Here is a 282,418-nt window from a genome sequence, read left to right on the forward strand (position 1 = left end):
TCCTTTCTTGGGAGGCTGGGACTATACTTCCAGGAAAGACCCAGAAGCTCGGAGCTGAAGCCAGGGCAGCCAGGACTGCCGGGGAGCCCTGGACACTGGCTGTTTGGGAGCTCTTGGTCAGCTGGCACCTGCCATGTGGTGGACGTGGGGCTGTGGAGACCCCACGGCTGGGCTTCTCTCCCCTGAGAACGGGCCTAGCCACAGGACACCTCCCACAAGGCCCCTGAGACCACACTGCCTGCAGCAGCTCCCCCAGGTCCCCTCCCCACACCCGGGCAGCACTCAGCACTACATCTCCATTTGCTCACTCAAGTCGCAGGGCCTGGGGGTTAGTGCCTCCGTCTTGTTTTGCTGGGGGCCTCCAGCATCTAGAACAGGAACGTGTGCTGAAGAAAACCACTCATGCAGGGAGAGGGGCACCTCCCCACTCTAGGTGCTGCTGCTGACCCCTTCCCTGAACACCAACCCATGGCCTCCAGGCCAGGGCCACTTGAAGGACGGTGGACCACTCCGGTGGCCTGGGTTCAGGGCGGGGCCCCACAGCTGAGTTCTGGAGGGAGGGCACAGACGACTGGGGGCTGGGAGGGGCCAGGTGAGGGGTGGGAACAGCGAGGGAGCCCTGCAGGAGGGTTGCCCAGCATGGCCCCAAAGCTGATGGGGCAGGGCAGGGCTGAAACTGCCAAGGAGTCCCAGAGCCCTGAGTGGCATCTAGCGAGGGCCCCTGATCCTGATCCCTGTAGACCCCAGCCCTTCCATGAGGGTGGCAGCCACTCCAGAGCCCAGCAGGGCCGAGGGAGAGGCAAGTGGTCTGGGCCCATGAGGCACTGGGCACAACCAGGTGTGGCACGAGGGTGCCTGGGCGTCTGCTGCCACCACGTGGCGGACTTTGAGGTCGCAGAGCCCAGGGTCCAGGCAGGAAAGCCCCTCAGCTGCCCCCAGAGCCCTGGCCCAGGCCCCTGAGGCCCAAGTGAGCCACCTGGACTTTGTCACTTCGCTTCTTGTTTCTTGGTTAAGGAGCTTGAGTTCTACGCCTTTTGTAAAGAAACGGTGGCGGCGACGGCGGATTTCAAGCTTTATTTACTCCTGGAGTGGTCCTGGGAGGAGAGGCGGCTCCGCAGAGCCGGAAACGGGGGCGGGAGCTGTTGGGTGCAGCCAGGAGGAGGCAGGGCCGGGGCGGGGCGGGCAGCCATCGGGGTAACGGAGGGGGCTCCGGCCCGGGGCTGCCTGGACCGGAAAGGGGACACGGGCGGGGCTCCCCCAGCTGACCTCCCGCCGCACACGCCTGGGCCCCCACCCTCACGCCAGGCCCCCCTCTGCGGTGCAGGACGAAGGAACCCTGGCCTCAGTTTCCCCACAGGCTGGGATCAGGGCCCCTGGGGTTCCGACTGGCTCGGAGGGGGCGGCCTCACTGCAGCGGTCTGGGGGCGGGGCCTGGGGCGGGGGCGGGGCCTGCGCTCACTTCCGCCCGGCGCGCGGGCTCGGATGGAAGCGGCGCGGAGGCCGCGGCTGGGGCTGAGCCGCCGGAGGCCGCCCCCAGCGGGCGGGTGAGGCCGAGGGCCGGGCGGGGGCGCGGCCGGTTTTCCCGCTGCCACGTGCTTCCCGGCGCCCCCGCGGGCCTCCCGCTCTCTTCTCCCCCTGGGGAGGGCTTCCCGCCCCCGGGCCTACCCCCCACGCCCGTCGCCCCACCCCGCACCGCCATTCAGCGCCCGCCTTGAGCCCCCCACCCCATGCCGAGCTTCCCCTGAGCTTCCCTCGCGCCGCCCCAGGCCCTCCCGCGCCTCTCCCATCATCGCGTCTCCCCTGAGCACCCCACATCTGCCCACTCTATCTTCCCCGGGCCCTCCGCAATCTCCCCAGCCATCGCCTCATCCCGCTGAGGACCCCATATTTTCACCCACACCCCCGCCCCCAGTACCCCTTGTCTCCTCACTGCCCCAGCAGCCCTTCCCCCAACCCTGCCCCCCACCTCCCCCACCATCGAATTTCCCTCTGGTACCCCCCATCTCCCCGCTGTGTCTGCTGCAGGCCCTCCCAGGTCCCCCCACCATAGCGTTTCCCCGGCTGAGTACCCCGTCTCCTTTTTCTGTCCGCCCCAGGCCTTCTGGCGGCCGCCCCTGGTTTCTCCTGGGGGGTGATGAGCGGGAGCGGCTCTGGGCCGAGCTGCTGCGCACGGTGAGCCCAGAGCTCACCCTGGACCACGAGGTGCCTCCACTGCCCGCCTTCCCTGGACAGGTGTGCCCACCGGGCCCATCGCAGCGGGGGAGGGGTTTCCAGGGCGAGAGCCGCCGCTGGGCGAGGCCCAACAACTCCATGTTGCAGGAGCCCAGGTGCGGCCCGGAGCCCACTGAAGCCTTCACTGTCGGACCCAAGACCTTTTCCTGGACGCCCTTTCCACCAGACCTGTGGAGCCCGGGCCGCTCCTACCGGCTGCTTCGCGGGGCAGGAGGGCACCTGGAGTCCCCCGCCAGGTCCCTGCCCCAGCGCCCGGCACCTGATCCCTGCAGGGCCCCCAGAGTGGAGCAGCAGCCGTCCGTGGAGGGTACCGCCCTGCGCAGCTGCCCCATGTGCCAGAAAGAGTTCGGCCCCAGGTGAGTGGGCCACCCTGTGCCCCGCCCGGTTTTCCATCCGTGTTTGGAAACCACAGCCGTTCAGAAGGTCAAGAGGTGGCCGAGCTCAGCGCTGGCTTTTAAAGCCCTGTTTCACACGTGGAAACGTGGTCCAGTGCTGTGGCCTGGCATGTCCGGGTGGCTGGCTGTCACGGGTCTGGGGTCCCCCTGCTTTCCGTGCTCTGGGGGCAGGGCAGGCTGGGGGCCCACAGACAGCGCAGAAGGAAGGCTGGGGAGCACTGGCCCCGGGTCCACCTGGCCATCTTGGAAGCTGGTGGCACCGGCGTCCCCAGGCCCAGAGCACGGGAACACCTTCCCCAGAGTGGGTCATGGGTTTTAAAAATGAAGATCATCTTTTTTGTCTGGAGATGCTTTTTCTTATTTTGAAGCCCACTGTATACTTACATATATATTTTTAAGTAAAGGGGAATGGAACCCAGTTTTACTAAGAAGATAGCCCAAACTGCCCAGTGCCTGGGCTCGTGTCTGGTGACCTCCGGGCCCTTGGCCTCCTGAGCAGGCACCTGGGGCCGGCGCCGTGTGAATGATGCTGGTTCCTAACTTTTGGTTGAGTTAATGGGCGGCAGGTTTCAGATCTCACGTGGCCAGGAGACCGGGTCCTTCAGTCATGCCTAATGCCCCTGGTCTTCTAGAAGCCAAAACAGCTCGGGAATGTGAAGGGACCGGAGTCCAAAGTTAGCAGCCAACAACAACAACAAAAAAAAAAAAAGGCCAGGCGTGGTGGCTCAAGCCTGTAATCCTAGCTCTTTGGGAGGCTGAGGCGGGCAGATCACGAGGTCAGGAGTTTGAGACCAGGAGTTTGAGGTCAATATGGTGAAACCCCATCTCTACTAAAAATATAAAAATTTAGCCAGGCGTGGTGGTGGGTGCCTGTAGTCCCAGCTACTTGGGAGGTTAGGAGAATCGCTTGAACCCGGGAGGCGGAGGTTGCAGTGAGCCGAGATTGCGCCACTGCACTCTAGCCTGGGTGACAGAGTGAGACTCCGTCTCAAAAAAAAAAAAAAAAAAAAAAAGGCCAGGCGCGGTGGCTCAACCTGTAATCCCAGCACTTTGGGAGGCCGAGACGGGTGGATCGCGAGGTCAGGAGATCAAGACCATCCTGGCTAACACGGTGAAACCCCGTCTCTACTAAAAAATACAAAAAATGAGCCCAGCTACTTGGGAGGCTGAGGCAGGAGAATGGCGTGAACCCGGGAGGTGGAGCTTGCAGTGAGCGGAGATCGCGCCACTGCACTCCAGCCTGGGCGACACAGCGAGACTCCATCTCAAAAAAAAAAAAAGAAAAGCACAAAACGACTGAATTAGTTATCAAAACCCGCAGCAGAAAACCTGTACAGGCAGTTCTTCAGGCGAGCCAGTGCTCATCCAGAGAGAAGAAGTGCCCTGGAAACAGGCTCCTCCAAAACGGGGCACTTTATGGAAGCAAGCCCTGCAGGGCCTGAGGTTGGGGTGAGCCCCACGGCACCCCCAGCACCCCACCTCCACGTCACACATGGACAGCACAGGGAGGGGCCTGGTGACACATACGTGGGGCTTGGTGGGTGAGCAGTGCAAGGGCCAGGGCCCAGGGCAAAGTGCCCCCGCCCTCCTGGCAGTGCCCAGAGCCTGCAGCAGGAGCAGAGCATTTTTCTTTTTTTTTTTTTTTTTTGAGACGGAGTCTCACTGTGTCTCCCAGGCTGGAGTGCAGTGGCGTGATCTCGGCTCACTGCAAGCTCTGCCTCCCGGGTTCACGCCATTCTCCCGCCTCAGCCTCCCAAGTAGCTGAGACTACAGGCGCCCGCCACCACGCCCGGCTAGTTTTTTGTATTTTTAGTAGAGACGGGGTTTCATCATGTTAGCCAGGATAGTCTCGATCTCCTGACCTCGTGATCCACCCGCCTCGGCCTCCCAAAGTGCTGGGATTACAGGCTTGAGCCACCGCGCCCGGCCAGGAGCAGAGCATTTTTCAAAAACATATCCAGGCCCAGCCGTCACTGCACACGCCTCTTCCTCGGGCTGGCGCCTTGTGATTGTCGTGAACTACAGTGCTGTCCCACACTGGCGCCTTGTGATTGTCGTGAACTACGGTGCTGTCCCACACTGGCGCTTTGTGATTGTCGTGAACTGCGGCGCTGTCCCACACTGGCGCCTTGTGATTGTCGTGAACTACGGCGCTGTCCCACACTGGCACCTTGTGATTGTCGTGAACTGCGGCGCTGTCCCACACTGGCGCCTTGTGATTGTCGTGAACTACGGTGCTGTCCCACACTGGCGCTTTGTGATTGTCGTGAACTGCGGTGTTGTCCCACACGCTGATTCTGCTGAGGCAGGGGATTTTTTTTGTAATTGTGAAGACTTCTTGATTCCTGCCCATCAAAAGAAATCCTGGGGGCCGGGCACGGTGGCTCACACCTGTAATCCCAGCACTTTGGGAGGCTGAGGCAGGTGGGTTGCTGGAGCCCAAGAGTTTGAGACCAGCCTGGGCAACATAGCATGATCCCATCTCTAGACGCCTGGGCGTAGTGGCACCTGTGCCTGTGGTCCCAGCTCCTCTGGAGGCTGAAGTGGGAGGATTCCCGTGAGCCAGGAATGATTGCACCACTGCACTCCTGCCTGGGCGACAGAGTGAGATCCTGAATCTAAAAAAAAAAAAAGTCCACAGACGGAAGGTGCCATTGGGAGCCCTGGTAGAAATCCATGTTCTTGGCTGAAGCTCAGAGAGCCTCGTGGCCGTCAGGGCGCTGCCCCCTGCCCCCCGGGTAGGCACTTTTGTCTTTGGATCGCCTGCTTTTCCAGATCGTCTAAAAAAAGACGCCTGAAGACGAGGACGTTCACGAGGAAAGAGTTGCCGTTTTGAGCTTTTTAAGCAGTTGCTGAAAGCTTGGCAGACTGCCTCGATTTTTCCTCAGTAGGCGTCAGTGAAGTCAGGTCCAGGCCTTGGTGTGTCTGGAATGCTTCAAGCACATTCGAACACTTGATTGTAAGAGAGAGCCAGTACTTTGGAACGGAACTCACCCGAGGCTGTGGCCATGGCATGGGCAGGCTAGCTGGGAGACAAGCCCTGTGTCTTTGGGAACAAGGGTTTGCACGGCCACCCTGGGATGCCCTGGGACTCATGACTGGACAGGACCCCAGCAGGGAGGCCGCCTGGCTTGGAGGGTCTGGTCTAACAGCCGGAGTTGGCCTTGAACCGTCACCCTGTCCCGCACAGACGCCTGCTGAGCCTGGAGCCCTGGCAGAGGCGGGTCTGAGGAGTGGAGCTGCCGGCAGGCCTCCCATTTCTCGCGTCCTTGGTGTTCTCCGGGTCACCCAGAGAACTGTCAAATGCTGGATTTGACAAACTATGTAGAACGTTCTTTGTGTCTTTAAGGTCCTCTTGTGGTCCTATTTGGACATTTTGTGCATTTTCAGACACCTGCGGGTCACGTGGGTGGATGGGAAGCTGGGCACCTGGTGAGGGTGCTGAGAGCTGGAGCTGTGTTTTGTCTCTGTTGATGCGGTGAGGCCCTGGGTTGGTCATTGGGTTTGGTTGGTTGGTTTGTTTTTGAGAAGGAGTCTCGCTCTGTCACCCAGGCTGGAGTGCAGTGTGCAATGGCATGATCTTGGCTCATTGCAACATCTGCCTCCTGGGTTCAAGCGATTCTCCTCCTGCCTCAGTCTCCTGAGTAGCTGGGATTACAGGCGCCACCATGCCTGGCTAATTTTTGTATTTTTAGTAGACACGGGGTTTCACCATGTTGGTCAGGCTGGTCTTGAACTGACCTCAGGTGATCCGCCCGCCTCGGCCTCCCAAAGTGCTGGGATTACAGGTGTGAGCCACCGCGCCCGGCCGGTCGTTGGGATTTTAACGGCCCTGAGGCCCCTCACACTGCCAGATGCCAGCCCACCCAGCAGCCCTGCTCCCCTGCCCACACGCAGAAGCCACCAGAGGCTTCTAGGCTGAGCCCCCACTGTCCTGCAGTCGGGTTGGCCCCTCCACACTGCAGGGCCTGGATGTGTCTGCTCAGTAGCCGAAGCCTCACAGACGGGGCAGATGAGGCCGGGACAAAGCTCTTCCGCTGCAGGCAGGGGTCTGAAGGCATCTCAGAGGGCCCCCACCCAAGGGACATTGCCTGGAAACCCTGGGACAAAATGACCTCGGTTCACATCTTAAGACCTTCTGGCAGCCTTAGAGAAAGCTTGTGGAGGGAGGGGCTGGTTCCCAGGATGGGCAGAAGCCGGAAAGTCTCAGACTGAGCGACCCTCGGGGGCTTCAGAAGGCACTGGGTGGGCTCTGCCAGAGTGAGGAGGCAGCTGATGGCCGCTGGAGCCGGCCCCGGGAGTGGGGGTCCAGCTATGGTCTGGAGAGGGGGACTTGAGGGTTGCAGTGTCCATACAGATGGGGCACAGGAGCCACAGGAAGGGACACGGCAGAGCCCAAGGGCCAAGCGGCGCTCCGTGGACTGGTCTGAGGGCAGAGGCTGTCGGGGAGCGAGGGCGGTGTGGCTGACAGGTGGACACAGGGACATGTTTCTGTGGACTTGGCCGCTCGGTGGGGGTGTATCCCCCAGCAGTGGTGTGTGAGGGATGGTCACTCTGATGGGACACCAGCCACTTGGCCTCCAGCAAGATCTAGGCCCGAGTCTAGGTTGAAGCCGCCCACTCAGCCCCAGGACGTCGTCCCCGGCGGCTCTGCTGAGCACGCCAGCTATGGTGCCCTCGGGGGGTCATGGCCGGAAGTCGACCGTCCTGGCTTCCAGGGCCACACCTTGGCCAGGCCGGTGATGGTCGTGTCCGGCCGCTCCAGTTGGGCTGATGGGGCAGTGAGTGAGTGCGGCTCCTCCCTTGCAGGCTGACCCAGCTGGATGTTGACAGCCACCTGGCCCAGTGCTTGGCGGAAAGCACAGAAGACGTGATGTGGTGAGCACCATCCAGGGAGCCCTGCGCAGTGTGCGGCGCCCGGACGCGCCCTCCCCCTGCAGAAGCCCCTCCTCTCAGCTCTCCGGCTTGTGCATTAAAGCAGGGCGGGCGCCTGTCTCTGTCTCTCTTCGTGTTGTGATGGAACATCTGTGTTTTTCTCTCTGACGTTTGGTTTAGGGCAGATTCACTGCAGTGAAATCAGAACCGGACACAGCCCCAGGCGGGTAAGCTGACCCCTTTCACCTGGCGCCCCGCGGGGGACGGCGGACGGGCTGAGGGCCGCTCGCTTTCCTAACTTTGTGGACAGGCCTGGTTCGCTCACGTGCAGTCACGGTTTTGTCCTTTTTTTGAGACAGGGTCTCGCTCTGTCGCCCAGGCTGGAGTGCAGTGGTGCAGTCACGGCTCATTGCAGCCTTAGACTCCTGGGCTTGATGATCCTCCCACCTCAGCCTCCTGAGTAGCTGGGACTACAGGTGCGTGTCACCACACACAGCTACTTTTAGTACTTTTTGTACAGATGGAGGGGTCTTGCCATGTTGCCTAGGTTGGTCTTGAACTCCTGGGCCTGAGCAATCCTCCCGCCTTGGCTTCCTGAAGTGCTGGGATTATAGGCGTGAGTCACCGGCCCAGCCTCTGGTTGCGTTTTTTGTTGTTGTTTTTGAGACAGAGTCTCACTCTGTCACCCAGGCTGGAGTGCAGTGGTGTGGTCTAGGCTCACTGCAAGCTCCGCCTCCCAGGTTCACGCCATTCTCCTGCCTCAGCCTCCCGAGTAGCTGGGACTATAGGCGCCTGCCACTATGCCTGGCTAATTTTTTTTTTTTTTTTGTATTTTTAGTAGAGACGGGGTTTCACCGTGTTAGCCAGGATGGTCTCGATCTCCTGACTTTGTAATCCACCCGCCCCAGCCTCCCAAAGTGCTGGGATCACAGGCGCGAGCCACCGTGCACGGCCAAAAACACCTACTTTTAATAATAATAATGATGTAAGCATTTTCGTTAAAGTCTTTAATGGATGTATAAGACTTTGAATGACCCTGGCCATCGAGGGTGTCATCCACGGGAGAGCCGGTCAGCCACGGGCTCCATGGGCAGCTGCCCCGCACCGCGCCCACGCAGGCCCACCGTGCAGCCCCCAAGTCACCAGAGTTTAGGAATCACTTCCAAAAGACACACCGTTGTGACCGGAGCCATTGGCAAATATCAGGATTTTTCAAAGCACACTTCAATACATCCTTCACTTTAATTTATAAAACAAATGACGGAATAGAAAAGTCTCCCCTGTGATGAGCACAGTGTTACTCACATTGTGTACAAGAACAGCCCAACTGGTAACCGGCACGCTGTTGGCAACACGGCAGTATTTAGGTCAGTGCCTTAAATATTTAACAAATCAAGGAGGGTCATGGAAAGCAGTTTGCTTGTTAACCACTTCCGGGATACACTGGGGGTCTCCCACTCAAGGTGGGGTCCCAGCAGCCCTGCTCCCCCGGCAGGTGTGACTTCAGCGGCTGCAGGCTGGGCCCTGCTACCTGGACATCCCCATGCTGGTCTGGGACACCTGTGTGAGACCCAGGTCGGCTCCTGGACCCTGCCCTGGGGCTTCTAACTTTCCGTCTTTGGAGGAGAGTCTCACTGGCTAAGGTTGGGAGTGTGGCTGGAACCCATCTCCACATTCCATCCAGAAGCCTGAGCTGGGGGAGGGGCGGGGTGTGCCCAGCGCCGTTCTTGTCCCAGCACCTGGGGCTCGGGTGTGAATCCACCACGTCGTGCTCAGCGCCAGGCATGGAGCGGTGCCCTGAGAAACCTGAGTGTAGGGTGGACCACGCTCACCTGGTGGGTATGACTTTGAGGCAAGGCAAGGCGTGGCGCGAACCTCCTAACTTGAGGTTTTCGTATCTCCTCCCGAAGCCACCAGCCGCACGGTGGGGTGGAGCGGCCCCTGAGTCATGGAGGCCTGGGGTCTCCGCCTGGCCAAGAGGGCTGCATGGCAATTTCCACACCTGTGCACCAGGCCCCACTCAGAGGCACGAGGTGGTGCGACCCCCCTCCCAGAGAGCTCAGAAGACGGCTCCGCCACACCTGACCCCTGGCAGCCGGCAGACCTGCCTCTAGGAAGCCTCGGCTCTGGGTAGCTGTCCCTTCACCGGAGGGGTGGGAGGACGGAGAGCGCGGGCGCGTCCCGGGAGCAGGAGGGAGCGGAAGGTCCGTGCTGCTGGGAGGATTGCCTGTGTTTCCGGATGTCTGTAGGGTCATCATTTTGAACTTTAAGGCTGGGGTCTGTCACACATACATCTGTTAGTTTTCCCTAACTCTCAGTACTGTGTGACAGGTAAGAATATTTTCCAAAAGTCAAACGCGTTGCACGAGGGATCGTGCAGGCACTGCTTAGTGTGGTCAGAAATGGATTTGTGCAGATTTAGTTTTCAATTTTCTTTTTCTCTTTTTTGGTCTACTGTGCTTTGGTGAGCCACATTTTAGAATCTCTATGATCCAATTTCCCCATCGGTCCAGTGAGCTGGCTGGCCCAGCCGCCACCTGCTTAAGGTGTCACTTCACCCTGAGACCACAGCGGCTGGGCACACGCTCTGCAGGAACAACCACAGGAACTTACCGGGCTTTAGGAAACGGTGCGAGTTTGTACACTTCTTGATTGCGTGTGTCCCCACAGGCACTTACACTCCCGCCCCCACCTGTGTCCTGCTGGCTCCTAACCTGCCCCCCTCCATGTGGCTGTATCGGAGACGTGGGGCAGGCGCCACTCACGGAAAAAAGGCATCAGAGGGGCTTCCACATCATCGGAACTTTTATTCCTCAGGACGCTACACGCTCCCTTTCCTGGCGGGGCAGGTCAGTGCATCGAGTTCTGTTTCCGTGGAAAATGTGCACCTTGGAAACTGCATGACAGCCCCTCAGCAGGGTCCCCGCGGCCACCGCGACACAGGCTCAGCAGCAAGTTCCTCCAGCACGAAGCTGGCCTGCCCGGGCCCAGGTGTGAGGGACCGTTCTGCTCCCAGCAGCGCCTGCCGACGCTTCCCTCCGTGGTCTCGGCGCAAGCGTCTGTCCCTGGCTGCCCTCGGAGCCGTGCCCAGCCTGGCATGCATATGCGGTGGTTAAGGATACAGTTAAAGGGTCAATCACGCATGTCCACGACAGAGACGCAGCGGCCTCACACCGACTCCTCGGTGGACAGCAGTAATGGGTTGATGTACTCGAAGCCTTCGAACTCCGACTGGTCGATCCTCTTTATGGCATCCCTGTGGGCAAAGGCGGCAGGGGGCGGGGGGGATGACCTGTGTTCATTCCCTCTGGGGAGGGGAGTCACATTCGCAAAAGAATCCTCCCCCAACGCCCACCGGAGAGAGGACGCCAGGCGGGCGGGACTCAAGGGCAGGCCGGGTCACCAGCCGCCCAAGGTGCCGGCCTGCCATGGGGCTGCCCGGGGGGGGTGCTCCGGGGTCCCCGCACCCAGTGGGACTTACTCATCGTCTGGGGTCAGCTGCACGGGCTCGCTGGTGAACTGTGTGTCAAAGTTGTCCAGACCGTAGTCGTCCGTGATCTGTGGCTGGAATGGAGGGAGCGCCTGCTTCTTCTCCAGCTTGGAAAAACAAGGCAAGAAGGGTCAGCTCCGCGCGGGCATCATCCCTACCAGATTGAGAGTTCCGCATGCACTTGAATCACAGAATGAAACACTGAGAAACTCAGCATTTCAATCTGCCTAGTATTTGAATGCCAAGTGTTTCTTCTTACAACACAGAACCTAGAAAATCTCCAAAGTCAGAAAAATTGTTGTCGAGCTGAGAGGAACGCCAGAAGTGTGGGCCACGCTGGCCACATGTGGGATGGAGCGGGACCCCCGGCCACCCTTGTGAGGCCACCCCCTTCCTGGGGGTCCTTGTTGAGAGGGGCACCAACGCTAACTGGCTGAACAAGCCGTCTCATGACGTCTTGGAACCCTGACCATAAAGGCGCAGGACCTGCCCACAGCACCCTGCCTGCACTGGTACCGCACGATCCATCTGTCAGGAGCCTCCTGCCGGCCGTTTCCGCCTATCCAGGCATCGACTTCAGAATCTCAGGTGCTGCTTGGCAGGAAAATGCCCAGCAGGTGGGCCTCGGCTCAAGGCTCACTTCTGGCCACTGCGTACTGGGCCTTGGTGATGCACCTGTGCCAGGGAGGGCAGAACGCTGGTGCCTGGCACAGGTGCCACAACACACACAGGTGAGGACAATGAAAGCCCCTCAGTTCCCCTGACTCATGGCCACTTGTCCCAGTGACACAGCTATGCTCTCTCACCCACCCACAATAGGGTCTGAATGTGCCCCCCAGATTCAGTGAGAAACTCATTCCCCAGAGCAACAGTGTAGGAGGTGGGGCCCGATGGGAGCCCTGCCCTCACAGACGGATTCCTGGAGCTGTCAAGACAGCTTGGGCATGGATTCCTCTCTGCCTTTTGCCATGAAGGCACGTGGCCTTCCTCCCCTCTCCCCTCTGGGGAATGCGGTGTTTGGGCACCCTCTTGGAAGCAGAGATCTGGCCTCACCAGACACCAAGCCTGCTGGCACCAAGACCCTGGACTCCCAGCCTCCACAGCTGGGAACAACCTCTGCTTCCTGGAAATAACCCAGGCTCAGGTAGTCTGTTACAGCAGCACCAAGACAGACATTCACGCTCTCCCTCCCTCACTGTCTAACCCACTCCGACTCACGCTCTCCCTCCCTTGCTATCCCACTCACTCATTCACTCGCTCACTCTCTAGCCCACTTTTTTTTTTTTTTCTTTTTGAGATAGAGCCTCGCTCTGTTGCCCAGGCTGGAGAGCAGTGGCGCAGTCTCGGCTCATTGCAACCTTCGACTCCCTGGTTCAAGCTACTCTCCTGCCTTAGCCTCCTGAGTAGCTGGGACTACAGGCGCCCACCACCACGCTCGGCTAATTTTGTTGTTTTTTTTTTTGAGATGGAGTCTCGCTCTGTCTCCCAGGCTGAAGTGCAGTGGTGTAATCTCAGCTCACTGCAGCTTCACCTCCCAGGTTCACGCCAGGTTCACGCCATTCTCCCGCCTCAGCCTTCTGAGTAGCTGGGACTACAGGTGCCTGCCACCACGCCCGGCTAATTTTTTGTATTTTTAGTAGGGTCAGGGTTTCACCATGTTAGCCAGGATGGTCTTGATCTCCTGCCCTCGTGATCCGCCCGCCTCGGCCTCCCAGAGTGCTGAGATTACAGGCGTGAGCCACTGCGCCCGGCCCTCTCTAGCCCACTCATTCACTCACTCCCTTGCTCTCTAACCCACTCCCACTCACTCACTCAGACGCTGGCTCACTCACTCTCTAACCCACTTTCTCTCTCTCCTTCCCTTCCCTTGCTCGTTCTCTAGCCCATCCTCCCACACTCATTCACTGCCCCCCCGCCAGGTGCGTGCTCCTGTGCAAGACTGAGATCCAGCTGTCAGCAATAGGCACCATTTGACCCCAGCCTCGTGGAGCCACCAGGCTTGAGGGGAGGACGTAACGTCACTCTGCTCCCTTTAGTGCCAGCCAGGATGGGGCTGGGTGGGTGCGGCTGGTGAAAAGAATGCAGCCTCCCAGTCGCTCTCCGAGGCCCCCAGCCCCTGCAGACCAAGCAGAAAGCCCAGCTCACAGGCAGATTACAGGGCACCCAGCAGCTGCCTTCCCTCCGGAAAAGCCAAGAAGGATCCCAAGACCAGAAATGCCCCCAGCGTGGCTGTGCCTGTCCCTGGTGCCCTGCCTGCTGGGGGGCAGCACCCCAGATGTACCCTGCCCATGCTGGCACCACAGGGATCCCCATCCTCAGGACCCTCCAGTCATTCAAGCTAGAATTGGCGGGTTTCTGCCTGTATAGGCATCGGCTTCCGAATCTCAGGTGCTGCTTGGCAGGAAAATGCACAGCAGGAGGGGCTGGGCCTTGGCTCCAGGCTCCCGGGCGCACCCCCCGCTCTCCACTGTGGGGTCCAGAGTGGTCAAGAACAGCCACAACAACAAAAGCCAAACTGGGAACAGAATCATGGAAAAAACCCTCATAGGCTTTTGGGAACTTACAAAGAAATGCTCACATACATTCTACTAACGTGGCACCTACTAGGACTCCACAAAATAGACAAACTTCCACGTCAGGCTGGACACGTGTCAGGGCTGTGGCCGTCTCAAAGTGGGGCCACCGGCAGCATCCACGGCCAGGCCACTGGGTGGAGACGGTGCTGGGGAGGAGCCGGGGGGATCAGGGCTGTCCCCTTAGGCAGAGCGGGTCACCTGTGGTGTGTGCACAGCAGGGTTGTGGGGACACAGGATGGCCCCTTCATCAGTTACCTACATTCTTTGTATGAAACACTTCCTGATAAAATGTGGAAAACGGGGTATTTTTCCACCTGAGTCCTGGGCTGCTTTGTAAACAAGTGGCAGGGCGGGAACAGAGCAGGACCCAGCTGGAGCTGGCTCAGCGTCCTCCAGCCCCTGGCCCAGCCCGTTCTCTGCTACGAGGGCTCGAGGTTGCCTCGGTTTCCCTGACAGCATCCCCAAGGGCCAGCGTTGCCTCCTCCTCTTGCTCAAAAGCCTTCAGTGCCCATCTCTGCAGCTGGAATGTGGGCTCCAGATCGGGGCCCATGGTGGCCTGATGCCTTTTCCCACCGCTGCTCCCTGCACCCAGCCCATGCGTGGACACCCTGGCCTCTCAGAACAGTGCATTTGAATGCACACTGGCCCCAGGTTGGACACTGTGGCAATAACAGGTGCTGCCCCTGTGGCTGCAACCACAGTGACCTGAGATACAACAGGGGGCTTGCTCTGTGTCAATGGGGCTGGGGGCCCAAGGGCTCCAGTTCTGAAGGGACATCTGAGAAACAGCCTGAGGGAGCTGAGGGCTGGAGCCTGGGGAGGGCACAGCCATGCAAAGGCCCCATAGTGGGCACATACCTTGTGTGCTGGGGGCCACAGAGGGGCCCCATGAGGCCTAAGTGAAGGGGCTGAGGAGAAAGACACTTTTGGACACAGGAGGACACTGCTCTCCATAGGGCCAGGCAGGATGCTGGTGGCCTGGAGGAGGTGGCAGGGGTGGGGCGGGGAGCAGCAGCAGGGCTAGGGGGCTGGGCTAAGGCCTGCGTGGCAGAGCATGGTCAGGCACAGGATGGATGAGCCCTGCATGTGCTGGGTAGGGCCTGGAGGTCTCCAAGGGGACAGCATGCTGGGGTCTGCTTTGGCCACACAGAAACATCCCGGAGTCAGTTTGGCAATGATCGGGGGAGGTCCCTGAGACCACCCGGCACTGTTGGGGTGATGACTGGTGAGCACCTGGGCTGCCACTGGATGCAGGGCCGGGCCCAGGAGGCAGTGCCCCAGGGGAAGCATGGGACTCCCAGGCTCCTGGTGAGCAAATCACAGGAAACGCCCAGAGAGCCCTGGGGTGGCGGCGTAGCAGCGGTCATCCGAGCATCCGAGTCACCTGTGCGTCCGAGTCATCCGTGCGTTGGAGTCATCTGTGCGTCCGCGTCATCTGTGCGTCCACGTTGTCTGTGGATCTGAGTTGTTCGTGTGTCCACATCATCTGTGCATCCATGTCATCCGTGTGTCCACATCATCTGTGTCCACGTCATCCGTGTGTCCACGTCGTCTGTGCGTCCACGTCATCTAAGTGTCCACGTCATCTAAGTGTCCACATCATCCATGCGTCTATATCATCCATGTGTCCACGTCATCTAGGTGTCCATGTCGTCCGTGCGTCCACGTCATCTAGGTGTCCACGTCGTCCGTGCGTCCACGTCTAGGTGTCCACGTCGTGCGTGCGTCCACGTTGTCTAGGTGTCCATGTCGTCCGGGCGTCCACGTCATCTAGGTGTCCATGTCATTCACATCTAGGTGTCCATGTCATCCACGCATCCGTGCATCCGAGTTGTCTGTGTGTCTGCAGCCGGTCCCCACGCATTTTCATAAACACACAGGTCGGCCTTAAAGCCCCACCAAGGTTCCACCACTCAAGGCTCCAGCTGGAGGCCCCACGCCTGCCCTGTGCCACGCAGCATGGGGTGGACAGAGGGGTTCGTGGGTGGCCAGGCCAGGGCACTGCTGCCTTCTACACACTCCAGGCTTGAGAGTTTTACAGCCACACAGGTTGGCCCTGGGTAGTGGGGCCGGCACCAACCCAGCTGTGGGGCCTGTCCCTCTCCATGAGGTCACAGCTGTGATCCCCACTTCTGACGGCCTCCACTGCCCCACATCTCCCACAACTGCCTCCCGCCCATTCCCACCCCCCGCCCAGACACAGGCCATCTCTCTGTGGGCCTCTTGTCACCTGCCCTCTTCTGTGTCTTTCCGTTTTCCCCTCCCCTGCCACCGGCTCCTTGCGCAGCACACGACGTGGCCGGGTTCCTCCCGCCAAGCTCCTAGGAACGTGCCTGTCGCGCGTGGGGCAGTCCTGAGGCTCCCACGACACGAAGCATCACAGTCCTCGCTCCTCCCGGGAGCCTCCCACCGGCATGGACGTCAGAGTCCTCGCTCCTCCCGGGAGCCTCCCACTGCCAGCCCCAGGCCCACGTCATGGACGTCAGAGTCCTCGCTCCTCCCGGCAGCCTCCCACCGGCAGCCCCGGGCCCACGTCATGGACGTGATGGGGGTGGGAGGAGCAAACTGCTCCTGGCCCTGAGGCAGAATCTCCAGCAACGTGGGCAGCAAATGACTCTCAAGAGAAAAGGCTGTCACCACGCGAACGTTTCCATCCAGGGGGAGATGAGTTAACGCAGCACCGCCCGGCTGTGGGGGACGCATGGGGTTGGGCAGCAGGTGGTGGCTCAGCTGTTAACCCGCCACCCCGTTCACATCAGTGGGGAGCTGGGACCACACTGGGAAATCCATCACTTCAAATCCCAGACTCCTGATACGCACAAGAACACGTCACGTGATCCACAAATACTCGGGCTTTGTGATGCGCTAAGTACCAGGGGTCCTGCAGGGATGGGGACCCTCTTAGAGTGGCAGCCCCAGTCAGCAGGCCAAGACGTGCTGTCCGGGCCCAGTTCCTTCAGAATGAGCCTGTCTGTCACTCAAAGCTCACCCGGGACAGGCCCAGCAACTTCCCCACGGCCTTTGCTCCCACAGCCGAACTGGAGGACTCAGGATATAGGAGCCTGAGGATGCGCCTGGACTGGTGGAGGGTGGCGTCTGGACACGACCCATGGGAGCTCCCGACAAGATGAGCGCCACCTCCCGGTGCAGGGGCAAGGAAGGTGGATCTGCCCTGCTGGCGGGGCCCTTGGCACACACCGCCTCTCTTCTCCAGGGCAGCGTGCAGAGAGGCCGGGCTCCAGGAGGAAAGCAGGGTTGGGGACCTGGTGCTGGGCCCCAGAGCCACACCCCAATGGCAGCAACTGCCCGAGCGGTGCTGGTTCAGCTGGGGGCAGGCCAGGAGGGGCTGGGGCGGCTCTGGGGTGACCGTGACCCCGTTCCAGCTCTACCCTCGGACCCTCGGGGGGTGGGCACTGTGTCCTTTCACCATCCACCCTGCTGCTCCCACCGCCTTCCCCGCAGTCCGTGAAAGAGACCCTGAGTCCACAGGTGGGGCCCGGGGCCTCACGCGTGCCCCGCTCCCACACGGAGCTAACACCCTCCGAGGGGCTGTTCTCAAGCTTTGCCCACCACAGCACATGGAACTAAGTCCAGCACAGCACCTAGGGGGCCCCCAAAGGGACCAGAAAGCAGCCGCTGCAGGAACAGGTGGCGCCCCTTGAAAGGCGAGACCGAGACCACCAGACCTGCAGCTGCGCCCTGAGCACCTGCCCAAGAGGAATGAACACAGAAGTGGGTTCACAGGTGTTCACAGCAGCACGATTCACAATGGCCAGAAAGTAGAGGCCACCCTATGTCCACTGAGGGTGGATGCAGCGGCGCGGTCTCCAGGCAGTGGACGCAGTGAGTGAGGTTCAGCGCAGGAAGGAGGCAGCGCCACGTGCTACTGCGTGGGTGCACCTTGTGGAGACGATGCTGAGGGGAGAGGGCAGGCACGAAAGGCCGTGGCATGCCCAGGTCCATTTCCATGACCATTTCCATGACACGTCCAGACCAGGCAGAGCCACAGAGCCTGGCGGAGCAGCCACTGCAGGGCGTGGGGAGAGGCTGGAGTGGGTTCAGGTCTTCTCTGGGTACAGGGTGATGAAAGTGATTGCAGTGATGTCGTATAACTCTGGGCCTGCTCAAAACCACTGAGTTGTGGACGTTGGGTGAATGGGGGGAGCACCTTCCTTCTGCTGAGGTCACATGGTGCACTGCATGGAGGTGGTGGTGACCCCACACCAACCCTGCTGAGGCCAGCTAAAGCCATCTGACCCGAACAGCCACACTTCTTCCTAAAAGCCCCAAGAGCTGATGGGCGGCAAGGAAATGGCAGAAGCAGAGCCGGCGGTCGGTGGCGGGGGCAGAGCCGGCGGTCGGTGGCAGAAGCAGAGCCAGCGGTCGGTGGCAAGGCCTTTGCGGGCCTCTCAGGCGGTCGGTGGCGGAAGTCACAACGCAGCCCGCAGCAGCCAGGAAGAAGTGAGTGACGGGAAGCTGCTCGCGTGGGCAGTCACGGGGGTGATTCTGCAGTGGTGGGACCCAGGTGGGAAGCCAGGGCTGCTGACTGCCTTCCAAGAGAGAGCCCATAGCCCGTGTGTGCCGGAGGTCACCTGGCGTGCTCACTGCAGGAACGCAGACCTCTCCTAGCTGGAGGCCAAGGGTGGCCTCGTGGTCCCCTTGAGTTCTGGCTGGGGCAGCGTTGACTCACACTCAGATTAGACAGTGCTCCGAAGAGAAGGAGCCTCACTCTGCAGGCAGCCAGCTGTTCTCATCCGTCCACTCCCGGTAAAGCAAGAGTGGTTGAGAGACAAGATCAGGGGCCCGGATGGCATCGAGGCTGCACCCAGCATTGGGCTCTCTCGCGGTGCTGGTGGGCCCAAGGTGGGCGTGGGAGAGAGAGGGTGGGAAAGGCACAGTGGAGACTCAGCTGAGACGGGCGAGGGGAGGAGGCTGGGAGCGGGGATGTTGGCTCTTCAAGTGATTCTACTAAGCACCTGCCACAGGCTCAGCTGTGTGGCATGTGGACCTGAGTGTGTGTGTGGATCAGAGGCGTTCTGTGGGCCAGAGATGGGGATGCCACCACTAACACCAGCTAGGCCAGGTGTGCCTGAGATAGACAGGGGAACGCCACCACTAACGTCGCTAAGCCAGGGGTGCCTGGGCCAGAGAAAAGGGGACGCCACCGCTAGCCGCCTCCTGGGCCTGAGGACGACAGTCAGAACAAAAGGCAGATCTCTTCTCCCTTATGCTCCCAGAGGCATACATTTAAATGAAGAATTTGCGAAGTTGATTCCGTAGCAGGTGCCTATGCTCAGAACATTTCTAAGTGTGTGCATCTGACAACCCCACGACAGAGGATGGCCCCGTCCTAGTTTGGCGGCAGCCCAGCTGGGCTCTGGAAGGGCTGTGTGCGGGCACGTTCCGACCACCTGATTCCACCTTCCCCCACGCTCTCACACATGCACAGGCAAAGCAAGTCCTTTGACTAGATAGTGACTTGTTGGGTGGACAAGGCCCCACTGACCACAGGGGCCAGGGAGTGACCCCCGCACTGGCCAAGGCTGCCTGGAGAAGTCGGGTGGGTGGGGGAGGGGAGCGCCCGCTGCCTCAGAGCTGGGCTTTCTCCTGGTTCAGTTCGGCCTCCTCCGAAATGCACTTAATGAGCTATCCAATCTGCCTTTCTTCCTCAAGAGTATATTTGAAAGGTTTTATTTCCATAGCTCTGCAACCATTTACACAGCTGGAAACAAATTTCACAGACGGTCCTCAGCTTCAGATGGGGTCACCTCCCAACAAACCCGCCATGTGCTGGAAACATCCTGGGTGGAGAGTGCGCTTCCCACAGAACCCACGACCAAGCGGCGCAGCCTCGCCTGCCTTAACCTGCCAGATGCTCACGCCAGCCCACCGTCTGGCAAAACCGCCTGTACGCTGACCCCTCGGGGCGTCCGGCGCCTCCTGATCACGTGGCCCGCCGGGGCTTCGGTCACCGCCCTCATCACCCGAGAGTACTGGTCTCACATGGCCAGCTGGGGAATGGTCAAAACTCAAAGCAGTTTTTACTGAATGCGCCCTGCTCACACGCCACCGAAATCAGATTCCTAAATCGAGCCAGTGTACGTCGGGCCCTGCCCACAGACTCACTCTCCTTCAATACCTGGCGCTAAAGCTGAAGCCGTGAACGCTGCCACTGCTGGTCCTGTCCAGTAACTGCTGATAAAACCAGCCACAAAACCAAAGCAAACGCCCTGCTCTAGGACGGCCCCCACTGTCAGATCCCTGTGGAACCAACAGCCAATGTGCTCATAGGCCAGGACACACACGCCACTAGCTCCCGGCCACACCGAGCCAGCACAGTCGGAGGGTGCCAGGAAGCGCCATGGGCCAAACTTGCCCGGCCCCTCACTCTCCTGGCTCCGGAGGACGAAATGTGTCTCCCCATCCCTCCTCAGGGCCCTGGGGGCGGCCCCCCATTCCCAGCTGACCCTTCTGGGAGACAGGAGCCTTGGCTCCACACAGGTGGGGCCGTGCCAAGGACCAGCCCAGCCCGGTGGTGCGTGAGCTCACACAGCCCGCCCGCCCCGTGCAGCCCCGGCTCTGTCCACCACTGGTGGGGGGTTGGAGGGGTGGGGGTGGGGTTGGGGGGGTTTGAGTGGGGTTGGGGTGGATACTGGGGTTGGGGTGTGGGTTGAGGGTTGGGGTTGGGGGTTTGGAGTGGGGTTGGGGTGGATACTGGGGTTGGGGTGTGGGTTGAGGGTTGGGGTTGAAGTTGGGCTGGGGGTTGGGTTGGTGGAGGGATGGGGGTTGGAGTGGGGTTGGGGTGGATATTGGGGTTGGGGTGTGGGTTGAGGGTTGGGGTTGGGTTGGTGGAGGGGTGGGGGTGGGGTTGGGGGGGTTGGTAGAGGGGTGGGGGTGGGGTTGGGGGGGTTGGTGGAGGGGTGGGGGTTGGAGTGGGGTTGGGGTGGATATTGGGGATGGGGTGTGGGTTGAGGGTTGGGGTTGAAGTTGGGCTGGGGGTTGGGTTGGAGGGGTGGGGGTTGGATGGATTTGGGGTTGGGGTGGATATTGGGGTTGAGGTGGGGGCTGGGGTAGGGGTGTTGGGTTTGGGGTGGGGGTTGGGTGGATATTGGGTTGGGGTTCGGATGGGGTGGGGTGGGGGTTGCGTGGATTTGGGGTTGGGATGGCGATGGGGGTGTAAATGGGCTTTGTGATGCTTTACCAAGTCCCAGTCTATGCTGCGGAAGAACGCGTGGGACTTGATGTCTGAAAATCCAGTCTGTGGCCGGCAGCCGAGCCTCTCTTTGGGGTCCTGGAGGTTAGAGTTCAAACAAGGACAAGTCAGCCCCATCCCGGAAGCCCCAGGACCCGCTCTCCTTGGTGGCTGCTCCTAGTGCTGACAAGCCCTCCCCGGATGCTCTGACCCAGCGGGTGGAAATCAGACGTTTCCTTTACTGAAAGCTCCTTCCCCCATGTTAGGCTTCGTTCCGTTTTCCTTGGGCACACATTCTCATTTTGTTAGGTGTGAGTAAAAACGGACGACTCACAGAACAGAGCTCAAATACTGAAGCGGAAAATCAGCCCACACACCCGATACATAGCAGCCGACGTGAAAAAATGGCCAACAGCCGTGACTGGCCCTCTGCCCACCAACACCGAGGCCACAAACGAGTTTGTCAGCCTGGCCAGAAACGTACCTTATTTAAAAATCCTTTTAAAACATGGGAGGCTTTGACGGACAGGAACCGGGGGATCCGGATGGGCTTCTCCAGGATCACTGCAAGGGCGGAGCCTGGTGAGCACTTCCCGGCGTGTGTGTGATTTGCCCAGCGCCGCCCAGACTCCTATTCTGAGCAGGAGCTTTGGGAGCTCAGACTTGGGGCCCTGGAGCCCCCTCCCTTCCTACAGCCCAGCAGTATCTATAACCCCAAGTCCCGCCGGGTCCTCCCTGGGCCTCCCGGTTACATGTGCTGGCATGTGTTGTGGGAATGGGCGTGAACCAGCGGCTCCCCCTCCTCAGCCCCAAGATCGCAGATGCACGGGTGCCTCTGCACACTGGCCACCAGAGGGCACAGCGGAGACAGCCACGGTCCCGGACCCCCACATCCCGCGGCACTGAATTCCAGACCAGAAGCAGGTCCCGGGGCCTCCAGGTGGGAAGGAGCCCATGATGATGGCTGTGGGTTTTGGGGGCGAGGGCTGTGCTTTCAGCTCCGTACAGCCAATAGCTGGGGCTCCAGGATGTGCTGCTGGCCAGGGCAGGAGGGAGTTGGAGCTGAATCGGGACAGGTTCTCTTTCCTGCTGACCCACAGGTGGGGTCACCCCACCCCACGGCCCAGGGAGTGGCATGTGGGACAAGGTCCGGCCAGGAGGAAAGGGTCCTGGTATGCTTTGCGTGGCACTGCTGCTCCTGGCCCCCACAGACCCCTCCACCTGCACCTTTGAAAAGGAAGGAAGGCAGTCACGCAGGTGAGGGGGACGAACGTGCAGCGGGGCACGCACCTTGGAAAAGGTAGTCCTCTGTGTTCATGTCCGGGTTGTCGGTGATGATGTCAAATGGGGAGCGCCCGGCCATCATCTCAAACATGAGGACGCCCAGTGCCCACCAGTCCACGCTGAACCCTGGGGGAGAGCACACGGCTGTCACCCAGTGGGGCCACATGGGCCGGCAGCAGGGCGAACCTGGCTGCGGTTGGTTTTCATGCCCAGTTGACACGAGTGAGAGCCAGGGTCAAGTGGGCGGCACACAGGCCTCTGTGGCTTCCACTTCCCAGACAGAACCAGCAGCTCCGCCTGGCAGCTCGGCCTCCCTGCCACCGTCCCTGACACTATGGAGGTCTCCAGGCTGTCTCTGGGCTGTCAGTCCTGCCAGGGCACCTGTGACCACAGAGGCACGAGGCACTGGTGGATCCTGTGGATGACCCTCCTCTCTCGTTTCTGCGTTCACAGATCTAAGCTTGAAGAAGCCCTTTTGCTGCAATAACGGAAAGACTCTCCCGGGTTTTCTTCCACAGTCATTTTGTTTTATTTTTTTTTTTTGAGACGGAGTCTCGCTATGTCGCCCAGGCTGGAGTGCAGTGGCCGGATCTCAGCTCACTGCAAGCTCTGTCTCCCGGGTTTATGCCATTCTCCTGCCTCAGCCTCCCGAGTAGCTGGGACTACAGGTGCCCGCCACCTCGCCCGGCTAGTTTTTTTTGGTATTTTTTTAGTAGAGATGGGGTTTCACTGTGTTAGCCAGGATGGTCTCGATCTCCTGACCTCGTGATCCGCCCGTCTCGGCCTCCCAAAGTGCTGGAATTACAGGCTTGAGCCACCGTGCCCGGCTATTTTGTTTTTTAAAAATGTTCAAGTAGCCAACCTGATGGGAACGTGTTCCAGCGAATGGGGGTGGGAGGCCCTGAGCAGTTTTGCCCAAGGACGGCAGCTGCCCCTGGGTCCCCAGAAGTCCCCCTGCTCCCTGCTGAGGTGAGACGCTGCCGCTGTCCCCCCCAGAATCCCCATCCCGAGCTGGGTTCTAGAATGGATTCCAGTCCTCCAATCTGCTATCTGTCCTTCTCTGGCCACAGAGACTTCCATCGCGGCAGCTGGGGAGCCCAGTTATCCCAGGGGTGAGTGACCTGCCCACCCTTCCTGCCCCACCCCCATTCTGATGGCGAAAAAATGTGTAAAAACATCTGAAGGCACACTCGTGTATGCCTCACTGAAAACACCAGCATGAGGCCGGGCACGGTGGCTCACGCCTGTAATCCCAGCACTTTGGGAGGCTGAGACGGGTGGATCATGAGGTCAGGAGATCGAGACCATCCTGGTTAACACAGTGAAACCCCGTCTCTACTAAAAATACAAAAAATTAACCAGGGGTGGTGGCGGGCGCCTGTAGTCCCAGCTACTCGGGAGGCTAAGGCAGGAGAATGGCGTGAACACCAGGAGGCGGAGCTTGCAGTGAGCCGAGACCGAACCACTGCACTCCAGCCTGGGCGACTGAGCGAGACTCTGTCTCAAAAAAAAAGCAAACAAAACACCAGGATGCAAAAGTGGATGGGGTGTGTACAAACACAGTATGTGTGTGCACACAACATACACGGATGCCCAAAACATAAAGACTCAGCACAACACACCAGCACACACGCACACAGGGCTGCACACGCATGCCCACCATGTCCATGTTTCACTCCCAGAGACGGGAGAGGAGCAGACACACTCCGGTGTGCGTGGCACCCTCAGCCGCAGGGGCGGTGGGGTCCTCTCCACACGCTCCTGCACCCCCTGGTGCTCCCAGACACCTGCTTCTCCCCAGCCACGTGGGCAGCACGGGGACTCAGGTGCCGCACCCTGTCCCACCCCCGCTTTCTGTGCCTTTCCCCTCCCTGTGCCCCTGGGGCTCCTTGGCAGGAGGAATCCTGTGCGGTGCCCTTCCCCAAGGGGCTGCTCAAGTGGACACGGGAGGTTTTCAAGAATTCAAAGAAGGGGCTGAGACCAGATGATGACATCCGGCTGCGAAAGAGTGTGTGGCTTTTGGGTGGAAGATGGTCAGCGAAACCTCTCCCCCGCCGCTGGGCGAGGCGCGAGGCTGTTTCTGGCCCCGTGTGCTCCGAGAGGGGACGGCCGCGGCACTCACCGTACTCTTCTCCCCGCAGGATTTCGGGGGCGATGTAGTTCGGGGTTCCGCAGAAAGTGCTTGTTGTGTCGCCAGGGCCCAGGCCTTCCTGTGGGGGCAGAGTTATCACAAGAGGGTTCTTGTAGACACCACCCCGCAGGACAGGCGCCCTGAGAAGCACACGCGGGATGGTCGGGGGAGGCGGCCCGAGGCACGCACCTTGCACATGCCGTAGTCTGTGAGCTTGATGTGCCCGTCCGCGTCCAGGAGGACGTTGTCCAGCTTCAGGTCCCGGTAGATGATCCCCCTCTCGTGTAGGAAGTTGAGGGCGATGCAGATCTCGGCCGCGTAGAACCTGGGGGCGGGATGCTGTCATGGGGACAGGGCCTGTGCCGGAGGCTGCACCAACAGCTCCAGCCTGGAGGCCGCACGCTCCCGTTTGCCCTACCACGGGCCAGGCGTCCTCTCAACAACCAGGCCCAGGATTTGAAAGTTCAGTGCACAGGGCCAGGGAGGGAAATGCAATGAAAGCTCCAGAAAACCGCCCCATGCGCCTTAGGATGGCTTGCTGTCAAAGACACAGAGAACGACGTGGCAGCCTCCACACGGGGAGGAGCAGGCAAATAACACGACGGCTTCCACGCGGGAAAGACTGGAGCCCTGGCACGTTGCGGTAGGAGTGCAGAACAGCGCCGCTGCTGCGCAAGACAGTCCGGCAGGTCCTCGAAAATTAAACACAGCGCCAGGCTGGGCGGCTCACGCCTGTAATCCCAGCAGTTTGGGAGGCCAAGGCGGGCGAATCACCTCCTGAGGTCAGGAATTCAAGACCAGCCTGGACAATATGGTGAAACTCCGTCTCTACTAAATATACAAAAAAATTAGCTGGGTGTGGTGGCATACACCTGTAGTCCCAGCTACTCAGGAGGCTGAGGCAGGAGAATCACTTGAACCTGGGAGGCAGAGGTTGCAGTGAGCTGAGATCGCACCCCTGCACTCCAGCCTGGGTGACAGAGCGAGACTCCATCAAAAAAAAAAAAAAAAAAAAAGAAATACGGAATTCCTTTGTGGTTAGCAATTCAGTTTCTGGGCCTATACCCCAAAGAACCGCAAGCAGGGTGTTCAAGAGATTACTTTACACCCATGTTCACCACGGCCAACATGCGGATGCTACCCAAGTGCCCCCCAAGGGATGGACGGAGAAGCAAAGTGTGGCCCTTCCATCCGATGGGCATTATCCAGCCTGAAAAAGGAAGGCAATCCTGAGACAGGCCACAGCACGGATGAACCCTGAGGACTCCAGGACACCAAAGGACCCACACTGTGATTCCACTGCGAAGAGGTCCCTAGAGTCCTTGAATCAGAGGGACAGAAAGTGGGACATGCCCATCTGGGGCGAGGACGTGGGGCTGGGGCGGGGGACAGGAAGGGAGTGTCCGACAGACCGAGCTTCAGCAGGGAAGAGCGGCGTGCTCTGGGGACGGGGGCCGGCGGTGGCTGCGTGGCACGGGGGGCCTTCAGTGCCACTGAACTCCACGCCCCAAAACGCTACCTTGTGTGTGTGTGTATCTTGCCACGGTTTTTAACAAGAGCGTGTGGGAACTGAGTGCACTGTTCTAGATTTACTGCCTACTGTCCTATTGCCAGAAAGAATCTAAGGTGACTCACAAAATTGCATGGAACCTTCTTAAGTAAGGAAGTGAGGAAAAGAGAAACTACGGGAGACAGGAAAGGTCCAGGGACCTGAAATAAGCCCCCAGACGGTCCTGGAGGCCCCACGGCTGCTGGGGGAGGCCCAAAAATAGAGACACGAAAGGGGGGGCAGGAAGCAGTCTCTCGGCTCACTCTAGAAAGAGACCATTCTCGTTCTGCTTCTGACGCTGAGTGAACGCTGGCCACGCCGTGCCACTGACAGGGTGAAGAGCAGAACCACGGCAGAGCCACCACAAGGACAGCACAGTCCCAGGCCTCCCCTCTCTCGGACCAGGCTCAGACCAGGCACCTGCTGCTTCAGGGGTGGAGCCCAGGGGACCGGTTCTGAGGCACCGTAACTCAGGGGACCTCCCGAAAGTTACGATTCCGGAGCAACTATGGAAGGCGTCACACTGCGGGGGTCGTGGTGCCCTCTGCCATCCTCCCTGGACCTCGCTCCCTTGAGCGCCCGGCTGACCCCTGGAGAACGTCCCTGGCCCCCTCCGCGCACACCCACCCGGCCCCCCCACCCCCGCACACACCCACCCGGCCCCCCCACCCCCGCGCGTACCCACCCGGACCCCCACCCCCGCGCGTACCCACCCGGCCCCCCCACCCCCGCGCACATCCACCCGGCCCCCCCACCCCCGCGCACACCCACCCCTCCGCACCCCCGCGTGTACCCACCCGGCTCCCCCACCCCCGCACGTACCCACCCAGCCCACCCCCCGCGCTCACCCCACCCACCGCCCCCGCCACGCTCACCCACACGCACCCCCCACACGCGCACCCACCCGGGCCCCCCGCTCCACACTTACCCACCCCTACCCACCCCCCCGCCACGGGCACCCACCCGGCCCCCTCAGCGCGCACCCACCTGGCGTGCTCCTCGGGGAGCTTCCTCTGCCTCTGCATGTGGAACATCAGGTCCCCGCCATTGACGTACTCAATGACCAGGAACAGCCTGCAGGGAGAGAGGCATCGGAGGCTGCAGTCACCTTGGCAGACGACGGCCTCCTTAGACAGAAGCCCCACAGAAGCAGCCTTCGTGGGTCTGAGCCCTCTCAGAGGTTCAGTCTTGCAGAGGCCTGGGGCATTGGGGGCTGGGGAGAGCAAAGAGCAGCAGGACCACCCTGGCAGCAGAGAGGGGCTGGGGGGGATGGGCTGCAGGGCGGCTTGTGAAGTAGGCAGGGGAGGGAGTCACGCAGGGGCCTCACTGGCCTTTGCTCTTGGCCACTGTGTGTGGACTTGGGAAGTGTGGGTGGCCGCGGAATGAAGGACGTGGCTCGTCACCAGGTGGGAGCGGAGGGAGTCACGCAGGGGCCTCACCGGCCTTTGCTCTTGGCCACTGTGCGTGGACTTGGGAAGTGTGGGTGGCCGTGGAATGAAGGAGGTGGCTCGTCACCAGGTGGGAGCAGAGGTGGCTTGAACCAGGGCAGGGGGCTGGGGCAGGATCTGCCGGGGGCTGGAGCGAGGCGGTTTCTTGCATGGGGACAGCACCGCAGGCCCCAGGTGGGGCGGCCTAAGGCCTGGTTTCATCGTTGTGAGGCTGAGGAGTCCGCCAGCCCTCCAAGGGGACAAGCTGGGGTCAGGGTGAGGCCAGGCGGGAAGTGGCCTCCTGGTTTCGCAGACGTGATCGTATGATTTTAAAAGACCTGCGGACGTCATCAGGACCACGCAGGCCCTTCCTGTCGCAGGGACTGGGCCACGTGGTTTCTCTTCCTAATAAGGTCTTTCCTACATTTCATGAGACTCAATTTTCAAAATTAAATTCCCACACAATCTCCCAGAAATACCCTGTGGCGGGCACCTTGTGGGTTTTTAGGTCAGTGGCTCCTCTGGCACCTGAATTGTTTATTTCCTTCGGACCGGTGGCTGCTCCTGGCTGCCCCTCGTGGAGCAGAGAGTGGACGAGGGACGTGTGTGGCGAATCTGCCCGTTTCCCTTGATCCCATGCAAGCTCCCACACCATCGCCACTGTTACACCTCAAGGCACCTGTCCCTGCTCCTGCCCTCCACGAGCTCCCAGAATTAAGCCAGAGAGGACAGGGGCCAGTTTACACAGGGCAGGTGAACTGGCTGCAAATCATCTGCGAAGTTTCTGATTGGAAACAAACTCCTAAAAATCAAAAGAGCCCTGGGCCCCGAGTGCAGAGCTGGAGACGTCCACCTGGCCAGTCCGTCCACCTGGCCAGTCCAGCATCCGGAAGAACAAGCTGTGCCTTTGGAGAGCGGCTGGAGAAGGGAGCAGCTGGGAAAGGGAGCAGCTGGGAAAGGGAGCGGCTGGGAAAGGGAGCAGCTGGGGAGGGAGTTGCTAACAGAGACCCTGTGGCCCGCAAAGCCAAAAATGTTTACTCTCGGGCCTTTCAAGAAAAAGTTTGCCAATCCCCGGTATTATAAACAAAATGGCAATGACAGAAAGAGCAGCTCTGAGGGTGCCCTCGGTGTGCAGGAGCGTCCTCAGTGCATCCACGGAGGGACTCGTTCAGTAGTGTCAACCTCACGGGAAGGAAGCTGCATGAAGGCTGCCAACCCCTGGAGCCCACGCGTGACCTAAGAGCTGGTCAGAAAGCTTTTTGTTGTTGTTAAAATCATAAATTTTATATTATAAAAAAAGTAAAGAAGAAAAAAGTTTTAATTTTACCTTCAAAAAAAGTTTTACATTGGATAAAAAGAATTACTTTTTTTAAAAATTATACTTTAAATTACACTTTAAGGAAGTGCAAACACATATGCCATGGAGGTTTCCTGAACCCATCAACCCGTCATCTACATTAGGTATTTCTCCTAATGCTCTCCCTCCCTAGCTCCCCACCCCCCGACAGGTCCCGGTGTGTGATGTTCCCCTCCCCGTGTCCATGTGTTCTCATTGTTCAACTCCCACTTATGAGTGAGAACCATGCGGTGTTTGTTTTTTTGTTCCTGTGTTAGTTTGCTGAGAATGATGGTTTCCAGCTTCGCCCATGTGCCTGCAGGGGACATGAACCCATCCTTTTTTATGGCTGCATAGTATTCCATGTGTCACGTTTTCTTCATCCAGTCTATCACTGATGGGCATCTGGGTTGGTTCCAAGTTTTTGCTATTATGGACAGTGCTCATCGGCTTTTTTCATGATTTTATCATCTACATCTGTAACACCCATCAACATGACTATGTTGCATCCAAAAACCTTGGTTAGGATCCTTCGAATGATATCAGATCTAACATATGGGCAAGCATGGCCAAGATGTACATGGTCATATACAGTTGGTCCACAGCTCTACCAGGAGGCAGCTTCGGTGTGCGCCACGATTAGGGGTTCCTTCCTTCCAGTGAGGCTGTCGTACACCTGTCTCCCGGCCTGTGGGCTGCAGCCAGGCCCGCCCGTGCCCCCTGCTTGCCGCCCAGCCCGCGGGCCAGTGCCACCCAGACGGCCTGAGGCCCAGCGCGGCCTGGAGCAGCAGGGCGCCCAGGCCTCAGCCATGAGTCCTCAGCATGTCAGCGGCCAGTGCCTACGACTGGGCGGAGACAAGAGCCACCGGTCAGAAAGCTTTAAGAAAGGATTTATTCAAAACCCTTAGAGCGCCTGGGTGCGGTGGCTCACGCCTGTAATCCCAGCATTCTGGGAGGCCAAGGCTGGAGCAGACCACCTGAGGTTAGGAATTCAAGACCATCCTGGCCAACATGGTGAAATCCCGGTCTCTACTAAAGATACAAAAATTACCCAGGGCTGGTGGTGTGCACCTGTAATCCCAGCTACTCGGGAGGCTGAGGGATGGAGAATCGCCTGAACCCAGGAGGTGGAGGCTGCAGTGAGCTGAGACTGCGCCACTGCACTCCAGCCTGGGCAACAGAGCAAGACTCTGTCGCAAAGAATAGAACAAAAATACAAAAAAACACAAAAACCCTTAGGGTGACTTCACCGCACATTTTTTGCCACCAGGAGTTACACGCCCCAAAGGGTGCTAGTCCCTTCTGCCCGTCCCCTGTGAGAGGAGCCACGTTCACCCCCACAGTGCTGCTGCCGTGTGCCTGGGAAGGGCCTCCATGGCCTCTGTGGGTTCATTCTGACTTTAAGCTATCACGGCCCATAGGACAGGGACAAAGCCAGCTCCATTTCCAGAGAAAATAAAGAAATACGTGAACTCTAGAGAAAAGCATCAGTACGATGCCTCAGGAGGCTGAGATGATTTGGGGGACGTTTCAACCCTCAGAGAGGGAGAGGTGCAGGCCGTTTCCTCTTCCTCTCCGGAGAAAAGCCCATCGTGGGAACGGCGCTGAGAGCCATTTCCCTCTGCCCCAGGCCTGGGACCCAGGCAGCTTGCTGAGAAAGGAATTTATTTAATTTACAACTGCTCAAGCAGCAATGATGGTGGGCTTTTTTGTCTACAGAAAAACCTTAATGCTACTTCTGACATTTCTTCAGAGCAAAAAATCCACCAGGACAATCTGGTGTCAATGCACTCTGAAGGCGACTCGGCGTGATGCAAGCTGAACCGGCTGCTGACAAAACACCTGGGACCGCAGCTGAGCGAGCTCCGAGCCCACTCCTCTCCTCACGCTGGTGGTGTGCACCTGTAATCCACGTAGGCACCGTCCTGCGTACAGGCTCTCAGGCAGGGGCGCAAGGCCAGGCCACGGGGCGTGTGTGGCTTCACCCATTAGTCCCTCGGTGACACGCACAGTCCTGACCCCAAGGGACACTGGGAAGTACGGCCTGGTGGGGGCTCAGGCTGCCCCTCCGTGTACCAGTAGCCACACTCGCCATGTCGTGGCCTGATCTGGGCTGGGGATACCCCTCCCTGCCCTGGCAGCCATGCTCCTCCCATGTTTGCAAGGGGAGAGGAGCAACCAGAGCCCAGGTGGGAGGCGGGACGCGGGATGCACGAGACACGTGCCCTCAGAGATGTTTTTTTGAGACAGGATCTCGCTCTGTCACCCAGGCTGGAGCGCAGTGGCGTGATCATGGCTCACTGCGGCCTCAACCTCTCGGGCTCAGGCAATTCTCCCACTTTGGCCTCGTGAGGAGCTGGGACCACAGGCTCACACCACCACCGTCAGCTAATTTTTAAATTTTTTATAGAGACGGGATCTCGAGATATTTCCCAGGCTGGTCTTGAATCCCTGGCCTCAAGTGATCCTCTGGACTCAGCCTCCCAAAGGGCTGGGATTACAGGTATAAACCACTGCACCTGCCTGTCCGCAATACTTAATCAAATATGCAAACATGAAGTATGCCAGCGAAAATGGATTCATCAACAACCAAAGACAAAGTGCAGCTCTCAGGAACTAGGAGAGACGCCGACTGCAGCCGGATCCAGTCCCTGACCCTGCCCTGGAACCCGCACCATCCAACAGACGTGGGAAGTGGAGGGACGGCAGCTGCAGGGGGATGCTGGAAGCTCACAAAACCTCCCGGGGGCAGCCAGGGGCTCCGGGAAGCTCAAAAACCTCCTAGGAGGTGAGCCCCGTGCTCGCTGCCGCCCCTTCTCGCCACTCCCCCCACCCTCTCCAGGAATGCGAAGTGCTGGCTCAGAGGGAGGAACCGGTGGTACAGGAGACGCCGCTCTGAGAGTCAAGAAGTAACCAGATGGGTCCGGGCCAGCTGCCACCATGTGTGTACAGAAAGTTCTGGTGGAACGCAGCCACACGCATCCCTTCACACAGTGTCTGAGGCTGCTTCTGTGCTAGAACGCGTAGTTGCCACAGAGGCCGCACGGCCCACAAAGGTGGAAATATTTACTGCCTGACCCTTTAAGGCAACCTTTGCTGACCCCTGGTGTGGCCCTCAGTAAGCGTCAGGGGCCACTCCAAGTCCCTCTGTGTTAACGCACATGACTGCATCACCAGAAAGTAAGTTTCAGCCCTTGCCGTTTTACAGATGGGGAAGCCGAGGCATAGACAGGTTGGGGGACGTTCTCCGGCTCACACAGCTCCCGGCTTGTCAGACCCAACATCAGACGACTTGGGCAGGCCCAGAACCCTCAATTGGAAACCCCACTTTCAGGTCCTGTCCCCGCCTCACAGCGGACACCATAGCGGTGACAGAGCTGCCCCCAGAGGGAGAAGGCCAGGGGTCACCTGAGTTCAAGGAACAGGAGAGGAGAACGAAGGAGATAAGCAGAGGGGCCACAGAGGCGGGTGTGGCCGTGGCACCATCAACACAGGGCATGCTGGAAAATCAGATTCCTGACTCGGAGAGCAGGACGGACATTAAAGTTCTGAGGAAGACACCAGCAGATGAGGAAAGGCGGTAAAGCTCAATCAACAGAAGGATTTTACTTCGTCCAAAGAAATCTACTGGTGGGGATGCTGGCAGGCCTTGGATTTCTCCATCAAGGATAAAATGCCAGAACATGCCCGGGAAATGCACTCGAGCCCTGGAAGGCAAACATGGGTGTCCGCAACACGAAAGGACACGTGGGAGGCAGCCCCTCACCTTCCCGGAGCCAGGAGACACGGCCTGGGGTGAAGCTGAGCAGAGGAGAAGGCAAGGCAGGGTGCAGCCGTGGAACTGGGTGAGAACACCCCGCCTCGGAGGGGTAAGGCTCACATCACGAAAGCCGGGGCAGAGCGAGGCAGCTGCCCTCCATGACACCCAAGGCCCACCAATCACACACGGATCCCACCAAGAGGTAATACCAATGCGATTTAGAATGTTCCTGGGAATTTAAAAAACAGGAAAATTTAAAAATCCAATGAAACTTGCACGGGAAAAGGAAGCTAGAGATCAGACGCAGAGTGTGCAGGGAACTCTCATCATTTTAGGCCGCCTCGGCATCCATTCTGAATCTAAGTTGGACTTACTCCCACCAGAAGCAGGGCTGTCACCTTGACAGTTTCCAGTTCCACATCCTCCCATTCCTCGAGCTGGCCCACCCAGACACCCGCCCTGTGCAACTGGCCCCAGTGACCTCCCTGCAGCCCCGCTGATGCCATGCCCCACAGTCACAGCACGGCCCCACCATGGAGTCCCCCACAGTCACAGCGCGGCCACACCGTGGAGTCCCCCCACAGTCACAGCGCGGCCACACCACGGAGTCCCCCCACAGTCACAGCGCGGCCCCACCATGGAGTCCCCCACAGTCACAGCACGGCCCCACCATGGAGTCCCCCCACAGTCACAGCACGGCCACACCACGGAGTCCCTCCACAGTCACAGCACGGCCACACCACGGAGTCCCTCCACAGTCACAGCGCGGCCCCACCGTGGAGTTCCCCCACAGTCACAGTGCGGCCCCACCACGGAGTCCCCCCACAGTCACAGCGCGGCCCCACCATGGAGTCCCCCACAGTCACAGCGCGGCCCCACGGGGCTCAGGCCTGCTTGCTTTCAGTCCACCAGTTAAAACTTCCCATGGGAAACCTGTGTGCAGAACACCCTGGACGCAATAAAGGGTTGGCCCAGGGGTCCCTGTCTCTCTTTATGCTCCCTGGACTCCCAGCAGGTTGCGTATCCCCAAGGCCTGTAGGTGATAAAAGTTGTGTTTCCATCCTGTGTCTCTCTTGATCACTGGAGCAGTAGCTCTCTGTCCTAAATATTCTAAATTAAAACAGTATGAATATCAACAACAAAAACAATCCTAAATAAAATATCAGCAAATTGAATTCAGAAGCACATTAACAAAGTAACACACTAAGACAGGGCACAGTTTTCCCCAGGAATCTAAGGATGGTTCAATACCAGCAGCTACATTACGATGACACCATTCACTCCGGGAGGCCCTAAGGAGCAAAAATCATTAACAATGATCTCCACAAATGGCGAGGAAGCCTTTGAACAACTTTCAGTGTTTTTTCTGGATAGCAAAATAGAAATGGATAGAAAGTCCCTTAACACGACAAGTCACACCTCTGTATGCAGTTATCGGTCATCTTCTCTTAGCTTCACGCTGCTGCTCAGCCTTTCTAGAACCTTTTCCCGGTGGCTGGGGCTGAGAGGCTGTATCATTGCCAGGGCCTTTGCCAGCAGAAGGTGTCCTCAGAGACCAGATGACGGGCCCAGGAACTGGGAGGGTCCATTCCCATCTCCAACAGCTCAGGCAGGGGCAGCTCCTCTATGGGCTCCAGAACCCAATTTGGTGACTGAAGGCAGAGGCCCTGTCTCTCCTCTCCCCTGTGGCCCTCCCAACACCCTTTGCCCATGCCAGGGCAAATGCTGCCTGTCTGAGATGGGTAAATGGTTTGGTTCTGCCTTGAGGATGGCACTGTCCTTCCAGTGCAAAGTGTTCCAGCTGTGGTCAGAAATAGGACAGGGCTGCCTGCTGTCGACGTCACCCCAGTGAGGCAGGTGCTGGCCACTGTCATCAGAGAGGAGGATGAACAGAAGCAGCACAACCCGGGTGCAGCGGCTGAGGCGGGTGATGCTGCCCCACCTGGAGATGTCAACCCTGTGCATCCAAAGCCCCAGAAAACCACCTGAAACTTACTACAAGGAGAGAACTCAGCAGCCTTGGGGCCCACAATTACCATGCAGAGACCAAGCTGCCTGCCGCTGGATGCTCTGAGGGAAGAAAAAGACCTCGTTTATAACAGAAACAAGAGACGAAACACTCAAGACAAAATTAAACAAGGAAGTGGCCGGGCACGATGGCTCACTCCTGAAATCCTAGCACTTTGGGAAGCTGAGGAGGGAGAATCGCTTGAGCCCAGGAGTTTGAGACTGGACTAGGCAACATAGCAAGACCCCCATCTCTAATAATAATAATAATAATAATAATAATAATAATAATAAGACACGGAAGTGAAAAAAACGACATGAAGACTTCAAGAGTCTCTGGAAAGAGGATGTGAGTGAATGAAAAGGTAAACCGGGTTCCTGAACGGGAAGATCCAACACTAGAAGGATGTCAGTTTCTCCCCAGGTAATGTGTAAACTGAACAAATCCCAATGAAAATGCCAGTTTCGGGCCAGGTGCGGTGGCTCACACCTGTAATCTCAGAACTTTGAGAGGCTGAGGCAGGCGGATCACTTGAGGTCGGGAGTTTGAGACCAGCCTGGCCAACAGCAAAACCCCGTCTCTACTAAAAATACAAAGATTAGCTGGGTGTGGTGTCAGAGGCCTGTAATCCCAGCTACTTGGGGGGTTGAGGCATGAGAACTGCTTGACCCCAGGGGGCGGAGGTTGAAGTGAGCCAAGATTGTGCCACTGCATTCCAGCCTGGGTGACAGAGCAAGACCCCGTCCCCCCCTCCCCCAAACAAAGAAAGAAAAAAAGAAAAGAAAATGCCAGTTTATTTTTCTTTCTGGAGGCAGACAGGTTGATTATAAAGTCCACATGGAAAAATAAACACGAGAAAAGGAAAAACAAGAGGCAAAACCGTCCAGATGGTGACGCTGCTTAGTCCAGGGTATCTGGGGTGCGGACGAAGGTTCTTTCTTGCATGTTAAAATGGGACACAGGTTTAGAAAGAAGCTCTTCTTTCGTGTGGTCTCTGTCGTCATCTAGTAGTTAAGCAGCAAAGGCACAATTTCAGGATTGGTCCCGAAAGTTCCTTCAACTAAGGAGACCCCAGGCGGCTCCACGGCTGTCAGCCCATCCCTGCCCACCCTGGGGACCATGCAGGGCGCAGTGGCATGGGACGTTCAGGTCTGGAGGGAGAGGAGGAGACGCCATGACCTCATCTCTGCTGACTGCTGGCAAAGTCATCTCCAAGCCTGGCAGTGGAGGTCCCCTGGTCCTAATATGACCCCGCATGGCAATGACACCCAGCCCCCGACCTGTTCTAAGAGTGGCCAGTGCCTCCTGATTAGAAACGAACAACGCATCCCTTTCTCCCGTGCTCTGCACAGCGCCGCGTGGCCTGCGACACCACATCAGGAAACAGCAGGGCCCCCTGTGCGTTGCAGGTATGTCCTGGGGGTCCCCGAGGGCCCCTGACTGCCCAGGGCTCTGGGATGGTTCACGTGCAGCTGTCCACAGTGTCCCGAAGACTGCAGGACGCCCTCGCAATGCAAAAGGCAAACCAAACCCCGGGCTCCTGCCAGGCCCCCGATGCTGGGAAAAGCCCCTTCTCCCATGCACAGCCTGGTGGGGGCCACGGGCCCGAGCGTCCTGCTCTGGAAGTGCCACGGTTTAGGGTGGCACTTTTACCATTTTAGGCAACCCCGATGAAAAGTGAGCAAAGCAGGGGCTGCTGAGCCGTCACCGTGTGTCGGGAGAACAAAGGCTGAGGCGGCTGCGCCCACGCCGGGCCCTGCGGGTGTCAGTCAGCATCTGCTCCTTCTGTGCTGAGCTCTCGTGACTCCGGCACACGGATGGGTTTTGAAAGGGAGGTGACTCATGTTCGAGAGGCACCTGCCCTTCCCAAGGTCGTGGCCGAGGCTGTCCCTGCTGTGGCACCCACTGAGCCCTTCCCTCTACTGCCCGCACCCCACGGCGGCACCTCCTCCTGCAGCCCTGAGGAGGCAGCACCCCAGGGTCGGACCCCGTCACACCCTCACCTCTTTCTCACACACCCACAACCACCCCCCAGGGGCATCTGCACCCCAGGCCACGGCTGTCTGTGTAGATACAGGGTATGGTTTGTCCATAAAGCAGGTGTTTATTGTGTCTTAAAAATGCGAATGAATTATTTCTCTCCACCTGTACACACGAGGTGAGATTAATGTTGAACTGTAACATTCAGGGATTCCTGTAGCCACCCAGTGGACACGAACATGGCCAGTCCCCGAGTCCTCCACGTCCAGGCTGGCGCCGCCCTATGCCTGTCTGGCCAGCACTGCCCTGACTTCTGGGAACCGGGGCGACTCCCCCACATGGGGACAGGCCCCTCCTCCCCACCCCCTAAGGCCTCCCTCCAGGCCATGACAGGCCCAGCAGGTCCCTCTAGCTTCTGTGGCCCAGACCCTACTCCCCACACGAGTGCTTGCCCAACACCAGCACTGCACTGAGAATCCCCGGGGCCTCTGCATCCCGGGGCCTCTGCATCCCGGGGCCTCTTGGCCAAGTCCAGCTTCTAAAGCCCCCTGGCACCTTCAGGCCTGGTTTTCTCCCGTCCCTGACACACACCATTGCCCTTGTCCTTCCCACAGGCCTGTCCCCTATGAGCCCCTCCTATGTGACCCAACCCCCGCCTGCCCCCTTCTCTCCACGCAGTCCCACTCTGCTCCCGGCGGGCCCTCTCCGGGTGCCACGCCTCCTGACGCTGGTGACCGATTCCGGGGACGTCACTCTCTGCTGTTAGCAAAGCTGTCTCCCTCTCCAGAGCTTCGGGCAGGTTTCAAAGCATAATTGATAAAGAAACACACACACACGCGTGCGCACACACACACACACACACGCGCACACACACGCACGCACACACACGCGCGCGCACACACGCACACGCACACACACGCACACACACACGCACGCGCGCACACACACACGCACACACACACGTGCACACACACACGCGCGCGCACACACACACGCACAGTGCTAGGCGAGGTGCTTTTCACGTCCAGAAGTCACTTTGACCCAGAAGAACTTACTCAAGTGTCTAAGTCAGTGCACGGCCTGAGAAGTGCTTCCACAGATAAGCAAGGGTGTGTGTGTGTTCTTTTTAAAGAAACACATTCTGAGTGTGAATGAATGTAAAATAATCAACCGTGGCAAACAGTAAGAGGTTTTATTTTAGGACAGCGAGTGAACGGGCATATTTTAGGGGTAGTTTGCTCACCTACCATCTGAGATCACTGTGCCTTAGAAAGTGTCCTCAGACTCCAGTTGAATGGGGCGGGGGACACTGAAAGTAGTCATTTCAGCTAAATCTCTAGTTACCCGGTTTTCCTGAAATAGCTTAAACTGAAGCGATTTCTCGTTCTGGAGATTTTATGGCTCATTTAATTTTGGCTGCTGTTTGGAAACGGTGGGCTGTCTGTGTAGATACAGGGTATGGTTTGTCCATAAAGCAGGTGTTTATTGTGTTTTAAAAATGCGAATGAATTGTTTCTCTCCACCTGTACACACGAGGTGAGATTAATGCTGAACTGTAACATTCAGGGATTCCCTGTAGCCACCCGGTGGACACGAACATGGCCAGCCAGAAGAGGCACAACCAGATCTGGGGTGGAAAGAAAGCGATTCTGATTCTTCCCCACTCACAGACCCTTTATGGGAACCAAACTTGCGAGGAAACCTCTGCAGTTTCATTTGCCAGGTATCCCCTGGATGTGGCCTGGGAGCTGTGAGGCCGCCCAGAGCGAATGGGTGTCCCGTCCTGCGTGTCACTCACCTGGCCCTCAGCAAGAGGCCCATGTGAAACCTCAGCTGGACGTTCCAGCAGAACCAACGCACAGAGAGAAAGCCCCGTAAAACCTGCAGTCACCTCCAGTGACCAAGGAGCAGAGGTGGAGCAGCCGAGCACACCCACCTGGGCCAGGCCAGACTTTTCCGCCACCCGGACGCGTGGCCGCCTTGCCGAGGTTGGCTTTGCTTCATGTGGGTGTCTGGTGCTGTGCAGTCAGTGAGGATTTGTGGGCACGTTTCACAGCCCCCCAGCTACTGGACTGAGGCAGCTGTCAGTCCTCCCCTCAACCCGGAGCTCACGCATGACACTACCTGTCTATTCGTTCGAAGACACCGTGCCAACGAGAAGAAAGGCCCTCACGATGAGGGAGCGGGTTCCCATGCGCCTGCCTTGCTGTAAATGGTTGAGTCCCAGCTTTACCAATCCTCACAGCAGCTGCAGGGGACAGGGGACAGGGGACAGGGCACAGGCATCCCTGCTGTTCTGTTTCCAGGGAGGAAACGGGGGTGCCGAGGGCCACGTGGTGTGGAGCTGCAGAGCTGACAGGCATGTGCGCCCGGACCTTGGCTGTGTTGCCGTCAGGAAAAACGGCAAAAGGCTTCGGAGCTGTCGCACACACGCTCCTCTTGGTTATCTGTTTCTATGGGGTCTTCTGGGGTTTCATCTTTCCAACTTGGTAAGATGCACGCAACCGACAACAGTGCAAGCAAGGCAGACGAGCAAACGAGGCCGGTCCATGAAGGGCGACGGATTCTCGCTGGCCCCCACGCCAGTTCTGCTTCTCTCTGTAACTCTGCCTCAGCGCCCTGATCGCCCGTGTCTGTGCGGACTCTGAAGTCCCCTTTGAGCAGCTGGAACATCTTACTAGTCTTCAGGTTCACTAGAGTCACATACAATCTGACACATGTCCATCTCCTATTTGTGTGACAAACGATGTCACTTTTTTTTTTAAGAGATTGTCATCTAATACCACTGCTGCTAAGTGCCAGGTGTCAACCAAGTGCTGGGGACTGGAAAACAGACAGCACAGCCCCACTCTTTGGGAGTTCACTTCTCATGGGGGAGACAGGTCTACAGCTGACCTTGGGGCTAAAGCAGGCTCCCAACAGCCGGGGCGACACTTGTGATCCTGACCAACCATATGTCAGATACTCTGGAAGTCACTGACAGATTCAGCTAACATAAAAACAGACAGCCGGGCGCGGTGGCTCACGCCTGTAATCCCGGCACTTTGGGAGGCCGAGGCACGTGGATCATGAGGTCAGGAGATCGAGACCATCCTGGCTAACACGGTGAAACCCCGTCTCTACTAAAAATACAAAAAATTAGCCGGGCGAGGTGGCGGGCGCCTGTGGTCCCAGCTACTCGGGAGGCTGAGGCAGGAGAATGGCAGGAACCCGGGAGGCAGAGCTTGCAGTGAGCTGAGATCGCGCCACCGCACTCCAGCCTGAACGACAGAGTGAGACTCCGCCTCAAAAAAAAAAAAAGGGGGCAAAAAACTTAGGCACGCATAGGGATCCTTCCCAAATGTGAATGCCGAACCTCCCACAGGACAGTGAGTGGTGCCGCTGCGGGGATCCCACAGACACCCCACAGATGACAATTCTTTACGTCCGGGTTTACGCAGCTGGGAACCTGTGACTCGGGAGAAGGGTCCAAAGACACAAGTGCAGAAGGGGCTGTGCTTTGGGCCACTCGGCGAAGTGAGGGTGGGGTATCGGACCCCTTTTACATCCACATCCCTACGAGTTCACACAGGAAGACGAACCAAAACCAAACAAAGCCCTTCTTGGAACCTCACCATTCAGGAAGCGGAGGGGCACTGGGCTGCCTTCCCCGGGCGCATTCTGAAATCGCAAGGGATGGCAGGTGGGGCGGACAGAGGCCTGGAAAAGCGGTGGGAACACACAGAGGGAGGCATTGACTCGCTCCGGGAGGCAGGGGAGCAGGAGGAAAGGGGACAGAGCTGTCAGGCGCGGGCGCTGCGGGCGGGGGCGCCACGCTGGGGCCTGCGATGGGGCACTGGGGCCTGGTCACTACAAGCCTCGTCTACACGCACAGGAAGCTTGGAACTTACCCCAAAAGCAACTGGGGAGGAATCAGAGGAGCTTTGAGGCAGGAGAAAGATACTTGATATCTGTGCTTCTCAAATATGGCCCAGGCCCAACATGGGGAAGCCGACACTGGGGAGCCCTGGGGTCAGGTGAGGAGGGCGGGGGACCGTGAAGCACACTGAGGCGGCGGAAGCAGTCGGAAAACAGGAACCCTTGACCAGGGCAGCACCGCAGGCAGAGCAGGTCGGGGAACGGCTCTTCCGACAGGCAGACGGGTGGCTGCCGAGCACAGGCAAGGACAGGACCCTGAGGTCAGGAGAGCCGAGAGTGCAGCGGAGGAGCACAAGCAGCCAGACGTACAGCTTAGAACTGGGCAGCAGAGAGTCACACCCAGGGCAACCGCTGTGCTCAGGAAGCCTGGCCCGCAAAGCTGGCCCAGAGCTGGGGCTGGGAATGTGAACTACAAACGGTTCCCTACACGGATATAAAATGCTTCTGCATGACCAGCAGGCAGAGTGGTGGACGCTGTAATCCCAGCCCAGCACTTTGGGAGGCTGAGGTGGGAGCCCAGGAGTTTGAGCACAGCCTGGGTGACAGAGCAAGACCCTATCTTTTTTTTTTTTTTTTTTTTTTTTTGAGACGGAGTCATGCTCTGTCGCCCAGGCTGGAGTGCAGTGGCTGGATCTCAGCTCACTGCAAGCTCCGCCTCCCAGGTTCACGCCATTCTCCTGCCTCAGCCTCCCAAGTAGCTGGGACTACAAGCGCCCGCCACTTCGCCCGGCTAGTTTTTTGTATTTTTTAGTAGAGACGGGGTTTCACCGTGTTAGCCAGGATGGTCTCGATCTCCTGACCTCGTGATCCGCCCGTCTCGGCCTCCCAAAGTGCTGGGATTACAGGCTTGAGCCACCGCGCCCGGCCGCAAGACCCTATCTTTATTTAAAAAAAAAAAAAAAAAACTCTGGAGGCTGGGCACTGTGGCTCATGCCTGTAATCCCAGCCCTTTGGGAGGCTGCAGAGGGCAGATGGCTTGAGGTCAGGAGTTCAAGACCCGCCTGGCCAACACAGTGAAACCTCTGTTGCTACTAAAAATACAAAAATTAGCTAGGTGTGGTGGCGGGTGCCTGTAATTCCAGCTACTCGGGAGGCTGAGGCAGGAGAATCGTGTGAACCCAGGAGGCGATGACTGCAGTGAGCTGAGATGGTGCCACTGAACTCCAGCCTGGGTGATAGAGTGAGACTCCATCAAAAACAAGAAGAACACATTAAAAAAAAAAAAAGCTGTGCCCCAACTGTGTGTGCCTGAACAAGATGCCTCATGCTCCTGATGGTGAATTCAACGGTCACCTTGACTGGGCACGGGATAGGGATGCCCTGACAGCTGGCTACCCATGACTTCTGGGCATGCCCGTGAGGGTGCTTCTGGAATAATAAGCAGATGGCCCTCCCTGAAGTAGACGGGCATCGTCCAGGCCCCTGGGGGCGTGAAGAGAACAAGAAAGAGGAAGAAGGCTGTGTTTCCCTGACTACCGAGCTATCTACTTTCTGGCTCCCTTGCTCCTGGCTCTGAGGCCTTCAGACCCGGACTGGAATCGACCTCATCAGCTCTTGGTTCTCAGGCCTTCAAGCTGCGCCACTGGCTCTCGTGGGCCTCCAGCCTGCAGATGGTGGACTGTAGGATTTCTCAGCCTCCGTAATCCCATGAATCAGTATCTTACAATAAATCTCTTCACACACACACACACACGCACACACACACGCACGCTCCTGGTTCTATTTTTCAGGAGAACCCTGACCAATGCGATGCTGAACAGCTGCTCTCCGCTGGGAGTCTGGAATCTCGGTTCGTGTGCAGCCTGCAGGGCCAGCCCATGACAAAACCCCTGAGTTGTCACAATTCATTGCTGGAGGAACTGGGAGAGGGCCCTTGGGAGGCTCGTGACTGGTTTCTTCTGGAATTTTCCCCATGTGCCTTTTTCCTTGGCCAAGTCTCCCTTATTCCTCCAGTGTAGTGGCCCAGCTGTGGCCCCAAGTGCGGCCATATGACTGATCCCAGGAGTCCTCCTAGCCAATCGTTGAACCTGGGGATGGGCTTGAGGACTCGATGCAGAACATACTCAACAACTCTTCAAATAAACAAATCAGGTAGGTCAAAGGCAACTGGCCCCCAGAATTTTAAACAGAGCATACATTTAATGTCCTAGATCACCAGCTTTCAAACGTATTCAAAGCCAAAGAATTCCAATACATATAAAGCTTGAAGATGAAGCTGTATGTACTTTAATAAGCACAAAAATCCACCTCTCTTGCTTACTTTCATAGCCCCAGCACCTGACCCACTGCCTGCACTGAGTGGGATACCTCCAATAAGTATTTTGTAAACGGAATTAAATAACTTAAGCTCAGATCATGAAATGTACTTAATATGACACCAACCAAAGAGAACAACAAAGAGAGTCTGCTGACCTGAAAACACCCATACAGCAACTGGGAGAACCTTACAGGTAACAGCTGACACATCACACCAGACTTAGCTTTTGTGCAGCTCAAATCTGAAATCTGCGGAGTATCAGAAACATCCTTCTTTTTCTTACCGACTTGTCGTCTGGAAGCAGGAATGTAATCCGACCAGGAAGGGGTTGCTGGATGCCTGCTCAAACACGTGCTTCTCTGTCTGTACCCAGTCAATATCCTGAAATAGAAACCAGGGAGTGGTAATGAGGCTCCTGAATGCTCCTCACAGACATCCTGGGCAAGGGGGAGGCAAGGGAGGAGTCTCTCTCCTCTGCTTTCAGGAAGATAATGCAGAGAGGAAAAGAAAACACCCATTAGGAACTGCATCACCACCACTGTCACCATCCACCCCACCTCTACGCCCACCACCACCACCACCACCATCGTCACTGTCACCATCACCACCACTGTCATCATCACCATCCACCCCACCTCTACCACCACCACCATCGTCACTGTCACCATCACCACCACTGTCATCGTCACCATCCACCCCACCTCTACCACCACCACCGTCACTGTCACCATCAGTACCACTGTCATCATCATCACCATCCACCCCACCTCTACCACCACCACCATCATCGTCACTGTCACCATCACCACCACTGTCATCGTCACCATCCACCCCACCTCTACCACCACCATCGTCACCGTCACCATCACTACCACTGTCATCGTCACCATCCACCCCACCTCTACCACCACCACCGTCACCATCACCATCACCACCGTCATCATTGTCACCATCCACCCCACCTCTACCACCACTACCATCATCACTGTCACCATCACCACCGTCATCATTGTCAGCATCCACCCTACCTCTACTACCACCACCACACCACCGTCACTGTCACCATCACCACCGTCATCATTGTCACCATCCACCCTACCTCTACTACCACCACCACACCACCGTCACTGTCACCATCACCACCGTCATCATTGTCACCATCCACCCCACCTCTACCACCACCACCATCGTCACTGTCACCATCACCGTCGTCATCACTGTCACCACCACCATCATTGTCACTGTCACCATCACCACGGTCATCATCGTCACCATCCACCCCACCTCTACCACCACCACCATCGTCACTGTCACCACCACTGTCATCATCACTGTCACCACCACCACCGTCACTGTCACCAATACCACCGTCATCATCACCATCCACCCCACCTCTACCCCCACCACCACCGTCACTGTCACCAACACCACCATCATCGTCACCATCCACCCCACCTCTACTCCCACCACCACCGTCACCATCACCATCACCACCGTCATCGTCACCATCCGCCCCACCTCTACCACCACCACCACCATCATCACTGTAACCATCACCACCGTCATCACCATCCACCCCACCTCTACCCCCACCACCACTACCATCACTGTCACTGTCACCAACACCACCATCATCGTCACTGTCACCATCACCACCGTCATCATTGTCACCATCCGCCCCACCTCTACCACCACCACCACCACCATCACTGTAACCATCACCACCGTCATCATTGTCACCATCCACCCCACCTCTACCACCACCACCACCATCATCACTGTAACCATCACCACCGTCATCATCACCATCCACCCCACCTCTACCCCCACCACCACTACCACCACTGTCACTGTCACCAACACCATCATCGTCACCGTCACCATCACCGTCATCATTATCACCATCCGTCCCACCTCTACCCCCACCACCACCACCATCACTGTAACCATCACCACCGTCGTCGTCACCATCCACCCCACCTCTACCACCACCACCACTGTCACCATCACCACCGTCGTCACCATCCACCCCACCTCTACCACCACCACCGTCACCGTCACCATCACATCATCATTGTCACCATCCGCCCCACCTCTACCACCACAACCACCACCACCACTGTAACCATCACCACCGTCATCATCGTCACCATCCACCCCACCTCTACCACCACCACCACCACCGTCACCATCACCATCACCACCATCATTGTCACCATCCACCCCACCTCTACCACCACCACCACCACCATCACCGTCACCATCACCACCGTCGACATTGTTACCATCCACCCCACCTCTACCACCACCACCGTCACCATCACTACCACTGTCATCGTCACCATCCACCCCACCTCTACCACCACCACCATCACCGTCACCATCACCACCGTCATCATTGTCACCATCCACCCCACCCTACCACCACCACCACCATCGTCACTGTCACCATCACCACTGTCATCATCACCATCCACCCCACCTCTACCACCACCACCACCGTCACTGTCACCATCACCACTGTCGTCACTGTCACCACCACCGTCACTGTCACCAACACCACCGTCATCGTCACCATCCACCCCACCTCTACCACCACCATCACTGTCACCAACACCATCATTGTCACTGTCACCACCACCATCGTCACTGTCACCACCACCGTCATCGTCACCATCCACCCCACCTCTACCCCCACCACCACCGTCACTGTCACCAACACCGTCATCACTGTCACCACCACCGTCACTGTCACCAACACCACCGTCATCATCCACCCCACCTCTACCCCCACCACCACCGTCACTGTCACCAACACCGTCGTCACTGTCACCACCACCGTCACTGTCACCACCACCACCGTCATCATCCACCCCACCTCTACCCCCACCACCACCATCACTGTCACCACCACCATCATCGTCACCATCCACCCCACCTCTACCACCACCATGACCACCATCACTGTAACCATCACCACCAACATCGTCACCATCCACCCCACCTTTATCACCACCACCACCACTGTCACCGTCACCATCACCACTGTCATCGTCACCATCCACCCCACCTCTACCACCACCACCGTCACCGTCACCATCACCACCGCCATCATCGTCACTGTCACCATCACCACCACTGTCATCATCGTCACCATCCGCCCCACCTCTACCCCCCCACCATGGTCACTGTCACCATCACTGTCATCATTGTCACCATCCGCCCCACCTCCACCCCCCCACCATGGTCACTGTCACCATCACTGTCATCATTGTCACCATCCACCCCACCTCCACCCCATCATCATCACTGTCACCATCACTGTTATCGTCACCATCCACCCCACCTCCACCTCCCACCACCATCACTGTCATCATCACTGTCATCATCACCATCCACCCGCCACCACCATCACTGTCACTGTCATCTTCACCACTAGTCATCACCGTCATCGTCATCATCACCACCACCGTCATCACCATCTGCATCATCACTGTCATTGCCATCGTCACCATCACCATTGTCACCATCCACCTCACCTCCACCCCATCACTGTCACCATCATTGTCACTGTCACCATCACCATCACACCAGTCACCATCCACCCCACCTCCACCATCATGTCACCATCACCATCACCATTGTCACCATCCACCCCACCTCTATCATCGTCACTGTCACCATCACCATCATTGTCACCATCCACCCCACCTCTACCACCACCGTCACTGTCACCATCACCATCATTGTCACCATCCACCCCACCTCTACCACCACCATCACTGTCACTGTCACCATCACTACCACTATCACCATCCACCCCACCTCCACCCCCCATTGTCACTGTCACCATCACCACCATCGTCATCATCATCCACCTTACCTCCCCACCATCATCGTCACTGTCACCATCACTGTCATCATCATCGTCACCATCCAGCCCACCTCCACCCCCCACCACCGTCACTGTCAGCATCACTGTCATCGTCGCCATCTACCCGCCACCATCATCACTGTCACTGTCACCATCACCTTTACCACTAGTCATTACCATCATCGTCATCACCATCACCACTGTCATCACCACCATCATCACCACTGTCACCATCAATGTCAACACTACCACCACCATGACCGTCATCACCATCAATCACCATCATCACCACCATCACCACTGTCATCATCCACCCCCAACTCCACCCCCCATCGTCACTGTCACCATCACCTTCATCACCATCAATCACCATCATCACCACCACCATCATCATCACAACTGTCATTGTCATCACCACTGCCATCATCATCACCATCTCCATCATCACTGTCATCATCACCACCAATGTCATCACCACCACCGTCATCGATGTCAACACTACCACCACCATGACCGTCATCACCATCACATCACCACCATCAGCATCTTCATCACCACCACCACCGTCACCATCACGTCATCACCACTGCCATCATCACCATCATCATCACCACTGCCATCATCACCATCATCACCGTCCTCACCATCACTGTCATCACCATCACCATCACCACCATCTTCACCACGATCACCAAAGCTACCAGCTCTGGTTGTATGCTGGCCTCTGGTGGTATGCTGGCCTCTGGCCTCCGGGCTTTGCCCTAACAGTTCCGGGAGGCAGGTATTATCTCCAGTTAGGACACAAGGAAACTGAGGTGGAGGGCTAAGAGGATTCCCCAAGGTCCCAGTGCCACTGAGTGATAAGCCTGGGACAAGCCCACACCCATCGCCAGAGCACTAGCTCCCGCCACAGGGCTGTCACCCTCCCAATGAACTCCTCCATGCTGGAATTCAGCAAAATGCTGCAAGGTCAAAGGCAACTTTAGAGTCACAAAGATCCAACAGCTTGGTCTCATCTTGACCCCAGAAAGTAGGCTGGAAAAGGTTTCCATATCTTCCTAGGTCAACCCCTTGTCTTCACGGTTAGAAAAATGACAGTGAAAGAAATGCATCCCAAATAGGCTGGAGTACAGGGGTGTGATCACTGCTCACTGCAGCCTTGACCTCTGGAGCTCCAGCAATCCTCCCACTTCAGCCTCCAGAGGAGCTGGGACCACAGATACACACCACACGCAGCAATTTTATTTTTTGCAGAGGCAGGGTCTTACTGTGTTGCCTGCCCCTACCCCTGGAAGTTTTGTGGAAACAAATCAGCAAACCATTAGGATCTATTTAGCCTCTGAGACTGTATCATTCCTCCTCAGTGCCCTCCTTCTCGAGGCTCGGTCCTCGGCCACCCTCCCTTCTCTCCGGAGGCAGATCCAATGGAGGGGCTTCGAGTCCCATCTTTCCACGCCGAGAGCTCCTGGCCCGGCCTCTCCCTGAGTTGCAGACCTGCCCCCTGATGGCTGCTCAACATGTGCACCCAGGCATCTCACGCCACCCCAGGCCACAAGCCAAGCTCCTCGCCAGCCCGCATCTCCTCCCACCTCCAGTGGCTGAAAACCCAGAGGGTCGGCGGTGACTCCTCCACCCCTCACCTGCCACCACCCGCGCCCCAGTGGCCCTCACCAGCAGCACCCACCCACTGGGGCCCCGCAGGGACGTCGGCGTTGGGATCACGACCCACTGGGGCCCCGCCGGGACGTCGGCGTTGGGATCACGACCCACTGGGGCCCCGCCGGGACGTCGGCGTTGGGATCACGACCCACTGGGGCCCCGCCGGGACGTCGGCGTTGGGATCACGACCCACTGGAGCCCCGCAGGGACGTTGGCGTTGGGATCACGACCCACTGGGGCCCCGCCGGGACGTCGGCGTTGGGATCACGACCCACTGGGGCCCCGCAGGGACGTCGGCGCTGGGATCACGACCCACTGGGGCCCCGCGGGGACGTCGGCGTTGGGATCATGACCCACATATCACTCAGCACCCAAACTGAGTGGAACCTCCCGGAGGCAGCACTGCTGAGTTCAAGGCACATCTGGCCCTGCGTGGGGCCGGTGCTGCAGAATTGGTGGGAAGGGGCTTGCCAGTGACTCCCGGGGGAACAAGAAGCAAGCCTAGCCCGAGTTCAGTCAATTTGTGAGGAGAAAGAAATTTCTAGAAACCATCCAAGCATTCAACAACTCCTAGAATCAGGTTCTTCTCAAAAGACAACCTCAGAGTCCCCACCTCGGCATCCTGGCCCACAGGGGATGATTTCAAGACAGACCAAAACTGCAGCAGCGACTCTTCCTAATGCCTTTTCTCAGAGTCCTGCAAACTCGCTCTCATACATGGCATTAACTGCCAGCTGGCCGGGGTGTGCTGCAAAGAGGGTTGGAATCCTCTTCTGTGGCCACTGGCCAGCAGTGGGGCCGTCAGCAGGGCACCACACCTCCCAGGGCCTCCGTTCCTCGGCACAGGGCATGGATGCTGCCACTCAATTGTGAGTTCTGCACCCAGGGACGAGGGGCCGGTTGGACAGCCTGTGTACTGCACAGACACACCCTGCTGGGAGGCAGTAGCGGCTCAGTCCCAGCCCCAGTTCTGCCTCCCAGCCCCGAGCCTGGCTGGTGGGGAGGGAGCCCCTCTGTGGCCCATCGGGGCTCGATGAGCACCCAGTTGTCTTCTGTGCTAGCAGCACTTGGTGACAACGGCATTACTGCCACCTACACATCGGCCTTTTTTCTGCTCCTGAGAGACACAACCTGCATTCAGGTATGAAAGCAGAAGGCCAAAAATACCAGAAGCCGACAAGTGCACGAAAGATGCTGAACATCGCCAGTCATTAAAGAAATGTCAGTCAAAGCCACAGCTGCACACTCATTAGGACGGAGGTCATCCAAATAACGTGCATGGCTGAAAACCTGCAGAAACAGGCCCGTGCGCTGCTGGCGGGGAGGTGAAACGGTGGCTGCGAGGGAAACAGCCTGGTAGGTCCCCATCACCTGAACAGAGAACTACCACGTGACCCAGTAACGCCACTGCTAGGTTTGCACTCAAAAGAACTGGAAATAGACTCAAACAGATTCTTGCACACAAACCTTCACCATGGCACCACTCACAAGAGCCAAGGGTGGGAACACTACAAATGCCCCTTGGCAGGTGCACGCGCAAACGTGGGGCCTCCACCGGACAACGGAACAACATTACCCAGCCAGGCAGAGAGAGGAAGGCCTGAGCAAGCAGCCACACGGATGGACCCCGGAGAAGCCAGACACTAAAAGCTCACACACAACTCCATTCTGTCAAATGTGCAGAAGAGGGAGGTCCGCAGAGGCAGAAGGCATATTGGAGGCCACTGGGGCCAGTGTAGAGGGGAAGCAGGGGGTGAGTATGGGGTCTCCTTTTGGGGTGAGGAAAATGTTCTGGAATCAGAGAGGTGATAGCTGCCCAACTCTGTACCTCAATGTGCTAAAAGCTGCCTAACTGTACACTTTATTTGTATATTTTATTCCTTTTTTAAGACAGAGTCTCATTCGGTCACCCATGCTGGAGTGCAGTAGTGTGATCTCGGCTCACTGCAATCTCCGCCTCCCAGGTTCAAGTGATTCTCCCGTCTCAGCCTCTGAGTAGCTGGGATTAGAGGTGTGCGCCACCACACCTGGCTAATTTTTGTATTTTTAGTATAGTTGAGTAGCTGGGATTAGAGGTGTGCGCCACCACACCTGGCTAATTTTTGTATTTTTAGTATAGTTGGGTTTTCACCATATATTGGTCAGGCTGGTCTTGAACTCCTGACCTCAGGTAATCCACCCGTCTTGGCCTCCCAAAGTGCTGGGATTATAGGTGTGAGCCACCATGCCTGGCCCTAACTGTACATTTTAAAATGTCAAATTCTATGCCATGTGTATTTTACCATAATTAAAACAAAAAGGTGTATGAAGTCAGAATCAAGATTTCAACAAATAGGCCAAGAGCAGTGACTCATGCCTGTAATCCCAGCACTCCAGCAGGCTGAGTGGGGCAGAGTGCATGAGTGCAGGAATTCGAAACCAGCCTGGGCAACATAGTGGAACCCCATCTCTACAAAAAACACAAAAAATAGCCGGGCATGGTGGTGCACGCCTGTAGCCCTGGCTCTTCTGGAGGCTGAAGTGGGAAGATCACCTCAGCCCAGCAAGAGGTGGAGGCTGCAGGAGGTCAGGTGGAGGCTGCAGGAGGTGAGCTGTGATCATGCTCTGCACTCCAGCCTGGGTGACAGAGTAAGACACTGCCTCTACAGAAAATACAAAATTATACAGCTGGGGGTGGTGGCTGATGCCTGTAGTCCCAACACTCTGGAGGCTGAAGTGGCAGGATCACCTGAGCTGGGGAGTTTGAGGCTACATGGGCTGTGATCAAGTCACTCCAGCCTGGGTGACAGAGTAGGACCCTGTTTAAGACCCTATTTCCAAAAAAAAAAAAGATTTCAACAAATAAACCATTGATCCTATAATCAATAAACTTCTCCCCCAGAAACAGTTGGTGTGGGAAGATCTGCTACGCAGAGCCGCAGCAGCTCAGCACGTCCCTCAAAGCTGGGGCCTTGTGCAGGACGGAGTGGGGCAGCGCCTCTGGGCAGCTTCCTGTCCCACCCCATCACCCGCCCGGTTCAGCTCAACCCCAGGGATTTCCTAACAAGGGTGACGACGTCCTCAAGCTCAACCGCAGTCTGCTGGAAGGCGACGTATCAGTGATTGGCCACACACGCGAAGGTCGCGGAGACGATACCCATCTTCACCTTTTCAAAGCTTAGACACGAGTGCTCTCTGTGGTGGTCCGCTCACTGCCTGCGGTGTGCAGTACACGGACAGCCGTGCGGGCCGGCAGCCTGAGAGCAGGAGCTGCACTGTGCATCCTGGCCGCGGAGTTGGCTGTGCCGTTTGGGTTTGTGGAGCACGCGTTGTGACATTCACACAACGGTGCCTTCACCTGACCAGGCACTTTCCAGAACACGTCCCGGTTGTTACGCGACGCGTCACTATTGATTTTGCGCAAACTCCATCAATACGAGGCCAGGACTCTCATGCCTGGATTAATTTTGCTAAAGCCTGGAGCATTCATTATGGCCTTCTAATGCCCTCTTCCCCAGGTGGTGGCCCCAGGGCGGTGCGTTCCCGGGACCCCGAGCGCCGTGAGAAGTGGCACCTACCTCGTCGTCATGCACCAGCTCTTTCTTCACCACTTTCATGGCGTAAATTTGGTCATTCTTCTTCAACCGCACCAGGAGAACCTTGGCGTAGCTCCCGCGCCCTATGACTCTGATTAGGTCGAAGTCCTGCAGCCCGAGCCCCTGAGAGATTTTGATTCCATCCATCCCATCGATAACTGGCTTAAGGTCCTAGGAAGGGAGAACAAGACCCCAGAAAGTGAGGGGAGAGGGGTCCCGGGAGATTCAGAGGACCACGCGTCACTCATGCGGTCCCAACAGAGATCTGCTCCTCAGAGCCTAGAGCCTCACGATCCCAGTCTCAGCTCTGCGTCCCACAGATCCCACCCCCACACTCCCATCTAAACCGGGGCACAAAAGGTGAGAACTTCAGGCTGTGCTTCTGAGGAAGGTGCTAGAAAGTCGGAAGCTGCTCGTTTCCACAGACCATGGCTCTGGTCACAGCTGCCAGTGGGAGGGACCCCCAGGCCTTCAGCCCTACCAGTCGGGCTGAAGAGGTGGCCACTGGGACATGCGGCCCAGGGCCTGGGCCCATCCTTCCCCATCAGGGCCCTCCCTCGGGGAAGGAAGGTAAAGCAAACGTAGCTAATGCCTGCCAAGAGCTCCCAAACCGGCAAGCACACATTATTAGAAATAATTATTAGAAATATACAGGAGAAAGGCGCTCCGAGGAAAAAGAGAAGCCTCGGCCTCCTGCAAGCTACACCAGGCAAGGATGTCGGGGTGGAGGAGGTAGTTCGCTAGGAGGTGCTGTTCTGTGCAGCAGAATGGATTCTGCTTTTTTTGAGACAGGGTCTTCCTCTGCCACCCAGGCTGGAGTGCAGTGGCGCAATCTCGGCTCACTGCAGCCTCCACCTCCCAAGCTCAGGCGATCCTCCCACCTCAGCCTCCCAAGCAGCTGGGACCACAGGCCCATGCCACCATGCCCAGCTAATTATTTTGTATTTATTTTTGCAGGAATAGGGTTTCACTACGCTGCCCAGGCTGTTCTCAAGCTTCTGGACTCAAGTGATCTGCCCGGCCCAGCCTCCCAAAATGCTGGGATTGGAGGTGTGAGCCACCGTGCCCGGCTTTGGATTCTGCTTTCTAAGTGACCCGGCCTCCCTCCAGACACAGGACGGCCAGGAAGGAGCACGAGTTGTGAGGGTGGTATGTGCCGCTGCTCTGGAAAGGTGTGGGCTTTGCCAGCGCAGCCCTTTCTTGGGTTTTACGAGCAGAGGCTGAGAACACAGCAAGCTCTTCTGTTCCCTTCTCAGGGTTTGTGGTGCAGAGCTGGCCACAGACGCGAGGCTCAGTTGAGCCTCTTCGCTTGAGTTGGGGAAGGACGTGAAAAGGCATTAGAGGGGTTTGCCAGGACGGCCAAATGAGGCAACGAAAGGAAGGCCGTGGTGCAGACACAACTTGATAAAAATTGCAGCTCAAAAGCCAGCCCCTGGGCCACTGTACTGCCTGGGTGGAGAGGATATGGGGCGCGGCTTCCCCCCAGGGTGTGGTCCCCAGACCACCCGCGGGGACAGCTGCCTCCAGGGAATCACCAAGGATGTGCCTGAAATAAGACCCAAGAACAAGGGCTTCTTTCTAGACACCCACACCCGTAAAGATTAGCAACATCCCGGACCGTATATTTCACATCCAGATTTCTGTGACTGCCCCAGAGGCAGGCTCACAGACTTCCAAGAGGACGCTGGAAAGGTAGCGAGCTGCTCCGCAGACTCACCTCAGAGTCGTCTTTAATGCTGTCATGTTTCCGGGATGAGGAAATGTAAGCAACTGGTGAGAGAGGGAGGAAGAGGCGTTACGGTATCGTCAGGAACGCGCTGGGAACACAGCGACCCCGTGGGCCCTGCTCCTCCACCAGGCGACGGTGAAGGGCAACTCTACACAGCAGCCATGTCTGATTCTAGTTTAGAGTCTTTTGAAAATGCAGATTCCTGGGCCCCACTCAGACCTGCCGACTCTTGACCATGGGACCTGGGGATGTACATTTGTGACACACACCCCCAGGGGTCCATCTGCAAATAATTAGTCATCAGATTTTGGTGTCTAGTGAATGGGTGGGTGGGGCAGGAGGGGATGTCTAGTGAAGGGATGGAGGATGACTAGATGGGGGATGAATGGAGGCCTGGATGGAAGACGGACAGATGGAGAGGTCAGTGGACAACAGATGGATGGATAAATGGAGAGGTCAGTGGACAAGAGATGGATAGATGGAGAGGTCAGTGGACAATAGATGGATGAATAGATGGAGAGGTCAGTGGAAAATAGATGGATAGATGGAGAGGTCAGTGGACAACAGATGGAGAGGTCAGCGGAAAATGGATAGATGGAGAGGTCAGTGGACAATAGATGGATAGATGGAGTGGTCAGTGGACAATAGATGGACTGATGGAGAGATCGGTGGACAACAGATAGATGGATGCAGAGGTCAGTGGACAATAGATGGAAAGATGGAGACGTCAGTGGACAATAGATGCATGGGTAGATGGAGAGATCAGTGGACAATAGATGGAGAGGTCAGTGGACAATAGATGGATGGATAGACGGAGAGATCAGTGGACAACAGATAGATGATGGGTGGAGGTCAGTGGACAATAGATAGACGGAAAGACAGAGACGTCAGTGGACAATAGATGGATGGGTAAATGGAGAGGTCAGTGGAAATAGATAGATGGAAAGATGGAGATGTCAGTGGACAATAGATGGATGGGTAGATGGAGAGGTCAGTGGACAACAGATGGATGGAGAGGTCAGTGGACAATAGATGGAAAGATGGAGACGTCAGTGGACAATGGATGGGTAGATGGAGAGGTCAGTGGACAATAGATGGATGGATAGATGGAGAGGTCAGTGGATAATGGATGGATGGAGAGATCAGTGGACAACAGATGGAAAGATGGAGACATCAGTGGACAATAGATGGATGGATAGATGGACAGGTCAGTGGACAATAGATGGATAGATGGAAAGATCAGTGGACAATAGATAGATGGACAGATGGAGAGGTCAGTGGACAACAGATGGATGGATAGATGGAGAGGTCAGTGGACAATAGATAGATCGATAGACACAGAGATCAGTGGACAATAGACAGATGGAAAGATGGAGACGTCAGTGGACAATAGATGGGTAGATGGAGAGGTCAGTGGACAATAGATGGATGGATAGATGGAGAGGTCAGTGGACAAGAGAGAGATGGATGGAGAGGTCAGTGGACAATAGATGGAAAGATGGAGACGTCAGTGGACAACAGATGGACGGATAGATGGAGAGGTCAGTGGACGATAGATGGATAGATGGAGAGGTCAGTGGACAATAGATGGATGGGTAGATGGAGAGGTCAGTGGACAACAGATGGATCGATAGATGGAGAGATCAGTGGAAAATAGATGGATGCAGAGGTCAGTGGACAATAGATAGATGGAAAGATGGAGACGTCAGTGGACAACAGATGGATGGGTAGATGGAGAGGTCAGTGGACAACAGATGGATGGATAGATGGAGAGGTCAATGGACAATAGACGGATGGATGGAGAGGTCAGTCGACAACAGATGGAAAGATGGAGGCGTCAGTGGACAACAGATGGATGGACAGATGGACAGGTCAGTGGATGATGGATCGATGGAGAGATCAGTGGACAATAGATAGATGGACAGATGGAGAGGTCAGTGGACAACAGTTGGATGGATAGATGGAGAGGTCAGTGGATAAGAGATGGATAGATGGAGAGGTCAGTGGACAATAGATGGATGGGTAGATGGAGAGGTCAGTGGACAGCAGATGGATCGATAGATGGAGAGATCAGTGGACAATAGATAGATGGATGCAGAGGTCAGTGGACAATAGATAGATGGAAAGATGGAGACATCAGTGGACAATAGATGGATGGGTAGATGGAGGTCAGTGGACAACAGATGGATGGATAGATGGAGAGGTCAATGGTCAATAGACGGATGGATGGAGAGGTCAGTCAACAACAGATGGAAAGATGGAGGCGTCAGTGGACAACAGATGGACAGATGGACAGGTCAGTGGACGATAGATGGATAGATGGAGAGATCAGTGGACAATAGATGGACAGATGGAGAGGTCAGTGGACAACAGTTGGATGGATAGATGGAGAGGTCAGTGGACAATAGATGGATCGATAGACACAGAGGTCAGTGGACAATAGAAAGATGGAGACGTCAGTGGACAATGGATGGGTAGATAGGTCAGTGGACAATAGATGGATGGATAGATGGAGAGGTCAGTGGACAACAGATGGATGGAGAGGTCAGTGGACAACAGATGGAAAGATGGAGACATCAGTGGACAACAGATGGACCGATAGAGAGGTCAGTGGATGATAGATGGATAGATGGAGAGGTCAGTGGACAATAGATGGATGGATAGATGGAGAGGTCAGTGGACAATAGATGGATGGATAGATGGAGAGGTCAGTGGACAATAGACAGATAGATAGATGGAGAGGTTAGTGGACAATAGATAGATGGATATATGGAGAGGTCAGTGGACAACAGATGAATGGATAGATGGAGAAGTCAGTGGACAATAGATAGATGGATATATGGAGAGGTCAGTGGACAAAAGATGGATCGACAGATGGATATATGGAGAGGTCAGTGGACAACAGATGGATCGATAGATGGAGAAGTCAGTGGACAATAGATAGATGGATGCAGAGGTCAGTGGACAATAGATAGACGGACAGATGGAGAGGTTAGTGGACAATAGTTGGATGGATAGATGGTCAGTGGACAATAGATGGATGGATAGATGGACAGGTCAGTGGACAATAGATAGATGGCCAGATGGAGAGGTCAGTGGACAACAGATAGATGGATAGATGGAGAGGTCAGTGGACAATGGATGGATAGATAGAGAGGTCAGTGGACAACAGTTGGATGGATAGATGGAGAGGTCAGTGGACAATAGATGGAAAGATGGAGACGTAAGTGGACAACAGATGGACAGATAGATGGAGAGGTCAGTGGATGACAGATGGATAGATGGAGACATCAGTGGACAACAGATGGATGGAGAGGTCAGTAGACAATAGACAGATGGACAGATGGAAAGGTCAGTGGACAATGGATGGATAGATGGAGAGGTCAGTGGACAACAGTTGGATGGATAGACGGAGAGATCAGTGGACAATAGATGGATGGATAGATGAAGAAGTCAGTGGATAACAGACAGATGGATAGATGTAGAGGTTAGTGGACAATAGATAGATGGATGAATGGAGAAGTCAGTGGACAATAGACAGAAAGATGGAGACGTCAGTGGACAATGGATGGGTAGATGGAGAGGTCAGTGGACAACAGATAGATGGATGAAGAGGTCAGTGGACAATAGATGGAAAGATGGAGACGTCAGTGGACAACAGATGGATGGATAGAGAGAGAAGTCAGTGGAAAATAGACAGATGGATAGATGGAGAGGTCAGTGGACAATAGTTGGATGGATAGATGGAGAGGTCAGTGGACAACAGATAGATGGATACATGGAGAGGTCAGTGGACAATAGATAGATGGACAGATGGAGAGGTTAGTGGACAATAGCTGGATGGATAGATGGAGAGGTCAGTGGACAATAGATGGATGGATAGATGGAGAGGTCAGTGGACAACAGACAGATGGATAGATGGAGAGGTTAGTGGACAATAGATAGATGGATATATGGAGAGGTCAGTGGACAATAGATGAGTGGACAGATGGAGAGGTCAGTGGACAATAGATAGATGGATATATGGAGAGGTCAGTGGACAACAGATGGATCGATAGATGGAGAAGTCAGTGGACAATAGATAGATGGATGCAGAGGTCAGTGGACAATAGATAAATGGACAGATGGAGACGTTAGTGGACAACAGTTGGATGGATAGATGGAGAGGTCAGTGGACAACAGATGGATGGATAGATGGACAGGTCAGTGGACAATAGATAGATGGATAGATGTAGAGGTTAGTGGACAATAGATAGATGGATGAATGGAGAGGTCAGTGGACAACAGATAGAAAGATGGAGACATCAGTGGACAATGGATGGGTAGATGGAGAGGTCAGTGGACAACAGATGGATGGAGAGGTCAGTGGACAATAGATGGAAAGATGGAGACGTCAGTGGACAATAGATGGATGGATAGATGGAGAGGTCAGTGGACGATAGATGGATAGATGGAGAGGTCAGTGGACAATAGTTGGATGGACAGCTGGAGAGGTCAGTGGACAAGAGATGGATAGATGGAGAGGTCAGTGGACAAGAGATGGATAGATGGAGAGGTCAGTGGACAATAGACGGATATATGGAGAGGTCAGTGGACAATAGATACATGGATAGATGGAGAGGTCAGTGGACAATAGATGGACGAATGGAAGATAGCTGGAGGATGGGTGAGTGGAGGATGGCTGGCTGGCTGGATGATGAGATGGATGGATATAAGATGGATAGGTAGATGGGTGGAAGATAGATAGCTGGAGGATGGGTGGGTGGAGGATGGCTGTCTGGTTGACTAGATGGATGGATGGAGCGTGGATAGATGGATAGGTGGTGGATGGATGGAGAATGGGTGGGTGGAGGATGGCTGGTTGGCTGAGGGCCGGTTGATTGGCCAGGTGGGTGAATGGATGATGTACGGATGTACATCTGTATAGAGGATGGGCGGGTGGGGGACGGCTGGTTGGCTGGATGACTAGATGGATGGATGATGGATGGAGGATGGAGAATGGATGGATGGATGGATGGATGGAGGATGGGTAGTGGAGGATGGCTGGTTGGCTAGATGACTAGATGGATGGATGGAGGATGGAGGATGGATGGATGGATGGGTGGGTGGAGGATGGCTGGCTGGCTGAGGACCGGTTTGTTGGCCAGGTGGGTGAATGGATGATGTATGGATGTATATCTGTATAGAGAATGGGCGGGTGGAGGATGGCTGGTTGGCTGGATGACTAGATGGATGGATGGAAGATGGATAGATGGATGGAGAATGGATGGATGGATGGATGGATGGATGGATGGAGGATGGGCGGGTGGAGGATGGCTGGCTGGCTAGCTGAGGACCAGCTGGTTGGCTAGGTGGGTGAATGGATGACGTACAGATGAATATCTGTATAGAGGATGGGTGGGTGAGGATGGCGGGTTGGCTGACGGCCGGTTGGTTGGCTAGGTGGGTGAATGGATGACGTACAGATGAATATCTATATAGAGGATGGGTGGGTGAGGATGGCGGGTCGGCTGACGGCCGGTTGGTTGGCTAGGTGGGTGAATGGATGACGTACAGATGAATATCTGTATAGAGGATGGGTGGGTGGAGGATGGCGGGTTGGCTGACGGCCGGTTGGTTGGCTAGGTGGGTGAATGGATGATGTATGGATGTATATCTGTATAGAGAATGGGCGGGTGGAGGATGGCTGGTTGGCTGGATGACTAGATGGATGGATGGAAGATGGATGGAGGATGGAGGATGGACAGATGGATGGATGGATGGAGGATGGGCGAGTGGAGGATAGCTGGTTGGCTGGATGACTAGATGGATGGATGGAAGATGGATGGCGGATGGACGGATGGATAGATGGAGGATGGGCGGGTGGAGGATGGCTGGCTGGCTGACCAGCTGGTTGGCTAGGTGGGTGAATGGATGATGTATGGATGTATTTCTGTATAGAGGATGGGTGGGTGGGGGATGGCTGGTTGGTTAGCTGACTAGATGGATGGATGGAGGACGGAGGATGGATGGATGGATGGATGGATGGATGGATGGATGGATGGACGGATGGACGGACGGATGGATGGATGGATGGAGGATGGGTGGGTGGAAGATGGCTTGATAGCTGGCTGGCTGAGGACCAGTTGATTGGCTAGGTGGGTGAACGGATGATGTACGGATGTATATCTGTATAGAGGATGGGCGGGTGGGAGATGGCTGGTTGGCTGGATGACTAGATGGATGGATGGATGGATGGTTGGATGGATGGATGGATGGATGGATGGAGGATGGGTGGGTGGGTGGAGGATGGCTGGCTGGCTGAGGACCGGTTGGTTGGCTAGGTGGGTGAACGGATGATGTACAGATGTATATTTGTATAGAGGATGGGCGGGTAGGAGATGGCTGGTTGGCTGGATGACTAGATGGATGGATGGATGGATGGATGGATGGATGGAGGATGGGTGGGTGGAGGATGGCTGGCTGGCTGAGGACCGGTTGGTTGGCTAGGTGGGTGAACGGATGATGTACGGATGTATATCTGTATAGAGCATGGGCGGGTGGGAGATGGCTGGTTGGCTGGTTGGCTGGATGACTGGATGGATGGATGGATGGATGGATGGATGGATGGATGGATGGAGGATGGGTGGGTGGAGGATGGCTGGCTGGCTGAGGACCGGTTGGTTGGCTAGGTGGGTGAACGGATGATGTACGGATGTATATCTGTATAGAGGATGGGCGGGTGGGAGATGGCTGGTTGGCTGGATGACTAGATGGATGGATGGATGGATGGATAGATGGATGGATGGATGGATGGATGGAGGATGGGTGGGTGGAGGATGGCTGGCTGGCTGAGGACCGGTTGGTTGGCTAGGTGGGTGAACGGATGATGTACGGATGTATATCTGTATAGAGGATGGGTGGGTGGTGGGGCAGGTGGGCAGGCAGTTGTTTGTGAGGCATCTTTTTTGCGTGAGGCACTGTGTGAACTAAGTGCTTTATGTTCTGTGGTCTCGCATCATCCTCCCTGGGCTCCCAGTGAGACAGAACTCACATGCTGCATCAAGTGAAAGTGAGGCTCTCGCATCCTCGTGCAGAGGTGCAGGTGGAGGCTCAGAGCTGGGCTGTAAGTCCAGCTGGTGTTTGAGCTCTCTCTCTGAATGCTTCTTAGCAATAAAACAAGTCCTTCCCCATAAACAAAACCTCACAAAAATCTAAGGACCATGCCACTGCCATGCTGTGTGTGCAGCAGCCACCTTGCCAGCCTTTCCCCAGACGGGGTTCAGCTCTGTGCAACAGCCAGATTGTGGGAGGTGCCCGGCCGTGGTGGCTGCTGCACTAAGTGCCTTTGAGAATTCCCGGAGCTGGTTAGAGGAAGAGGCTCTGCACCCCTGGGCTGCCTGGCCGTGGTGGCCGCTGCACTAAGTGCCTTTGAGAATTCCCGGAGCTGGTTAGAGGAAGAGGCTCTGCACCCCTGGGCTGCCACAACAGCGCTTCACGGAGGCATCCCTGCCCAGCAGCCTCCAGGGAGGGCCAGCTAACTCTGCCCATCTCTGCCAGGGATTGAGAAGAGGCCCTGGAGAGCCTCATCCCCAGCCCTGGGGAAGGGTGGCCAGGCTTGAAGACAATGACCCCTGCAGAGCAGATGGGACTGAGAAAGGACTCGTGGCCAGAAGGCAGAGGTGAGCAGGGTGAGATGATGCCCAGGCTCCACCCAGCTGAAGAAAGCAGTGCCTACTTCCATCTGTCTCCTCGGAAGGAAGGTCGGCGTCCTCGTTCTTGTCATCTACTGGAGGCTCTTGGGAAGGCATGACAGAATCCTGCCGGAGAGACGGAGAGATGGCAGCATGACCAAGTGCTGGAGCAGGTGTTACAAGGTAGCTTCTGTAAACACTTCGTGACTTTTTTTTAATTAAAAACATTTTTTTTTTATAGACAGGGTCACACTCTGTCATCATCCAGGCTGGAGGGCAGTGGCATGATCACGGTTCACTGCAGCTTCAACCTCCTGAGCTCAAGCAAAATCCTCCCACCTCAGCTTCCAGAGCAGCTAGCACGACAGGTGCGCACCACCACACCTGGCTAGTTTTTGAATTTTTTGTAGAGATGGGGTCTCACCATATTGCCCAGGTTGGTCTTGAACTCCTGGCCTCAAGTGATGCTCCCACAGTGTTGGGATTACAGGCGTGAGCCTCTGCACCTGGCCACTTCAAGACTATCTATGATTCACATATTTACACATTACAATGGTTATATTGTAATATAGTATATAAAAATCTAATTATGCTATTGTACCAAATAAAGAACATAAACACTACCTATGATTCTGGAGACAAAGGTGGCCACTCAGTACTGTAGGCCAAGTGCTGTCTACAATGGGATCTTTTGCACAATGCTTGGTCATCTCTCCTGTCCCAAAGCTGCATCCTGGCAGGAACCAAACATCAGGGGGCCATTCTAAGGGCCTCTGGGTTCCGCCTGCAGGTGCATCATAATGGAGTCACCCGTACTGGCGGTCAGTTGGGTGGCAGCCTCTGGCCTCCCTCTGCCTCTAGCTGACCACATTTCTGGGGCTGGTCTCATTTGCTTATGCTAAAGTGGACCCATGGGGTCAAAGGGCATTACAGGCTTTTTGGCAGATGCAGCTGAAGGACCTCTGGAAGGACTATGCCAATGCATGCACCAGCCTGCGTGGCCCCCCATCCCTGTGCCTGGTGATCCTGGGGTGACACCCTGATCCAGACTCTGTCTTTATCCTGTAATAGAGGAGAGGGCACGTCGTCCCTACAGGCACCTTTCCTCCCATGCCACGGCAAGATGCAGATGAGCCACCCTCCCCAGACACACCCACCGCACACTGCAGTGGGGCCCAGGGAGCTGAATGTTCAGTCCAGGCCTCGCCCCCGTGGTTCAGTGAGATGCAGGGGGCCATGCGGAAATGCCAGAGGCAGCCTTCAATAAGGAAAAGTCAACAAGGCCCCAAAAGGCCTTGTTGTGGGAGGTACCCACAACACCTCCCAAGTGTGGGAGGATGCTTCAAGTCCAAGCACTCGGGGACGGCAGAGGGAAGGTGCCGCCCTCATCACAGGCTGGGCATGGCTTCCCAGGGAGGATTCCCGAGAAAGGCTCCAGATGTCCGGAGCCTCAGCATGCCCAATGCTACTGAGGTCAGACCTGGCTTTCACCTCCACAGTCCCGAAGAGCTGGTTCAGGACTGGAGTATGAATGAACCTTACCCCCGCCCCACTGAGCAGAGCATGCCAGGTCCTACCTGAGACTGTCACCTGAGCCTCATGCCACAATGAGCAGAGCGTGCCAGGGGCTCGTGGGGGCTCAGGAAGACGGGTCCTACCCGAGACTGCTGCCTGAGTCTCACGCTGCAGCCCAGAGGTAGGACAGCACCACGGCCCCTCTTGAAGAACCCAGGGTCACCAAGGTCTGCTTGGACAATGGGCTGGCAGCCATGCCCCGGCCCCGCCCATGCTCCCTAGGGCCCACCCAGCCCTGCAACTCACCATATGCTTCCTGCAGGTCAGCGGGACGAGGCCGTGGCAGCGCTTATGGACCAGCAGTTTGCAGTTGATGCACCTGTAGCCTTGCCTCGCGAGGCCCCATATCCTCTCGCTGCACTGACCGCAGTACGCTCTCTGTAGACGGGAACAGAGCATCAGGCCCAGGCCACGTTGAGGGGCCAGCGGAGAGGGCAGGCAGAGCCTTCCACACCTGTACCTTCTCAAAAGAGGACACTGAGCCAGGCAACAGGTGGCCCCGGCACCTTGTCCCTTCCGGGCACCAGGCTTGCCCAAGCTCGGCAGCTTCCTCTTGGGTCCACCCCAAGGTTGGGGGAACCAACAGCCCCAAGGAGAGGCCTGGAACCCTGTTCTGCATGAGAGAACACAGGGGAGGCCCCATCGGGCAGGGGAGACGAGGCGCTGCTTCAGGCAAGGCCCCCTGGTTTGCAGGGGCTGGGGGGCTGCAGCTCCTGCTGGGCTCTGCGTAGGGCAGCCTGGGGTCCTGTCTAGGGCTGAGCAGAGTGTAGGGCACCCCCTGCCTGATCTTCATTCAAACAGAACCTCCTCCCGACAGCCTCAGAGAAGGTGAACTCGGACCACAAACATCTCGAACTACTACACCACAGCCTGCAATTATCTTAGTATTCTTTGCTCAGTATTTTTCAAGATTTTAAATGATCCTTCTTTATTCTTCATGGTTCTGAACAATTCGAAAATGATGGTAATTATCAGTTTGTTTGGCAACGTTTTCACGAGCGTTTAAATGTTACGAAAGGCATAACTATGAATGTTGCCGGGACCTGCTTGGACATTTTCTGCCTTGCCCAAGTGCCCGAAGGGTTCCTGGGAGCAAATCATCTACACTGTCACCGCGTGCCCAGAGTCTCCCGTTTAGATTCTTTCCAGACATAACCCTTTCATATGCTTTTTCCTCTTTTACCATTTTTCACGAATTTCCTTCCTATTACAGAGTGTCACCTCACACCCAGTGAAGAGGAAATACAGTGTACTGTGAACGGCATGAACTGAATTCACGTGAGGAAACGGGACCCTCAGCACGTGTGGGCACCAGGTGCATCTGAGCAAACGGGGCTCACACCCCCTACAAGACTCTCCTGCTCATCAGAAAGAGCCTGCTTGGGGCGCCAGGGCCCGGGGACTCTTCCCCCGCCCACAGCCCGCTTGTTTGGGTGGGGACAGATAACCAGCACCTAGGACAGTGCCCAGCACACAGCGCCCAGCACACAGCGGGCATCAGGTAAGAAAACACACGGGCATCATCGCTTTCAACTTCCGTAACAGGAAAAAGGAGCTGACTCCGCATCCTCTGCACAGGCTACCTACATCAGCCTGGCCGTGACAGAGCCAAACCAGGCCCGTGGGCTCTATCCGAAGGAGGGATGGGTGGGAGGGGGCATCCCACCCGAGACCTCTGACTCGGGGCCAAGCTAGCTTAACGCCGGCACCAGGAGTTTTGCCCCGTTGGATGTGTGGACCCTGGAGTTAAAGGAGTTGCTTTGGCTGCTGAATGTGTGGACCCTGGAGTCAAAGGAGGCAGGCTCTGCCTCCTAGGTTCAAGTGATTCTCCTGTCTCAGTCTCTTGAGTAGCTGGGATTGTAGGTGCCTGCCACCACGTCTGCCTAATTTTTTATTTTTAGTAGAGACAAAGTTTCACAAAGTTGGCCAGGCTGGTCTCGAACTCCTGACCTCAGGTGATCTGCCCACTCCAGCCTCCCAAAGTGCTGGGATTACAGGCATGAGCTACCGCACCAGGCCTCCCTGCTCATATTTTCTTTTTTTTTGAGATGGAGTCTTGATCTGTTGCCCAGGCTGCAGTACAGTGGCATGATCCTGGCTCACTGAAACCTCCAGGTCCCTGGTTCAAGCTATTCCCCTGCCTCAGCCTCCCCAATAGCTGGGATTGCAGGCACCCATCACTATGCCCGGCTAAATTTTGTTGTATTTTTAGATGAGATGGGATTTCACTATGTTGACCAGGCTGGTCTCGAACTCCTGACCTCAGGCAATCTGCCTGCCTCAGCCTCCCAAAGTGCTGGGATTACATGTGTGAGTCATCACGCCCGGTCTCCTGCTCGTATTTTCAATGACCCATTGTCATGTTTTGGACCCTTACCTATTCTGATGGTTGGAGCCCGTTTGGGCTTTTACCAGCTTGGGCTCAGGATATCCTGCTTCCCACCATGTTTTGTGGTTTTCGATTGCGAGCTCAAATGCCTGATTCATTTATCGGCGGGAATTCTTTGAGGCTGGCTTGAAGGGGAATTGCGTTGGCCTCTGCCAGTCACCTGGGGGCACTGCTTGGACCAAACCTGACAGGCACTGCTGCTCCTGGGTGGCATCTTCTGATATCCCTTCCCCACCTTCACTCTATAGCCTCTTCTCCAGGGACCCAAGTGGTCACTCCTCTGTCCACTCATGATAAAGGCCAAAGTCTTGGGCTGTCCACCCAGCTGTCCCTGTGGCTCTCGTGCCCTGTGTGCCACCAGCAGAGGGCTCTCCAGCAGGCACCACTCAGAGACATGGCCTGCCATGGTTTATACTCCACATGGTAGAGTGGGTTGTTCACAGCAAAGGGAGTGGCAAACTCCAGACACGATTCCCACTCTTGCTTGTAAAAATAATGCTGAGCTGATCTTCTCCATACACAAACCTCCGAATGACGGGTGATTTCTTTTGAAGAGAGGCAGGATGAGAACATCGCTGCACATTTCCTGCGTGATTTCCAGACAGTAGGGTCCGTGTCTGCCCCACATCCCCAGGGTTGGCAGACCCCATGACAGCAACCCTGGGCTTTAATTACCTTTTTGTTGTTTTGTTTTTGTTTTTTGTTGTTTTGAGGTGGAGTCCTGCTCTGTCGCCCAGGCTGGAGTGCAGTGGTGCAATCTCGGCTCACTGCAACCTCTGCCTCCCGGGTTCAAGCAATTCTCTGCACAAGAACCCACCCCAACGCCCAGATAATTTTTTTGTATTTTTAGTAGAGATGGGGTTTCACCAACTTGGCCAGGCTGGTCTTTTTTTTTTTTTTTTTTTTTTTTGAGACGGAGTCTTGCTCTGTCACCCAGGCTGGAGTGCAGTAGCTGGATCTCAAATCACTGCAAGCTCCGCCTCCCGGGTTCCCGCCATTCTCCTGCCTCAGCCTCCCGAGTAGCTGGGACTACAGGCACCTGCCACCTCGCGCGGCTAGTTTTTTGTATTTTCTAGTAGAGACGGGGTTTCACCGTGTTAGCCAGAATGGTCTCGATCTCCTGACCTCGTGATCCGCCCATCTCGGCCTCCCAAAGTGCTGGGATTACAGGCTTGAGCCACCGTGCCTGGCCAAGGCTGGTCTTGAACTGCTGACCTCGTGATCCACCGGCCTCAGCCTCCCAGAGTGCTGGGATTACAGGCGTGAGCCACCACGCCCGGCTGACTTTAATGACTTTTAACACCTTCGATGTTGACAGAGAAAATGTCTTGTGTTCCCCTGATCACTTGTGGAGGTCATGCTGTCCTCATCTCTAAACAATTACAGTCTTACTTCCTCAACCACTCACACCTGTTCTGTTTCTTGGTCCCAGCATTTACCAAAAGCCTTTGTGTAGGAGCTCTCTAATCCTAAGTGTTAGTTGTCTGGATCTCTTCTGGGTTTTATGTGCTACAAACCCTTTTCCTATATGTTTTTTGCATTTAATCTGGAAACTTAAAAAATCAATCTGTGTGGCTGAGTCTAAAGACCCTCTGGTCCTCACTGCCCAGTTTTTCTCCAGATATCTACACGGCTTCCAGGTTTCTTTTTTTCATTTATTTGAGAAGCAGTCTCACTCTGTCGCCCAGTGGCAAAATCTCGGCTCACCGCAATCCCCGCCTCCTGGGTTCAAGCAATTCTCCTGCCTCAGACTCCCAAGTAGCTGGAATTACAGGCATGCGCCACCACGCCCAGCTAATTTTTGTATTTTTAGTAGAGATGGGGTTTCACCATGTTGGCCAGATGGATCTCGAACTCCTGGCCTCAAGTAATCCACCCATCTCGGCCTCCCCAGGTGCTGGGATTACAGGCGTGAGCCACTGCGCCAGGCCCTGTGATTTTTTTTTAACCTCAATCCACCTGCAATTTACTGTGACGGGAGCCAGCAGGCTGGATTCCTACCCACCTCACCCCCAGTTCCTGGGCTGATAATTAACCAATCGCCTCCTCAGGATTTACTGCAGGATCCGTTCCCTCCTCCTCTACAGGAAGTGCTCAGTCCTGCGGGGCCCAGGGCCAGCTCTGACCCAGCAGTTCTGACCCATTGAGTGGGCTTCCCTATCCCCCCACCCCAAACTGTCCTTCACAGGGGAGGCAGCCCCTCCTCACCTTCTTCTTCAGAACCTTGCTGGCTCTCTCCCTTTGGTTTCCCCCACTGAATGCTTCCTTCTCAAAGTCCAAGGGCAGTCATTTCAAGTGCACATAAAGACTCAGGCAGGGAGCCCAGTCCTGAGCGACTGATGCCCACTCTTTCATCCTTGGTTCACCAACAAAGAGGACGGAAAAGTCTCTCTTCTGATGCCCACTCTTTCATCCTTGGTTCACCAACAAAGAGGACAGAAGTCTCTTCTCCTGGTGCTTGTTCCCCTTTAAGTCTTACTGATTCACACAAAACCAAGTGCTTCCCTCCTGAAATGCCCCTTTTAAGTGACAGTGGAGGCGATCTGAGTGGTCCTGCAATTAACATGAAGTGGGCGCTACACGGAGCGGCTCTGAGGTCTGGGCAGAGAATGTTACGAGCAGACGGCGAGATCAGAGCCTGGGCACAATTAGGTGGGAATTGGACAGGGTGAACTGCAGGCCAGCTGCCCTCCCTGAGCAATCGAGTTGCAGGCTTTCGGGCCACTCTTGCCTTGGCCTCTGTGTTTGTGAAACTGGCTCGTTCACATGCCCAGGAGGGCTGCACTTCCACGGCAGAGTGGAGCTGTAGTGGGTCACCCTGCCACCTGTTCCTCCAGTGTCTGCAGGAAGGAAAGGAAAAGCTTTTGCTCACTGGTGGTGGGGAGGGGAGGGTCGCTTATGGTCTGCACCTGCTATCGGCAAAATGGACTTTTCTCCTAAAAGCTGCACGGTGAGAGGCCAGCACCCTGTGCTGCCTGGAGCCCCGGCCCATGTCGCCGGGTGAGTGGGTTCACTCTGAGCTAATCCGTCATGCAGAATGAGAGAAGAGGCCATGTGGAGACGGAAGCAGAGGTGAGTGGTTCCTCTGTGAACCCAGGAACAAGGCTGCCCACAGCTACCAGCGGCTGCGGGAGAAGGAGGGCGCGACCCTGCGGCACTGTAATGGGTAATAGTAGGCGCCAACTTGACTGGATTGAAGGATGCCTGGAGAACTGGTGAAGTATTGCTTCTGGGTGTGTCTATGAGGGTGCTGCCAGGAGAGTGGCATTTGAGTCAGTGGACTGGGAGGGCAACACCCACTCTCAATGTGGGTGGGCGGCATCCAACTGGCTGCCAGTGTGGCTGGGGCGAAGCAGGCAGAAGCGGGTGGGAGAAGCAGTTTTCCCGGGTCTTCTGGCTTTCATCTTTCTCCCATGCTGGACGCTTCCTGCCAGTTGTCCTGCCCTTGGACATCAGATTCCAGGTTCTTTGGCCTTTAGACTCTGGGAATTATTAGTGGTTTGCTGGGGGCTCTGGAGCCTCTGGCCACAGGCTGAAGTCTGCACTGTCCGCTTCCCTGCTTTTGAGGCTTTTGGACTCGGACTGAGCCACTACTGGCTTCTTTCTTGCCCAGCCTGCAGCCGGCCTATCGTAAGACTTCGCCTTGTGAGCCCGAGGCCAATTGGGAATCAACTCCCTTTCATGTACATGCATCCTATTGGTTCCATCCCTCTGGAGAACCCTGACTCATGAAGACACCTTCGTTTTGGACTTCCAGCCCCAGACTGCGGGAGAGTGAGCTTCTGTGGTTTAAGCCACAGGTTAGTGGTGCTCCGTTCTGCAGCCCCAGAAGGCTCACATCGTGTGTCCTCAGAGAAGGCGGCCAGGGTGGGCTGGGGTGTGGACAGGATCTCTGTGCTGCAACCCTCCCTGGCACCATACTCCACAGATGACCCCAGTGTGGCCACCTCCAGCCACACTTTCCTGAGTCCCAGCCCAGGCCAAACTGCCTATTCACTCACACCCACCTGCCCTAAGCACACAGCCCACAGCCGCCTAGGCTCCCCATGTCCTGGTGTCCCCAACCTCGTCCTCAGGGTCTCCCAGACACTGGCTGGACTCTCCCGTGCCTGCCACATCCTCGGTGCTCGTGGCATCTCTGCACTGACCTCCCAGGGAGTATGAACAAATGCCTCCTCCTCCAGGAAGTCCTCTGGGATCTCCAGGCAACGTCCAGGTCTTCCTAGCACCGGCCTACTGATCTCCTGGAGCCTAGTTCCCTCCACACCCCTCTCTTCAGTCACTCAGGAGCTTGTCCTGCATCCCCACCTGTGTCAGCCCCACGAGGAATGGGAGTCCAGACCCATTCTTGCCACATGACGGACTGAGCACACGCGGGGGCGGGAGGAGTGGCTGACATGCACAGAACTTCTTGATGGTCTAGAGAGCAGACCACAGGAGTAGAAGGAGGGGCAGGTGACCTGAGGTCGCTCCAGGAGATGGAGGAGCCGGACGTCCAGCAGAGGTTGACACGTGAGGCCACGTGGCAGGTGGGTGTGGAACGCAAAGGTAGCTCCAGGGCCACTGCTCCTGATGACGAGGCAGCCTCCACGCAGCTCTCTCACAGTGACACACGTCCATGAACCCCCTGCCACCGTGCAGTCATCGTACTGGCTTTACAGGGAGGGAACCGAGGTACAGAAAGGGTGGTACAGAGGCAGAGAGAGCAGAGGGGCTGGGACTGAACCAGCACGGAGTGGCCTTGGGTGTCCCATCATGCTGGAGATGGCTGCTGGAGGCCACCTGTCATGGGGACAGACTGCAAGAAGCACGGGGCTGGCCAGGCAATAGCATGTGACAGGCCGTCAGGGGCTCTGTATGGAGGCCCGCAGAGGGAACAGGCCCTCTATGCTTCTACCCACCCCCAAGACACTCCCTGTGTGGGACAAACTCCAGGGCCACCAAGGCACCCCAGACACCTCCCCTTCCACTGTGAAATACAACAATTACAAAAGCATCTGAATCACCCATTTTGTAAGAATTAGAAAAGCACCACAAAGAGAAACAAGGGAAGTAAGCTAAGTGTCCTCTGGAAAGGGCCCCCCCCATGGGTGGACGTTGGAAAGACAGAGACCCAAGTAGGGATGGGGCTGAAGGAGCTTCCGGGGTTCACGGAGACTCTTGCAGCCAATAGGAACACTGTGTACAGCTAAAAACACACACCCTGGCACTACATGCGGAATGCGGCCGCTCCACTCTGGATGCAGGCAGGCTGGGGCCTCAGGCCAGCGAACCCTGAGCCTTGATAAAAGTCACGCAGCCAGGCAGACACAGACAGCATTCACTGGGCAGCCACCACACGGGGAAAGGCCCGGAGGGCACTTCCCGCCTCAGACAGCCCTAGTCAAAGCCTCATCCCCGCACCAGTGAAAGCATTTCTGTGACCCTGCCCTCGGGCGCCAAAAAGAGCCGAGCCTGGGCTCCGCAGGACGTGCCTTCCCTCCTCTCTCTCTGCTTTTAAAAGTAACAAAGGGCCCCTTGAGGGACTAGTCCCGAGGGGGCCACTCACCCTGTTAAAGCGCTTGGCTTGGAAGAGATGGCCGTTGGCACGGTACAGCTTCCTCCATCTTCTGGCTCCCCGGCGGTAGATGGATTCTGGAAAGGACAGGAGAAAGGCGTAAAGAAACAGAGTGGCAGCCACGAGTCCACGCAGGGTGCAGCTGCGACAGGCCACTCCCGTCCAGGTGGTGGTGGCTGCAGCGTCCTCCCAGGCAGGGAAGGTAGGGCTGGAATGACAGCCTCCCGGTGGCCGCTCTCTGCCCCTCCTCACATGATCCTCATGGTGTCACGGCCTTGGCGGCTGGAGACAGCGGCCCAGGTGAGGATGGAGCCAGGTGTCCTCGCAGGGCAGACAAGATCCGCCACTGGATGGCCGCTGGCTGACAGTGGAGCGGTGAAGTCGCCCCAGGCCTGGCAGGCTGGGCTGTTTGCCCCCGCCTGTTTTCCTTTCCACCCTCTCCTCCCCAGGCAGCCCCGTGAAAAACAGGATTTTTTCCACACAGGGACAGTTCAAATGGGCCTCAATATTTACACATGACTGTCAGAGGAAGGAGAGCGGACGCCACACTGGAGCCTGAGCCAGGCTAAGATGCAGAGCGTCACTGACTTCACCTCAGGAACTCGCCAGACACAAGCGGCGCGAGGCCCAGGCTCTCCAGTCCAGTTTCCTTTAACCTAATAAATCTCAGGGCAGGAGAGCCAAACCAACCGTGCCCCCGTTTCCATTCGAAGTTACCAAAAACATCATCTTTATAACATGCATTTGACAGTCCAGCCCATGTGGACTGTGCCTCTTATGAAAAGTGCCAGTACCAAGCCTGTAACCAGACAGCGGGTCTTGTCCTCCTTCAAAACCGTGTCTCGCTTTGCTTCTCCAAAACGCTTTGAAACGGATGTGTGTGTAAACAGAATCTTTGGAAACGTAACGTACAACGCGAAGCTTTGTGCTTTTATAAAATTCTATCATAAAAGCGACTTTCATGAACCAAATGAAAGTGCCACGAATATACTGAAGTGGAAATTGTAACGGAATGTTTTTAAAACAGGCAAATGACTAGCTCTGGCTGGAAACTGCTGAAATCAGGCCACACGGATGGTAAAACCTGCTCCTCTTCCTTTAAATATTCAGTGCGAGACCAAGAAGACAGCGGTCCTCCAGGAGCGCAGGTGAAACAGGCCTCACGGCGGCGGCGGGTGGTTCAGCCCCCCCAGCCCCCCAAGAAGGCTCAGCATCCCAGTAGCCTGGGGCACGGTACGGGGTTTGACAAAGGCCTGGTGACACCAAAGGCCCCTCCGGCCACAGACGCGACTGCCAGCAAGCACGAGGCCACGCTGGGGCCGTGCAGCCTGTGCTCCCTCCGCATTCCACCCACCTGGGCGCCAGGCCTGGGCTCCACAAAAGGCGCAGACCCCCGGGGACGGCCACACTTTCGGCCCCTGCGCCCCTCAGCCCTGAGGAGGTCGGGTGAGCGCCCACGTGGCTCTGCCCACGACAACAGGGCGCATCCTGCCCTAACCAGCCCACAGCTGGTCCTGGCTCCAGGAGTCCGCAGGCCTGACTTTTCCCTTCGGGGGGCGCTCTGCCCGCCCAACAACCCTCTCTGAAGAGAAAAAGAGAAGCGTGTGAACCGGAGGAGATGGAGGCCCCGTGGGACACAGACACAGCGGCGCGCTGCTTGTTAGGGTGGGCCGGTGGCGAGTCGAGGGACGGACGCACAGCCAGGGGCGGAGCCGAGGGACGGACGCACAGCCAGGGGCGGAGCCGAGAGACGGACGCACAGCCGGGGGCGGAGCCGAGGGACGGACGCACAGCCGGGGGCGGAGCCGAGGGACGGACGCACAGCCGGGGGCGGAGCCGAGGGACGGACGCACAGCCGGGGGCGGAGCCGAGGGACGGACGCACAGCCGAGGGTGGAGCCGAAAAATGTGCGCACAGCCGGGGAGGGGGCAGAGTCTAGGGAAGGACGCACAGCGGGGGACGGAGCCGAGAGGCGCACGCACAGATGGGGGCGGAGCCAAGGAATGGGCGCACAGCCGGGGGGCGGAGTCAAGAGATGGACGCACGGGGTTTGGGGGAACCGAAGGACGGATGCACAGCTGGGGGCGGTGCCAAAAGGCGGGCGCGCAGCTGGAGGGTGGAGCTGAAGGACGGACGCACAGCTGGGGGATGGAGCTGAGGAACGGACGCACAGCTGGGGGGGTGGAGCTGAGAGAAGGACGCACAGCTGGGGGCTGGAGCTGAGAGAAGGACGCACAGCTGGGGGGGGTGGAGCTGAGAGCAGGACGCACAGCTGGGGGTGGAGCTGAGGGCCGGACGCACAGCTGGGGGGATGGAGCTGAGAAGGACGCACAGCTGGGGGTGGAGCTGAGGAACGGACGCGCAGCTGGGGGTGGAGCTGAGAGAAGGACGCACAGCTGGGGGGATGGAGCTGAGGAACGGACGCGCAGCTGGGGGTGGAGCTGAGGGCCGGACGCACAGCCAAGGGGGCGGAACCGAGGGACAGACGAGCAACTGATGGCAGAGACGAGGGACAGACGGACAACTAAGGGCTGAGCTAAAGGCTGGACGCACAGCTGTGGGGCGGAGCCGAGGGATGGACGCACAGCCGGGGGCGGAGTCGAGGGAATGGACGCACAGCCACGGACAGAGCCCAGGAAGGGATGCACAGCTGGGGGGCGGAGCCAAGGGGTGGGCGCGCAGCTGGACGGCGGAGCCGAGGGACGGAAGCACAGTCGAGGGGTCGGAGCCGAGGGATGGACAAGCAGCTGTGGGCAGAACCGAGGGGCGGATGCACAGCTGGGAGGCGGAGCCAAGGGACGGACACACAGCTGGGGGGCGGAGCTGAGCGACGGACACATAGCTGAGGGGCGGAGCCCAGGGACGGATGGAAGCTGGCTAGAGCAAGGACACAAGGGACCCACGCCCAGTGCGCCTGGGAAACCCTGAAAATGCGCCAACTGGACACCCTTCAAGTTCAATCAGTAAAGAGAGTGACGTCCTAGCAGACGCCAGGGCTCATCAGGGAGCCCCCAGCAGGCTGAACAAACTCTCCCACAGGACACAACACACAGCCCGGCGTCCCCAGTTTCCACCGGGACAAACTGAAGTGTCCCCTAAATTCACGTGGGGAGCCCTAGCTCCCAATGTGGCTGTATTTGGAGATGGGGACCCCACGCCTCCAGAACTTGAGAAAATAAGTTCCTGTCGTGTGTAAGTCACCCTGTCTGTGGGGTTCTGTCACAGCGGTCCAGGCGGGGACTGACCCCGCTTCCCACCACACACACACTCGGTCCCTCGGAGACTAAGGATGGAAACGTGGGCAGCAAAGCGGCGAAACATTTTAGAAGGAATTACAGAAGATCTTAGTCACCCTGAGTCACCTGCACACGTGAGAGACAAAGGGCCCGTGGCTAGGGACGCTGGACTGAAAAATCCACGAGGAAAATGGAGTCAAAATAGGAACAGAAGACCAGAGCAGGCGTCTCGCCCGAGAGACACAAGCATCTCAGCCCGGAGAACCATCGGAGCAACCTGCAAGGCTGCCCAGGCGTCTCCTACACTGTGGGCTCGGCACAAATCAATCCCCCGCAGCCCCAAATACCTTCGAGGCCCAGGAGTGCACCGGGGAAATGGCTTATTCTCTGGCAGAGCCTCGCAGCTCAGAAACGAGGACCGTTTGCTCCCCCTAGGGCCCGGCAGCCCTACTGCTGCTCCGGGAAAGCTCAGAAACACTGGCTCCTGGGCTCGGGAGCATTCAAGAATGTCTGATGATCCCAAGGTCTGTGGACAAGAGAATGCATAAACTGATGTGTGGGTGTCCAATGGAAGATACAGCCAGTGCGAAGCCCACCTCAGCCACGTGCAGTGGTCCAGAGGTGTCTTAAGAAACACCAAAAATCAAACCCTAGGGTGACAGAAACATGGTGCCATTGCTGTAAAACCAAACAAGTAAAAAAAAAAAAAAAAACCCCAATAGGCCGGTGAGGTGGCTCATGCCTGTAATCCCAGCACTTTGGGAGGCCGAGGTGGGTGGATCACGAGGTCAGGAGATGGAGACCATCCTGGCTAACACGGTGAAACCCCGTCTCTACTAAAAATGTAAAAAATGAGCCGGGCGTGGTAGTGGGCGCCTGCAGTCCCAGCTACTTGGGAGGCTGAGGCAGGAGAATGGTGTGAACCTGCGAGGCAGTGCTTGCAGTGAGCCGAGATTGCACCACTGCACTCCAGCCTGGACAACACAAGGAGACTCTCTCAAAAACAAAAGCAACATCTTGTTTTAGAATACACAGTCATGTGACAAAAATGTTCTAGTAAGCAAATAACCAATCCAATTTCAGGCTGGCAGCTGTAACCAACCCAGTTTCAGGCTGGCAGCGGTGGGGGACAGGCTGCGGCTGGCTAGGGCTTAAGTCCTGCCCCTGGCTGGCTGCTGGGGGCAGTGTCCATCGATTACCACGCTTTATATTGCTGGGAGTCCTGCGCTCCTAGCGTGTGTCAAAAGGTATGTTGAGTAACAATAGAACTAAATGACCTGGGGGCCCAGGGACAGAGAGGATAATTTCAAGCATTTCCTTCAGACCTGCCTCCTTCAAATATCCCGTCTCACTTTTTAAACTTTAAGGATTCGTTTTGAACTTTTATTAGGGAAGGGAGTTGCCCCAGCCTGTGTTGCCCAGGCTGGTCTCCAACGCCTAACCTCTGGTGATACGCCCACCTTGGCCTCCCAAAGTGCTGGGATTACAGGCGTGAGCCACCGTACCCGGCCTTCAAATCAGATTTTTAAAAAGGAACAAAGAGCTCTGAGCCTACAAAGAAACTCCCAGGTGTAAGAAGTCACCAGCATCCCTACCTGCTCGCGGGCGCCGCCTGGAGCTTGGCTCGAGGCAGGACACAGGTGGCAGCCAGTGGTCAGCTCCAGGCGCCATGGGGACAAATTTGCAAATGCCAAAGGAAAATGAGCGAGAGGCAGGAATTCAAGTGACCCAAAGACCACAAAGGCGAGGCCACGCCCCACCCCACTGCAGTCCAGCTGGAAGGTCCAAGCCCATGATGGCGGCCCTCTTCTGGGAAGGCCAAGTGTGCTGGCACTGCCTGCGGGAGGGTCGAACCGTGTCAGGCGGGAGTCCTGCTGTGTGTGGAGACCGAGTGTGTCAGGCGGGAGTCCTGCTGTGTGCGGAGACCGAGTGTGTCAGGCGGGAGTCCTGCTGTGCGGAGACCGAGTGTGTCAGGCGGGAGTCCTGCTGTGCGGAGACCGAGTGTGTCAGGCGGGAGTACTGATGTGTGCGGAGACCGAGTGTGTCAGGCGGGAGTCCTGCTGTGTGCGGAGACCGAGTGTGTCAGGCGGGAGTCCTGCTGTGTATGGAGACCGAGTGTGTCAGGCGGGAATACTGATGTGTGCGGAGACCGAGTGTGTCAGGCGGGAGTACTGATGTGTGCGGAGACCGAGTGTGTCAGGCGGGAATACTGATGTGTGCGGAGACCGAGTGTGTCAGGCGGGAATACTGATGTGTGCGGAGACCGAGTGTGTCAGGCGGGAGTCCTGCTGTGTATGGAGACCGAGTGTGTCAGGCGGGAATACTGATGTGTGCGGAGACCGAGTGTGTCAGGCGGGAATACTGATGTGTGTGGAGACCGAGTGTGTCAGGCGGGAATACTGATGTGTGTGGAGACCGAGTGTGTCAGGCGGGAATACTGATGTGTGCGGAGACCGAGTGTGTCAGGCGGGAATACTGATGTGTGCGGAGACCGAGTGTGTCAGGCGGGAGTCCTGCTGTGTGCGGAGGCCGAGTGTGTCAGGCGGGAGTCCTGCTGTGTGCGGAGACCGAGCGTGTCAGGCGAGAGTACTGATGTGTGGAGACCGAGTGTGTCAGGCGGGAGTACTGCTGTGTGTGGAGACTGAGTGTGGCTCCAGGAGATGTGCGCGGATGCCAAGTGCCAAGGCAGGGCCTGCAATGGTTCACTATATGTGTCCACACGGCTGGGCCATGGTGCCCAGATGGCTGGTCAGATGTTATTCTGGATGTTTCCATGAGGGTGAGTATGGATGAGATAAACATTTAAATTGGCTGACTATGAGGGAAGCAGACTGCCCACCACAATGCAGGTGGGCTTTACCCGAGCAGGCGAAGGCCCCCACAGAACAAAGGCTGAGCTCCCTGAGCAGCAGTGCTGCGGCCGTGGCTCCTCCTAGGTCTCCAACCAGCAGGGCCCCCCTGCGGATTTTGGGCTTCATGAGTCCCTATGAACAAGCCAGTTCCTTACAATAGATCTTTCTATACACACACCCTATTGGTTTGGTCTCTCTGGAAAATCCTGGCACAGGGTCTCCAAGGTGGGAGTTCTGAGCAGGCATCATGTTTCCCACTTTCCTCGCCCTCCCAACCCCCATGCAGAGTCCCGCGGGAAGGCATGCCAGGAGCCCCTGAACCTGGGGACCCTGGTTGGGCAGGACGCCCAATACTCCCAGCACCTGGGTCTTGCCTCAGTGAAAGGGGGGAAGCCCCATGAGGTCCATGCCAGTCCCCAGCTGGAAAGCAGGGACCAGGTGAGTTATAAGGGATCACAGGGACAGCAGGGCAGCCTGTACTTAACAAATACACCTTTTGGCCGGGCATGGCAGCTCATGCTTGTAATCCCAGTACCTCAGGAGGTCGAGGCAGGTGAATCACTTGAGCCTAGGAATTTGAGTCCAGCATGGGCAACATGGTGAGACCCTGTCTCTATAAAAAAAAAAAATACAAAAAATTAGCTGAGTGTGGTGGCATGCACCTGTAGTCCCAGCTACTCAGGAGGCTGCGGTGGATCACCTGAGCCTGGCAGGTGGAGGATCACCTGAGCCTGGCAGGTGGAGGCTGCACTGAGCCAAGATCACACCATTGTATTCCAGCCTGGGCAACAGAGCCAGACCCTGTCTCAAAAACAAAACAACACAAACACAAAAAAAAACCCACCCTTTTTATCTGGGGGTAATTTCAGATTCACAGGGAAATCGCACAGGCTGTGCAGAACCTAGTAACCAGAAGCCTCCCTACGGCCAAGGCCCTGCCTGGCCCCGACTCGCCTATGGAGGCTGCGAGGAAGCCTGGTGCTACCCAGAACCTCAACTCCAGCTGTAGGCAGAGCCGCCCTCAACTGTCTTTTTTAATCAACTATTTTTAAGAACAGCTTTAAATTGGAGAGTTCCCAGAGAGCCCGCCTGCCCGGCTCCTCACAGCTCTCACCTTCCACCTGCTTGCTACACTGTTACAACTAATGAGCCAGGATCCATGGCTACCTGAAGCCATACTCAGACCTTTCCTCGGTTTTCACCCACTGTCTGCGTCCGCCCCAGGGTCCCGTCCAGGAGTCCGCGTGTCGCCGTCCTGCCTCACCGGCCCTGCTGCACCGTGAGTTTCTCAGACTCCCCTTGCTTTCTGACCCTGACAGTTCTGAGTGCAGGACGCCCCTCCGTTGGGACTGGCCTGGCGTTTTTCTCAAGGTGAGACTGCACTTAGGGCCTCCTTAGCCTCCTCTAAATCAAAGGAGCATCTTTCTTGACAAATCCACATTCCCACCTTTTTGGGGGATTCTGCAGCTGCCAAAAGAAACAAACGAAAGCAACCACGAAAACCCCCCAAACCTTCGAACTTCAGGCAATTGACTAGAAGGTTCCCTAAGTGCAGGGGGCCTGGACACGCTGGCCGGCAGCCACTCTGCCTTTCTGGCCGCACAGGCGGGGATGCTGGGGGGACCCAGCGGCCTCCACCCCTCAGAAGTCACAGTCGGATTTTTAGTGTTTGGGTTTCTGCTTGGAAAGTGACGGGCCTATTTCTGACGCAAGCGACAGTCAGCGCTGTGAGAAGAAGGGAGCCGTTCTGGGTAGTGCGCTCTGGGAACGGCCCCCAGCCCCCAGATACTGCCGGCGAGGAGACTGTGGGCCTGGCACCGCGAGTCCCCCGGCCACCTCTGCGGAAAAGGGTCCCAAAGACAAGCCCAGCTTAGCAGCAGGTCCTTCCGGGGGTGCGTCAGGACATAGCCTGGGGTCTCCCGCAACGCCCCCTACACAGTGGACGGTGCAGCCGTGTGGGTCAGGCTGAGCGCTGGCTGTGGCAGAAGGGACCTGGCTTTGGAGTCAGAGCTGGCTCGATGTCATGTGCCCATCAGGGACCCATCCTGCCACCTCCCTGGGTGCCAGGCTCTGCTGAAGCAAGCAGGGAACAAAATTGTGGAGATCACAGGGGCCGCTCCTCCTCTTTCAGTCTTAACTCTGACAACCTCAGGGAACTCTGTGCGTGTCTTTGAGATTCTATAATTAGGACGGCCACAGGAATTCTAAGGAGCTCAGTTTCCATGGCAATCTCGCGCCTTGAGCGCTCTGACAAGACGTAGAAAACACGTTTTAAAACACTAAGCTCGGCGCAGCAGGCTGGGACAGGCGACAGCCCTCGGGTGTGGGGGCGGTGAGGGAGGGGCTGAGTCCCCGGCAGCAGGTCAGGGGGCACTCGAGGCCTCCCCTGTTCACTGGACACGGCCCCACTACACGGGGTGACCAGCACAGCCCAAAGCAATGCCACAGGACGGCTCTGCGGTGCCCGGATGGGTGCGAGTCAGTGGTCGAGCCGTGTGCCGAGAGACAGGTGCCTTCCATGGTGGGCCAGGTCAGTGACCAGGAGGACAAGGAGACAGTGAGGTGCCCTTGGGCCAGGAGGTCCCCAGAAGCCGGGGTGCAGCTGTCACCGAGGGTGCAGGTAAAATGGGCACTGCCACCTCTAGACTCCACTTCTTCCCCGGGCAGCGACTTCCACTGAATTCTGGGCTCCAGGAGCCCGGGGCCACCTGGCTTCCTCTCCAGGCCTCCCCAGCACACAGTTAGCTGCCAGCATGTCCTAGGCAAACAGAGACACAAGAACAGCAAAGACCGCAAATTCGTGTCCAGAGCTAAGGTGTCCCAGGGCTGCCTGTGGCCCAGACACTGGAGTGTGGGGTTTGGGGTGGGACCCCACCTCGCCTGACTCAGCCTGGTTGGCCACTGGTCCACAAACTGACCTGCACCCTCTATAGTGGGCACTGGGCCACCCTGGCCAGGGGCTGCCAGGGACAATGGAGAACACGTTGGACGTGGAGTCCTAAAAAGCCACCAAGAGCCGCAGGAGATGCCGTCAGCCTGTTTGCCTGGTGCGGAGCCCCTGAGCCTCGGCTACACCCACACCAGAGCTCCCACTGCATTTCAGGCCAGAACGCTCGCGGCAGAGCTGTCTGAACAGAAGTCCTTCATTCCTTCTGGCTAGATGGCGCCAGCCACGCAGGCACTGCTCCAGAGGCTGAGGGCAGTGGGAGGCGGGATGGGCCCAGCCAGGACCAGAGGGTGAGAAGGCACAGGGCAGGGTGTCTGAGGATCTGGGGTGGCCGTGGGGCAGAGGCAGCGGTGGGGGGCAGTGGAGGTGCAGCCCCTCTATCTGAGGGACCTGCCCGGATCTCAAGCCTGCAACTCAAACTTCCCGTTTCTAACCACAGATCTATTTCCCAGTTGAAAAATGTGACTGAAAACATGCTGTGCTTTTAAAGGTAACTGAAAAATAACACTAGAGTCACAGAAGAAGACTTGGAAAAGGTTTTGGGCACCACTGTGGCGGGAAGCGGATAGCTGCCCGGGGCACAGCGTCTGTTTTGGGGACCGGCAGCCACAGCCCAGGCTCCCACCGAGGCAACCACCTCCCTCTTCCCCACAGCTGCTCAGTGCAACCACACGGCACAGAAGAGCTCAAGAGACAGAAGAGGCACAGCCGAGGCGCGAGTCGGGCAAATGGGGAGCCAAGCTCTGCCGACTTCTGTCCTCTCACGTCCAGGCACGTGGGACACACGGACCCCCAGGAACGGGCAGAGTCTGGCCCTGTGAGCACTGGGGCCACACGGCACAGCACAACGGGTATCACGGTGTCAGTGACATAAAGGGACAGGCAGGTGGATAAGGGACCTGGGAGGGATGGGCGGGCATGTCCCTGCCACGACGCAGTGGCATGGGGGCTGCTCAAGTGTCTGCGGCCCTCGGGAAGGTGACCCTGGGTGCGGAGCAAGTGGCAAGCCTGGGCCAGTCTTGCAGTCCAAGCCTCAGGTCCCCTCGCGGTGGAGCTGGGCAATGCCATTCCCCAACCATAGGTTGTGGCCACTGCGTCCAGCTGCCCTCATGGGTGGCTCTGATGCCCCGAGACCTTGGGCTTGCTCATCTGGGGTCTAAGCCAATTAGACGAGGGCATTTCCCAGTGACATCATGGGCCCAGGGCGGTCACGTGACTGAGACACGCAATCAGGCTGGAGGGGGGTGGGCATGGCAGGGTCGGCGGGGCAGGGTCCCCAGCCGAGGGCGGCTGGGGGGAGATGGAATGAGTTGGGTTACCCACCAGCAGCACCCACCTCTGGACACGTGATGGGTCACCTGCCCATCACCTGCAGCCAAACAGCCTGTGGTCAGCACCTGCCCCGGCCACTACTCCGGCTGGGCAGCCCCTGCAGCCCAGGGCAGCAGACCAGCTCGCCAAGGCCACCAACGTCGGCTGACTTTGGTTTTTGAGCTGAAAATTTTAAAAGTCTATAAAACAGAGCCTTGTTCACTGAAGAAAACTTTCCCATTGAGGAAGCTGACAGGCCTTGGCATCTGGGTCTCTGGTGCCTGGTGCAGGCGGGGGCAGAAACTGCGATGGGAACACACTGGGTGGGGGTGCTGGATGCTGTGCTGAGAAGCCCCTGCAGGACCCCCAGGTGATGCTGCCCCAGGGCAGCCTTGGATAGAGCGATCGGGCGACAGCCTTCAGGACAGGGGCAACATCCTCAGGCCGTGGCATTCCCATCTGCGGAAATTCAGCTGCCCGACTGCCTCCCACAGTGGCCAACATGGACCCCGGGACAGGAACCGCGCTCCACAGAAAGAAAGTGCTTCATGTTGGCGAGAGGCAGCTGGGCGGCTCCTTCCGGGGAGCAAATCCCCGCATGGAAGGCAGGAGGCCGTGGCTTGGGCGCGTGGGCCCCCGAGGGACAGCCACTGTGGCATGGACTGCTGGAGGAGCCCTGAGTAAATCTGACTGGGAAACCTGGCACTGCCCTCCGCCCACACTCCAGCCTCCTTCGAATAATCGGACTCACCTGCCACGGAATGTGCACAGAAGGCGGGAGGCATCACAAGAGCCTCAGTGTTTACTTGGGTTCCCTGGGAGCGTGTCAGGGGCCACGGGGACCCACAGTCACTCCACGTCTTGCACCCAGCCCAGGGCCCCATGCCTCCCTCCTCAGGGCAGCCGGGCTGGGACGAGGGCCAAAGCCTCCAGTTCCCAAGAAGCCAGGCCCCCTAGGGTGTCCTCCGCCCCACCGTCCCCAAATGCTGCTGTCAGCAGCCGTTCAGGAAAGTGCCCCCGAGAGACGTTTCGGAAGGAATTACATTTCTACAGTTTGGCCTTACAATCAGTTCTACTGAAAACATCCTAACTTGTTGTAATACAAAATCCAGATTTTAGGAAATGACTGAGAGGCTGACCAATATTTTCACAGTTTCCGTGGAAAGATGTACGCCAACTTCCAAGCAGTCAGTTGCAAATAAATTCATACCAAACACCGCTCCTTTCTATGTAAGAATTTTTTTTTCTGGATTCACTAAAACAAACAAAACACATCAACACCAACAAGAAGCTGCTCCGAGATCCTCACTGCTACGTTCCGTGTCCCCCACCCTCAAACAGACCCAAAGGCCCAGGCTGGAGGCAGAGATTGTCCAGCGCCCGGCAGAGCCAGGCCAGGAAGGCCACTGTGAGGACGTGCGGCTGAGTCAGAATAACTCAGAACCAAGAGTTGAGCTGCAAGGGGATGCGGCGCTGAGGATGTGGCCAGGGACGTCACGCTAGGAGTCTAACCCTCCTCCCACGAACGAGCGATAAAAGCTGGAAAATAAGCAAAAACTGTGTTGGAGGCATCCGAGACCAGCAAGCGCATCAGAAGAGGAGGTGTTGCCAGAGAGATGCGCCACCCAGGCCGTCACGTGCACGGCGTCTGCTGACCCTTCGCAGGCCACACAGAAAGCTGGGCCGGGAATCTCACTGAGACAAAAACTGGGGTTCACAGCCACCAGGACAATCAAGACCTATGGAACTGTCTCCATCGGCTCAGCCGCCACAGCAAAATACCATAGACTGGGTGACTAAGTGACAGGTATTCACTTTCTCACGTTTCCAAGGCTAGAGTCGGGATGACGGCGACTGAAAGGCGGGGTCTCTCCTTGCTTGCTAGCGGCCGCACGCTCACCATGTTCTCACGTGGTGCAGAGAGCACAGGTGCAACCTCTCTTGTGTCTCATCCTCTCATCCTATAAAGAGCACAAATCTCACCACAAGGGTTCTACCCCGTGACCCTAACTACCACCGTGACCCTAACTACCGCCGTGACCCTAACTACCGCCGTGACCCTAACTACCGCCGTGGCCCTAACTACCACCAAGACCCTAACTGATTACCAACGTGACCCTAACTGATTACCACCGTGACCCTACCACCGTGACCCTAACTACCACTGTGACCCTAACTACCACCATGATCCTAACTACAGCCGTGACCCTAACTACAGCTGTGACCCTACCACTGTGACCCTAACTATAGCCATGACCCTACCACCATGAGCCTAACTACTACCAACACCCTAACTACCACCATGACCCTAACTGATTACATTTACCACCATGACCCTAACTACTGCCGTGACCCAACTACCACCATGACCCTAACTGATTACTGCCATGACCCTAATTACCACCGTGACCCTAACTACCGCCATGACCCTGATTACCGCCATGACCCTAACTACCACCGTGACCCTAACTACGACCATGACCCTAACTACCAAGACCCTACCACCATGATCCTAACTACAGCTGTGACCCTACCACTGTGACCCTAAATAACTACAGCTGTGACCCTACCACCATGACCCTAACTACCACCAAGACCCTAACTACCACCATGACCCTAACTACCACTGTGACCCTATTGCCGTGACCCTACCGCCGTGACCCTACCATGACCCTAACTAGTGATGACCCTAACTACCACCATGACCCTAACTACAGCCGTGACCCTAACTACCATCATGACCCTAACTACAGCCATGACCCTACCATCATGACCCTAACTGATTACTGCCGTGACCCTAAGTACCACCATAACTACCAAGACCCTAACTACCACCATGACCCTAACTACAGCCATGACCCTAACTACCATGACCCTAACTACAGCCGTGACCCTACCACCATGACCCTAACTACAGCCGTGACCCTAACTACAATGACCCTAACTACAGCCGTGACTCTACCACCATGACCCTAACTACAGCCGTGACCCTAACTACAATGACCCTAACTACAGCCATGACCCTACCACCATGACCCTAACTACAGTTGTGACCCTACCACCATGACCCTAACTACAGCCATGACCCTAACTATAGTCGTGACCCTAACTACAGCCATGACCCTAACTACCACCATGACCCTAACTACTGCCGTGATCCTAACTACCACCATGACCCTAACTACCACCAAGACCCTAACTACCACCATAACCCTAACTACCGCTGTGACCCTAACTACCACCGTGACCCTAACTACCACCATGACCCTAACTACAGCCGTGACCCTAACTACCACCATGACCCTAACTACAGCCATGGCCCTAACTACCACCATGACCCTAACTGATTACTGCTGTGACCCTAACTACAGCCATGACCCTACCACCATGACCCTAACTACAGTTGTGACCCTACCACCATGACCCTAACTACAGCCATGACCCTAACTATAGTCGTGACCCTAACTACAGCCATGACCCTAACTACCACCATGACCCTAACTACTGCCGTGATCCTAACTACCACCATGACCCTAACTACCACCAAGACCCTAACTACCACCATAACCCTAACTACCGCTGTGACCCTAACTACCACCGTGACCCTAACTACCACCATGACCCTAACTACAGCCGTGACCCTAACTACCACCATGACCCTAACTACAGCCATGGCCCTAACTACCACCATGACCCTAACTGATTACTGCTGTGACCCTAACTACAGCCATGACCCTAACTACAGCCATGACCCTAACTACAGTCGTGACCCTAACTACAGCCATGACCCTAACTACAGCCATGGCCCTAACTATTGCCGTGATCCTAACTACCACCATGACCCTAACTACCACCATGACCCTAACTACCACCAAGACCCTAACTACCACTGTGACCCTAACTACCACCATGACCCTAACTACAGCCATGGCCCTAACTACCACCATGACCCTAACTACAGCCATGGCCCTAACTACCACCATGACCCTAACTACCACCGTGACCCTAACTACCACCATGACCCTAACTACAGCCATGACCCTAACTACCACCATGACCCTAACTAACTACTGCCGTGATCCTAACTACCACCATGACCCTAACTACCACTAAGACCCTAACTACCACCATGACCCTAACTACAGCTGTGACCCTAACTACCACCATGACCCTAACTACAGCCATGGCCCTAACTACCACCATGACCCTAACTGATTACTGCTGTGACCCTAACTATAGCCATGACCCTAACTACAGCCATGGCCCTAACTACCACCATGATCCTAACTACCATCGTGACCCTAACTACCATCGTGACCCTAACTACCACCATGACCCTAACTAACTACTGCCGTGATCCTAACTACCACCATGACCCTAACTACCACTAAGACCCTAACTACCACCATGACCCTAACTACAGCTGTGACCCTAACTACCACCATGACCCTAACTACAGCCATGGCCCTAACTACCACCATGACCCTAACTGATTACTGCTGTGACCCTAACTACAGCCATGACCCTATCTACAGCCATGGCCCTAACTACCACCATGATCCTAACTACCATCGTGACCCTAACTACCATCGTGACCCTAACTACCACCATGACCCTAATTACCACTATGACCCTAACTACCACCATGACCCTAACTACAGCCATGGCCCTGACTACCACCATGACCCTAACTACCACCATGACCCTAACTACCACCGTGACCCCAACTACCACCGTGACCCTAACTACTGCCGTGACCCCAACTACCACCATGCGCTAACTACAGCCGTGACCCTAACTACCACCATGACCCTAACTACCGAGGTGACGCTACCACTATGACCCTAACTACAGCCGTGACCCTAACTACCTGTCAAAGGCTTTGTCTCCAAACACCATCATGCTGGGGGGTTAGGGCTTCAACATATGGATTCTGGCCACAGCATTCCAGAAGTGCACGCCTTGTTCAGTTATGCTGGCCCACAGCCAGGGAGGAACTTGGCCTCAGGAAGAATGGGCCTCCAGGCTCCCTCACGCCTGGTGCAGACGAGACTGCCGCCACCACACTGGGAGGAGTTAAGGGTTCTGGGGCCACTGGGATGTAATGACAGTATTTTGCACGTGAGAAGGACACAGAAGAGACATTCCCACCCCAGAAGAGAGAACTAGGATGCCAGGCGCAGTGGCTCATGCCTGTGATCCCAACACTGTGGGAGGCTCAGGCAACCGGATCACCCGAGGTCAGGAGTTCGAGACCAGCCTGGCCAACATGGCAAAACCCTGTAATAAAAATATAAAAATTAGCGGGGTGTGGTGGTGTGAGCCTGTACTCCCAGCTACTTGGGAGGCTGAGGCAGGAAAATTGCTTGAACCTGGGAGGCGGAGGTTGCAGTGAGCCGAGAGCGTGCCATTGCCATCCTGGGCAAAAAAAAAGAATCGAATGGAAATTCTAAAAATAAAAAATGAAGTGACTGAAATTAATAATTTAAAGGGTAGATTTAAGAGTAGATTGGGTGAAATAAGAGATAACCAGTAGGAAAAAAATCTATATTGAAGCACAAAGCAGAAAAAACCAAGACAGAAGAAATCCAGAAAAAAGAGCACATCAGACATACAGGTGTGAAGTGTAGGGGTTCCAGGGGAGAGAGAACAGGATGATATTTGAAAAGTCAAGGGCTGGCCAGGCACGGTGGCTCACACCTGTAATCCCAGCACTTTGTGAGGCCAAGGTGGATGTATGATCAGGAGTTCAAGAACAGCCTGGCCAACATAGCAAAACCCTGTCTCTACTATAAATGCAAAAAAATAGTTAGATGGTCATGGTGGCAAGTGCCTGTAATCCCAGCTACTTGGGAGGCCTTGAGGCAGGAGAATCACTTGAACCGGGGAGGTGGAGATTGCAGTGAGCCGAGATCGCACCATTGCACTCTAGCATGGGCAAGAAGAGTGAGACTCCGTCTCAAAAAAAAAAAAGAAAAAGAAAAAGAAAAGTCAAGGGCTGATATTTTCCAAAACAGACAAAAGGTATCACGTCCCTGATTCAAAAAGCTCTACCAACCTCAATTAGGAGAAATTCTAGGTTCCTCTCTCTTTCACAAGGCTGCTGTTGTGATGAAGACATTTTTAACAGGAGTCAGAGAAAACAGAGAGACGCTGCCTTCCAGGGGAGGCAGTGAGGCTGGAAGGCGCCCTCACCACAGAAATGACAAACACCCTAAGCCAACGCAAAAACCTGCTTGGGGAAACCCCCTACCTGCCTAGAACTCCACACAGAGTGGAGAGCACCCTCCAGAAATAATGCCAAAGACATTTCCCACACAAACAAAAAGCAGATAGTTACAAGTTTGTGCTGAAAGAAATACTAAAGGGACTACTTCAGGCAGAAGGAAGATGGTCTCCATGTAAGCGCCGTCTTGCAGGAAGACTAGAGTGCCTAGAAGGGTAACCCGGGGGGTAAATCTGAAGGACCACTGTCTAAGACAACACTTGGTTTGTGGGTCTGAAATACACATAGAATTTACAGACATGATAATAACAGCACAAAGACTGATAGAGTAATAGCACAAACTACAATAAGGAAAGAAGAAGAATTAGGCCAGACACAGTGGCTCACGCCTGTAATCCCAGCACTTTGGGAGGCCAAGGCAGACAGATCACTTCAGGCCAGGAGTCTGACACCAACCTGGCCAATAAGGTGAAACCCTGCCTCTACTAAAAATATAGAAAATAGTTAGGCATGATGGTGGGCCCCTGTAATCCCAGCTACTCAGAAGGCTGAGGCAGGAGAATCACTTGAACCTGGGAGGTGGAGGTTGCAGTGAGCCAAAATCACGCCATTGCATTCTAGCCTGGGCAACAAGAATGAAACTCCATCTCAAAATAATAATAATAATAATAATAATAAAGAAATAAAAAGAATTAAACTGTTATAAGGTTTTGAAGGAAATGGTAAAAGCAGTTTAAGCTATGTTCCAAGGATGTGACTCATAATTTCTAAGGTAGCAAATAACATTAAGAGAAGTATTACTTAACAAAGCTATAATAATAAAAGGGGGGAAAGTGGAATAAAAACACTTGGTTAAACCAAAAGAAGGCAAGAAAGAGTGACAAAAGAACAGACAGGACAAATAAAGACCAACAGCAAGATGACAGAGCTACGATGTAACACACCAGTGTGACATTAAACGTAAACGGACTAAATCCTTCATTTAAAACACAGCCATTTTCAGACTAGATTAAAAATAACTAACTTCTGCTTATAAGAGTCATTTCCAAAATATACAGAAAAGAAAGTAAAAGGATGAAAAAATTGAGCAAATAAACACTAAGTCCCCTTCCCTCCCTCCCATCACACACACACACACACACACACACACACACACACACAGAGCTGGTGTAGTCACGCTAACATCATACAGATCTACAGATCAGATGTTAATGACAATAATACTTTTCATCTTAAAGAGCAACATTTCATCATGATAAAAGCATTGATCAAAAGGAAGATATGGCCAGGCATGGTGGCTCACACCTGTAATCCTAGCACTTTGGGAGGCTAAGACGGGCGGATCACCTAAGGTCAGGGGTTCAAGACTAGCGTGGCCAACATAGTGAAACCCCGTCTCTACTATAAATACAAAAATTAATTGGGCTTGGTGGCGCACACCTGTAATCCCAGCTACTCAGGAAGCTGAGGCAGGAGAATCACTTGAACCAGAGAGGCGGAGGTTGCAGTGAGCCGAGATCCTGCCACTGTACTCCAGCCTGGGTGACAGAGTGAGACTCCAAAAAAAAGGGAAATAATAGGCTAATCTCTCTCATAAATACAGTTGCAAAAACAAACACAATAATAGCAAACTCAATCAAACAAAATACAAAAAGGCTAACACATCACGACCAAACAAGGCGCACTAAAGGAATGCCATAGGTCTACCATTAAAAGTCAATCCATAGAATTCATCGTATGAACAGAATAAAGGACAAAAGTTCTGTCACGTCAACAGATGAAGGAAAAAAAAGCATCTGAAAAAATCCAACGCCATTCATATTAACAACTTTCAACTGGAAATAAAATAGAATCTCTTTAATTTGTTGGTGGGGATTTACAAAGGAAAACAGTATTTCCACAAACAGCACCCTTAATGGTGGAATTCTTAAAGCTTTTCCCTGAAATCAGGCACAAGAGGATGTGGCTGTCACCACTTCTGTCCCACACTGTTTTGGAAGGATCAACAGTGCCAGGGTAACAAGGCAACAGCTGAAGGAAAGGTAGAAACAAACAGCCGGTCACTGACGAAATGGCGGTGCAGAGAGAGATTCCGGAGCAACCACAGACAAACTATGGGGACCAGGAGAGACCAAGACGAACGAGTTAATCACACTTCTTTACATATTGCTATAAATAAAAAGACAAAAAACCAAATTGTAAAAGTAATACTGTTTAAAATAGCATAAACATTGAAATACCAGGGAATCATCTGAACAAAAAATGTGGGTGACTGCTACACACAAGACTACAAAATATTATTGAAAGAATTTAAGGCCGGGCACGGTGGCTCGCACCTGTAATCCCAGCACTTCGGGAAGCTGAGGCAGAAGGGTCACTTGAGCCCAGGAGTTCAAGACTAGCTTGGGCAACATAGGGAGACCCTGTCTCTACAAAAAAATACCAAAATAGCTGGGCATGGTGGTGCACACCTGTAGTCCCAGCTACTTGGGAGGCTGAGGTGGGAGGATTGCTTGACCAGGAGGTCAAGGCTGCAGTGAGCCATGATCACGCCACTTCACTCCAGCCTGGGCAAGAGTGAGGTCCTGTCCCTCTAGAACTCCCCCACCAAAAAGAAAAAAACCCAATCAAAGGCCTAAAGATAGGTCCATGGATTGGAATCCTCAGTATTGTAAAGACGCTAATCTCCCATACTGATCAGTAAATCCAAATGCAACCCAAATGTCTTATTGAGCTTTTGAAAATAAATAAGCCAATTGTGAATGGCCTATTAATTAACAAGCCCATGTGTATGGAAATGTAAAAAGCCAAGAACCACCAAGATAAACTTCAAAAATAAAAACCTCAAATCAGAGACTCCTAACACAAGTTACCAAAGGTGATTATAAAGCGGAACAGTACGACACGGGGGCAAAAAACGAAGGGGACAGATCAGCCCAGAAAGAGGCTCCACACGCAGCCGGGACGCAAAACCCCTCATTATAAACTGAGCTTCGGCTTTCTGTTCATCAGAAGACACCATCCATGGACCAGAAGGCGAGCCGCGGAGTGACAGAAGACGTTTGCAACACACATTATCAAAGCGCTTGTCTCTAAAACACAGTCCCCACGAACCAACAAAAAAAGACGGACAGCCCAGTGGCATTGCTTTTCGACAGCCCAATTTTGAAATGGGGCAAAAGACTGGAACAGGCACCATTATAAAGGAGGGTCCCCAATAACCCAGGAGCCTGGGAGAAGCAGCTCACCTCAGCTGTCACGAGGCCACAGCCTGGTGCCTTCCAGATCTGCTGTGTTGGCGACAACCCAGGGCTCTGACAGCCCACGTGCTGGAAGGAGGTGGGTCCAGGAATTCCCACACAACCCAGAGCAACTGTGCCATCAACACAGATTCAGCCTTTGTCTCAGTTTCCCTGCACACAGCCCCTCTGCCCCTGGGAATCCTGGGGTGTGGTAGGAGCCTGTTTTTGCATGCTAATGAGATGATGGGGAGCCGGGAGCCCCCAGACAGCTCCAGGATATGGCCTGTCTTCAGCAGGACCAAGGAATGCCTAATAGGTTGGAACTTTTGATCCCACAGCCCACGGTCCAGAGACGAGACAGGGGAGACTGAGTCCGTCAGCAGCGGCCGGCTGTTTAATCAGTCGTGCCTGTCATGAAGCCTCCACGAAAACCCCACAATGCTGTGGTTAGGGGAGTGTCTGAGTTGGTGAATACACCAAGGTGCTGGCGGGCGGGGTGCCTGGAGAGGGCATGGAAGCTCTGCACCCCCCACACCTCAGCCGCCCGTGCAGCTCCTCCATGTGGCCGTTCTTTCCAATAAACGAGTACACTAAGCAGAGCGTTTTCCTGCATTCTGGGAGCTATTCTAACCCACCCCTGAGCCTCAGGAAGGGGTCATGGACACCCCCAATTCACAGCCAGTTGGTCAGAATCCAGGTAGTCGCCTGGCACTTGCGGCTGGCTCTCAAGCAGGGGCAGTCTTGTGGGAACGAGGCCGTAATCTGCGGGGTCTGCACTAACGTCAGGTAGTTGATGTCAGAGCTGAATGGAAACACGGACACCGGCTGGCGTCAGAGTGGCTGTGGGTGCAGAAAATCCCACATAACTGGAGTCAGAAACGCAGTGCAAAGTGCGACCTGGTGCGGCCACGCGAGGGAAACGTCTGTTTCCCAGAAACTCCACTCCTGGGTGTGCCCACAGGAAGGACGCACCATGGGCAACAGAAGGCGCTCAGATGTCTGTGGCCAAAAGCCGGGACCCCGGTGCCTCACATGAGGAGGGTGGATGCATAAGACGTGGAGAATTCAGCCAGCAGAGCAGCCCCGCGGTGGGGACGGACACGGCAGAACCGCACTCCACCCCATGGGAGAGCCCCACACAGGGGCCCGACTGAGCGGCCGCACTCAGGGTGGATGGCCCCAGATCCCAGGACAAAAGCTCAAAACAAGCAAAACTATCTGCAGGCACAGAGGCCGGGGACGGGCAGTTACGCCTAGGGTCACCTCGGGGTGTGGGGGCGGCCCCGCACCCAGGGGACAAGCTACACACGGATCAGCTACGTGACGTGGTGCAGTTTGCTTTGTAAAAACTCGTGGAGTTGAACACTCCAGATGTCATGTCTTAGCGAGTTTTGTTTCAATTTTAAAAAGTCAAGAGAGAAAAAGAAATCAGAGAATGGAGGCACCCAGACCGTAACATTCTTTCCATAAAGAAAAGCTGAACCCCCCAATAGCGGGCAGCTACACCTGCTGCATCTCAGCTTCTTCTTTTTCTTCTTTTTTAAGACGGAGTCTCACTCTGTTGCCCAGGCTGGAATGCGGTGGCGTGATCTCGGCTCACTGCAACCTCCACCTCTCAGGCTCAAGCGATTCTCCTGCCTCAGCCTCCCGAGCAGCTGGGACTACAGGCGCCCATCACCACGCCTGGCTAATTTTTATATTTTTAGTAGAGACGGGGTTTCACCGTGTTAGCCAGGATGGTCTCGATCTCCTGACCTCATGATACGCCCGCCTCGGCCTCCCAAAGTGCTGGGATTATAGGCGTGAGCCATTCCACCCAGTCATCTTATTTTTTTCTTTGGCTTATTTTCTTTATTTGCTCTATAAACTTAACTTTCATGAGTCGAACTCAAAAGTCAACCTGCTGTTTGATTTTTTTTTTTTTTTTTTTTTGAGACGGAGTCTCGCTCTGTCGCCCAGGCTGGAGTGCAGTGGCCGGATCTCAGCTCACTGCAAGCTCCGCCTCCCGGGTTTACGCCATTCTCCTGCCTCAGCTTCCTGAGTAGCTGGGACTACAGGCGCCCGCCACCTCGCCCGGCTAGTTTTTTGTATTTTTTAGTAGAGACGGGGTTTCACCGTGTTAGACAGGATGGTCTCGATTTCCTGACCTCGTGATCCGCCCGTCTAGGCCTCCCAAAGTGCTGGGATTACAGGCGTGAGCCACCGCGCCTGGCCTGATTATTTTTGTGAATTGTTTCAAATAAAACCTCTTCTGAGAAAGAATTAATGTCTACCATATTCCTTTTTTGTCCAACAAAATAAGTCATCTCTTCTGTTTCAAATGTTCCTTTCCTCACTGGACACTGTGCTTGGGCTACCTGTATTAACACAGATCCCTGGAGAGCACATTCTTAACACATTAGACAAACTCGCCCCTCATCCGGGGTCCCTCCTTCCGCGTCCTCCCAGGCCACGACGGAGCGTCCTCCTCAAGAAAGGCTGGGGTTGGGGGGGCAGGTCGCAGCCCTCTGCTATTTTTATCTCCTGAACATTCCAAACACTTTCAGAAACTTAATGCGCCCTGCCACACCCTCACCCACACGCCACACGCACCACATGTAGCACACACGCAACATGGCGCCCGCTCTCCCTCCCCTAGAGCCAGCCGCGTGGAGCCCTTGACGGGTGGCACCCAATCCCCAGGGCATGGATGTTGTGGGCTGGGCTCCCGCCCTCTCTGCACTTCCACACCATCATCTACCACCCCGCAAATGTGTGGGCACTGAGGTCCCTTCTCCTTGCCCCAACACCAATGCCTTGACCTCCCTCCTCCTTGGCCACACCACCCACCTGCCATCCCTGGAGTCACCCCCACAAGGACTGGACCACAGCCTCTGCCCCAAGAGCCCCCTGTGCCCCAACTCTCGCCCACTCCCCACCATTCTCCCCTGCAGCTAGGCTGCCATCGGCTCTCAGAAACACCATTACTTCGTGCATCACGAAAAAAGACAAAAAATGTTGCCAACTCAACTGGGACACAGACCGGCAGGTTGCACCCCCATTCCAGGATGTCAGGATGACAGAAGTCCACCCCAGCTCCCTCAAGGTCCTGGTCACCTCTGACGAATGGGCCATCAGATGCTGCCTCCGTGCCACTTCCGAGTTCCTGGCTGATACCCTGGTCCTCACCTGCTGACTTCCACCTGCCCTGTGTCAGGAGCAAACTCGGGCAGAGAACATGAATGCCCCGGATGAGCCCCCCTCAAAGCCAAACATGGGGAGACATCAGGTAGAAGCAGCAGGGGCACATACTTGGCGATCCACAGGCAACCCACCGAAGAGGAAGTCACAGTCACCACAAATCACTGCTGAACGCGGGACCAGAGGGGAGGAAACGGGGTGGCTGCCTTTTTAAACCTTACATTAAAACCTTACATTAGGCCGGGCGCAGTGGCTCACGCCTGTAATCCCAGCACTTTGGGAGGCCAAGGTGGGCAGATCACAAGGACAGGAGATCGAGACCATCCTAGCTAACACGGTGAAACCCCATCTCTACTACAAATAGAAAAAATTAGCCAGGCATGGTGGTGGGCGCCTGTAGTCCCAGCTACACGGGAGGCTGAGGCAGAAGAATGGTGTGAACCTGAGAGGCGAAGGTTGCAGTGAGCCAAGATAGCGCCACTGCACTCCAGCCTGGGTGACAGAGCAAGACTCCCTCTCAAAACAACATAACAATAAAAGAAAAGAAAAGAAAACCTTACATTAAAACACACACTCATGAATCGAGGAACTTGCTAGTGAGAACTGAGACCCTGGAGGCATCTGCTGGGCCCTGGCTGGTGCTGCAGGCCCTCAGGCAGCGCCTGGCTCCAGAGCAGGAGGCGCAGGCACCCAGGTGACCCAGCCAGCCTCGGCCAGCAGTGGGCGGGCCCTAGCCAAGCCACTGTCTTTCCTTCAGCTGATGACTCTAAGTCACAAACGTAAAGAAAACGGAGCCGGGTGCAGTGGCTCACGCCTGTAACCCCAGCACTTTGGGAGGCTGAGGCAGGTGGATTGCCTAAGGTCAGGAGTTTGAGACCAGCCTGGCCAACATGGTGAAACCCTGTCTCAGCCGGGCGCTCACGCCTGTAATCCCAGCACTTTGGGAGGCCGAGGTGGGCAGATCACGAGGTCAGGGGATCGAGACCATCCTGGCTAACACAGTGAAACCCCGTCTCTACTAAAAACACAAAAAATAAGCCGGGCGAGGTGGCGGGCGCCTGTAGTCCCAGCTACTTGGGAGGCTGAGGCAGGAGAATGCCATGAACCCGGGAGGCGGAGCTTACAGTGAGCCGAGATCGCACCACTGCACTCCAGCCTGGGCGACAGAGCGAGACTCTGCCTCAAAAACAACAACAACAAAAAAAAACGGAACTGCAACTCCAGCAAGTTTCAAGGACCTTTTCCTTCTTCCTTTATCGAGTACTGTGATGATTACAAGCGTCCAGTGAAGGAGGAGGAAACGTGTGGGGTCCCATTCACCTCCGCTCCAAGCGGCAGCTGCACCCCACAGCCCCCCATGCTGGGACCCCAGCTGGGGGCTCTGGGTTAGACTGAGGGGGCCTCAGCGTGAAGCTGGCTGGTGTTCACGGGGCAGGGGTTCCAGGCTGACCCCGCGCCCGAGGCTCGTTCATCCTCATTGCAACAGAGCGCGTCAGAGGTGCGCGGGCCGCCTCGCCGGCTGGTTCGGGTAGAAGCTGCACTGTGCCGTTTGAGGCGTCTGTGTCACTGGGGCAGGGGCCGCAGCCTTAACCCACGTAAGGACCATGTCTACACATAAACCCCAATGTGTTTTATGAGCAATTTAGGGGATTCGAAGCAAAGCCGGTTTTTTTGTCTTCTCGGTGGACTCCTGGAACCCGTACCCTGTAACCCAGGCAGCGGTGAAGGAAGGAAGAGGGAAAAGCTCTGATGGAAACTACATTCTGCAACAATTTCCACTCAGTTTGGGAAACACTTGGACTTTGGGAGACGTTTTACAGCAGAGTCATGAAAATGACTTGTCCCAGGGAAACATCACCTCGAAGATAACTAAGGTGAAAGAAAGGGGCCAACTGTGAGGCTGACACACGGCACTGCCCGTCCCGGGTCTTCTGAAAGGAAGCTGTGGTCCCCTCCCCAACACCCATCTCTCCCACATGGGTGAACATCCAGGAACCTGGTGGTGGACGGACGGTCGGTCAGCAGGCCGGACCCACAGATGCCTACGTACCTCCTGCACGTCCTCAGGCTGTAGGTCAAAGGGCAAGAAACAAGGGTGGAGCCAGGATGTGGGTGTTGCCCTCACCAGGACAGAGGGTCTGGCTGGCAGGAAGTCGAGGGTGCGGGCTGGAGGGTGAGGGTTCTGAGTCCAGGCGGGCAGCAGCCCCGCCAGTTCCTTATCCAGACCAGCCCCGACCTGAGAACCCCAACGATGGCAGGGGTGGTGCAGCAGGCAGGGAACAGCTCCTAATGCCAGGGGACCCAGCAACCAGTGTCCCCCCACTCAGGAAAGAGGCCCAGGCTCCCCTCCTCCCCCCGCCACACACTCTTCCCTAATCCCAGCCCCTCCCTGTCTGCCTCTGAGTCCTGAGAACCAGCTTCTCCGGCAACGACCAGACCACCAAGGTGTACCCCTCGTTGTGTGATCCCCTCTGGCCCCCTCGTCCTGCCCATCACTTCTTGGAGGCTCAGCCCCAGGCCTCCATGTTGCACCCCCCCGCCTGTCCCTGACAACCTGGGACCCTCCCTGGCTCTGCCCCAGACCTTCACGGTTGCCATGGGGTTCTCTCCCCGTCCCCCAAGTGGTCCAAAGACACCTTCTCTGCCTCTTCTTTTCCCACAGCACCCTCCTGAAGGCTCGGTAACCTCAGCTAAGCCCGAGTTAAGCCCAACACGCACAGCCAGCCCCAGAGCTCCCAGCACCCACCTCGGCTCCTCCTCGCCTTCCCCGACATAAAACCCACGGGTGCAGCAGGCCCCGACTCTCCTTCCGCCTTCCACTCTGAGCCCTTGCCTCGCCGTGCTGTGCGAACTGGCCTGGGTCCCGCCCTCAGGGTGGGCACGGGGTGGGGTGGGGGAACTCAGGATGGCAGGCCTCGCACCCGAGGGGAAGGCCCCAGGGGCCATGCGCAAGCTTCCAGTCCCTTACCTTAAGGACCGGTCCCGGAGGGACTACGCTGCCCCCAGCCCCACTGGGCCCCGCGGAGAGTCCACTGTCACCAGCCCCTGCAGGGGCTCTACTGTCCACCAGCTCCGCCCCCTGCAGCGACTCCCCGGTCACCAGCCCCACCCCAGCCCCGTTCACTCCACTGCTCCCCAGCTCCCTCAGGACCCAGCCCGCCCCACCCACACTCGCAGGGTTTCAGGCAGAGGCCCACGGTCACCAAGGCCAATCCAAACCCCCCATTCCCTGGGCCAGGGATGGTGTGAGGGTGGACAAGTGACCCAAGGGTGTCAAGGGCCCAGTGGACTCGGGGGACCTTGGTACCAGAGGAGTCTCTGTTTCCCCCATGAAGGTGCAACCCAGGGGCCACGGGGCTACCACAGGATCAGGAGCCCCCTGACCGGGGATGAAGCCTGAGTGAAAGAAGCTGGTGCTGGAGCTGCAGGGAGGGAAGCCAGGTCCTGCCTGCTCTGATCACGCCCAGGGACCCCGCTGGAGCCAGATTCAGCCCTGGCCATTCTGTCTCTTGCCTCTGGGATCCTCTTTGCTGGGACCCACTGGTTTTAGGTCCTTGGCTGTCCCCAGGGAGGGCCCTGATGAAATGCCCCATGCTGGCCGGCGCCTCCCCTTGCCCAGCCTGGGAGACACCGGACGTCCCCGGAGACGTCTCCCTCAACACCCCAGCCAATGGCCAAGTCTGGCAGTTCTGCTACTGGACATTTCTGGAGTTCACCCCACTGCCCTGAACCTCTCCGGCCGGGCCCCGGGATGATGGCTTTCCCGGGCGGCTCCCACCACCGACACCACAGAATCTGAGCGACAAGGCGCGGCCCACAAGCCCATGGCCTGGACCTCCGCTGCCTCCACAGGCTGGGCTGGAAAATGGGAAGAATGAGAGCCCGACCCCGTAAATGGCGCGGACCCAGCACCGCCTTCCAGACACTGCAGTGGGCGTGAGTTGCCGCAACACCGTGTCCTCATCATGGCCGGGACTCTCCACATCCTGTGGACTCTCGCTGCGGCCGCTTGGCCCCGTGTGACCCTCTCTGCCCATGGCTGGACCCACACCTGGCTGCCTCTGCTCAGCTGTCCAGTGGAGCTCTGTCCAAGATTGCAATTAGCATGTTTAATATTCACGACCACATATGATCTCGGGACAGTTCAGTGAGGAAGACGGAGCAGGTATCGTGTGTACCACTTTACAGATGAGAAAACTGAGGCCACCAAGGTCAAGGGTCACCCCCCTAAAGACAGTCGGCTCCCCGGCTCCCCCCCACCCCATCGCCCCTGCGTGTCCGGCAGTGCCTCCGTCTGAGTGCCCTCTGCTGCCCTCACTCCAGGAATCCCTTCAGTGGAGGACAGAAACCTCCAGTGCCAAGCATCCAGAAGCACCCGTGGTCAGCTGTGCAAAACCCCGAGAGCCCCATGTCCAAGACCCAGGACCCGAGGCTGTGTCACCTTCCATGGCATAGGGGACTTTGCAGACGATGGAGTGAAGGACGTGGGGATGGGGAGATGTTCCTGGATGACCTGGGTGGGCCCACGTCACTGCGGGGTCCTCACAAGAGGGATGGGGGGCAGCTGTGTCAGAGGTGGTGACGTGAGACGGAGGCCGAGACTGGGGTGACTCAGGGCTGTGCCAAGGGGCAGGCGGCTTCAGATGCTGGAGAAGGCGGGAAACGGGGTCTCCCCTGGAGCCTCCAGAAAGAACCCGCGCTGCTGTGCCTTGACTTTAGCCCAGTGAGATTCATCTGAATCTGCACCCTCCAGACGGCTGAGTTAACAAATGCGTGTTGCTTTAAGCCCCCCAGTGGCAGCCACTGTTACAGCGGCCGCAGGAAGTTCATCTACCTCCCTCTGCCCAGGAAAGACGGACAGGCAGGGGTGGTGACCAGGGGGCAAATCAGACAGCCTCGCTCACAGCCCTGGGGACTCGGGGCCTGCTTCTCCCATGGTCACCAGGCCAACTACTCCAGAGTCCTGGGGACACGGCTGGGGAGAGAGAGAGGGGCTGCCGTCGGCTGTGCAAGCAGCAGGCTGGGGATGTCTCGGCTGTCATGCACACAGCCACGCGAGGCCAACCTCCTCCTTACAGCCAGCCCGGGACGGACCCGGACGGCACCCACTCGTGAGAGGACACAGCAGTGGCACCTCAGAGCCACCACGGCTCCACGCACCCAGGCTGTGCCTCTCACTCACCCAGAGGGGATGAGCATGTGGCCCGGCCTCCAGGAGCCACGGAGGTCAATGCACGGCTGCAGGGACAAGGGGCCACGCCCATCAGCCTGGAGGGGGCCAGGTGGGCTTCCTGGAGGAGGCGAGAATAGGTGAGTGGGCATGGGGAAAAGAGGCTGGGGGTCTGCGGGCGAGGAGGGCCTCACCATGCGCTCGGACCAGCACCCAGGAGGATCATGGCCCCACCCAGGGATCACACAGGAACTCAAATGAGGCATTTACCTGCCTTTGCCCTGAAGCTCTATTGAGAGTGCGGGCCCTGGGCTACCTGATCTCTCTATCCCCAGAACAGGCGTCCAACCACCCCGACTGGCCCAGGCCTAAGGCTGGCAGCACCCCACTGTGGCAGGCTCCCTTGACACTGCCAGGGGGCTCCCCGGACACTGCCGGGGTTGGGGGGCTCCCTCGACACTGCCCTGGGTGGAATCCCTGGACACTGCCGGGGTTGGGGGGCTCCCTCGACACTGCCAAGGTTGGGGGGCTCCGTCAACACTGCCCTGGGGGGAATCCCTGGACACTTCCGGGGTTGGGGGGCTCCCTCAACACTGCCAGGGTTGGGTAACTCCCTGGACACTGCCGAAGGGCCGGAAGAGAGGCAAGCCCGGGTGGAGGGGATCTCGGCAGTCCCAAGGACCCAAGGTCAGTGTTAAAAGAAGGCCTGCACTTCACAGGGCCTGTCCTCCCTCCCTGTGTTTCCTCTGGGGGTTCAGTGTGAGGGTAATCACCCCTTCACCCAGTCCCCGACTTGTAGGAACTGATCCCAAAAAAGCCCCAGCACAAAAGTAAAACAGGAGGTATCTGCACATGGCTTCCCACTGCAGCTCCATCTGTAGTTAAAAAAGATGGGACAGAGCCCCTACATGCACCATCAGTCAGCCCAGCCCGCCCGGCACGGGAGTGTGTGTGGCCATGGAAGGAGGACGACGTATCCACAGAGGGGTCTCAGGACATGTGACGTGCGGGAAAATGCAGGTCTGGAACAGGACCTGCCTCAGGAGAGGGAGGACACAATCCTGTCTCAGTGTTGCTTGGCCAGGGAGAGGGGCAGCCTCTGCACAGGAGCCCACAGAGCCACGGAAGGCAGCCAGCTGTTGGTGCAGGCAGCACTCACCATTACACAAATCACGAGACAGAGACCTGCGCACACAGTGCTCCACGCCCCGGTCACAGACACAGAAGCCCGAGGAAACATCGGGGAGGCAGAGCGGCCCTGCGAGGCACAGGCCTTCTTTTAACTTTGATCTCAAAAGCAAGAACTCTCCTAAAAAATTGAGACAGCCGAGCCGGAGAAACGGCAACCCTGGCTGCGTCTGGTGAAGTCAAGTGACTGTGCTAACGCTTTCTTCTGCTCTGGCCTGGTGACACGCACAGAGGTCCTCGCCCACCAGAGGGGCTTGCTGAGAGTCACAGGTATCGGCTGGGTTGCCAGGAGCCAGGCAGTGCGTGCACGAGGCTTCACTACGTAATTCTCTCTACTTCGGTCGGTTTGGCATTTTTCCGAATAAAAACTTTTCAAATACCAAGCAGCTCATTTCTGCCTTTTGATGTCTGGATGCCTTGGCTGGAGATCCACCTCCCTTCCCTGGCTCTGGGTCCGGCCCTGTCCTTCCCTGGCTCTAGGGGGGCTTTGTGTGCACAAGATGTCAGGCCACTCTATCAGCCACAGGGGGCTGGGGGGATGCCCCATCCAAGTCCTGGACGAGGCCCTCATCTCCCTACAATCCTGAGGACCCGTCTGGCACCCAGGAGACGTGGAAGGGCCACATGCAAATGAGGTGACGCCATCCACGCACAGCACAAACGCAGGAGCCCCCTTATCCTCAGTGGGTGCTTCTCGTGGTCCCAGCATGTGTGTGTGGGGGGTGGGGCCTCATCCAGGCCTGGTGGGCAGCCCCTCCCACCCGAGACTGGAGAATAATTCTCCTCCAACAATGACAACGATGTGTCTGAACGTGACCTTCCCGGCACCACCTGGTCATCGCCCACAGCAGTTCCCAGTGGTATGCAGTAACCCTGCTCCTCCTGGCGGCTCTGAGACTACTTCACCCCAAATTCATTTTGCTTGGACATTTATTTGAAAAAACACCTGGCCAGGAGTGGCAGCTCGCGCCTGTAATCCCAGTACTTTGGGAGGCTGAGGTGGTAGGACCACTTGAGGTCAGGAGTTTGAGACCATCCTGGCCAACGTGGTGAAACCCCGTCCCTACTAAAAATACAAAAATTAGCTGGGTGTGGTGGCGGGCACCTGCAATCCCAGCCACTGGGGAGGCCAAGGCAAGAGAATCGCTTGAACCCAGGAGGCGAAGGTTGCAGTGAGCTGAGATCGCGCCACCACACTCCAGCCCGGATGACAGAGTGAGACTGTCTCAAAAAATAAATAAATAAATGAGGCCTAACGTGACCCTTGGCCAAATGCCTAATGCACTTACTGCTACTGCCGGATGGGCCCCAGGCACCCTCATGACCAAGCCCCATTCTCAGGGCCTTTCAAGGGTTGTGTCTACAAACACCCCGCAGGCCCTCACCCTCGGGCGGGGACAAACCAGCCGCTGGGGTCACCTGCTGGCCTGCACAGGGCGCCAGAGCCGCCTCCTGACGAGCCGGTTTGGAGGGAACAGCATGGCTGTGACGCAGAGTCTTGTGCCTTCAAAGCCAAGGGGACGGGAAATTGCTCCATGGCACGACAGACGTGTGCTGTGATAAGGGGTTACTCTTCTCAACAATGTTGGCTATGGGAGCGTCCCTGAGAAGTCTGAACTCACAGGGGAGCTGTCACAGGTCAAGGTCAACGAGCCAGGGTGGCTGTCGGGGTGAGGCCGGCCGCGTCCTCCCGAATAAAAGGCCTGGGTGCTGTGTAATGAGGTGCGAAGAATAAAGGCTACTCACCCTGAAAACTGCTCTTCTCTCTCCGAAGACAGCGCACACTCACCAGTCCCCGCTCACACCACAACACGCCTCGAGGAAGCGCCCTCCAGCTCTCCCTTTCGTGCTCGGCCCCGGGGTCAGCAGTGGGCCCCACAGGCCAGCCTGCTGCGTCCTGCCTGCTCGGCACCGAGCGATGTTCTGACCACCAGTTACCAGGGCAGGCCCGGCCTCCCTCTCTCCTCCCAGTCCCCACCCACACCAGCTTCCCCTGGATGCTCCCTGCCTGGGCTCCACCCCAGGGCCCCATCACGGCCATTCCCTGCCACCTGGGACTGTCCCCTCCCAGCCTCCCCTCTTACGGCCCTTCCCACCATTCACGCCACTGGATGCCTCCAGGGCTCATCTGTCTGTCCCCTCACTCCTCTAGAGCACATACCCCTCGCAGACCGATGCTGCCGTCCCGGCCCCTGAACTGGACACAGAGGCCCTGAGGTTCAGGCCACCTTCTTCCCCTGCAGCTCTGGGGCAAGCACTGGCGTCTATCCAACCACTGGCTGTAACCTCCCCTCAGCCCACGGGGCTGGGAGTCCAGGCTTCGGCCAAAGAAATCGCAATCAAGAGTTGGACCCGATTTTTGATGTTCGACTGCTGGCGGTGTTTGAGGCGACCCGCTCCCCTCCCACCCACATTCCAATGAGGTGATGGGGGCCTGGGCTCTCTCCTTTGGCCCTGGGGAAAGTTCAAACCCTGTAAGCCCCAGCCCCTGCTCACCCTGCCTTGCCCCCAAACCACCATGGAAACCGAGGCAGTCTCCGTACCGGCGTGCTCAAGACCTTTCTGGACCAGCCTGGAAGACCCCCCTCCCCTGCCCTCCCCAGAGAGCCTCGTTATGTGGCAAGAAGCTCCCTGCCGTCTGTGTGCGGTGCTGTCATCTGTGTGGACACCTGAGCCAAATTTTAGGCAGGGGTCCATCCCGTCTCTTCAGGGTGACCGGTGATTACAAGTGAACAGCTGGTGTCCAGGCCAGGAGGTGTTTAAATGGGGGCGCGTTGCCCTTCACCCCTCTCCTCCCACTGCTGCCTCAGGTGCAGTGTGTCCCCAGAGACCACAGGAGCGTGTGCAGAAGGGAGCAGCCGGCACTCACCCCACCGCCCCAGAGGCCCTTCCTTCCATCTACTTTGCTGTCCCTGTTTTCCCTTCTAGACAGTTTCTCTCTCTCTCTCTCTCTCTCTCTCTCTCTCTCTCTCTCTCTCTGTGGCCCAGGCTGGAGTGCAGTGCTGCAATCACAGCACTACAGCCTCGACCTCCTGGGCTCAAGCGACCCTACCTTGTAGCTGGGCCCACAGACACGTGCCCAGCCTCATGCTTCTCTTCAAGGAAGCGGGGTTTGTGCTGATGAGGAAAAGTGCATGACCGTGTGACTGATGGAGCTTGGGGGTCTTCTTCAGGCTGGGGGGGGCTTCTTTGGGCTGGGGGGGGCTTCTTCGGGCTGGGGGGTGGGCAGCTCTCCCTGCGGAGCCCTGCGTCCCCCTCCCAGGCCTTCCCGAGGCACACACGCCACCGGATGTGCTGGCTGTTGAACCACCCAGCTGCTCAGCACCAGCCACTGCACCCCACACTCTGTGTAACTGTGTCTTGAACGGATAAATAAATCAGTCATGATAAATAAACCCTTACTACAGCGGCAGCTGTGAAGGCCGCTCTCCCCAGGAAGCCTTCCCCAGTCACTGGGGCTACAACTTGCTTTCTGGAGTCCTCTTAGAACAAGGCTGGGTGAGAACATCAGCTGCTGTTTGTCCACTAACCATTAGTAAGACCCACTATGAAAACAGAGGTATGAATTCTTGCCCCCAAAAAACCCACAGTCTAGCCAGGTGCGGTGGCTCACACTTGTAATCCCAGCACTTTGGGAGGCCAAAGCAGAGAATCAGTTGGGGCATTCGAGGCCAGCCTGGGTAACAAAGCAAGACCCCCATCTCTACTAAAAGCAAAATATTAGCCAAGTGTGGTGGTGCGCGCCTGAACTCCCAGCTAGTTGGGAGGCTGAGGTGGGAGGCTTGCTTGAGCCCAGCGGCAGTGAGCCGTGACTGTACCACTGTACTCCAGCCTGGGCGACAGAGCAAGACCCTGTCTCTTGAGAGAGAGACAGAGGGAGAGAGAGGCATGGCCCCTTCCCCAGGGGGAGGGGCCAGAATACAAAAACAGTAAGAGTCCAAAGGGTGAAGCCCCTCCAGCCCCGAGGTTTGGACCCTGTGTCTCCTGGTTCTGAACCAACCCGTGACGCAGGAGAGTTGGGGGGCGGGGCAGACTGGCATTTTTAGATCTTTTTTCTACAAAGTTGAAATGAAGTGGAGAAAAAATACACAAAGTTTCTAGAAATCTATCATTACTCTTAACAAAGTAAAACAAACAAAAACACAATAAAAAATGTGTACCAGGCCTCAAAAAGCCCACATGAGACCCTGGAAATGAATGAACGTATGAATAAATTAAATTACCCACCCACCCATCCTGGGCAGGACACAGGGCTGAACCGGTGTGGAGGTCGGGGCAGGGCCAGGCAGGCACCGGGGCTGCCCACCCGCTCTGGCATGTGGCTGCTCCTGATCCTGGCCCCCAGTATAGACGTCACCTTCTCCACCTGCCACTGAGTGGGAGCGGTGCCTGGGGAAAGGAGACAGGGGATGGAAATTGGACAATTTTTCCAAAGCCCCACCTGCAATCCTTCCTCATGAAAAGGGCCCCAAGACCCCAAGAAGACACAGTCCTCTGGGTGACAGTCCTGACGTGTCATTAGCATGTCTGGTTCCCATTACACATCTGCTATGTATCTGTTACAAATCTACGATGCCTGCTGTATCCACTATACACCCACCACGTATCTCTGCCACGTGTCCTTGCGTGTCTACCATGCGTCTCGATTACGCATCCACTACGCCTCTACCACACACCTTTGCTGTGGGGCCACTGTGTGTCCACTCAGTACCTGCTATTAAGTACCTGCTGAGTATCAGAAGCGGTCCAGACCCAGGATGTACCGGCTTATTTCATCCTCACGAGCCCCCAGGGGAGGCCCTCCCCAACCCTCGTTCTCCAGGAAGGGGAACTGAAGCCCAAGGCACTTGAAGACCTTTGCCCCGGGCCCTACAGCCAGTGGCAGACACAGGCCAAACGCAGACTGGCTGATGGTCTCCAAAGCTGAGCTTGAATGAATGAATGAATGAATGAATGAAATGGAACAAACAGGGAAACAAACGAGAGAACAAGTTAATCAACAACAGGATGTCTTGCACCAGGGGTTGTCCCTGGAGTCTGATGACAACGTCAAAGGAAAGAAAGGAAGGAGGGCTGGGGGCGGCGGGACATCAGTGAGACCACCAGGGAAGGGGTGAGGAGGGGAGATGCCTGTTGGCCTTCTCCTACTTAGAGGATGTGGCCAGTGCATTTTGTTAGATTTCTAAAATCACATTTGAGATGCAAGACAGCTTTAGTAACCAAACACACAAAAGAAATTGTATCTCCTTGAAATTAAACCTTTAAAAAGGTTTTAAAAAGGTATGGGGGTAAACTCTCCAGTTGTCAGAACTAAAATCAAGATCTGGGAACTCCCAGGTCGCTCAGAGGGAAAACAAGATAGGGGACACGGCCAGTCCCAGAGGAGACGCTTCCTCGGGATCCCTCTACAAAGCAGAATCATCCTAACGCCTTTTTTTTTTTTTTTTTTTTACAAAATAAATTATCTTAGTCATTTTAGAAACGATAGAGAAAGTCAGACACAGAATGAAAGATGAACTGGCCAGGAGCCCCAGCCTGGAGGAGCGGGCACCGTATCACGCAGGAACAGCCTCCCTCACACCCCTCATACAGGGGGTTGTGTTGAAAAGATCACAACTCAATGATAGAATTAAAATGTCATCTTTCGTCTCCTGGAATTTCTAGCAAGACCAAAACTCCCCCTGAATAAGTCTCCTCCAACCCAGGAGGCCTCTGCAGACCCCACCTGCTCAGGGCTGGGCCGGCCTTGACAGCCCCACGGGAGCCACCACCTGGTGTGGCCACTGCTGTTTGCTGCACGCCACCAGCCGTGCCTGTTCCTCCTGTGTCCCGTCCCGCACCTGCTCCCCGAGGCCCCGCTCACGCACCCCAGGAGGAACAAACGGCCTCCACTTTCTGTGCAAACTTGCAAATTACCCATAAGTTCCTGTATCTGAGACATCATCGCCCATGGGGAGCTGGCCCGAGAGCCAGTGTCTGGAGGAGATCGTCCGGGAAGAGGACACAGCATTTAGATACAAAGGCAGGACCTTGGGAACCAAACCTGGACTCCGGAGATCAGAGAGGTGCCGGGAGGAAGGGGCAGCTGGGGCCTCGGGCAGGGGCAGACCGAGGTCTGGCTGGCAGCTTGTGCCGTCCGCTGAGCCGGGCGGTGAAGACGCTGCCTCTGAGGAATTCTCGGTTGCCACAGATGGGCACCCTGATGTGGGCGTTTTTCCACGAGGCAGATTTTGAAATAATTTTAGCAAAACAACCTCTACCACTGCAAAATAAAATTAAACCCAGGAAAGGCCAGCAGTATGCATTTGGGGGCAGTGGGGGGGTCAGAAGCAGGGCCAAGACTGAGCTGACTCCCCACTGGCCCTCACAGGAATCCTAATGACAGTGTCAGCAAGACATGGGGAATGGCTGACATCGGACAGGGCCTGCAGGCTCTTAGAGAAGACGAGAAATGACTTCTGGTTTCAATAAACTGGTTCACAGCAGGGACCTCAGGTCACCCCTAACAGACGCAGCTCGCCGCTCTGAGGCTGCAGACCCCGGAGTCTGGTCTTTTCCCCAGAGGCCTCGGTATCTCACTTTCATCAGTTTAAAAACGTATTTCGAGGTTTTTCCATTCCTTGCGAGTGATCTGGTTTGGATGACACAGACTAATGACGTGTTTAATTCGAACAGGAAATAGGTCACACGCAGGCTTCACCAACTCCTTAGTCATGAAACATGCAACCAACATGGCCAGGGGCCCTCCTGACCCTCACCCCACGCTGCCCCATCCAGCAAGCTCCCCTCCATCAGCGCCTGGGCACCACCCTCGCCTACAGCCACGGCCTGTGCTGTGCCCCCCGCTGCCCGCAGGGTCCTTGCTGCCCCCTCCTTCCGGGCACAGTCCTGTGAGCCTCCTCTCGAAGTCACTCCTCCCCACGGCCTTCCCTGCCCCGCCCCATCCCGCCCACTGCTTCTGAAGAGGCTCCTTCCTGGCAGCCGCTTGTGTCAATCACACCCTGGAACTGTCAATCATCAGTCTGCACAGTGAGCCTGCTTTGCCTTCACCGATCCGCCCATTAGCAAGGGGCGGTTCCGGATTGTGCCTCTGGCAGCTGCCCAGCCTGGCATGGGATGAATGAATGAATGAATGACAGGGCTCCAGCCAGGAAAAGATCTCAGACGTCACACTGAGGAGGATCTTAGTGCTAGCTGCATAGCACTGAAAATTCCCATTTATTCCCTAATTTCATATCCCAGCGACTTGTGAGAGGCGGTGTCCGTGGCCCCGGATGATGGTGATAAAGGAGTGCCAGGTCCCACACAGCTGTGTGGCTCTTTCTCCAACAGAACCTCCCATGGAAGTCACAACACAGACGACGACGGAAGTCACAACACAGACAACGGTGCATGCGATTAGGCCCAGAGCAGTAAAAACATCACTATTGGGCCTGGCGCAGTGACTCGCGCCTGTCATCCCAGCACTTTGGGAGACCGAGGTGGGCGAATCACGTGGTCAGGAGATCGAGACCATCCTGGCTAACACGGTGAAACCCCATCTCCACTAAAAATACAAAAAATTAGCTGGGCATGCTGGTGGGCACCTGTAGTCCCAGCTACTCAGGAGCCTGAGGCAAGAGAATGGCGTGAACCCGGGAGGTGGAGCTTGCAGTGAGCCGAGACCGTGCCACTGCACTCCAGCCTGGGCGACAGAGTGAGACTCCATGTCACACACAACAACAAAACAAAACAAAAACAACAACAAACAAACAAAAATCACTATTTGGTCCCTGAGTGAGAACCAGGGGGCCATTGGAATGAGTTTTCTACAAGGCCGGGGGTGATGGCAGGGCACCCTCTCACCAGCCTCATATCACAGTCCAGGTTTCACTTTCACGGTGCAGATTCCACAAGTAACTCAGCAGTCTCCAGGCCACTTCAGGATGGGCCTTAGAGACACCAGCAACTCAGAGAGCTGGAGCTGGGGCCGGGGCTGAAGCACAGCTGCCAAATGCCTCCCGGCCACAGCCGCTCCTTGTCCCCGCAGAAGGCACAGGCCAGTGGCGCCTCTCCTGTAGGATATAATACATTCCTCTTCAAAGGTTTTAGCCTGTCAGTTGTTAAGTATAATGAGTTCTGAGCTCCTCTCCAAAGAAGCAATGTATCTGTATGTTTAGATCCCCGTTCTTTGTTCTTCATTCTAAAGTTTAACTTCCTTGTTCTTTACGTCTTCTTCATTCTAAAGTTTAACTTCCTTGTTCTTTATGTCTCCTTGCCCCTAGTTTCCGTAAACAACCCCCTCCTAGCCTCTATCACCTGCTCTGACCTTAGTCATCCTTGTCACCTGCTCTGTTCTTAGTCATCCTGAGTCACCTGTTCTGCAACCATCCTTCCCGCTGAACTATTCACCCCACCACTCCGGCTCGTACTCCTGCTCTCTTTAAAACAGCCAATCGGAATTAGCTTAGACTGTGCGATCCAACCTCAGCCAACAGGGGAACCACACGGCAGTACGGACAGGCTGCGTTAGGATGAGACTCCCACCTCCCTCATTCAGATGCTGCTCCATCTGTGAGAGGCACCCTTCTACAGAAGGAAAATTGCCTTGCTGAGAAAATTAAATTTATGTTCGAGGGCTATTTCTTTTGTGGCACCAAAAATTTACTTCTAACATCTCAAGTCCTGGGCCACTGTCCCCTGGAGCCTGGGCCCACCTGGCACGGGCCCTGCCAGGAGCAGGGTGCGAGGCTTGCCTTCCGGGGTGCATGGGCTGGGGGCGCACACACACCGGGCTCCACGGCTGCTCTGTCCCAGGCAGTATTGGGCCCAGGGCTCACCTCAGGATCACATTTTCCCAGATTTTTTTTAAATTAAAAAATATGTCTCCAAGTGAAGCATCTCCTACGTTTGGAGAGGTGGTTTGAAAGCCTATGCCGGTCACTGGCTCACCAGGTCCGAGGGTAGGTAAGGAATGCCTTCAGGCTGCTTGCCTGGTCACCCAGCCCTCTCGCCAGTGACCCCTGCTTCTGAGAGCACAGGGGGGAATTGGCCGCACCTCCTGAATTCTCCACCAGCCCAGCTCATTCTGGGCTTTTCCAAAGACCCTGAGAGGGGCCCAGAAAGGTACTGTGGTCCCTGAACTCTTGGTCACACTCAGAATATGACGATGACCCAGGCCTTCCTGGGTGGCCACGTGGCCTGCACTGGACGACACCAAGAGGGCAGAGCCCAGAACCTCTGAGCACGGACACTGGTGCGGTCGGCCCTTGTCCTGACGAACCGCTTGCTGCTCCCTGGCCATGCCAAGGGCCAGCTGTGGCCCAAGACAAGCTGGCATCTCCAGGCCTCTCTTCCCGTAGAGGCGACGAAGCCTCTGAAGCACGGAGTCGGAGTCCGGCTTGAGCGTCAGCTCCGTCCAGAACAAAGGGCTGCGTGGACCTCGCTCAACAGGGACTGGTGCCGTGGGTGAGATGCTGCAGGGCCGTGTCCAGGCCCACACTCAGTGACAAGCCCTGTTAGGACCCACCTCGAGTTTCCTAGATTTCAGGTTCAGCCTCAAGGGGCCTCGTCCTGAGGCCTCCCCAGCGTGCCTCAGGGCAACCCAGGCTGGAGATTCATCGCTGGGCAAGGTCTGGATGAGCTGGCTGACCCTTCCCTTGACTGGCCCCGGCCTCGGCTAGAGGAAAACTCAGGAATCTGGGGAAGTTCACGAGTTGAACGAGCAACACAGACCCTGATTCGGGAGCTGCTCGGCTCCGCGTTCACTGCCTTGCTGCACAGCCCAGGGCCGTTTCTGACCGTGGCAGTGATGACCACAGGAGCTGCCACCGTCCATGCCACACCATGGAGCTGCTCCCCAGGAGACCCCTAGGTCACCCCCTCAGAACTAGGCCAACGGCATCTGCGCCGCTCACAACCACCTCTGAGCGCCCGAGGACACGCGTGGTGCTGAGGGTTTTTACACACTGCTGTGTTAGATCCTCACAAAGTCCACACAACTGCGTTCCTGGCGTCCACGTTACCATCTGGGGAAACTGGTCCAGAGAAGGGAGGCACCTCACCCGTGCTTCCAGTGGGATGCCCACGCTCCCAGCTGCCTGGCGGCTGGGCCTCTCTCGATGGCAGCTACTCCAGACGCCAAACTGGCCTCCAACACTGCTGTGACACTCAGGGACCAATCACACTGCCGTGCGCCTCCCAGGCACACACTGCATAAGCCCACCTGCCCGGCTGGAGGGATGAAGCCACAAGGAAGCCACTGCCACCCACCCAGAGGCCAGACGCAGGGAGGACCAGTCCCGTGCCAGTCTTGGGACAGCCGGGGTGCCCATCTGCTTGACTGCCTTCCTAGGCAGCTGCCTGCTCCCTGGGACTATGCCTGCTCCTGCAGGAGACCCTGCCTGGCTGCCCTGACCCCAGACAGGCCCGGCCCCCACACTCATTTACTTAGCAGAGTGAGGGCCCAGTCCTGCCCTGGTCCCGGGCACAGCAGAGACAAACAGGGCAGGGCAGGGCAGGGGAGGGGAAAGGGAGGAGAGGGGAGGGGAAAGGAAGGGAAGGGAGGAGAGGGGAAAGGAAAGAAGGGGAGAGGAGGGAAGCAGTGGCGAGGGGAGGCTGGACAAGCACATAGACGTGAGTCCACGCCAAGCTGCGGAGACAGGGGCAGGGCACGACTTTGGGCACAGCCGGCCAGCACCACCCATGCAGGACGCATGCATCTGATGCGAAGCGTGAATCCTCCCCCTCTTCTCTGAAAACCGACAGTTACTTGAAAAGGCATCTATGGGAGGAGGGTCCGGCTCCCATCTACCTCTTCAGGGGGTCCCTCACTCCCCGGGCCCTCAGTGGGCACCAGCAACCCAACCACTGTGCACTGGTCGTGGCCTCCTCCACCAATGCTCAGCTCTCACGTGTGCCGTGCCCACCTCAAAGGCAGACGACAGCATGGGGCTCTGCCCGCCACCGCCCAGACACCTCCAAAACCACAGCGAGCTCAGGATGTACACAAGGGCCCCGCCAGGAGGGCAGGCCCTCCCCTACAGAGGGAACCTTAGGGAAGCCAACCAGGCCACGGCAGACCCAGAAGGGTCTGGAAAGGAGACAACCAGCCTCCACCCCGGGTGCCAGGAGCACAGGTGCTCCCGGGAGATGGCACAGCCAGGGTCAGGCAGAGGTGACCTGGGACCCAGTGGTGATGTTGCTTGGACTTCCGGGGGACCAGCAAACCCGTCTGCCCAAACCACCACCTTGCCACGGGGCCAGGGGTGTGGCGGAGGAGCGCATGGGGGGCTGGGGTGACAGCTGGTGTCTGCGTCACCCTCAGGCGTCACTCAGGCGCCAGTGCCCATGCCGTGCCGGTGGGGGCAGGGAGAGAGCTGGCATCGAGCAGGGAATCCGGGGCAGGGCTTTTTATAGGCAGAAGAGACTGGCCAAAACCAGGCTCTAAGAGAACTGACTCTGAGGCTCCAGAAATGAATCCGAGGCCAAAAGAGCCCGGAGAGAAGCCGCACGGCAAGGGCCACGGCGGACGCCTCAGAACAGGCAGCACCCAAGGTTCAACGAGCCGGGGCCACTGCCTCTGCCCTGCCAGCGAGCACCACACAGCACCCCAGGCACCACCACGGGGAGAGACGAGGTGAGGCCGGGAGGCCGAGGGTACCCTCGGGTCACCAGGCTTGGCACAGCAGGACGGGAACCACGTCCCTTCCAGCTCCCATCCAGGACAGGGGGAGGTCGGGGGGTGCTCCCGGGACTGGGGCAGGCTCTGAGGTTGCGCATCAGAGAGAAGGTCCCGGAGACAAGCAGGTTCCCAAGGGATGTGGCTGCGCTTGGACACGACAAACGGGAGGGTCACCCAAAGGGGGGGTGGCAGGTGCTATGGACGTGCCGTAGGGAGCAAATACACATCTCAGGCGGCACTTCCTCCACCCCGGTCCCAGAGCTGCCAATCCGGCTCCAGGCTCCCTCTGCTCTGGCCCCACACTCAACCCTTAGTGCCTGGCCGAGGGCTGCAGTGCTGACGGCCGTGGACCTCCACGTCGATGCAGGCATTCTCTGGGCTCGTCCCCTGCTGCCTGCCAAGGCAGGCTGTGCCTGATGCAGCTCTAAGCGCAGGCGGGCAGGCCGCGGGGGAGGCACCGCACGCCGCAGGTCCTCTGTAAGGCCCTGGGGTTCCTCAGCCCTCTTTCAAGGGCCTCCCTCTTCTCAGCCCACCACGTCTGGGGGCAGAGGCGGGGCTGAAGTCCCAGCTTAGAGGGTACAGGTCCCTGGGGCCCTGCACCAACAGCCACCCAGACACCCTCACCTCTGAGGAGGACACCGGCCACTGCAGCGAGCAGTGACTGTCACCAGGGCCTTTTCCAGGGAGACTGGCCGAGCAGCCCCCAGCCCCACATCAAAGAGACCCCACCCTGCCTTTTGCCTTCCAGAGAAGTGGACACTGGGGGCTGGGTCGGGCCAGATGGGCCAGAGCCAGAGAAGTGGACACTGGGGGCTGGGCCAGGCCAGATGGGCCAGAGCCAAGCCACAGCATCCCAGAGTCCCCACATGAAAGAGGGTCAGGCAGAAAAGGTAAGTGCCCCGCTCCACGCCCAGGTGGTCTGACTTGCCCCGGGGCGGCCAGAGGACACCAGCCTCCCCGCAAGAGCAAGGCTGGGGCCAGGAGGTGAGGGGTGGCAGACGGGATGCAGGAAGACCAGGAAGCAGCAAGGCCAGTGGGCCCACGCGTCACACCTGACCACACCACGCACCTGGCGTCCACCAGGAGGAGGCACTGTTGAGGGCAGCAGCTCTGCTGGCGTGGCCCTCGCCACCTGCCTCCTCTCCCGCCAGGGATCTCGTGGCTAAGGCTGTGGCTCTGTCCTCACAGGAACAAACTTTTCTCTTGAGTTCCTGTTGAAAATCACCCATCATGTGGCATCTCCGTGCTACTGGGCACCTCGGCCTCATGTGGGTGTAACTGGGGGGTGGGGTGGCACCCGGTCCCCACACCTGGAAGCTGACATCGTGGAGGCAACTGAGACGGGGGCCGAGGCCTGGAGCCCTCTATGCTGAAGACAAGAAATGTGTCCGCTAGGACTGGAATTCAGAGTCGCCCCCCAGCAGGGCCCACTGTGCGGTGATCTGAGGCCTTCAGTGTCCTCCGGCCCCTCCTCCCGAGCCCTGTCCCGAGGGCCCTCCCTGCTCGCAGGGAAGACCAGGGCCTCCAGCTGCCTCAGATACACCATCCTCTAATGCTTAAAAATAATTAAATTTAAAAGCTCCCTTTGTACAAAAACAGGCCAGCTAAAATCCATGAATAGGCCGGGCGCGGTGGCTCAAGCCTGTAATCCCAGCACTTTGGGAGGCCGAGACGGGCGGATCACTAGGTCAGGAGATCGAGACCATCCTGGCTAACACAGTGAAACCCCGTCTCTACTAAAAAATACAAAAAAAGCTAGCCGGGCGACGTGGCGGGCGCCTGTAGTCCCAGCTACTCGGGAGGCTGAGGCAGGAGAATGGCGTAAACCCGGGAGGCGGAGCTTGCAGTGAGCTGAGATCCGGCCACTGCACTCCAGCCCGGGGACAGAGCGAGACTCCGTCTCAAAAAAAAAAAAAAAAAAAAAAAAAAAAAAAAAAAAAAAAAAAAAAAAAATCCATGAATAAATTATGCGTGTTTTGTTCACTTCCAAGAACAAGTCTTCAAGCTCAATGAATTTACGTCTTAAACCCACAAAGCTTCAAGTCCACCTGGCCCCACTGCTCCTTTTAAAACCTAAAAGCTAAGAAAACGAGGGTGGTTTTCCTCTGCCTGGGGCCTATCCTTGCCAGGGCCCAGAGGTTGCTCTGAAAAAGGGGGAGGGCGCGGCCGAGCCCCGGACATTTCAGAGCAGGGCAGAGCTGCACACTTCGTCCCAGCTGGGGCGTCCCCGCCCTCTCTAGGCACCAGGGCACCCTGAGGCGGGACCGCCGGGCTCCGTCCTGCTGAGCTGGGCTTCTCTTGGGTGAGGTTTCCCTACAAAGCGGCAGGGGCTGCCCTTGTCTTCACACGGAGGGGGCAGGGTACCCGGACTCCTCCTCTCATCGAGGATTCACCTCACGTAGGAAAACAGGGGGAGGGCGGCAGGGGTGAGAGGATGGAACCCTGGGAAGGGGCTGGATGGACGGGGCCGGGGCCAAGCAGGGAGCTGGCAAGGCCCGAGTATCTAGGGGAGGAGTGCAACGCCCGCCGGTCCCTCCTGCCTCACGCTGCAGCCGCACGGGCAGCAAGGACAGATTCGTCCACCGGCTCCTGGGGACATGGCCATTCCTGTAAGTACCAAGCCCTGTCTGGCACAATGCTTTCGGCTCGACATGAGTCTTCTCCTTAATGAATTTTGATAAAGATTTCACAAGGATTTGGCCGGGCGCAGTGGCTCAAGCCTGTAATCCCAGCACTTTGGGAGGCCGAGATGGGCGGATCACGAGGTCAGGAGATCGAGACCATCCTGGCTAACACGGTGAAACCCCGTCTCTACTAAAAAATACAAAAAACTACCCGGGCGAGGTGGCGGGCGCCTGTAGTCCCAGCTACTTGGGAGGCTGAGGCAGGAGAATGGCGTAAACCCGGGAGGTGGAGCTTGCAGTGAGCTGAGATCCGGCCACTGCACTCCAACCTGGGCGACAGAGTGAGACTCCGTCTTAAAAAAAAAAAAAAAAAAGATTTCACAAGGATTTGGAAGATACTAAAGAAAGTAAAAGAAAAAAACATTGCGCACAACTCCACAGCCCCCGTGCTGGTCACGCGGCCCCAACACAGAACGCGCATCTGTCCTCCCGCCTGGGGTCACCGACGGCCCCGCTCCTCCGGCCTGGGGGTCACCAACGGCCCCGCTCCTCCAGCCTGGGGGTCACCGACGGCCCCGCTCCTCCCGCCTGGGGTCACCGACGCCCCCGCTCCTCCCGCCTGGGGTCACCGACGCCCCCGCTCCTCCGGCCTGGGGTCAGGCCCTCTGACAGTCCCTGCTCCTCCCGCCTGGTAATCAGCAGGACCGCATGGAAGACGGATCAATTCACACGGTGCGTGCCAGTCAACCACCCCACAGGACAACGCGACCACAGAAACAAGGAACTCAATTACAAAACGGGCAAAGGACCCGATCAGACGTTTGTCCAAAGCCAACGCGCAAGTGGCCACAGGCACGAGAGGCTCCACATCGCCCACCCGTCGCAGACGCAAACTAGACCCACACTGGGCACCACCTTGCCCCAGGAGGACGGCCAGGAACAGAAGCAAGCAGTGTCAGCGAGGATGCAGACATCGTCACTCCTGCAGGCTGGGGGTGGGAGCGCAGACGGTCTGTTGTGCAAGACGAGAGAACTCCGGAGCCTGGCTGCACGGCGTGAACGTACGTGACTGAACTACACACTTAGAAACGGTTACAATGGTGAATTTTATGTTATGGGTATTTTAACACAATTAAAAAACAAACAGGCCGAGCACAGTGGCTCACTTCTACGACCCCAGCACTTTGGGAGGCCAAGGCGGGCAGATCACCTGAGGTCAGGAGTTCGAGACCAGCCTGGCCAACCTGGTAAAACCCCAACCCTTCTCTACTAAAAATACAAAAATCAGCCAGGCATGGTGGCAAGCGCCTGTAGTCCCAGCTACTTGGGAGGCTGAGGCAGGAGAATCGCTTGCACCCAGGACGTGGAGGTTGCAGTGAGCTGAGATCACACCATTGCACTTCAGCCTGGGCAACAAGAGCGAGAGTACAGCTCAAAAAAACAAACAAGAACTACAGTGGGCCACAGTTCTCTGACCTCTTTATTGAAACACATCTATATGATGGTACATTTGGCAGTTTTAAAAAATGATATTTAAGCCGGGTGCGGTGGCTCATGCCTGTAATCCCAGCACTTTGGGAGGCTGAGGCAGGCGGATCACAAGGTCAGGAGATCGAGACCACGGTGAAACCCCGTCTCTACTAAAAATACAAAAAATTAGCCGGGCGCGGTTGTGGGCGCCTGTAGTCCCAGCTACTCGGGAGGCTGAGGCAGGAGAATGGCGTGAACCCGGGAGGCGGAGCTTGCAGTGAGCCGAGATCGCGCCACTGCACTCCAGCCTGGGCGACAGAGCGAGACTCCGTCTCAAAAAAAAAAAAAAAAAAAAATGATATTTAAAATACGTGTTCAATAATCTGCTTAAATCATAATGTCAAGAAAACTGAGGTTTTACTCATTCCACAGGGAGAGCTAAATTAATACGGATAAATCATTTGTGTGGAAAACAGTCTGAAAATAAGTAAACCAAATGTTAAAACCAAAAACCCGCAACCAGGATCCATGGCCTCCCAGATCGGGGGGTCCCCCGGGGCTGCCACTCCCAGGGCGCCCACACCAGGTGCCATGAGGGAAACCGCACACGCGGCACAGGAGGGGCACGCGGCTGTGGGAGGACGAGGGCTTCATTCCCACATGTGCACGGGGCCTCTGTGGAGAAGCACCAGTGTTTCTTCAAAGCCACCCCAGGGTGGGCTCTGACCACAGGGACCGGGGCAGACTTTCAGGGCCTTAAGCTCCCAGAAGGAGCTGCTGAGGGCGAGGAGGCCGGGGGGCATCCCCTCAGTGAGACGGCCAGCAACATCCTGCGGGGACACAGGGTACGGGCCCTGGCAGTGCCGAGGCCACGCCCCTCAGGCGGCAGGGCCCTCTGAACAGGTGCCCCCTGACCGCTACAAAACCATGGGTGCACGGGCCCCTTCGGCGGGCGGGCTGGGTGCAGCTGACCACAAGGACTGCAGACCGGCCAGGCCACGGGAACCCCTTACCCAGGTGCAGCCCCCAGGGCCTCCGAATGAGTGCAACTGAATCCTCCCGGAATCCAAGCGGCCATCCTGACCCCCAGGAGCTCAGAACACGCCCTTATTTACATATAGGGCACTGCAGATGCAATCAGTTGAGTGAGTGAAGTCATTATAGCGGCTTAGATCCCAAACAACCGCTGTCCTCGAAACAGAGGTAACGTGGACACGGCCGCACGTGGAGGAACGGCCCAGGTGAAGAAGAGACGGCTCCACCAGCCAAGGGGACAGGCCGGGCCGGGGCTCCTCACGGCCTCCGGGAACCAGCCCTACTGAAACCCAGCTCTCGGACTCTGGTCTCCAAACAGAGAATAAAGCTTTTTGTTTGGATTTTTTTTAACGGGATCTTGCTATGTTGCCCAGGCTACATTCAAACTCCTGCACAAGTGGTCCTCCCAGCGCAGCCTCCCGAGTAGCTGGGACCACCGCACAAGCTGAGAGCGAATCGGGTTCCGCTGCGTGAGCCGCCGTCTGTGGTACGTTGCTACAGCGGCCCCAGCGCTGTGACCTGAGCGTTTACGTCCCGCCAAATCCACACGCTGAAATCGTCACCCACAGGCGATGGTGTCAGGAGGCATTTGAGAGGTGGTGAGGTCGTGCGGGCGGCGCCTTCCGGAACGGGATTATTAGTGCTTTTCAAAGGGACCCAGAGTGTGTGTTCGTCCCGTTCATCACGTGAAGACTCTGAGAAGGCTCCGGCTGTGAACCAGTCCTTACCAGGCGCCAGACCTTCCTTGTACTGGCACCTTGCTTGGACTTCCCCGCCATCAGCACCTTGAGCAATCGGGGTCCTCGTTTACAAGCCGCCCCTCACGGTGCCTCCTCACAGAGGCTGAAGCAAATGAACGCAGACCCCGACGGACCAGAGACGCGCCCCTGCCTCCTGGAAGTCTCTGTCCCCAACCCCGACCCTCAAGTCTTCCCAGCTCTGAGCATCCTCGTGCCCACACCGTCACCCCCTCGTTTCTACCCGTGCAGCCCCCAGAAACACAGACCTCTGGGTCCTTTCTCATCGGCGTCCGCCATCGCCCGGCGGAACTCAGCCCAGGACCTCACGAACAGGGAAATGAGGTCTCAGACCACAGCTGACCCTGGCTAAGGAAAAAACTCTGCATCAGTAAGCCCCACCATTTTTAAAAGAAACGGTGAGCCTGGAACAGAATTGGCACCATTGTTACTGTTATTACTGGCTGATAACAGGGAGAGATTCTAACCTCGTGTCATCCTATAAAAACTTATAGTAGGCCGGGCGCGGTGGCTCACGCCTGTAATCCCAGCACTTTGGGAGGCCGAGGCTGGTGGATCACGAGGTCAGGAGATGGAGACCATCCTGGCTTACACGGTGAAATCCTGTCTCTACTAAAAATACAAAAAATTAGCCGTGCGTGGTGACGGGCGCCTGTAGTCCCAGCTACTCGAGAGGCCGAGGCAGGAGAATGGCGTGAACCCGGGAGGTGGAGCTTGCAGTGAGCCAAGATCGCGCCACTGCACTCCAGCCTGGGAGACACAGCGAGACTCCGTCTCAAAAATAAATAAATAAATAAATAAATAAATAAAAACTAATAGTATTGAAGACCAGAATGAAATTTAAAACGATGTGCTCTCGGAAAACAAAAGTGACATGCTCTCCAGGGAGTACAAGCGAGAGCAATTTGAGCTTTTCTGACATTCTGCCCTATGGGTCAAATTTTCTGTAGTCAACCTATGTTGCTTTTACAACCAGAAACACTGATTTGTGTTTTTTAAGAGATGGGGTCTTGCTATGTCGCGCTGAGCCCCAGCCTGAGTCTGTGAGTGAAGAGACGCTGCCGCCTGGGAAGGGCCTCCAGGCAGCCGAGCTGTGCACACGTGACCTGGGCTTGGTCGGGCTCCGAGGCTCCCACAGCCTGACCTAGAAAGGAGAGGTGACATTCCACGCAGGGCGACGGTGTCTACGGGAAGACTCTGCTGGGCTCATCCTGGAGACTGGGCTCTGGGACCTCTGGAAGCAGCTCTGGCTGGGCATGCGATGGAAAGGCCGAGTCACGTGGCAGTCACTCGCCACAGCCGTCTTCACTCAAGGACTCAAGGACGTTCAGCAAACGTCCAGGGAGCCCTGCTGGGTCCCAGCCACCATTTTTCAGCCCTAAGGACACAATCGGGGTCAAAGCTGAGGGATTTGGTTCCCAGGAAGCCCACGAGGGAAAGGGATGGCCTCTGAGCTAAGATTGCAGGGGAGGAACAGGGAGGCTGAGGGAGGGGTGTGCAGACCCCACGGGGCGAGCCGTCCAGGCAGGGGGAAGGGAGGGGTGAGGACTATGAGGGCCAGACGGGGGCAGAGTTGTGCCTCCTCTTAGGTGTGCTGGGCGTTATCCAGATGACGGAGGCGGAGTCTGGGCCAGGTAGGTGAGGACACTGCTGAGTGGCCTCCCTGAAGTTACACGAGTGGGAAACTGTAAAACCAACACCCCAACTCGGGTAGCGTCCGAGCCCGAGGCCCCCACCCCACACAGCAGAGAAAGCCGCTATTCACGATGGGCTCTGCCGCCATCAAAACAAAGGCCGCCTTCACCGAGAGTCCAGGCGGTCAGCACGTGCCAGGCACCAGCAGCCTGTCCCTCATGCCCGTCCCAGCATCCCCAGCCTCGAAGCCAGGCCTCCCCGGGTACCTGGCTCCCGAGGGCCTGGATGCTGCCCCCGGTGCCTGGAAGGCCAGACGCTGGTCCTTCTCAGGGGCCTCTGAGGACTGCTTTCCAGAGTCGGGCATTTCTTGTTAGTGGGTGTCTGGTTAGGGGAGCAGGAAGGTTTTACACGCCACCCCCCCCCCATCAAAAGGCCATTTCAGAGCAAAACCACCTGTTGCTCATTTATTCTCTTCACGTCTTTCTGGTGACATCGCACACATATTAGTCAGGTATCCTGCTATACTCCTCTTGGTAATCACACCCAGGTGATGGGATACGATCAAATTAACTAATGCAAAATAAAGGCATCATTAAAAACCCTTGCAAGCGAAGGTTTTGGGAGAGGCACACAAGCCCCAGGGTTTGCCTGGCACCGCAGGACGCCATCCACAGGTGCTGGTACAGCTCTCTGCGTGGCGGGGCTGCACTCCCAGCTGTTGCCACGGTGAGCCGTGGCCCTGTGAGCCATGACGCCTCACAACCCAAAAGTAAAACAAACAAGAACGCGGGCCGGGCGCAGTGGCTCACGCCTGTACTCCCAGCACTTTGGGAGGCCGAGGCGGGTGGATCCCTTGAGGTCAGGAGTTCAAGACCAGCCTGGCCAACATGGTGAAACCCCGACTCTACTAAAAACACGAAAATTAGGCGGGTGTGGTGGTGGGTACCTGTAATCCCAGCTACTCAGGAGGCTGAGGTGGGAGAATCAACTGAACCTGGGAGGCTGTGGTTATAGTGAGCCAAGATTTCGCCACTGCACTCCAGCCTGGGTGAAACAGCAAGACTCCGTCTCAAAAAAAAAAATACATAGAATGGGGAAATGTGGCCGGGCGCGGTGGCTCACGCCTGTAATCCCAGCACTTTGGGAGGCCAAGGCGGGTGGATCATGAGGTCAGGAGATCGAGACCATCCTGGCTAACACGGGGAAACCCCGTCTCTACTAAAAATGCAAAAAATTAGCCGGGCGTGGTGGTGGGCGCCTGTAGTCCCAGCTACTCAGGAGGCTGAGGCAGGAGAATGATGTGAACCCGGGAGGCAGAGCTTGCAGTGAGCTGAGATCGCGCCCACTGCACCCCAGCCTGGGCGACTGAGCGAGACTCCGTCTCAAAAAAAAAAAAAAAAAAAAAAGAATGGGGAAATACACTAAAATCAAATGCACCCAACTGACCATCACACTGACAGCATAACCCCGTGAAAGACAACAAATGAATCCAAGTTAACTTCTGGAAACTGCTCTCCAAGGGCACGGGCATGGCAGGAGGCATTCCGAGGACAAAAGAACGCTGAGAAGTCCTGGCCTGGCTGGGTCTGCTGCCCTGGTGACCACGCCGCGGCTCTGAAGCTGTGTCATCCGCATTCGAAGGCAGAGCACACGAGTGAACAGGCCCACGCTGTGCAGATGGAGACCCCACTCAGAAGTGGAGGAGAGAAGGAGCCTGTGGCACTGGGAGCCGCCGCGGGAACTGCACATCGATTCCCCATGTAGCCCCTGGCCCGCCACCCACCGGGCACAGCCTCACGGCCCCCAGGACCAGCAGGCAGGTTCGTTTCCGAAGTCCACCCCCCTCCGAAGGAAGCTGAACTCCATGAAGAAACGGCCAGGTCCAGGCTGGAGCAGAAAGGGCCAAGGGAATGCCAGAGCCTGCTGCCCGGATGCGAGCAACACACAATACCTGATGGAAAAGGGGGCAGTGTGGGGGGAGCCACTCGCCAAGGCCCCCACCAGCCAAACCTGGGAGGACCAGAGCCTCAAGATGAATAATGACAGAAATGGATGATTCCAGGCCAGGCATGGAGGCTGACAACTGTAATCCCAGCACGTAGGGAGGCTGAGGCAGGAGGATCGCTTGAGGCCAGGAGTTCAAGATCAGCTGGGCAAAATGGATAAACCCTGTTTCTATCAAAATACAAAAACTAGCCGGGCGTGGTGGCGGGAGCCTGTAGTCCCAACTACGCGGGAGGCTGAGGTGGGAGAATCACTTAAACCTGGGAGGCGGAGGTTGCAGTGAGCCGAGATTGCACCACTGCACTCCAGCCTGGGTGACAGAGCAAGACTCCGTCTTAATTAAAAAAAAAAAAGGATGATAATAAACTCAGTTTTTGGAAAGTCCTTGAGTTCACATTAGGATCAAGATTCCTTTCAACAAGAAGGGAAGAAGACATAGCTCTTACTTACAGGACGATGCCAACCTAGACAGGAGAAGGGAACAAGAAAGAGAAAAGTGTCTCTTTGCACCAACACAGTAAGACCAGGGTCTCCCAAACGCACCCACGAGTGCAGACCTGCCTGTGAGAGGGGAGCCGGGCCAGGGCCCCCCACGTCCTCAGCCTCTCCAGCACGGCGCCGCACGGGCTCTGAGCACAGGGCCCCCCACATCCTCAGCCCCTCCAGTGTGGCGCTGCACAGGTTCTGAGCCGGCATCTTCAGAGGACGAGAGTCGTGAAAAACACAACCAACAAATGCGAGGTTTGGCAAAAGGCACCGTGTGCGGCAACCCGTCTGTGTTTTGGCCCCAGCCCCACCAGGAATTAAAGTCAAGCCCGGTATCTGGAGGGCTGTGGACCCAGGTGAGGAGTAAGACGGCCAACAGACCGGAGGCGCATTCTGAAGATCTGATGACACGGGGTGCAAAGCTGCTGGCTCGGGGCCAGCTCCCGCTCTAGGACTTTCTGTGCTACCAGCTTCACGCCCACACCAGGTAGGGCGGATGGTACAATGTGTCTCGGAAAAGTTGCTGAAGTTTCCGAGAGCCATACAGTCTACGTCCTTGTCTTCCCTTTAAATAAATATCCGCTCAGCTGCCTCTCCACTCAATACCCAGCTGACAGAGGAATCACCCCCACCCTCAGAGCCACAGGGAGGGCAGGGACATGGCCCCTTGTCGGTCACGTTGGGGTGGGAGCAGCCTGCCTCCTTCTGTGCCTGACCGGAATCTTTTTTTTTTTTAAGAGGGTCTCACTCTGTCACCCAGGATGGAGTGAAGTGGCACAATCTCAGCTCACTGCAGCCTTGAACTCCTGGGCTCAGACAATCCTCCCACCTCAGCTTCCCCAAGGAGCTGGCATGGCAGGTGTGCACCATGACACCAGGCTAATTTTTATATTTTTTTGTGGAGATGGGGTTTTGCCATGCCCAGGCTAGTCTAAAACTCCCGAGCTCAGGCGATCCACCCGGCTAGGCCTCCTGAAATGCTGGGATGACCCCACATCTGACCTCCACTTACTGACAAGGTGCTGCCACAAAGACCTGATGCTGGGCAGCCCAGGTGGCTGGCGCTGAGAGCTGGTGGGCACGGAATGGCTCCCTGCCCCACTCACCCCCATCCACAGTCCAGGCGGAGACCAGGGCAGGGTGAGCGCACAGGACTGCAGGCGGGCGGCCGGACGCAGGGACGTCCATCTGTGAGCCGGCCGGCCGCGCATGTGTTCTGCCATATGGTGAAGCGGCGGGAATTGGCTGAGGCCAGAGAGATCTGGGGGTGCCTGGGGGTCCCGGAGAACAGGCAGGGGAGCCGCGACCGCAAGCTATGTCCATAATCCGAAGAGGACAGCACTTGCCTTCTTCACACTCGTCCTCATGAGCGTGGGGGGAATTTTCCATGGCCCTTCGGAAGGCCTGCAGAACCCAGTGAAGCGACATTTCCTAACAGCCAATGTGCAATTTTTGTTGTTGCTTGAGGCAGTTTCGCTCTGTCACCCAGGCTGGAGTGCAGTAGCATCATCTTGGCTCACTGCAACCTCTGCCTCCCAGGTCCAACTGATTCTCGTGCCTCAGCTTCCCGCGTAGCTGGGATTACAGGCAACTGCCACCACGCCCGGCTAATTTTTGTATTTTTACTAGAGACAGGGTTTCATCATGTTGGCTAGGCTGGTCTCGAACTCCTGACCTCAAGTGATCTGCCTGCCTCAGTCTCCCAAAGTGTTGGGATTACAGGCGTGAGCCACCGCGCCCGGCCAACATGCGATTTTTAAAACACACACACGGGTAACAAACCTATTCGAGTGCAAAAGAGACCAGTGGATTTTTAACGGAACTGCAGGAAAATGACACAACTACAGTTCCAGATTCCATGTTTCAACTGACATTTAAGAAACAACCACGTGTTGAGTTTTAGAGAAATATCAAAGAAGAATACCCACGTTTACCACAGAAAAGGCTGTTAAAATGCCCCAAGCCTCCTCACACACTGGATTTCCTCCCACTCTTAAACCAACACCGCAGGAGCCTGAGCGCAGAAGCAGGTGCGATGCCCTGACCGTCTTCTGCTCAGCCAGATGCAAAAACGCTGCCACTCTCTTGTGAATATTTTGTTTGGGAAAACGGTCGTTTTTTCATTAAAATGCTATGATTTATGTTAACAGGCAATGAGTTTATTATTTTAGAACTAATCTAATTAATCATAAATTAATTAGAGCTAATGAGGAATAAATATTCCTCGTTCTAAATTTTCAGTACAGTTCACACTGGCAGCTACAGCCCACGTACCCAAAAGCTCTTTGAGGACCTCCATAATTTTCATGAATGTGGGGGGGTCCTGAGACCACTGGCTGAGCCTGAAACTAGAATCAGAGACCGGCGAGGAGGGGACAGAAGCTGCAGGGAGGACAGTCAGTGAGTAATTCCGTCTGGACACACACGCAGCCACCTCCCCTTGAACCAACCCCTCCTCCCATAAAATCCCTGCACCTCCAGGGGCTCAGAGCATGTTCCACCCAGTGAACCCCACGCTCTGGCGCCAGCAACAGGGGAAACGCTAAAGATACGTGTTTGAAAATTTGGACCAAGGTATTTAAAACTCACTGTACAGCCCCCTAAATGTAACTTCCTGTCCAGACCTATTAGGACATGAGGAGAGGGAGGACGGGGGTACCCGAGGTGTGGACACCTGTCCTTCACCTGCTGCCTGAGGTGGCTCGCTCCCTCACACCGCCCCTCCACCCTCTCCCTCACACCTTCACTGCTACCCTCTCCACCCTCTCATGCCCTCACTGCCACCCTCTCATGCCCTCACTGCTACCCTCTCCACCCTCTCATGCCCTCACTGCCACCCTCTCGTGCCCTCACTGCTACCCTCTCCACTCTCTCATGCCCTCACTGCCACCCTCTCCACCCTCTCCCTCACACCCTCAGGGCCACCCCTCTACCCTCTCCCTCACACCCTCACGGCTGCCCCTCCACCCTCTCCCTCATGCCCTCACTGCCACCCTCTCCACCCTCTTCCTCATGCCCTCACTGCCACCCTCTCCACCCTCTCCCTCACACCCTCACTGCCACCCCTCCACCCTCTCCCTCACACCCTCACGGCTTCCCCTCCACCCTCTCCCTCACGCCCTCACGGCCACCCCTCCACCCTCTCCCTCACGCCCTCACGGCCACCCCTCCACCCTCTCCCTCACACCCTCACGGCTGCCCCTCCACCCTCTCCCTCATGCCCTCACTGCCACCCTCTCCACCCTCTCGCGCCCTCACTGCCACCCTCTCCCTCACGGCCGCCCCTCCCCCTTCTCCCTCACACCCTCACTGCCACTCTCTCCACCCTCTCCCTCATGCCCTCACGGCCGCCTGTCCACCCTCTCCCTGCTACTGGACCTGAGTGCCACTGTGAAGGAGGACAGGTGTCCTCAGAGCCGCCCCCAGATGCTCAGGCAAAAAAACAAATGGAACCAGGTCTCCCTGACATCCCATCTCCAGGGTAGGGCTGGGCGGGAGGACCAACTCTCGGAAGCCGACCGTGTGTGCCCTTGCCCAACTCCACCTTCAATGACCCCCCTACTTTGGCAGCCTGAAATCGGCCGAAGCGGGAGTGTTTACACCAGGAAAATTGACCAAGTGACAAATCCCACCATCATTCCTTCCTCACAGCGCACTGAGGCACAGCACTGCCACACACAGCCCGTCGCTAGGAACGGGGACGTGATCTTACACTCAGAACGAAATTACCGTCTCCATGCAAACTCGATTCTCTCTGGAGGCCAAGATAAATAAATAAATAAAAGCTACCAGTCTTCACTCCGTCTACAGCAGCCGGTAGCTTGAAAGAGGTGATCTACCAAGTCCATCTGGAACAGCCGCTCCGGCAGCCTCCAGCTCCTGCACATGTGGTCATGCACAGAGACTCCCTCTCGCCAGACACACAGCCCTGGAGCAGGGAAAAGGCGCACACAACAGGCGGGACAAAGCGGGCGACGCTGCCAAGGGCTGCAAAGAACCCATCTGGTGCGTTCGGCATCTCTGACCATGCCCGCTCTCGGTTGGCCGTGTAGACACTTAGGCGCCCTCTTGGCATGACTGTGGTGTCCTATTGGGCGTCGATCAGAAGCACAGCTGCCCGGATCAAGCCTGCTTTAATGTGAACAAATTATGCAACGCAAGATAACTGAACACACTTCCAAAAAAAGAGGACTGCCCACCAAGCAGGGGACAAATGGGCAGGAGGGGCCAGCGATGATGCCACTCTCTGCCCATTTCTGCCTTTGTCACCTCTCATCAAACCAAATGAGGAAGGGAGTGCACGATGGAGGGCAGTGGGGAGGGGATGTCGAGGGGGCAGCAGTGGTGGGGTACGGGGGGCATCCTGCACTTGGTGCCAGGCGATTCGGGGACCTGCCGAGTCCCACACGAGCCCCACACAGAGCCAGGGCTGCTGACCCCACAGCACGGCCGACTCGGCTGGGAGAAGAGTATGGGGCGGGGGCAGCCCCCCTGCAGCCCCGACATCACCACGCTGCTGAGTCCAGGCACGGTGTGATGCCTTCTCCCCTCCCCGCCTTCACCCAGCACCACCCTGGCACGACCCTGGAGCCCCAGCTGCAGCACCAACCATCTCCCAGAGCCCACACCCCACACCGGGGTCTGCAGCTGCAGGACGTCCTGGCCACACAGGCCCCTTCTGGGGATCCATGCCCACAGCCCAGACTCGCCCCTCCTGCCAGAGACCTGTCAGCACCCACCCCCAACCTGCCCCGTGTCTGGCCTGATCGCTGCCCCAACAGCCAGCCTGCAAGGGCCCCAGTGCCCAAAGCTGGAACAATTTGAGCAATAAAATAAGCGAGACGGTATCCAATTCTAACCCAACTATGAAATTGATACCAGCAAGTCCACATGGACAAAAACGAATGATTAAATAACCAATGGGAGAAGAGACGTACAAGTCCTGTGCGAAACTCGACATCACGTATGTCGCTCCCCACCTCTTAGCTGTGGGCCACACACACCTTACTCCGCAGAGACAGGACGGCACGGGGGAAGAGGTACAGGCAGGTGTGAGCCGACAAACACACCACGGCCAAGTGACATGCGAGGCCAACACAGACAGGCTGTGTGGAGGGTGTGGACCCGGACCCAGCGATACAAGGAGGCTTCACCTCTGCACCCTTCCTCCCAAAACCCAGAGCCCCAGTCCTTACGAGAAAAACAGGAGGCAAACCCCAATGAAGGGCTGTCCCACAAAACACCTGACCAGCCCTCCTTAAAACTACCAAGGTCGTTGAAAACAAGGCAAGTCTGAGAGACTGGCCACAGTGAGAGGGACCTAAAGAGGTGTGACAGTGAAGTGCCATGTGGGGTCCTGGACGGGATCCCAGGACAGAAAGGGGGCAGGAGGGGAGACCGAGGCAAACGGAATAAAGCCTTAGCTGGAAAGGCGCCGAGACTGGCTGGTTAAGTGTAACTCGTGCATCGCGCCGACCAAGAGGGAGCAGGAATGCCTGTGCTCTCTCTACTCCTCTCCTGATTTTTCTATAAATCCGAAACTGTTCCAAAAACCGGTCTTCCCAACACCCCACTGAACGAGGGGGTGACAGAACCAAACTACCTGGGCCAAGCATTTGAAAATTGCCCCCAGGTTGCACGGGGGGCAGCATCAAGGAAAAACAAACATAAGGGCCTTTGTCCTCCTTAACACCCTGCACTGCACCCTCTGGCCCCTCAGGAGGCAGAGCGGTGGGACGTGCTTGTCCACACCTGCCACACCCACGTGCACCGCCACATCCACGCACACCGCCACGTCCATGCACACTACCTAAAGACCTTCTCCAACTCCGGTGTTCCTGCAGACTTCAGCCTTCAGAAGGTGTCATCGCGATAGTTTCCAGGTAGACACAGCAGCGCGACCACATCACTGACTGACCCTCTCCCCAAGACCAAAGGAAGAAAAACTCCAATAAACTCGTAACAGCAAAGAGGAGGAGGGGCTGGGCAGCGATGCCCTGGGACCTGGAAGGCAAAAGGCCCTGTGGCCACCAGGAGACTGCACTGGGCCGAACCCCAAAGAAGGGCCCCGAGCCAGAGGCTCCAGGTAGCCGGAAAGTGGGGGGCCTGCGGTGCAGGGTCCCAGTCACTGAGGAGTCGACCACCAGACCTGCTTCCTCGCCCAAGGCAGCCGGGGAATGAGAGGGCTTGCGGGGGCAGCAGACTCCTTACGAGGCGAGACGCCTGGCCCTCCCAGGCAGGACACTCCCCCCGGGACTTCCGCCACCACCAGCTCTGTGGTGCCCCACAAGTCAACGTGGGCAGGCAAACAAGGGTCACCGGGGGCCGAGGAAGCCGCAAAGGCCAGGACAAACAGAAAAACGGACCCTCAGTGAAAACAGCTGAGTACGAGGCCAAAGAAAACACCGAAAGGAGACGCTATCACCAACCGCTGCCAGCCACACCCTCCCACTGTGTGCCGCCATCAGCAGCAGCCGCGGGGCCGGCACTGTGGCTTCGATACTAATCCCGTGACAGCCTTGGGAACCAAGCCTTTTACCACCACGCCCACTTACGAGGGTCTGGGACACGGTGGACAGCGTTGTGGCCGAGGTCACATGGCTGGTGAGTAGCAGAGCTGGGGCCTGACCACACAGCTTCAGGCCCCAGGGCACGCGGCAAATAGCACAGGCTTAAGCCAGCCCTTGGGGTTTGAGTCCCGGCTCAAACTGTGTGATTTTGGGAAATTTCTTGACCTCTCTGTGCCTTTTTGCTGTTCTTTCCCCAGAACAAAGAAAACAATGGTGCCCACCCCACAGGGAACTGAGAAGATTAAATGAATTTACACACGGGAAGCCTCTGCAGCTGTGAATGTGCTAAGCACTGCTGAATCACCACATGATACCCCGGTGCCTCTCAGCCGAGATGAATAACCCCGGAGAAAGAGTGTGATATGCCTTTGACACAAGGGCTGGACACTCTGCCTTATAAAGACACCTTCAGAGAAAAAAGAACGAAAGATAAGAACAGGAACAAGGTGACAAACTTAATAGATGGTTTGGACAGGAAAATCTGAAGATATCTCCTGGAATATAAAATAAACAAAGAAATGGAAAACTGAAGAGAATTAAAGGACCAGCCTGGGAGGGCCAACAAACAATCAGTGTCAACTCTAAAAAACAGTCAGAGACGGGGAGTTGGCCGTGGGATAAATCACTGGGTGTAAAGCTCCCCACGTCCAAATGTTGCAAGTTTCCACAGCACGAGTTCCCAGCACAAGAGACAAAGAAGGTCCCCCGACAACGAACATTATTGTGAAACTTGAGAACCCTGAAGACAAAAGATTCTACAAGACTTTCAGGACAAAAAAACACACACACAAAATCAAAATGGCACCTGACTTCTTGGTCACACAAGAAGCCAGAAGACAGTAGAGCAATCTCTTCCAAATGCAAAGGGAAAATTCTTTCCAACACAGAATTTCATACCTAGCTAAACTATCCTTAAGTGTGTGGCTGGAGGAAAAGCATTTTCCAACTAGATCCCCCAAAAAGGGCCTCCCACGCTGTCTTTCTCAGAAAGCTGCTGGAGAGGTCTTAACCGGAGATTAAGCCAAGAAAGATGAAGACAGGGAGCCAGAGATCAAGACTGTAGGCAGAGGAGAGAGGAGGGGGCTGTTCCCGGCACAGGGAAGCCCTACGGCATGTTGTGTGGGGGCCCGGGTGCACCAGGACGGAGGTGACGCAGGCATCGGCGGGAGTTGCCCCTCTGCTGGGAAGAGGAAACTGGAGTAAATTTGAGACAAGACATCTAGGAAACTGATTCAAACAATCACGATGTATTAAGTCCAAGGAAAACCAAAAGTTGTGCAAACAAGGGACTGCAATCCTGGTGGTTCATGAATATTCACATCACCCACAATTAGGTAAACACTCAACGACTGAAAACAATAAACGGTGACATAACTCCATCAGGAGAATGGAACAAGGAAGAGATAAGCTGATGTGTCCTAGAGAAAGTGGGGAAGTAACATCCTAAATGGAAAAGTCTAGAAATAGCAGCAGCAATGTGTCATTTAGAAATCTGGAAATAAATGTCAAGAAGAAACTGCTCTGATCCCCTCCAGGGGGTTCAGCCAGGGCAGCAGGGAGGACCAGGGACACATGTTCTCTCTTTGTGAGTCCCACAGAACTATCAACACCTTACAATAGAAAATCTGGAAAACTCAAAATAAAATTTTAAATAGAATGTAAAATGCAAACTTTATACACAACCATTCAGCAAGGGCAACACCGCAATTTCCTCACCAGACAAGACACCAGGCCCGGCCTGTGTACACCTGATACAGCCGCATGAGATTCTCTCAACAATCGAGGTGTGGTGAGGAGCAAACAGAGGAAGCCATCCAGGCCCACGCCAAGCCGCCAGTCCACCCTGGGTCCCCACAGCCCCTCCAGACGCAGGGCGGCTCCGTCTTGCAGTCAGTCGAATCTTTTCAAACTTCCCACAGAAGAAACGTTAAAAAAGAAAACTTCAGAAAGACCAGACACACTCAAACCTCCTATTTAAAGACGACAGCAAGTCAGGGCCGTTCCACCCACCAGAGCGTGTGTAAACTCTTCCTGTGCACCCGACATGCGAGCGTGGACGAAACGAAGCCCCCGCGCCCTCACACCCGGCAGATGTGCTCACAGCACCGCCGGAACAACCGGCAGCAGGGATCTGTTCGCGTCAACTGGGCGTCGCGCCTCTCCTGACTCTGATCCTCTCTCGGGGGAACAACAGACCTGTGGGCCCACCAAGGCTGCCCGGAGACGGTGGAATCACTGGTTCTGCCTGGAGGCCTCACAGAGAAGCAGCCAGTCCTGAGCGTGGTGGGCGCCCTCCTTCGTGTATTCAGGAGAATCCCAGAAATGTGCCGCCGGGCCCCGACGCGTGGAGGGGACTCTGCCACAGCGTCTCCTGTACGAGTGACAACTGCCGTCACTTTATGACCAAACACAAGCTGAACACTGGACTACCAACTGGTTCAGGTGGCTTCTTTTGAATAAAGCTTTTCCTTTTTTTTTGAGATGGAGTCTCACTCTGTTGCCCAGGCTGGAGTGCAGCGGCGCAATCTCAACTCACTGCAACCTGCGCCTCCCGGGTTCAAGCGATTATCCTGCCTCAGCCTCCCGAATGACTGGCATTACAGGTGCCCGCCACCACGCCCAGCTAATTTTTGTATTTTTAGTAGAGATGGGGTTTCACCATATTGGTCAGGCTGGTCTTAAACTCCTGACCTCAGGTGATCCCCCGCCTCGGCCTCCCAAAGTGCTGGGATTACAGACGTGAGCACCACGCCTGACCTGAACAAAGCTTTTTCTGCCCCTTGCATAAAACGACAAACATTTCTGGAGGCCCAGCATCGTGCCGACCCCAGGGGCTGGGAGATGGGGATACCTCAGGGTATCCTGGACACAGGCCTGTCCAGCCTGTGGCATGAGGGTTGGTAGGAGCGGTGGCCGCACGTTCTGCTCCCCCTGCCACATGTGGGAGGCGGGGAGATGGCCAGGGAGTGAGTGGGCGCCAGGAGACCAGACCTGCCGAGCCCACACTCAAGCACTATGACCAGCACAGCCAGGGACCTGCTACTGGTTTTCCAGATGTCCTCACACTTCCCCACAGGCTTCCCCTTGATGGCACTGGGCACCCCCTCAGCCCCGGCCCCAAACAGCCCATTCAGGGGCCTGGCCCTGCAACAGCTCCCTGCCCGGCTCCTGGGCAAAGCTCCACATCAGCACAGGAAAGGACGGCTACCCCAATTTTGGGGTCCTCAGCAGAGGCTGGTGCCTGACCCCATGGACGGTCCCCCCCGCCCCCGACGGTTCAACCTCCACGTGCCCGGCTGAGTCCTCGGTGATCAGAAACGTCCGGCAGATGAGACGCAGCCCCCACTGCTACACACGAGAGCAGGTCACAAACACAGGAACTTCTGAGGATGCTCAGTGGGCCTCTCCACTGGGGCCATCGACAGCCGTGGCAGGTCCCCACCAGACCCCGCGGAAGGTCCGGGGCACCCAGTGTGGATGGGCCGGGCTCTCAGGCGCCCTGTGGACACTCTGGGCTGACGGATCTGATTAACTGGGAGCCTCGGAAACATCGCAGCAGAGGCCGGAGCCCGGAGGTGAGTCTGGGAGGTGGGACCAAGCTTGGAGTTGGCCAGAGGAACACACAACTCCTTACATAACCACCAGTGGCTCCGAAGTCTAGGAAGACAGTCGGAGAAGGGCCCCCACTGATGGCTGATGCAGCTGGGACAGGAATGTGGAAGATGTGTGCCGATCCGGCCGAGACACAGACATGGGTACCACAGCCGGCTCCGGCCGCATCAACACGAAACAGCTTGCAGGGGCAGCCCGTGGCCCCTCAGTCTATCCCCATCCTGGCTCTGACTCACCCACCGAAGGCCATCATACCAAAAGCCAGTAACCGCTGGAATCCTGACCCTGGCCACAGCCCTCCCACCCAGCACTGTATTCCCACCGCGAGGGACCATGCCAGCTGTGCACGGCCAGCGTGGGCTCACACGAAAGCAGAGGCCAAGCCGTCCCAGGCACCGAGGAAACTATGACACAGCACGTTTCTCCTCGCAGGCAGGCGCACGTGTGAAAACCACCCCAGCTCCTTCCCTCTCCCACTCACCCCATCAACACAGAATCTTCATCATTCAAGGACCCCTGCGGCCCAAGCTGGCTGTGCAGAGCGGCCCCGTGTCTGCTGAGGTCCCTTCGCGCCTGGGGGAGGGGCGCGCTGCCAGCCTCCCCAGCACCCAGCACCCCACGAGGGGGAAAGCCGCCTTCCCCAGCAGCCCAGTCCTCCAGGCCCACAGCTCCCCACAAGCCTGACTGGGGACGCTGGTGGTGGTTGTTTTTTTTTTTTTTTTTTTACAAAAACACCTTGCAAAATGGTCGTCAGAAAAGCACCCACATTGCCACATCCCTGCCAAACACCGTGCAGCCCCCAGACCTCTCTGAGTCTACCTCCAACCATTTCAGAATAGAAAACAGGACGCCGCAGCCCCGCTCCTCGCCACCATCCGAGGACCCCGATGGAGTAAGTCGTGCACATTAACCCTGGCCATGCCACCCAGACGCCAACCCAATACTGTCAATGCAAAACGGGGGTTCAGACAGGTGGGGGGCAGGCTCGAGACAGAAAGACTGCAAGCCTGGAACAGGTGCTGGCTGTTACCGCCACCAGTCCTGGCACCTGGGGTCTCCAGACTTCACCCCTGTGGTCTCATCAATCTGCCCACCTGCAGAATGGAGAGGAAGCGGCAGACGTACCCATCCGTCCTGGCCCTGACACAGACTCACAGACCCACAACCAAACAGCATCGGCTACAGCGAGCCTCCCAACAGCCAGCGACTCCCCAGGGCCAGGCAGGCAGACGAGCCCAAAATGATTTCCCCGAGTCCCCCGGCCCCCAGCCCTCCGCAGCCGCCGCCACGCATCCACCAGGCCTGGGCCACACACCATCCGTCCTCGGGGTGAGCATGTCCCTCCAGCAGCCCCTGCCTCGCTCGGAAGGTCCCTCCACCGCCTTATGTTTCTAAAAATCTGTCACCCGCAAAACAACAGCCTCTCACTGCGTTTTCCCCGACATCGCCGGGAGCTGCTGCAGCCGCACGCCTTCCCCGGGCCGGGTACCAGCCGTGTTGCTGCCCGGAGCATCTGTGCAGCGCACAGGCGGCGACAACGACAGGACTCAGACCCAGAATGCTGACTCGGGCACCGTCCTCCGCACGCACGGCCTGCAGCACGGCTGGCCCAGCCCCGGGGGCGCGGACAATCCACAGGGGAGATGCCCCCGACTCACCGGCTTTCTTCTCCTGCCTCCTCAGCGCAGGTTCTTTATGCTCTGTGCGCGGCGGGCGTGCAGGGCGGCATCTTCCTTCCCTTTGACAAGCTGGCGCTGTGTCGGCTCGCCTCCGGCCCGACAATAGGCAGGGAGGCTCGAGCGCGAGGAGCAGATATTTAACGGAAGGCCGGCTGTCCTGTCCCCCGCCCCTCACATCCCTGCCTCCTCATGTCTCCAGGCCCGGGTGGTACCCGGCTCCCCCGGGAAGCTGTAGCCAGCAGCTGAGGCACAAACTAAAACACGGCATGGATGTGGAGGAGCTGACGCTGACGTCACAGGAAAACAAGCATCTCTGCATCAGCACAGCACAGAGAGCGTGCGGGCAGCAGCCAGACCCAGGCAGGGCTCGGACTCAGCGGACCTTGAAAATGCAACATGGGAACAGAACCCAGCTGAGCCTGGGGTCCTGCAGGTCGGCCTGCCAGGCTGGGAGTGGGGGACAGTGCAGCTGTGGCTGAGGCAAGTGACCTCTGAGCTGCATCCAGAGGCTGTGAATGGGCTCGACGCCAATGGCCAAGGGTCCCGAGCACTGTCCCGCGGCCCCGGAACGGAGGGGAGGAGCGGACGCATGGGGGCCTTGCGATGTGGTTGTGTCCACCCCAGGAGCCCCGCCAGCGTGTGCAGGGACGGTGGGCGGACGGTGCAGGAACAGGAAAGGCCAAGCTTCGCCAGGCTGAAAACCGCCCCAGCTGGCCTGGAAACGCACACCCCCAGCCTAAGGCAGGAGACACCCCCATTTCCGAGGCCTGACCTCACGTGCTGCGCTGTGCTGTGCCTGGCTGTGGCCAGCCCGGGCTCCTGGGCAGACCCAGAGCCGCCACCGCTGCTGGGTGGCCTGACCCTCCAACCCCCGCCCTGGTTCACTGACAAACCCTGGGACCTCGGCATCACTGGAAAATGAGAGCTGGCATTTTTCTACAGTCATAAAAACATGGGGGACGGCAGCGTGCTCGGCTGGGAATTCTGCCCGCTACCCCAATCCCACTCGGCACCTGTGCTGACCCCACACGGGCCAGGCTTCGCGCTGGGGGTGCAGAGGGACAGAGGGGAGTGTCCTGCAGACCTCTGGCTCTGACCAGTCACACCACATGCTCCCTGCATTCTTACGTGCTGTGCCCTCAACACTCCAGCACCTGTGGCCCTGCTGACTCTGGAAGGACGACGGCCCCTCGAGGGGCCAACCGATTCCTAGAGACAGCAAATGACTCATCCCACAGTGAACCTTTCAAATGCAAACCCATCAACCCAGAACCCTCACCTGGGCCCACCTCCTACACGGGCCCCCAGTCGTCCTGGGGGCCTCCCCACGTCACAGGGACGGCCCCTGCACCCCAGAGCCCGCTGAAGTTACTCCACCTGGCCGACCCAATGCCTACTCCCTCCACTTTCCCATGGAAACCACAGTAAAGGCCCCCACTCACACAGCCCCCTGCCTCTAACCCACTCGGCACTTCCCCGCACGGCCCTGCAAGGCATGAGGAGGTCTCCTCTCGGGAGCTGAGTAATAAACGACCTTCTCGACAGCATCATCTCCTGATCACTGGCCTCCCATACCTGCCTGAACGGGAATAAAACCTCCATTTAAATCATCAAGCTCATAAACCCGTGTTTATCTGCATTCACAGAGTGGAACCCGGGCCAAAGCCCAGGGTTCAAATTCCAGCTCTGTCAGCAGCTCACCACGAGGCACCACTTCTCCGAAAGGCCAAGCTTCCCTCGTCAGGCGGCTGACCAGCTATGTGAGGGGCGTTCCGTGAAATGTGAAACACATAAACCTAACATGTGCGTCTCACTCAAGTTCCCAAATCTACGGGGAACGAGGGCTGGCAACCTACGATGCCTGGTGCTCCAAATCACTCAAGCTAGGATATCTACGCTTTTAATTGGCTGAATAAAATGAAAAGGAGAATATTTTGAAACACAGGAAACGAGTCTCTAAAATTCAGATTTCAGCGTGCATGAAGTTTCACTGGGACACGGCCATGCACCTCCTCGGGCGCCGCCCATGCCTGCTCAGAACCCCAGGCTTCAACTACGTGGCCCTGGACAGAAGCAGCTCGCAGACCCTGGCTAGGCCTATAAAATCATAAGACCACCGAACACCACAGCCACACTGGGCTCCCATAGGAAATACGCATTTATCCTGGTCCAAAGTAAACTTCACACAGACGGCCGGCTCAGCATCACGACCACTGTCCTTCAGCCAACTCCTTTCTCCTAATCCATCCCAAAATACCCAGTTTTGCAGAACTCTAGAACATTCAGGCTCAGCAGGCAGACTGTCAATTTTATTAGAAGCCTATTTTAGGGGGAAAACTAGCTTTTCCAGTTTGTTGCAAATAATTTGAGACAAAGCTGAATGAAACCAGATTTTTTAATAAAACAACAGACATACCTATAAATACCAGGGAATCACAGGCGTCCGCTGACAGGCTTCCGTGGTAACCCGCCCACCTAGGCCTGGAGGACACCAGCAGCGTCCTCACTAGGCTTGGCTGCCTCCTCTCCGACGCCGCGGGGGCCTGGAACACGCTCGGTGGGGCCGCTCTCCTCCCACTTGACCCTCCCTGGGTGGGAGAGGCGGCAAGGCAGCCTCACTGAGCACTTACCATGTTCCAGGAGCTCCTCTAAACTCTGTTGAGCTTCACAAAGCCCCTTTTACAGAAGAGGAAACTGAGGCACGGGGAGCCCCACCCACTTGCCCAAAGTCACCGCGCAGGCTCCCTGCCGGTGGGGTTTGAACCCGGCAGCACAGGCACCCACCTGGGCATTCGGCCCCAGCACCTCCCAGGTCTCAAGCCCGGGTGCACTGGCTGCTCCCAGCAGGCGACTCCACGGCAGCCCCGGGTCCAGCACCCTCCACGTCCCTGTGGGGATGGTGTCCCCGCCAAGGACCCCTCTCTGCCCCAGCCTGCAGGGCTATGAGGACGGGAGGCAGACGGGCCGGGGGACGGATCTAGGGATTCTGCCATTGCCCCGAGTGAGACACTACAGCCAGAAGGCCCCAGTGCCCTGAGAGCCCCTTCCTCTTCTTGGCCCGCCCTGGCCCCTGCAACTGAGGACTGTCCCCCGCCAGCCCCGCCCCGGCCCCTGCTGTGGGGTCAGGAAGGGCCCTCCACGTCCCCCCATGGCTCCACCCATGTGGCTCCAGCCCCTTCCCCTGTTACCTGCCCCAGGACCACCAGCACAGGAGAGCCCAGGCTCCTCCACTCCCCCCACACAGGCCAAGGTGACTTTGCCACCCTTGCGTCCAGGAACCCGCTATTAACATCCCTGGTCATGAAAACCTCCTTCTTGCCAAGTAGAAATGGCCTTGGAGCTGGGTTCAGGGGCCGAGCAGGGGATATACCCAGAGGCAAAGGCAACAGTCAAGGTGTCCTCCCGGTCAAACCCCAGGGGCCCCAACAGACCCAAGGGGTGAGGCTCGGGAGGGTCCCAGCTGCCTGGCCCAAGCGTTCCAGGCTCCAGAACCCACTACCAGGACCACCCTAAGTGACAAGACGGGCTACAGCGGGGTGGGGCTGCCTGCTACCGGCAGAATGTGGCACGGAGAACACCTCTACCCAGGGTGCAGGCTGGAGCAGGGTTCTGCTGCCCAGGGATGCTGTCCGTGCTGTGGACGGGCAGAGACCAACAACAGGAAATGCATGGGGCAGCCAGCACTGGCTCTGATGACCCCAAGGAACCACCGGCTGCTAAGTGGGGTGTGCGGCTGCCCAGCCCAGCGGAGTTTGTATTTCCTCCATGGACTCTAAGGACTTCGTAGGCCTGGTCCAGCAGACCATCCAGCGCTGCCCTCAGCCGGGTCTGGTGCAAAGCCAGGCTGCCTCCGGCACCTCCTCCACAGGGCGGGCACCCTGAGTCTCCACCACACACCACAGGGAGGCCAATGGGGCCTGACAGGGGACCACCCTGTCCCATGGATGCTGCCCAGGCCTGAGGTGACCCACCGAGGAGCCCCAGAGCCTCTGGACTGGAGCAGCAGCAGCGACGACTCCACCCAAAGGAAAACTGGGACTGCCGCCTACAGCGTCCCCCTTCCCTCCACATGACGGGCCCAGCCATCTAGAAACAGCACCTTCTCCTCCAGGAATCCCCTGGAGCCAACACAGAGGGGCCAGGGTGTTGGGAGGTCCCGCTCTTACTGCCGGGGTTCAGGGGACTGCCCACCACCCACCAGGAGAAGTGGCAGAAAGGGCCCTGGCTGTTGTCCTGACATCTCCCTCCCTGCCACATCCACCTACTGTCCTTTGAGACGGGTATTAACACTCACTCTAAGGGGAGTCTGATCCTAAGCACTTTTACAAACATGGTATTATTTATAATCACCCCGTTTTACAGGTAAAGAGAAGGCACCACTAAACGGGCCGTTCCCTCAAGGTAATGGCAACGTTCTCGTTGGTGGAGCCCCAGGAACTTTCTGGACACCCACCCCTTTCCACCCCACGCCCCCTTGCCCAGTACCCTCCCTGCCAGGTGCAGCAGCCTCCAGCCATGGGGGTTCTCCAGCTGCCCATCACCTCCTGGACCATGCCTCCCAAAGGGACCACCATGGCTGGGGCCTGCAGCTGGGGCTAGGTCCGGAGAGGCCAAAGGCTGGAGGATCTCGCTTTCAACCAGCACAGCACGGACGCAGGGGAGGCGCTCTCCCGGACGGCGCTGACGGAGGTTCCGGGGGTTGCATCGGTTGGGGTATGGCTGGAACACTAAGGACAAGCCACTGCAGAAGGGACGCCGTTCAAGATGCAGCCAGTGGGGTGATGACAGCGGGAACCGGGCCACGTGTTCCAGTGGCGGCCAGCAGGGTGGTGACAATGGCAACTGGGCCACGTGTCCTGGTGGTGGCCGGCAGAGTGGTGGACTGGTGGGAACCAGGCCACGTCTCCCCAACTCTGCGGGGAGGCTGCGCACCCAGGCCTCCCTACTCAGAGGGGTCCAAAAGGGGCGTCAGTCTCATTTACACTGAGCGCCGGCTGGGCCTGTCCCAGCCAGAAGAACCTACAGAAGAGCCGCCTGCTGTCTGTCCTGCCAGGTGCCGGCCCAGCACATGGTCCCAGTGACCAGCACCACTGGCAGCACGAACCTCCCGCGGGGCGGGGGCCTGGGCAGAGAGCGTTTCCTGGGGACAGAGCCTACCCACAAATTGCTGGTGGGGACAGACCACCCAGCACTCCCACAAGATCAGAGGCAGACCTTGATGTAGTCAACTGTGGTGCATTGAAGATGAGCCCCCAAAACGATAAGTCCATGTCCTACGCCAGAACCTGTGAGACGACCCTCCTTTGGAAAAGGTTCCTGCACATGTGATTAAGTCGAAGTCTCAAGGTGAGTGTCCCAGACTGCCCAGGTGGGGCCCAAAGCCGACCACCGGTGTCCCCGTGAGAAAAGACACAGACATGGGGGGCCTTAGGGTGACAGGCCAGAGGCTGGAGTGACGTCTACAAGTCAAGAGCTGACAGCAGCCCCAGAGCTGGGTGGCCAGGAAGCAGGCTGCTCAGAGCCTCCCAACACAGCCAGCCCTGGCCACACCTTGGCCCCGGGTCTGCAGCCTCCTGGCTCCAGCTTCCCCTCTGGGGTGGGGGTGGCGAGGAAGGAGGGGGGTCTCTGAGAGTGGCCCTCCCACATGGCTGCATCAAAGCCGGGCCGCCCCACCCCCCAGCGATGCTCTCCTGTTACCAGGGCTGGGCTGTGGCTTGCAGCTGGCATCTGCCCCAGAGGAGCTGCTCGGAGGTCTTCGGATCCAGCCTTGGTCTCACCGCTGCCCCGAGGAACGTACTGCTGCCTCTCACTGCAGATGTGGCTCAGGCTGACAGGGCCGCCAACGTCCAGAGTCCCATGGCCTGAGGGATCTGCACCGAGGATCTGCCTGAGGGATCTGCTGCATTTTGGGCTGTGAGTCTCATCAGCTCAAGTCCAAGAGAAGGGCCCTCCCCAGGTTGGCCCTGGTGCCAGCTGATACCACCCCAGACACAGACACTCACGCAAAGCGGCTCAAAGACCAAAATGCTAGAAAATAAATTTGTATCACTAGGGGAAGCCAGAAGGGAAATTTTTTTTTTTTTTTTTTTTTTGAGACAGAGTCTCGCTCTGTCACCCAGGCTGGAGTGCAGTGGCCGGATCTCAGTTCACTGCGAGCTCCGCCTCCCAGGTTTTTGCCATTCTCCTGCCTCAGCCTCCCAAGTAGCTGGGACTACAGGTGCCCGCCACCACGCCCGGCTAGTTTTTTTGTATTTTTTAGTAGAGACGGGGTTTCACCGTGTTAGCCAGGATGGTCTCAATCTCCTGACCTCGTGATCCGCCCGTCTCGGCCTCCCAAAGTGCTGGGATTACAGGCTTGAGCCACCGTGCCTGGCCAGAAGGGAAAATATTAACAGATTTGAGTATTGAAACAAAAATCACACACACCATTTCTGTATGACCAGACACAGCAAGGAGGGACAAAGAAGAGGAACCCGGGAAAATACTGGCCACACAGCACCTTACCCAGTGCTGCAGCGAACAGACAGTGAAGATGGAGAAACAAGCAGCAGAGGGGCCCGAGGCACCTGCGGCCCCTCATGTGGACCTCCGTGCCACCACCCTCCTGGGCCCTGGGCAGCCAGGCACACGTGGCAGCAGGTGGAGCCCACAGACCCCAGCTCCACCACCCAATCACTCCACCTCAACGAGGCCGCCATGGACACACACAGAGGATCCCCACTCGACCAGGGCGTGACCAGCCCTCACCTCCCCCAAAAAACCAGGCGCTCCTGATCTCATCACACGCTCAGCCCCGAATGCCCCGGCCCCCAAGTGTCCATCAGCAGAGGAGCGGACAGACAGACAGGGTGAATCGCATCACAGAATTCATCCAGCCATAAAAAGGAATGAAAAACAACTAGGGAGAAGACACGTAAAGAAACAGAAGACTTGAACAACGCAACGAACCACGTAGCTCTGACAGACACAGCAGAGCGCTGTACCCACAACGGGGACACAACCTCAACGCACAGGGGACGTTTTCCAGGACAGAACACCAGTGAGCCACAGATGCAGCCGCGGTAAATCTGAAAAATCAGACATTATCCGAAGTATCTTCTCCAACCACATTGAGATGAACTTAGAAATCAGTTAACAGAAAGAAAACAGAAGAATTCACAATATATGGAAATAACACTACACACTCAACCAACAGATAGAAGATGAAACCACAAAGAAAATCAGAAAATGCTGAGAGATGAATGAAAATAGAAACATGGCCGGGCGCGGTGGCTCAAGCCTGTAATCCCAGCACTTTGGGAGGCCGAGACGGGCGGATCACGAGGTCAGGAGATCGAGACCATCCTGGCTAACACGGTGAAACCCCGTCTCTACTAAAAAATACAAAAAACAAGCCGGGCGCAGTGGCGGGCGCCTGTAGTCCCAGCTACTCGGGAGGCTGAGGCAGGAGAATGGCGTGAACCCGGGAGGCGGAGCTTGCAGTGAGCTGAGATCCAGCCACTGCACTCCAGCCTGGGCGGCAGAGCAAGACTCCGTCTCAAAAAAAAAAAAAAAAAAGAAAATAGAAACACAACATATCAAAATTTCAGGGATGCAGAGAAGGTAGTGCTAAGGAGAAAATTTATAGTGATTAACTTTTTCTGTGTGTGAAACACAGTTTTGCCATGTGGCCCAAGGCTGGTCTCCAACTCCTGGCCTCAAGTGATCCTCCCTCTTCAGCCTCCCAAAGCACTGAGATTACAGGCATGAGCCATGGCACGCCTGGCTATGGTGATAAATATTTGAAATAAAAAAACAAGAAAGATCTCAAATTAACAACCGAATTTTACACTTTAAGGAACCAGAAAAAGAACAAACCAAAAGCTGGCAGAAGGACGGGAATAATAAAGATGAGAGCAGGGCCAGGTGCGGTGGCTCACGCCTGTAATCCCCACACTTTGGGAGGCCAAGGTAGGTAGATCATCTGAGGTCAGGAGTTCGGAACCAGCCTGGCCAACACGCAAAACCACGTCTCTACTAAAAGTACAAAAATCAGCTGGGCATGATGGCGCATGCCTGTAATGCCAGCTACTCAGGAGACTGAGGCAGGAGAATCACTTGAACCCAGGAGGCAGAGGGTGACATAAGCTGAGATCGAGCCACTGCACTCTCTCCATCAGAGAGAGAGAGAGAGAGAGAGAGAGAGAGAGAGAGAGAACCTCCCAACAAAGCAAAGCCCAGGGCCTGACGGCTTTGCAGGCAAATTCTACCAAACACTTAAAGAACTAATTCCAGTTTTTCTCAAACTTTTCCAAAAAAATTGAAGAGGAAGGAACGCTTCCTCACTCATTCTGTGAGGCCAGCACTACTCTGACACCAAAGCCACACAAAGTCACGACAAGAACCTCTGGCCATTGAGTCTTACGAACATGGACATAAATATCCCTTATGAACATGGACGTAATTGTCCCTTATAAACACAGACGTAAAAATCCTCTACAAAATACTAGTAAAATGAATGCAGCAGCATATCAAGAAAATTACACACCATGAGCAAGCAGGATTTATTCATAGGATGCAAGGATGGTTCAATGTATGAAAATTAAAGTAATATATCACACGAACAAAATGAAGGAAAAAAACCACATGACCGTTTCAACTGATGCAGAAAAAGCACGTGACGAAATTCAAAGCCCTTTCATGATAAAAACAATTGACAAACTTGGAATAGAATGAAATTATCTCATCATAATAAAAACCACGTATGAAAAACCCACAGCAGACATTACACTCAGTGACGAAAACCTGAAAGCTTTTCTTTGAAGATCAGGACAAAGACAAGGATCACACCACTTTTATTCAACAGAGTAGTGGAATTCTAGCCAGAATAATTAGGCAAGAAAAAGAAATACAAGGCATCCAAATCAGGAAGGAAAAAGTAAAATTATCTCTGTGCACAGATGATATGATCTTATATGTAAGAAAGCCCTAAAGATTCCACAGAAAGTTGTTAGAACTAATAAATTCAGCAAAGCAGCAGGCAAAAAAGTCAACACACAAAAATCGACTGCACTTCTATACACTTACAATAAGCAACCCAAAAGGGAAATTAAGGAAACAATTCCACTTGCAACAGCATCAAAAAAAAATAAAACTTTTAGGAATTAACCAAGGGGGTAAAGACTTGTACAAAGAAAACTGTAAAACACTGCTGAAAGAAATCAAAGAAGACATAAACAAATGGAAACACACTTCATTTCATGGATTGGAAGACTTCATACTGTTAAGACATCAGGACTACCCAAAGTGGTCTACAGAGCCAGTGCAATCCCTGCAAAAATCCCAATAATTTTTTTTTGCAGAAATAGGAAAGGCTGTCCTAAAATTCATCTGGAATCTCAGGGGACCCCAAAACAATCTTGAAAAGGAAGAACAAAGCTGGAGGGCTCACACTTCCTGATTTCAAAACTTCCTACAAAGCTACAGAGATCAAAACAGTGTGGCACTGGCTCAAAGAGAGACACAGAGACCAATGGACTAGAACAGAGACTCCACAAACGAACCCTCCCATACACAGTGAAACGATTTTCAACAAGGGTGCCAATGCCATCCAATGGGAAGTCTTTTCACCAATAGTGCTAAGAAAACTGGACCTCCACATGCAAAGGAATGAAGTTAGATGCTTACCTTACACCACATACAAAATTTAACTCAAGATAGATCCATGACCTAAACATAAAACCTAAAATTATAAAATCCTTAGATGAAAAAGAAGGGGAAAAGCTTCACAACGTTGGATTTGGCAATGATTTCTTGGATGTGACACCAAATACACAGGCAACAAAAGAAAAAAAAAAACATTAAGCAGGATTTCAGGAAAATTTTAAAACTTTGTCCATCAAAAGGCACTATCAACAAAGTAAAAAGACAACCCACAGAACAGAAGATATTTGCTAATCACATATCTGATAAGGGATTAACATCCAGGACAGAGAACTACTAAGACTCACCAACAAAAAAACCAAACAATCTATTCAAAAATGGACACAGGACGTGAACAGACATTTCACCAAAGAAGATACAGAAATGGCCAACAAGGCCAGGCATGGCAGCTCACACCTATAATCCCAGCACTTTGGGAGGCCAAGGTGGGTGGATCACTTGAGGCCAGGAGTTCGAGACTAACCTGGCCAACATGGTGAAACCCCATCTCCACTAAAAATATAAAAATTAGCTGGACATGGTGGCGGGTGCCTGTAATCCCAGCTACTCAGGAAGTTGAAACAGGAGAATCGCTTGAACCCGGGAGGTGGAGGTTGCAGTGAGCTGAGATCGTGCCACTGCACTCCAGTATGGGCGACAGAGCAAGACTCCATCTCAAAAAAAAAAAAAAAAAAAAAAAAAAATAGAAATAGCCAACAGGCACATGAAAAAATGCTCAACATCACTTATCACCAGGGAAATGAGAACCAAAACCACAATGACATGCCACCTCACGCCCATTAGTACAGCTACTGTCAAAAAACAGAAAAAGGCAAGAGCTGGAGAAGATGGGAGACAGCGGCACTCATGTACTATTGCAGGGGGTGGAAAATGCTGCAGCCACCGTGGGAAATGGCACAGCAGCTCTTTAAACAGAATTATCGGCCAGGTGCGGTGGCTCACACCTGTAATCCCAACACTTTGGGAGACCGAGGTGGGCAGACTGCTTGAGCCCAGGAGTTCAAGACCAGTCCATGCAACATGATGAAATCCTGTCTCTACAAAAAATACAAAAACTAGCCAGGCGGGGAGGCACCTGCCTTTAGTACCAGCTACTTGGGAGGCTGAGACAGGAGAATCGCTTGAGCCCAGGAGGTGGAGGCTGCAGTGAGCCGAGATCGTGCCACTGCACTCCAGCCTGGGCAACAGAGCGAGACACTGTCTCAAAAATAAATAAATAAAACCCGAATGATCAATGATCCAGCAATCCCACTTCTGGATCTACACCCAGAACTGAAGGCAGGGTCTCCAGAGGTCACTGTGCACCCGTGCTGACAGCAGCATCATTCACGACAGCTAAACTGTGGAAGTCACCCATGTGTCCACCAACAGAAATCGGTAAACAAAATACATCCAGGCAACAGCCTGCGGTTCAGTCTTAAGAAGGAAGGAGACTGTGACACAAGCTGCTCGTGGCTGCACCTTGAGGACACGGTGCTGAGTGAAATAAGCTGTCACAAAAGGACAGATCCTGTGCGACTCCACTCACAGGAAGTCCCTAGAGTCACCAAACTCACAGAAACAGAAAGCGGTGGGTGGGTGTCGGGGGCTGGGGGAGGCAGAATGAGGAGTGAGTGTTTCATGGGGACAGAGGCTGAGTCTGGGAAGATGAAGAGAGTTCTGGAGATGGGCGGTCATGATGGCTGGACAGCAATGTGAGTATCAAATACCAATGAACTGCACCTTTAAAAAATGGCTAAGATGGGGCCGGGCTCAGTGGCTCACACCTGTAATCCCAGCACTTTGGGAGGCCAAGATGGGTAGGTCACTTGAGTCCAGGAGTTTGAGACCAGCCTGGGCAACATGGTAAAACCCTATCTCTACAAAAAACAAAACAAAAACAAAAACAAAAACACCTCAGCCAAGAGTGGTAACGCACACCTGTAATCCCAGCTACTCAGGAGGCTGAGGCGCGAGGACTGCTTGAGCCTGGGAGGCAGAGGTTGTAGTGAGCCAAGATTGCACCACGCACTCCAGCCTGGGTGACAGAGCAAGACTCCGTCCCCTACACCACCCCCACAAAAAAAAAAAAAGTTAAGATGGCAAAAATAGATGTTATGTGCATTTTACCAGAATAGAAAAAAGATCTGCAGTGCTAAGAATGCCCCAGCATGGAAGAACCTTGGGAAGGTCAGGCGGGTGAGAGCCACCAGAGGCAAAAGGACGAACATGCGGGATTCCACGGACACCGAACGTCCAGGATCCGCAGGGCCACACGGACACCGAACGTCCAGGATCCGCAGGGCCACAGAGACACCGAACGTCCAGGATCCGCAGGGCCACACGGACACCGAACGTCCAGGATCCGCAGGGCCACACGGACACCGAACGTCCAGGATCCGCAGGGCCACACGGACACCGAACGTCCAGGATCCGCAGGGCCACACGGACACCGAACGTCCAGGATCCGCAGGGCCACACGGACACCGAACGTCCAGGATCCGCAGGGCCACACGGACACCGAACGTCCAGGATCCGCAGGGCCACACGGACACCGAACGTCCAGGATCCGCAGGGCCACAGAGACAGAGGCCGACCGGAGGTGCCCAGGGCCAGGGCTGAGGCGGAACAGGGAGTGACCGCTGACGGGCACGGGCTTTCCTTTTGGAATATATTTTGGGTTTGGAACTACATAGAGGTGATAGTTGCAAGTATAGAGTTTTTGTAGAAATCTATAAAACCAATTAACTTCATCTAGACACACATAGAACGTGCCAGAAGGTCCTCTGCTGACGGTGAGACAGGCACGTCCAGGCGTCTGAACCAGGCCCACGGTACAGCCGCAGTGCTGCCCTCCTCCGCCTCTGGTGTGCTCCATCCACTGCCCACACCTCCCAGTCTGACCCTTCTCACTGACCCTCAGCCCGGGCAGTGCTGCCTGAGGACAAAAACACCTGTGAACATTCCCACAGGCGCTAAAACCACAGAGCCCCGGGCGGCGGCCACTGGCAACCAGAGCAGGGTGTCCCGTCTGAGATGAGCACCGAAGTCACAGCAAAAGAAACACGTACGGCATCAGGGAGAGCGCCAGCCCCCCAAGCCCTGGTGGCCTGGGACCCCGTGTGGGCAGCGTGTTCTCACACACTCCTGACACTAGCACCATAAAATCCACCCCACGTCCAGGTGGACATCAGCACGCAGGGCAGGGCAGGGTTCCCCACCCCCGGCATCCACCTCTGACCTCCTCGGCAAAGGCTACCCCAGAGGCTCTGGCGGAATGTCCCCAACCAGGCTGAGTGGTCCCCAAAGCCGTGGAGCCACCCCGGGTAAACATCTCAAGGACCTACTCATGTGTCCCAGGAGGTCCTTCCTTGGGGCTTGGCCACGTTCTCCGCATTCCCCACAGTGACTCAGCCGCCACCCCCACAACACACTCCCCTGCAGAGCCCAGGCCCCAGGGCATCCTGTGACCCCCCAACTTCCCCTTCCTCCACCGCAGTGGCCGAGCAAACGCGGGCCCCCGTCCCTACGTGAGGCCGGCAGGTTGTCCACACGGGCAGAGAGGCGCTGCTGAGGTCGCAGACAGAAAGAGCAGACCCCAGGCCCCCAGGCAGGGTTGAGACAAGAGGCAGACATGGCGCAGAAATACTGCGGGCTTCCCCCGCCCCCAGGGGCTACGCTGGCCACAGGTGGACACCTTTGGGTGTGCACGGTCTCAGCGCACATGGGACCGATGAGCACAGTCCTGTCACCAAGTCAAAAAATCATCCAGGTGGCAAATAAACAAGGCCCGTGGTCCCCTCCTACAAAGCAGCAGCATGAGGCTGCGGGGTGCTGTGGAGGGACAACCATTGTCTGACCCACAAGGAGCATGTCTTATTCATGTGTTTACGTAAACGTTATGTGCTCGCACCCAGCCCCACCCTGAGCTGCTCCTGGCACCCCCAGAACAGCCCCATCTCAGAAGTCTCTCCCTGACCCTCACCCCTGCAGGGCCCCTGCAGCCCACAAGCCGGCCCCAGTCCCACTTGAGGCAAAACTACAGCCGAGCACCCACCCCTGCTCCTGGACCTCGCCGGCCTGTGTGGACTCCGTCCAGCACCCTCGGGGCCCCCAAAGTTCTTACCCCTGAGACTCCCCATTCCCCCACCGCCTTCTCAACATGGCCTCCGAATTCCAACCTGCACCCTTGCCCGGCCACTCCCGCCCGGGGCCGTGGACGTCACACGTCATCTCCCTTCCACCTGCCTCCCACTGGGACACACAGGGTCCCCATCTCTCCAGCCCAGGTGGTACCATCTCCAAGAGCCACAACCAGGGCTGAACAAAGGAACGTGCCCCCCGCCTCCTCACACTTGCCTCATGCTGCCAAAACCGCCGGTGGTGTCTGCCTGCCATGGCCATACCCCATCTCCTCCTGCCGGCCCCCGGGCAGGTCCAGCCCCAGACCACCCGCTCCACTCCTGCCAGGGCCCACCTCTGGATGTCTCCTCGGCCTTGCCGGCCATGGTTCAGGGACCCCTGTTGGCTGAGGGCTTGAAACCAGGATGCCACGCCGCCCTCTCCCCAGGGTGATCATGGAAATCCCGTGGCTCCTGGGGCCTCCCCAATGCTAAGCGCTGCCAAACCTCTATTCGACCCCACTTCTCCCCGGAAGCCGAGACTCTAACCCCAACTGCCCACTCGCCCTCTTGGCCTGAATCTGCCCCCACCTCCGCTTCCTGCCCAACACAGGGCACCGCCGACACCCAGCATCCAGCCTGAGGCCAACCTGGTGTGCACCCTGGCAGCAGGGGTTGGGGACACTGAGCCACGTGCCCTGCACTGGACAGGCAGCGGCCTCGGTCCAGGATCTCCTGCCCACACAACAAACAAGGCATGGCACGGATGCCGGAGGCAGTGTGGGGTTTGGAGGGTGGGGGTGGAACCCCATCAAACACAGCCATGGGATGCATGGCCCCACAGCAGCGTAGCCACCTGCTCAGGGCCCAGCAGCCTCCGCGACGTGGTAGGAAGTGAGGTCAGAAGCTTCCCTCTGAAGCCACAACCCCCAGGACTCACTTTCCTTCCTCTCCTCCCGATGGAGCCAGCTCGGAATGAAGGGAGCCCCCACTCCAGCTCAGGGGCCAGCAGGGACCAGGAGGAGTGGACAACTGGCCTGGGGGTGGTCATGAGCTGAGGCAGCCACATGGGAGCAGTGTCCAGCGTCCCACCTGGCCTTTCCCTCCTAGGGAGACAGCAAGGCCCCCCGGACTCCTCATGCCACCAACCAGCCAAGCGAGGCCCCCGCCGCGCGGTGCTGTCAGCCAGAGCATGCACAGGCAGCAGCTGTGGTCACCATGGCTGCTTGTGCCCTGACGCTCCATGAGGGTGAACCTCCGAAAACGGCACCACTGCCTCCTCCTCGGCACAACGGATCAATAGCTCAACCCCGTAACATGCAAGACCGGTGTAGGAAACCCCAGTACTCACTGTCTTCTCCTGGACACGGCAGTCCTGGCTGCTCAGGGGTGCTCGGGAAAACTGGACAGAGAGAGGAAGAGAGAGCGTCAAGGCCCCGCGGCTGCCACTCAACAGTCTCACGGAGGAAGTCCCGCCTCAGTCAGGCTGAGCACACGGACTTCACACAAGGCGCACGTGCCATTGCCAATGAGAGCACGCTCCTGGGAGACGTGAAACCCAGTGCGTCTACGTAGGCCAGGCTCCATTAGGTAGGACTTAAAAACCCACAGAAAAACTTAGGGTAAAAGCCAATCAGAGGAACCTGGACAGCAGAGCCGTCAGAGAAAGCTACTGACTTGTATTTTTAAACTATATAAAAATGGGGAAGAACTGCAATTACTTTGAAAACTGACTTTTAAAAGCACTTTAGATTCCATTTCTTTATACTCAAGACAGAGTTCAAAATTATTTTAACACACATCCTGGGCTTCCACGATAAATTATCAAAATAGATGCCTAGGAAATATTAAAACTTAGCTGGAAATGATGGCTCATGCCTGCAATCCCAGCACTTTGGGAGGCCGAGATGAGAGGATGGCTCCAGACCAGGAGTTCAAGACCAGCCTGGCCAACATGACAAAATCCCATCTTTAATTCTATATATATGTGTGTGCGTGTGTGCGTGCATGTGTGTGTATATACGTGTATATACGCATAAAAGTATTAAAACTTTAGTAAAACAAACATTTTTTGTTTTTCGTTTTTTTGAGATGGAGTCTCATTCTGTGCCTAGGCTGGAGTGCAGTGGCACGATCTTGGCTCACTGCAACCCCTGCCTCCCAGGTTCCAGCAATTCTCCTGCCTCAGCCTCCCAAGTAGCTAGGATTACAGGCGCGCGCCACAACGCCTGGCTAATTTTTGTATTTTTAGTAGAGATGGGGTTTCACCATGTTGGTCAGGCTAGTCTTGAACTCCTGACCTCAAGTGATCCACCGGCCTCAGCCTCCCAAAGTGCTGGGATTACAAGTGTGCACCACCAAGCCCGGCCCTAACTATTTTTCTTTTACCTAGAAAATAACGTGAATTTTAAAGCACCATATCTTTCAGTGTAGAAAAGCAAAATGTGCTTACTAACACAATCGCAATAAAGTGGACGAGGTTAGGCACAGCTACAAGTTTATTTATCTGAGACAGGGTTTCGCTCCATCACTCAGGCTAGAGTGCAATGGCACAATCACAATTTACTGTAGCCTCTACCTCCTGGGCTCAAGGACCGCCCACCTCGGCCTCCCGAGTAGCTGGGACTACAGGTGCACCACCACATCTGGTGTCGGGCACGGTGGCTCACGCCTGTAATCCCAACACTTTGGGAGGCTGAGGCGGGTGGATCACCTGAGGGCAAGAGTTAGAGACCGGCCTGACCAACACGGCGAGACCCCATCTCTACTAAAAATACAAAAATTAGGCTGGGCGCAGTGGCTCACATCTGCAATCCCAGCACTTTGGGAGGCTGAGGCGGGTGGATGACGAGGTCAGGAGATCGAGACCCTCCTGGCTAACACAGTGAAACCCCGCCTCTACTAAAAATACAAAACATTAGCCAGGCATGATGGTGCATGCCTGTAGTCCCAGCTACTCGGGAGGGTGAGGCAGAAGAATCACTTGAACCCAGGAGCCGGAGGGTGCAGTGAGCTGAGATAGCGCCACTGCACTGCAGCCTGAGCGACACAGCAAGACTCTATCTAAAAAAAAAAAAATTAGCCAGGCGTGGTGGCACATGCCTTAGTCCCAGCTACTCGGGAGACTGAGGCAGGACAATCGCTTATACCCGGGAGGTGAAGGTTGCAGTGAGCAGAGATAGCGCCACTGCACTCCAGCCTGAGGGCAGAGCCAGACTCTGTCTCAAAAAAACAAAACAAAAAAGTTTTGGAGAGATGGGGGTCTATGTTGCCCAGGTTGGTCTTGAACGCCTAGGCTGAAGTGATTCTCCCACCTCGACCTCCCAAAGTGCTGGGATTACAGGCGTGAGCCACCACACCCGGTCTAGTCTTTAAATCTAAAGCCACGTTGATATAAAGGGCTACAAAAATTAAACATTGTAACCAAGTAGCCCCGTGTCCAGGAGAATAATGGATCTGTCAGAAAACTGTGGGCGGTTTCGAGCTTTGGTCCCATCTTGGACTCAGTGGTCCATGGCCAGAAGCCTGGCAAGGAGCCCAAGCTAAGCCAGAAGTGGACACAGAGACACAGACGTGGCTGGCTGGCCACAGCTGCTGGAACCACACTCGCAGGCCCCAGACGCCCTGGAGACCCCAGCAGTACTGGGGAGTCTAAAGTGCTCACCTAAAGACAAAGTTACATCTCCCACGCGTCAGCTCATCACAGGGCTTTGAACTTAAAGCCGAGGACAGCTGTGAGCCGGGAGCCAGGCCCAGGGAGCACCGGGCAGGTGAGGTGGCTGGTGGGGCTGTCCCCACTGTCCACACGCACCGTGGGCTCTACGCTGGCCACTGGAGCCTCTGAGCAGTTTATGGGTTCTTTATAAGAGCAGTTTTCATTTGGGTTAATAAAATGTCAAAGAAAAGGCTGGGTGTGGTGGCTCACACCTGTAATGCCAGCACTTTGGGAGGCCGAGGCGGGCAGATCATGAGGTCAGGAGATTGAGACCATCCTGACTAACACAGTGAAACCCCGTCTCTACCAAAAATAGAAAAAATTAGCCAGGTGTGGTGGCGGGCGCCTGTAGTCCCAGCTACTCAGGAGGCTGAGGCAGGAGAATGGCGTGAACCCAGGAGGCGGAGCTTGCAGTGAGCTGAGATCATGCCACTGCACTCCAGCCTGGGCGACAGAGCGAGACTCCGTCTCAAAAAAAAAAAAGTCAAAGAAAAAAAACCCAAATGGCATTATATTAGACATCCCTAAATTCTCTGGCATCATAGGATTTTAAACCATGATCCTATACGGCGTCGAACCCCCCAGGTGGTCTGGCAGGCACCCACAGCCAGGAACAGCCCCCTGGGCCGCCCCCCACAGACCCCACCACTGACCATGAATGATGAGGCCTTCGTCCCTGCGCTGACGGGCCAGGCGGAAAGCCTCTTCCAGCTCCATCTGGGAGGACACCGTGCAAGGGTCACCTGGGTGGGGCAGGAGACGGCGCTGAGGTCGCCGAAGGCCCAAGGCAAAGCGGGCTGTGATGGGCCTGCTTAGCACACCAGATGAGGGTCTAGTCCCACTGCTCAGATTGGCCACCTCCTGGCACGGTTGGGAGGTCCAAGGATGGCCGTCCACACTAGGGAGTCACCCGGCCCCCAGTGCCGCATCAGAGCCACCCAGGAAGGGAAGCTGGTGCACTTGCAGCCCTGGGCACCACTTGGAGGGCTAAGCAGTGAGCAGGGCTGAGGACACTCTCCTGAGGTCAGTCCCGGGTGGAGGGAAAGTTCCTTGCCCTCCGTGGCTGGACAGGGACATGGAGGCGTACAGAACCCACGCCCTGCGGGGCTGTATCCAACCCAATGGGTGTGGCATCAGGCTCCACCCACATAGCCGTGTCCTCAGCCAGCAGCTGCCCACCAGTCCCTGGGCGAAAGGGGTCTCTCTGGACGTCTCCCAATCCCCTCCCATCCTTTTCAGGATGTGTGTCTGAGAGAGAGGAGGCGGACACGGCGAGCCCTGGCTGCACGCGCCCTCCCCATGGTCCCTAGAACAGGAAGAGCCCATCCTTCAGAAACACCTACTGGAAAAGGCCAGGACATGAGAAAGGAGGTCAGAGGAAGAGGTGAGGACCTGCCCAGGGTGAGGCAGGGAGACCCCCTGCAGGGAGTTCAAGACCAGAGCCCTTCCTAGGAGCATCTAGGCCCAGGTCCTTGTTAAGCATCTGCAGCCAACCTCTTTCCCACCATCCCCCCTGGGGAAAAGTTGGCTCCAACAAGTTTAATTCCACTTTTTTAAGTCTCCCCACAGAAGAGGCTGAGCACACTCCGCACAAGAGGCTGCCCTGGCGAAGTCCCCTGAGGCTGAGGATTCTGGCCGACACGGGACGAGGGTTACCTTCGCTGTCCACCCACTTGAGGGTGAGCGGGTGCTGCTGGTGCAGACGGCACATGTCTCTCACTTCCTCGCAGAGCTCCTCGAAGGTTGTGGCGGCGTCCACGCTGGTGATGAAGATGTCCCTGGGGCGGAGGGAACACGGGCATCTGTTACCGTGGGGCGTATTTGAATCAAATTAAACAATTATTACTGATTAACCAAATCATGGATTAGATAAGTGAAACTTTCCCCAAAAACAGTATGACAGCCTCCCCCACGCCCCTCCAACACAAAACAGAACCATTAACCATAATCATCGTTTAAAAACGACCACCGTCAACTTCCCTGCACAGAGAAGAAAGCGCGACCTACCTGGCTGGAAAGAATGAAGTCAAATTGGGAAAAAAGAAAGTGCCCTCTTGTGCGAGGCCTGGCAACGGCACCTGGTCGGACACCCGTTCCAGTTCACCCAAGTGTGGATGACCCCAGGATGGACACAAGCTGGGTCGGTGCAGGCCCCCCAGCTTCGGTAAGGTAAAGGAACCCAGTCAGACCTGCCCCCAGACCTCGACGGTGCCAGCGGTGGAGGCCAGACCTTCAGGCGGTGAAGAGGCAGGGGATTAAATAATTCCATAATGAAAGGTCGCTCTTTAGACCCCAGAGTGGGAACTGGGTCCACTGCTGCGGCTACGACAGAAGCCTGGGCAAATTTTTCTTTTTTTGAAAACCAAGTCACACAGTGTCAGTGTCTTGTATCTTCTCAGCCCCAGACAGGACCTGAATCCCAGGGGCTGGAGAAGCTCAGGGACCCCCAGGCACCCTTTGAAGGCTGGCGCTTCCCTGCTGCTAGAAACCCGAGGTCCCCCCATCACTGCCTGAACTGAGCAAGAGCTGGTCTCACCCTGCGTGGAGGGGAGGGACCACCACGGGGCCTGGCTGGTGTTTCCTGAAACTCGGAGCAGGAATCACACCCTTGTGGAACACACCGAAATTTCAGAGAAATCTACGGCTTTCTGACACCCACAGGAGCGCGGGGCAAGAACACAGGGCCTATAAAAAGAAGCCTGAAGGGGTGTGAGACGTCCCAAACCACAGAGACACAGGCTCTGCTCTTTGCAGACACTGCTGGCTCCCCACAAGGTTATCTGAATTCGTCAGACAAGTTTCGAGAAACAAAGTTCTCGTCCCAGACAAGAACTCCAGTGCAAACAGAACACAGGATCTGCCCACAGCCACAGCCCCAGCATAGCAGCCCAGGGCCCACCTGCCCCACAGGCCTCACCCAGCCCACCGTGGGCCGCAGCCACCCACCCCTTCCTGCTGGAACTGGCCACCCAGCACCTGCCCCCAGTGCCCGAGCACCCCACAGGAACCAACCTGGCTGGTCTTCACCACAGCCCGCAGCATCACCGCAGATTAGGAAAGTGAGGAATGGAGGGGTCACACACCCAATACCCGGGGTTCGCCCCAAGCTGACACCCATGCCTGCTGCCTGACCTGGCGTCCAACAGTCCGACCACCAGGAACTCCAGAGTGGGAGTCAGCCATCCCTTCACCTTTGACCCCTTCCTGCCCATGCCCCCGCCCCCACACAGTCCTGTCCCCAGGTGGAAGCCAGTTTCCTGCCAATCTGGAGGCCAGGTGGGTGGCTCCAGTCAAACCCCAGGACTTGGGAAGTGTCGGGCCACCACTTCCAACCCTATCCCAATCCTGAATCAAACAGCTGCTCTGTGCCCCTCGGCAGGGGTGTCCAGGACCCAGCACCCAGTAGCCAGCTGGGCAGCCAGGGAGAGACTCCTGTGTCCCTGCGGGGCCCAGCACCAAGCCCTGAGCTACCGCCCGCCCTGGTCTCTGAGCTTTGCACACAGAACCTCCCTGAACACAAAAGTTGTCTGAGCTGGGCCAGGCGAGGTGGCTCACGCCTTTAATCCCAGTGCTTTGGGAGGCCGAGGCGGGCAAATTACGAGGTCAGGAGTTCAAGACCAGCCTGGCCAACAAAGTGAAACCCCATCTCTACTGAAACTACAAAAGATTAGCTGGGTGTGGTAGCAGGCGTCTATAGTCCTAGCTACTCGGGAGGCTGAGGTAGGAGAATCACTTGAACCTGGGAGGTGAAGGATGCAGTGAGCTAAGACCACACCACTGCAGCCTGGGTAACAGAGCAAGACACTGTCTCAAAAAAAAAAAAAAAAAAAAAAAAAAAAAAGTCTGAGCTGGAAAAGGGAAGAGCCAGCACCAGTGTTTGCGACACCAGAAGAATGGGCGTCTGAGACTCGGTCTGGGAGCCTGGCCCAGGTCACCTGGGACTCCCTGAAAACACAGGTGTCTGGGGACCCCTCAGGCCCACAGGGAGCCGGGGGGGGGGAGGCGAGGATTGGATCTCAAGTGTGCTCAGAGGGCCCTGGGGGGACAGGCAAGGATGATGGGGTGGCCATGCCCCATGGGGGTGACTGAAGAGCTCCTCCTTTTTCTAAAGACTTGTCTTCCACGTGTCCACACTCAGCTACCTCCACGAACAGCAGCGTCTCACCCCAGGGACGGAGTTTCTAGGGCTTCCAATAACCCAGTACTCATCCTGGCAACCACTTTCTGGAACTGCGTCATTGCCCTAAGGCCTGAGTGTCCCACCCCACAGCCAGTCCCCTCAGAGAGGCACCGGGTGCCACGAGGGACGAGGAGCCAGGCTGGGGAGAAGGGCAGTTCACACTCTCCAGTAGAGAGGAGGAGGACCTGGGAGGGGACAGAGGAGAGAAGGAATGGTAGGAACAGGGAAGACCCAGAGGGGAGACAGGCCCTGGAACAGGGAGGAAGGTGAAGGAAGAGGTGTGGCAGGGAAGGGAGAGAGGGGAGAGCGGGAAGAGGAGGGAAAACAACAGGGAAGGAGGGAGGAAGAGGAAGGGGTGGGGAGAGAGGGGAGACAGTCCCGGAAGGGAGGGAAGAGGAAGGGGTGGGAGCCTGGTCTCTCCAGCCCAGGAAACCAGAGTCACCGGGTGGAATTACACCCACCCCACCACCAAAGTGCTCCCAGGGGCCAAAGCAGGACAGAGAGAGGACGGGGCGGCCCAGAACTCCAGGGCACTGCCCCTGAGCCTTGGTCCCGGAAATTGGGCACCGGAATGCAGGAGGGTCTGGGCCCCTGCAGCCCTGCCGGTGTGGACCTCCCTCTTGCAGGACACCCCTGACCTCCACACCATCACCTGTTGCCTAGTTTATTGGCTCCAGGCTGGGAAGGAGACAGCAAGCCCAGGTCCTTGGATAAGTCCAATAGCCAGGACCTCAATCACACCAAGTTTTAACCGGCTGACTTCCAGGTCAAAAGACATGGCTGCCCTACCCCTTTGGGTGGGGTTGGATGGTCAGTTCCTCAGAATTCCCTTTCTTCTGGTTTCTGGCACCAAACCCGACCCCACTGCACCCCGAGGGTTCCAGGTGCTTGCCAGAGGGGGGCTGCAGAGGCCTCAACCTTCCCAAAGAAGAGACAACAAACCCGGGGCCAAGCAGCCCCAGATGGCTGACCCGAGACCCCAAGACAAGGTTCGCAAGGAGCTGAACCCGCTCAGACTCGCAGGGCACCACAGAGACCCCTGGGGTACTGTCCTGACAGGACATGGCCCAGGGAAAATGTCACCCACGTAACCCTGCCAGCCGTCCCTGCCTCTGGGGCTCAGGTTGCCACCGCGGGAGCTGAGGCGCACCGGGGCAGGAGCAGCTTTTCAAGATCCCAAGGACCACCCAGTGCAAGCCCGGAGCCCGCAGTCCCCTCCCCTCCCTCTCCGCAGCAGCGGCCACCTTCACCGGAGCGGAGGTCCGAGTTCGGGGCTCCTGGGGACGCAGGCGGGTGGAAGAACAAACCCACGGGCCCTCCCTTCCCCACCACCCACACTTCGGGGGGCAGCGACCCCTCCGCTGTGCCTGTGAGCCCGGCCACCTGGTGCAGCCCCCGCCACCCCCACCAGCGCTGCCCCGGACCCCTCGGCTCCGGCCCCTGACCGCGCCCCCTCCCACAGCCAGACAGAGGCTTCCAGGGGGGCGGGTGCGACGCAAGCCCCGGGGCCAGTCTCGGCCGCGCCGTGGCCTCCAGAAACCCCTGTCCCCACCCGACCACCCGGAGCCCTGCCGGGGGCTGCAGTGGAGCCACCGCGCCCGCGCCCCGGGTCTCCGGACTTTGCCTAAACCGAGACCCCCGGCCGGGTAAACGGGGAGAACATTTAGGAAACGCTGATTTTAAGAAACCCGCCAGGAGTTTTTACAACTTGATGAAAACTTTCAATCCTTACAGGTTTGCGGCCGGAACGTCCCCGCCCAACTTTCCAGCGAAAACGTCAACCACAGTGACCGGGCCGAGGAGCGCGCGGCGCGGGGCCGACCCCAGGGAAACCCGGTCCCGGGGAAGGAGCCGGCGCTGCCCACCAGGTGTCCGCGGGTGACGCTCTCGGGCGGGGACCGAGGACCTCCCGCGACAGCCCCGGGCCCGCAGCGACCTCGCCGCCCTCTCCCTCCCTCCCTCCAGCGCAGGAGCCCCGACGGCTGTGCCCTCCCCGCCCTCCCCGCCTCACCCGCCGCCGCTCCCCGCCCTCCCAGCCGCTCACCCTCCGTAATGCGCCTTGAGGCGGACGCGGCCGCCGCTCCCGTCCATCTTGGGGCTGGTCCTGCTGGGCATGGCGCGCTCCGCCGGCCGCCGTCAGCGCTGCGCCCCGGGAGCTCCGGCCATGGAGCGGGGCGGTGGCGCCAGGTGGGGCGGCGGCGGAACGCGGAAGGCACCGCTCAGGACCGACGGCTCCGGCCCGACCCGGCCAACTCCGCGGAACTCCACGGAACTCCCACGGCGCGCGGGGCGGCAGCTGGGGGCGCGCAGGGCGGGACCGTCCGACGGGGGCGGGGGCGGGGGGCGGGGGGCGGGGGGGGCGGTGTCCGAACATGGCGGACCGAGGTGGAGCCGGCGGCCAATCCGCGGGGCGGGCGGTCCCGGGGCGGGCGGTGGCACCTGCGGCCAATGAGGGCGAGGCGGGGCCACCACCTGGGCCAATCCTCGAGGGACCCCCGGCAGCGGCCCAATGGCGAGGCGCGGGCGGGGCTACCTGTCGGGCGGGGCGCGACGCACCTGCGCCAATGGGACCGCGCGCGGCGCGGCTCTGCCCGGCAACCGGAGGGGCCCCGGCCTGCGGCACCGAGCTGCGGACCCGGGAACTCGCTGGAAACGCAAGTTCTCGGCCCTCGCCCAGACCCTCCGAATCGAAACTCCTGCGGCGCGCGCCCTGCCAGCCCGAGGACTCCGCCGTCCAGGGGTCTCCTGACATCTCCCACTTGCAGGACTGAAGCTGCAAGGAGCGGAGAACCCGGCCAGGGTCAGGGACGGGAGGGTCCAGACTCGGGTTCTCTGGGCCCCAGCCCCCGCTTCGCCCCCATCGAATCCAAGGTCCCCTGTAGGGAAGGGCCGTCCACACTCGTGAGTGCAACCGCTCACTCCGCCCAGGTCAAGGACGCGGCATTGCCCCGAGTCGCCCATGACCTTCATTTCTGAAGCCACAGCCTCTTGGGCCTTACTTGGGGGCGGGGGGGTTGATCTGGACAATCGCCCTCCAGGCCATTCCACCGCTGCCCAGCTCCCTGCCTCCTGGGCTCCTCCCCTGAAAATGCGGTCGAGTTTTCCCTGATCAGCCCATCCCTTGTTGTCTGTATCCACTGAAGCCCAGACCTGCTGCCTGCAAGACCTCACCCAAGCACCAGGTGGACACCCAGACCCAGCTCCTGACCTGGACCCCTCTCCCCTGAGAGTGGACCTGCTCAGGCCACGCCCTCACACCCCTCACCCAGACACAGCCACCAGGACTTCAACCACGTGCTTTCATCACGCAGGTGGGGTGCCTGGCGCCTCCTTGATGCCAGGCCTTGGGGAGACCTGTGGCCACAGAACTCATGTTCTCCCTAGAGGTGGACAGCGTGCCCCTCTCCTATGCAGAAGCTGTCGTTCTTTCTTCTTAAACACCGTTTGCACCCTCCCTCCACCCACTGACCCATCTCTGCCTCTCTCTACAGCAAAGCTTCTGCCAAGCCGCCCTGCTCCCCCTCTACCTCCCCTGCCACCACCCACTTCCACATTTTAAATACAAGGGTCGGTTCTCAGACGTTTTCTTTTCTTTTTTTTTCTCTTTTATTTGAGACGGAGTTTTGCTCTTGTTGCCCAGGCTGAGTGCAATGGCATGATGTCGTCTCACTGCAACCTCCGCCTCTCGGGCTCAAGCGATTCTTCTGCCTCAGTCTCCCAAGTAGCTGGGATTACAGACGTCCACCACCACCCCAGCTAATTTTTGTATTTTTAGTAGAGACGGGGTTTCTCTATATTGGCCAGGCTGGTCTCCAACTCCTGACCTCAGGTGATCCACCTGCCTCGGCCTCCCAAAGTGCTGGCATTATAGGCATGAGCCACCGCGCCTGGCCTCAGACGTTTTCTTGGCCTTTAGCATCAGAGCCCTCCTGGGAAGGCTCACACATCCCCCGCCCCCGGTTCCAGCTCCCCAAATCTCCCATCCTTTGCCCTCCTGGTCTGCAGCTTTTAAAAGTGTGGAGCCCTGGCCTCAGCCTTTGGCCCACTTCGAATCCCCAGCTCAGATGGTCCCCCCGAGCTCCCAAACAAGGTTCACCCAGCCCCAGGCATCCTCTTAATGAGCCTCTCAGCTGACCTCTTCCCCAACTCGGTGGTGCCCACTCCATCTTTCTGGGTCATCAAAGTCCCCCAGTGGTTCCCATCGCTCCCAGAGGGAAAGCCAGCTCCGCTGCCCCCGCCTCCGGGCCTCCTGGCTGCCCCGGCCTCTGCCTTTGCATGGTCACTCCCTCTTCCGGGAGCACCGTCCTACAGAGATCTGCTGGACTGGCACCCACATTCCCTGGAGTCTCTAGCATACTTAATGCCCGTTTCAGCAATCTACTCCTCACCCCCATCTCCATGGGGCGACCCCCTCTGTATCCCTCACACAGGCACAAAGCCCCATGCCCATCTGCTGGGTGTGAAGGGGGACAGAGAGTAGAGGGTGAGGGGGCAGCCTGGCAGTGATTCCCAGATTCCCAGTGATGAGTGGGAACCTGTGTCTGCAGCAGCTCCAGAGCCAGGCACCCGTCGGCCCAGCTCCCCCACGCTGGGCCCCATGGCCAGGGCTGTGGCCTCATCTGGAGTCCAGCCTGGCAACATGGCCTGGGCACTTCCTGATGGGCAGGAAAGAGCAGGGTTTTGCCTTAGTGGGGCGGTGCCTGGAAGGGGCCACTGGACACCTGCAGGACTTCCTGGCTGGTGTTCTGATCCAAGGAGGCAGCAAGGCCTGGTCCTGGTCCCAGCGCCCCTGCTGGGACAGGCCCTTGGCGCTGGCCTCCCCGGGGAGATCCGTGCTGCCAGGCGGGAGCCTCCGTCCTGGAAGCCAGTTGCAGGGTCGTGGCAGTGCCCCAGTGCCTGGGAGATCCATGCTGCCAGGCAGGAGCCTCCATCCTGAAAGCCAGTCCCAGGGTCACGGCAGTACCCCAGTCCCAGCGAGGGAAGGTGGGGGGTGGGGCTTTATTATCTGTGGGGTTGGGAGGGAGAGGGCGGCCTCAGTGGACAGTCCACCCCAGTGTCGGACTTTGTTCAGCCCTGATGCCGGTGGAGGGGGTGGGGGCAGATGCAGGTCCCAAAAGGCTCCAGCAGAGGGCTGCGGGCACAGGGGCTGCCCAAAACGTCCCGAAAACCTCCCCCCGTACCTGCTCTGGCCTCCCCTCGGGAGGCAGAGGCCTCCACTAATGAGATCTGCAAAACAAAGGCCTGACCCGCCCAGGCCCTGGGACCCGCCTCTGGGCAGATGGGGCAGGTCACAGGGAGGTTCCCAGGTCCTCTGCCCTGAGCCTGCACCCCTGAGAGTTCCCTGAGGGCAGAGGGCGCTTCCTGAGGCACGGATAGACTCGCTGACTGGCGGTGGTGTCACTGTGTTGCCCGGCGACAGATAGAGGGTGTTTGCTCTGGAATCTGCCAACGACTCCCATCCAGATCCTGGCCGAGGGCTGGGCCCTGTTAGACCAGGTCCCCACAGCCTCTCCAGGCACCTGGCACACGGGGAAGGAGTGAGTGACTTGGGTAAGGACCCCTCGAGAATGCTGGAGCCAGGCAGCCTCCTAAGACTGTGGGTGGGGACAGAGTCATTGCCCGCTGAGCTCGGCACACCGAGGAGGCACAGCCCTGGAATCTTCCAAGGACTTGCCCTGGGGCCTCCGGGGCAGGTGGGGTGTGGAGGTGACCCTTGGAGTGGGCGGGGCAGGCTCTGAGAAAGGCTGTTGGGTGGCCAAAGGCCAGGCTTTCCACCTCGCCGGTTTCTGTAGCTCCCAAATTTTTCTTAAAGTCCTCATATACTTTCATAATCATAAACACCTATTATTTTTTAAATAAAAAAAATAAAACGGGTTATAAAAGTCACACTGGCTTTTTAGAAAACTGGAGCAACACAGAAAGGTGGTGTAGGGAGAGGTGAAGCCTCTTCCCAAAACGCCAGCTGAGCAGCGAGAGCCCCGGCGGTGAAGCAGATAGCCTTCCCTCTCCCCGTGCCTGGGACCGCAGGTGGAGGTGCTGGGTGACCGCCGGGGCATGGGGTAGGGAGCTGACTGGCAGAGGGCAGTGTGGGCACGGGGTCTGGCTGAGGGTGGCCTCTGACCCCCGGGCCAAGGTGGCTCTGTGCGGCTGCCAGGCCTACCCTGTGATTTTCCTTAGAAGAGCCCTTTGATGATACCATCGAGTGATGTTGAGACGTTTTAGAAGAGAGGCAGTTTACGCTCAGTGTGATTCGTCAGACATCTGGGAGGGGTTGGCTGGGGCCCATGGGGTCCCCATCACCACGCCCCCAGCATGGAGGCCTCCCTCATCAGCTTCATAAACTGCATTTGTGCCGGCCCAATGCTTGGAACTGCCCAGAAAGGTGCCCGGCAGGAGCGGGCATGTTACAGAGCCCATGGGGCCCGGGTGGGTCTTCCTGCCAGATGTGAGGCTGCCCTGTGGGGTCCCGCGACCCCCATCACAGGAAGGCCAGGCGTTTGCTGACGGGTTCTGGACACAGCAGCCGTGGGAGGGACTGGCCAGATGTTTCCTTTCTGTGTCAGGGATCATGGGATTTGGAAAAACTGGCTCAAGTGACAGTGTCAGCTGCATGGGTTCATTCTATGGATGTTGGTTGAGGGCCTACTGGATGGAGGACCAGGAGTTGAGCCAGGAATACAGCAGTGAGCCGGCCAGGCGGGGTCTCCTCGTGGGACGCTGCTGGAGACAGGCCACTGTCAGAGAACCACAGGAGTGCAGAATGGCCGAGCAGGGCTGACCAGGTCCCCGCGGGAGAGGCTGGCCCTGGGACTGACGATGTGTGTGGTGGGGCAGCCCTGTGGCCCCAGGGAGCAAGGGCTCTGTGAGTGAAGGGCGTGGGGAGTGTGAAGAGGCCAGGATGCCCCAGCCAGGAGGCTCAGGGGAAGAGAGGGTCAGGGAAGCCTCAGACAGGGTCTGGGGTGTGAGTGCCTGTGTGCTTGTCTGAATCTATATGTGTTTGTGTCTGTGTGCATTGTGTGTGTGCATACATGTGTCTGTGTATCTGTGTTCTCATGTGTGTATAAGTATGTCTGTGGTTGTGCGTCTGTGTTGACGTATGTGTGTCTATGCATGCATACATGTGTCTGTGCGTGTGGGTTTTTTTTTCCTGCTTTTTGTTTTGTTTTTAGGCAGGGTCTCACTGTGTCACCCAGGCTGGAGTGCAGTGGTGCCATATCTCGGCTCACTGCAGCCTGGACCTCCTGGGCTCAGGTGATCCTCCCACCTCAGCCTTTTGGATAGCTGGGACCACGGGCATGCACCACCGCGCCCAGCTAATTTTTGTATTTTTTGTAGACAAGGACTACGTTTCCCAGGCTGACCTTAAAACTCCTGGGCTTGGGGGCCGGGCACGGTGGCTCAAGCCTGTAATCCCAGCACTTTGGGAGGCCGAGACGGGTGGATCACGAGGTCAGCAGATCGAGACCATCCTGGCTAACACGGTGAAACCCTGTCTCTACTAAAAATACAAAAATTAGCCGGGCGAGGTGGCGGCGCCTGTAGTCCCAGCTACTCGGGAGGCTGAGGCAGGAGAATGGCGTGAACCCGGGAGGCGGAGCTTGCAGTGAGCTGAGATCCAGCCATTGCACTCCAGCCTGGGCGACTAAGCAAGACTCCGTCTCAAAAAAAAAAAAAAAAAACAAAAAAAAAAACCTCCTGGGCTTAAGCCATCCTGGTGCCTCAGCCTCCCAAAGGGCAGGGATTACAGGTGTGAGCCACCGGCCCAGCCTGTGTGCGTTTCTGTGCCCACGTGTCTGTGTGTCTGCGTCTACAGCCGTGCCTGCATCTGCGTGCATGTGCCAGCGCACGTGTGTCTGTCGCTAACTGCGTTCACGCGTCCGTGTGCCCCTCACTCCACAGCCGCCCTCCAGCGCCCGAGTTTCCGGGCGCCATTCCTTCGGCGGCCTTTCAGGCCTGGCACCTTCCCTGCGGGCTGTCTGGCCTCGGGGCGCTGAGCGGGTCCCGGGCTGCCGGCGGCCGCGTGCAGTGCGGAGCTTGCCCAGGAGGGGGCGCAGGAGGGACGCGCGGGGAGACGGGGCTCGGGCTGGCGGCGCCTGGAGGCCCGGGGAGCTCGTCCCGCACGTGGGTCCCTGGGCGGCCGCGCAGCGCCGGCTCTGCCCGCTCTGGCTCCGGGGCCTCCCGCCCCACCCCGAGGCTCTTCCTGCTCGGCGCGGCTGCCTCCTTTTCAGCCCCGCCTGAGAGTCCGCCCCGGGGACCCCGTGTCCGCCTCGCGGCCACCCTCGTCGCAGCTCAGCAATCCTGGTTTTAAGTCGTCCCTGCTTAAAATCTGCGGATTGGGCCGGGCGCGGTGGCTCACGCCTGCAATCCCAGCACCTGGGAAGAGCGAGGCAGGCGGATCGCTTGAGGCCTGGAGTTTGAGAAAATCCTGGGCAACATGGTGAATCCCGTCTCTACAAAAAGTTTAAAAATTAGCTGGGTGCGGTGGTGTGTGCTTGTGGTCCCAGCTGCTCGGGAGGCTGAGGTGAGAGGATCACCTGAGCCCAGGAGGTGGAGGCTGCAGTGAGCTGAGGTATGGCACCACTGCACTCCAGCCTGGGCAACAGAGCGAAGCCCAGCCTCTAAAAAAATAATAATAGGCCGGCGCGGTGGCTCAAGCCTGTAATCCCAGCACTTTGGGAGGCCGCGGCGGGTGGATCACGAGGTCAGGAGATCGAGACCATCCTGGCTAACACGGTGAAACCCCGTCTCTACTAAAAATACAAGAAACTAGCTGGGCGAGGTGGCGGGCGCCTGTAGTCCCAGCTACTCGGGAGGCTGAGGCAGGAGAATGGCATAAACCCGGGAGGCGGAGCTTGCAGTGAGCTGAGATCCGGCCACTGCACTCCAGCCCAGGTGACAGAGCGAGACTCCGTCTCAAAAAAAATAAAAAAAAAAAAATAATAATAATAATAACAACTTAAAAAATAAATCTTCAGATGGGACCCCACGAATTCAGTCTCTGCATATATGTGTGTAGTTCTCCACAGGTACCTGTGGGGGGGGGGGTTGTGTGTGTGTGTGTGTGGAGCTCTCTGTATGTACCTGTGTCTGTAGTTCTGTGTAGACCTGTGTGTGTGTGGAGCTGTCTATGTGTACCTGTGTGTGTGTAGCTCTCTGTGTGTACCTGTGTGTGTGTGTCTGTAGCTCTATGTGTGCCTGTGTGTGTGTAGCTCTCTATGTGTACCTGTGTGTGTTTCTGTAGTTCTGTGTGTACCTGTGTGTGTATCTGTAGTTCTGTGTGTACCTGTGTGTGTATCTGTAGTTCTGTGTGTACCTGTGTGTGTATCTGTAGTTCTGTGTGTACCTGTGTGCGTGTCTGTAGCTCTGTGTACCTGTGTGTGTATCTGTAGTTCTGTGTGTACCTGTGTGTGTATCTGTAGTTCTGTGTGTACCTGTGTGTGTGTGTCTGTAGCTCTATGTGTGCCTGTGTGTGTGTAGCTCTCTATGTGTACCTGTGTGTGTATCTGTAGTTCTGTGTGTACCTGTGTGTGTGTCTGTAGCTCTGTGTACCTGTGTGTGTGTGGAGCTCTCTGGATATGTGTGTGTGTGTGTGTGTGCATACTGCTGGAGGGGCTGGGCACTGCCACTCCCAGCAGAGCCAACACAGTGAGGAGGAGGTGAGGTTGCTGTGTCCAGGGTTTGGAGAGGCCAGGGGAGGCAAAAGGAGGCTGACCTGGAAGATAGAGCAGCTGGAAGGGCACCCAGGGGAGGCAGGGAAGGGCTGGACACTGCCAGGCTGAGCTCTGCGCACAGCTTCCCCAGCTGAGTCTCACCAGGAGGCACAGCCCCTCTCCAGGCCCCTACCCCCACAATGATGCCTTCACTTGGAGGACCGTCTGTGTCCGACATCACCTCTGGGACCTTCAGCCCATCCCAAGGAGGTGAGAATCATGACCCTATTCTGTGGATGAGACACCAGGGCCGGGGTCACTCCATGCCTGGTCCAGGTACACACGCCGGCAGCGGGCAGGGCCTGGGCAGGGCAGGGATGGGGTGGGACCTCAGGGCCCAGGCTGCTGGGCTACACACTGCATGTCCCCTTCTCTGGGCTGGACATGCCCTCAGAGTGGAGCACCTCTCCTGAGACCTGTGCGGGGACAGAGCGCCAGGGCCCGAGACCACCTGGTCAGCACCGTGTGCGGGCCCTGCCTGTCCTGCACTGCGGGGTCCAGCAGTTCCTGCTGGGTGGTGGGCTCCCACCTCCACCGCCCTCAGCTGCCTGGGGTTATTTCAGACACGGTGCGAGGCTGGTGCGTCTGAGGAGGCAGCAGCAGAACCACGGTCACCATGGCAATGCTGGGGACTGTTCCTGGGACTGCTCCACACGCTATTTTAGCCTCGTGAAAACAGACAAAATCTCGGTTCACTCAAACCTTCACGGGGAGATGCTGAAGCAGGGGCCGGAAAGGCCTGTGAACCCTCGCCCGAGCTCCTCCCCATCCTGCCACGCCCGTCCACACCAGGCTGGAGGACCCGTCAGCCGAGGTCCCTGTGAGCCCCGCCCTCCCCAGTTGTCTTTGCCTTTTACTCAAAGACTGAGTGCAGGAGCCCCGGGAGCCCTGAGGCCTGGTGGTGCTTATGAACCGCTCAAGGGCCAGGCTGCTCTAGAAAGACAGGGCCAAGGGCTTGTCCTTTGGATCTCCCAGCCTGGCAAGGATGTGAGAGAAGGGTACTTGTATGCCACCCACCATGGGAGCTGCATCTGGGACCGTCTGCTTTCTTTCTTTTTTTTTTTTTTTTGAGACAGAGTCTCGCTCTGTCACCCAGGCTGGAGTGAAGTGACTCGATCTCGGCTCACTGCAAGCTCCGCCTCCCAGGTTCACACCATTCTCCTGTCTCACCCTCCCAAGCAGCTGGGACTACAGGCGCCCGCCACCACACCCAGCTAATTTTTTTGTATTTTTAGTAGAGATGGGGTTTCACCGTGTTAGCCAGGATGGTCTTGATCTCCTGACCTCATGATCCGCCCACCTCGGCCTCCCAAAGTGCTGGGATTATAGTCGTGAGCCACCACGGCCTGCCCTGGGACCATCTTCTAGAGAGCAGCCTGACAGAAGGCACCCAGAGCCTCAAAGATGGCCACGTCATCTGGTCTCACAACTCCACTTCTGGGATCCATCTCAAGGAAAGACCTGGAAATGCAAGCACTGCTGTGAACCAGAGGTCTTCCTCCACGTCAGCCGCCAGGACCAAGGTGGGGGGCGACTGTGGCCGGCAGCAGAGTGGGGTCCACTGTGGACTCTGCTTGGCTGGTGGCTCTGTGGCCTTTGAGATTGAGAGTTTCACATTCACACACACACACACAGACATGCATGCACACATCCACACACATGCAGATGGCACACATGCATACACCCGCACACATGCAGACAGCACACACCCACACACAGGCACACTTATGCACACGCCCACACCACATGCACACACAGTACGCGTGCGCACACATGCACACACCCACACACAGCACACACATGCACAGACAGCACGCATGCACACGTGCAGGCACATACTCTGGTGCTCCCCAGGCAAAAGCAGCTCTGCTAGGACAGAAGGAGCCATGCCCCCTGCCAGGTGGCACTGGCCCCAACAAGCCAGCAGATGGATGGACAGAGCCCTGCCCAGCAGGGAGGCTCCAAACCCCAGGCCTTGCAGCTGCACTGTGTACCAGCATCTCTCTCTTTGGAAAGTGTCCCAGCCCCTCTTGCAAGGAGCAGACCCGGGGACCTTGTCACCAGCTCAGGAGTGCCCTGCAGGGGCGAATGGGTGGGGCTCTCCTGGTGCAGAGGCTTCTGCTGACCAGGGCGTGGACTGGCCTAGGGGGCACTCAGGGAAGCTCCCTAATGCAGGTCTGAGGATGTAGGGGGTATCTGAGCCAGCTGGACTGGAACCCTTCCCATTCTGTGGTCAGGCGCTGGTCCCCTCACTTTGCTGGTACTCGGATTTCTCCTGTGTGAGGCGGGAACTGCACCACAAGTGAGTGGGGGTGATTCACGGGCTCGAGCTGTCAGCCCCGATGCCCGGCTTGTTGCAACACTGTCTCAGTGTGGCCGAGTTGTGTTTGCTCGTGGTCGAGCTGTGTCCTTGTTGTGGCTCTTCTGACCTGAGCATCGCTTGGATACCGAGGGTGTATCCACTGCCACTGGGTCCCAGGCCCACTCGGGGCTGCGAGCCGGCTCCAGCCAGCCCCATTTCTGCTTCATGGCTGGGAAAGTGGGGAACCCCAAGGCCAGAACAAGTCCCATGGGACCCAGGTCCGGCCCCCAGCAGGGCAGTCCTCAGCCCTTCCCAGGGACACGTGGGGTGGGGCGCACGGTTAGAGGCCATGGAACTGGGAGGGGAAGAGAGTATCGAGGTTTAACTGTCTTCCATCCCTTCTCCCTTCTGGAGCCCCCATGTACCAGGCAGCAGGAAAAGCAATAGCTCAAGTCCATCTGAACCCATCATTCGAATAAGTGCTCAGGTTCTCCTCAGTCTTTGGCGGTGGCTGATCCGTCTTATGTCCTCCACGAGATGACATCTGGGTGTGGAGGGAAAGGGGCTCCTGTGTCCCCCACGAGATGACATCTGGGTGTGGAGGGAAAGTCAAGGCAGAGGCTTGAGGGGGCTCCTCAGATCCAAAAGTGCCCCAGACCCTCGCTGTACCTGGCTGTAGAGTGGCTGCCCTGAGGCTTGCTAGGCGAGGTTGGGCAGCTGGGACCCGGGCATTCTGTTTGCACCCACAGCTGACACTGTGGTGGAGGAACTGTCTGGAGCTGTGAAGGACCTGAGACTGGACAAATTAGCTGGCCCCAGTCGCATGGATGCTGGCAGAAGACACGAGACTCCTGGGTCAGAGACAAAAGATTGTTTTTTCGTTTTTTTTTTTGAGACAGAGTCTTGCTCTGTCGCCCAGGCTGGAGTACAGTGGCATGATATTAGCTGACTGCAAGCTCCGCCTCCCGGGTTCACGCCATTCTCATGCCTCAGCCTCCCGAGTAGCTGGGACTACAGGTGCCCGCCACCACGCCTGGCTAATTTTTGTATTTTTAGTAGAGACAGGGTTTCGCCATATTGGCCAGGCTGATCTCAAACTCCTGACCAGGTGATCCACCTGCTCGACCTCCCAAAGTGCTGGGATTACAGGCGTGAGCCACCCGGCCAGAAACGGAAGATTTGATCTGGTGACAGCAAGTGCCTGACCAGACCCCTTGCCTCCAACTTGCCATTCAGCTCCTCGGCCTCGGTGGAGCCCCCAGCTTCTCTCCTAGGGTCTCTCCCTCAGCCTCAGTGGATGCAAACCAGCCACTCTAGAAGCTCAAGACGGCAGGCCAGACAACCCACCCTGTATGGCCACAGTGGCCAGTGAAGTTACTGAGTGCTGGGAGCCGTCAGGAGTCCTCTTCCTCCACCCGGTGCCTGCCTCTTCCTTCCGACTATCCCAGGCCTGGAGAGGTGGGTTTCTCCCATTTCTTAGGTCAAATCCTTCTCCACCGGGCAGCAAGCCTGATTCACAGCACACTGAAGAGCAGGCCAATGACCGAATCTCCTCTGATCGCCCTTGGGGGTGTGGTAACTGGGAGCTGAGAGAGGTTAGGAAATGGGGTGTTAGAGATGGGATCTCACTCTGTTGCCCAGGCTGGAGTGCAGTGGCACGATCATGGCTCACTGCAGCCTGGACCTCCTGAGCTTAAGCGATCCTCCTGCCTCAGCCTCCTGAGTAGCTGGGACCAGAGGCAAGCGTCATCACACCTGGCTAGTTTTTGTATTTTTTGTAGAAATGGGATTTCGCCATGTTGCCCAGGGTGATCTCGAATTCCTTGGCTCAAGTGATCTGCCCACCTCTGCCTCCCAAAATGCTGAGATTACAGGCAAAGTGCTGAGATTACACCACGCCTGGCCTGGTTAGGGAAATTTTTGTTTGTTTGTTTGAGACAAAGTCGCACTCACTCTGTTGCCGAGGCTGGAGTGCAGTGGCACAATCTCAGCTCACTGCAAACTCCACCTCCGGGGTTCAAGTGATTCTTGTGCCTCAGTCTCTGAAGTAGGTGGGATTATAGGCATGTGCTACCAAACCCAGCTAATTTTTGTATTTTCAGTAGATACAGTATTTCACCATGTTGGCCAGGCTGGTCTTGAACTCCTGACCTCAGGTGATCCTCCCCGCGGCCCCGCATCAGCCTCCCAAAGTGCTGGGATTACAGACATGAGCCACCGCGCCCAGCCAGTTAGGGAATTTTTAACACAATAGTCCAGATTGCAAGGCTATTGTCTTGCTGCAAATCCTATTTCCAGTGTCTAAACCTAAATAGTAACGAGTGTTCTTTTTGCATTTCTTCTCTGACAAGGCTAATCTCCGCCCAAGCGAGGCAGACGACTGCCTTGGACCAACTAATAAAAGCAAATGACTGAGCCGTAGCCCTGCCAGGCACTGGCCTAGCTGCATCTGGCTAATGATACCTGTTGATGCTCAAAATAACCCAGTGAGGAGAGGATCGCCCCCGTCCCTATTTGAGGGACGAAGATGTTGAGGCTCAGGGGGCTAAATGCCTTGCCCAGGGTTACATGTCTGGTCCGAATAGCTGGTCAACCGGTCAGGGCCAAGGCTCATGCCAGGCTCCCTCCAGAGCCCACACTCCCAGCCACCGACACCGGAGAAGCCCCGTACTCAGGAAGGCAAGAGAGAGAAGCGTGTTCATTTCCCCCAAAATGGTTAGGTTAATTTTGCGGGAAATCCCCAGCTCTTGGCCGTAGATGCTCTTGGTGCCCTGGGCCATATGCCCTCTGCTTGCCTGTAGTTTCAGAGCAGCCAGGGTGGGCCGTTGCCAGGCAAGTCTCATCCAAACGTTCCCCCTGCCTCTGCAGCTGTTCTGCCTTGGGACTTTCTGGGACTCCTCAGCAAACTGCTCAGCCCAAGTGCAGGGCGGCCTGAAAGGTGGGGAGTTCTCCCCCGGGGACACCCCTCAGGCCACGGGGCTGCAAATTGGCTCCCCCACGCCCCAGCATCCCATGCTTAGAAGGACAACTCTGAGGTGCATTCCTGTGGCTCTTCAGAGGGTCCCAGGGATGTGGGGACAGGAGAACTGACCCCCAAGGCAGTCCCTGCAATAAAACAGGCATGTCCTCCTCCCTGTCTCACCCCACCTCTCACTCCTACCTCCTGGGATCACCCCCAAAATAACTACATGCACTGAAGTCTCATACCAGGCTCTGCTTTGGGGATCACCCAAGCTAAGATGGTTGGTCCTGGAGGTGGCCGATTCCAGGGTGGGGTTGTGGTGCTGGGTCTCTCGCTACAACAGTGACAACGAGGGTCTCCTGCAGGTGGAAGGTGGGGAGCTGAAAGCCAGCCTGCAGAGCCCTCACCAGGGCTGAGTCTGGAACCAACTATGACCTCAGGGAATGTGGCGGAAGCCAGAAAGTTCTCCATGGTGGCATTGAAAGAGACCCTGCTCTCCTGCAGCCAGAAAGCAGATGGTGCTGAAAATCAGGCCCAATAGCTGAGCAGAAGAGCGACAGATCCCAGAGAAGACTGCCGTGCGGCCGTGGGAGTCGGCTATGCCAAGCGCAGCTGGCAGGGAAGACATCAGAACTGGGCCTGGTTTGGGGTCATTGTGGGTGAATTTACCTGTGAATATTGTGCTCCCAAATTCCACCCCACTTGTTGGAGGAGAGGAGAGGAGACTTCTGTCTGGAGTCCCTGAAAATATCTCATCTGGGGCATCTACCTTGCAAGATGATGGTTGTATCAGTTTCCTGGGGCTGCCATGACAAATGGCCACAAGCTGGGTGACTTCAGGCAACAGGAATGTATTGTCTCATAGCTCTGGAGGCCTGAAGTCCCAAACCAAGGTGTGGGCAGTGCTTGTGTTTCTGCAGCTGTGTGGGAGGGTCTGCCCTGGGCCTCTCTCCTGGTGCTGGCAATCCTTGGCTTGTAAGCATGTCACCTCGATCTCTGTCTGTTCCCTCCCAGCCTTCCTCCCCCTGCCTCTGTGTCTCCTCTTCTAGAAGGACACAGTGTTTGGATTTAGGGCTCACCCTAATCTAATAGGACTCCATCTAACTTACGTCTCCAAAAACCCTATTTCCAAGTAAGGTCCCACTCACAGGTACCAGGGGCTAGGACTTCAGTGTCTCCTGGGGGATGTTACTCATAACACTTGTCCCCTTCAGAGTCTGCCCTGCCTTCTCTCCCTGCAGCCAGGACTAAAGCTGGAGCCTCCGCACAGCCCAAGCAGGGAGGCGACGGCTCAGGTCACTGTGGGTCTTGACTGACGGGCTCTGGTGAGAACAGGCGGTTGCAGCTGGGATGGTGTGGAGGATGCTGGATGTGGGGGGACATAGAAGCAGCCATTTATGATGACGGATTTCACATCCCAGCAAGACAGAGCTAGTCCTGATTCACCTGGAGGAGTGTGAGGAAAGGGGTCTGTAGGGGGCTGAATGTCTCTGTTGCCCCAAAATTCCTAGGTTGAAATCTTGCCCCCGGGGTGATGGTATTAGGAGGTGGGGCCTCTGGGAGGTGATGAGGTGAACGGGGTGGAGCCTCCTGGTGGGATTAGTGCTCCCATAAGAGGCCTGAGAAGGCTTTGTCCACTTTCTCTCACATAAGGACACAACGAGAAACCGGCGTCTACACACGGAGGAGGGCCCTCACCAGGCCCCAACACGGCAGCACCCTCATCTCAGACCTGCACCCTCCAAAACGGTGGGAAATCACCCTGCTGTTCATCAGCCACCCATCTATGGCAGCCCAAACAGACTCAGGCAGGGTCTTGGGCCTGGGGGTGGGCTTATTGTTTATTTATGGATTTATTCATTTTTAATTTTGTTTTGAGACAGGTCTCATTCTGTTGCCCAGGCTGAGTGCAGTGGTGCAGTCACAGCTCGCTGCAGCCTTGGATTCCTGGGCTCAAGCAATCCTCCCACCTCAGCCTCCCAAGTAGCTGGGACCACAGGTGCGCACCACCACACCTGGCTATTTTTGTTTTCTTTTGCAGAAATGGGGTCTCCTTATGTCTCCTGGGCTGGCGTTGAAGTCCTGAGCTCAATAAATCCTCCCACCTCAACTTCCCAAAGTGCTGGGCCGTGCCCAGCCGAAGGGGCAGGTCCACTGGATGAGACCACAGGGACTGCCACCTGCCTGGGTCCCAGGAGGGCCCAGAGGACACACCCACAGTGGCACAGCGAGCACGGTGCTGGCACAAGGCAGAGCTGCTGAGAAGCTCCGGGACAGCTGAGCTGTGTGGATGGTGTTAGCAGGAGGAAGTGCTGCCCTGGGTCTGCCATGGGAGCTGTGTGGCTGCACCAACTGCTGGAGGCAAGGTGGGTGTCGGTGCAGTGATGGAGGCAGCCAGGGTACCTGACCCTCACGATCTGTGGCTCATGGGCCACCATGTCCCTGGAGTGGGCGATGAACAGCTAGCTGAGGTAGGCACTGGACTTGAATAACCAGAAATAAACAAACGCCAGGAGGAGAAGGCTGGGACCTGCAGGCACGGTGGGAAACTGTGACTCCCGCTCTTATTTCCAGAACTCAGCCATGACCACTGGTTGGAGGAGAGCCTTGGTCTCCTTGGAGAAGGGCCCTGCAGCACCACACACAGGTGTGATGAACCGCACATAGGTGTGATGGACCACACACAGGTGTGATCACACAGGCGTGATGAAACACACAAAGGTGAGATGAACCACACACAGGTGTGATGAACCACACAGGCATGATGATCCGTACACAGGTGTGATCACACAGGCATGATGAACCACACACAGGTGTGATGGACCATGTGCAGGTGTGATGAAACGCACACAGGTGTGATGAACCACACACAGGTATGATGATCCGCACACAGGTGTGATCACATAGGCATGATGAACCGCATACAAGTGTGATGGACCATGTGCAGGTGTGATGAACCACATGCAGATGTGAACCACACACAGGTGTGATGATGAACCACACACAGGCGTGATGAACCGTACACAGGCGTGATGAACCGTACACAGGTGTGATGAACCACACACAGGTGTGATGAACCGTACACAGGCGTGATGAACCATACACAGGTGTGATGAACCACACACAGGCGTGATGAACCATACACAGGCGTGATGAACCACACACAGGTGTGATGAACCATACAGGGGCATGATGAACTGCATACAGGCATGATCACACCAGTGTGATGAACCACACATGTGTGATGAACCACACACAGGCATGATGAACCACACACAGGTGTGATCATACAGGCATGATGAACTGCACACAGGTTTGATGGACCATGTGCAGGTGTGATGAACTGAATGCAGGTGTGAACTGCATGCAGGTGAGATGATAAACTGCACACAGGCGTGATGAACCATACACAGGTGTGATGAACCACACGCAGGCATGATGAACCATACACAGGCATGATGAACCGCATACAGGCATGATCACACAGGTGTGATGAACAACACAGGCGTGATGAACCACACACAGGCATGATGAACTGCACACAGGTGTGATGGACCGCACGCAGGTGTGATGGACTGCACGCATGTGCAATGAACCACACACAGGCGTGATCACACAGTCATGATGAACCACACACAGGCCTGATGAACTGCACACAGGTGTGATGAACCACACACAGGTGTGATGATGAATCACACACAGGCGTGAACTGCACACAGGTGTGATGAACCGTACACAGGCATGATGAACCACACACAGAGGTGATCAGACAGGTGTGATGAACTGTACACAAGCGTCATGAACCATACACAGGCATGATGAACCACACTCAGGTGTGATGGACCGCACGCAGGTGTGGTGAACCATGCAGGTGTGATGGACTGTGCACAGGTGTAATGGACCACACAGGTGTGATGAGCCTTGCGCAGGTGTGATGGACCACATGCAGGTGTGATGGACTGTGCATGGGTGTGATGGACTGCACAGGTGTGATGGATGGCACAGGTGTGATGGACCACACGCAGGTGTGATGGACTGCATAGATATGATGGACCACGCACAGGTGTGATGGACCATGCACAGGTGTGATGGACTGTGTGCAGGTGTGAACGTCTGCACAGGTGTGATGGACCACATGCAGGTGTGATGGACCGTGTGCAGGTGTGATGGACTGCACAGATATGATGGACGACGCACAGATATGATGGACCATGTGCAGGTGTGATGGACTGCGCGCAGGTGTGATGGACTGCGCAGGTGTGATGGACTGCACAGGCGTGATGGACCACATGCAGGTGTGATGAACCACATGCAGGTGTGATGAACCACATGCAGGTGTGATGGACTGCACAGGTGTGATGAACTACACACAGGTGTGATGGACCATGCACAGGTGTGATGGACTGCACAGGTGTGATGAACCATGCACAGGGGTGATGGACCACGCACAGGTGTGATGGACTGCACACAGGTGTGAGGGATAGCATGAAGATGTTATGAACCGTGTGCAGGTGTGATGGGCCATGTGCAGGTGTGATGGACCGCACAGGTGCGATGGACCGCATGCAGGTGTAATGGATGGCTCAGGTGCAATGGACTGTGCGCAGGTGCAATGGACTGCTTGCAGGTGTGATGGACAGCACACAGGTGTGATGGTTTGCACAGGTGTGATGAACCACACACAGGTGTGATGGACCACATGCAGGTGTGATGGACCACATGCAGGTGTGATAGACAACATGTAGATGTGATGAACCATAAGCAGGTGTGATGGACCGCCCACAGGTGTGATGGACGGCACAGGTGTGATGGACCGCATGCAGGTGTGATGGACTGCACAGGTGTGATGAACCATGCACAAGTGTTATGGACCACACACAGATATGATGGACTGCACAGGTGTGATGAGCCATGCACAGATGTGATGGGCCACAAGCAGGTGTGATGGACTATGCGCAGGTGTGATGGACTGCACAGGTGCGATGGACCGCACAAGTGTGATGGACCGTGTGCAGGTGTGGTTGACAGCAAACAGATGTGATAAACTACACACAGGTGTGATAAACCACGCACAGGTGTGATGAACCACACGCAGGTGTGATGGACCACGCGCAGGTGTGATGGGCCACGCGCAGGTGTGATGAGCCACGCGCAGGTGTGATGAGCCACACGCAGGTGTGATGAAGACTCCGCTGAAGCCATTGTGGCTGCGTCTCCAGAGTAGCTCTGTCCTGGAGAAAGGACACCCGCAATGGGAAGGGCTTTGGGATCTTGGGTCTGATGCCATCCGGAGACCCAACATGTGACAGTAGCCCCTGGCCAGCATGGGGTCCTGGGGATGCCAAGTGACCAATGCGGTCCCAGCCCATGGCCATCCAGTGGGTTTATGGACCCATTCCGTGGTGGCGCCCTGGTCTGCAGGTCCACAGCAGGTTGGTGGCCCTGAGCAGCTGCCAGGATCCTCTCACTGTTTCCCTGACCTGTGGAGTGAGGGCCATCATGGCAGAGAAGGCAAAGTCAGAGCCCCTGAAACCACCTTCAACCCCGGCAAGGACAGCAGCTTGGAAACCAGGCTCCCTCTGTAGCCCCCCGGCTGGTGGGCTGTGGGCACAGGCAGGGGTTATCCCACTGGGTTAGCATGAGGGAGCACTTGTAGGGCCAGGGAGGACAATGCCTGGAGCTCGGAGGAATCACTTCTGTGGCTTCCATGCTGGGGCACAGAGTGGCCGATGAGTGACACCCACCTGACAAGCCGGTGACCGAGGCTCACTCCTCAGATGGGGTCTGGGTCACAGCGTCAGATGTAACCTCTGCCAGCAGGAGTGCGGGCCGGGGTGGAGGAGGAGGAGGGCCTCCTGCCGTGGGGGTGCCTGCAGACTGGCTCATCACCAGCCCCCCCCCCGCAACTTCCACGGCTGTCTCTGTTGCTTTGGCTGCCACCACCCTGAAGAATCAGCCGCAGACAAGCTTAACATGGCATCCGCCGGAACAGATGCAAGCAGTGCTCGGGCTCCCAGCTGCTCTGGGGCCTGGGTTGTGCCCTTCGGGCTGCATTTGGTTTAAGCAGCAGCTGTGGGGGCAGATAAAACTCACTCATGGCTGGGCGCAGTGGCTCACACCTGTAATTCCAACACTTTGGGAGTCTGAGGCAGGCGGATCGTGAGGTCAGGAGATTGAGACCTTCTTGGCCAACATGGTGAAACCGCATCTCTACTAAAATACAAAAAATTAGCAGGGCGTGGTGGCATGTGCCTGTAATCCCAGCTACTTGGGAGGCTGAGGCAGGGGAATCACTTGAACCCGGGAGGCGGAGGTTGCAGTAAGCTGAGATCGCACCATTGCACTCCAGCCTGGGTGAAAGAGCAAGTCTCTGTCTCAAAAAACAAACAAACAAACCAAACTCACACACGGCCAGGCGCGGTGGCTCATGCCTATAATCCCAGCACTTTGGGAGACCAAGACAGGCAGATCATGAGGTCAAGAGATCGAGACCATCCTGGCCAAAGTGGTGAAACCCCATCTCTACTAAAAATACAAAAATTAGCTGGGTGTGGTGGCGTGCGCCTGTAGTCCCAGCTACTTGGGAGGCTGAGGCAGGAGAATCACGTGAACCCAGGAGGCGGAGGTTGCAGTGAGCTGAGATTACACCACTGTACTCCAGCCTGGGGGACAGAGCAAGACTCCATCTCAAAAACAAACAAACAAACAAAACGCAATCGCAGTCAGTGCCGCCTCTAGCGCCCTCCATAGCATTGCAGGGTGCTCGTCCAGCTTGCATGCAGGGCAGACCTGGGGAATGTGAGCTGGGTGGGGGTTGGTGGATAAATGCTCAGCTGCTCATTCTTCAAAAGGACTATTCAGGCTGCGCAGGGTGGCTCATGTCTGTAACCCCAGTGCTTTCAGAGGCTGAGGCGGGAGGATCGCTTGAGCCCCAGGAGTTTGAGACCAGCCTGGGCAACATAGTGAGACCCTGTCTATACTAAACGTTTTGTTTTAAATTTAAAAAAAAACTTAAAAGGACAATATGGAGGCACATTACCCTTTGCTCTGGGTCGCCAGTGGGGCTGGGACCTGGCTGTCCCAGGTTGTAAAGTGCATTCCTGTTTTTCCTCCTTCCTCATCCCTCCCCACTCCCTGCTCTTGCTCCTGCCTCTGTGGATCACCCTCTCTACAGAGCCAAATGGCTCCCAAAGTCACTCAGGACCCCAGAATGTTGACCTTGTTTCAAATTAGAGTCTTTGCAGATGCAGTTAAGACAAGGCCATACTAAAGTAGGGTGGACCCTAAATCCGACGGCAGGTCCCTGAGAAGAAGAGGAGAGACAGAGACAGCAAAATGACTCAGAGACGGAGGCAGAGCCTGGGGCAGTGCACCTGCCAGCCCAGGAGGGCCAGAGGTTCCCGGCAACTCCAGAAGCAGGAGGGAGGCCGGGGGAGGGTCCTCCCTGGAGCTTCCAGAGGGAACCGGCCCTGCAGCATCTTGATTTTGGACATTTGTCTCCAGGGAAGAACAGATTTCTGTCATTTTAAGGTACCTGGTTTGTGGTACTTTGTTTAGGCAGCGGATACCCCCAGCCCCAAATAAACTTCCAGCACCCAAGTCCTTGTCTCAGTCTCTGTTTGTAGGGGAACCCACAGGAGGACGCCCCTACGTGTAAGCTCCACTTGGCCTGTGCACCCGCCTGCCTCACTGGAGGGGAGAGGCAGGATAACAGCCGATGCCTGCCCCACGCCTGCCATGGGACAGAGAAGTTGGACGCTGTCCCCAATGTTCTGTCCCCTTTCACTCCACCTGAGGCCTCCAGCCTCGGGGAAGAGCAGGCCCAGCTCTCGGGGGCACTCAGGTGTCACTGCTCATGGTACACAGTCCAGCTTCCACAGAGACCAGGAAGCCACCAGCCCCCAAAGACTTGTCCCTGCTGAGATGAGGGTGTATGGAGCCCTGGCAGCCTCTCTGCCCACCAGCCTCTGCCCCAGGTGCCCCCTGTCTCAGGCAACACTGGCATCCCCTCCCCAAACAGGTTCCTCTCCGCTGCAAACCCTGACCCGCCCCCGCCCTCGTCTGCTCCTGCTCTCACTACCGGAATAGAAGTCGCGTTTGAAAGCACGCGCCCTCCCGTCCTTCCTGGCCCTGTAAATATGTGGGCAGAAACAGCAGCCTGCTGGGGGGAGTGATTGCTGGTTGCAGAATCAGGCACGGCTGCTGCCCAGGCGGGCCTGGCTGCGTGGGTGCCCGAGGCAGTTGCAAAGGCTGGCTTTAAATAGCTCCTGGTGGGTACAAGCCCGGGAAAGAGGGCAGCCTGCGGCCGCAAGGAGGACAAGGCAGAGATGGGGGCCAGGGTCCTCGCAGCAGAAAGGGGTGTGGGGGGTGGCTCAACAGCCTCCAGGTCCAGGGAATGCCCCCAAATAGTTCCCAGAATCTTGAACCAACCCACCCTTCCCCCAAAGGCCCAGGAGTTGGAGCCGACCCTCCCTGGCTGCCTTGGGTGGAAGGCCTGCCCTTGGGGCGGGAGCCTGGGAGCCTGGGGTGGGCAGTGGTGGTGGGCAGCCTGGGGCCCATCCCATAGCTATAGTGTGTGCCATCTGCGGCCTGGGCTCCTATCCCCAGAGCAACGTGGGCTCCAGGGAGGAGGGAGCGGTAACCCTGCAGGGAGGCCCAGGGAGCAGAGGGCAGGAGGTGGGACGGTGAGAGCCGGCCTTGCAGGGGTGTCTCTGTCCTTGGACAGGGAGCTGGCAGGCTCAGCCGCCTCACCCTGGTGTCAGGAGGTGGCCCGGAGCCCCAGTTGACCCAGATCCAGTTCTGCTGCTGCCCGGCCACCTGCTCTCTGCTTGCCCCAAAGCTCACTTCTGTTCTGTGTGCCACTTGTGGCCACACCAGAGCCTGGTCCATCCCACCCCCTCCATCCCCAGCCTGTCCCACCCACAGAACGGCCCTGCCAAGCCTCACAGCCTTGTCCTGCAGAGCAGGGGTGCTAAAGGGCAGCCTGGAAATGAGGAGCGGTCATTAGGAAGTGGCGCGGGGGGACCTTCCAGCAGGGGACAGAGGTGGTGCATGGGGCGTGGTCTGGGCAGTGGTGGGCAATGCCCTCATCTGCTCTGGGTCACAGCCTGGCCCTGAGGGAAGCCACTCAGCCTGCGTCGGTCCCCGGGTGCAATGCCTGGGCCCCATTGGTGACTTGATCTTGCTGCTTGCTCACCCTGCCAGAGCTGCCGCAGGTCGTGCTAAGGACAGGTGACTCACACAGTCACCCCGGGTCCCCAGTGGTATGGAGATGGGGGCCACCCAGGCCTAGCTGCCACCCCGATTCCACAGGGCACTGACCTGGCCAACTTTGCCACCTCGCGAGCTGCCACGTGATGGCTCTGGACGCCTGGGTCCCACAGCAGATGGCAGAGCCCCGGACGCCTGGGTCCTGCAGCGGATGGCAGAGCCCCAGCAGTTGTTCCAACTGCTCCCTTCAGATTCTTCCACAAGTAATGACCCGGTGCCCTGGAAAACCTGGACCCCTCATTAAGAGCTGCCTGTCAGCTCCTTGGGCTGCAGTGTGCTCACCCCATGTCCATGGCAGTGGCAGCAGGTGGGAAAGGGCTGTGGTGTTTGTGGGGCCTCGGTGGCCTCCAAATGTCTATCCTCACATCCAAGAAGGGACCATGGTGGCACCTAGCCCTGGACACCCCCTGGACCAAAGGCCTCAGGGACCAATGGGCTGGCAGCTCCTCTAGCTCCCTCTAGGCCTCTGCACCTCGGCCCTCCCTCAGCACCCCAGACATGGCTCATCTGGGATCCAGCCCCTGAGCCCCTGTGTCCCTGAATCTCTGTCCCCAAGTCTGGTGTTGAGCCCCAGGATCTCAGGAAGGCACCTCAAAAGCTCCAGGCTTTGGGACCGGCGACCCCGAGCTCACTCCCCGACACTGTGGTGCAGGCTCCTGCCTCACGCCCCTGGAGAAAACGGCCTCATCACAGCACAGGGACATAGATGAAGAGACCCAGTGCCTGAAGCCAGCATCACAAAAACCGGTTCCTCACTTCCTGAAGCCCTTCCCTCGAAGCCTGCCCTGCTGACAAGGACAGCCTCCTTCCCGGGACCTCGACCCACTGTTTCCGCTGGGCAAGGCGTGTGTTCAACCCTGAGTGTTCTCTGGGCTTCCACAATCAGCTCCACCCAGACACCGCCCGGGAAGCCTGCAGCTGGAGAAGGGTGTTCCGGGCAGCTAGGGTGGGCTCTAGGCACCCCAGGAGCGAAGCGCGGCACAGCGAGAGAGAACGAAGCGGCCCCCAGGCCAAGGCTTTATTTCATGCTGGGGCCAGACAGATTTCACCAACACCTTCACTGCTCACCAGATGGACGTCCGCTCCCACCTCCTCCCACGCTCCGATCCCCGTCCCGCACAGCAGAGACCTAGAAACCAGGATCACTTTCTGAGCCTAAAAATCCGCGGCTCCCTCAAGGGCCCAGACCCCAGCCTGGCTCAGTCTCTCGGTCAGACCCTCTGCTCCTTCATCTGTGCGGGTCTCGCGCTGCCTACTGGAGAGCCCCAGGCTGGCCTTTCGGGTGAGGTCAGAGCTCAGGGAGGCCGAGGCTTCCTCTTGTTTTCCGTGGCCGACTGTCATCCCACTTTGAAACACGCAGAGAGGGAAGGTGGACCAAGGGCTCTTTCTCCCAGGAAGTTTCTGGGCAGCCACCACCGGGCGCCAGGACAAGCGAGGGTGGCCTGAGTCCTGCGCTCACATGGCGTACGCCGCCCAGTAGATGACATTGACGGCTGCGAATGCCGCAGGGAACACAGCGCGGGCGTAAATGTCAATGGTGTCTGCGTCGATGGGCCTGAGCCGGGCGCGGATGCCCCCCTGGCCTCCCGAGCGGGCTGCCCCCTCCTTCTTCATCTCCCCCGTCTCCACCCCCACCGACCTGTAGGAGCCCATCAGGTTCCCTGGGACGCGGCGCTGCCGGCGGGAGATGGCCAGTTCCTGCGTGACGCCGGCAGCAGAGAGGGAGAAGAGGACGATGGCGTTCCTCACGTCCATCTGCACGGGGGCCAGTGGGGGAGACAGGGCTGAGCGCTGGGGTGCAACTCCCAGGGCCCTGGACCACAGGTGCTCCCATGCAGGGCCCCGCCTGAGCCAGCAGCTCCAGCCCCCCACGCTCAGGGAGCACAGCTGGGACCCACAGTGGGCTGGAGCAGCTGAGGGGTCTTCGTTGGGGCCCCCAGCAGTGCTGTCCCTGGTTCAGTCCCAGGCCCTCACCTCTGCCCTCGGCCTGGAGACCTTGACCTTGGCCTTGGCCTTCTGCTTCTTCCTGTAGTCGGCATTGAAGTGCGCGAAGGCGTACTCCACCAGGGCGGCAAACACGAAGACGTAGCAGATCCAGAAGTAGACATCCAGTGCCTTGATGGCCGATGCCCGTGGCAGGGAGGAGCGGGCACTGACCATGAGCGTGGTCATCGTCAGCACCGTGGTGATGCCTGCCGGGCACAGGTGGTACCATCATTGTAGCCCTGCCCTCACGCCGTCCCACCCCCAGCCTTGGTGCCTGTGACCCACGGATAAGGGTCCGCTGCCCCCCACCCCCATGCCCACCCCAGGGAGCAGGTCCTGCTCCCCTGACCCGGCCTGGCCCAGTTGGCCATTGCCCCAGGACAGCTGGCATGGTCCGGAGGCCAGTGCTGGGCCCCCAGCTGAGGGATGAGAAGTCCTGCTCCCCAGGACGGATCTTCCAGCCCCCTCGGAGCATCGGCCCCGTACCTAGAGACACCCTGGCGGGCACCGCCGCCTGGCTAATCCAGAAGGAGACCCAGGACATGGCGACCAGCAGGACGGAGGGCATGTAGGACTGGATGATGTACACGCCGCGGTTCCTCCGCAGGTGAAAGTGCAGGCTGAGCCGCGGGAACTGGCCGGCTGCCGGGACAGCCACCGTCAGCGCCCCCGTCCCTGCCCAGCCCAGCCCAACCGTGGGACTCAGGGGCGGCAGGGCTTGGCAGCTACGGGGCCCACAGCAGGGCTCAGAAGAGAGACTTAGACCCCTGCCCTCCCCACCAACCACATGGCCTGAAATGTCTGGGGGTCTCCAGCCCTAGGTCTGGCCACAGGACAGGCTGGTCCTGAGCAGTGTAACCCAGAGGAGAAGGAGAGAGGCTGAGGCTGCTGCTGGCCTCACGTTTGCTGGACTGACCCTGAGGGACCCTCACAGCCAATGGGGAGGGCGCACTCCTTTCCCTCCTAACACTCCTGCGGGCACAGCCAGGCTCTGGAAGGAGCTGGCACTGGGCTCACCGCTCTGGATGACTGGGGACGGGGGGCGTAGGGGTGGGAAAGTGGAGCTGGGAGACAAGGTAGACAAGGAAAGCTTGGCCCCTGAGCCCTGCAGACCTGGGGCTAAGAGAGCTCCCCACACCCTCACGTTTCCGGTAAACCTGGAGTGCTGGGAAGAGAGAGGACCGGGGAGTGAGATGGGAAGGGCTGACCCACGTCCATACGATGGCAGGCCTGGCGGCCCTGGTGTGGGTGTAGCTGGTGCCAATGAGCAAGTTCCTAAGGCAGGAGCGTCCCAGCTGCATCCCCAGGGGCCCTGAGGGCCTGCGGGTGGCTTGGCGAAAAAGCATGAAAACCACAAGCGGGCACGTGCGGAAGGGGTGGCGGGCACACACGGAAGGGGCGGCGGGCACACGCGGAAGGGGCGGCGGGCACACGCGGAAGGGGCGGCGGGCACACGCGGAAGGGGCGGCGGGCACACAGGAAGGGGCGGCGGGCACACAGGAAGGGGCGGCGGGCACACGCGGAAGGGGCGGCAGGCACACGTTACCGGACTTGAAGTTCATCAGCTCCGTGGTGAAGCGGTAGCTGGTGATGGTGAACTGCGCCAGCTGCAGTTTGTCCAGACCGTGGATGTGCTCCTGGCTCTCCGACCAGTAGTAGACAATGTCCTCCGATGAGTAACCGTCTGCAGGAAAAGCACATAGGTGGGCGGCAGAGCCTGGTCCTGCCCCGGGAGCCCTGGCAGGAGCACTCTGTCCACACAGGAAGCCTGCAGGGAGCTGACACCATCATGATGGGGACCGAGCAGGACCCCAGCCAGGAGCGAGGAGGCCTTCAGCTCTGGGACCATGTCGGGCTCCTCTGGGCAGGTGGAAGGGACACAGATGGGGCCACCATCGTCAGGTGACACACAGGGGCTGCAGCACTGGCTTAACGATACCAATCCGTGTCATGTCTGGGCTCCACGGCCCGGCTCCTCAGGCATGGACGGACCCACAGGCCAGACTGCTCCAGGCCTTCCGGCCTCTTCTCCTCCTGCCCAGGCTTCTTGCTCATGCAGAAGCTGGTTTGGTGCTTTCCTGCACCCTGTGCCGGACCAGCCTTGTCCAGGCCCTGGGCTGACAGTCTGAGCCCCCATCCACTGCTGGAGAAGCCAGCATGGCCCTCGAGAGAAGCCCCTGCCCGCCTTGCGTGCCCACTCACAGCTCTCCAGCTCCAGCATGCACTCCTGCTCATCCATGGGATATTTGGCCAGGTCCATGTCGCAGGCCACAGTGGAGGTGATTCTGCCAAGACAAGCATGGCGGTGAGGCCTTGGGGGCGAGGCCAGCCCTCCCAGAAGCCTGGCAGTTCCCCTGTAGAGATGCCCGCTGAGTACCAGGGGCTGCCTGGAGCCCGAGCTACTTCTCAGGCTGTGTTTGTTAGTTGCCCAGAATCCAGGTAAACCTGAAAACTGCTCAACTTCAGAGACGCTTGCAAGTCTTCATTTAGGACTATCAAGAACTGGATTTCATTCATTCTCTTCAAAACGCTTGACTATTTAACTGGGCTGGGGGCCTACGGGGCAGGGGACAGCCTGAACACCCAGGCCCTGGCCTGAGCGATGGCTGGGGAACACACAGGAATAGGCCCAGAGTCGCCATGCGCTTGATTTTCTAGGAGAGGTCAGATATTTGAATTCTTATGTAAAATATCCTGATTTTTTTGTTTGTTTATGAGACAGGGTCTCACTCTGTCACCCAAGCTGGAGTGCAGTGGTGCAATCTTGATTCACTACAGCCTCAACCCCCTGGGCTCACGTGATCCTCCCACCTCAGCCTCCCAAGTAGCTGAGACCACGGGTGCGCACCACCAAGCCCAGCTAATATTTTTTATTATTTTTGTAGAGGCAGAATCTCCCTGTGTTGCCCAGGCTGGTCTCGAACTCCCAGGCTGAGGTGATCCTCTCACCTCAGCCTCCAAAAAGTGTTGGGATTACAAGGGTGACCCACTGCACCCGGCTGCCTCCTGATTTTTTTTTTTTTTTTTTTTTTTGAGACAGAGTGATGTCACCAGGCTGGAGTGCAGTTGTGCAATCTCGACTCACTGCAACCTCCGCCTCCTGGGTTCAAGTGACTCTCTTGCCTCAGCCTCCCGAGTAGCTGGGATTACAGGCGCCCGCCACCACACCCAGCTAATATTTTGTATTTTTAGTAGAGACGGGTTTTCACCATGTTGGCCAGGATGGTCTCGATCTCTTGACCTCGTGATCCACCCACCTCGGTCTCCCAAAGTGCTGGGATCACAGGTGTGAGCCACTGCGGGCGGCCACATGCCTCTTGATTTTTTTAAGTGTTGCGAGCTAATTCCATTTTTGAGAGGCATGTGTCTGAAAACAGGCTTTCAAACGAATGTGCGCACAGACGTTCATAGCAGTGTTTTCACATTCACCAACGCAGGAAGCCACCCAGGCGCCCCTCGGCAGATGGATGGAAGGCAGGTGCAGCACGTCCCTGCCATGGGCTACTGCCCGGCTGTGAAGAAGAAGGCACCCCGGACTCCAGCTTCAGCAGGGGTGAACCCTGAGGACACGGTGCTGAGTACGAAGCCGGAGTCATAAACGGTCCCTCACACAGCGTGTGATTCCCTGTCGGCGAAATGTTTCTGTCTCTGACCAGATCCACAGAGACAGAAAGCAAACGGGTGGCTGCTGGGGCTCCAGGGGGGGCGGGGTGGAGAGCACCTACTCCGTGGCTGGGTCTCCTTTCGGGGTCCTGAAATGTTTTGGACCAGACAGAGGTGGGGTTGCACAACAGGGCGAATCTGCCAAATGCCACTGCATTGTTCACTTTACAAAGGTTAATTTTATTCCACCCCATTTTAAAAACCAAAAGGCACTGTGTTGGCCAAAAAGCCACATCTGCCGGCTTCCTGTCGGCGACCTTGGAGCGTGGATGTTTCCCCAGCAGCTGCGGGGATATAAATAACTGCGCAGCTTCTGCCCCCCCAGCTCCTGGCAGCAGGAATCGCTCGAGCTTTTCCAAGCCTTGGAGCGTCCAGGCGCCGACATGGGCCCGGGCAGGCTGTCCCCCAGGGCCCCGGTGGGCGGCCCGCTCACCGGATGCTGTACAGGATCACGCCGTCGGGTTGCAGCCGGATGAGCTTGTTCTCCACTGTCACGTCATGGAACCAGGCCGACTTGGCGTTCACGATGAAGGTGTCGGGCAGCCAGAGCTTGTCCACGAAGCGGCTGTCCAGGCCCAGGGTCTCATTGGTGTGGTTGTAGGAGAGCCTGCTGTCCCGCCAGCTCTGGTGCAGGAACACCGTCATGGTGTACTCCTGTGGAGGCGGCACAGGGGCCGGGGTCAGCCTCGCTCCACCCCCAGGGGCATGCAGCCCAGGGCAGAGGCTGTGGGCACCCACCATGCCTGAGGCAGAGGCTTGTGGCACCTACCATGTTGGCCTCTGAGATGTGGTCGATGCTGGCCACCTCCAGAGCGAGGGCCACATTCACGGGAGGCCCTGCGAGGAAGGAGAAGAACTAAGAAGGGCTGAGGCCAGCCCAGCACGGGAGCCAGGGAGTCACAGGCAGTCAGCCATCATGGCCCGAGAAGTTGCACCTCCCTGGCTGTCTCTGTAGGAGCCTGGCTCTGATGGAGCCCCCAGGGGAGAGCCAGGCTTCCCTGCCCAGAGCGCAGCCCGTAGCCCAGTGGGCCACACAGCCACAGCCTAGCCCGGGCCCCAGTGGCTCCTGCCTGCCGGGCCTGGGCCGCCCCTCACCTCCAATGCCAGGCCGAAAGTTGCGGGCATAGCCGGCTATCAGCCCATCCAGGTTGGGGAGCCAGGAGATCTCCAGGTTGGAGCCCACGTAGTCGCCAATGTCATTCATCGCTCTGCGGATGCAAGGCCACTGGTCAGACAGGCCAGGACTTAATTTAATTCCACTGAGCCCGGGTCCTCTCCTGGGGATGCAGCACTGTTCTGGGCACCTGGGCCAGGGTGTGGGGGGCCACTGTGGGAGCCCTTGCAGACAGGGGCCTGGACAGTCCCCGAGGCTCCGGCTGGACACAGGGAATCCTGGGAGGTCCTCAGCCTCTTCCACCGGCCCTGACCTGGCTTCCTCCTCTGACCTCAGTGCCCACTCTGCTCTCCTGGCTTTGCGGGAGGTGGCCCTGGAGAGGGACAGAGCCCCCCAGTGTGGGCCAAGCTCCCAGGTTAACAGCCTCCCTCCTCAACCAGCCCACAGAGGCTGGCCTGGGGGTCTCCACCCCAGGGTCCCTCACCAAAGAGGCCTCCCTGTCGGCTTTTGAGGGCGAAGCTTCCCCCATTAGATGGTTTAGAGAAGAGGAATGTGAAGAAGAGGCAAGATGCAGGGACAGGAAGAGGACAGGGCCCCAAAACCCAGACCCACAGCCTCCTATTCTCTGTCTCCTCCCAGGAAGGCCTAGGGTGAGGCCCAGGTCCCCAGATGGCCATGTGTTTCTGGGGTTTAACTCGACCTCGGAGCAGCTCGGGGCAGCCAGCAGGGCCATGGGGGCGCTCAGGCTTGAGGGAGGCGTCTCCTCCCTATACACACCGTGCTGCCAGAGCCCGGAGCACCCCAGCAGCCCCGGCCCCCATCTGCTCACCTGCACTGGGTTGAACAGTGTCCGCAAAATGTACATCCACCCAGAGCCTCAGAATATGAGCTTATTTGGGAATAAGGTCTTTGCAGAGGTAATTAGTTAAGATGAGGCCATACTGGATCGGGTGGGCCCTAAACCCAAGGCCTGGTGTCCTTAGAAGGGAAGAGGGAAGAAGCTGGTGACTGTGCAGGCAGAGATTGGGGTGAGGTATCCACAGGCCAAGGGAGGCCAGGGTTTCCAGCCACCGCCGGAGCTGGAGACAGGCTGGGGACAGAGGTTCCCTCAGAGCCTCCAGGGGAACCAGCCCCACCCACACCTTGATTTCAGGCTCCTGGCCTCCCGAGCTGCGAGAGAATAAGAGTCCGTTGTTTCAAGCCGTCCATTTCCTGGCGATTGTCACACCCGTCCTCCTGCACACAGGGCGGGGATTGGTCCCAGGGCTGGGGCCTTGAGATTAACCTCCCTGTATTCTTGGAATCATTTCTATCCAAGGGGGTGGCAGAGTGGCTTCAGACATGGCCTCCAGGTCACCAGGCCCCTGAGCCTGGCCCAAGCCCTCCCAGAGAGATGAGGGGTCAGGGCCTGAGTCAGCAGCCTCCGCCTCAACAAGCCTAGAGACAGATTTGACCCCAGTTCAGACACAGCCTTGAGCGGGTGCCGCATGCTGGGCCACTCCACAGGCCACCAAGAGCAGAGCACAGTCCCAGGCCTCCTCCACGCCTGGTTCCCCAGGACCCAGCTGATGGCCCCTCCCCTCCTCACAGTGGGGGCACAGTCGTTGGCCTCCTGCTCCCTCAGAGACTGCGACCTGGGCTCGAGGCACCCCTCCACGCTGCCTGTCTGGCGCAGTCAAGCTGAGGCCGGGCCACCAGCCCCACCCCGTGCAGCCCCCTCCCAGCACCCCGCACAGCGCACCTGCAGCCCACTCTGCTTGTCTGCCTCTCCAGCTCCAGCCCCCTTGAGTCCTTGGCTTCCCAAGGGAGGGGCAAGTGGGTCTGGTGCTTCAGGCTAAGTCCTGCCGGGGAGCTGCAGGGGCGGCTCCAAATCTTAAACCCACAGTTGCGGAGAAACACTGGGAAGGACGCAGGGAGGCAGACACTCTCCCTGCCTCGCCCTACGTCCAGCCTCAACCCTGCTCCACACACTTTATCCTCAGGTGTGTCCTGGGGCCCCCGAAGACCGCCGGGGTTTGGGAGGCAGCAGCAGGTGGGGGCTCAGGCCCTCTCCCTCTCCTTCAGAACCACTTTTCTTCTTGTTTTACATACTGACCTTTCAAAGATTTTGACTTTGAACCAAACGTTCCTTAGCTAACGAGATTTTGCCAACCCCAATCTGTCCTGGGCGACCGTGGTGGCCCAACTCTGGCAGGAGGAGACACCTGAAGGCAGCGTCCAGGGCTGCTATACATCCGGACCCACAACCCCGCACCCACTGGACCCCCAGAGTGGCCCGGCGCAGGGCTAAGGAGGGGCAAGCACTTTGGTAACAAAGGATAAGATGGAATCGAATTAAGTCCTGGCCAATTAAAAATGCAAATGGAAGCCACCCTGAAGGTCAGACGCAAAGGGATCTGAGTGAGGCTTTATTTTTGGACCTGCCCAGCTGCCATCTAGCCTGCCTGGAATGAGGCCATAGGAGACACCGTCCTTCCTGGGCCACGTCTCTTGCCCATCTCAGGGTGGTGGCACGTGTGGGGGGCATGAAGGCAAGACCAAGAGCAGCCCCTCCATGAAGCTCACCTGGAGGCACCTATGTCGTCTCTTGGGGGCGAGAAGGAAGCAGGCTCCCACCCCCACGCCATTTCTCACCTAGGAGAGCGGCCGGTGGTTTTCCCACTGTGAACAGATGGGAAGGGCCAGCGTGTGGGGGCATGTGCTTCATGCCAGACTCTGGGGTCTGGAGGCCCCCCACTTCCTCAGGTCAGGATGTACAGGGCAGGCAGAGCTAGCAGGGGCTGGGGGGACACAGCCTGCACCAGGGGAGTTCGACACAGGTGGGGACGTCCTGACTCCGGTACGTCATGGAGATCTCGGGAGAGGGCTGCTGCCTCACCTGGTGGCCCTGCGGCCCAATGGTGGCCTGAGCTTGGGGTTTCCTTTGGGTGGATGGACAGAGAGGCTCAGGGCCATACACCAGGCTCCAAGTCTACGCTCGGATTTAGGACTCCAAACTCAGGGGGCAGAGTGGGCGCCATGAAGACATGGCAGCTTCCCCCTCGGGTTGCTCTCCCTGGGTCACCTGGCCTCCTGCCCTCCTGGCCCCACTGAAAAACAAACCCATCCCTGTCACTTGTCTGTGCCCTGGGGACAGACAGGGAAGGTAGGTGTAGCTGGGAGCCTCCCCCTCCAGGCTCCTCCACGGCGCACACCCAACCCACATATCCCACAGCTCTGCTTTTAGAGCAGCACAAGCCTCCCAGCATTGCAGTTACCAAGGCAAAGAGGAGCACCGCCACCAGCGCACCGCGAGCTGGCACGGTAGGAGCCGCAGCACAGCTTCTCCAGGGAGACGGAGGTGCCGGCAGCCCGGGAGGGCCACCCACGCGGGCACACAGTCGGCAAGCTCAGTGCCTGCCGCGTGCATGGGTCTTCACACTTCGGGCCGACCCACGGCCGCCACACTCCTTTCCTATCCCACCCAACCTTTCCCATGAGGAGCTGCTGCGATGGGGACCTGGGGTAATGGCCAGAATGGGTCCCACTGACATCCGATACGGCTCCAGGACGAGGACCCCGAGACTGAGGGAAGGGAGGGCGACTGTCCTGGTTTCTGGAGCGGAGGGGCACAGCCACGGATGCGAGGAGAGGCTCTTCATGGACAGAACCCCGCTAAGTCTGAAGGTGGCCCCTAGGGCTGAGCTGGCAGGTGCTTCCACCCTCCAGGCCTGCCCCTAGACGCCAAGAGCAGGAGGTTGAGCCCAGCACGTGTGTGTGTGTGGACAGAATGACCTCAAAAGAGAGGCTGTAGCGTGCAGCCAGGTGGTCACTGTTTTTAACCAGAGAGCTAGAGGGGAACACAGCGAGGCAGTGCACCTCTCACCAGGCAAGGTGTGCTCCCCAACAGCACCCTTCTTCCAGGGATGGGAGTGACCGCAGGCCCAGAGGGCCCCACTCCTGGCTGGGCCGCGGCCTTCCAGCTCTCCTGCCCGGGGAAACAGCCACAGAACCCCTTCCCCAACAGCCCAGGAGCCAGATGCAGGCTAGGATTAAGGATCTTCAGATTTTAGAAAAGGGAAATGGTGGACACAGAGGCTGGGGCTGGGGGCAGCCTGGAGAATTTCCCGGCGAGAAGTGTACATAAATAGGTCCAGAGGTAGGATTAACAAAGATGAGAAGAGTCTCATGTCCGTGCAGGACGGGACTTGCCGCCAACTGAGTTCTGGTGTCAAACTTGGGCTAAAACTTTGGGGTTTCAGAGCCGTCTAGATTTCAGCCTCTTGGCTAAGTGGCTGTGGGCCTGGGCTGGCAGCTGGCCGCATGTCTCCAGCACTGCATCTACGACTGTGCCCGAGGCTTTGTCCTTCCTCTCACCTTGAAGGAAGGGAAGGACAAGGGGAGAAAGGCCCACTGGGATTGATGGGAAGGACAAGGGGAGAAAGGCCCACTGGGATTGATGGAAAAACAAAGCTCTTCCCAGGACAGGGGCTGCTTAGATCCAGAGGCAGCGCTGACCCTGTGGTCTCCTGATGGGCACACGGCTGCTGCTGGACCCAAGCCTTCTGGGCTGTGTCCCCTGCACCTCCAACAGGAAAACTCTGACACGCCGCCCCGTGTGGGGTGCTGCCACCTCTACTGCGGTCAGCCACCTCTATGTCTGCATCTTCATGGTCTCTGAGATCCTGAATGCTGGGGGACAGCTTCTTGCTGTTTCTTCTGCAGTCTTTGCACTGAGGTGATTTTCAAAGACGCCCCTGAATGTCCTCTCGTTACTCCTAGGGAAGGCAGCCAGGCCCAGTGGTGGGGCCAAGTTGCCTGGGTGGCTGTGGAACCCATTTCAGATCCCCAAAGAGGAGGGGGTGGAGGGACTGTAGGCCAGAGGGGGCTCCAGCCCTGGGGGGCCTCCTTCTAAGCCTCTTCCTTCTCTGGGGAGCCCCTCCCAAAATAGTTAAGAAATCCACCATCTCTTTTCTGTGGCCAGGGGTACCTGGCCGCCGTCCACCTGCACACACTCAGGAGTTCTGTCCACGCCATTTGAAACGGGCTCTGAAAGGAGACCCTGGAGGCCGGGCCCACCCTCCACAGCGACACAGCCTCCTCCGTCCGTCCCAGACCCGCCGGCTGGGGAAGCTCATTCGGGGAACGGGGAACCGCTCCCCCGGCAAAGGGAGCAGCCTCCCCGCACCGAGTTCTCGGGTCTTTCCTTTCCTCAAGGCACCGGCCGGGCAGGGACCCGCGAGTGCCGCGGACCCGGGGACCCTCCACGCGCGCCACGGAGCCGGGGAAACCGGGAGGCTACGACGCTCTTGTCCCGCCCGGGTTCAGCACCAGGACGGCGGACAGCACCGGGCGGTGGCGGCCAGCGCGGGGGTCGCCGCGTCCCGAGCCCAAGGGCAGCGTCGGGGCGAGTCCAGCAAGGGGCCCGCGGCGCGAGACCCCGGGGAGGGAGGATGCGGGGCCCCCAGACTTGGGGTCCGGGGCCCGGGGCTCGCGCCGGCCGCTCTCCCAGCCGCTATCTCGGGCCGACGCCGGCCCCCCACCGCCCCCGACCGCGCGCCGCGGACCCCGCCCGCTCACCTGGTGCCGCGGAGCAGCTGCGCGCAGAGGAGCAGGAGCGGGGCCAGCAGCGGGGCGGGCGCGTCCATGGCCGCGGCGGGCTCGGGACGGGGTCCGCGCAAACTTGGCTCGCGGCGGCCGCACAGGCGGCACAGGCGGGCGGGAGCTGAGCGAGCGCGGCGCGGGCGCGAGGGGGCGGACGGAGCGCGGAGACCGCCCCGAGCCCGCCCCAGCCCGCCGCTCCCCGCAGCCCGGCCCCGCCCGCCGCTCCCCTCTCCTGCCCCCACCCGCCGCTCCTCTCCCCTCCCTTCCCCGTCTTCTCCTCTCCCCTCCCCTCCCCACCCCCGCTCGCCGCTCCCCTCCCCGCTCCCCTCCCCCCTCCTCCCCCTTCCCGGTCCCCTCCGCTCTCCCCACCTCCCCCGTCCCCCTCCCCCAGCCGCGCCCCCTCCCTCCCGGGCAGCTCTCCGCGGCCGGGGTCTGGCTTTCCGGGACCGCTGCCCTCACGCGCCGCAGACGGGACCCTCCGCGTGTCTTCATGGGAGGGGACCGTGGCACAAGCCCCGCGTGGACACCGTGGTCCACGGGCGCGACAGAACCTCGTCCTGAGGCGGTTTGTGGGGGGTCGCAGGTCTGCGTGGCCGGTTCCGGCTGCGCTGGCCGGGGGTAGGGAGGGAGCCAGTCCCTGCTGCTGTCCGGAGAGAGACCTCCACCAGCGGCTGCTTCCAAAACCCTCCTGCCTTCGCCAGAGCCAGGGCGAGGCGACTTTGGGAGCAAGTCCCGGTCCCTGGGGACCCTCGACGGGGGCGGGGACAGGAAAAGCAGGTGGGGGCTGTGCCGCAGGTCGCAGTTCTGACTCTCCACACCTCTCAGGGCCCCAGGCCCGCCCTGCACACCCCTAGGATCTGGGAAAGGGAAGGCCTCACGCTCTCCTGCTTTGGATCTTTTGAACATAAAGTTGCGCTGCCGTTTCCTGAAGAGGCTGCTCACAAACTTTAATCATTGTTATGTCAGTTATTCACTTCTGGGCTCGCGATGTCGCTGACAGTACAGTGAAGCCCTCGTGAAAACACTTAAACATGCCGAAGCTGTCCCCGAGGCTGCTTGCTTCTGGATGAAGGGCCCTGGTGGCACAGGGGCAGGCGGAGGAAAGTGCAGAGAGGGATTTGCTGTGGAATTTCCAGCCCAATCCCTACTGTGGGAAATGGAAGAATGAGGCTGGTTCCACCTTGCTTTATTTTATTTTATTTTTCGAGATGGAGTCTTGCTCTGGTGCCCAGGCTGGAGTGCAATGGCACAGTCTCAGCTCACTGCAACCTCCACCTCCCAAATTCAAGCAAATCTCCTGCCTCAGCCTCCCAAGTAGCTGGGACTACAGGCACCTGCCATCACGCCCGGATATTTTTTCTATTTTTAGTACAGATGGGGTTTCACCATGTTGACCAGGCTGGTCTTGAACTTCTAACCTCATGATTCACCCGCCTCCGCCCCCCAAAGTGCTGGGATTACAGGCATGAGCCACCGCGCCCAGCCGCAGCCTGCTTCCCTAAATCCAGGAACTGGGCTGTAATAAGCCCAACGGGCTCAGCTCCAAGGCCCCCTTCCTGGCTGCTCACTGGTCACTGCCGAGAGGGGTCCTTTGGGTACAGAGGCACTTACCTCCCTGTGTTCCCGGGGTCCCTTTCCGAGCCTGTGCTCTGCACACGGGCAGCCTGGTTCCCACGTGCCCCTTCCCACGTGTTCCTTCCGTGGGTTAATTTAGGAGTTAATCCATGAAGAAGTGCCCAGAGCTTGGCCCGGCCCCCGGTGAGAGGCATAAGTTTTATTCTTTCCCCTCCAGGACAGCGGTCTTGTCGGTCTTCTCCTTGGTGGTGTATTGGATGAAGTAGGTCCTCAGCAAATGGAGGAGGAGGTGCGTGCTCCATAGTTGCAAAGTCCACACACACAGTGTGGCCAGCGTTCCATCACAGCCTCAGGACACTGCCCGGCCCTGCCTGGCTTTCATTCCTGAGCTTTGGAACGAAGCAGTGACAGTGGTTCATGGTCGCAATCCCTTCAATATCTGTGAAGATCTTATCTGAGAATATCTTTTTTTTTTTTTGAGATGGGGTCTCGCTCTGTCGCCCAGGCTGGAGTGCAGTGGCGCGATCTCCACTCACTGCAAGCTCCGCCTCCCAGGTTCATGCCATTCTCCTGCCTCAGCCTCCTGTGTAGCTGGGACTACAGGCACCCACCACCACGCCCGGCTAGTTTTTTGTATTTTTAGTAGAGACGGGGTTTCACCGTGTTAGCCAGGATGGTCTTGATCTCCTGATCTCGTGATCTGCCCGTCTCGGCCTCCCAAAGTGCTGGGATTACAGGTGTGAGCCACCGCGCCCGGCCTTCTTCTTTTTCTTTTAAGAGACAAGGTCTTGCTCTGTAGCCCAGCCTGGAGTGCAGTAGCACGATCTCAGCTCACTGTAGCCTCCACCTCCTGGGTTCACGGGATCCTTCCACCTCAGCTTCTGGAGGAACTGAGACTACAGAGGCACGTCACTGTACCCAGATAGTTTTCTATTTTTTGTAGAGATGGGGTCTCACTATGTTTTCCAGGCTGGTCTCAAACTCCTGGCCTCAGGGGATCCTCCCCCTTGGCCTCCCAAAGTGCTGGGATTGCAGGTGTGAGCCTCCTTATCCATGATGAACTTTTGCTAGAAAATTGTGCTGTTGTGTGTATGTCAGTTGAAGCTGGGCGGGCATCTTAGCCAATTATTTGGTGGTTTGGTGGCATCAAATTGTCTCCTCTTCCTTCAGTCCTAGAGGCAAATGCATGTCCCATCCATCATTCACAGGTTTCTACAAGGTTTGAAGTCTGCACACTTCATTTCCATTCTTTATTGTTCCTAACTGGGTGTTTATTTCTTTCTTTTCCTCCCTTCCTTCCTTCCTCCTTCCCTCCCTCCCTCCCTCCCTCCCTTCCTTCCCTCCTATCTTTCTTTCTTTCGTCTTTCTTTTTTTTTTTTTTTTTGTTATGGAGTTTTGCTCTTGTTGCCCAGGCTGGAGTGCAGTGGCGCGATCTCAGCTCATTGCAACCTCCACCTCCTCGGTTCAAGCAATTTTCCTGCCTCAGCCTCCCAAGTAGCTGGGTTTACAGGTGCCCGCCACCACGCCCAGCTAATTTTTGTATTTTTAGTAGAGACAGGGTTTTCCCATGTTGGCCAGGCTGGTCTCGAACTCCTAACCTCAAGTGATCGGCCCACCTCAGCCTCCCAAAGTGCTGGGATTACACGCATGAGTCACTGCACCTGGCCTCCTAACTGATGTTTCAGTTTGGATCTGAAGAACGGGAATTTTCATAATTTCTTATTCAAGGTTTTTGAGAATTAGTTTGTTGCCATTTCTGAACTTCTGTCCCATTGTGATGTGTGTAATCAGTCGGCTTCCTTATCCTCATCCTCCACCCAGAGAAGCTCCAACCACCCCAGAACCCGGAAGGCCAGCCAGGGAGCAGCCTTGCCCAGGGTCAGGAGCCAGGGCCCCTGTGGCTGGGGCCTGTGTGGCTGGCACCTGGTGGACGTGAGCCCCAGGACAGGGAGTTTCCGTGCGCATGATGGAAGCAGCTCACTTCTCAGCCCCTTTCAAGAATCTGGGAAGAATGGCCAGGCGCGGTGGCTCACGCCTGTAATCCCAGCACTTTGGGAGGCCGAGGCGGGCAGATCACGAGGTCAGGAGATCGAGACCATCCTGACTAACACGGTGAAACCCTGTCTCTACCAAAAATACAAAAAATTAGCCGGCGTGGTGGTGGCTGCCTGTAGTCCCAGCTACTCAGGAGTCCGAGGCAGGAGAATGGCGTGAACCCTGGATGCGGAGGTTGCAGTGAGCCGAGGTCTCACCACTGCACTCTATCCTGGGTGACACAGTGAGACTCTGTCTCGGAAAAAAAGAAAAAAAATTTTTTAAAAAAAGAAAGTGCATGTTAAACCCACGATGACATCCCTCTACATGGTCATAAAATGGTTAAACTTAAAGACTTCCAATGACAAGTGTTGATCAGCATTAGAGCAACTTAAACCCTCACACACTACTGTGGGGAGTACAAAGTACAGCCACTTTGGAAAGCAGATTGGAGGCCAGGCTCGGTGGCTCACGCCTGTAATCCCAGCACTTTGGGAGGCCAAGGCGGGCAGATCACCTGAGGTCAGGAGTTCGAGACCAGCCTGGCCAACATGGTGAAACCCCATCTCTACTAAAAACACAGAAATTAGCTGGGTGTGGTGGTGTGCGCCTGTAATCCCAGCTACTGGGAGGCGGAGGTTGCAGTGAGCCGAGATCACACCACTGCACTCCAGCCTGGGTGACACAGTGACACTCCATCTCAAAAAATAAATACATAAATAAAAAATAAAATAAATTAAAAAAAAAAAAAGAAAGGAAAGCAGACTGGCAGCTTCTTACCAACTTAAGTATACAGTCCCCTTGAAACCCAGTAATCCCACACATATTTATTCAAAAGAAATGAAAACATGTGTCCATACACAGACTTGTATTTAAATGTTAAAAGCAGCTTTACTCATAATAGCCCAGAACTGCATACGTTCCAGAGCTCATCAACAGGTAGACAGTTAAACAAACTGAGGTGTGAGCATGCAATGGAATGAAATATTACTCAGCAATAAAAAATCCGCCGCTAACGTGCACAACAGTGTGGGCGGCTGTTCAGAGTGTGGAGCTGAGAGGAGCCAGACACGAACGACGGCTCTGCTAGAAATCCACTGCCACACGAGTCACTGCGACACACAGCTTAAAACAGTGTTTATCATCTCAGCTTTTGTAGGTCTGGGTCCCGGCTCAGTCCTCCTTACAAATCTGCAGTCCGATGTCAGCCAGGGTCATGGTCACCTCCAGGATCAGCTGTGGCAGCGTCCCAGGGTGGCTGTTGGAGTGAGTTTCCTGCTGTCTCGGGGGTGGTGGAGGGGTCTGGCTTTCACGGTTGCCTTCAGTTCCTGGCCCGTGAGCCTCCCCACCTCGGCTGGCAACCCAGCACTGGCTTCATCAAAGTGAGTAGGGGCGAGAGTGCCCTGAGACCTGAATCACGGCATTTTATAAATGAATCTCAGGATGTCTCATCACTCTTTTACTTTTATTTTTACTTTTATTTATTTTTTTTTTTTTGAGATGGCATCTAGCTCTGTCACCCAGGCTGGAGTGCGGTGGCATGATCTCAGCTCACTGCAATCTCTGCCTCCCAGTTCTCCTGCTTCGGCCTCCAGAATAGCTGGGATTGCAAGTGTGTGCCACCATGCCCAGCTGATTCTTGTACTTTAGTAGAGACAGGGTTTTACCATGTGGGCCAGGCTGGTCTTGAACTCCTGACCTCAAGTGATCCGTCCACCTTGGCCTCCCAACATGCTGGGATTACAGATATGAGGCACTGTACCCTGCCTTTTTATCATTTTTTTTAGAAACTGGGTCTCACTCTGTTGCCCAGGTTGGAATGCAGTGGTGCCATCACAGCCCACTACAGTCCCTACCTCCTGGGTTCAAGCGATCCTCCCACCTCAACCTCCTGAATACCTGGGACCACAGGCGTGTGCCACCATCTCTGGGTAACTTACTTTCTGTAGAGACGGAGACTCCCTATGTTATCCAGGCTGGTCTCAAACTCCTGGGCTCAGGAGATCCTCCTGCCTCAGCCTCCCACAGTGCCGGGATCACAGGTGTGGCCATCGTGCCCGGCCCATCACTCTTGATGGATGAGAACAACACGTTGCTTGATCCAGACCACATGTGAGGAGGAAGGCCACACCACACCAGGGGAGGGAGTGTGGGGAGCCCGGGGAGAAGGCTGCCAACCCACCTTCCTGCCGGACGGTCCCGTTAATGAGCTGCTGCGAGTTCTGTTCGCGGCCAGATCTTGTCTCCCCAGCAGCCCATTTTAGGCGTTTTCATGTTGTCGCCTCAGTCGTGCTCGTATCTAAAGTAGGATGTGTTTGTCACTTGATCGACAGCCCTTTTGTTAGAAACGTTACTTTGTGTTTAAGGTTTTCTATTGCAGGAAATAATTCAAATTGCCACTTTAAAAAACATAGAATACGAGAATAGAATACCGACTTCTCCACATTAAAAATGAGTAATGGTTCTTGGATATCTATTTAACTCAAGTATAGAAAAAATGTTCTAAGCGGCCAAGCCGGATTGTTCATTGGTTCTCAGGGCCTTGATGGCCAAAGACAGCAGCACAGCTAAGCGTGGTTTCCGACTGAACTGCTTCCTTTGTTTCAGTAGACGGCCGATCTCAGGCTGCTACACACATTTTGCATTTGGTCTTTTCTGCCAAGTTTCCTCTGCTTATCCAAATGAACGGAGTCCATCTGAAAATCACAGGATTAATAATTACTATCTAAACTCGATAACATTTTTCTCTGTGTCCCTGCCATTTTCTCTGTTTGGTGCATTTTCCCAGGAAAGTAACAGAACAACCTCACAAATACATCAAGAAGGGGGTTTAAATTTAGCGAGTGCCGTTTCCTCTCCCAGGTCCCGGTGACTCACCTCCACCTCCCAGGGCCATCCTGCTGCTGCCGAGCTGCAGCAATGGACAGGGGCCAGCTCCCCGCCCACGCCTCGGACTCCAGGACGTCCCTTCCCCTACACTGTGGGCATCCGAGCATCCGGCAAGGTGTCAGTCCAAAAGAAACCATGTAAGTGGGCTGCAGGCTGGCGTCTGAATACCCACCTCAACCCGCAGACCACACTTCCATGGCTTTCTGTGTGCCCTGTAGGACATTGCTGTCCAGGGAAGAACCAAGTCAGTGACTCCCAGGGCTAACTAACGGGCGGGATGTTCATTCCTTCCAGATCCAAGGGTGCGCGTTCTGCTCTGTGCCATATGGGGAGAGTGCAACACCTCCCAGCGCAGAGCAGAAGGAAGAGGCAACAGCTATTGCCCTGAGCACCCACCCAAAGGGCTCTGGACGGATCCTCCCTGATGCAGAAGCAGTTCCACGTGTCCAGCAAGCAGGAAGAGCACTGTGAAGGAATACCCGGTGTGTCGGGATCAAGGGCTCTGGGTGTGAAGTCTGAGCTGCTTTCTCATGACTGTTCCCACAATCTGGTGCCGGAGTCCCCTCAGTGGGCACTCTCAGTGGTGCCAAGACAAGGGGGTGGGCTTTGTTCAGGAGCCTGGGTGAGGAGCACGCACCCCATCTCAAACAGGGAGACTTCCGTCGATGGAGATCGTCCTTGTTACGGATTGTGAAAGCCTCACCAGAGCCTCGCTCAGAGGGTGGGTTCTGCCACGGAACAGAAGATGGGGCATAACCTCCAGTGTGCCCCAGAGAGCGGGCAGCCCACGCCTCTGCGAAGCGGGTGGTCGCTGTCATAAAACAACCTGAGCCTCTTTCTAACAGAGTTCAGCGTCCTGCACCTCTGACACTGAGGAAACAAATCACGACTCTCACCCTGTCGTTTCGTAAAAGAAGAAAACAAAGCTGGGAAATCCGTTTGGGAACTACACACGGCCAGTTTGGAGCAGAGCTGGGACTGGCACCCAGACCTCTGACTCCTGGAGCTCTTCCCTGATTCTCTTTTTTGTATTTTGTATTTTCTTTTTTTTTTTTTTTTTTTTTTGAGACGGAGTCTGGCTCTGTCACCCAGGCTGGAGTGCAGTGGCGCGATCTCGGCTCACTGCAACCTCCGCCTCCCGGGTTTACGCCATTCTCCTACCTCAGCCTCCCGAGTAGCTGGGACTACAGGCGCCCGCCACCTCACCCCGGCTAGTATTTTGTATTTTTTAGTAGAGACGGGGTTTCACCGTGTTAGCCAGGATGGTCTCGATCTCCTGACCTCGTGATCCGCCCGTCTCGGCCTCCCAAAGTGCTGGGATTACAGGCTTGAGCCACCGCGCCCGGCCGTATTTTGTATTTTCAGTAGAGACGCGGTTTCACCATGTTGGACCAAGATGGTCTTGAACTCCTGACCTCAGGTGCTCCACCCGCCTCGGCCTCCCAAAGTGCTGGGATTACAGGCGCGAGCCACCACGCCCAGCTCTTTTACAATTTTTATTTTATTTTATTTTGTTAAATAGAGATAGCATCTCACTACGTTGGCCAGGCTGGCCTCAAACTCCTGGGTTCAAATGACCCTCCTGCTTCAGCCTCCCAAAATGCTGGGATTAGCAGAGTGAGCCACCTGTCTGGCCAGCATGCATTTTCTGAATGACTAATAGGCATCTTTTCATGGGCTTATTTATTTATGTATCTTTTGGTGACGTACGTGTCTGTTCAAATCTTTTAAAAGCCTAATGTTTTTAAAAATGAAGTTATCAATCTTATTATTAAGAGTTTTTTCATTGGGCGCGGTGACTCACGCCTGTAATCCAGCCCTTTGGGAGGCTGAGGCGGGCAGATCACGAGGTCAGGAGATCGAGACCATCCTGGCTAGCACGGTGAAACCCCGTCTCTACTAAAAATACAAAAAACTAGCCGGGCGAGGTGGCGGCGCCTGTAGTCCCAGCTACTCGGGAGGCCGAGGCAGGAGAATGGCGTGAACCCCGGAGGTGGAGTTTGGCGTGAACCCTGGAGGCGGAGTTTGCCGTGAGCCGAGATCCAGCCACTGCACTCCAGGCTGGGTGACAGAGCGAGACTCCAACTCAAAAAAAAAAAAGAGTTTTTTCCTACATTTTAGGTGCATGTCTGTTGTTGGATATATGTTGCACAGATACTTTCTCCCAGCCTAGGGCCTGCGATTCATTTTCACAACAGTATCTTTTGAAGAAACAAAGTTTGCAATCCTGGCGATGTGGCCCTGTTTCTGTATGGGCCGCGCTCCCCCCCTCATCCCTTTCCGCCCTGACTCCCTTTTCCTGTGTGGCGGCAGGGACGCCTTCCTAGGCAAGTAGCTGGTGTCCTCGGTGGGCTCACCTCACCCATTTCCCCCTCTCAGGATCTTGCCCGTGGCTCCCTGATGTTCCATCACTTGGGGGCTGTTGTCTCAAATATTTTGCTGAGTCTTTCAGTTGTTTCACGCATGCGGCAAACCTGTCCCTGTTACTCCATCTCGGCCAGAAGTAGAAACTTACCTTCATTTTTTTTTTTTTTTTTTTTTTTTTTGAGACGGAGTCTTGCTCTGTCACCCAGGCTGGAGTGCAGTGGCCAGATCTCAGCTCACTGCAAGCTCCGCCTCCCGGGTTCACGCCATTCTCCTGCCTCCGCCTCCCGAGTAGCTGGGACTACAGGCGCCGCCACCTCGCCCGGCTAGTTTTTTGTATTTTTTAGTAGAGACGGGGTTTCACCATGTTCACCAGGATGGTCTCGATCTCCTGACCTCGTGATCCACCCGTCTCGGCCTCCCAAAGTGCTGGGATTACAGGCTTGAGCCACCGCGCCCGGCCTTCATTTTTAAAATAAAATAAAATTGGCCGGACACGGTGGCTCAAGCCTGTAATCCCAGCACTTTGGGAGGCCCAGACGGGTGGATCACAAGGTCAGGAGATAGAGACCATCCTGGCTAACACGGTGAAACCCCATCTCTCCTAAAAAATCCAAAAAAAAAAAAAAAAAACTAGCCAGGCGAGGTGGCAGGCACCTGCAGTCCCAGCTACTCGGGAGGCTGAGGCGGGAGAATGGCATAAACCCGGGAGGCGGAGCTTGCAGTGAGCAGAGATCTGGCCACTGCACTCCAGACTGGGCAACAGAGCAAGACTCTGTCTCAAAAAATTTAAAAATAAAAAATAAAAATATTAAATTAAATTAAATTAAGCTGGGCGCAGGCGAGGTGGCTCATGCCTGTAATCCCAGCACTTTGGGAGGCCGAGGTGGGTGGATCACTTGAGGCCAGGTGTTCGAGATCAGCCTGGCCAACATGGTGAAACCCCATCTCTACTAAAAATACAAGAAGAAATTAGCTGGGCATGGTGGCACATGCCTGTAATGCCAGCTACTCAGGAGGCTGAGGCAGAAGAATCGCTCGAACCTGGAAGGCGGAGGTTGCCGTGAGCTGAGATCGCGTCAGTGCACTCAACCTGGATGACAGAGCGAGACGTGGTCTAAAAAAAAAAAAAACCAGCTGTACTGAGATAGGATTCACACAGCGTAAACTTGCCTTCACTTTGCAAAGTCGTTTTCTCCCTGGGCACAGTCGCTGGGGTCCTGGCGCTGGGGCTCCTCTGGCCTTCCCTTCTCTCAGCACTTCCTAGTCGCTTCTTGTCTTCTGGCTTCGGGGTTTCTCTTTTTTTTTTTTTTTTTTTTTTTGAGACGGAGTCTCGCTCTGTCGCCCAAGCTGGAGTACAGTGGCCGGATCTCAGCTCACTGCAAGCTCCGCCTCCCGGGTTCACGCCATTCTCCTGCCTCAGCCTCCGGAATAGCTGGGACTACAGGCGCCCGCCACCTCGCCCGGCTAGTTTTTTGTATTTTTTAGTAGAGACGGGGTTTCACCATGTTAGCCAGGATGGTCTCGATCTCCTGACCTCGTGATCCACCCGTCTCGGCCTCCCAAAGTGCTGGGATTACAGGCTTGAGCCACCACGCCCGGCCAGCTTCGGGGTTTCTCACAGGAAGTTTGCTGCCGTTTCTTTGCTGCACTTTGCGAAATGTGTGTCTTTCACAAAGTGGTTGTAAAGAGTTTTTCTTTCTCGTTTTCATCAGCTTGGTTGCTGGGCATCTTGGTGTGATTTTCTTTTTCATATATGTGTGTATGTGTGTATATATATATATATATGTATGTATGTATTTTTTGTTTGTTTTGTTTTGTTTTTGAGACGGAGTCTCGCTCTGTCGCCCAGGCTGGAGTGCAGTGGCGCGATCTCGGCTCACTGCAAGCTCCACCTCCAGGGTTCACGCTATTCTCCTGCCTCAGCTTCCCGAGTAGCTGGGACTACAGGTGCCCACCACCACACCCGGCTAAGTTTTTGTATTTTTAGTAGAGATGGGGTTTCCCCGTGTTAGCCAGGATGGTCTTGATCTCCTGACCTCGTGATCCGCCCGCCTCAGCCTCCCAAAGTGCTGGGATTACAGGCGTGAGCCACCGTGCCTGGCCCACTGTCCCATTCTTAATAGTGGCTGGACCGTCTTACTGTTCTTGTAACCACCCCCGGCACCCTCCCGAGCACACATCTTTCTCAAATGCCTGAACCACTGCACCAGCCGCCGTCCTCCCAGGGCTCTACAGGGGGAGCTCTACCTCGTGCAGGGCATCCGTGTGCCACCCAGGATGGGATCCTGTTGCCAGCTGGGCAGTAAGTGATCCAGCTCCAGATCCACAGTGCCATCTGCCTTCTCAGACCATTCCTGGCACCGCCTGTGCCCCTTTGTGCCCTCTAGTAAGCAGACCATGCAATGAAATCAGGAATGCAAAAGACTTTTTGGGAGCTCACACCCATGAAAAATCAAGGCAGAGCTGGGGAGCTGGGCTGAGAAAGCCTTCAGGCCACAATACCCGTCCAACGTCTGTGAAAGAAAATCGGGAGGAAACAGAATCGGGCTGGGAGAGCCTGACTGCGATGCAAATCTCTCAACATTTTGGCCACCCCAGCGGAGGGGCACGGCAGGGCTCTGCAGCAGAGAGTGCTCAGCGTCCACCAGGAGTCCTGTGTTGGGGGCCAGGGCTGCCCAGTGCCCTGCGTGCTCAGTCATGGGCCAGGGGCCGCCCGGAGAGTGTGCTCTGCTCAAACGCTTTCGTGCGTCCCTGCGGCAGGGCTGAAGGCTGGAGGCTACCTGCACACCTCACAGCTAAATGCAAATCCATGCTCCAGTGAAGATGGAAGTGGCGCCCCTACATGGCTGCCACAACATTTCAGAATGGTAACTTAGTGTCCTAGCACCCTCCAAAGGTGGCCAATGAGGACATTTTATTTTATTTTATTTTATTTTTAGAGGCAGGGTCTCGCTCTGTTGCTCAGGCTGGAATGCAGTGGAGTATCACAGCTCACTGCAGCCTTGACCTCCTGCGCTCAAGCGACCCTCCTGCCTCAGCCTCTGGAGTAGCTGGGACTACAGGCGCCTGCCACCACACCCAGCTAATTTTTATTTTGTTTTGTTTTAGATGGAGTCTCGCTCTATCACCAGGCTGGAGTGCAGTGGTACGATCTCAGCTCACTGCAACCTCATCCTCTCGGGTTCAAGCAATTCTCCTGCCTCAGCTTCCTATGTAGCTGGGAATATAGGTGCGTGCCACCATTGTATTTTTAGTAGAGACAGGATTTCACCATGTTGTCCAGGATGGTCTCGATCTCTTGACCTCGTGATCTGCCTGCCTCGGCCTCCCAAAGTGCTGGGATTATAGGCGTGAGCCACCGGGCCCAGCATTTTTTTTTTTTTTTTTTTTTTTTTTTTTTTGAGACGCAGTCTCACTCTGTCACCCAGCCTGGAGTGTAGTGGCACAATCTCAGCTCACTGCAATCTCCATCTCCCAGGTTCAAGTGATTCTCCTGCCTCAGCCTTCTGGGTACCTGGGACTACAGGCACCTGCTACCACGCCTGGCTAATTTTTCTATTTTTAGTAGAGATGGGGTTTCACCATGTTAGCCAGGCTGGTCTCGAACTCCTGACCTTGTCATCTGCCTGCCTCAACCTCCCAAAGTGCTGGGATTACAGGTGCGAGTCACTGTGTTCAGTCTACTTATTTGTTTTATCTCCTTACAGAATTATTTCAGAACAGCAATATCAATAATATTACTGTAATCAGGATTACTACAAACTACTTAACATTTCTTCACAATTCTTTTGTCATCGGGATATAGTGTACTAGGTATACATAGTCAAATGGTCGGGTTTTTTGTTTTTTGTTTTTTTTTTTTTTTGAGATAGAGTCCTGCTCTGTTGCCCAGGCTGGAGTGCAGTGGCGTGATCTCGGCTCACTGCAAGCTTTGCCTCCCGGGTTTACGCCATTCTCCTGCCTCAACCTGCCCAGCAGCTGGGACTACAGGCACACACCGCCATGCCCGGCTAATTTTTTTGTATTTTTAGTAGAGACGGGGTTTCACCGTGTTAGCCAGGATGGTCTTGATATCTTGACCTGGTGATCCACCTGCCTCAGCCTCCCAAAGTGCTGGGATTACAGGCGTGAGCCACCGCGCCCGGCCAAATGGTTGGGTTTTAAAGCCACTTGAAAGCTGGATGCTGTGGCTCACACCTGTGTGGAATCCCAGCACTTTGGGAGGCTGAGGCAGGAGGATTACTTGAGGCCAGGAGTTCTACACCAGCCTGGAAAAGATAGTGAGACTTCATCACTGCAAAAATAAAAATGAAAATGACCAGCTACTCGGGAGGCTGAGGCAGGGGAATAGCGTGAACCCGGGAGGCGGAGCTTGCTGTGAGCTGAGATCGCGCCACTGCACTCCAGCCTGGGCAACAGAGCGAGACTCTGTCTCAAAAATAAAATAGGCCGGGCGCGGTGGCTCAAGCCTGTAATCCCAGCACTTTGGGAGGCCGAGACGGGCGGATCACGAGGTCAGGAGATCGAGACCATCCTGGCTAACACAATGAAACCCCGTCTCTACTAAAAATACAAAAAAATTAGCCGGGCGAGGTGGCGGGCACCTGTAGTCCCAGCTACTCGGGAGGCTGAGGCAGGAGAATGTCGTAAACCCGGGAGGCGGAGCTTGCAGTGAGCCAAGATAGCGCCACTGCACTCCAGCCTGGGCGACAGAGCGAGACTCCGTCTCAAAAAAATAAATAAATAAATAAAATAAAATAAAATAAAAATGAATTATCTGGGTATGGTGGTGCACACATGTAGTCCCAGCTGCTTGGGAAGCTGAGGTGGTGGGATGGCTTGAGCCCAGGAGGTCGAGGCTGTGGTGAGCCATGATGGAGCCACTGCACTCCAGCCTGGGGAACAGAGCAAGACATTGTCTCTTTGAAAAAAGAAAAGTCACTTCGTGAGGCCAAGGCAGGCAGATCACTTGAGCTCAGGAGTTTGAGACCAGCCTGGCCAACATGGTGAAACCCCCGCTCTACTAAAAATACAAAAAAACTAGCCAGGCATTGAGGCGCATGCCTGTAATCTCAGCTACTTGGGAGGCTGAGGCAGGAGAATTGCTTGAATCCAGGAGGCGGAAGTTGCAGTGAGCCAAGATCACTCCATTGCACTTCAGCCTGGGTGACACAGCGAGACTCTGTCTAAAAATAAAAATAAAAAGTCACTCAAAATTATCCTTTTTTGTATGGCTAAACCCCCCACATGCCATACAATTAAGTTCATTTGTTTCATTCTGTCTCCAGTTTTTAGATGCTTTTCTATTTTGATTTATTTTTGGTTTTCTAATTACACAGTTCTATAGCTGAATGTAAGCACATTTAAAGAGATCTGCTTTCTATTCCTGTGCCCTTCTGCCCAGATAGTAACCTTTTTAATGTCAAAAAATACACATATATATTCTTATTGCCCCTGCTCCTTCTTACATAAATACTATACACACTTTTCTTCATCTTGATTTTTTTTATTTTTTTGAGACAGGATCTCACTTTGTCACCCAAGCTGGAGGGCAGTAGCACAATCACAGCTCAGGGCAGCATCAACCTCCCAGGCTCAAGAGGTCCTCCCACCTCAGCCTCCTGAGTAGCTGGGACTACAGGTGTGTGCCACCATGGCCAGCTAATTGTTTTTTTGTATTTTTTTAGCATCTGGGTTTTACCATGTTGCCCAGGCTGGTCTCAAACTCCTGGACTCAAGCAATCCTCCCTGTTTGCCCCCCAAAGTGCTGGGATTAGAAGCGTGAGCCACTACGCCTGGCCTCAATTTTTTTTTTTTTTTTGAGATAGGGTTTCACTATGTTGCCAAGGTTGGAGTGCAGTGCTACAATCAGAGCTCACTGCAGCCTCAGACTCCTGGGCTCGAGCAATCCATCCTGCCTCAGCTTCCCAAGTAGCTGGGACTACAGGCTCAAGCCACCATGCCTGGCTTGATTTTTTTTACTTAACAATGTATTCTGGAGTCACTCCACAGCAGAACATAGAAATAAATGGTCCTTATGCCTTCTTTACAGCTGACCTTCTTTACAGCTGACCTCCATCGTGTAGCTGTTCCACAGCTTCCTTAACCAAACAGTTCCATGGACACGGGGCTGTTCTCAGCCTGTCACTGTCCTTTCCTTCTTTCCTAGACAGTATGTGTGTGTGTGTGTATATATATATATATAGAAAGAGAGAGAGAGGGAGAGAGAGTTGGAGTCTCGCTCTGTTGCCCAGGCTGGAGTGCAGTAGTGTAATCTCGGCTCACTACAACCTCTGCTTCCTGGGTTCAAGTGATTCTCCTGCCTCAGTCTCCTGAGTAGCTGGGATTCCAGGCATGCGCCACCACGCCCAGCTAATTTTTGTATTTTAGTAAACAGGGGTTTCACCATATTGGCCAGGCTCGTCTCGAACTCCTGACCTCAGGTGATCCACCTGCCTTGGCCTCCCAAAGTGCTGGGATTATAGGCGTGAGCCACCACGCCCAGCCCTTTCCTGGAAAGTATATTAACAGTTCACTGGGAAAGGTCCAGGGAGGCAAAGCTGATAAGGAAGAAGCCCTATCATTTCCACAGAGTCAGGAAGAAGTATAATCTCTCTTATAAAAGCGAACCTGGGCTGGTAATGGTGGCTTGGTTCTATTCCTCAGATTCTGAGAAGGAAAGCGATCTGGCACTGCGGAAGGAGGATGAGTGCAGCGGTGGTGTGGCGTCACCCAGCTACTTTCCACAGCCATTCTCATGGGTGCTGGGTATTCTGCAAGGTGTCTTGCCTCTGATGGATCAGGTTATGGTCCAGGAAAAAACCAAAGGACCTCCCAGGCCTCACTGTGGCATCACGAGCAGGCCACCCTGCCAGTCCTACGCATGGCGGGCTGAAAGACTGCTGGGGTAGGGGGCGCGTCCAATTCACTCGTGAGCCCAGTTCTTGGCATAGAGTGGCTCAGTGAAAGAGACCACTCCCTTTCCTCACACTCCCACATCTCCATTGCAAATGGCCCCCACGGGCCAACTGTGCGAGAAGAGCCTCCGGTGTAAACAGGATGGAGACGGCCTGGGCAGCAGGGGGTGGGGACTGTGGGGAAGGCAGTGGGGAAAGTCGGAACGGGCTTGGCATGTTGGGCCCATCTTTCATTTTGTTTTTTGTTTGTTTGTTTGTCTTGAGACAGAGTCTCGCTCTGTCGCTTAGGCTGGAGTGCAGTGGCACAGTCTCGACTCACTGCAACCTCCAACTCCCAGGTTCAAACGATTCTCCTGCCTCAGCCTCCGGAGTAGCTGGGACTGCAGGTGTGCGCCACCACACCCGGCTAATTTTTGTATTTTTAGTAGAGACAGGGTTTCACCACGTTGGTCAGGATAGTCTCGAACTCCTGACCTCAAGAGATCTGCCCAACTTAGCATGAGCCACCATACCCAGCCGGGTTTTTGCTGCTTTTGATTTTGAAACAGGGTCTTGATTTCGCTCCGGCCAGAGGGTGATGGCACCATCATAGCTCACTGACTTGCTATTTACTTTTACAATTTTTCAATTGGAGCCTTTGCTGGAACATAAAATCCAGAAGTCTTTTTTTTTTTTTTTTTTTTTTTTTTTTTGAGCTGGAGTCTCTGTCATCCAGGCTAGAGTGCAGTGGTGTGATCTTGGCTCACTGCAACCTCCTCCTCCTGGATTCAAGCGATTCTCCTGCCTCAGCCTCCTGAATAGCTGGGATTACAGGCAGCTGCCACCACGCCCCGCTAATTTTTGTATATTTAGAAAAGATGGGGTTTCACCATGTTGGCCAGGCTGGTCTCGAACTCCTGACCTCAAGTGATCCGTCTACCTCGGCCTTCTAAAGTGCTGGGATTACAGGCGTGAGCCACCCTGCCCGGCCCGATCTTCCATTTTCAGGAGAAGAGAAAAATACCCATTTTCACGGGAAACCTCCTAGTTTTTTAGGTTGACAATGACTCCAAACCATGGTCCTCTGAGCCACCGCGCCGGTGTTGAGCCCCTCCAGGCCCCCCAAGCCTGTCTGTCACCTCCAAGGCTGGGCCCTGGGCCAGGCCTGGACGTCTGGGACCCCGGAGACGTCCCCCCACCCGCGGCCTGTAGCCTGCCCCTTCAGCCGTGCCTCGGAGCCAGCGACCGCCCCGCTCCTGCCTGGAGAGCGGGCCCCGCCCCGCGCCGCGCCGCGCGGTGGGTGGTGGGTCGGACCAAGCCACCCGCTCCAGTCGGGGAGCAGCACGGGCGAGGCTCCCCCTCCGGCCACGATGGAGTCTTCCGTTACCATGGAGCTCCGCGCTCCAAACCCCGCCGCTGGCGCCGCGGACGGCCTTCGCCGAGGACCGCCGCCTCCCTGAGCAGCCCCGGGCTTCTGTGCCCCCGGACCCCGAGAACCTGGGACCCAGGCCAGCCAGAGGTGGGTGTGGGGGCGGATGCGTTTGACCCTGGGGCTGAGCTGGAAGCGTTTGACCCCCGCCCCCCAGGCAGAACTCCGTCCCATATTAAACCCCTTTCCCTGAAAGCTGTGCCAGAGAAATGACTGTTAATACTTCTAGTCCCTGGTTCGTTTCAGGGAACCCCGGCGCTGGCACAGCCTCGATTGAGGGGCCCGCACCTGACTTTGCAGCAGATGTTATAATAATGTATTATTATAACACATTTACAAAAACATTAAACAAAAATCAAGGGCCAGCCTGTCTGGTAAAAAGTTAAGACTCATGAGTGTCTGCCTAGGTAAAAAGGAGAGCATGGTCCATAGCCCCAAAGTCGTTTGGTTTTAGTATGTATAACCTGGTTTTCGAAGCTGGTTTGCCTCTAGTATTTTGTTCTCCTAAAGGAATACTCCTTTTGTCTGCATAAGCCAAGTATTGAGGTAGTCAGCAGGCCTGCTCTAGGGCCCACAGTTCAAAAGAAATGGACTGACAGCGATTCTCTGGGTAAAGATGATGCATCAATGCGCATGTTCAACTTAGAGATTGGTTATAAAGCGAACATCAGTAGCTACTACCCAAGTTAAGAAATAGAACATCAGCACCCCAAAGTCACTCCCCCTTGCCGTTCACAGATCCGCTCTTCTTGACCATGTCTGACTTTTTCTTCAGTTTTACTTACCTATGCATGCATCCCTAAACAATATAGTTAACTTTCGCTTGTTTTAAACTATATAAACTTTATATTTATATAAAATTTTAAAGATAATATATAATTTTCTTTAGTTTTACTTAACTATGCATGCGTCCCTAAAAAATATAGTTAACTTTCACTTATTTTAAACTTTATATAAACTTTATATAAAATTTTAAAGAATGTATGTGGTATTATATAAACAATATATAATATAAATGTAGTATACAAACTATATATAAAACCACATATAATTTTATGTAAGTTTCATAATATATACTAAACTTTATATAATACTACATATAGGCTGGGCGCGGTGGCTCCAGCCTGTAATCCCAGCACTTTGGGAGGCCGAGACGGGCGGCTCATGAGGTCAGGAGATCGAGACCATCCTGGCTAACACGGTGAAACCCCGTCTCTACTAAAAATACAAAAAACTAGCCGGGCGAGGTGGCGGCGCCTGTAGTCCCAGCTACTCGGGAGGCTGAGGCAGGAGAATGGCGTAAACCCGGGAGGCGGAGCTTGCAGTGAGCTGAGATCCGGCCACTGCACTCCAGCCTGGGCGACAGAGCGAGACTCCGTCTCAAAAAAAAAAAAAAAAAAAAAAACTACATATATTCTTTAAAATTTTTTTTTTTGAGACAGAGTCTCACTGTGTTGCCCGAGTTGGAGTACAGCGGGGCGATCTTGGCTCACTGCAACCTCTGCCTCCTGGGTTCAAGCGTCAGCCTCCCGAGTAGCTGGGCTTATGAGTGCCCGCCACCATGCCTGGCTAATTTTTGTACTTTTAGTAGAGACGGGGTTTCCACATGTTGGCCAGGCTGGTCTTGAACTCCTGATCTCAAGTGATCCACCCACCTCCGCCTCCCAAAGTGCAGGGATTACAGGCGACAAGCCACCATGCCCCGTTAACTTTCACTTATTTTAAACTTTATATAAATTTATTTATATAAAATTTTAAAGAATATATGCAGTATTATATAAATCTTGTATTATATAAAGTTATATAATATATGTATAAGGTTTATGTAATACCACATATACGTTTATATAAGTTTAATAATATATATAAACTTTATGTAATACCACATATATTCTTTAAAATTTTTGAAACAATCCCAAACTTGTATAAAAGTTGCAAGCTCAGCACAAAAAAATTTCTCGTAAAGTATTTGACAGTAAGTTGCTTTCTTTTTTTTTTTTTTTTTTTTTTTGAGACGGAGTCTCGCTCTGTCACCCAGGCTGGAGTGCAGTGGCCGGATCTCAGCTCACTGCAAGCTCCGCCTCCCGGGTTTACGCCATTCTCCTGCCTCAGCCTCCCGAGTAGCTGGGACTACAGGCACCCGCCACCTTGCCCGGCTAGTTTTTTTTGTATTTTTTTAGTAGAGACGGGGTTTCACCGTGTTAGCCAGGATGGTCTCGATCTCCTGACCTCGTGATCCGCCCGTCTCGGCCTCCCAAAGTGCTGGGATTACAGGCTTGAGCCACCGCGCCCGGCCATAAGTTGCTTTCATGGTGCTCTGTCGCCCCCCACCCTTGTCTGTATTTTTCCACAAACAAGGACATTCTCCAACACAGCCACACAGGAGGACACAGGCCTGTTGCTGTGTTTACCCCACAGTCTGTCAAACATGCTTTGCCAGTTAATTGCATCAGGCCCCCAACGTGGAAGGATCCAGCCTGGAATCACTTTACACTGAATTCTCACCATACCTCTTTATTCCCCTTCGGTCCAGAACATTCCTTGGCCTTGCTTTGGCTGTCATGACCCTGACACCTTTGAAGGTCATGGGCCAATTACTTTGTAGAAAGTCCCTCCGTTTGGTTTCGTCTGCTGTGTCCTGGTGATTAGATTCCCACTGTGTGTCTCGGAAAGTCACAGAGGTAACGCCATAGCCTGTTCGTTCCATCCAGTCAGTGACTCACAGTGGTCACGCTGTCACGTTACTGGTGATGTTCACTTTGAGCTCTTCATCAAGGTGGTATCTGCCAGCATCTCCACTGGGAAGTTCTTTTTTCCTTCGTAATTAACAAGCATTTTGTTGGAGGTACTCGGAAGCTATGCAAATATGTCATCACTCCCAGGCTTGGCCTAGGAGGCTGTCACGGTGGACACCTTCCTCCCCTGCCTGGGCTCTGATACACTCTGCTGGACCACACCTGGGGCTGCCCTCTTCCCTGTCAGGCTCTGCCATCCAGCTCTGAGCCTCAGCCGCACACACCCCCACCCTCCTCACCCGGCCAGGCGCCCGCATCCAGCTCTGAGCCTCAGCTGCACACACCCCCACCCTCCTCACCCGGCCAGGCGCCCGCATACAGCTCTGAGCCTCAGTCATACACACCAGCACCCTCCTCACCCAGCCAGGCGCCCGCATACAGCTCTGAGCCTCAGTCATACACACCAGCACCCTCCTCACCCAGCCAGGCGCCCGCATACAGCTCTGAGCCTCAGTCATACACACCAGCACCCTCCTCACCCAGCCAGGCGCCCGCATACAGCTCTGAGCCTCAGTCATACACACCAGCACCCTCCTCACCCAGCCAGGCGCCCGCATACAGCTCTGAGCCTCAGTCATACACACCAGCACCCTCCTCACCCAGCCAGGCGCCCGCATACAGCTCTGAGCCTCAGTCATACACACCAGCACCCTCCTCACCCAGCCAGGTGCCCGCATACAGCTCTGAGCCTCAGTCATACACACCAGCACCCTCCTCGCCCAGCCAGGTGCCCGCATACAGCTCTGAGCCTCAGTCGTACACACCAGCACCCTCCTCGCCCAGCCAGGTGCCCGCATACAGCTCTGAGCCTCAGTCGTACACACCAGCACCCTCCTCGCCCAGCCAGGTGCCCGCATACAGCTCTGAGCCTCAGTCGTACACACCAGCACCCTCCTCGCCCAGCCAGGTGCCCGCATACAGCTCTGAGCCTCAGTCGTACACACCAGCACCCTCCTCACCCAGCCAGGTGCCCACATACAGCTCTGAGCCTCAGTCATACACACCAGCACCCTCCTCACCCAGCCAGGCTCCGACAGCCCAGCCTGGGCCACTGTGGATCCTGCTGCACCTGCCCCACCCAGGGAACCTACTGTGACAGTGAAGGGAAGGGGGAGAGGAGGAGTATCAGGCGTGCCTCTCTCTTTTTCTCCTCGGGGTTGTGTGAGAGATTCATTCATACAGTGGCACCACGGCCATCAGGGCTGTCTCTAAGCCTCAGGACCTGAGAATATGACCTTACTTGGACTTAACGGTGATGCCTGTAAGTAGCTAAGAGGAGGACATACTAGAATAGGGTGAGCACCTCATCCAGTATGACCAGTGTCCTTATAAAAAGGAGAAATTTGGACATAGACATGCACACAGAGAGAATGTCCTATGAAGATTGGAATTTTGCTGCCACAAGCCACAGAACTAACAGAAGCTACAAGACAGGCCTGAAACAGGCCCTTGCCTCGTGCCTTCAGGGGGAGCATGGCCCTGCCAGCAACTCGGTTTTAGACGATGGCTTCTAGAACCGTGAGATAACTTCTGCTGTCGAAGCCACCTAGGTTGTGGTACTCTGTTATGGCGACCCCAGGAAGCTAAGACAACGGGTGGGATTTTCTGTAGGGTGTGCTCCTGGGAGCGGAATCGCAGAGCTAGAGGGTGCCGTAGGCAGTCTGAGCTCCTCTTTCCCCAAAAACCCCACGTCCTGATCCTCCGAACCCGTGAGCATGTGAGGGGACACGGCACGCCCTTGACTAGGACTGTGAAGTGCCTGTTGAAGTCTTTTGCCCATTTTGGTGTGGGGCTGTCTGTCTTCTTCACTCATTCATGGATATTCCTTACGTGGTCTTGACAGTAAACCTCTGGGTTATGTGCTGTGATTGTCTTCTACTTTGTAGGTTTTCTTTAACTTTCCCTAGGATGTCATCTGAACAAAAGATTTGGTTTTGTTTGTTTGTTTGTTTGAGATAGAGTCTTGCTCTGTCGCCTGAGCTGGAGTGCAGTGGCACAATCTTGGCTCACTGTAACCTCCGCCTCCCAGGTTCAAGGGAGTCTCTTACCTCAGCCTCCCGAGTAGCTGGGGTTACAGCTGCACACCACCACGCCCGACTAATTTTTGTAATTTTTGTAGAGATGAGGTTTTGCCGTGTTGGCCAGGTGGTCTTGAACTCCTGACCTCAAGTGACCCACCTACCTCGGCCTCCCAAAGTGCTGGGATTACAGGTGTGAGCCACTGCGCCTGGCCTGAATGAAAGTTGTTTTTTGTGTTTTTTTTTTTGGTTTTTTTTTTTGTTTTTTTTTGAGATGGAGTTTCGCTCTGTCGCCCAGGCTACAGTGCAGTGACTGGATCGCAGCTCACTGCAAGCTCCGCCTCCCAGGTTTACGCCATTCTCCTGCCTCAGCCTCCCGAGTAGCTGGGACTACAGGCGCCCGCCACCTCGCCCGGCTAGTTTTTCGTATTTTCAGTAGAGACGGGGTTTCACCGTGTTAGCCAGGATGGTCTCGATCTCCTGACCTCGTGATCCGCCCGTCTCGGCCTCCCAAAGTGCTGGGATTACAGGCTTGAGCCACCGCGCCCGGCCTGTTTTTTTTTTTTTTTTTGAGACGGAGTCTTGCTCTGTCGCCCAGGCTGGAGTACAGTGGCCGGATCTCAGCTCACTGCAAGCTCCGCCTCCCGCATTCATGCCATTCTCCTGCCTCAGCCTCCTGAGTAGCTGGGACTACAGGCGCTGCCACTTCGCCCGGCTAGTTTTTTTTTTTTTTTTTGTATTTTTTAGTGGAGACGGGGTTTCACCATGTTAGCCAGGATGGTCTCGATCTCCTGACCTCGTGATCCGCCCGTCTCGGCCTCCCAAAGTGCTGGGATTACAGGCGTGAGCCACTGCGCCCAGCCCTGAATGAAAGTTTTTAATTGAAATGTGGGCAACTCTACCAACTTTTCCTTTTGTGCCTGATGTTTTTAGTGTCTTATTTAAGAAATTCTGAGGTAACAAGGCTCCATTCCTACCCCCCATTGACTCCTCGCTAACACACACACCGTAGCAGAAATTTGATTTTTCCCAAACGAGTCTCTAATCCACGTGGGACCGATCTTCAGGTGGGTGCGGACAAGGACGTCCATTCCGTGGCCACTGCTCAGCAACCCTGCTTCCATCCTGCATAGCGCTAGTACTTGAGGGCCGATTTCTGGCCTCTCTGATCTGTTCCTTTGGTCTGTTTGTCTTGGTCAAAGCACTCAACTGTCTTAATTTTACAGCTTTAGAATCAATCTTGATATCTGGTGGGGCACCCCTTCCCCCTTCAAAACTATGGTTCCATTGTTCTTCCATATACATTTTACAGTTCACCAGATGAGTATCTCTCTGGCATGCAGACACACACACACACATTTCTGTTGGGATTTGGATGGGGGTTTTAGGGAATCTGCAGAGCACTTTGGAAAGGACTGACTTCCTGACAACATTGGGTTTCTAGTGCTTGAACATGCAGCTGTTTATTTATTTATTTATTTTTATTTATTTTTTTTGAGATGGAGTCTTGCTATGTCACCCAGGGTGGAGTGCAGTGGCGCGATCTCGGCTCACTGCAAGCTCCGCCTCCCGGGTTCAAGCGATCCTCCTGCCTCAGCCTCCCAAGTAGCTGGGACTACAGGCGCCCGCCACCACACCCGGCTCATTTTGTTTTTGTATTTTTAGTAGAGACGGGGTTTCACCGTGTTGGCCAGGATGGTCTTGATCTCCTGACCTCGTGATCCACCCAACTCGGCCTCCGAAAGTGCTGGGATTACAGGCGTGAGCCATCACGCCCGGCCTATTTATACTTTCTTTTAGAAAAAACTTTTATTATGGAAAATTGCAAAGTCAAAAAAGCCCCAGGTGTCAGCCTCACAGCGTTCCTCTCCCAGTACCCCTCCCTACTTGTAGTTCTGGACCAGTGTGTTTCAAAGAAAATCCCAGGCGTGATATCATTTCTCCTGGAAAAACCTTTGTAGATGCCTCTGACAGATAGAAACTTGTTTTTAGCATAACCACAAAATCATCAACCCCAATACAATTAATAAGTTCTTGGTTTTTTGTTTTTTGTTTTTTGTTTTGAGACGCTCTGTCACCCAGGCTGGAGTGCAATGGCGTGATCTCGGGTCACTGCAACCTCTGCCTCCCAGATTCAAGCGATTCTCCTGCCTCAGCCTCCCAAGTAGCCGGGATTACAGCCACGCACCACCACACCCGGCTACTTTTTGCATTTTTAGTAGAGACGGGGTTTCACCATGTTGGCCAGGATGGTCTCGAACTCCTGACCTCAAGTGATCTGCCCGCCTCGGCCTCCCAAAGTGCTGGGATTACAGGTGTGAGCCACCACACCCGGCCCACATTAATAATTTCTTAATGGAAATAATGCCAGTTTGTGCTCATTTTCAGGAATTGTCTCAAAAATGTCTTTCACAGCTAGTTTGCTTGAATGGAGATTCGAACAAGATCCCCAGGTTGCATGTGGCCAACTTGTCTCTCAAGGCTCTTTTGACTTAAAGACCCCCCCCTTCCTTATCTTCCCCCAGGCCATTTATTTGTTGAAGAAACGGGGTCATTTGTTCCATTTATTTTTATGTCCGTCTCCTTTAATGTTGCCCGAGGAGGCTCCTCATTTTCTCTGTGGAGGTCTGTGTGTCTTTTGTTGTATTTATTCTTGAGTACTTCATGGTTTTTTATGTAATTGTAAATGGTAGCTTTTCTAAATCTTATTTTCTCATTATTTCTTCTGATAAATAGAAATATACTTGGTTTTTATTATTGAAGTTGTACCTAGCAACATTACTAAGTTGTTTTAATTAAATAACTTATCTGTATATTTGTTTGGATTTTCTATGTATACAGTCATTTTATCTGAAATAATGACCATTTTTCCCTTCCATTCCTTATGCCTTTTATTTCTTTCTTTCTTTCTTTCTTTTTTTTTTTTTTTTTTTTTTTGAGGCAAAGTCTTGCTCTGTTGCCCAGGCTGGAGTGTAGTGGCATGGTCTTGGCTCACTGCAACCTCCATCTCCTGAGTTTCAGTTTCAGCAATTCTCCTGCTTCAGCCTGCTGAATAGCTGGGATTACAGATGTGCCCCACCACACCCGGCTAATTTTTGTATTTTTAGTAGAGCCGGGGTTTCACCATGTTGGTCAGGCTGGTCTCGAACTCCGGACCTCAAGTGATCCACCCGCCTTGGCCTCCAAAAGTGCTGGGATTACAGGCGTGAGCCACCGTACCCGGCCGATATTTCAGGAGCCCTTCTTTCTGTTATTGCCAGTCCACTTAGACACCCACATGAGATCACACGCTTAATTTGATTTTTTTCTCTATTTTTTCATATGTTTAAAGTAGCACCCATAATGAATAATTTGATCAATGAATAATCTGATCAATCAACATTAAATGCAGATTTGAAGCTGCTGAGTCTTCCTGGTGAATTGAACATGCGATTATAATGTGTCCCCACTGCTGTTCCTGCTTTTTGCCTAAGTTTTTTGTCTGTTTCTAGACAACTCCAGTAACTTCCTATTTATGGTACTTGCATTTCTTTCTGACTTTTAAAATGCAATGCTTCTTAAGCTTGTGTTTTAGATGTCTGTTTCTCTCTTTTTTTTTTTTTATTTTTTTTATTTTTTGAGACGAAGTCTTGCTCTGTGCCCCAGGCTGGAGTGCAGTGGCACAATCTCGGCTCACTGCAAGCTCCGCCTCCTGGGTTCACGCCATTCTCCTGCCCCAGCCTCCCGAGTAGCTGGGACTACAGGCGCCCGCCACCTCGCCCGGCTAATTTTTTGTATTTTTAGTAGAGACGGGGTTTCACCGTGTTAGCCAGGATGGTCTCGATCTCCTGACCTCGTGATCCTCCTGCATCGGCCTCCCAAAGTGCTGGGACTACAGGAGTGAGCCACTACGCCCGGCCTGGATGTCTCTTTTAAATTGTAGAGAGTTTGGCCAGGTGCAGTAGTTCGCACCTGTAGTCCCAGCACTTTGGCAGGCTGAGGTGGGCGGATCATCCGAGGTCAGGAGTTTGAAACCAGCCTGGCCAACATGATGAAACTCCGTCTCTACCAAAAATATAAAAATTAGCTGAGCGTGGTGGCCCGTGCCGGTAATCCCAGCTGCCCAGGAGGCTGAGGCACAAGAATTGCTTGAACCCAGGAGGCGGAGGTTGCAGTGAGCCAAGATTGCACCTCTGACCTCCAGCCTGGGTGACAGAATGAGACTCTGCCTCAAAAAACAAAAACAAAAACAAAAAAAGTTAGTTTGATTTGTTTTTGTGGTTCTTGGTTTTGTTGTTGTTGTTGTTGTTTAGTTTGTTTGTTTGTTTGTTTGAGACGAAGTCTCACTCTATCCCCGAGGCTGGAGTGCAGTGGCGCGATCTCGGCTCGCTGCAAGCTCTGCCTCCTGGGTTCATACCATTCTCCTGCCTTAGCCTCCTGAGTAGCTGGGACTACAGACACCCGCTACCACGCCCGGCTAATTTTTTGTATTTTTAGTAGAGATGAGGTTTTACCATGTTAGCCAGGATGGTCTCGATCTCCTGACCTCGTGATCCGCCCGCTTCAGCCTCCCAAAGTGCTGGGATTACAGGCATGAGCCACTGTGCCCAGCCTGTTCTTGGTTTTTAATGCAATTTGATAATATACTTCCCTTTAGCTTGGTTATTTAATCTATATTTTTACCTTTACTTAGGTTTTAACCTGAAAGTTTCTTATTTTGTTCGTTCTTCAACTTTTTTTTTTTTTTTTTTTTGAGACTGAGTCTCATTCTGTTGCCCAGGCTGGAGTGCAGTGGCATGATTTCAGCTCACTGCAACCTCTACCTCCCGGGTTCAAATGATTCTCCTGCCTCAGCCTCCTAAGTAGCTGGGATTACAGGGACACGCCATCACGCCTGGCTAATTTTTGTATTTTCAGTAGAGATGGGGTTTCACTATGTTGGCCAGGCTGGTCTCAAACCTTAAGTGATCCACCCACCTCGGCTTCCCAAAGTGCTAGGATTATAGGTGTGAGCCAGCTCACCTGGTTTGTTCTTCAACATTTTTACGAGAATTAAAGTACAGTCCTATCCAGCATTTCTGATGGTTTTCAGTGTGATGACGGCACACTGGCCAGCCATGTTACCGCGGTGGAACTTCCGCGCTTTCCTGGGTCTCTCGGTTCCCGATCCCACTGCTCCCACCGGAGGAGCACCCGGAGCTACCCGTTCCTGAGCCTTTCACAGCTGTGTGGCAACGTGGGGTTTGTTCTCAGCTTCCCCTGCAGAGGGTCAGCCAGCGCCTCTGTCTGCAGGGACAGCCACCCTCATCCCTCCACCTCCCGCTTCTCTTTGCTCCTGTTTCTCCCACTGGCCCTTGCCCTGGTAGATTGATGTACTGAAAACAGTACATCTACCCCCTGTTGTTAGTGAGGACTCAGGAGAGATCAGAGGTGACTGCCTGTTGGAAGTGCTGTCTTTAACGGATGCTCAGTGTATGTGGTTTCGTGTGATCATCTGAAATGGAACTGTGTGTGCGCAAGGACACCTTCTATAAGACTGTCACCCACTGGGTGTCCAGCAAAACGAGGTCACGGAGGCCACAGGGAATTCACGAGCACCGAGCTGAATAGGTTTGGCCATTTTCTAAATATCTTCTGAAAACCCTGCCATTCAAAGACTAGCAAGTTAATCAGTTCCTTCAAGGGGAAAAATATTGTTGGAATTTTACAAGATGCCTTAAAATTCTGCCTCTCAGGACTTTAAAATGCAATTATTTCTTTGTAAGTTTAAAAAATTGCTGGCATTGATATATTAATAATTCATCCAAGAAACATTGCTAGGCACTGAAATATTTTTAGTGAATTATTCTGAAGCAATTGCTAAGTTAAGCAATGAAAAACAGCCCTCTACAATTTTACAGTTTTAGCATCTCATACATAATGTCAACATTTATGTACATTTCACCTGGAATTACTCATTTCAATGTGAAATAGTAATGCTAATTCCCAATGTAAAATGTCTGTCTCTATGATAGATATGTTGACTTGTAAGCCTTTTTTTTTTTTTTTTTTTTAACAACTTTAGAGTCAGGATCTTGCTCTGTCACCCAGGCTGGGCTGCAGAGGCACAATCACGGCTCACTGCAGCCTTGACCTCCTGGGCTCAAGTGATCCTCCCAACGCAGCGTACTGAATAGGTAGAACCACAGATACGCACCACCACGCCTGGCTACATTTTTTTACTCTTTTTTTTTTTTGAGATGGAGTCTCTCTCTGTCGCCCAGGCTGCTAAGATGCAGTGATGTGATCTCAGCTCACTGCAAGCTCCGCCTCCTGGGTTCACACCATTCTCCTGCCTCAACCTCCCCAGTAGCTGGAACCACAGGCGCCCGCCACCACACCGGGCTAATTTTTTGTATTTTTAATAGAGATGGGGTTTCACCATGTTAGCTAGGATGGTCTCAATCTCCTGACCTTGTGATCCACCCACCTTGGCCTTCCGAAGTGCTGGGATTACAGGTGTGAGCCGCCGCCCCTGGGCACTTTTTTTTTTTCTAGAGATGTAGGTCTTACTGTGTTGCCCAGGCTGGTCTCAAACTCCTGGCTTCAAGAGAGCCTCCCAGCGCAGGCTCCCATGTTGCTGGGATTACAGGCATGAGCCACTGTGCCCCGCTGATTTGTAAGCATTTGACATTAGCTCTTTTGTATATTAATCATAGTACATGCATGATGTGATTAATAGGTGTTAAAACCAATCACATATTTAAGGTATAATAGAAAATAGACACTGTCTGGGCGCAATGGCTCACGCCTCTAATTCCAACACTTGAGAAGGCCAAGGCAGGTGGATCACTTGATCCCAAAAGTTTGAGACCAGCCTGGGCAACACGGCGAAACCCTGTCTCTACAGAAAATACAAAAATCAGCTGGGTGTGGTGGTGCGTGCCTGTAGTCCCAGCTCCTTGGGAGGTTGAAGCAGGAGGATCGGTTGAGCCCAGGAGTTCGAGGCTGCAGTGAGGTGTGATCGCACTACTGCACTCCAGCCTGGGCAACAGAGTCAAACCCTGTCTCAAAAAAATAAAATAAAGTTAGACATTAAATTTGATTCTCACCAGAAAAAATAAGTAGTTTGTGATTTTTTTTTTTTTTTTTTTTTTTGAGACGGAGTCTCGCTCTATTGCCCAGGCTGGAGTGCAGTGGCCGGATCTCAGCTCACTGCAAGCTCCGCCTCCCGGGTTCACGCCATTCTCCTGCCTCAGCCTCCCGAGTAGCTGGGACTACAGGCGCTCGCCACCTCGCCCGGCTAGTTTTTTGTATTTTTTTAGTAGAGACGGGGTTTCACCGTGTTAGCCAGGATGGTCTCGATCTCCTGACCTCGTGATCCGCCCATCTCGGCCTCCCAAAGTGCTGGGATTACCTGCCTCAGCCTCCCAGGTAGCTGGGACTACAGGTGCCCGCCACCATACCTGGCTAGTTTTTGTATTTTTAGTAGATACGGGGTTTTACCATGTTGGCCAGGCTGGTCTCAAACTCCTGACCTCAAGTGATCCACCCACCTCAGCCTCCCAAAGTGCTGGGATTATAGACAGGCGCCACTGCGCCCGGCCTGTTTCTTAAGTGAAATTATTTAGTTCCAACATATGGACACAGAAGATTCGGTACCAAGAGTTCCACACGAGCAAGCTCCTAACATCCCCAAAGTGATAACCAAAGTGTAATGATAATTTTGAAATTATTTAAGAATTGGTTTCGGTGCCAGATGTAGTGGCTCAAGCTTGTAATCTCAGCACTTTGGGATTGAGGTGGGCAAATTGTGGCTGAGACCAGGAGTTCAAGACTAGCCTGGGCAACAAAGAGAGACCCCCCCCCAATCTCTACTACGAATTTAAAAATTACCTGGGCATGGTGGTATATGCATGTAGTCTTAGCTACTTGTGAAGCTGAGGCAGGAAGATTGCTCGAGGCCAGAAGTTTGAGGCTGCAGTGAACTATGATTGAGTCGCTGCACTACAGCCTGGGCAACAGAGTGAGACCCTGTCACAAAAGAAACAAGAAACTGCCCAACAGTATTCCCCAGTACCCCTTTACACTCCCACCAGCAACACGGGTGATGCCAGCCCCTCCACAGCCTTGCCAGTGCTTACTGTTGGCGTTTTGATCTCAGGCATTCTTTTTTTTTTTTTTTTTTTTTTTTTTTTTGAGACGGAGTCTTGCTCTGTCGCCCAGGCTGGAGTGCAGTGGCGCGATCTTCTCGGCTCACTGCAAGTTCTGCCTCCCAGGTTCACGCCATTCTCCTGCCTCAGCCTCTCGAGTAGCTGGGACCCCAGGCGCCCACCACCACGCCTGGCTAATTTTTTCTATTTTTTAGTAGAGATGGGGTTTCACCGTGTTAGCCAGGATGGTCTCAATCTCCTGACCTTGTGATCCGCCCGCCTCGGCCTCCCGAAGTGCTGGGATTACAGGCGTGAGCCACCGTGCCCGGCCGATCTCAGGCATTCTAATCAGTATGTAGTAGTATCTCGTTATGGCTTGATTCATATTTCCCTAAAGATGCTGATGTCACACGGAGTTTCACATGCATATTGGCCATTTGTATATCTCTTTTCTTATGGCTATTCCAAATCTTTTGACTTTTTTTTTTTTTTTTCCTTGAGACAGATTCTCGCTCTTGTCCCCAGGCTGGAGTGCAGTGGCGCGATCTCAGCTCACTGCAACCTCTGCCTCCTGGGTTCAAGCCATTCTCCTGCCTCAGCCTCCCGAGTAGCTGGGATTATAGGCACCTGCCACCACACCAGGCTAATTTTGTATTTAATTATTTTAATTTTGTATTTGCTGGTGGGAGTGTAAAGGGATACTATGGAATACTGTTGGGCAGTTTCTTTTTTCTTTTGTGACGGGGTCTTACACTGTTGCCCAGGCTGGAGTGCAGTGGTGCAATCACAGCTCACCGTGGCCTCAGCATGTTGGCCGGGCTGGTCTGGAACTCCTGACCTCAGGTGATCCACCTGCCTCGGCCTCCCGAAGTGCTGGGATTACAGGCATGAGCCACCACGCCTGGCCTCTTTTGACCTTTTAAACTGGAGTTTGGACTTTATGTGGTTGATAGGAGCTCTTCGTGTGTTCCAGATGTAAGACCTGCGTCAGAAATGTGTGTGCTGCAAATATTTTTTCCTAATCTGTGGTTTATTTTCTTAATGTCTTCTTTAAGAGAAAGTGTTAACTCATCGTTTTTTTAATCTACGGTTTTATTGATCTATATTTTGTGGTCATCTTTTGTAGCTGATTTCTACCTCCCAGCATGGAGGACGACGGCAGCCTGCTCTCCGAGGATGGGCTTTTGGACGATGCCCCCCTTTTGGAAGACGGTAATAAAGCTTCTGTCACAGTAGCACAAGTTTCACCAACAAGAAAGACAAACGATACGCTTCGTAGTCACCCTTTAATTCCGTTTATTTGTGGGAAAGGGTATCTTTTACACTCACATTTTTCTCTCAAAGAGGGAGCTTATATTATTGTCTTTATTTGAAAGAAAGATAAATTGTGGCTGAGATGTTGAAGGCAGCAGACCGTAGTTTTCTAGTTTCCAACATCAGTATTGAGAAATCTGATGCCATTTTTATCCCAGTCCTTTGAATGTGACCTATTTTTGTTTTCTTTTCCTGGAAGCTTTTTTTAAAAAATCTCTGATGATCTGAAATTTTTCTGAGACGTGCGTTGATTTGGTTCTAGTTCTGGGCACAAGCAGGCCATCGCAATCTGGAAATGCATTTCCTTCCCACTCCCACCCCACTCCCCACCTCGTTTTGGGTTCTGTAGTGTGCTGAGTCAGCTGCCCGTCCCCTGGCGCTGGGTGGCCTTCTCCCCCCCGCCCCTCACCACCGTCTCCTTCTCCTGCCCCGCTTGCAACTGTGGCTTTCTGCCTTTTCCGTCATTTTGACTGAGATTTAATGAAGGGAAGAAAAGCTGTGTTCCATTTGCCGTGTTTTGCCGGAAGTCCACTGTAATCTTCCGAGATAGTGACCTTCAGCCTCTTTTGTTTGCGAACCGCTTTACGTTCTTAAAAATTATTGAAGAGCCAGAGAGCATTTGTTTATGTTGCCTGTATCTTTCAATACTTACTGTATCAAAAATTAAAGCCAAAACCATTTTAATACTTAGCCACTTAAAATAGCAATAACAAACCTATGGTGGTAACGTAAGAGTCCGGTTTAACAGAAGACAGCTGGCGTCTCAGAGCTGTCTGTTGTGACGTCACCTGTCACACGCGGCCTCTGGAAAACGCCACTGTCCTCTCATGCGAAGACAGTGAGGAGACAAATGTCGTGCGAGTGTGATCATGAAGACAGTTTTCACCTCGCAGGCCCTGAAAGACACACAGGGACTCTCAGGGTTCCCTGGATTTTGCTTTGAGAACCATCAAGTTAGAGCTTGTCAAGATTTATCCTAAAACTGGCCGGGTGTGGTGGCCCACACCTGTCATCCCAGCACTTGGGGAGGCCGAGGCAGGTGGATCACTTGAGGTCAGGAGTTCAAGACCAGACTGGCCATGACGGGGAAAGCCTCCTCTACTAAAAATATAAAAGTTAGCCGGGTGTGGTGGGACACTCCTGTAGCCTCAGCTACTCGGGAGGCTGAGGTGGGAGGATCCCGTGAACCTGGGAGGCGAAGGCTTCGGAGAGCCAAGATCGCACCACCGCACTCCAGCCTGGGCAACAGAGACTCCGTGTCAGGTTCACGACTACGCCGAACGTCATGTTGAGGTCCAAAGGGAGTGGGTAGATGAGCGGAGGGAACCCTCGGGGGGCCGTAGGCAGGTGAAAAAGGATTTTATTCAGCAGCAGCTCTCACCAGTGGCTTTCTCTCACACTGTCCGCCCTGTCCTGGCTGCTTAGTCCGGTGGCTCCCACACACACAGCTGCACGGCCGGCTCTCCCTTGACTTCAGGGTCAGCAACTTAACTCTTTCTCTGGGCACGAGCCAAGCGGTGCTGAGCCCGGGCTCCCCTACATCGGTCTGCAAAATGGACGTCCCTGACTCTCTCTCTCGGGGCGCCAGTGCCGCAATCCCACTGCGTCACCCAGGCTGTTTACCTCCGCCTGTGCCTTCTTGGCTGGTTCCTTACACTCTGTCCCAAAAAAAGAACAAGATTTATCCTAAAACTTCAGACACAAATGTTTGATCTACTTTTTTTTTTTTTTTTTTTAACCTCTTGCCTTGATTTCTAGAAAGAGATGAATTAGAGGATCCGGAGTTTGACATCGGATGTCCTCTGCAGGAAGCTGAGGATGACATGGACCCAGGACACAGGAGGTAACTCAGAGGGTGGGGGGTGAAGGGAACAGGGCGGCTGCCTCCTCCCTCCCACAGGCTGTAGCTCCCGCAGCTCCCTCCTGAAGCAGATCTGTCAGGCACCTACCCCGGCAGGCCACACGGAGGAATGAGTCCTGAGCCTGAGGCCAGGGTGGTGGTAGCTGGTGTCCTTTTCATCCTAAGCTCAGTGAAAGAACTAGATACTGATGCTGATAAATTGAAGAAGAAAACAGCTGAGGACAAAATGCAGGCATTTCACCTGCGACAGAACCTGAGCACCCTGGATAAGATGCGTGAGGAGCAGGAGCTTTTCATTGAGAAGATGAGGTGAGCCGGGGCTGAGGCCACTGCACCTCCACCTCTTGCCGCGCCCCGGGCCGTGACGCGGGTGCAGCAGGGGTGGTCCTGTGCCTGTCATCACCCTGAGGGCCTGCAAGGGAGGGTCCCACAGGGTCTCCATGGAGGAGCAGTTCTGCAAGCCCCACTCAGGAGCTGGTGCCCAGCGCTCCCAGCCCCCTTCCCACAGAAAAGGCTGTAAAAAGCGGCCCCGCCGCCCCCAACGCCAACCAGAGCTGCCAACTGTCAACCTTTCACCGTAGCTTCTTTCTCTGTGTTCGTGTGTGTGTGTATTTTATATCTATGGGTTTTTTTGCTAAATTATTTTAAAGCAAATTACAGACGTGATACTTCACTCCTAAATATTTCAGTGTCTCCTAAAAAATAAAAGCATTCAGCTGAGAGTGGTGGCACACGCCTGTGGTCCCAGTTACTTGGGAGGCTGAGGCCAGAGGATCGCTTGAACCCAGGAGGTCAAGGCTGCAGCAAGCCTGGGCGACAGAGCAAGACCCTGTCTCTAAAAATAAAAAAACTAAAAGATAAATGTTCTTCTGCATAACTTGGGCACCTGACTTGGGTACTTCGCTCAGGGAAACTACGGTTTCCCTCCTCGGCTCCTGCAGCACCTGTGTGTCTTCCAAGTGACCTTCATGGCCGGCGCGGTGGCTCAGCCTGGAATCCCAGCACTTTGGGAGGCCGAGGCAGGTGGATCACCTGAGGTCAGGAGTTTGAGACCAGCCTGGCCAACATGGTGAAACCCCATCTCTACTAAAAATACAAAAATTAGACGGGCGTGGTGGCGCATGCCTGTAATCCCAGCTACTTGGGATGCTGAGACAAGAGAATCACTTGAACCTGGGAGGCAGAGGTTGCAGTGAGCCGAGATCCCGCCACTGCACTCCAGCCCGGGTGACAAGCAAGGCTCTGTCTCGGGGGGAAAAAAAAAAGTGACCTCCAGAGCTCATGCTCTGGGCTTTGCTCCACTGTATGTACCTGAGGCCAGAGTCTCCCCCAGGAGCTACCGTGTGAACTGGATTCTGACCCAGTCCATGCCCTGCTGGTGATCTGGGCCTGCCTGGCCCACACTCTGGAAGATGGTGGAGGAGCTCCAGCTCGTCCCCTCCTGTGGCCCCAGACCTCCCACCACATGCCCTTCACAGGCAGGAGCACGCTTGTTTAGGGACTCAGGTTCCCTCCCACTCCTGCACTGTCCTCGGCCCCAAGAGCATGTCACCTTCGGGTGGGAGCCACACAGTTGCCCCTGGGCAGAGTTTTCCAAAAATGGACGACAGGACCCTGCTTGTGTGGCTGGAAGGTGTTAGAGAGACCCCTGACCTGGGCGAGGGGGCCTCTGGGGGTCTGACTGCCTCACCTGGCCCCACTGCCACTTTGGAGGCTGGAGTTTCAGGGAACCATCATCTGACCCTTGCTTCCCTGTTCCAGAGGGGAGCTGCGCGCCTGTCGGCAGAGGCGGGACCTGATCGGCAAGCAGCAGGAGGCTGTGGCAGCCGAGATCGCCACAGAGGCAGAGGCGGGCAACATGTAGGTGGCCCTCGATAGAGGGCAGGGAATTGGGCATGAGGTCAGAGCAGAGGCTCATTCGTTCACCCACAGTGGGGCGTGAAGCACCTGCTGCGTTCAGGCCAGTGAGAAGCCCCAGTGTGAGGCCACAACACACACACAGAAGCACGTGAGGTCGGCAAAGCTGGGGCCTGGAGGGCGCCAGGGTTGGATCTCTGGGAGGCAGGACTGCGTGGATCAGCAGTTGGGGGAAGGCCCCTCGGGCCACTCTTGCCTGGGGCAGCAGGGCAGAGCAGCTGAGGGCGGGGTGAGAGGTGAGAGGCCCACATGGGTCCCACACTGCCAGGTGGGAGGGCCCGTGGACGCTGGAAACGCCAACACTCACCGACAGGCACTCCCAGAGCTGGCTCCACGGCTGCCGCTCCAGCCTCGCCTCACCCTCCGGGGACCGGGTGCCTGCAGGGCCTGCCGAGGTCAGCCCAGCCCTGGGAAGGCCCCAGCAGGTGCCCGTCCTGGAGGCGCTGGTGCAGCCATGGGGAGCAGAGGGCCAGCAGCCAGGGGCAAGGGAACCAGCAGGTCCTCCCGGCCCTGGAGGGTGAGGGGCTTCTGGTCACTGTGGGCTGGGGGGGCCTGAGGGTCAAGGAGCAGACGGGGCTGCCCAGGTCTCTGCGGGGTTTTGACCTGCCTCATTCCTGGACCGTGGCACCCAGGATCTAGGGGTGACCGCTGTACCTGGCCAGCTGCTCAAAGCCCACCCCTTGCATCCACACGGCCGGGACCTCCGGCCAGCATCACGCTGTGCCGCTCTCGTGGGCAACCGCCCACTGCCAGGGAAGTGGTCTCCAGGAGTGCGGCTGGGCTGGTGCTGGATGTGCACTGTGTGGATGATGCCCAGGAGGGGAGCAGGAGGGAGGGAGGGGACTCAGGGCGCCCCAACGCCAGGGCCTGGGGCTTGTCACGTGTGCTGGGTCCTTCCCAGGCCAGAGGCCTGGACGTCTGCTGCCCCCAGGAGCTTCATGCAGGGGCGACTGAGGGTCCAGGGCAGGCTCCCCAAGCCCTCACTCCTCCTGGGGCTGTGCCATGTGGGCACTGCCTGCCCAGCAGAAAGTGGGCACGTGGAGAGCCTGCCACTAGCCCCACACTCCACCAGCTAGGTAGCCCAGCACCAAGATTTCCCTCCTGAGGGAGAGGAGGCCAGGGGGTGCCAGGTGAACCTGGGTGGCCCCTGGGTGACTGAGGCCTGACACACGCCCGGCCTGTGCCTTCGCCCCTGCAGGGCCACTGTGGGCCGTCTCCAGGCCGTGTCCAGACGCCTGTTTATGGAGCTGGAGAATGAGAGAGACCTGCAGTCGAGGACTGAGGCCGTGCTGAAGGAGAGCGAGTGAGTCAGTGTGGACTGGCAGCGGGGCCTTCCCACCTGGGGGCGGAGAGCAAGATCCGGGGGGTCGCACCTGACCGGGAAACTGCCGGGAAGTGGAAAGGGGACTCGGCGAATGCAGTGCCGTGGTTGGAAGGATCAGTCTTCACATCGCCTTTTTCCGTTTCTCTGGGTTTGTTTATGTTCCTAGGAACTCCAATATCAGGTTATTTTTCCTCTTTCCTCGTTTCTCATGCTTTGCGCTTCCACAGAACAGCGAGCTGGGTTTTCAGAACCCAGGAGAGAGACGCTGCCTCGTCCTAAACGCTTTCCTGTGGGGCTGGGTTGGATGCGTCGAGTTGCCTCTGGCGAGTTTGGCAAGAAGGGGTTTGGGAAGGTGCACGAATTGCTCAGAGCGACTGAGGGGACCCTGAGCTGGCCTCAAGTAGGACTCCCGAACCACATGGCCCCCAGCCCCGGGAGCTGCAGCCAGGTCCATGGCGTCCACAGCACTGACCCTGCACGTGCCCAGGATGACCTAAGCTTTCCAGCCTGGGCAGGGCAGGGGGCACAGAGAGGGCTGAGCGCAGGCCTCAGGCCACCCCGCCCACAGGAGTGCTCATGCCACCGGCCCTTGTGCAACCTAACATCTCGGCCCCACCCCAGTGAAGACACCACTGGGCTCTGACCCAGTCTCTGACCCACACTCGCTGTGATGTAGTTTCTTTTTTTTTTTTTCTTTTTATTTTTTTGAGACGGAGTCTCGTTCTGTCGCCCAGGCTGGAGTGCAGTGGCCGGATCTCAGCTCCCTGCAAGCTCCGCCTCCCGGGTTTGCGCCATTCTCCTGCCTCAGCCTCCCGAGTAGCTGGGACTACAGGCGCCGCCACCTCGCCCGGCTAGTTTTTTGTATTTTTTAGTAGAGACGGGGTTTCACTGTGTTAGCCAGGATGGTCTCGATCTCCTGACCTCGTGATCTGCCCACCTCGGCCTCCCAAAGTGCTGGGATTACAGGCTTGAGCCACCGCGCCCGGCCGCTGTGATGCAGTTTTTGACCCAGCCTCTGACCCGTGCTCGCTGTGATGTAGCCACGACCCAAGCTGGTGTCCAGTGCCCTGCGCCGTGGCCCCACCTGTGAGGGCAGCAGGAGGGGTGCAGGGGAGGACACTGAACCCTGCAGCTGAGCGTGGAGGAGAGCACTGTCCGTGGTGGCTGTCCTTTGACGATGGCTGTGTCGTGCCCCTCTCACTGCTCAGCAGCACCTGTGCCAGGGCGGGGGGCTTCACAGGGCTACTGAACCCCAGAAGGCCTCACTTTACTAGGTTGCTGTGATTGTCCACTTCTTTAAAAAAAAGAAAGAAAAAAGTTTTTGGTCTGGGCACAGTTAGTGGTTCATGCCTATAATCCCAACACTTTGGGAGGCCAAGGCAGGTCGATCACCTGAGGTCAGGAGTTCAAGACCAGCCTGGGCAACATGGCAAAACCCTGTCTCTACTAAAAATACAAACATTAACTGGGCTTGGTGGTGGGCGCCTGTAATCACAGCTACTCGGGAGGATGAGGCAGGAGAATCGCTGGAGCCCAGAGGCAGAGGTTGCAGTGAGCCAAGATTGCGCCATCACACTCTAGCCTGGGCAACAGAGTGAGCAAGACTCTGTCTTAAAAAAAAAAAAGGGCCGGGCACAGTGGCTCACTCTTGTCATCCTGGCACTTTGGGAGGCCAAGGCGGGCAGATCACAAGGTCAGGAGATCGAGACCGTCCTGGCTAACACAGTGAAACCCCGTCTCTACTGAAAATACAAAATATTAGCCGGGCATGGTGGCGGGCGCAGGTAGTCCCAGCTACCTCTCTCGGGAGGCTGAGGCAGGAGAATGGCATGAACCGGGAGGCGGAGCTTGCAGTGAGCCGAGATCGCGCCACTCACTCCAGCCTGGGCCACAGAGTGAGACTCTGTCTCAGAAAATAAATAAATAAATAAAGTTTTATTTTGAAACAATTCCAAACTTACAGAAGAGCTGCAAAATGGCAGCAAGACCCCCTGTGCCCTGTGGCCCTGTGCCCGGAGCCGTGCCCGGAGCCGTCCCCAGAGCCCATGTGGGCGTTGTGTCCAGGGTGACCCCTCGCCCCGCCCCAGTCAGGGGGAGCCTCGGTACTTCTGTGACAGGCGGACCTTGCAGTTCTGAGGATCGCAGACCAGGGGCTGTCCCGCACTGTGACTGTGCTTGATGCCTCTGGGGGTGATGACCAGTCCCCTGGGTGTCCTCTCGTGGGACACGTAATGGCTGCCAGACCCGCCGTGGGGCCGCCCGCTTCTTCAGCGCAGCAACGCCGTTCCCTTGGAAACTGATGTGTAGCTTGTGGGGAGAAGCTTTGAGGCTGGGAAATCCTGCTCCATGTCCCTTTTCACACGAGCACAGCATCCCTCCGTGTTTCTTGCCAGAATTAATTCCTGCTGTGATGGCTTCTAAGGGCTGACTTTCCAGTTCCACCATCCCTTCCTATTAGTTGGCTTTCCACTGTTAGGAGAGCGTTCCCCCTCCGTGTTTGCTCGCCGTGTAGGCTGGGGGTGCCGTGTCCCTGGCAGGTCTGATCTGGCCCATCAGGATTTGTCCGGGTGCTGCGGCCGCCTCGCATCTGGCAGTGGCATCCTTCCGCATCCTGCGTTCACGTCTGTCGCTCTGGCAGTGGCATCCTTCCGCATCCTGCGTTCACGTCTGTCGCTCTGGCAGTGGCATCCTTCCGCATCCTGCGTTCACGTCTGTCGCTCTGGCAGTGGCATCCTTCCGCATCCTGCGTTCACGTCTGTCGCTCTGGCAGTGGCATCCTTCCGCATCCTGCGTTCACGTCTGTCGCTCTGGCAGTGGCATCCTTCCGCATCCTGCGTTCACGTCTGTCGCTCTGGCAGTGGCATCCTTCCGCATCCTGCGTTCACGTCTGTCGCTCTGGCAGTGGCATCCTTCCGCATCCTGCGTTCATGTCTGTCGCTCTGGCAGTGGCATCCTTCCGCATCCTGCGTTCACGTCTGTCGCTCTGTGGGCCACGGGTGTGTGCGGGGGGCAGCTTGGAGAGCACGGCCCCCGCTTCCAGTGTCGGCCCCGGGAGTCCTCCGTTGTGGCTCTGGGACAGGTGGCGGGCACGAGGCTGGCCGCTGCTTCGGGACCCGAACCGCGTTCTGGGAACAACTCCTGAATTTCCCCAGCACACGTCCCTGCTGCCACACCATGCGCGTCATCCACAGCCACAGAACAAGCCACCCTAGCCCTTAGCCGCCTAAGGCAGCGGGCGTGAGGGTCTCGGTGCCTGAGGGTCTCGGTGCCTGAGGGTCTCGGTTCCTGAGGGTCTCGGTTCCGGAGGGTCTCGGTTCCTGAGGGTCGTGGTCTGGGCGGGGGATTGGGCTCGAGGTGTTCAGACCAGCCCAAGACCCTGTGGAGGGGCTTCAGGCGTGAACAGCCAGGGGTCCCTGGAGTCATCTTGGAGACGGGATGCCACACGCATGTGTCTCACACGCAGCTCGACCAGGTCCAGCAGCTCTGCACGCGAGGGGGCCACTGGCTGGCAGAAGCGTCTGTTGGACTAGCCTCACGGGCACTTTCTGGCCAGCAGGTCCCAGGAACTGCCAAAGGAAGGCCTAGAGACGACCCTGCCTGCTCACACCACCTCCCGGTCTTTAGCGCCTGTGCTGGGCCTGTGCGTGTCCCATCCCTGTGCCTGGGGGGCTACTGCGAGGTGCCTGAGTCTGTGCTGGTGGCTTAGATACACTCTCTCATTCGCCCGTCCTCCCCACATGGTAAGAGGGCGCCCACTGCGTGCCAGACACCGTCCAAAGCCTTTGGGCCTCTCCCGTGAATGAGGCAGCAGAGCCCTGCCTGGTGGAGGCTGCTTTGGTGGGAGGCAGGCCGTGAGTTATCACACGCGTGTTCTGCGCAGCCTCGTCACGTGACACTTTCCCACGCCCAGCTCAGCACGAAGAGGAGGCTTTGTGTGTCCCCGGCTCGGCCACGTGGGACCCACAGCGGGGCCCTGGTGCTGTGGCCCAGCCTGCTCTGAGGCTTCTCTGACTGCACGCACGTCGCATCACTGCAGTGACAAATCCACAAACGTAACAGCTCAGCAGGACGCGGATTTATGAGATTGCAGTTCTAAAGGTCATTGGCCCGACACGGGTCCCACTGGGCTAAAGTCAAGGTGTAGGCAGGGCTGGTTCCCCACGGAAGCCTCCGGGGAGAATCCGTGTCCTCGCCTTTTCCAGCTCCAAAGCTGCCTGCGTTCCTCCTCCATCTTCAAAACCAGCCAGGTCCCACCTCTCCAGCCTCCAACCTTCATCATTACCTCCGCGGCTGACCACACTGAATCTTCAGATAAACTGGGACCTGAGTGGGGTCCCCATCTACTTCAGCCCTAGGGACCCCAAAATCAATTAACCACTGCCCAAAACCGCTTCCACTCATCCACGCTGAGACACACTGCCCTGCTGCCCACCCAGGAACCAGCACAACTCCCTCCCAGGCCCAGCAGTACCCCAGGGCAACAGGGAGCCCCTCAAAGGCACCATCCCTGCCCGGGCCCCCGCACATTCCAGAGTGCACCTCGGTGCTTTCAAAGGGCACTGGACTCTCCTCACTGAGCCGCAACGAAGAGCATGTCTTCTATATGTGGTCACACTCGCCGTCACACTCACTGTCACACTCGCCGTCACACTCGCCGTCACACTCACCATCAACACTCGCCATCACACTTGCCAATAGCTGGATGCAGCGGCTCACGCCTGTAATCCCAACACTTTGGGAGGCCAAGGTGGGCAGATCACTTGAGCCCAGGAGTTTGAGATCAGCCTGGGAACATGGTGAAACCCCATCTCTACAAAAGATGCCAAACTTAGCTGGGCGTGGTGGCGTGCACCTGTCATCCCAGCTACTCAAGAGGCTGAGGTGGGAGGATTGATTAAGCTCAGGAGGTCAAGGCTGCAGTGAGCTGAGACTGCGCCACTGCACTCCAGCCTGGGCGACAGAGCGAGACCCCATCTCAACAACAGCAACAACAAACCTTCCAACAGGCTGTCTCTCCAAACATTGGGAGTCCTTCTTCTGCATGACTTTCTGGCATCTAGCTTTCCACAGTGCAGGTCTCTCTTGGGTCCAGGTTTCCTCAACCCGCTGAGTGTGTGACGGGAGCTGCCTGTGGTGGGCGGGTAAGCTGGTGGCACGTCCACATCAGACGCCCAGGCCGGCCTCGGACAGGCTCTTCCCTCTGTGGCCTGGCAGGGTTGGAATTCATTCCCACGCACCTTCTCCCAGGTCCTGCTGTGGAGATTGGCTGCTTTCTTCCCCTCTGGGATCCTTCTCCTCTCAGGTCAGACTTTGTTCCTGCCCCTGGGAGCATCCGGGCCACAGGGGATGGCAAGGGGGTCATGAGGAGATCTGGCAGCCCCTCAGGGAGGTGTTATGGGGCCCCCAGGCAGCAGAGCCTGCCTTCGAGGGAGGGGAAAGCTGCCTCCGTGTGGATGGATATGCAGAGGGGCTTGGCGGTTTGGGGCGCTCACTCACATGTGTGCAGATACCCTCAAATGTCCGCGCTCCCATTCTCAAAATCCCAGTCATTCCCAATCAGCCTCTGCTCTGCTCTGAAGGCCAGTGCCCCTGAAATTGGTGTGCTGGAACTCAACCCTAGTGCTCGTCAGTCTTTGTGTCACTGTGAAGAAATGCCTGATACTGGGTCATATAAAGAAAAGAGGTGGACAGGCGCGGTGGTTCACACCTGTAATCCCAGCACTTTGGGAGGCCGAGGCGGGCGGATCACGAGGTCAGGAGATCGAGATCATCCTGGCTAACACGGTGAAACCCCGTCTCTACTAAAAATATACCAAAAATTAGCCGGGTGAGGTGGCGGGCGCCTGTAGTCCCAGCTACTCAGGAGGCTGAGGCAGGAGAATGGCGCAAACGCGGGAGGCAGAGCTTGCAGTGAGCCCAGATCGCACACTGCACTCCAGCCTGGGCGACGGAGCCAGACTCCGTCTCAAAAAAAAAAAAAGAGGTTTGGGCCAGACGCAGTGGCTCACACCTGTAATCCCAGCACTTTGGGAGGCTGAGGTGGGCGGATCACCTGAGATCAGGAGTTTGAGACCAGCCTGACCAACATGGTGAAGCCCCGTCTGTACTAAAAATACAAAAACTAGCCAGGCATGGTGGCGGGCGCCTGTAATCCCAGCTACTCAGGAGGCTGAGGCAGGAGAATCGCTTGAACCCACGAGGTGAAGGTTGCAGTGAGCTGACATCACACCACTGCACTGCAGCCTGGTGGACAGAGTGATACTCATCTTAAAAGAAAGAAATAAAAATAAGAAGAAAAGAGGTTTGATTGGTCAGGGTTCTGCAGGCCGTACAGGGAACGTGATGGCATCTGCTTCTGGGGAAGCCTCAGGAAGCCTCCAATCACGGTGGAGGGTGAAGGAACCGTGTCTCCCACGGTGGGAGGGGAAGCAAGAGGGTGGAGGTGCCACACACTTTCAAATAACCAGATCTCCCATGAACTCGCTCGTCACCAAGGAGGTGGCCCACCCCTTCATGAGGGAGCCGCCCCAGGACCCCAACACCTCCCACCAGGCCCACCTCCAACACCGGGGGGTCCAGTTCAACACGAGACCTGTGGGGGACACACGTCCAAACCAAATCCGTCCAAACCGAATGGAGGTGACGGCAGGAAGAGGTGAGGTCTCTGGGAGATTCAGCCATGGGGGCTCTGCCCTCGTGGAGACGATTAGTGCCTCATAAAAGGGCTTGAGGGCTGGGCGCGGTGGCTCAAGCCTGTAATCCCAGCATTTTGGGAGGCCGAGGCGGGCGGATCACAAGGTCAGGAGATCGAGACCATCCTGGCTAACACGGTGAAACCCCGTCTCTACTAAAAAAAATACAAAAAAACTAGCCGGGTGAGGTGGCGGGCGCCTGTAGTCCCAGCTACTCGGGAGGCTGAGGCAAGAGAATGGCGTAAACCCGGGAGGTGGAGCTTGCAGTGAGCTGAGATCCGGCCACTGCACTCCAGCCTGGGCGACAGAGGAGACTCCGTCTCAAAAAAAAAAAAAAAAAAAAAAAGGCTTGAGGGAGCCCTTCTGTCCCTCTGCCACATAAGGACACAGACGGGCACCGCCTTCAAGGAACAGGCTTTCATAGGACGTCAAGGCTGCTGGCACCTTGACTATGGACTTCCCGGCCTCCAGAACTGGGAGGAATGAATTTCTGTGGTTTGCGAAGACCCAGTCATGGGCGTTTTCCTACAGCAGCAGGAATGGGCGACGACCACGTCCGAGACAACGTCTTGCCTCTTACCTAAGAGACCCTGCAAGCTGTTAGCTCACGTGGCCGCTGGAACACTGATCACCGGGCAGGGGACGCGACATCCAGCAGAACATCATTTCCAGAGCTGGTGGGAGCATGAATCCTCAGAGTAAAGAATTTCATGAGTCATGCGAGGGAGGAATAGAAGTAACCCCACACGTGGAAGCTCCACAGAGTCCCCCTGAGTCGGGAAGCGACGAACGCACCGCGTGGCAGGACGCCAGCCGGAGATCCGGTGACCCATGATCCCTGGAAAGGAGCCAAATGTTTAAAATTACCCCAACAGATAACATGGTATGCCCAGTTCCTAAAATGCAGTGACACAACCGCGATGTTGACACCAAGAGGGCATTCGACAGAGGGAAAGTAGAACCCAATCTCAGGAGGTAAATCAGAAAACCCTAAATAAAACCTTAAACATTGAAATCCAGCCATGTGTGAGACACGCACACACACCTCCCTTGCCAAGTTGGAGTTTAGATCCTAGGAGCCCCAAAAAAGGTTCAACATTAGAAATTCTTGACATTAACACGTTAAAAGAGAAAACCATTGAGTATCTCAATTCAACATATATTCATGATTTTTTTTCAAAAAGATGTAAAGCAGACTTTATTCACAGAGGGCCACGGCGGTGGAACCCCTGCCCCGGGCGTTGCAGTGGGGAGAGAGACTGGACTCCGCCCCACAGGAAAAGCTTTTAATGAAAGAGGAAGTGGAAATTAGCATGATCAAGGGTGTCTAGGAAAGAGCTGCGGCACACGTCGCGTGGAATATCAGAAATGCAGGGAGGATGCTGGCTAAACTCCTGTGTCTGACGTTGTCCAGGGTTCCGATCCTCGTGTGGCCGGCCCCAGCCTGAGCCGCATCTCCGGGTGGCACCGTTCGCATGTGTCCAGGAGCGGCTCCTTGCATCCCTCCACCAGGCGTCTCTGGCCAGGCCACCTCCCCAGCAGCTGCATGCTCTCACCTGGCCGCTGTTAGAAGCACACTGTCCACATCCTCAGAAGGAACTTTCCCGGCCTGAGCCCCCACGGCACACACACTCCTCCAACTAAAGATTCACTGGAAATTTCCCTGAGTTGTGCCAAGAACCAAGGGGCACCGTGTCATCTGGGGCCACCATAGATGCCATATCACTCACAGTCGAGGACAAATTCGCCCAAGACCAGGGGACAGCAGGTCCCTGTCATCAGCAGGACATGTGGACCCAGCAGGGCTGGCCGAACCTGCTCCACAGCCCCGCCCCAGGCACATTTGAAGACTGAGGGGTGGTCTTGGGTGCTGGTCAGTTCACACCAGGGATCCTCCAGCCCAGCCAAAGAGTCACAGCTGTCCCTTCCCAAAGGCCTCCCTCAGGCTGGGCAGGGCCCGCCCCAGGCCCACCGCAGCCAACGGACATGGCCTCAGGCCGGCGGGTGGCACACGGGAGTGCAGGCCAGGCTCTGCTGGGTTGGATTGAACCGCTAGTGATTTTCCTGAGGTTGGAGGCAGGCAGGGCGGGCCTCAGTGTCTGGGCAACTCAGAGCGGAGATGGCCCCTAGAAGAGGGAGTGTTCGACGTCCGCCTGGAAGATTTGTCAGGAAACCCCCCCCAGGATGCCGGGAAACCCCCCTCAGGATGCTGGGAAACCCCCCCCAAGGATGACCGTGGGGCCGTCTCCAGTTGCTTTGCCTCCTGTTTGAAGGAACGCCATGTGGCACATTGAGATCCAGGAGGGGCGGCTAGAGGCCTTCCGGACAGCTGACCGTGAGGAGGCAGAGGCTGCGGGGCGGCGGCTCCAGGTGCGAGCAGCCCGGCAGCTGTGCAGGGAGCAGGAGGCCCTGGGGAAGATGGAGCGGAACCGGCTGCTGAGAATCAGGTAAGCGGCACCCAGGCCCACCCATGCCCGTCCCAGCAGCTCCTGTCAGTCCGTCCGCCCTCTCCCCAGGGGTCTCCTCACCCTCCACATCTGTCCAGCTCCACCTCCACCCTCCCTGCCTCCTCCCAGCTTGCTCCTCTGCTGGACCCTTGAGTCCTTCCCAAGTGTCAGGCGCCCCCCTGCACCTGCCCAGAGCCCCAGCCCTCCCGAGATGCCACAGCCACGATACCGCCACTAAAGCCGGCCACTAAAGCCGCACTCCAGCGAGACTGCCCCTCCCCTTTCCCTCCGGCAGCCCCATCCTCTTCCCAGCCAGGCCATTCTCTGGGCTCCGTCCCCGCCTCTGGCTGCTCCTTTGCACCCCTCCCACGGCCCCCACCCCCCGCGGCCATGGAGCACTCAGGCCCGTTCCCCACACGTCCCCTGTCATGAGTCTCCTGCTCAGCCAGGGCCCAGCAACCTCCTAGGCCAGTCCCCAAGTGCTTCACAGGCCATCAGGCCAGCTGTCCCAACCTGCCGTGAGCCTCTCTCCTCGAGACCCCCTTCTGGCCTCCATCCCCTCCCCCATCTCGTTCCCTCCCTTCAGCTGCCCAGGCCACAAACCCCTGTGGAATCCAGGCCGTGGCTGCAGACACGAGGTCCCCAGCGCATGCCTCCTTCCTCCCCACAGCACTGCTGTGCCTGCGCCATCCTCTTCCCAGACCCCTGCCCGGCTGGGATCGAATCTTGCCTTTGGTGGTTCCCTGGCACTGGAGCCGCAGTGGCGTGGAGAGTGTGACATCTGTGTGGCCCACGGCACCAGCTCTCCAGGGACCCTCGCTCCTCCCCAAGGGAGGCTGTGCAGGGCAGAGCTGAGCAAAAGGGCCCACGGTGTCTCTGGGACACGAGCTCCAGCTGTGCAGGGCTTGGGGGCAGGTGGGACGTGTGATGCCCTCTGATGGCCCCGTGTCCCCACAGGAAGTCCCTGCACACCCAGAAGGAGCTCGGGCTCAGGCACCAGAAGCTGCTGGAGGATGCCCGGAAGAACCACAAGGTCGCCGTGCGGTTCCTGAAGGCCTCCCTGGGAAGGTAGGGCCTCCCTTCGATGTCCTTAGGGAGAAACCCAAGAATACACGTCACTTGCTTTTGTCTTGACATTCCCTGATTTTATTATTTATTTACTTTTAAGATGGAAGCTTGCTGGAGTGCAGTGGCATGATCTTGGCTCACTGCTCTGCCTCCCAGGTTCAAGTGATTCTCCTGCCTTAGCCTCCTGAGTAGCTGGGACTACAGGCGCCTGCCACCATGCCCAGCTAATTTTTGTATTTTTAGTAGAGACAGGGTTTTACCATGTTGACCAGGCTGGTCTCGAACTCCCGACCTCAGGTGATCTGCCCGCCTCAGCCTCCCAAAGTGCTGGGATTACAGGCGTGAGCCACCGCACCCAGCCTCCTGGTTTTATTATTGAATCACCACCTTATCATCAAAAACCAATAAACATGTATTTTTAGTGTGAGGTGCTGTTTCTTTTCAGAAGAGGCCCGTGAGACGCGCTGGGCACATTCCTGCTGTGTTCTCGTGGCCTGGCCCCCCAGGGCGTGTTCCTGCCGTGTTCTCGTGGCCTGGCCCTCCGGGGCGTGCTCCTGCCATGTCGTCATGGCCTGGCCCTCCGGGGCACGTTCCCGCCGTGTCCTCGTGACCTGGCCCTCCAGGGCATGTTCCCGCCGTGTCCTCGTGGCCTGGCCCTCCAGGGCGTGTTCCCGCTGTGTCCTCATGGCCTGGCCCTCCGGGGCATGTTCCTGCCGTGTCCTCGTGGCCTGGCTTCTACGCCAGCACCATTTGCCCATCCCACCTCTTGTGTTGTCCCCGTTAATCATGTTCCTGGTGGAAATGACAGCACCGAGGTTCCTTTAATTACACCCCACACGGCATCGCTGTGTCACTTCCTCGGTTAAAAGTGTGGCCGTTTGTGGTGGCGCACGCCTGTGATTCCAGCGCTTTGGGAGGCTGAGGCTGAGGCAGGAGGATCACTTGGGCCTGGGAGCTGTGATTGCACCACTGCTCGCCAGCCTGGATGACAGAGCCTCAAAAATGTTTAAATGTCCTTCCTCAGAATCCGAGAGCAAGAGAAGAAGGAGGAGATGAAGTGCCAGGAGCACATGAGGCGACGCATGGACGCGGTGGTGGCGCTGAAGGGCAGCATCTCCGCGAACCGGGTAAGCCCCCACAGCCCCACCCAGCCTCTCCCTCAGCCCCTGCCAGGGTCCGTCCCTGGGCCCCTGCTCCTTGGGTGCCAGGCCTGTGTCCTCGGGTGTCCAGGGTTGACCCACACACTTGGTGGCCCCTGGAGGCTTCCCAAGCCTGTGCCACAGATTTGCCCACGGGTTCTATGTGGGTCAGGGCCAGGCACTGGAGTCAGGCAGGAGCAGGCAGCCCAGCCCTGCTCCCATGGGGCCTGGTCTTGTTGGAAGAGACACATGGAGGGCCTGGGCGCCTCGAGGCCATGCCCTGGGCCCAAGGCTGGGGGTTCAGGCTGGGAAAATGGTGGGAAGGGTGGGAACAGAATCTGCAAAGGCTCAGAGGTGAGGGGCAGAGGCGGGCAGGTGACGTGCAGGGACAGCCCCAGCCCCACGCTTGGGTTGTGCAGACAATTTGCCAGCTGTCTCCCGCGGGGTCTGCAGACGTCAATGTTAGTTTAAGGCCCAGTGTGTGAGCGTGTGTGTGCACGTGTGTGCAGGTGTGAGCGTGTGTGTGCACGTGTCCAGGTGTGTGTGAGCATGTGTGTGCACATGTGTGTAGGTTTGCATGTATGAGCTTATGTGTATGCACATGTGTGCATGTATGACCGTGTGTGTGCATGTGTGACCGTGTGTGTGCGTGTGTGAGCATGTGTGCACATGTGTCCAAGTGTGCCTGTGTGAGCACGTGTGTGCAGGTTTGCATGTATGAGCATAGGTGTGTGCGCATGTGTGCAGGTGTGGGCATGTGTGTGTTCCCACGTGTGCTGACGCTGTCACCTCAATGCTCTCTATTTCCAAGGACACACTGCGGAAGTTCCAAGCATGGGGCCATGCCAAGGCAGAGCTGGCGGAGCAGAGGGTCCAGGCTGAGAAGAAGGCGATTCTGGCCCAGGGCGGGGATGCGTTCAGGCACCTTGTCCACCAGCGCCGGCGCCAGGAGCTGGAGGCCCAGAAGAGGTGAGGGTGGTGGCAGAGGTGCCACTGGGAGGCACCTGCCCAGTCAGTGGGTGCAGGGAGAGCCAAGGGGGCTCAGCTTTACATTAAGCAAAGCTGCTCTCTCTCCCAGGGCCCCCACTCAGGCGGCTGTGGGGCACGGGAACAGGGGCTCCAGGCCACCACCCTTGCCCTGCCTGGGCCTGACTCAGCCTGCCCAGCCCTGCCCCTACTCCAGTCCATGCCCAACCCTCGGCCCCTTCTCCCCTCTGAGACCCTGAAACCCCGGCCCCTCTCGAGAGCCTCCGGCTCCTGTTCTGACTTCTCAGGAGGAGGGACTGGCGGGCTCTTTCCTGGCCCACCCAGAAGTCTCCAGGGAGCCTGTCCTGGGTTTTGCCCGAAGCTGCCTCATCCCGGGAGCCTGGCTCTTTCTCCCCATCCCAGTCCCCCCGTCCACGGCCCTGGCCAATCACTGCTGAGGATGTGCCTGGGCGGGGGCTCCTGGCCCTCTCGCTGGGCAAGGCATCCTCCTCTGGGTGCCACAGAGCCCTGAGTGCGTCCTCCCCACCCCTGAGTCACAATCAGAGTTCTCCACCACCCATCAGCCTGCCCACCTTGTGGGGGGGTCCTGGCAGCGACGCCTACACATCCCTTAGCCTGGCGCAGGCCTGGCATGTAGGAGGCACCGGGGAGGTGCAGCTGCAGTGAGTGGATGAACATCTTCAGCCCTGGGGCTACCCTCAGTGGCAGCCCCACGCCAGCCTAGAAACAAGGGCTGGGAAGAAGCCTCGGGGCGGCCAAGGCTGCTGGGGGACTGGGCTGCTAAGTGGGCAGGGCCAGGCTGGGCAGGGCTAGGCAGGGCTGGGCTTGCAGGGCTGGGCTTGGCAGGGCTGGACAGGACTGGGCTTGGAAGGGATGGGCTGGGCTGGGCAGGGCAGGGCTAAGCTGGGCAAGGCTGGGCTGGGCAGGGCTGGGCAGGACTAAGCTTGGCAGGGATGGGCTAGGGTGGGCCAGGCTGGGCTGTGCAGGGCTGGGCTGAGCTGGGCAGGGCAGGGCTCTGCAAGGCAGGGCTGGGCAGTGCTGGGCTGGGCAGGGCTGGGCAGGACTGGGCAGGACTGGGCTTGGCAGGGATGGGCTGGGCAGGGCTGGGCAGGGCTGGACAGGGCTGGGGTTTAAGCCTAGAACCTCCGGCTTGGCCTCTGCCCATCTGCTCCCCACTGGAGCTTGTATTTAGCCCCAGGACCAGGAAGTTCCCACCCCAAGAGCCCTGCTGGGCAGGATGGAGCCCCTAGGATGGCGCTAGGGAGGGGCTGCCGGGCGCCGTCTCACCTGGAGCAAGGTGGAGGCAAGGGACCTCTCACACTTGTCTGAGAAGTAACTCCACGCAGGGCCTTTGAGGAGGAGCAGAAGCTCAGAAAGCAGGAGATCGTCAGTCGGATTCTAAAAGAGGAGGCTGAGGAGGAAAAAAGAAAGAAACAGCGTCCCCCGACCAAGGCCACTCACCGGCCGACCCTGAGGGGCAAGACCTGGAACTACATCTCCGACTATTGCGAGGAGAAGACCACAGCCCCAGCCAACACGTACACACTGGTGAGCAAACGCCACACACCTGTGGAGGGCAGGTGGGGCCTCAGGGCTCAGGTGTGGTGAGACATCCTCTGAGGACCTCAGCACCACGGCCACCTGCAGGGGGTTGCTGAGCCCGCTGAGTGGCCGCCACTCAGCTCAGGGGCAAGGGGACAAGACCCACCACAGACCCACCACATGAGAGAGGCCCATGGCCACAGCATCCCCAGCAAGGGTCCAGTGTCCTCCTGGCCTCACCCCCAGCAGTGTTGCTGCCCACCAGGCTGGGACCACCTTGCCTGGCCCTGTAGAGAGCTGGGTCAGCCGCCTTGCCAGGGAGATGTGCACAGCCGTTCAGACCACATGCCTGGGATCACCCTGCTACAAAGCCATCCTGATAGCACCCAGGGGACAGCTTTCCTGTCACTTATTCATTCACTCAGTCATTCATTCACTCACTCATCCTTTATTCATTCATTCTTCATTCATTCACTTATTCAGTCATTCATTCACTCACTCATTCACTTATCCTTTACTCATTCATTCACTCGCTCATTCATTCACTCATTCACTCACTGATTCACTCATTCACTCATTCATTCATTCACTCTCTCATTCGCTCATTCATTCACTCACACATTCACTCATTCACTCACTCACTCACTCACTCACTCACATCCAGGGCCTGCTTGGTGTCCACTGCGGCTGCAGGCAACTGGCTTCAGTTGGGGGAATGTATTTCTAGTTTACCTTTCCCTAAAGGTGTGGGGTAGGGATGATGGTCCTCTCCTGAGTCTGGCACAGTGCTGCAGTCTCTGCCCTTGTGTACCCCAAAACCTGAAGGTCAAGGTCATTGCTCCAACAGGTGCCCTGCTGGGAAAGAGCAAGCCTTGGGCCGCCTCAGCTTTGGCCTCTGCAGGGTCTCTGTGGTGCCCCTCAGGGCACCAGAGAAGGTCCTTTCCTGCTCCCCAGGCTCCCAGTGCTCGGGCCGAGCCTCTGCCCCATCCACCCCTCACTGCCCGTCTCACGCCCGGGCCTTGGCACCTGCCGATGCCTCTGCCGGGAGCGCCCTGCCGCCCTCCTTGCTCCAGAGAAGCCTCCCCTGCCCCCAGCCCCCCCGTGAGCTGCTCCCGTGATTTTCTGCGGCACCACCTGTATCACTGTGCGGGTCACAGCAGACAGCAGTGCGCTGCCCCGTCCAGACTCCCTGTCTGTCGCTCCATAAGACGGTCCCCAGGAAGAGGAACCCTGTCCACCCAGCTGAGGGCTCCCTTCTCCGGCAGGCCTGGGACAGCGCCAGAGCAGATGGGCAAGGCCCATTCCCCAGACTCATTCTGAGGAAACCACCACGGCCATCCCCCCGGGGTCAGCCTGGGGCTTTTCCCGGGCACGGCTTATATCCCCAGAAAGGAGAACCGGGCCAGGTGCGGTGGCTCACGCCTGTAATCCCAGCACTTTGGGAGGCTAGGGTGAGTGGATCATGAGATCAAGAGTTCGAGACCAGCCTGGCCGACATAGTGAAACCCTGTCTCTACTAAAAATACAAAAAATTAGCCAGGTATGGTGGCGGGCGCCTGCAATCCCAGCTACTTGAGAGGCTGAGGTGGGAGAATCATGTGAACCCGGGAGATGGAAGTTGCAGTGAACTGAGATCACGCCACTGCACTCCAGCCCAGGTGACAGTGCAAGACTGCATCTCAAAAAAAAAAAAATGAGAACAGATGACTGCCTGAGGACCAGCGCCAGGGATTCCAGTCCGTGAATTAGAACATTTTCCTATCAAAGGACGTTTTTTGCAGACTCTTCCGAGCATTGTAGAAAAATATTTAATAATGTATTAAAATACTTATATTTCTTTTTTTTTTTTTTTTTTTTTTGAGACGGAGTCTCGCTCTGTCGCCCAGGCTGGAGTGCAGTGGCCGGATCTCAGCTCACTGCAAGCTCCGCCTCCCGGGTTTACGCCATTCTCCTGCCTCATCCTCCCGAGTAGCTGGGACTACAGGCGCCCGCCACCTCGCCCGGCTAGTTTTTTGTATTTCTTAATAGAGACGGGGTTTCACTGTGTTAGCCAGGATGGTTTCGATCTCCTGACCTCGTGATCCGCCCGTCTCGGCCTCCCAAAGTGCTGGGATTACAGGCTTGAGCCACCGCGCCCGGCCAAAATACTTATATTTCAAGTAGAAAAAGTTACAAAACCGTGTGCACCGCTGTCTCTATGCAGAGTACACGAGGCAGAAGAACAGGGGCAGGCAGCGGGCCATACCAGCGGGAGCTGGGCCGAGTTTCTCTCCCCTGTTCTCTGCCATGAGCGTGTCTTCATGACGTTCCTCTCCCCGACTGCAGGACTATGAGGCTGCTGCAGGCCCCGGGCCCTCTCGGTTGGTGGACGTCATCTCCAGTGAGCTCATCCAGGGGGACGCCGGGGCCAGCTCAGAGGAGGAGACGTTAGCTGAGCCCGAGATCTCTGGGCTTTGGAATGAAGACTACAAGCCATACCAGGTACCAGCTCCTGCTCCTTTAGATGCCTGCAGATGGATCCCGGCCCTCTGTTGCCGGCTCCCCACCTCCCACACCTGCCCCGCCCACACCGGCTGCTCTGAGGCTTCTCCTGGCTGTGCCCGCCATCTCCTGTCACCCCCTCCTGCTCGTCGACGCCCCCCGCCTCCCTCTCCACACTCATGCCTTTCCCTCTTCGCGGAGCCTGGAGGGCACCACACGTGCTCGACGACAGACAGCTCCGTCACCGTGGTGTAACGGGGTGGGACGGCAGGGCTCTGAGGCTGAAAGGCTGAGGGAATGACTCTGAGCTACTCCACGTACTGTTGGAGAAGCGTCTTTCTGGAAGAAGTGTGCAAACTTTCATTGACGGCCTTTTGTAAGAAACGCGCCCCATCTGGCGCCGGGGTTCCTCCGCCTCTGAAAGAGCAGGTGCAGCAAGACACGGTCTTCGCAGCAGCGTGGCTCAGGCTGTGGTCCTGTCCCACATGGGAGGGCAACGCCCGCCGCCCGGTTTCTGTAAGCGTTGGCCACCTCTACTGTCAGGGCAAAGGCCACTTGGTTCTGCTGTTTCTGAGGATGCCGGGCTGACCAGGGTGGTGAACAAGACAGGCCAGGCGGAGCCACCACCCGCACACTGGGGAACCCCAAGGGAGAAGGCTGCCTCTGGACAAGAGGAGGGTCCCAGGTGGCACCCCCCAGGAAGCCAGGGAGGAGGCCGCCCGGCTGCCGGGCACGGGCTCCGGCACCAGCAGGGGCAGCCCAGAGCCAGGACCCAGGCAGAGTCCACGCAGCTTCCAAAGGGACAGTTCAGGGCTCTTCAGTTCTGATCTTCCTGGTTGCTGGTGTTGGCCAGGGAAGCGGCTTTTCATCTTGAGAAAGCCCAGTGTGTGCTGACACTGCCCGCTCGAGAAACTGCTTCCTGCAGAACCTTTCAAAACCCTCCTCTTGTCCTGATTTAGCAATCTGGAAAGTTCCCCTCCACATCTTTCCCAGAAATCCACCTGAATCCGGAGCTGTCTGCTTTTCTTTGTTTCCTGGTTTCCCTTTTTCGGAAGTGAGGGCTCCCCGCCTTGTCAATGGAGCAGAAAGTCAGTCGGTCCATCGGGGTCTTTCTGAGCAACTCAGAGCAACTCCCGGGCCGTGGGGCTCTTCCCGGGGCTGGTGGAGGCTGGTGGGGCTGGGCTGTCCGTGCTCCTCTAACCGCTACCCTCGCCTCTGAGCTGCCACCAGCGCCGCCCGGGTGGAGCCGCTGACAGCCCCAGCCTCCGTCTCTGTGACCCCCAGGTGCCCAAGGAGGACGTGGACCGAAAGCCCGTGGGCGGGACGAAGATGGACAAGGACATCCTGGCGCGAACGGTGGAGAGACTGCGGAGCAGGGTGGTCCACAAGCAGGTGGTGCTGGGGCGTGAGTTCCAAGGTCGCCCCTTCAACAGCAAACCAGAGCTCCTGCACTTCAAGGTGAGCCTGAGCTGGGGCAGAAGGAGCAGGGGACAGGCAGCAGCGCGGGACGGCGGGGGACAGGCGGCAGCGCGGGACAGGCAGGGGACAGGCGGCAGCGCGGGATGGCGGGGGACAGGCGGCAGCGCGGGACGGCGGGGGACAGGCGGCAGCGCGGGACGGCGGGGGACAGGCAGCAGCGCGGGACAGCAGGGGAGCCCCGCCACAGCCCGACCCCTGGCGCCTTTTGCTTTTTTGTTGTTGTTGTTTGTTTGTTTGTTGAGATAGACTCTCACTCTGTTGCCCAGGCTGGAGTGTAATGGCACAATCTCAGGTCACTGCAACCTCCATCCGCCTCCCAGGTTCAAGCGATCCTCCTGCCTCAGCCTCCCAAGTAGCTGGGATTATAGGTGCCTGCCACCACGCCCAGCTAATTTTTGTATTTTTAGTAGAGATGGGGTTTCACCATGTTGGCCAGGCTGGTCTCGAACTCCTGACCTCGTGATCCACCCGCCTTGGCCTCCCAAAGTGCTGGGATTACAGGCGTGAGCCACCACACCTGGCCTGCCTTTTGCTTTTTATTTTATTTTTTTATTTTTTTATTTTTTTGAGACAGAGTCTCGCTTTGTCACCCAGGCTGGAGTGCAGTGGCGCAATCTCGGCTCACTGCAAGCTCCGCCTCCCGGGTTCACGCCATTCTCCTGCCTCAGCTTCCGAGTAGCTGGGACTACAGGCGCCGCCACCATGCCTGGCTAATTTTTTGTATTTTTAGTAGAGACGGGGTTTCCCCGTGTTAGCCAGGATGGTCTCGATCTCCTGACCTCGTGATCCACCCGCCTCGGCCTCCCAAAGTGCTGGGATTACAGGCGTGAGCCACTGCGCCCGGCCTGCCTTTTGCTTTTTAACGCTGGAAAACCCTGGGGCTTCCTCAGGAGACACAGGCCCAGGTGTGGACCTTCTCTCCAAGGAGGTGGAGGGAGAGAGGGCCTCATCTCCATGGAGGGCTGGACGCCAGTCTGAAGGGCAAATCCTGAGCAATGGGAGTGCCATGGCCCCAAAAGCCCTGTGCCACTTGGGGCAGAGGGGGCCCCTGAGCCTCGGGACAGGGATGTAACAGGGACAAGGTGGGAACATGCGAGGCTGAGGTTGGTGCCTGGATGCCTCCGCCAAACTCTGCGAGACACAGCGGCCCATGGGCTCCGGTATTTTACCCCAGTTCAGGTCCATCCATGGAGTCAGGGACCCACCTTGGAACCCACAGTGTCTGAGCGTTCTCTCCCACTCCCACCCGCTGGGCCCCAGCAAGGTCCCATCCTGCCTCAAGTCGCGAAGGCTCTTATGAGACAGGTTCCGCCCCACACCCTGTCCTTCGTGCACCCCCGGGGCCTTCTCGATTCTGGGAGAAACCTCGGACATTGTTCCCTGGGAACCTCTCCCTAGTTGGCAAACGCTCACCAGTGGTTACCCTGAGACAAAGCTGCCTCGGTGCTCACAGCACAGCCCCCTCTGACCCGCTCTGAAGCTACTGCCTTGACCTTTCCCAGGACTTTGATATTGGCAAAGTGTACAAGAAAAAGATCACGTTGGTAAACACCACCTACACGATCAACTACTGCAAGCTGGTGGGCGTGGAGGAGCACCTCCGGGACTTCATCCACGTTGAGTAAGAGGACGGCTCAGGTGGGGAGGGACGCAATGCAGGGACAGCAGGAGGTTCATAGCTCCCTTCGTGTTCAGAACGGCTGGAACAGGCTCTGTCTGGGCATAAGCCCTCAGATCCGATTTTCACAAAGATTTTGTAGAGGGGGCTCCTCTGTCTTCTTGTGTCAAAGTCACCTGAGACCAAGCCCATTTCCCTTCACGAATGGCTGGAGCTTTTGCCTGGCTGCCCAAGTTTCCTTTTGTTTTTCTTTGTTTTGTTTTGTTGCCTTTTTTTTTTTTTTCGAGATGGAGTCTTGTTCTATCGCCCAGGCTGGAGTGCAATGGCGTGGTCTCGGCTCACTGCAACCTCTACCTCCTGGATTCAAGAGATTCTCCTGCCTCAGCGTCCCCAGTAGCTGGGATTACAGGCACCTGCCACTACGCCCAACTAATTTTTATATTTTTAGTAGGGACGGGGTTTTACCATGTTGCCCAGGCTGTTTTTGAACTCCTGACCTCAGGTGATCCATCTGCCTCAGCCTCCCAAAGTACTGGGATTACAGGCATGAGCCACCATGCTCGGCCAGAGTTTCCTTTTGTATTGTTAGGTTTTGATGTTGACCATTCTGATAAGTTTTCCCTGACAGCCAGTGTTTTCAGTGTCAAGGTGAAAGCTGTCTTCATTTCAGCACTGCTTCCTTGAACTATGGTTGTGCTTTCACTCAAATAATGTTTCCATTTGCTTTCTTGCAGACCTCACGTAGGTGTGTGTTGGATCCTCCTTGCTGGTCTTTCCGGTCTACTGTTTTCCTTCTGGTTGCCTTTAATGCTTTCTGCTTTCCTTTTCTTTCTTTCCTTTTTTTTTTTTTTTTTTTCTTTTCTGGTTTTGTTTGTTTGTTTTGTTTTGTTTTGTTTTTGACAGGGTCTTGCTCTGTCAACCAGACTGGAGTGCAGTGGCACGATCTCAGTTCACTGCAGCCTCAATTTCCCGGGCTCCAGCAATCCTCCCACGTCCATCAGCCTCCTGAGTAACTGGGACCACAGTTGTGTGCCACTATGCCTGGCTAATTTTTCTATTTTTTGTAGAGACAGGGTTTCACCGTGTTTCCCAGGCTGGTCTCAAACTCCTGCACTCAAGTGGTCCACCTGCCTCAGCCTCCCCAAGTGCTGGGACTACAGGTGTGCACCTGTGGGGCCTGCTTTCTTCTTTTCTATTTTATTTTTCTTCATTTTTCCCTCCGACGGCCTTTTCTGTGTTTTCTGCAATGTTTCTCTTTCCTTCTGCTCCTTAACAACTTACTTTTTTTTTTTTTTTTTTTTTTTTTTGAGATGGAGTTTTACTCTTGTTGCCCAGGCTGGAGTGCAGTGGTGCGATCTTGGCTCACTGCAACCTCCGCCTCCCGGGTTCAAGCGATTCTCCTGCCTCAGCCTCCTGAGTAGCTCGGATAACAGGTGCCCACCACCACGCCTGGCTAATTTTTTGTGTTTTTAATAGAGACGGGGTTTCACCGTGTTGGCCAGGCTGGTCATGAACTCCTGACCTCAGGTGATCCAGCCACCTCAGCCTCCCAAAGTGCTGGGATTACAGGCGTGAGCCACAGCACCCGGCCTAACTTACTTTATTTTTAAGAAAGTTCTTTCTCTTCTACTTCCTGTTTCCTGCCAGTTTTCTCTTTGTGGACAGGTTTGTAGGTCCAGGATGGCTTTCAGATTCCCAGTTCAGGAGTTTCCACTCCTGGGAGCATTGTGAAGTGCAGCTTCTCAAATGAGGGTCAGCAAGGGCAGGATCCTAATTCCCCCCTTGCTGTCCAGGTTCCGGAGGGGCCTCCTCTTCTCCCACCAGGCGTCTTCCTGAGGCTGCCCCAGGGGCGAGGGGTGCATGGGCTCTGATGGCCCCTCCCTGACAACAGCACTGGCTCGCTAGGACTTGGTGTCTTCCGGTGGAGGCTGTGACGTTCTCTTTGGGGAGCTGATTTTAGGTCAGCCTTAGCATCTTTGTTCCCACCTCCTTCCTCGCTTCCCTGCAGTTTTTCACATCCGTGTAGCGCTCTGTGAGGGCGGGCGTGGAGAGTGCATGCTGGGGGTCGGTGTTTGCTTTTCACCTTATGGTTACTTTTAAGTCTGGGGGTTCTGTGTCCTCTAGTCACGCTGAAGGCCTGGGATTTCTGCGGCCCACCTGTTTCTCTTATTGATCCATGTGGCTTCTGGGGGCCGCGTGCAGAGGTGGGTTTAGGTGGTCGCTGTGCTCTCAGCCACCGAGGCACTCCTCCCCGTGCTGGGATGAGAACTTCTTATGGACAGGCTGAGGCCACCAGTCTCCTGCCCTCTGTCTCTTGTTGCTGGAGTGAGAGGTGGCCTCGGTCCAGGTGCTGGGTTTTTGGAGGATGCCTGGCTTTCCTCCTGCTTGCTCCGAGATTCTCTCATCCTTAACGTCCTGCAGCTCCGCTGTGCGTCGGTGTGGGCTGATTTTTCTTAGACCTCATTGTACTCTTGAATCTGAAGATTCAGATCTATGAACAATTTTGGGAATTTCTCAGCCCCAGCCCCTGCGGCATTGCCCCTCCCCTATTCATTCTCTGGCTCTGCCCTCCTGCTCCTCCTTTTGAAACCTCCCCATCGGGTGGGAAATTTCTTGTCTCTTTTTCACATTGGGTGGTGCTCTAGGTGCCGCTCGGTTCACCCCTTGTCCCCTTAGTGCTGCTAATCAACGGTTGAGATTGCTTAGTGAGCTTCTTACTCAGCTGCCCTGTCTCTCATTTCTAAAAATGCCAAGCTCTGTTTTGGATGAGTCTGCATTTCTTGACAGTGTCTTGTTCTTTTCTCACGTCTGGAATTCTCTATTTCTGTCTCTAACCGTTTTATCCACACGTCCTCTAACTTCTCCACTCCACACTCGTGTCGTCTGAAGCGTCTGGAGCTCGGCCCCACACTCTGCTGTGCTGGTGTGTGTGAGGCGCGCACATCCACCCTCGGATCCGCTGCTCTCCCCGGCGGCTCCGTCCCGGGCTCTGTGCTGTTGGCACCGAAGCGTTTCCCTCCCAATCGGAGGAGCTTCGGGTTTTGCTTCTCCTGGTGCCGCAGGAACGTTGCCAGCCAGGGACACACTTTTACACTAAAACTGTAGCTTGCGCATTTCCAAACCAAGCACATTAGGTAAAATCCAACCTTGTGAAATCAGCCTGGCATCAGGAATTCCTTGGGGAGATGCTCCCTCACCCTGATCTGGGCCAAGACAGACCAGCTCCCTCGAAGGGCCTGTGCAGTGGGGGCTGTTTTTCTGGTTCTTTCCCTGAAAGAGGCTGAGAGAGTCGAGGGTCCCAGCTGTCTCAGGGCTCCCAGTTCCAGCTCTCTTCCTGGCTCCTGCCCACAGGCCCCTGGCCCCATATTGGTATCAAAGCCCTGGAGCCCTGGTCCCAGGCCTGGCACCTGTGCCCAGGGGAACTGTGGCCCTCACCGAGCCGCGGGGTCCCACTTCCTGGCAGTTGGCCTGGGGACTTGCCTCACGCCTTCATTGATTAACTCCCTCACTCCACAAATATTCGCACATACTGGAGCGTCCCCTGCCTGCCAGGTACCAGGGTCAGCAGGGAACACAGCAGACCCAGCTCTCCCCCGAGTGAAGGTGGCAGAGGTGCAGGGCCGGGGCGGGGAGGAGGCCGAGGTGCAGGGCCAGGGCGGGGAGGAGGCCGGGAGACCCAGCCTGACTGCGCTCCGGGTGGCGAGGCGAGCGTTCACCCTCTGCAGCTCTAACCCCCGTGTGCTATGGGTCATGTCCTGCAGCTTTGACCCCCCGGGCCCCCTGTCCGCCGGGATGTCCTGCGAAGTGCTTGTCACCTTCAAGCCCATGGTGAGTCAAAGGGGTCGTTCTCTCTCAAAGGAGAGGTGGCAGTGGGTGGAGCCCGTGATCGGGCATGGTGGTGCAGACCGTGATGGAGGAAGGATGCACTTGGCCTCTCAGTGAGGATCACGCAGGCCCGTTTTGCTGTTTTAGTCCCAAAAATACACTCGACGTATTCCTGAAATGTCGGGCAGAACCGCAGCGCAGCTCCTCTGCGTTAGTGGCCGAGGGCATGCACTCTCGGGTCTAAGTCGGGAGGGCTGGGATGTTCTAGGAAGCCCTGCCAGTGTGCGGCCCTCCTGAAATACCCTCTGCGGACTCCTTCCCCTGGGGTCACCCGAGCTGGGCGGGTGGCAGGTGGCCCCGGCCCAGGCAGCCACAGCACGTGTAACGGGCTTAAGTTACAGAAGGGCCGGGAGTGGTGGCTGATGCCTGTAATCCCAGCGCTTCGGGGGGCCGAGGTGGGAGGGTCGCTTGAGCCCAGAAGCTCAAGACCAGCCTGGGCAACATGGCGAGACCCCGTCTCTACAAAAAATACAGTTAGCCAGGTGTGGTGGCGCATGTCTGTAATCCCAGCTAGTCGAGAGGCTGAGGTGGGAGGATCGCTTGGACCCCAGGTGCGGGTGGGTGGAGGGGGGTTGCAGTGAACCGAGAAGGTGTCACTGCACCCCAGCCTGGCCAGCAGAGCCAGACCCTGTCCAAAAAAAGAAAGAAAACACACAAAAGTTACAGAAGTTTATGGTGGTTGGGGTCATTTTATTTCTTAGATAAACAAAGATCTAGAAGGAAATATCTCATTTTTGGCTCAGACGGGCGAGTTTTCAGTTCCATTGAAATGTTCAACAAAGAAATGTTCGGTGAGTTCAAAGGCGTCCGAGCCAGCATTTCTCGGGGCATCCTGGCTGGGAACTCCAGTGGGACGGCATCTCCTGGGAGGGGGTGCAGGTAGGGCGGGGACCAGGGGGAGGCTCCAATCTCCACCAGGGGCCGAGCCCCTTCTTCCAACAGCAGCTTAGGTGGGCCTGAGCCGGACCTTGGGTGGGGGTCTCGAACGTGGGGCACTCGGACCAGCACTGGAAAAATGAGACAAACCCTGCTCCGTGTGGATCCCAGACTGCAGGGCCCGTGCCTCAGAGGAAACCTTAACATCCATCTGAGAAGGCTCCAGTCCTTCCTACAGCTCTTGGAGGGGGGTCACCCTTGATTCTTTTTAATTAAGAAAAATTTCAAGCATAGTGGAAAACAGAACAGCAGAACGAGGCTCCACGTGCCTACAACCCAGACCCCGCATCATCCTGGACCCCGCATCGTCCCAGACCCCACATTGTCGGCCTCGGACACCTTTGCCTGGTCCAGCAACTGCTGTATCTGTTGCTGATCCATTTCAAAGTACATTGGTAAAATGTCAATGCTCCACCCTCAGAAACGTCAGCATGCATCTCCAATAAACCAGAAACCCACACACCATTGTTCACCCCCCCTCGCCCACGCCTGCCGAGTAATCAGCTCGCACTGCACCTGCCACACAGCAAGCGGCTCCTGGCTCAGCTGCGAGTGTGAGGCCCCCTGCGGCCGGCCCTGTCCCGGCTGGACTCCAGCGCGGCAGCTACGGCAGCACGAGCATCTCCCAGAGGACGGTGGGGACATCATCTCTCCTAAGAATTCACGGGCCAAGGCAAGTCCCACGGCCCAGGCCTGCGTCGGCGGGACAGGGAGAGGCCCATCCTTGCATTAGAGGAGGAACAAGCTGGGGCAGGTGAAGGGCAGAGGCCGCGCTGTGTCCCCCCACCCCCAGCGAGATCAGCAGACGCCCTCATGGTCGCCCGTGGTCCAGGCCACGCTGCCCCCAGCCACCTTTGATGAGCACCGTGTAACTTTCTCTGTCGTGTGCTTCTGCCTTCGCCGCGTGTCGCCGTGGGGAGGGGTTGCTGCGATCAGAGTCACTGATGGTGGTGGAGAGTTTTTTCCTCTCAGTTTCTTCGTAGATTCGCCAACGTTTGCATATTTAGTGTGTTCCAGTCACTTTAGTCTCCCTTCCTCTCGGCACTCAAGTGGCCTTGCCGTGGCCTTGGCAGCCGTGGCCCCGCTGGGGTTCATGCAGGAACCGCCACCGTCCTAGGGCGCCCGAGCAGCCCCTTGCCCTGTGGCTGCCGCCTTCTCCTCAGAGCAGTCGCGGTCCAGGCGGCAACTCCGCTGTGCGGGTTCTTGGTGAACCAAGACTCAGGCCCAGGACGTGGAGCACCAGGGCTGGGGCAGCAGGAAGTCCCCGCCCCAGCGACGGCCGGGCTCCGGCTCTCTCTTGCTCAGCCTGGGAGCGCGGCAGGAGTCTGGTGCTGGCCGGCTCCACTCCGGATCAGCGTCACGGAGCACGTGCCCAGCGTGGCCCTGGGTGTCCTGGCCAGAGCTGCCCCGGCCTCTCCCGCGTTTGGTCTCTGCAGTGTCAAGTGCTCCTCTGTGACAGGAGCACCGAGGCCCTCGGCTCCCCTGAGCAGGGGCTTCTCCCAGGGGAGCGTCCAGGCTGGGGACTGTAAAAACAGTAAAGCCCTGTCTGAACGAGGGGAGAGCAGGGCCCAGGCAGCGCAGGGGGAAGGAGGCGGCCTCCCCTGGCTGGACCCCGGCCGCCCTCTGTGAACCACGTCCATTTGCGTCGGCGGCCCCTGGTCCTGCCCCTGGAGCAGGAGCACAGAGTGGGAGGCCCCTGGGCCTCCAAACTCAGAGCCCAGAAAAGCCTCCCGAGGAGGGGCCCCTGGGCAGAGCCGAGGTGTGGCCCAGGCCTGCATCCTTAGCCAGCGCCAGAGCTTCTGTGGCCTGTGGCCCACGACGGGCATGGTGAGGCACCGCCACGGAGGGCGTGCTCCCGTTCTGGAAGGACACTCCCTGGGTCCCTGCATCCAGAGTCCGGCTGACCGCGCCCAGGAATGACGCCATCCACACTCAGGAGCTCCAGAGTCCCATGTCCGGCTCCTTGTCTAGGCCCTGCGTCCTCTCACCATGTCCGGCTCCTTGTCTAGGCCCTGCGTCCTCTCACCAGAGTCCCATGTCCAGCTCCTTGTCTAGGCCCTGCGTCCTCTCACCGAACCCTTGTTACTCCTTGGCAAGGGGGTTCCTGCCTTGATGTTCCTAAAACCAGACTCGCCTGCCGCACCTTGTCATGAGCAATACACGCCTGACTTCCGGGTTGAATTGTGTACCTGCTTGTGCGGTGCACAACACGCACAAATGCCCACGGCAGCCCTGCCTGGAGCCACGTGCAGCCCTCGCGCTGGGCACCCTGTGGGCCTGGCACGGTGGCCCTGGGTTCACTCTGTGTCCTCTGGCAGCTGTCCCTCGACAAGGAGCTCATTGACTTCGGCAGCTACGTGGTGGGAGAGACCGCGTCTCGGACCATCACACTGACCAACACTGGGGGCTTGGGCACGAGTTTCAAGTTCCTGCCAGCTTCAGAGCCCTGCGAGACGGACGACTCCCAGTCCATCCTGAAATTAGTGAGTGTGCCGTTCAGCCGTGGGGGGGTGTGGGGCCCTGCTCCCCAAATCCAGTCCCATGTGGGTGAACAGGGGTGACCATATGAGGATGTCAACAGTGGGCCTGGGAGGAGGGCAGTGTGGGGGCCTCCTCAAATCAGCCTAAGCAGAAGAGACCAGCTTCCACAGGACACCTGGTCACCTGGCCTCAGGGGCAGCGGCAGCAGGACACTCCCTTTCTCAGGCACATAGCAGCAGGGGCGCTGGCCAGCAGCTCCAGGCCTGAGCGCCCCAGGAGACCCAGCCTCCCCCAACACGTCTCTGAAGCCCCAGGCGTGGGGGTGGGAAGGCTGGACAGTCGCATTCCATGGCTGCAGCTGCACCCGTTCCAAGTGTGAGCGCGTCTTGTCCTGTCCCGGGTATGGGTGTCTCAGGGCTCAGGTGGAGAGTAGGCTCAGCCTCTAGCCAGCCGAGGAGGAAGGAGGATCGGACCAAGAGGAAGATGCAGCTCACACTCCCAGGCTGGGGCAGCACAGCCATGCCCACCCGGCCTAGAGCGAGGGAGGCTGAGGGGTGACCCTGAGCCTCTGGGTGAGCTGCTGCTGTGATCCCACAACCAGGACGGGTGAGATGAGAGCAGGCAGCCGAGGAGGCAGCTGAGGGGCCCAGCCCCTGACACGGCCTGTCCTCGTGGGAGTCTGGGCAGCTGACTGGGGGAAGGAGGTGGGAAACCTCCCAAGCCAGGACGTTGATTCTCCTCTCCAGAGCAGCATCCTGACCTACGAAGATAAAAGCTTGTATGACAAAGCTGCCACCAGCATATCTGAGCAGCAGCTAGAGGGCACAGAGTCCTCCCAGGCGGACATGCAGAGCCGGAAGGAGCTGGAGAAGCTGGACAAGGAGCAGGAGGAGGAGCAGCCCACAGGTGAGCCGGGTTGCCAGGCCAAGGCAGGGTGGGCGGGCAGCGAGGGCCCCAGGGCAGCATTCCAGGGGGCTGAGGGGCCCAGGGGAGGATTGGAAAGGAGAGAATTTCCCCAGGCCTTCGATGTTCAGTGACAGTTAAGCAAGAAAATACTCGTATGTGCCACTGACTGTTGTTTTTGGAGCGCGCTGACAGGTGTGCTCACGTTGACACTAACAGAAGACTTGCAGGCCCCTCCAGCATCGGCCCAGCAGGCCCAGCAGGCCCAGCACGGGCCACACGGGGTGGGGAAGAGGCTCTGCGGTGCCCCCTGGAGCGGCCGGGCTGCGGGGGCTTCTGTCTAGCTCCACAGCTGTGGCTGTTGTTAGATTTGCACCAGCGGGAAGAGGTGCTGAGAAAACAGGCGGGTCCTACCCTCCCCACGCCTCCGGCCCTCCACCCCGCCGCCGTCGGGAATCACTTGCGTCTCCTCCTTGCTTCTCTTGATCGTTTTCCCACATACACATCGAGATCCACAAGCCTCTGGGCTCCTCCTGTCTGTCTTCGCGTGGTGCGAGTTCCGCGTGCCCTGCAGCACAGGGTGGAGCTGGGCCAGTTCTCCACAGCCGGTGTGAGCCGCACTTCCGGTGTGAGCCACACTTCCGGTGTGAGCCACACTTCCGGTGTGAGCCGCACTTCCTGTCCTCACCACTGCGTGGCGTTTCCTTTCCTGAGAGAGCCTCGGGATCTAGATCCGTCGTCCTGCCAGCGCACGCTTGGGAGCGTTTGTGGTACACACTGTTGCAAACGCGGCCACTCTGCACTTCCCCTCAGGCCTGTGTGTGAGTTCCCACAGGGCACGGGGCTGGGGTTCATGCCGGCATCACAGGGCATAGCCAGTCTCACTGGCATCAGCTAATATCAAAGTGAGTTCTTTTTCTATGGAGACAGGGTCTCACTCTGTCGCCCAGGCTGGAGTGCAGTGGTGCAGTCACAGCTCACCGCAGCCTCGACTTCCTGGGCTCAAGCAGTCCTCCTGCCTCAGCTCCTGAGTAGCTGGGAGTACAGGCACACACCACCACACCTGGCTAGTTTTTGTATTTTTTGTAGAGACAGGGTTTCACCATGTTTCCCACGCTGATCTTGAACTCCTGAACTCATGCTATCTGCCCACTTCAGCCTCCCAAAGTGCTGGATTACAGGCATGAGTCACCTCACCCAGCCCACCGAGTTCTTTTTCAAAGTGGTCGTGTAAGTTTACACTCCCACCAACAGTGTACAAGACTGTGCTGTTCAGTGTGGCTGTCACTGCCATATCTGGCTGTTTAAACTTAAATTGATCCAAATTAAATAATAGTGAAAATTCAGGTCCTCCTCCACAAGGGCCACATTTCACATGCTCCACAGTGACCTGTGGGCAGCAGCTGCCCTACTGGACAGCCCGGAAGCCCAGCTCTGCCTGGTCACAGAGGGCCCTACAGGGCCACACTGGACTTGAGGGCCTTGTGTCACGTCCTCAGGAGGGTGAGGTCAGACAGCCCGGGGCTGCCTGTCTGGAGGGTCTGCACCAGTCTGCCATTGAGATGTTGCTTTGTGATTTCGCAGATCACCAATGAGATTACGTGTCTTTCCATGGGCCCATTTACAAGTTGTATTTTCTTTGGTGTGGCATCTCTGTTTAAGGCTTTCCCTCGTTCTTCTGTGGGGTTGTTTGTCTTCTTCTCATTCATTCATAGGAGCTCTTCATGCACCCGGATTCCAGCCCTCGTCCCTGAGGAATGTTGCAGGTGCTGCCTCGAGTCTGTGGCTGGGCCTTCCTCTCCCTTTATGATGTCTTTTCTCAAATCAAAGTTCTTCAGTCCAGTCTTTGCATATTTACCAATCGTTTCTATTGGAATTTGTTTTTTATGCTTTTTAGGCGATTTTTTCTCCTCCAGGGTCATAAAGACATAGGACATCGCTTTTGTGTTGAGGTGTACGATCCACCTCAAATTCACTCCTGCTTGTGGTGGACGTCGGGGCTGAGGTTCATTTCCCCGGCGTGTGTTCGTGTATTCCACGGCACAAGTGGACTCTGCTATCCATTCGATCCATTCATTGTCCGTGCCAAAAATCAATTGACTAGCCAGGCACAGTGGCTCACACCTGTAATCCCAGTACTTTGGGAGGCCGAGGCAGGCAGATCACTTGAGGTCAAGAGTTTGAGACCAGCCTGGCCAGCATCTACTAAAAATACAAAAAATTAGCCAGGCGTGGTGGCGGGCGCCTGTAATCCCAGCTACTTGAGTGGCTGAGGCAAGAGAATTGCTTGAACCTGGGAGGCGGAGGTTGCAGTGAGCCGAGATTGCGCCATTGCACTCCAGCCTCGTCTATGAGAGTGAAACGCTGTCTCAAAAAAAAAAAAAAAGAAAGTCAATTGACCATACAAGCATGAGCTTATATAGTTCTTCCCTCTTTTTTCTGATTAATTGATCCATTTAATTGTTCTTATGCCAGAGCCATTGTCTTGGTTATCATGGACTCAGACAAAGCCTTGAAGCCAGGTGGTGTAAGTCACCCAACTTCGTTATTTTCTTCACAATATTTGCGTTAGGGCCTCAGGATAGTTTAGGTCCTTTACATTTCCACATAAATTGTAGAATCGGCTTTTTTATTTCTACCAAAAAGTATAGCATGAATCTAATTGGCATAGCATTGAATCTATAGATCAATTTGGGGAGAATTGACATCTTAACAGTATTGAGGCTGGGCGCGGCAGTTCACACCTGTAATCCCAGCACTTCGGGAGGCCAAGGCAGGAGGATCACTTGAGCTCAGGAGTTTGAGACCAGCCTGGGAAACATAGGGAGACCCCATCTCTAATAAATTTTTTTTTAATTAGCCAGGTGTGGTGATGTGCCTCTGTAGTCCCAGCTACTTGGGGGACTAAGGCAGGAAGATGGCTTGAGCCCAGGAGGTCGAGGCTGCAGTGAGCTGTGATTGCACTACTGCACTGCAGCCTGGGCAACAGAGAGACCCTGTCAAAAAAAAAAAAAAAAAAGAGTCTTTTAATTCATAACCATTATCTCCCCATTTAACTAGGTCTTTCTTTTCTTTTCTTTTCTTTTTTTCTTCTCTCTCTCTCTCTCTCTCTCTCTCTCTCTCTCTCTCTCTTCCTTTTCTTTCTTTTTCTTTCTTTCATCAATATGTTATACAGTTTTGGTCTGTTTATCCAGTGACAGTCTTTGACTTTCTTTAGAACATTTAATCTATTTAAATGTGTTGTGATGATTGATACATGTGGATCCATTTCTACCATCTTATTTTGTGCTTTACATTGGTCTTACTTTTTTGTTTCTTTTCTTTTCTTTTTTTTTTTTTTATTTTATATTCTGGCCTTTTATCCTCTCTCTTTATTTTCTTCTCTACTCATTACAATGACCCCTGGCCTTTGAATTGGCCTCAGAACTGCCAACACCTTGATCGGGCCCAGTGGCTCACGCCTGTAATCCCAGCACTTGGGGAGGCCAAGACGGGTGGATCGCCTCAGCTCAGGAGTTCGAGACCACCCAGGGCAACATGGTGAAACCCCATCTCTACTAAAAATACAAAATATGAGCCAGGGGCCGGGCGCGGTGGCTCAAGCCTGTAATCCCAGCACTTTGGGAGGCCGAGACGGGCGGATCACGAGGTCAGGAGATCGAGACCATCCTGGCTAACACCGTGAAACCCCGTCTCTACTAAAAATTACAAAAAACTAGCCAGGCGAGGTGGCGGGTGCCTGTAGTCCCAACTACTCGGGAGGCTGAGGCAGGAGAATGGCGTGAACCCAGGAGGCAGAGCTTGCAATGAGCCGAGATCCGGCCACTGCACTCCAGCCTGGGTGACAGAGCAAGACTCCGTCTCAAAAAAAAAAAAAAAAATATGAGCCAGGAAGGGTGGCAGGCGCCTGTAGTCTCAACTACTCTGGAGGCTGAGGCAGGAGAATCTCTTGAAGCCGGGAGGCGGAGGTTGCAGTGAGCCATGTTTCTCGTGGAATTCCCTGCATGCTGAGCCAAAGCTGTGCTCTTCTGAGGGAGGCTGCCTGCGCATTGGCCACTCACCCACACTCTTTCAGCCTGGACGGTATTCTCTGCAGTCTGCGTGAGACAGTTTGCATCACACAGGCTGGTCTCAAACTCCTGACCTCAAGTGACCCACCCATCTCAGCCTCCCAAAGTGCTAAGATTACAGGCGTAAGCCACCACGCCTGGCCATCAAGCATAGTATAGTATTTTCTATACTGTGGGAACGAACCATTGGAACACTTCATTAAAATGTGAATTATCCCAGAACTATCTATGGATGAATGCAGTTCCAACCAAAATTCCAGGAAGATTTTTTAATGGAAATTGACAAGCTGATTGTAACGTTCATATGGAAATCCAAAGGACCTGAAGTGACCAAAACAATTTTGAAAAAACAAATTTCAAGGACTTACACCACGTGATTTCAAGATTAACATAAAGTACAGTAACAAGACAGTGTGGTGTTGGACAGAGACAGAGACCCAATGGAACAAGATAATCCAAAAATAGACACACAATTATAGTCGACTGGTTTTGAACAGAGGTGCAAGGGTAATTGCTTGGAGAAAGAACAGTCTTTTCAACAAGTGAGGCCATAACAATTGGATAAACACAAGCCCCCTCATATAGTCTGGCTCTGTGTCCCCACCCAGGTTTCATCTCAAATTGTAATCCTGACGTGTGGAGAGAGGAAAGTGACTGAATTATGGGAGTGATTGCCCCATGCTGTTCTCATAATAGAGAGTGAATTCTCACGAGATCTGATGCTGTTATAAACGCATTCTCACCCCTCTCTCTCCTGCCACCATGTGAGACGTGCCTGCTTCCCCTTCCAGCCCCCATGACTGTAAGTTTCCTGAGGCCTCGTCAGCCAGGTGGAACTGTGAGTCAATTAAACCTCTTTCCTTTATAAATTACGCAGTCTCGGGCAGTTCTTTATAGCAGTATGAAACAGACTAATACGCCCCCCTCCAATTTAAATTTAACTCGTTCCTCATACTATAAACAAAAAATTTTCAAAATAGATCATGTACCTAAAAGTTAAGCCTAAAAATAGAAAACTCCCCCCCCCGCCCCCCGAAAAAAACACAGGAGAGAACGTGTGGCCTTAGGTGAGGCAAAGGTTCTTCATAGACATAACATTGAAACTATGGCCCATGGTTTAAAAATTGTAAACTGGACTTCACCAAAACCAAGAACATCTGCTGTTTGAAAGACACTATTAAGAGACTGCGGAGATAAGCCACAGACTGGCAGAAAGCATTAGCAAATCACAAATCTGATAAAGAATTTGTATTCAAACTGTAACTTTCAAAATTTAACTGGAAAATAACCCAGTCAAAAAATGGGCAAAAGGCTAGGCGCGGTGGCTCACACCTGTAATCCCAGCACTTTGGGAGGCCGGGGTGGGCGGATCACCTGAGGTCAGGAGTTTGAGACCAGCCTGGCCAACGTGGCGAAACCCCGTCTCTACTAAAAATACAAAAACTAGCTGGACGTGGAGGCAGGCGCCTGTAGTCCCAGCTACTCGGGAGGCTGAGGCAGGAGAATCGCTTGAACCTGGGAGGCGGAGTTTGCAGTGAGCCGAGACTGCGCCATTGCACTCCAGCCTGGGCAACGAGAGTGAAACTCCATCTCAAAAAAAAAAAAAAAAAAAAAAAAAAAAAAAAAAAAAAGGGCAAAAGACCTAAACAAATGCTTCACCAGAGAAGATATGTGGATGAGAAATTAGCACATGAAAAGATGCTCAGCATCATTAAACATGAGATGAAGAAAATGTCCATTAAAACCACAATGGGACACCACTATACACCTATATGAACAGCTGAATTATAAACAAAAAACAAAAAGTTTGACAATAGCAAGTGCCGGTGAGGAGCAGCTGGAACTCCAGTGCTGCCCCTGGGGATGCAGAATGGCACGGCCACCAGCGAAACGCTCAGCAGCAAAGCCGGACACCCACCAATGCCACTCCTAGGTATCCGCCAAGAGAAGCGAAAACTTAAATTCACGCAAAAACCTGTGTGTGAATGTTTGTAGAGAGCTTATTTGCAATTGGCAAAAACCTACGACCCTAATGTCCCACACCTGGGGAGCGGATAGAGAAACCGTGGGGGTCCCTGCCACGCAGCGCCGCTGGGCAGCAAACAGACAAAACCTTTGACAGAGGCCGTGCCGTGGACCAGTCTCAAATGCATCGTGCTAAGGGGAAGAACTCAGACACAAAAGACTGTAAGCTCTGTGAGTCCATTTTTGTGACATTCTAGAAAAAGAATATTTTGGCTAAAAATGGCAAAACTGTAGAGACAAAATAGATACCGGTTGCTGGGGCAGGGGTTGACTAGAAAGGGGCACGGGTGACACGGGCATGATGGGGCTGTTCAGTGTCTTGACTGCTGTGATGAGCGTACAACCACATGCATCTGTCAGCACTTGCAGAAAGTTCCACTAAGAAGAGTCCATTTTACTATATGCAACTTATTCCTTAAAAAAAAAAAATAGAAAAAAATCACACAGAAACAACAGAAAGTACTGCCATTGACTGGGCACGGTGGCTTACACCTGTAATCCCAGCACTTTGGGAGGCCAAGCGAATCACTTGAGGTCAGGAGTTTGAGACCAGCCTGGGCAACATGGCAAAACCCCATCTCTACTAAGAATACAAAAAAAAATTGCCAGGCATGGTGGCACGCACCTGTAATCCCAGCTACTTGAGAGGCTGAGGCACTTGAATCGCTTGAACCCGGGAGGCTGAGGTTGTGGTGAGCTGAGATTGCACCATTGCACTCCAGTCTGGGCGAAGGAGCAAGACTCTGTCAAAGAAAGAAAGGAGAAGAAAGAAAGAAGGGAAGAGCCGGGCGCGGTGGCTCAAGCCTGTAATCCCAGCACTTTGGGAGGCCGAGACGGGCGGATCACGAGGTCAGGAGATCGAGACCATCCTGGCTAACACGGTGAAACCCCGTCTCTACTAAAAAATACAAAAAACTAGCCGGGCGCGGTGGCGGGCGCCTGTAGTCCCAGCTACTCCGGAGGCTGAGGCAGGAGAATGGCGTGAACCCGGGAGGCGGAGCTTGCAGTGAGCTGAGATCCGGCCACTGCACTCCAGCCTGGGCGGCAGAGCGAGACTCCGTCTCAAAAAAAAAAAAAAAAAAAAAAAAAAAAAAAAAAAAAGAAAGAAGGGAAGAAGGGAGGGAGGGAAAGAAAGGAAGGAGGGAGGGAAGGAGGGAAAGAAAGGAGGGAGGGTGGGAGGGAAGAAGGGAGGAAGGGAGGAAGGAAGAGAGGGAGGAAGGAAGGGAGGAAGGAAGGAAGGAATTGTAGCAGTCTTGCACGGTTCAGACATGGGTATTATTCGACATCAAAGATCAAATAAGGATGCTTAATACATTGAAAAGTACTACATGATGAGACTCCATCTCTACAAAGAAGAAAAATAGCCAGGCATGGTGACATGCATCTGTAGTCCCAGCTACTCAGGATGCTGAGCCGGGAGGATTGCTGGAGCCTGGGAAGGTGAAGCTACAATGAGCCGTGATCACGCCACTGCATTGCAGCCTGGGTGACAGAGTAAGACCCTGCCAAAAAAAAAAAAAAAAAAAGAAAGAAAAGAAAAGACTAGAATAAGGAGACCAGGCCATGGTAGCTCATGCCTGTAATCCCAATACTTTGGGAGGCCAACACAGGAGGATCGCTTAAGCCCAGATGTTTGAGATCAGCCTGGACAACATAACAAGACCCTGTCTCTACCAAAATATATATATATATATACACACATATATGTATATAAAAATTAGCCAAGCATGGCGGCATGCCCCTGTGGTCACTTGAAACCAGGAGGCCGAGGCTGCAGGGAGCAGTGATTGCACCACTGCACTCCAGCCTGGGCAAAGAGTGAGACCTCGTCTCTAAAAACCAAAAAGCTGCTGGACCCAGAATCTGACCACCTGGGCTCAGGTCTAGCTCTTGTTGCCGTGGTGATCCTGAGGCAGCCAGAGTGGAGGGCAGCTGACCCAGCTGCACCCCTTCCACGTTCAGAACCGGGGGCCCCTGGCCGGGCGCGGTGGCTCACGCCTGCAATCCCATCACTTTGGGAGGCCGAGGTGGGCGGATCACAAGGTCAGGAGTTCGAGACCAACCTGGCCAGTACGCTGAAACCCCATCTCTACTAAAAATACAAAAATGAGCCAGGCATGTAGCAGGTGCCTGTAGTCCCAGCTACTTGGGAGGCTGAGGCAGGAGAATGGCATGAACCCGGGAGGCAGAGGTTGCCGTGGGTCAAGATCACACCATTGTACTCCAGCCTGGATGTCTCCAGACCGAGACTCCATCTCAAAAAAAAAAAAAAAAAGAACAGGGGTCCCTGCGGCCTTTACAGCTCCAGACCCCAGAAATAATGTGCACAGTGTTTTGAAGTCGTCACCCGGCTCCCGAAGAGCCCTGCCGTCCAGACGCCGAGCCCAGGGCAGGCTCTGGCAAGCCCACGGGGGCTCCCCATGGTGACCTGGCCTGGCCGGCGGCCCAGCTGCTCTGACCCCACCCGGCAGCGCGACAGAGGCCAAAGGAGAACGCCAACCTGCGCGTGGCCTCTCGAATTGCATCGATTCAGGTGCAAAGTCAACAAAAAGTCCTGCTCGGACTTGCAAGGAAACAGCTCTGCTACCTGGGGCCTTGCTGACCAACTGCCAGCAGGTGCCCCCAGAACCCAGCGGCAGATGGAAACCGGGAGCCCGCCACGGGGACGTGATGACTCCAACACGCCAGTAGCAGGTACCCGTAGGGAACACGAACGCTACATCTGTGGGAAGTTAGGTTACCAGATATGATGGTAAGAGAAGAAACATCCCGAAAAGATGACACTGTTTTAGAATTTTCTGGACTTAGCTGTCCTTCCCACTCCAGCCTCTAATACCCTCGCCCTGGGGCTGGCGGGCCTTGAGAAAATGGAGGTCTTTGGGAGAGGCTTCCAAAGCCCTCCAGGCACCATGGGGACTGGCTGCACACCCTCTCTGGGCCTGGGTCCCCCAAGGGGCCACTACAGCCAGAAAGGACAGAGCCCAGGATATGGGTTTGGAGGTGGTGACCACGTCCCGAGGGGCCCTGGGCCACACGCCTTCACCCTGCCAACCCTCACCTCTGGATCCCCCTTTTCTTCCAGAACCGGAGAGATTAACCACAGCGATACCTTCCAGCGAAGAGCAGACGGAGATCACACTGGGGGAGGTCAGCCAGCTCAGGCCCTAAAACAGCTGCCACGATCCGAGACACCGTCCACCTTCCCCCAGCCCCAGCCGCACCCCAACCCACTGGCCCTCACCGCCAGGTGGCCCTTGCCTTTGACCAGAGATGGGCCGGACGGTGTCCACCGGGCACTTGCAGCCTCCAGGCCTCTTGTAATCTCAGCTGGCGTGGGGCCACCGCCTCCACAAGCCGGGGCTGTGCAGGACCCACAGGTTGTTTCCTGGATATGGGGTACTGGTGAGACGTGGGGTGGACGCTGGCCGTGGCCTCCCTGGCCGGGGCACGGCCCTGAGCTCATGAGCAGGGGAGAATGTGGAGGAGTTCAGGCTGCCTCCAACTCCCCTGGCTGGGATCCCACAACAGTAAGTCCTCCAAGGGCTGGGCCAGGCCCAGGACATCTGTGGCCAAGTGGCCACCCAGGGACATGGGTCCCGCTACCTTCCATCCTTGCAGCAGCGCACCATTGTGAGGGTTGGGAAGGGATCCTGAAAGCCATGAAGCCTGGCAGACCCCATGGCATCTCTTCCTGTGCAGATAACAGAGGGGGAAATTGGCCCCTTCAGCTCCATCAAGGTGCCCATCATCTTCACCCCAGTCGTCCCAGGAAACGTCCAAGCCAGGTTCAAGGTCATGTTTAAGAACCCCCAGTGCCCAATGGTGAGTATTCCTGCTGCCATGCCACACGCACGCCCTGGCCCCTGCCCCCACAGCCTTGTGCAGCAGCTGCCCTTGGCCACAAGGTCGCCATTTGCCCATGTAGGGATGGCCAGTTAGTGGCACAGATGGTGACACCACAGTTTACAACACACACACATGCACACTGGCATACACAGGCAGACATGCTTCTATGAGACACACACGCATGCCCCTGCAAAAACATGCATGTATACACACGCACACATGCAGAGCCCCGCACACACATGCACACATGCAGAGCCCCCAGCAGATACATGTACACACTCGCACACACAGGGCCCCCGTGCACACGCGCACACACACAGAGCCATTGTTCTTTTTTCTTTTTTTTTTTTTTGAGTCAGGATCTCATTCTGTCACCCAGGCTGGAATGCAGTGGCAGGATCACAGCTCACTTCAGCCTCTTATCCCTGGGCTCAAGTGATCCTCTTGCCTCAGCCTCTCGAGTAGCTGGGATTACAGCTGCACACCACCACACCTGGCTAACTTCTGTATTTTTCATACAGATGGGGTTTCGCCATGTTGGCCAGGCTGGTCTCGATCTCCTGACCTCAAGTGATCCACCCACCTCGGCCTCCCAAAGTGCTGGGATTATAGGAGTGAACCACCGCGCCCAGCCCCAGGCGACAACTTTCTGTGCTTAAAAATTCCTCTGCACCCCCATGGGCTGGAGCGGTTGCCTGTCCCAGGCTGTGGCTCCTCGCATCCTCCAAAGTGTTCAGAGTCCTCGGCTCACCCCACAGCACCAGGACAGTACCACTGCCTAGGCGGCTTTGTGCTGGGCTGCTGCACTTCCCCAGCCCGGGGCTTGCAGGCCCTCCCAAAACCTGACTCATTCCCTCCAACCTCCTGAGGCCCCAGGAGTCAGTGCCTGGGGAGAAGCACTATCTCGGCTCACTGCAACCTCTGCCTCTGGGGTTCAAGCGATTCTCCCGCCTCAGCCTCCCACATAGTTGGGACCACAGGCACACATCACCATGCCTGGCTAATTTTTGTATTTTTTGTAGAGATGGGGGTCTCACCATGCTGCCCAGGCTGGTCTCAAACTTGTGGGCTCAAGCAATCCTCCAAGCCTGGCCTCCAAAGTGCTGGAATTACAAGTGTGAGCCACCGTGCTTGGCCATAGAAAGGTTTTTTTAAACACCTAAATGTCAATGAGTATGAAGCTGAGTGGTAGGTACTTGGCGATCCAGTATACTGTTCTGGTAATAGATGAACATTTATAAAGAATATTTGGCTGGATGCAGTGGCTGATGCCTTTAATCCCTGCACTTTGGGAGACTGAGGTGGGTGGATCCCTGAGGTCAGGAGTTCAAGACCAGCCTGGCCAACGTGGCGAAACCCCGTCTTTACTAAAAATACAAACATTAGCCTGGCATGGTGGCGGGTGCCTGTAATCCCAGCTACTCGGGAGGCTGAGGCAGGAGAATTGCTTGAACACGGGAGGCGGAGGTTGCAGTGAGCAGAGATCACACCACTGCACTCCAGCCTGGGTGACAGGGTGAGACTCCATCTCAAAGAAAAGAACATTTTAAATGACATGATATGAAAAGTGCCACAGCCATCCCAAAGAGTTAGAAAACTCAAGCCCATGAAACGTTCCTCCTGGGAGCTGTGTCAGTGTTCACCAACATCGCCTGCTTTGCCCAAAGAACTCCTGTTGCTGAGCTCACGTGTCCATATCCAGCTGCATTTCAGGGTCATGGGCGTGGCCATCGATGTGCCAGTCTGGGTGCCAAAGCCCAGCGTGGACCTGAAGATCTGTATGTACGACCGGCTCTACCAGGACTCCGTGCTTGTGCACACACGGTGAGCCCCCCCCCGTCCACGCACACGGGGTGACTCTTGCACACACGGCGAGCCCCTGCCCGTCCACGCACACGGGGTGACTCTTGCACACATGGCAAGCCCCCCCGTCCATGCACACAGGGTGACTCTTGCACACATGGCAAGCCCCCCCGTCCATGCACACAGGGTGACTTGCACACACGGTGAGCGCCTGCCCGCCTGTGCACAGGCAGTGAGCCCCCCGGTGGCCAGCGGGGACACGGCAGCTGGGGCTGCCACAGCTGCTGTCCAGGCCCTGAACGTCACCCTGTGTGGCAAGGGGGGTGCTTAGCACCGTGGTTGGGGAGAGGGACCTTGGTGGGGGTGATCCAGGGTCATCTGGGAGGCGCCAGTGTCATCACAGGAGGCGTCACGGGGAGGCAGGAGGGTCAGAGTCAGGCCAATCTGAAGACACCGCACTGCACATTCCCAGCCCGTGCCGGGCCCACAGGAGTCAGACCGCAGGAGGGCAGGCGCTGCGAGAGCCGTTCCTACCCAGGTCACCGGGCGGGAGGTGCGTGTGCCTGGGGCCAGTGCCTGGGGCCTCGGCATCCGCACACCCTGCTCACGGTGGGGTCTGCCGTGACCCGGGATCCAGCTGCGTGAGTTAGCGTGGCTGCGGTGAAGTCTGCGGTGACCCAGGAGCTGCGTGAGTTAGCGTGGCCACGGTGGAGTCTGCTCACCTCCGGCATCCATCCTACCACAGCTTCTCTATGGCCTTGGAAACGTGACAGAAAGGGCCCGGGCGTGTCTGTCAGGCACTGTGGGCTGGGCGGGGCTCAGCTCCGTGGATGGTCTCCGGCTGTGGTTGTGCGTACCTCAGTGTAGCCGTGTACTCGTTTGTATGGACTCTGGCCCCACAAGGGAACCAGAAGACAGAGCAGCATCTGCCGGACAGGGAGGGCGCGGTCTCTGAGCACCCGGGCACCCACCTCGCACGGGGCCCCAGCAGTAGGGGTGCAGAGGCCGGTGTGCCCAGACGCACTGTGGGTGGTCTCTGGGTAGTGGTTAGAGGTCAGAGGCAGGTCTGTGCTGGACGGAGACGGGGCTGACACAGCACGGGTGACTCGCGTGGAAGCACAGGAGGAAGGAGAGATTTCTCACTGCTACACCCTCGGGGTCCCCCCTCGTGGATTGCCCAGGGCAGCGGTGGTGAGGCGGCCACACCACCGTGTTCAGCAGAGGCCCAAAGACGGGGAGGGGAGGGGGGCTTGCTTCACTGTGGGAACAGGGTGGCTCCCGGTGGTCCTGAGGAGGCTGTTGGCTTGAGGGAGCTGGAGGTGGAGACCAGACAGACGCAGCCTCCCAGGTGACTGGTGGGTACCTTGGCTCTCTCAGGCGCATCTTGGGTTGGAGGCTGCAGTCATCACCGAGGCCTGTGGCTGTCCCAGGCCCCCCACGTGCCCTGTGCTTGAGCTGCAGGATGTGGGGATGCCCTGGGCAGGAGGCGGGCAGAGGCCTGGAGGGAGGGGTTCCACCCCTCATGTCCCCTCCAGGGCCCCACACCCGGGGGCTGCCTGGCAGGTGCTCTTCCCGGAAAGCGTCCGGTTCCCGAGAGCCCATTAGGACCATGCTTCCGTTTCGATGTGGTTATTTTTAAGAATCCCTCATCAGATTTCATTTCAGATAAAACAGCCCTTACAAAGCAGGGCTTTGAAGACTCTGATTGTCGAGGTGCACGTGCATGCTTGGAGTGGGTGGGCTCTGAGCACCTGTCGGGGGCTTGCGCGTTAGAAATGTTTTAATGACTCCAGGCATTGAGCACGCACACAGTCACGGCTGTGGTGCCTGACGCGCCCACAGGTCGAAAGCTGCCCTGCGCCTGAAGTTCGAGGTGTGCAAGGAGCTGAGGGCCCACCTGGAGCTCCTGCCTGAGACAGGCTACATCCAGGCACAGTCATCCTACTCCGTGCAGCTCAAGTTCCTGCCTCGGTAGGTGCCAGGACGCCAGGGCCGGGGCAGGAGGACGTGGGAGGACGTGGGCTCCGAGGCGTCCCTCTCCACTGGCCACTCCTCTGATCTCACTGCTGCTGGGATCATCACCCTGCAGGGATGTGTTCTGGGGCCGAGGCCATGACACTGGGGGCCAGTCACAGCTGGGTCGGTGGTCCGTTTTGGTTGCTTTTGTTTAAGATGTGAGCCAAGTCGAAGTTCATTTTTTTGTACAGAGGTTTCCAGTTATTCCAGCCTCGTTGAAAAGATCGGGAGGCTGTGCGTCCCCCAAGCACGGCCTGCGGCTCTCACTGCCACTGAGGGTCTGCTGCCTGCCGGGATAAGGTGGCCCAGGATACGGCTCTGGCTTGTTGCGGGCACCCTGCTGTCTGTGCGCTTCCACGCTGTCTTCCTTGTCTTCATCCCTTTCCCATAACTCCCTGGGGTTCTGTTTTGAGATCAGTGCACGCCTGATATTTGCTCCTTTACCTGTGTCTTGAGGGTGTCCCTGTCACCCAGTCGTCCCTTGTCCTCTCCAATCCAAGGCTCTTTCCAGGCCTCCTGGGTGCATCCCCTGGTCTCTGCTTTTGCCAGGTGGGCTTTGGTTACTGCACTTCAGCGTTTGTTGTGCTTTGGAGGCTGGACGTCCTATGTCTGATCCCAGCTCCCCAGAGCTGCCCTCAGCATCCGGGCCAGGACCGAGGTCCAGACAAAGGATGCTCAGTGGAGCTTGGTGAGGGAGGTGGGCGCAGCAGGCACGACCTGGCGGGACTTGGAGGGGAACAGGTTGGAGCTGAGCTTTAAATCGACTGTTTCCTGGACTTGCCCCTGCCGGCCACCTGTCACAGGGAAGCTGATGTTTTTCTTTCTTATTTGTACTTTTCCTGATATTTCTATAACAACACTAACTTATGTAATCAGAGATCAAACTCTGATTAAAGTGAAAATGCATTTTCAAAGGGCTTTTTAAGATTCCTTTATGATGCAAACTCCATATTAATTTGAACCTTGGCTATTGAATTTTTTTCTGTTTATTTAAACACAGCTTTTGAGCCACAGTCAGTTGTGTTGCTCCTGGGAGTGCTGGCTACTTAGACTCAGACATGCCAGAGCCCTCGCGGGCCCACAGGGGCCACACGCTCGCGGGTTCTGTGCGCGAGCGGGAGGTCGGCACGAGGCGTATCCCAGCACCAATGTTTCAGAGGTGCCGTACCTCTCAGAGATGTAGAAGCACCACTGACAGCGGGTCTTACCGTCATTTCACAAAATGGAAAGAGGAAAGCACGTCCGCCTCGTCTGCCTCTTTCAGACACTCCCTCCCGGAGGATGCGGGGAGGTATTTTGACAAGGAGACGCGAGTCCTGGAAGCCCCGATGACCATATGGGTGGCTGACCAGGTCTGTGGCCCTGATGACCATATGGGTGGCTGACCAGGTCTGTGGCCCCGATGACCATGTGGGTGGCTGACCAGGTCTGTGGCCCTGATGACCATATGGGTGGCTGACCAGGTCTGTGGCCCCGATGACCATGTGGGTGGCTGACCAGGTCTGTGTTGGGGCACTTTCCAGGGATGCTGGGCGCTCCTGGGGAACAGTGGCTTTCCTGGGAGGCCAGGCGAGGGCCCCCAAAAGGGCCCATCCTCACTTGCCTTCCAGTGAGGCATCTAGCGGCCAGAGGGGCTTGCCTGCTGGGAGGGTGCTCATGGGCCAGAGAGAGGCCTCCGAGGCCTGCCCAGGCCAGTAGGGCTGTGTCCCAGGCACCCTCACCTGCATGTGCACACATGAGGGCTGCCCACACAGCTGCACACGTCTACGCGTCCATGTGTGCCACACACAGGGACACATGCACCCCACTCCACCTGCAGCTGGCTCTCAGCTGCCACCCCCCCCATGTCAGGGAGTGGTCACCGGGAAGTGGGTGTTATTAAAAGATGGCCTCATCGTGTCCTGGAAACCGTGGACCGTGGCCACAAGGCAGCAGCAGTGGTCGCGCCTCAGAGTTTGGGGAGCACTTGGTAAGTCTCCAAGCAGCTGCGAGAGCGACTGCGCCCTTTGTGCCTCAGAACAAGCCAGTGGAATTCACCGTGCATGCCATTGTCACCACCTCGGACCTGGAGCTCAGTCCCTCGGAGGTGGATTTTGGCTACTGCACCATCTACGAGGCCATCAGGACAGAAATCCGCCTCCACAACCACTCGCTCCTGCCCCAGGAGTTTGGGTTCGTCAAGCTTCCCAAGGTACCTCCTGCGGCCAGGCCTGGGGCAAGAGGGGCAAGGCTGGGAAGTCCTGGGGATGGGATGCAGTGGCCACTGCTCCAGGGTGCCCACGCGTGGGCGTGTGGCCCAACTTCCGTCTCTCAGCTGCACCCCTACGCCTAGACCTCCCCACCCTGCACACCAGCCCTGGGCGTGCAGCCCAACTTCTGCCTGTCAGCTGCACCCCTACCCTTGGTCCCATCCACGTCCTGCCCTCCAGATCCCGCTCTCTGCTCTTCCTTCTGGAACTTTCCCCTGCTGGGGCCACACAAGGTAGCTAGGACGAGGCCCAAGCCTGGGCACCCCTCACCTTTCCCTGGGCTGCCCTGCTACCAACACCACCGTCCTCACTCTCCCCCCGTCTCTCACACGCACACACATGCACACACATGCACATGCTCACAATCGCTCACGCACTCATACACATGTGCTCACACTCACATACTTGCCGACACTCATTCACACTGCCACACTCACGATCACACTAATCTCTCACTCACACACACACTTGCTCACACACGATCACACTAATCTCTTACACTCACACTTGCTCACACACAATCACACTAATCTCTTACACTCGCTCACACACAATCACACTAATCTCTTACACTCACACTCACACACACAATCACACTAATCTCTTACACTCACACACACTTGCTCACACACACACTGTTTCACTCACACACACTTGCTCACACACACACTAATCTCTTACACTCACATCTGCTCTCACAGTCATATTAATCTCTTACACTCACACTCGCTCACACACGATCACACTAATCTCACTCTCACACACAATCACACTAATCTGTCACACTCAGACTCACACTCGCTCACAATCACACTAATCTCTTACACACACGATCACACTAATCTCTCACACTCACTCTCACACTCACAGCCCTGCTGCACGTGTGTCCACGTGGTCTCCCCATGACATTCCCTCAGAGCACTCTTCCATTTCCAGTTTGTGGATGTGCAGCCCAACGATGGGTTTGGGACGATCCTGCCCCTGGAAACGCTGCAGTTTGAGGTGATCTTCCAGCCCACCAAGGCCGAGGAACACAGCTTCAAGCTGACCTGCAAGTCTGAGATCAACCGGTGAGCCTGCCAGCGAGAGGGGACGCAGTGGGCCTGGAGCACCTGCTCGGGAGGGGCCACCTTCCCAGCAGCACCACATCCCTGCCTCTGGCCCCACCTGCCTGGCTGACCACAGGGCTGCGCTGGGCAGCACTGCCGTCCCGCAGGAACCTCAAACCTGGGTGCAGACAGGCCTGGGACCTGGGCAGCCTTGAGTTCTGGGCCCGCTCAGCCGTGTGTGCGTGTGTGTGTGTCGTGGGTGTGCATGTATGTGAGCGTGTGTGTGAGGACAGGCGAGTGTGCCTGTGTGAGTGTATGAACATGTGTGCACATACAGGCGTATCACTGTAGTAGGTGTGAGTGCATATGGGTGTGTGCAAGAGTGCATGTTTGTCAGTGTGAGACTGTGTGTGAGCATGTGGGATTGTATGTGTGTGAGCATATGTGATTGCATGAATGTGTGAGTGCAGGTATGTAAGCGTATGGGGGGTGAGTGTGTGTGTGAGTACATGTACATGGGTGTGTGAACTTGCATGAGTGTGAGCACATGTGAGTGAGCGTGTGTGTGTGAGTGAGCATGTATGTGTGTGAGCATATGTATGTGGGTGTGTGAGGTTAGTGCGTGTATGTGTGAGCATGCATGTGAGTGAATGTGTTTCTATGTGGGTGGACCTGTGTCCAGAGGTGGACCTGGTGTAAAGACCTGCATGCTCTGACGTCTTGTGCGATCAGCCAGTCTCTGCACCTCCCTGAGCCTGAGAGTGGGATAAGGAGGTGGTAGAGGGAGAGGTGAAACTGGACCCGAAGCAGTGGCCGTGGTCCTGCGTGGGTTCTCGTTGCTGCTGGGACCATCAGTCTCCAGGGATGTGTTCTGGGGCAGAGGCCAAGACACTGGGGGGCAGTCACAGCTGGGTCTGCAGTCCGTTTGATCGCTTTGTTTCAGATGTGAGCCGAGTTGAGGTTCATTTTTTTGCACAGAGGCTTCCAATTATTCCAGCCTCGTTGTCAAAAAGATTCCATTCTGCCCAGAATTCCTCTGTGCCTTTGTCAAACAATCACCCACATTTGGGTCCTACTGACTTGGGCCGTTGGGGCCTCCCTCCATCTCTGTGGGTCCTTGAAATGTATTTATCGAAGAAGCCAGGCAGGTTTGTTCTGTGGAGTTGCCACAGGTAGGATGCTGTCCCGTGGTGTCAGTTCACGTGTTCCTCTGTTTTGTGTTGCGAGTTCACTGGCAGCAGGACCTCCGGGCTAGTCAGGCAGCCAGACCACTTCAAAAGCCACATTGGCTCCTTCTCCAGGGTGCGTTAATGCCCAGTCGTCTCTCCCTCAGCCGCCTTTGGTGTTCAGTGCTTTGCACCTTCCATCCGTAATCACGGCCCTGTGACTCTGACCTATCGATGTCGCAGTTTCCAGCCCTGTGTCACTTTCTGAACTCTTTGAGGCGCACGTGGAGTCATTAGGCTGCAGCGTTTGATTCCTTCACAACGCCGCTTCGCAGCGTGCTTCACCGTTTACATAAATTCCACTCCTCATTCTTTCTCATCTCATAACAATGTCACCTGTGATTCGACCTTTTTCTACTGCTCATTTTCAAGTGCAATTATTTCTTTCTGAACGTTTACATTTTATTTATTGATTGATTTTTTTTTTTTTTTTTTTTTTTTTTTGAGACAAGGTCTTGCTCTGTCACCCAGGCTTGAGTGCAGTGGTGCAATCACGGCTCACTGCAGCCTCCACCTCCCCGGTTCAAGCAATCCTCCCACCTCAGCCTCCTGAGTGTGGCTAGGACTACAGGAACACACCACCATGCCTGGCTAATTTTTATATTTTTTGTATATTTGAGACGGGGTCTCACTGTGTTGCCCAAGCTGGTCTTGAATTTATAGCCTCAAGTGATCCTCCCACTTCAGCCTCCAAATGTGCTGAGATGACAGGGGTAAGCCACTGCGCCCGGCTCTCCTCCTCACTCTCAGAAAGGAGCCCAGTTCAGGCCAGGTGCAGTGGTTCATGCCTGTAATCCCAGCACTTTTGGCACCTGTAGTCCCAGTTACTTGGGAGGCTGAGGCAGGAGAATGGCGTGAACCCGGGAGGTGGGGCTTGCAGTGAGCCGAGATGGCGCCACAGCACTCCAGCCTGGGCAACAGAGCGAGACTCCATCTCAAAAAAAAATAAAAAATAAAAAAAAAAATAAAATAAAAGGAGCCCAGTTCAGAGAGCTTTTTTTTTTTTTCTTTTTTTTTTTGAGACAGAGTCTCGCTCTGTCACCAGGCTGGAGTGCAGTGTCATGATCTCGGCTCACTGCAAACTTTGCCTCCCGGGTTCAGGTGATTCTCCTGCCTCAGCCTCCTGAGCAGCTGGGGCTATAGGTGTGCACCACCACGCCCAGCTAATTTTTGTATTTTTAGTAGAGACAGGATTTCACTGTGCTAGCCAGGATGGTCTCAGTCTCTTGACGTCGTGATCCACCCGCCTCAGCCTCCCAAAGTGCTGGGATTACAGGCGTGAGCCACCGCGCCCTGCCTAAGAGAGGCTTTTCTTTTTTTTTTTTTTTTTTTTTTTGAGACGGAGTCTCGCTCTGTCGCCCAGGCTGGAGTGCAGTGGCGCAATCTCGGCTCACTGCAAGCTCCGCCTCCCGGGTTCACGCCATTCTCCTGCCTCAGCCTCCCGAGTAGCTGGGACTACAGGCGCCCACAACCACGCCCGGCTAATTTTTTGTATTTTTAGTAGAGACGGAGTTTCACCGTGGTCTCGATCTCCTGACCTTGTGATCCGCCCGCCTCGGCCTCCCAAAGTGCTGGGATTACAGGCGTGAGCCACCGCGCCCGGCAAAGAGAGGCTTTTCTACCTCCATGGCTCCAGAGCACCCCCTGCAGTTCGTGTGTGTGTGACGTGCTGAAAAAAATAGAAGGCCCCAACTTTCTTAGCCCTGCGTCCTCTGCTCTCTTCCTCCCTTCCATTTTCAGATAATCCACAAACTCAGAAAGTCAACTCAGAAAGTCAGCATCGTGTACCCTCCACCCAAAATACAGACCTTAGACTTTTATCCTACTTGCCTCCGATTTCTCTTCGTTGTTACAGAAACAAACATTCTTCCTCAAGTCGGAGGTGGCTTCGTTCTCCCTCCCTCCCCAGAGCCCATCACTGTCGGGAATGCCAGGGGCCGCATTTTCATTCCATACCTGTGTACCTATAACCTAACACACACATGCACACACACACACACGTGTTTGCAAGCGTAAACGCTTCTCCCCTTGCACAGATGTAGGGTGACCACCACGCTGGTGTGCCTGGCACTGAGGGGTTTCTCAGGCCACAGGACTTTGAGTGCTGAAGCTAGGAGAACCCCAAACAGACCGGGACCCCAGGTCGGCGCCTCAGGCCCCCGCTGCTGGTCTGGATTTTGCTTGTTTCCCCTCAGCCTGGGTATTTTTGTGACTGAGCCTCATGGACACCACCAGGGGTTCCCTTTGGGACCCGTTAGGTTGGAGGCCTGTGGGCTGTCAGAGCAGCACCTCCTGGGAAGCTTCTCGTTGTAATGCAGATATCAGAAAAGAGGGTTTGAAAATCAACCATCTAAGCTTCCTTTTCAAGCATTAGGAAAAGAACACAGGAAATTAAACCCAAAGAGAGTAGAAGAAAAGACCTAATAAAGCTAAGAGTGGAAGTCAATGCAATGGAAATGAAATGGTCGACAGAGAAAAATAACAAACTAAAAGTCTTTCTTGTACAATTTAATAAAATTCATTACCCCTAGCAAGACCAATCAGGATAAAAAGAGAAAACACAAACCATCAGTATCAGGAGTGAAAGGGAACATCACTGCAGACCTAACAGATATCAAAACGATACGAAGAGAACATGATGAACAGCTTTGCACCAGGGAACATGACAATTTCGAGGAAATGGACAAATTTCTCAAAATACACAACTGACACAAAAAAATATAGAAATATCTGAATAGTCGGGCCAGGCGCGGTGGCTCACGCCTGTAATCCCAGCACTTTGGGAGGCCAAGGTGGGTGGATCACTTGAGATCAAGAGTTCAAGACCAGTCTGGCCAACATGGCAAAACCCCATCTCTACTAAAAATACAAAAATTAGCCAGGCATGATGGCAGGTGCCTGTAATCCCAGTTACTTGGGAGGCTGAGGCAGGAGAATCACTTAAACCTGAGAGGCGGAGGTTGCAGTGAGCTGAGATCGCGCCACTGCACTCCAGCCTGGGCAACAGAGCGAGATTCCTTCTCAAAAAAAAAAGAGAGAAAAATCGACTACTATTAATAATCAATGATATATCCACTAAAAAATAATTTTATTGAGCACTGGGCGCCACGGCTGTAATCCCAGCACTTTGGGAGGCTGAAACAGAAGTATCGCTTGAGTGCAGGAATTTGAGACCAGCAACATCTCATCACTACATTTTTATTTCCTTTCTTTTTTTTTTTTTTTTGAGACGGAGTCTCGCTCTGTTGCCCAGGCTGGAGTGCAGTGGCGTGATCTCGGCTCACTGCAAGCTCCGCCTTCCGGGTTCACGCCATTCTCCTTCCCCAGCCTCCCAAGTAGCTGGGACTATAGGCGCCCGCCACCACGCCTGGCTAATTTTTTTGTATTTTTAGTAGAGACAGGGTTTCACCGTGTTAGCCAGGATGGTCTTGATCTCCTGACCTCATGATCCGCCTGCCTTGGTCTCCCAAACTGCTGGGATTACAGGCGTGAGCCACCACACTCAGCCTAAATTTTTCTTAATTTTTTAAAGATTTTTTAAAATTTTTTATTTATTTCCTTTTTTTTTTTTTTTTTTTTTTTTTTGAGACAGAGTCTCACTGTGTCGCCCAGACCGGAGTGCAGTGGCACAATGTCGGCTCACCGCAACCTCTACCGCCTCCCAGTTTCAAGCGATTCTCCTGCCTCAGCCTCCCAAATAGCTGGGATTATAGGCACTGGCCACCACGCCCAGCTCATTTTTGCATTTTTTTCAGTAGAGATGGGCTTTCACCACGTTGGCCAGGCTGCTGGTCTTCGAACTCCTGACTGCAGGTGATCCACCCGCCTTGGCCTCCCAAAGTGCTGGGTTTATAGGGATTATAGGCATGAGCCAGTGCGCCCAGCCAATTTTTTTAAGAAAAAAAATTTTTTTTTTTTGAGACAGAGACAGTCTTTGCTCTGTTACCCAGGCTGGAGTGCAGTGGCGTGATCTCGGCTCACTGCAAGCTCCGCCTTCCGGGTTCACACCATTCTCCTTCCTCAGCCTCCCAAGTAGCTGGGACTATAGGCGCCCGCCACTACGCCCAGCTAATTTTTTTTTTTTTTTTTTTTTTGGAGATAGAGTCTCGCTCTGTCACCCAGACTGGAGTGCAGTGGCGCAATCTCAGCTCACTGCAAGCTCCGCCTCCCAGGTTGACGCCATTCTCCTGCCTCAGCCTCCCAAGTAGCTGGGACTACAGGCGCCCGCCACTACACCCGGCTAATTTTTTTGTATTTTTAGTAGAGACGGGGTTTCACCATTTTAGCCAGGATGGTCTTGATCTCCTGACCTTGTGATCCGCCCGTCTCGGCCTCCCAAAGTGCTGGGATTACAGGCATGAGCCACCGCGCCCGGCGTTTTTTGTATTTTTAGTAGAGACGGGGTTTCACCATGTTAGCCAGGATGGTCTCGATCTCCTGACCTCGTGATCCGCCCGTCTCGGCCTCCCGAAGTGCTGGGATTACAGGCGTGAGTCACTACGCCTGGCCTTTAAAGACTTTTTTGAAACATTTAGAGCCTGTGGTCACAGGACATAAAAATATGCATTTGAATATTACTACATATGAATGAAGGCTTTCTGTTACAGACAGATGTGATAGCAGTATTGTCCTTTACAGCATAAAATACATATGATTAGGACAAAAACCAAAGGGGAAAGTACAGCGGAAATAGACATTCAAGGAAAACATGAAATGTGAAATTTCCAAAGGTTAAAATAACCAGGTCCTGGCCTCTTTTTAATGGATGGTGGCAGGAATCAACTTGTTCATAACAGGCCTCGTAGACACCTGTGCTTACATTTAGAGAAAGAGATCCGTTTTTAAAACGTTTTTAAAATGTCAATCAATATTTAACAAAATAAACTAGAAATTTCCTTTGCAACTTCCTTTGCAACTGTCTAAACTTGTGATTAAATTTTTAGCTACCCATGACACAGTGGCACGCATCTGTAGTCCCAGCTACTCAGGAGGCTGAGGCAGGAGGAGCCCTTGAACCCAGGAGTTCGAGGCTACAGCGAGCTGTCATGCCACCACTGCAGTCCAGCCTAGGGCAACAGAGCGAGACTCCATCTCTATTTATAAATGAATACATATGTTTCTTTTTTTTTGTTTGTTTTTTTGTTTTTTTGTTTTTTTCTTTTTGAGACGGAGTCTCGCTCTGTCGCCCAGGCTGGAGTGCAGTGGCCGGATCTCAGCTCACTGCAAGCTCCGCCTCCTGGGTTCACGCCATTCTCCTGCCTCAGCCTCCCAAGTAGCTGGGACTACAGGCGCCCGCCACCTCGCCCGGCTAGTTTTTTGTATTTTTTTTAGTAGAGACGGGGTTTCACCGTGTTAGCCAGGATGGTCTCGATCTCCTGACCTCGTGATCCGCCCGTCTCGGCCTCCCAAAGTGCTGGGATTACAGGCTTGAGCCACCGCGCCCGGCCCATATGTTTCAAAATGTTTAGTTACCCACCTAAAATGTGCACAAAGATACACTGTATTTTAGAAATCTGTTAGCGGCACAGTGACCCCACGGGCAGTGGGGACGTGCATGCCCCTGTGAGCCTCACCCAGGGCTTGTCCTCCACCCAGCAGCCCCCGCACCTGACACAGAGGGACACAGACACCCTGCGCGGCTGAGGGCCTCCCACGCTGCTGCTTGCAGGTGCTTCAAGCTGTCTTGCCGGGCTGTGGGCGTCCACCCACCCCTGGAGCTGTCCCACTACCAGATCAAGTTTGCGGCCACAGCCCTGTATGACACCTCCGTGGCCACAGTGTATGTCATCAACTCTCACCTGAGCATGAGCTCACGGACCCACTCCAAGCCCCGCACTGGCTCAGAGGACACCTCTCCCGTGGGGCCCACGTCTTTCGAGTTCCTGCTGCCCCCAGACTCGCCTATCACCATCTCGCCCTCGGTGGGGACCGTGTGGCCAGGAAAGGTGGGTGTGGGCCTCACACGCCGGCTGGGAGGCAGGGGCTCCACGCCACCTGCATTTGTCCCCAGGGTGTCTGCCTTTGCCCACCTTTAACCACAGGGTTTCAACCCGGAGAACAGGGGCACAAGTCAACCTGGCCCTCATCAGACCCAAGCAGGGCCGAGGAAGGCTCCATGGCCAATGTGCATGGGGCCCAGGGCCCCCCACGCCGGGGGGGCGGTCACAGTACCCTCGGTCCAGCCTGACCCCGATCCATGGCCAATGTGCATGGGGCCCAGGGCCCCCCACGCCGGGGGGGTGGTCACAGTACCCTTGGTCCAGCCTGACCCGGATCCATGGCCAATGTGCATGGGGCCCAGGGCCCCCCACGCCGGGGGGGCGGTCACAGTACCCTCGGTCCAGCCTGACCCCGAGAGGCAGGAGCTCCCTAGGCTGCTGGCCTGGCCGGCACCCATCCAGGGCTCCCAGGTTGAGACTGGGGAAGGCTGTGTAGTCCCTTGCACCAGCGGACCTCGCAGGCAGAAGGGCAGTGGGGGGACAGAGGGCGTCGGCCACTCCCACCCAGCACTCCACCTGTCCTGCAGAGCAGAAAGCTCTGGGCCTGGCAGGGCCTTCGGGTGACCCTGAGGGCTGCTGAAGGCCTAAGTGAGGAAGGGCACGTGGGGGACAGCTGGCTCACATAGGATTGCAGTGAATGCAGTGATTCAAAATGTAGGACTCGGCCGGGCGCGGTGGCTCAAGCCTGTAATCCCAGCACTTTGGGAGGCCGAGACGGGCAGATCACTAGGTCAGGAGATCGAGACCATCCTGGCTAACACGGCGAAACCCCGTCTCTACTAAAAACACAAAAAATTAGCCGGGCGAGGTGGCGGCGCCTGTGGTCCCAGCTACTCGGGAGGCTGAGGCAGGAGAATGGCGGGAACCCAGGAGGCGGAGCTTGCAGTGAGCTGAGATCTGGCCACTGCACTCCAGCCTGGGTGACAGAGCGAGACTCCGTCTCAAAAAAAAAAAAAAAAAAAAAAAAAAAAAAACAAAATGTAGGACTCACCCATAAAACTCAAGGACGGAAAGGGCAGGCTCCGCTGTCACTGCTGCCCCATGGACAGGGGACCAGGTCCCGGCCTGCCCAGGACTCTACTCTCAACACCTCCAATCACAGGACCCCCACCCTTCATGGCCAGAGGGCTTGGTGCTCACGCCTGCAGCCCGCCCCCACTTCCTGGGGGACAGAGGCCAGGGAGGGCCATCCCGAAGGGGCACACAGGCTGAAATCTCAAGGGGGAGGTGACCTTGAGAAGAGTCAACAGGCGGAGGAAGGTAGAGTGCCAGCAGGGGCTCCTGGGGGGCGGAGAGAAGTGGCAGCCCCTGTGCCCACGCCTGTCTCTCCTCAGAGGTGCCTGGTCCAGGTGGCCTTCCGGCCCGTGCTGCCTGAGAAGCTGATCCGCCAGGAAGCCCTCCCACTCCTGAACAAAGAAATGGAGACCAAATCCGTGCGTGGGGCCTGGGAAGGAGGGGCGTGGGTAGGGGAAGGGCCTGTCGCAGGAACAAACTCCACCGCCCTCGAGTCCCTGGGGGCCCCCTGCCGTGTGCCAGGAGCGCAGGGTAGACCTTTCCCAAGCACTGCTGCATCTGAGAGGTTAAAACGCTTGCTCACCGAGACCCTCCCTCCTCTCTAGAGGGCACTGCCAGGCGGGAGCAGGGAAGGGTGGGCTCTGGAGGTGGGGGCAGTAGGGGCTGCGACCCAGGGGTGCGGTGGATGCAATGCCGGGCCCCTCCCACAACTTGGAGGCCCCCAGAGGCGCACCTGAAACATGGAGGGTCCTGCAGAATCTGCCCGGCGAGCGCCGGCCCTGGAGGCGGCCTCGAGAGCTCCTGCCCGCCACACTCCAGATGCGCCCTCCCTGGCCCGGCCCGGGTTCCTCCTGGGCGTGCACTTGAGGGGAAGCGCTTGCCTTCAGCCTTTGGCAGTGAAGACGGGGGGGACCCCAGTTCTGGCTGCCTCCTCACTCCTTTGTGCCTCGGTTTATCCTCTGGTGAAGCAGACGCTGCAGTCTGTAGGCAGCTCTGTGGGGGTCCGTGTGCCCCTCTGCACGGGCTACAGTCTTCCTAGGGAGCCGGTCGGTTTTCTGGTCCCCATTCAATCCAACTGGGGATCCCACGGTTCCTGCACTGGCCGCAGAGGAGCCACAGGGTGCAGCTGGGTGCCTCTGGGGCCCTGCACAGCCCCACAGCCAGTCTCTTCCCCCACAGTTCCGAAAGGATATGGCCTCCCAGAGGAAGGACATACACAGACTGTCATTCTCCGCTCTTCGAATGCAGAACCGCGACAAGCTGTTCAAAGTCTCTGTCCCCCACGTCCTGGAACTGCGGAAGCGGGAGCTGAACCCCAG

The 282,418-nt window shown here is 56.3% G+C and overlaps 4 protein-coding genes, 2 long non-coding RNA genes and 2 pseudogenes across 44 annotated transcripts in view; 5 read left to right on the forward strand and 3 right to left on the reverse strand.

Moving 5' to 3' along the window:
* The first annotated feature begins 1,457 nt into the window (after positions 1 to 1,457).
* FAAP20 (FA core complex associated protein 20) lies at positions 1,458 to 13,879 on the forward strand. Of its 12 annotated transcripts, none has more exons than XR_013409782.1 (7): positions 1,458 to 1,544; positions 2,097 to 2,232; positions 2,320 to 2,588; positions 7,437 to 7,535; positions 7,683 to 7,729; positions 7,862 to 7,978; positions 8,341 to 8,521. XR_013409782.1 is itself a non-coding variant. In XM_077980223.1 (6 exons), the coding sequence occupies exons 1-5, from the start codon at positions 1,483 to 1,485 to the stop codon at positions 7,699 to 7,701; spliced, it is 555 nt and encodes a 184-aa protein (XP_077836349.1). In that variant the 5' UTR covers positions 1,458 to 1,482; the 3' UTR covers positions 7,702 to 7,729; positions 7,862 to 8,521. The 12 variants fall into 12 exon arrangements, 6 of the variants coding, with proteins under 6 accessions (XP_077836349.1, XP_028696938.1, XP_077836368.1 ...); XR_013409780.1 differs by having other exon boundaries at positions 7,437 to 7,505; positions 7,813 to 7,978; XR_013409779.1 differs by having other exon boundaries at positions 7,437 to 7,505.
* LOC697268 (uncharacterized) lies at positions 8,498 to 13,879 on the forward strand (annotated as a pseudogene). Its single transcript, XR_001443974.3, has 2 exons — positions 8,498 to 9,655; positions 10,173 to 13,879. The product of XR_001443974.3 is annotated as an uncharacterized LOC697268 (transcript).
* On the reverse strand, positions 10,290 to 157,904 carry PRKCZ (protein kinase C zeta). Of its 22 annotated transcripts, none has more exons than XM_077979631.1 (19): positions 157,069 to 157,898; positions 152,501 to 152,622; positions 151,498 to 151,587; positions 148,481 to 148,531; positions 128,296 to 128,442; positions 70,433 to 70,518; positions 62,742 to 62,873; positions 60,965 to 61,046; positions 53,236 to 53,288; positions 51,501 to 51,689; positions 42,694 to 42,791; positions 26,712 to 26,798; positions 24,365 to 24,500; positions 24,167 to 24,254; positions 22,051 to 22,170; positions 21,245 to 21,324; positions 20,770 to 20,859; positions 10,984 to 11,099; positions 10,290 to 10,758 (listed from the first exon to the last, which is right to left on the reverse strand). In XM_077979631.1, the coding sequence occupies exons 1-19, from the start codon at positions 157,137 to 157,139 to the stop codon at positions 10,671 to 10,673; spliced, it is 1,926 nt and encodes a 641-aa protein (XP_077835757.1). In that variant the 5' UTR covers positions 157,140 to 157,898; the 3' UTR covers positions 10,290 to 10,670. The 22 variants fall into 22 exon arrangements, with proteins under 22 accessions (XP_077835757.1, XP_077835775.1, XP_014989210.1 ...); XM_077979649.1 differs by lacking the exon at positions 157,069 to 157,898 and adding an exon at positions 156,757 to 156,978; XM_015133724.3 differs by lacking the exon at positions 128,296 to 128,442 and having other exon boundaries at positions 157,069 to 157,904.
* On the forward strand, positions 11,883 to 13,879 carry LOC144338713 (uncharacterized; annotated as a pseudogene).
* Positions 64,527 to 68,978, reverse strand: LOC144337162 (uncharacterized). The gene is made up of 2 exons (XR_013409861.1): positions 66,188 to 68,978; positions 64,527 to 64,723 (listed from the first exon to the last, which is right to left on the reverse strand). It is a non-coding gene; the product is annotated as an uncharacterized LOC144337162 (long non-coding RNA).
* LOC144337172 (uncharacterized) lies at positions 111,271 to 113,018 on the forward strand. The gene is made up of 2 exons (XR_013409897.1): positions 111,271 to 111,410; positions 112,204 to 113,018. It is a non-coding gene; the product is annotated as an uncharacterized LOC144337172 (long non-coding RNA).
* A 22,353-nt stretch (positions 157,905 to 180,257) lies between the features above and the next one.
* Positions 180,258 to 252,895, reverse strand: GABRD (gamma-aminobutyric acid type A receptor subunit delta). 6 transcript variants are annotated; one of them, XM_077979912.1, is made up of 10 exons: positions 252,891 to 252,895; positions 191,591 to 191,672; positions 186,013 to 186,125; positions 185,687 to 185,754; positions 185,351 to 185,571; positions 183,457 to 183,539; positions 182,801 to 182,938; positions 181,741 to 181,896; positions 181,243 to 181,460; positions 180,258 to 181,023 (listed from the first exon to the last, which is right to left on the reverse strand). In XM_077979912.1, exons 2-10 carry the CDS (start codon positions 191,656 to 191,658, stop codon positions 180,724 to 180,726), a joined length of 1,365 nt encoding a protein of 454 aa, XP_077836038.1. In that variant the 5' UTR covers positions 191,659 to 191,672; positions 252,891 to 252,895; the 3' UTR covers positions 180,258 to 180,723. The 6 variants fall into 6 exon arrangements, with proteins under 6 accessions (XP_077836038.1, XP_028696967.1, XP_077836049.1 ...); XM_028841134.2 differs by lacking the exons at positions 191,591 to 191,672; positions 252,891 to 252,895 and adding exons at positions 197,164 to 197,919; positions 198,101 to 198,437; XM_077979923.1 differs by lacking the exons at positions 191,591 to 191,672; positions 252,891 to 252,895 and adding exons at positions 197,164 to 197,293; positions 197,406 to 198,036.
* Positions 208,809 to 282,418, forward strand: part of CFAP74 (cilia and flagella associated protein 74) — a 78,924-nt gene continuing 5,314 nt past the window's right edge. The window contains exons 1-28 of the mRNA XM_077978912.1: positions 208,809 to 208,894; positions 222,855 to 222,940; positions 224,801 to 224,885; positions 225,069 to 225,212; positions 226,665 to 226,763; positions 228,019 to 228,123; positions 237,110 to 237,283; positions 238,241 to 238,351; positions 239,376 to 239,478; positions 240,302 to 240,459; positions 241,824 to 242,025; positions 244,345 to 244,500; positions 245,785 to 245,958; positions 247,482 to 247,600; positions 251,359 to 251,425; positions 252,184 to 252,273; positions 254,737 to 254,901; positions 255,646 to 255,805; positions 264,980 to 265,044; positions 265,597 to 265,719; positions 267,446 to 267,567; positions 269,389 to 269,517; positions 270,827 to 270,914; positions 271,580 to 271,753; positions 272,748 to 272,881; positions 279,755 to 280,031; positions 281,420 to 281,518; positions 282,279 to 282,418. Of these exons, the coding sequence (XP_077835038.1) occupies positions 222,874 to 222,940; positions 224,801 to 224,885; positions 225,069 to 225,212; positions 226,665 to 226,763; positions 228,019 to 228,123; positions 237,110 to 237,283; positions 238,241 to 238,351; positions 239,376 to 239,478; positions 240,302 to 240,459; positions 241,824 to 242,025; positions 244,345 to 244,500; positions 245,785 to 245,958; positions 247,482 to 247,600; positions 251,359 to 251,425; positions 252,184 to 252,273; positions 254,737 to 254,901; positions 255,646 to 255,805; positions 264,980 to 265,044; positions 265,597 to 265,719; positions 267,446 to 267,567; positions 269,389 to 269,517; positions 270,827 to 270,914; positions 271,580 to 271,753; positions 272,748 to 272,881; positions 279,755 to 280,031; positions 281,420 to 281,518; positions 282,279 to 282,418 (3,530 nt within the window). The 5' untranslated portion in view covers positions 208,809 to 208,894; positions 222,855 to 222,873. The remainder of the gene's footprint in view (positions 208,895 to 222,854; positions 222,941 to 224,800; positions 224,886 to 225,068; positions 225,213 to 226,664; positions 226,764 to 228,018; positions 228,124 to 237,109; positions 237,284 to 238,240; positions 238,352 to 239,375; positions 239,479 to 240,301; positions 240,460 to 241,823; positions 242,026 to 244,344; positions 244,501 to 245,784; positions 245,959 to 247,481; positions 247,601 to 251,358; positions 251,426 to 252,183; positions 252,274 to 254,736; positions 254,902 to 255,645; positions 255,806 to 264,979; positions 265,045 to 265,596; positions 265,720 to 267,445; positions 267,568 to 269,388; positions 269,518 to 270,826; positions 270,915 to 271,579; positions 271,754 to 272,747; positions 272,882 to 279,754; positions 280,032 to 281,419; positions 281,519 to 282,278) is intronic.

The sequence above is a fragment of the Macaca mulatta genome, chromosome 1 (assembly GCF_049350105.2).
Source record: "Macaca mulatta isolate MMU2019108-1 chromosome 1, T2T-MMU8v2.0, whole genome shotgun sequence".
NCBI classification, from domain to species: Eukaryota; Metazoa; Chordata; class Mammalia; order Primates; family Cercopithecidae; genus Macaca; species Macaca mulatta.

Bases quoted from the DNA above. Each gene is read 5' to 3' on its own strand.
- PRKCZ (XM_077979631.1), bottom strand. From the start codon at position 157,139: ATGCCCAGCAGGACCAGCCCCAAGATGGACGGGAGCGGCGGCCGCGTC. The intron at 22,171-24,166 runs GTGAGTGCCGCG...GCTCTCCCCCAG, and splicing joins CCTGCGGGGAGAAGAGTACG to GGTTCAGCGTGGACTGGTGG. The intron at 20,860-21,244 runs GTACGTTTCTGG...TCTAACCTCCAG, and splicing joins TAAAAGGATTTTTAAATAAG to GACCCCAAAGAGAGGCTCGG.
- GABRD (XM_077979912.1), bottom strand. From the start codon at position 191,658: ATGGACGCGCCCGCCCCGCTGCTGGCCCCGCTCCTGCTCCTCTGCGCG. The intron at 185,755-186,012 runs GTGAGGGGCGGC...CCTTCCTCGCAG, and splicing joins CTTTCGGCCTGGCATTGGAG to GGCCTCCCGTGAATGTGGCC. The intron at 183,540-185,350 runs GTGAGCGGGCCG...TTGTCTTGGCAG, and splicing joins GTGATCCTGTACAGCATCCG to AATCACCTCCACTGTGGCCT.
- FAAP20 (XM_077980223.1), top strand. From the start codon at position 1,483: ATGGAAGCGGCGCGGAGGCCGCGGCTGGGGCTGAGCCGCCGGAGGCCG. The intron at 2,233-2,319 runs GTGTGCCCACCG...TCCATGTTGCAG, and splicing joins TGCCCGCCTTCCCTGGACAG to GAGCCCAGGTGCGGCCCGGA. The intron at 2,589-7,436 runs GTGAGTGGGCCA...CCTCCCTTGCAG, and splicing joins CAGAAAGAGTTCGGCCCCAG to GCTGACCCAGCTGGATGTTG.